The following is a 270,997-nucleotide window of genomic DNA, read 5'->3' on the forward strand; positions in this document are numbered from 1 at the left end:
CTGAAGCGAAGCATGCGATCCGAACCGGCTGTCCCTCTCCTTTGCTCCCATTGACGAGGCTGCCCTGTCCAAAGGCCTCTCTCCGACTCGGTCTGTCAGCCAGCCAACCGGCCGGCCCAGCAAATTATCATAGGATGCCAATGCCAGCAGAGACTAGACGAGAAGGCCAAACAATAACTCTTCTCTGCCCCTTCCCCAGTCCCACTCTGGCTGCTAGAACACCAACAGCAAAAAAAGATATCATGTACAACTAACTATACATGTGCAGCTTGTACGCACAAGGCCCCCGGGAGATTAGCCCGTGAGGTTTTTTACTGGTGTTTTGTTTCGTCAACTATAACCCACTGCCACCTGGAAACAAAACAACAATTTCTGGCTTGGTCGACACGAAAACAAAGAAAAGAAAATGCTACATGAACAAGGGAAAATACAGGGACCACCAAAACCTTGTCTATATAACTACACCTAGAGTTAGTTAGTTAGTTAGTTAGTTACAGTGAACAAACATCTCTCCTTCCCGCTACGGAGATACCTAACAGACACGCGAGCCTGGGCCTGGTGGGCCGTACAATTAGATCAACATGACTAGTTATGCTTCGACAAGCAGAAATCAGGCCTTCAGACCAAGAAAGGGCGCTGGGCCCAACATCTGCGCTGGGCATCGAGATGCGGGATCGTGACACTTGCCTGGGTTAGTAACCCTAGTCCGCGCCTGTAATGTTTGATACACACTACGACGAGATTGGATATAGTACAGCACGAGCCTACACAACAACACCAGATGGATTCGTCTCTATGTACCATGTGTAGAACCCTAAGAAAGCCGTTGTCAGCCCTTGGTCTGGGCTCACTGTAAGGGGCAATGGCTATACAGAACAAACTCGCGCCACTGGGCGACAGAGGGGGAGATCTGCGCCAACACGGACGCTTCGATTGATTTTCAGCGAGGGTTCGAAAGTAGTTCTAGAAGGGTGCAGCTAGGCAGGAGATGAGATAAGTATAAGCAATATACACAAGGACCCTGTTTCTCTGAAAAAAAAAAGAAAAAAACAAGAGGCGGTGAAGCGGGAGATGAAGCGTTTGATATTGGCTTCATCCTCATCTCGTTCTAAACAATCGGCTCCCTGTGAGCAATAGCAATACTCTAAAAATACACCAGAAATGACGAGTTGGCAGTGTGCCACAGACGAGCAGACATGCGGTGAAGGGCTGACGTGACGTGACATGACTTGTAGTTTGAGTAGGCGGCAGAGGTAAGATTGGTGGACAAAGTGAGGAGGGGAGGCTCTGCGCTTTGGATAGTAGCTAGTTAGCAGCATGGTAATGTAATGTTTGCTGCATATGTAGTTCTTAGTGGTAGTAGTTGGACGTCTGTCCCTGGATAATAAAACAAAGGCTGAGCATGAGCAACAGGGGTCTATTGTCATTGAAACAAGTTCAGGTTGACCTCATCACGCATCGTCTTACAAGTGCGTCTTAGTTTGTATATACATGCATATATATGCTCACACATATAGTTGGTTAGTCCTGAGCAACTCATGTTTCCAGTGCCACGGTAACCTGCCCGGAAACAGCCACAGCCCAGCGCTCAGCACTAGCACCGCCGCTGGCGTAGATTTGAGCATATGAAGGGATGCAAGACGAGATTTAGTCCGCCCACGACGCCAGGCGGACTTCATCTAGCCAGGCCAGGCCCTAGGCTTTGGCCTGGACTGATACAAGTGCTAGTGACACTTATTATTATTCACCCCATCACGGGAAAAAAAGCTAGAGCCTCATAACACTGCGGACATTGATCGGGTTGATGAGAAACAATACAGGATGAGCAGGCCTAATACAAGGCTAGTCAGTTAATTGCCCACCCCCTGCGCCAACACGCCGTCTTTCCAGGGCTTCCAGGGCCAAGACAGCACAAAGAAGAACTCTAGACGACAGATCCAACTTTCGCGAACAAGGTGTCTCCGTTGGACAAAGGGCAGAGATGAAAAAAAAAATTTAGGAGAGAAAAGAAGGAGTATGGATAAGAAGCAGAGGAAGAAAAAAAAGCTCGGTCTTTGTTCGTTGACAAGGAGACAAGAAGGAAGGCGGAAGGTGGAAAAATGACGATATTACCGTCGTTATGCAAGCCGCACGGGGTTCTAGGAGCCACGGCAGAAGAGAAGAAAAAAATTGTCGAGCTTGTCTTTGTTCTCGCGTGGGGAAGGCTCATCTCGTTGCAAAAATCTTCCAGTAATGCCGAGGCGGTGGATGGACGGACACTGGCCAAGCGGATCCGGATCCAAAGGCGCTGGGAGCTCGAACAGAGAGAGAGAGAAAGCGAGAAGATTGTTCGTGTGGGTTGGCAGCTTGGAAGGCTATCCAGAACACTGCGAAGGCGCCACCGACGCAGCACGCGAGATCACCGGCTTCAGCATCCAGTGTGGTCGGCGATCAACGGGCATTCCAGGATTGCCAGTACGCCCTCATTTCTCGCATCAAGTTCCCAGCGTGCGATGTGCGATGTGCCCTGGGCCCATGGCCCCATCCCTTGCTCGGCCTCCCACATATCGCCATCTCCACTAACCCCATTCTCTCGCCACGGCCCAGCCCAGAAGTGGGGACGGGACGACCGCTATAATCTAGGTGCAGCACATCTCACCTGGAGAGAAGGCGAGGGGAGGGCCTGTCGCCCAGTACGCCAGGCGAGCGAGGCTTGCCGGCGTTGGCCAAATGAAGTTTCAGTTCAAGCCAGGAAGCATCTGCTGCAGCCGCACGGCAGCAGATTGGAGGACGCCGCCGTCAATGTCAATTGTCGTCTGGAAGCTCTCGCCCCAGAAACGCGATCCGTCGAACAATGGGCGAACAATTGCGCGTCAGGGTTGCCATTGGCCCGTGTGCCCTGGTCACGTGAGGACCCGTCCCTTGTGTTCCTAAAAGGGAAGTATGTTTACTTTGCCTGCCCACCCCACCTTCCTAAAACTGACAAAAGATAATATTTCTGCCTTTGCAGCTATGACGTGGAGCGCGACGTGACGCCAAGTCAATAAAAAATAAATCAGAAAAATAAAGCGCTGGCAAAAAAAACCTTCATGAGCCTGGACTGGCCGAAGAGAATTCACGTACAGGCCGAGGCAAGCTGCAGCTCAAGCATAACACGGCCCAATATTGGCTCTTGAGATGGCTTTGGCGTCGGTCGGGCGAACAACGAGACAGGTGGATGGGCGGGACCAGAGAGAGAGACTATCACACCGCAGGCGTTGTACTGGGATTGAACAATTGCGAGCATTAATTGAGCCCGTATCGCGAGGGATGGGTAAAGACGAGGTGTCTGGAGGGAAGCCATGGACATGAGAACCAGCGAGACGCTCCAAGGTCCTGTCATATGGGAGATCTTGGCCGCGCCACCAAAAGCACGCACTACATGATGTGTGTGGATGACAACAGCTGACCCTCTTGCCTCGGGAAGCTCCTAATGCTACGCTTCTCACCGCCTCGAAGGAGCTCCCCGGGAAATTTCTCGTTTGAGAACGGTGATAGCAAGTGTCACATTACGGCCGAGCAACAAAAAGAGGCTGTGTACCACGCCGGGAACTGGATGAGTGTGTGTGTGTGGAAGCGACGGCATTTGTATACATGTCTACGCTTTTGCGCTGGTCGTCACTTGTGTGTCTGTCTGAATTTACATTTGTCTACACTCAAGTCGTATCGTTGTCAGCGGCCGAAGGCTGATACGGCCTTGAAACTGGGCTATGTAATCCCTTGCACGCAGCCTGTGATTGTGGGTAGCCATTTCCCAGAGGCAGAGCCTGGCAACAAGAGGAAAGCTATACAAGAAGCAGGGGGGCATGCCCACCGAGATGAAAAAAAAAAAGCTCCAATGTCGAAGCGCTGGCTTCCAAGGCTCAACCCAGAACAAACTATACAGCAGGATTCTCACTCACGTAAGCGGGCCAGTCAGTCGCAGTCTCAGACACGCCAAAGCAACGGCATCAGCAGAGCAAAAGAGGGGAAAGAAAAATCTTGCCCAGGGGTGTGGAAGAGAGGGAGAGGGGTCCAGACTGGACGGATGGACTTCTTCAATGTGGTAGAGACGAGGATAAACGGACTGTTATATTTTTTGGGGAAGCTTTCCAGATACGAGGCGCTTTTTTAGCATCGGCCACAGCAGATGGCCGCGGCCGCTGTATGCCGCATCACAGACACAGAAACACAGCAGGTCGTCGAGGGTTATCAGAATGCAGAGCCCGACAGACACCGACGAGGTCGACGAGGGTTTGAAGACATGTGACACCAAGTGCTAAAGAATAAGGGAATCCAAAGGTGGGGTGGAACGCGCTGTTCTAAAATAAGAAGCAACGTGGACCCTAATGGCATGTGTCTAGGGTTCGTGGGGGCGTCGCTCGTGCTGTCCTGCAGGTTTATTTGCTGATGGGATTCCCGCCGTGTTCTATGGCTTGGCTGCTTGGCTGGAGATAGCCGCATGATGCAATGCATATGCAGATTGCTGCAGTCGCAGGCAAGCCGCGGGCTGTTACCCCGCTGGATGTGACGTTTTGGCGGAGGGAAGACGAGACGAGACGTATAACTATGTGTATAACTAACTATATGCATATACAAGCACAGCTGTCAGCGTGAGACCGCCAATACAAGTGCAGGCAGAAAGGCAGGCAGAAGTGCAGGTATATGCAAGCAAGTATTTGAATAATGCAACATGTGCCATGCATCTCGCTTTGCCGTCTGTGTGCCGTCTATTGGCTGTCGTGTCATATCGTGGTGTTTGATACGATATCTCCAAGTCCGAGCGAACACATCCATCCAAGTACCAAGTATGGATGGATGGATGTATACACTCAATCTTGCATTGCGGAAATTCCTCAGCTTTGTTCTCGATTGCCACAGGCCACAGATCTCAGCCTGTGCACGCCATCGAGACGTTGTGAGCTTGTTCTGGGCTTGTCTTTGAGAGAAGAGGATAAAGAACTCGCATCTCACGCCCATCTTGTCTCCTCGACACACCCTCTAAATCCCAATCCTTCTCCCCCAGCCTTTTGTTTTTTTTTCTTGGTGTTCTAACGTTCTTTTGGCTTGGTTGCTAAGAGCCTTGTGATCCTTAGCAATAGCATTATCTCCCGGACCTATAGAACAACAACAGCGCAAAAACAGCATGGAGGCGAGAGACAGAGAGAAGGTGCATTTTGTTGCCGGGGACACGCAAAGTGCAGAGGGACACAATGAACCAGGACACCGGGGCGCCGGGTGCACAAGATGTGCTGAGTTTGTCGTTCTCCCAGGATAGGCCGGATATCAGATTTGCCCAAGAGACCCTCATGATACATATCGAAACCGGGACGACGGAACCATTGCCCTTGGAGCCAGGCACAGTATACACAAATAGAGAAGAAACGACCATCGTGTCTCTTGTCGACAACCACTTACAACCGCTGGCTGCAAGGGATCAAGATCCTTGTTCTCAAGCTCAATGCCTGTTCTTTTTCCAATGGCAGACAAAGAAAGGAAAAGAAAAAAAGAATTTGAATGCATGTATCACGGTGTCTGAGCCGGGGCGGGGGGGCACATGACACAAGCCGGCGCTGCAAGAACAAACAAGCACAAAGCTGGCTTACCGCAACAGCTGAACAGGCCCAGTTGAAGTAGGTAGCATTCTAGCCCTTCTGAGGCAAGGTGGGGAGGGCAGACAGGCAGGAGAAGGGGTGGCTGCGGGAGGGAGAGATCAGAGACGACAGACGGCCAGAGGGAGGGAGAGCCTGACATCACAGACGAGACGAGGGCTAAAGGGCCGAGGGCTAAAGTGGGTGCATTCAGGGCACTGATACAAGTACGTACACTAGGACAAGTTGGACCTCAGAGACACAATGCTACCATGGAGCCTATGAGACCACTCCCCTCCCCTCTTCCCATCTCCCCGGACTTAAGGTGGAATCTGCCTTGGCTGGCCATGGTGTTGCCGGCCAACAACATGAGACTACCGAGACGTGGGCGAGCGTTGGTCTTGGTCCTGGGGGACAGGACAACGAGCAGCGGCTCGGACAAGGATAAAGTAAAGTGTACAGGATGGCTCGGTGGTTATGACGCAACAAAGAGTCAACGGCAGTAGAGAAGAGAGAGCCTTGCCAAAGTCGGGCTAGTCCACGAAAACAACAAAGACAACATGCGGGCACAATGTACTTTTGGACGTGCTCGTGATAGTAGTACTCGGTCTCTACGGCGACTAAGATCGACGCTGGCTGTATGTGGTGGGTGGGTGATGCGACTTCCTACTACTACCCTCTCGTCAGATCTTTACCCTGATCCAGTTTCAACATGGAGGACGGCCATCAGCTATGGATCAGCTTTGTGGATGCAGGCGAGAGTGCGTGCATATGAAGATGAACATATGCAGAGTTAACTAGCAAGCTGGCTATGACCAGCATAACTAACCACAGCTATAGCGATATGTATGTACTGATACCAGCAGGCCTCTCTGTAGGCGAAGGGAAAAGAGACTGGGCTGGGCCAGGGTTGATGGATATCTTCGCGGCTAGTAACGCCCCATCAGCCCCTCCACGAGTGTTTGCGTATGGGCTTCTGCGGATTCTTCTTCGCTGCAGCTTAGCGTCAAGTTGCATTATGCCGAAACGAGGACAGGGGAGCCCCAAGGTACACGCCAAAATCCACCAGCTACGAGCGGCATGAAAAAAGCGCAGTTCCCGGCCCAGTTTGTTTCTACTTTTCTTCAAAGCTTTTTTGTGGTCTGCCGGCAATATGCTCCATGGCTTCGTTGCTATGGGCGTCTGGAAGATTTCTGGCTAGAGAAGCCTCTCAGCGCATGAAAAAAAAATCCCCATCATATGGCACCTTGGGCAAAAAAGCCCAGCATCACATCAAAGCTTCCAATTGGCCGCTCGCTGCCAGCCAATCAAATGGAAGCGTTCTCGGGTAGTCTCTGGCAATCCAAGGTTCAAGGTCTCAAGGCAATCCCTCTAGTTTGCTTTCCCCTTGGCTGAAGCCGACGAAAAAAACGGAGTTGCTTGGCGGATTGATTTCGTTTCTTTTGCCAAAGCAGTCAAGTACAGCGCAACAGTGGACGCTCCGAGGCGGTGTGTTTGGGGTTTGGAACTGAAGCTTTTGCTTGTATTGTGCGCTGATTGTCCACCAGAGGCTCGCATTCTCACGCACGTTTTCTGATTCCCTCGCTGTTGTAGTAGCCTCCTCTTATGTTTCGATTCAATGACACCCTAACGATCAGTATCTCTTTTTTTTTTTTTTTTTCCTGACAGAGACACAAATTCCACAATCGCCGTCGGTTGCGCGGCTACGCAGATCACCACGATGAGGGACGAAGCTGCTGGTCAAGAATGTGCGTGTCGGGTGGCACCAGCTGTGGACAGCTGCATAGCAACGACAAGCAGCTGATGAAGTTCCATGCATTTGCGTGACAGTCGAACCAAGAGACCCCAAGCACCAACCATTCATGCTACCCCAATTTACGTGAGCCGCAAAAAGCTCTGCCTCACTGGAATGCCAATCGGACGGTCCGTTGATCGCGACAAAGCAAACTTTTTTGTTCGGACACGTTCTTTGCCTCTGAAAGTTGACGCTTAATTCAGCCGGCACCAGCACAGTTTGACAAGAACGCAAGCGGTGGCCTATACGTGAGAAGCTACATCTGAGATGGGATTCCAGGAACCCGAGAACACGCCCTCCCCACTAACCACTCACCACTCACGCCCCCTATAAGCCTGCGCTCGTCGCCTGAGACACAACCCGGGCCTGTCATGTAGATTCAAAAGGAAAGAAGGGAAAAAAAAAAGAATAAAAAAGGAAAAATATTTACACCACTTACAAGGCCAACCCCATCCCGTCATTGGTTCTAAATGGACCTGCAACATTACAATGTACCAACGAATAGGCCTGCGGCGCCCCGTTGCTAGGCAACAAACTTCCCCATTGGGGTAAAGGTAAACAGCAGAGCGCAGAGCCGGCCGTGATAGCGGGCCAAGAGCCATAGCCATGGCTCTGTGTCGTCTCACACTTGTGCTCCAACGCGCCTTCATTGTCAGTCAGGCACTTGCTCTACTGCTTGCTTGCTGGCTGGCTGGTGATGAGGCTGTGTTTCATGTGGGCGCCTTCAACATGAGAGCCAACCAGGAAGGGAATCCCGCAAGAATGTAGAACACCAAAGGAAGAGCCACTCCGTCAGTCCCAAGGTTAAGCTGGCCTCGGATACGCCAGAGGAGCAGGAGGAAGGCCTGCACTAAACCAAGCCCGTGGCTTCAATAAAAAATCCAACAACAAGACCGAAGACGAGCAGTTGACGCCGTCTTCTAATGCTCGCCGCACTGAGCCTAGTTTTGCATGGTCAACAATGCACAATTGAAGCCAAGGAATGCATTGATGATTGACGATCGACGGCTTTGTATAAAATATCTTAGGGTTACGCACATCTGGGGGGTCTCATCGCTGCTGGGTTGGGGGAGCCACCCACCACCTGGCAGGGTCTGTGGTTTAGGGTTGTATTTCCCCGGCCGTGGTACCAAATCTCCAAGGCATAATAAACAGCTGTGGCATAAAGTGTCAAGACTAGGCTGACAGCTTACCACTGACGTCTGATTTATGCTTTGTTGCAGCCTGTGGATGGGACGATTTGGAGGTGGATTTTAGTATAGACTCGGCTGCATAGAACTAGCCCATGTTTTGTTTGAACGTTTTGGTGGGTGAAGCCTTGCATTGCATTGCATTACATTGCATAAGACGCGATTGTGCAAGTACATAGAGTACAAGTGAGGGCTACCATATTAGTTGGTGGATCTTGATATTTCGTGCGTCTTTACTTCAATGAAATGGTCTGGTTTTGCTGTCTTGGTGAGTTTGGAGTTGTTTTTTCTTTTTTTTTTCCCCCGGTTATTTTATATTATTTCCCAAGAAACGTCCGCTTGGCTGGGGGGACACAGCACAGGCCATTGCCTGTGGCAACCCGACTAAGAAATGCGCAGAAGACGGGAAATCAGGGAGCACTTTACTTTACAAGGCCAGCCAGAGGAACAAAGCAAAGAAAGAAGACTAACAAACAAGAGAGCCAGGGTCGTCTGGAGAGGAAGAAACAGAGACACAGAGACAGGGACAAGACAGGACAAGACAAACAACCAGGCACAGGCACAGGCACCTCAGGCCATACCAGGGAATGGGGGGCGTCTAAGGATGCTATCGATTAGTGAGGGAAGGGCTTGAACGACGAGCAGACAGTGGCCTGTGGCCTGGTTTTTTTTCTTCTTTTTTTTCTCCGTCTCTCGGTGCAAAGCGAAGTGTGCTTGTAGGGGTCAGTCAGCCAGGGTGTACATGCTTGCTTGCACTCAACCTTGATCTGTGATCTGTGATTCATAGGGAGTAACAGCAACCGCCGGTAAAAAGCGCTCCCGCAAACAAGAAACCACACTATGTCACCCACCAGAGTTTGGGATTCGAAGGGGGGAGGGGGCGTGAGACACCGCAAGGAAAGGCGAGGGGGATCGTGATAGTTGGGATGATGGGGAGAGACTGGAGGATTGAATGACTGCGAAACAGAGATTTATGCGGATGGGCAAGACGCTGTTGGTCTGGCGAGCCATTGGCAGCTCGGGCGCCCAAGAGAGCATACAAAAAGCATACAGTGGCATTAGGCGGCTACTCTAGTAGCGCGCTGAGCTATAGCGAGGGGTTTCTCCTCCAAACAAGAATTTTTTTTATTTCGCGATACATGTGGACTTGTATCTTGTAACTTGTATCGTTACTGCTGCTCATGTGTACTGGGGATTTCAGAAAGTGGGGCTCTGCCTCAAAACGGGAGAATAAAAACATAGCAACGGGAAACTGCGCAAGAGAGCATAGAGCAAGAACACATGTGTGTACATTCCCTGTCGGTGCCTCTACCGTATGGCGTCAGGTACCGAAAAGGAGACCCGCTTTTACATGCTTCCACAGCGAGGTACCAGGGTGCCACTTTTTCTTTTACCTCTTCTTTCTTGCCTGAGTCTGAGTGTAAACCTTAGCTAAATGAACATGAGCGTTTCGGTCAGCACACAGGAAAACAAAAGTGGGGATGCTTCTGAGCAACTGTGAGCCTGTGAGCGAGCGCTTGGTTTACTGGGCCAACCGACAAGGACCAAGCCAAGGGAGCAACAGAAAGAGGATGGATGGATGGATGGAGAGACAGGAACAGACAGGAACAGGGCAAGAAAAGAACGACAGTGTGATACAGTGCAAAAACCACCGTGGGACTAGCGTGCGGCAGAGAGGCGTGTGGGAGTGGGCGTGGCAGTCACACAGTAAAGTATACAGTCAAGGAGTTTATTGTATTTACACAAGTAGGCCCTAACCTACACCAGTAGTTACCAATATGTACCAACACCAACACAGAGTGCCATTGCCTAACATAGACGCTGCACTCTCAAGTAGGCAACTACCACAGTGAATATGCTGCTTCTGCCTCACCACATCTTCACATCGTAGGGCAACTGCCTATTAGAGGCACGCTGAATAAAAGAACCTTTGTGCCCGCCCCTCACGCACAAAGTCAGAGCGAAAAGTTTTTCTCCTCTGCCAACGATCATGCCCATTCTTCCTGTCCATCTGCTATCACCAATTTTCAGCCATCCTCCATCGTCATTCTATCTCGGCCTTGGTCTCCAAGTCCTTCGCCTATTCTTTTTTTCAGCCTTTCTCTCGCCCACTCGACATTTCTGCGCCTCCCTTGCTGACCACCTTTCGGAGCTCGCTGTACCTGGCCTGCGCTACGCTGCGCCGACGGTTCACTTTAACGTGCTTGTCCCAGCATACCATACAAAGTACCATTCTTCCCTGTTTTTGTTAGTTAACCCTTCTTTTTACCTGCTTCTTTTGGCTGCATTTCTACGAGCCGCACCGAGTTTTTGCGTTTTTCTTTATATCGCAACTGTCCCCGTTGCCAGGACGTTCAGGCCTCTGCTCGCTTCGTTCCCGCAGTGCTCTCGACTCTCCTCCACGCAGCAACGCCGACGACAACCACGATAGCTACTACGACAACTGCTGGCTGATAGATAATAAGGCCCCTCGGTACGTTGCTATCCTCCCAGGATGCTAGGATGTTGGCTATAGACAAGTGCCTGTATGTCTGTACTCCTATATGCTCCAGCCAGACCACACACCCCTTCCCCCCACCCCAGTCGAAAAGGAAACGAATCAAGACGCTGGAGTCGCATCCAAGGTCTATGCTTTGATCGAGGGTACGAAAAATAAGGTGCATCGAAAAAATACAGAAAAAAACACCCTCTGGCGTCGAGAAAAGAACAAGAAAAAAGTGACGCAGCTACAAAACTACGTCGTGACCCGCTTGGAGGCTATCCGCTGGTTCTTCTTTTCTCACGTCAGAGCCTGGCTCTTGAGCTTCTTGGGGATTAACTACTACAATCACCTGCTTCTATTCTTCTGTCTGCCTCTTTTTTCACCCAAGCCCCCATCACAGGCTCACCCAAGAACAACAGCACCTTGACCCGTGACTATTCGTTTTCTAGCCCATCAACGAGCCGCATCTCTCTGCCTCTCTGCCTCGTGAACACTGTTCGTGCCGATGTTCTATTTTGGACTCCACTGCAGTGCCTTGTTCTTTGTTCATTGAGATCGCTGTTGTCTAGCTTCGTTTCTGCTTCGTCTGGGTGCTCTTTCTATTGCTGGCCTGCCTTTCAACATCGTCTTCTTTCACACTCTTAGCCTCGAATCTCTAAATTTGGCAGCCTACTTGAAGTCCTTTTGATGCATCCACAGACGAATACTTGTATAAGTTGCTAAAACTAATCTCTTTTCGAGTCTCTGTCGCTCAGATAATTTGCGACATCAGCCATCAACTCACATACGACGTCGTTTTTTACAATTGTCTATTGCATCGTTTGACGCCCATTGTCTTTTCCATGTCATTGCCGTGTCCATTCAAATAGCACCCCGTCCCACCGTACAAGCCTATATTTGACTTTCCACAAACCCGACTACTCACACCAACCATGGACGCCTCATCACCTTTAGCGGCCTTTCAACAGTCGCCTCTCCTCCGCAACGGCCAGTTTCCCTTCGTCCAGCGTGACTTTCGCTTTCCTCGCTTCAGTGCCGCTTCTTCCGCTACTATGAGCTTGCGGGAGCAGCTGCAGAGAGCGAGCAGTGGAAACACCGACTTCCTGAGCCTCAAGGATGTTCGTGGCTCCTCGCCCGCCGCCAGTCTTGCCGCCGACATGTCCCAGAACCTGGGCCTCGACAATGGAAACAGCCCGAGATTCCCTACTCCCCGCCGTACCCTGTTCTCCTCGGCCACGTCAAATTCCCGTGGTGAGTCTCGGCGAGCATGCCTTGTTGCGCACTTAATTACATTGCCAGCTAACCTTCTCTAGCCAACTACATTGCCGCCAACCAGGGCTCTCTCCTCTCGTCCCCGCGCTGCCTGCCTGCCATCAACAACAACAACACCACCTCGAGCCCGTCGCTGCCCACCAACACACCTTGCCGTACCTTGGCCCCGCCTGCCGCCTCGCTAGATGCCATGATGATGGCTTCGCCTTCGTTTGACATTGGCGATGACGACGACGACCTCGATATCGACCTGGACCTAGATTCTGACGAGGACTTTGGCGACGATGAGGACTCCTTGATGTTGGACTCGCCTCTGCAGTGTATGCAGCGTCAGCCTTCGTATACCGGCAGCATCAATGTTGGTCAGGAGTGAGTTTTGTGCCCTGGTTATTTTCTTAGACACAATTGTGTCTGATGTCCTCGCCTGTTCCTGTGCCTGATCCACCCCTCCCTTTTAGCAGCACTTGGTGTTCCTGATTCCTACCGTCAATCCATCCACACCTGTCATTGCCCCACTCTTGCTAATGCTCCCTTTGATCCAGCTGCCGCTCCATTCCCCGCCGTGGCTCTCTGTCTCGTGCCAAAGGATACTCTCTGCACCGCGATTCCCAGCCCTTCCGCTTCGGCGCTTTGTCGTCGGCCTCGTCCTTCGCCGCCTCTAACAGCAGCACCAGCAGCCTCGTTAGTGGCGAGGGTGGTCGTCTGTCGCGCATGAGCTCTTACTCGTCTCTGGCCGTTGATGAGACTTCTTTCGACAGCTCGTTCAATGTGTCTGATGCCGAGGAGGGTGTGCCTTCGTTCATCTCTGCCACCTCTACTCGCCCTCAGACTGCTTCAAGCAATGCCTCTAGCTACGCCCCCGCCGCCTCCATTGTTACTATGCCCATTGCTCCGCCCATGTTCCGCTCCCGTGCGTCTCTTCAGTCTCTCAACGGCGACATCCGCTCTGTTGCCCGCAACTCAGGCTCTCCAATTAGCCATGTCCGTCGTCCTTCGAACCCATTCTCTCGCTCCCGTAAACAATTTCGCCGCACCTTGAGCATGTTTGGAAGTGCCGAGGAACTCATGCGTCCTCGTGTTGAGCCTGGCCCGGCCATCATCCCCCCCACGGCGCCTACCACCGCTGCGATGACCTTCACTGGCCTCCAGCCCTCTTCCACCGTGATACCTGTTCCTCCGGTCTGTGGTACTGAGTTGACTGCCGCTCTTGAGTCTGTCATGGATACTGTGGATGATGCTCCGGCCCCCAGTGAGCCCACGCTGCCTCACTTCCTCCTTGACGACCCTACCGACTCGATTCCCCGCATCACCAAGGAGACTATGATGGACGTACTAGATGGAAAGTTCAGCGCTAACTACGATGGCAAGATGGTCATCGACTGCCGCTTCGAGTACGAGTACGAGGGTGGCCACATTGATGGTGCCGTCAACTACAACAACAAGGAGCTTCTCACTAAGCAGCTTTTCGACACCCCCATTGCTGGTCGTTCTCTTCTCATCTTTCACTGCGAGTATTCTGCCCATCGTGCTCCCATGATGGCTCGTCATGTGCGCGCTCGCGATCGTGATGTCAACCGTGAAAGCTACCCTCGTCTAACGTACCCCGAGGTGTACATTCTCGAAGGTGGATATAGCAAGTTCTTTGAAAACCATCCCAGCCGTTGCTACCCCCAAAACTACGTCGAGATGCTTGACAAGGCTCATGAACGTACCTGCGAGCGTGAGCTTGACCGCCTCAAGTCCCGCAAAGCCCCTGCCTTTTCCCGCGCCAAAACATTTGCTTACGGAGCAAGCGGTAGCGGCGTTATGAGCAGCCGGATGCCGGGTGCCATGTGCCCGGTGTCGCCCCCCCCTCGGTCTATGGCAGGCTCTAACATGTGCCGCTCGCCTGTGGTGTTTGCGACCCCGCGTCGTCTGGCGTCTTTTTAGACGCCGCACAATGGATCTCCTGTTGGAGAGTCCTTTTGTACCTGGCCGATGCATGAATGACATGTGCCAACCACCAAGAAGTGTTTTTCTTGCGATGATGCGATGACAAGTTCTTTTTCCTCTTATTCTTTTCTTCACTTCTTTGTTCTACTATCTTTCACTTCCAACTTACGCTGCCTTTATTTTTTTTTTTTCGTCTTTCATGTCCCTCTCTAACGTCTTGATATCCATACACTCAATCATCCTTTTTTTACTCTCTAATTCTTTGTCTTCTTGACCCCCTTTTTGATCTGAGTCTCGACTTTTATTTTTTGTTCTTTTGCCGGACTTTTTTTTTATTTACAAACTCTTTCCCTCTCCTTTTTTTTTCACACTTTTTTCTGCTGCATTGTAAGCCTGTTTTGGATTTGGCGTTCTGGGCTTCATAAACAGCACACGAAGTTTGCTTCTCTTGCTACAGATTTTCTGTTAGTGTTTTTATTTTTTTCTTGCCCTTACCGAGAGGTCACTCTCTGTCGACTTCTCTTGTTGGAGAACCTCGATCTTGTAGGCTCATCGTCTGTTTTCACAGACGAGGCCCGGGTAGGGACGTCATTGGTATCTAATTAGCTTGTTTGGTTCTTTTCTTGGCGACGTCCAGCTTTGGGACGCCCGTATTGGTTTGGTTCTGGATGTTGATTTCGTGGTCGGTTTTCTTGGTTCAACATTTCCTGGTTTCTTGTTTCCTGTCTGCGCTCATGCTTAGTTTGTCCCAAAAATGTTCCTCGTCTTTTTGGTGGTACGGTTGTTTGGACCATAGATGATTTAATGCATGATGGCGTTGCTGACTATTATTCTTGCACTTACACACATCAAGGCGTGATGCGTCATGTTGCACAAGATCGGGTACCAACTCTAGTTTGTCTATTCTAGCCGGGACTTGCTGATTGTTGAGAAGGTCAGAGTAGTTGGTCTGAAGTCTGATCTGCTCTTTCACCCTGGTGCTCATGGCGGCTCGTGATATTTGCCAGCTTCTCAACGGTCATCGTGACGTTGGACGGTGGCAATTATGCATGGCATCGGACCAAAATTCAGGATATGCGTGTCTTCTACGAGAGTCCAGACCACGGGATAGCGCTTATTATTGCAAGGCAGGCGTACTATTTACGTCTTCTTCGGCTGCTCTTACATTGTTCGGCGCGGCGTGGTGCTGCCAACTGCACATTTGTATATCAAGATGACCTGGTGTCTCGTTCTCTGGCGCATTGCCCTCTTCTGCTTGTTCCCTTGTCACCAGATAGAATACTTGACAAGACAATGAGTAAGAATCTATAGGCTATTTGCATTTGCCATTCTGTTCTCTTTCTCTCCCCGCATCTCTCCTCGTCTCTTTCTTTTCCCCCCTCCCCCCTCTTCTTTTTCTACCTGGACTTCCCTTGCCCATGACCATGACCGAGCTTGTCTGCTAACCTTGCCGGATAGGTACTCGGCACTACTACGTTTCCGAATGCGACGGCTGGCACACAGTCCCGACGCACAAGCATTCCCACAGCCGCCACCACAGCCACGGGCACGGGCACAAGACCCGGCGCTCCGTCTCTTCATCGCGCTCGCGCTCACGCTCTCCCGGCTCCACACGGGACTGCCGCCATCGCCGGCGTCACCACCACCACCACCACCACAGCCACAGCCACAGCCATGCGCACAGCGGCTCGCGGCGCCGCACGCGGGACCATGAGCGAGAGGGCGACCACGGTAAGAATGCCATGGTATATTTGGATTTGCCGGCCGGGCGCGCGCTCGCGCTGTCGCGCAGAACGCTGTTGGTCGAGTTGCCGGTCAGCGTGTGGCCGGGGCTAAGTGTGAGTCAGGCGCAGGCGCAGGCGCGGGCTCAAGCCCAAGCCCAAGCCCAATCTCAGATTCTGGCACACTCGCAGTCTCTAGTTCCGACTCAGATGCACATGCAGCTCCCCGCAGGTCCTCCCGGGGTCATGTATCCCCACAGCACATCCATCGCCATGGCACCCGGCCCCACTCTAACCCACAGCATACAACGCCTCGCATCAGCCGACACTGCCGGAATGGCCCTGCTTCCCAGCTCAACAATGGACGCACCCTATCTGGCCGGGCCAGACATGCCCCTTGCAATAGCACCCGGCTCCGCCGCACCCAGACAGAGCATCTCCACCCCCTTTGCTAGCACCTACGGCCAAGCCTCCACCACGCCCAACTTCCGAGACCCGTTTGCCGTGCCGACGCACACGCCTATGCCAACGGCCGCGCAGCCCTTTGGCATGGCAGCGCACCAGCGGGCCTCTCTGCATCAGCACCAGCAGCACGCAGCCCTACAGCCGCAGCTTGCCGCGCCTCTTCTCGAGCAGGCACCCGAGTACGGTGACGAAGCGGCCTCGCCGCACCAAGTCCCTCGGCACCGCGCATCGGTGCACAGCCGCGCGGCGTCTATGGCTACGCTGTTCGGCCCGTCGGACGCGCACGCCAGCCGGCGGCACAGCTCGACTCCGGCGGCAGCCCTCGTGCCAGACGACGTCGTGATACACGACCCACGCGCCACCGCCGCCGTGTCCCCTGCCGCAGCCACATCCCACCACCGCGCATCATCCGTGCTCTCGGCCCGCCGCATGTCTGTCCAGCCGTCGACGTGGAACGCGGTGGCGCGTCGGTCGTCGCGCCTGGCCTACCTGGACACCAGCGACGATGACGTCATTGACGATGACCCCAACGCGTTTGATGCGACGGTGGGTGGCCTTGGGCTGGGCCTGGGGCTTGATCCCGATGATGCCGCGCGGGGCACGCGAGCGAGGCCACTGTCTGTCGGTTCTGGCATCGCGGTGCGCAGCCAGGGCGTGTATCCCGGCGGTCGGCGGTCGAGTGCGGGGCAGTCCCCGCTGCGCGCGGCGTCGGCGTGTGACTTGCGATACTCGCCACGCTCGATGCCGCATGTACTAGGCGGCGGCAGGGATGGCAGATATGGCAGGCGCGGGAGTAGTGCCGGCGGAGCTCTCTACGACGACCCGCTCCCACGCACCCGCACCCGCGCCCGCGCCCGCGCCCGCGCCCATACCCCCGCAGACCCTCGACGCCGCTGGTCGCGCGGCGCAGAGCGCAGCCCGCCACGCCAGTCGGTGCGGTACGTTGACGCCGCGGCACAGCAGCACTACCGCACGTCGCGCACGCACGAGCCCGGCGAGGCATACCGGCGCTGGTGGCGTGGCGCGGGTGCGGGTGCGGGCGGACGGAGCGCATGGGCGACGAGAGAGGCGAGACACGGACGCGGATGCGAGTGCCGGGAGTGCCGTGGCGGGCGGGACGACGAGCACGAGTATGAGTATTTTGACGGCGGGCTGGAGGATAGCGGGGAGAGCTATTACGGCTCGGATAGCGAGGCGCATGCGGTGGGAGAGGAGAAACGGGCAAGGCGGCATGTGCGGTACTGAGAGGATTTTGAAGTCTAGGATATTTTTTTTTTCTACCGTTCTTTCGCTGTTGTTGGTTTCTTGTGTTGTTATTTGATCTGACCTAAAGCTTTCCCCAAGACAAACAAACAATGGCATGCATGTGTTGACGTTGACGATGATGATTGTTCCAAGTCAAAGACCCGACGCTGGTGAGACAAAGTGGGTAACCCTAGTTCTGCCTGTTGCTGTAACCCCGGATACACTCGTGCCCAGTCCAACTTGATAAAAATACCGCACTTTGGGGCTTCTGAAACTGGAGATGACATGTTCTCAAGGTTACCCTGGGAGTTCCAAGCCTCGACGGGCGTTTTTTTTTTTGCTGTCCTTTGGCTAGAGAATTTTTGTTTCTGTTGTTTGATGGTGTTTTAGCCATGGGAGCAAGCACAAGCAAGGTGCATTCATGGCACTGAGGAGAGATTGCACCAAGGGTTGGTGGTTGATATTCTAGGGTTGGATGTAGTGTAGCTGCATCCTAGACGACGCTTATGCAGGTCACAGGGTGCACAAGCTAAAGAAAGAACACTAGTGTTGGTGTCGTTGGAGCTGTGTGTTTAATTAGTTGGCACGACATGGAAACGATAAGTAGGCGGAATATGGTGATAAGCAGGGTTTTCCAGGGGGTTTTGTCGTCGGCCCCTTTTGCAGGAGGATAGATGGAGGTGGAGGACAGACACCAAGAGGCCTGGGATCTGATGTGTAGAGAGAGAGAGACATGTGTCTGTTTGAAGGAAGACGGGCGTTCGGAGCATATATGACTCTGGTGTAGATTGAAACACGACGAGTGGTACAGGTGAGTGAGATAGTAGTAGTGAGTCCTGGAGCCCTATATGTATATACATACATATGTAAGTAGACGGATATAAGAGTGGGTATAAGTGCAATGTGGTGTGGTGTGGTGTGTCTGTGTTCCAAGTCCAAGGATCTGTCTGGTCGGGCCAATTTCCTTCTGACAAGCGTGTGCAGATGCCAAATTATGCCCTTGACGATCCCCCGATGAAAGCGATTTCGAGAGAGAGAGAAAAGGGAGGCGGTGGGTGGGTGGCATGAAGATAGAAAGCATAGACTCGTCGACATGGAGGGCGAGGAGGTATAGATGCATATGATATAGATGCATCTATCGGGATAATTTCAGTGGGGATAGAAGCATAAAACGGTCAAAATGGGCAGACGCAAACAAGCTGACAATGACTGCAGCTGGTGAGGGCGCGGTGGGGGAAGGAGTTGGGTGAAGATCTCTATAGTTGGTGATTGGGCAGTTGTTAATTAGATTTTGGGGGGATTTGAATGGCAAGAGCTGCAAGAGCTGCAAGAGCTGCAAGAGCTGCAAGAGCTGATGGCAGAGTTTTCCGTGGCTTCCCCTTTGGCCTGTCCTCTCTCTTTCCTTCTTTGCAGGTCGTTCTTGCCTTGTTCTTTCGCTGTTGGTTCCCCACTGTCTCGAACCTCATTGGCTTCCCTTGGGCGAGAACATTCCTAACGTCATCGACACAGAGAGCGAGAGAGAAGAGAAGAGAAGAGAAGAGAGAGAGACTTTGGTGGTTAGTTCTAGTTGCTCGCATTTTGACTTTGAATTCGATTCGACGCTTGCTCTTTTTCTGGTCCACGTGCTTCTTTTTTTATTTTTCTTCTGCTTCTACTTCTGCTGCATTGCGCATCTCGGCCAAGCACGGCCGGCAGAACCACAGGCAAACCCGCGCTGTGGCCCTTTATTTATTCATGCCTTGAAAAAACTGCCCTCAATCGCGCGTTTCGTTTCAATGTTTGTTTAGCCTTGGCTTCGTTTTTTTTTTTTCTTTTTTTCTTCGGCATTTCCATTGCCAGATATCAGAGCCAGCGGCCATTGGACCTCTCGCCCGCCCAACGCCCAACAGCTTTAGGATTCCGGCGTCTGCACATTGTCTGGTGTCTTTTTTTGTCTGTCTGTCTGTCTTTTTTTTTTTTTCTGTACGTCAATTCCCTCCCCCCAAAACTACCCGCCGAAAAATGCTGCCGTCTGTGGCCGAGTTTGTCCCACGCCACACCAAAAGCCAGCCTGGAATTCAGACGAACAATCAACCCCCCAGCAAAACTCTAACATCCGTGAGCCACGGCCAGCTGAGAGCGCCCCCGCCCAGCCACTGTCAGCATAACTATCGCCATGTCCCACCCGTCCCATCGCACGAGCGCCTCGCCGCTGATGGACGGTGATGGTGGCCAGCCGCCAAAACAGCCCGACGCCCACGCCCAGAGACACCCGCCGCCGGTCCAGCTGCCCAAGCCCCGGTCCCATTCCCAGTCGCGCCCGCCGCCATCCCACCCGAACCTGAACCTCCAGTCTCCGCCGCCGCCGCCCGCCCATCGACTGCACCACTCGCAGAGCACGCCTCACATCCTGGCTCCCCCGCTCGGCCAGCTGCCTCTCCGCCAGCACCAGCACCAGCACCAGCACCAGGCGCTCCAGCTCCAGACCCAAACCACCGCCTTTCCGCCTCGCTCGCAGTCGTTCCATGCCTCAAAAAGCCGCACATACTCCAATGTGGCTCCGTCCTCGCCCGCATCACCGACCTCGTCGGCGTCGCCCTCGACACCGCTTGACCCAGCTCGCCGCTACTTTAGCCACCACTACGGCCAGAGCACCGGCAGCACTCCTCGCTTTGTCGATCGCCAAGCCGTGTCTCAGAACGAGAAACACGCGGCAGCTTTGCACCATCAACCGCCAAATCCGCCGCCCCACGGCCACCAGTTCCCCCCGCGCCACAGCTCGCAGGTTGCAGTGCCGCCTGAGTCGTGGTCGCTAAACCAGTCGTACAGACCTGGCGGCGCGTCTGCGCGATCCTCGTCTTTTTCACACAGCAGGTGAGTCCCCCTTGAAGTATTCACTTTGCCTCACCTCACCGCCTTGTCACCTCTCACCGCAATCATGAGATCATCAGGCATGTCTATGTTTTTACTGTGTTTGTGTGTTCTGTTACTCCTCTTCCTCCCTCCCTACTCCCGCGCCAGAGCCACAGCTGCTTGCCGCGCCGGACGGGACTGGACCTGCTCCTCTGCTGCTCTGCCCCGGCTTCTTTCTCTTGCGCCCGTTTGATCACCGGCTTCTGCCTCTGGCCTGCATTCTTCCGTGTTTTGCCTTTCGGATAAGACGTGCCTCTAGGCCGAGAGACGCCCCAGCACAGCCTGCCTCCGACACGGCAAGCCTCAACCCCGAAGATGATCTTCAAGTGTTTGATCTTGGTCTGGAATATACTTGCAAGAGTATATGCCGTTTCTTCACCCACTGTTAAAAAAAGCATACCGTTTTACAGCTGTGCCAAGCGGTCGTATTCCTAGCTTTGCAGTCTTCTTTAGTTATCCCTTCTCTCTGTCAGGTATTCTTGTCCCCCTTACCTAAGCATCAGGCCCATCGAAATTCACGTTTCGTCTTGTCTGCCCCCTGTGACTGGGGCTAGTTGATCCTTGGAGTCGTCGAGAACAAAAAAAAACAGTCCTAGGGGACGCTCAGAGCGGGAAAGAAAAGAAAACAAAGACACCAGAGAAGCAACGAAGAAAGTCAATGGAAGCTACCGTGGAGAGCAAAAAAAAAGGGCACACAACTCTAGCAGAAACAGCCAGTCCGCGCCTCCACAGCTGCCATCAGATCGACCAGCACCAGTGTCTGGCTTGGCTCGATCTCTCTGATCTCAAAGGAACATAGGGGCTCCTTTCTCGGAGACAAAAAGCAGCAACATGATGTGGTGAACAAAATCCACCGGGGCCTGGTCTACTGCAAAAAAACGCCGCCCCTGGTCCAGTTGTGTATTACACAGCTTTGTTCTGCGCCCGCCCGCCTGGCCGGCCCCATCCCGTTTTGCTTTTGGTGTCGTTGATGGCCTTTGTCTTGGCCTCTGTCTCTGGTGGACGTACAAGCTAAAGTAGCAGTGCTACGACAACATGGGACTGTACGACTTTACAAGTAGCTAGTAACTATAGTCAAAGCGGGATTTTTTTCCCCTCTGGTACTGGTACTCCTCCTACTGCTACTGCTACTGCTACATGCTGCTACATCCGATATGCTTGCCGGCTGGCTTGTTTTTGGAGACGGCGAGGGGCTTGTTCCTGTGAGGGTCTTGGTACTGCTTCAGAATTAGCCGGCCGACTTTGAGCCATGTCCCCTCCTCTCCTATCTCTGGTCTCTGGTCTCTGGCCTGCTTCACTTCGCTATGCATCATCCCATTTTCCTCTGTCAGATCGGACTCTTCCTCCCCTTCCACGTCTATTTCTATACGGGACGTGGGGCTCCCCCAAAAGCAGCCCGGATGCTCTGGCCCCAAGTTTGCCGGGTCCTTCACCTTTTCTTCTGCCTCGAGGGGGAGGGACTGTCCTACAGTAGCGTATGATCTCTCGGGCTTCTTATGCATTTCCTTTTTCCCTCAAACTCACTGTTCCTCTCTTAGCATAACTACACACACACAACATACATACCCTTGGCAGTCCCCTGTCTTTTCTCTCTTTTCCTATCCCGAACTACAGGTTGCGCCAGGTGACTGCAAATAAGCCCAAGGACCAGACTTGTGCTTTAATTTCTGGTCTTTTTTTTTCTTTTTTCCTATTTTCCTTATTCTCCCTCGTCCGTGGGCCCAGTCCCCCCTGTTCCCTGTTCCTGTTTCCGTTCTGTTCCTGGACCGAGTTTTAATTCTCTTTGGCTTTCTTTTGCTCTTTAACTCTCCACTTGGCTTGACCTTTTGGCCCCGGACTCTATTGCATGTCTCTCCTTGTTGCTGAACTGGACTGAACTCGCTCATCATTCTGGCTGCTTCCACCTTCACGACGACCCTTCTATCCGTTCCGTGACTTGGCGCTTCTTCTTGCGCTGCCCACTGGCCGCTGTTTCTTTTCTCTCTGCATCTCATTTTCCTCCTGCATTTCTTTTTGACATTTTGCCCCTGTCCCGACCTGGAATATCTCGCATTTGCATTATACCGTTCACGGCGAACTTCAACTAATTCTCCTGCGCGTGCTCCCTATTCACTTCTTCTAGACTGCACCGGCCGATTCCTACTCGATTACACGCCACTGTATTCCCCAAGTCCATCTCGACTTTCGACGAAAAGAACAACTACCGCGACAGTGGCCCGGCCACTGCGCCTCTGCGACGCCCAATACTCTCGTCGGCTCCAGGCTTTCCCGATAGCGCCTCTTCACCAGCCCTCCCACTCCCGCGACTCGCTGCAACCGCCCCCAATAGCGCTACACACCCGCCTGTCTCGGCTACCGAAGCCGTTGAGGCCGAGGCCCAGTCACCACAGTCGCTTTCCAGTCGTTTCCCGGATCCGACTAGCGAGTCTGTATACTATAGCGACTCGTCTTCTGATACCTCGTCCAATAGGGCCCAAGACCCGCCACGGTAAGTTGCGCCTTCAATCTGTAGGGTCGACGACAAGGAAAAAGGCACCATCAGAGACAACGGATCAGAGACGTTCACAAACTTCAGGACAAGGCGCACTGTTTCCCGTGTCCAAGACAAAAGAGCACAAGGAAAAACCAGGGCCATTGTTCTACTATTTCCGGAGGCAACCTGGAAGAAGCCTTGACAATCTAAACCGCCTTGGAATTTGTCGTGCTCCGCCATGTCCTGCCCTATTGTGTGGTCTTTGCGTCAGCATGCCTCCGTGCTTTCATGTCCTTGCATACGGTACCAAATCTCCCTGTACACAATGCATGCTAATCAATCACGCTTTATATCACAGACCGAGCTCCTCTGGCAATTCTTCGAATGAACGCAGTGCTTCTCTTCCCGTCATCCTAAGCCCGCTGATTCCACGCTCGGCTAGCCCAACCGCATCGCCTATGCCCGTCTCTACCATCACAGGGCCCCCGGCTCCTCGTGAACTCGCCATGTCTGGTAGCCCGCGACAGGCATCCATGGATTCAGTCATATCTGCCATGTCCTCCAAGACGAAACCTGGGTCTTCCGAGCCCTCACCCATGGCCGCTTCCGAGATTGACAATCTGGTGAAAACTGCCGGGAGTGCTGAAGCCGTCATTCAATATCTTCTCAGGGACAAGGCCTCTCAAACCCAACAAAACGCCCAGTTATGGCGCCTTGTTGACAAGCAAAGGGCCATGATTCTCGGCCTCAACAAGGACCTTGAGCGTGCTCTCAAAGACAAGGAAAAGTACCGCAAAAAGCTCAAAGAAGTACTCGCCGCGCAAGGCGGCCAAAATGCCGATCCTCTGAAAGACGTGGATGCTGCGAGCGATTCCACTTCAATACGCGCCCAAATTCCCGACTCTCCCAGCTTAGATTCAGACGTCAACCTCAAAGTTTCACCAGCAAGCTTAGCACCCTATCCTATAACGCCGCCGGCAGACTACAGGAATACACCAGATTCTGCAGTTGGCGAGATCTTGGACCCTAGAAAGGCCATGCCCCGCGCTGAAGAATTCGCCCACGGCAAGTTCAATTCCGACAAGGAAGAGTTGACGTCAGAGCTCAAGCGTCGCCAGGAAACCGAGGTCCGCGATTTGCACATCAATATGAACATTCCCCCTTCAAGAAGTTTGCCCTCTCCCACAACTGCAGGTCCTCTTGTCCCCCCTCCTTCTCAACCACCCCCAGCGCCGCCCTCCATGGTAAACGGAACTCGAAGCACGACCCCTCAAGCCGACCAAGAGCTGGCGCAATTCCCCTCCCCTCCCAACAAAAAGACGTCCAGCCGGGGTCTTGATCTGGAGCGTCGCAACACTGTCGAGGATGAAGGCACCGAGACCGACTATGAGGATATGCTCAACTTCGACAAAACTACAACTGACAAACGTGGCCGGCGACGGACTCGGGAGGAGGATGATCGCTCGAGAATCAAGAGCGCTCAAATAAGCCAGGAAATCAATGCCCAGTCGAACAAGACCCCAAGTGAATCCACAACGCCCAAGCCTTTGATCAACACCAATTTCAATAACACTCCAGCACCGCCATCTGTCATCGCACCGTCACCTACAAGCCTTAGTCAGCGTCGCGATCACGTGCCAGCATCCCTTGATGGACTGATAAAATCAACAGCTGTTGCGTCAAGCCAGAATTTAATCGCTAGAACAGAGCTAACTGCTCCCCTGCGAAGCCCCGGTTTACCTGCTAGTCCCTCTCCACGGGGCGCCTTTTCTCAGGCTAACGCTGCTTCGCCCTCCCCCCGTCTTCCGCGCCAGGCGATTCCAATGCCCCCTGGAATGGCCCTGAAGAGTGGACGTACGGAATCGGCCCCGAGTCTTACGCCCCTGTCTGCCCAGAGTGACCTTAGCTCGGAGGCGACAGTGATTATGCCTGCGCGCCGCGGCACGGAAAGCTCGACGGAACGGCGCAAGATATTCAAGGGTTTCCAAACGGAAGAGTACCCGGATCTTTTGTTGCCGCCTAATGCGCTCCCTTCCATCAGTGTGCGTGTCGCATCGTCGCGGATGAAGCCGTCGCGCGCGTCGCTAATTTCTCTGACGCAACTTGAAGAAGACCCAGTGTTTACTTTGGCTGTTGTCTCTCGCGCAGATCATGGCGAGCTATGGCGTGTTGAAAAAGACTCCATGTCGCTCATGAAGCTTGACCAACGCCTCAAGCAGTTTTCTCAGTTTGTTGCGCGAACTCCAGATCGTTCCTTGTTCAGCGGCCACTCTCCGGCCAAGTTGGATGCTAGGCGGGTTGCATTGGACCAGTACTGGGATGATGCCCTCAATGTCAACTTTGACACGGCGACGGCTCTTGATCTGTGCAAATATCTTTCAACCAATACGCTTCCGCCCAACTTTGACGAGAACTGGGATTCTTCAGCGGCGGCTTCGAGCCTTGCAGGCAAGAACCCACCCAGCAATGGGGCTTTTCGTAGTGGCTACTTGACCAAGAAGGGCAAGAATTTTGGCGGTTGGAAAGCGAGGTACTTTGTTCTCAGCGGCCCCACGCTCAAGTACTACGAGACGCCTGGAGGAGCCCACCTCGGCACAATCAAACTATTAAATGCGCAAATTGGAAAGCAGGCCCCCCAGGCCGAATCTCAGACGTCAGGGTCTAACGATGACTTTGATAACCAGTACCGCCACGCCTTTTTAATTATGGAACCCAAGAAAAAGGATGCAACTACCTTCTTCAAGCACGTGCTGTGTGCAGAGAATGACGACGAGCGTGATCAGTGGGTGAAGTCGCTAGTCCAATGGGTTGAATATCGCGAGCCTGAAACGGACAAGGAATCGAAGAATAGCGATAGACCTTCTACCAGCGCTGGTGAGCATACGTCCAAAGGCAAGGGCCATAGCAGTAGCATCAGCAGTGACTCGAAGACGCTCAAGAAAAAACACCAAGCCAAGGGCTCGTCAGCCCAGCACCATCAGACAGGCTCCGAGACACTGATTGGCGTCCGATACGACTCACTCAAACCAGCGAGCTCTGGGCGTGAGGGCTTCCGTAACACGCTGATTGGGCTGCCGCAGAATCCCCGTGACCAAGAACCCACAGCAAAGGAAAACGTGCCGTCTATTTCTGCGCCGCAAAAGACCAACATCATGTCGGACAGGTCGACGTTTGTCAGTCGCATGAGCCATATACCGACATCAAACAACAACATGCTCTCATTGGACGAGAAGAAGCAGCGCAAGCGCAGTTTCTTTGGGTTTGGCGCCAAGACCAGGTCGTCGTCAGAGGGCCAGGAATCGCTCTTTGATAGCAGCACAACCAGTTATGGCGGGCCTGTTAGACCAGTCTTTGGCGCACAGCTCGGTGACGCGGTTCGTTACAACAGGCCGGTGGATTTTAATGTCCCATTGCCATGTGTCGTGTACCGCTGCATTCAGTACCTGGACGACCAGGGTGCGTTGAATGAGGAGGGCATCTTCCGTCTAAGCGGCTCTAACATTGTCATCAAGGCACTCAAGGAGCGGTTCAACAATGAAGGCGATATTAATCTTATTACTGACGAAACCTACTACGACATACACGCTGTGGCATCGCTGCTCAAGCTGTATCTCCGCGAGCTGCCGACGGCTATTCTGACTCGGGATCTTCACCTTGACTTTTTATCGGTCATGGAGATGTCTGTGGTGTCGGAAAAGTGCGCAGCGCTGGGCGAGCTAGTGAAGCGTCTCCCAGAGGCCAATGCCACGTTGCTCAAGTACCTGATTGCCTTCCTGATCAAGATCATCAACAACGCGACTGTGAACAAGATGACGGCGCGTAATGTCGGTATTGTCTTTTCGCCAACCCTCAACATACCGGCGCCCGTGTTTGCCATGTTCCTGCAGCACTACGAGGCCATTTTCGGCATTGACGCAGAACAGTACGAGCTGCCATCGCCCGTGTCGGAGGAGGACAGCTCATCGCTCAATTCCTTCCCGCCCTCCTTTGACCCGATTCCGCCCCGCCCCGCCACTTCTTCCGGCACATCGGCATCCGCCTCGCCCCACCGCCAGCGCCTGATGGACCCGAGCCGCAACTCGCCGACGCCGCCGCTGCTGCACGACCGGCACAACGTGCGCGGCACACCGACGCCGCCGCCCGGCGGCAGCGCGTCGTCGCTGGGCACCAACTTTTCAATGCCGCAGCCGTGGGACATGACGCAGCACCAGCCCAAGACCGCCTCGGGCCACCAGCAGCACTTTTACAGCAACAGCCAGGCCTCCAGCCACGGGCTTGGCCACGGCTACGGCTCAGGCTCGACGAGCAGCAGCAACGATATGATGCTCGGCGTTCCGCATGAGTCCATGTCGTCCAACTCGCGGCGCCGCGAGAGCGCCATCTACGGCTCGTTTGGCGCGCTGCAGCAGGGAAGCCGGCTGCGCGAGGAGACGCGGTTTTAAGGAGGGGGGTAGAGCATGATGGAAGGCCACGGCTCGCCGGCTTATGTCAGGTTCCTGTTCCTCTTTCATCCTCCCCCGTCGTTTATCTCTTTTTCTTTGATTCTCCCAAGGTTACAGCTAGTTTGGCTACAAATGCTCGCTGTGTCCTCTTTTTTCTTCTTTTTTTCATTTTCATTTTCATCTTGAGTGTACACGATTTTATTACCCCTTGTTTTCTTTCTCTGTTTTTTTTTTCACGATCTCGGATGAACTTTTGTGTTCCGGCCATATAATCTTGTTGTTGCTGTCTTTTTTTTTCCTTCTCTTTGGTTTCTCGCTTCACACGCACTGCAGCAGCAGAGTTTGCTCCATGTGCCTGTTTCTGGTTTTTATTTGCTTGTCTTTTTGTTTTTCTTCTATATGCATTCCTGGAAGGGGGTGGGTGGGTGAGGGACGGAAAAGGGGAGAGAGAAGGCTATTTTGGCTTTGTCTTTCCATGACCAGTTTGTATCCTTGGAAGGATTCTTTTTTGTTTTTTTTTTCTTTTTCTGTCTTCTTTTATATTTTCGTTGTCTACCTTTTTTTGCTACATGTTTGTGCTCGACGATACCAATGGAGTCTGTTCTTGAACCATTACTAAAGGAGGGGGGAAGAGGGAGAGACAGCAGGAAATATGATCATGTGCGTGCTTTGTGTTACGGGACCGGATCGGCATTGACGTCAATGCTCGGATACAAGATGTGTTAGCCGAGAAACCTCGGGCCCGAGGACGGCAAGACGGTGTGATTCTTTTTTTTTCCTCTGTAAAGTAGTAGTGGTGCCTGAATGAAAGAATGCATTCCAGGCCCTTTCCTCCCTTGTCTCGTTCTTCGGGTAATCTGGAAGACGAAGAAAAGAAGTAAAATAAAAATAATAAAAAAAAAGGAAACCCCTCGCGGCAGGCCTAGACCCGCGGCTAATGCGCAAATGCCTAAATCATTGCATTTGGCGATGTGCATGAAGTGATCAGATTGGGTCACAGCCGAAGGGAGAGCAGGAGGGAAGGAGGGGGGATGGAAATATATGAAGAAAAGAGAGGGATTACAAGTAGAGAGAGAGGTGACTATAGTTAGTTAATAGTTAACTAGCCAGTTGCATGTTTGTGTTTGTGTTTGGCAGTCAGCTTACCTAAGCACCCGGTACTTGGTGACCTGCGCTTAGGCAGACATCTGGGTCTGGGCGAAGGAAGAAGGAAAAACAAGGCAAGAAGAGAGAGGGAAACGAACACAAGGCTCAAGCTCGGGAGGGCTGCCGATATTTGATTGAGTCGTGGCGCTTGGGCGGCGTAAAACGCGGCTTTTTCCGGGGCGGGGGGGGTGAAGGGACGGGGGTTTATTCTTGTTTCCTGACTCTTGCTTTTTGACGCGACAGCAATTCAGCCACTTGTCGCATCCCCCTGTAGCGCCACATTTGTGCTTTGGCTCTTTCTTTCTTGCCTCCGGCCATCTTGTTGTCGTGGAAGCACAACCACACTTTGTGAAACAGAAATGCAACCCTCTGCGCTTGTATCAAAGCGAGGCGAAGTGATGTGTTAATTTGCCCGCTTTTCTGGCTTGCAGCTGGGGTTTCCTGCGCCAAAATCAGCCAGAAGAAATACGGCGGCGTGCCTAAAAAAAAAATTGGTTCAGGGGCTCCCTGACGCACAGGTGGTGTCCTGCCTGAGCTTTGCTTTCTCTTGTGGTGGTGGGGGCCAAAGAGACAAAAAGAAAGAAAAAAAAAAAGAATTGACAATGCCCAGAGGACACCTTCTCCTCCTTTCTCAGCTCTCAGCCCTCGAGGCTCCCAGCCCTTGCCGTTTTGGGCCACCAATTCCCGCAATGCAGCGCTGTGATTAGCTCCAGCGCGCCGGGCTCCTTCGTTCCATGGAAGAGGTGCGGCGGCGGCATCTGTGTGGGAAGCCCTAAGCAGCCCCACCCATGCTCGGCTATCTTTTTTTCTTCCTTTGTGCGCTTCTTCCAGGCGGCAAGTCGGCGGTCGGCGCTCACGAACACCGACATTCCTGAGCGGTCGCCCACGTTGCCCCCGCCCATTCGGTCGGTACAATAATGTTCCGAAATTTGTGAAGAAGTCCAACAGGCAGCAGAAAAGAATTAAAAAAAAATTAAACAGAGAGAGGCCTGGCTCACCTGACTGGCCGCGAGAGCGCCAGGCTCGCCTGGATGGCTTGGGGCCCATATTGTCAGCACGGCAAGAATTGGACGTTGGTTTACTAATCGAAAAGTCCCGTGGGCTGGCGCGCCTAAGCAGCTCTTGGCCAAGGAATTCCTGGTTGCGCCGGTTGATGTCTGGCGTTAGGGTTGCGCTTTTTATGGGGCTATGCGGTCTTCTTATAACAGGCCAAAACGCTGATGGGAAAACGAGAACGCTGGTCCTGGATTGTGGCATCGGAGAAAGTCTGTGGCCGAAAAGCAGATACAGACACTTGGAGCTTGGCCGCGATCACAGTTGGCGCCCCTATTTTGACGAGTCCGTTTTCATCTCTCTTTTTTTTTATCATTAATCTTTTTATTTCTTTTCTTATTGCCGCCTTGCTTTTTCTCTGACTTATGCCGACCACTCCCCCAATTGGCCTGGCCTGCCGTTTTCCCTTTCTACAATGGACCACACGGAACACCAACCGCCTGTCTCTGCTGCTCCCGCTTCCGCTTCCGCATCCACATCCGTCTCCACATCTGCCTCCGCTCCCGCCGCGGCGCCTTCCGCACCTTCCCCCGACTCCTCCCACTCCCACTCTCACCCCACCTCTGCCGCATCCAGCTCCGGCTTTGGCCATTCCATGCGCCCGGCCGCCTCTACGCCCGAACGCCCGCCGCCGCCCCACACGGCCTTTAGCCTGCGCGGCTCGACCTCAAGAGCGCCGCCCGCCGACGCCTCGCTGCACGACCGCGACCGCGACTACGACTCTGACCTGGCTCCCGCCGCCGACATCCAACATCCGGCCAGCCGCTCGCCTCCTGCTGACGCCTCCGCCACACTAGACGCCGCGGCTACCGCTGCCGCAGCCCCGAAAGCGACAACGGGCTCGTCAACAACTGGCGCCGCAGCCCCGACAGCCAGCGGCGCGGCTGCGGCTGCCGCGGCTGCCGAGAAGAAGCAGCGCGCGTGCGACCCATGTCGCGGGCTCAAGGTCAAGTGCGAATGGATGCGGGACGAGTCGGGCGTCGGGTCGGCCTTTGGGAACCCGTGCCGCCGATGCATGAAGAGCCACCGCCACTGCGTCGTGTCGATCCGCGCGCGTACGAATGAGCGCCACAAGCGTACCGACACGCGCGTCTCCGAGCTCGAGAAGCGCATCGATGAGCTGACGGCCTCGCTGCAGGCCAAGAGCCCCGCGTCCACGAGCTCCAAGACCACCGCCGCTGCCGCCGAGGCTATTGCCGGCTTCAAAGCCCTGATTGACGGCCGCCATACGAGCGCTGCCCAGGCCACTGCCGCTGCCATGTCGCCTGAGGAGCGCAGGCAGCAAGAGGTCTGGAATACAGAGTCGGAGCACGCAACGCCTGGCTCGATTGACCGCCCGTCTAAGCGCCGCCGGCGGCGAGACGACAACGGGGACAGCGACGTCGACAGAGACTATCAGGACCGCGATGGCTCCTTTGACCACGCGGCGGACCGCCCGCCAGAAGAGACGAATGCTTCTCCACAGCCACCCAAGGGCACGACGCCTGGCCGGGCATACACTGAGCTGATTGAGAGCGACGTGATAGACCGCGGCGTCATCACGCTCCAAGAGGCGGAAGAACTCTTCACTCGGTACAACGAGGCCATGGTCTTGCACATGCCGGCAGTCGTCTTCCCCACAGGGACACGCGCCGCCGACATCCGCCACAAACAACCGCTGCTCTTCCTTGCCATCATGTCCGTCGCCTCATCGGACTGCGAGGCCCTGCAGCGCCGCCTGACAGCCGAAGTCATGCATGTCATCTCGGAGCGGGCCATTGTCGACGGCAAAAAGTCGCTGGAGCTGGTGCAGGCGCTGCACGTGGCCGTTATCTGGTACTGGCCGCCAGAGCACTTTGAGGAGCTCAAGTTCTACCAGCTGGTCAACCTGTCGACGTCCATCGCCATCGACATTGGGCTAGGCGTGCAGACGCACCGGCCCGCCGCCTACCGGCAGACGGCGCTCGCCCAGGGCTGGCGCAGCCACGGCCAGCCGCCCATGATCTTCGCCGAGGCTGAGGCGGCCGCCAGCGCGGGCAGCACGTCGTTCAACCAGAACGCGCCGGGCATCGTGTGCGGCGCGCGCGAATCGTTCGAGGTCGCCGGCAGCATCGTCGCACGCCGCACCTGGCTCACCTGCTACTACCTCACGTGCAGCACGGCTATTTCGCTGCGCCGGCCCAAGTTGCTGCGCTGGTCGCCGTTCATGGCCGAGTCGCTGGCCGTGCTGTACTCGGCGCCCGACGCGGCGCCGACTGACCGCTCGCTGTGCAAAATGGTGCGCACGCTGCATCTGTGCGAGGACATTGGCAACCAGTTCATGCCCGAGGACGGCTTCTGCCATCTGGGTCTGGGAGACATTAGAGCGCAGGTCTCGCTGCGTGGCTTCCAGGACGCCATTGAGATTATGAGCCAGGAAATCGTTCGGGACGGGGAGCCATGTGAGTATAAGCATATATATATGTGCACCCTTTCCCCCCTTGGCCCCTGCTGTTCTTTTCTCCACCGGAGGGTTTTTTTTTTGGCTTTTGTTTTGTATTTCTCCGAGACACTGTACTAACCATCCGTATCCGCCACTCTCTCCCCCTGCATAGCTTCCAACAACATGGCTCTCGAGCTGACAACCATGTTCCTGTACGAAGTCGTCCTCCAAAGCGACGACCAAGTCAACGAAGACAGAGAAGCCAACACCTCGGGCACACACACATCCACGCACGCACAGCCGCCTTCGGCCACCAACACGCCACATCCCTTGACCCCAGCGCACATCTCGTGCATCAGCGGGCTGCTAAAAGCCGTCATTACCATCTTTGACATCTTTCTCGCCATGGACATTGAAAATGTGCGGTGTCTGCCGGTCTACATCTTTGTGCGCGTGTCGTACGCCACGGTGATCCTGGTCAAGATCCATCTGCTGTCTTCGGTCCCTGGAAGCGAGGCCTCACGGCTCTTCCCCCGCGAGGCCATCAAGATGGAGTACTATGTCGACCGGCTCTTGGAAAAGTTCAGGGCTGCCGTCAAGGGAAACAGGTCCCGCCCGGCTGCAAAGTTTCTCGTTGTCCTGTGTCTGCTGCGCCGCTGGGCCCTTAGTGAGGACGGCGGCGGCGCGCTGGTGCCGGCGGGAATGACAAACTTTACAATCTTGCCCACACACCCGGATGGGAATCCCCAGGATCAACGGCCGCAGCCGCAGCCGCAGCCGCAGCCGCAACTGCAAAAACAACAGCAATCTCCCCAGTGCGATAAACCAGACTCAGCCTCACGGCTACAACAACAGCAACAGCAACAGCAACAGCAACAGCAACAGCAACAGCAACAGCAACAGCAACAGCAACAGCAACATGCGCCTGAGACCCCCGGCCGCTCGGTAACCCCACCCCCATCTTCCATGTACTCCTCCCGCGGCGCCGTCGAGTACCCGGCTTCAATGGCGCGCACGCCGCTGCATGTCCTTTCGGCTGTCGCCACCGAGAACAACCGCGCAGGCACATCGGCGTCTCCTCATCCGCAGTTTGATGACGCAGCATCCTCATGGGTCTCTTCAGCAGGTCTTTCGCAGCAGCAGCAGCAGCAGCAGCAGCAACAGCAACAACAGCAACAACAGGAGCAACACCGGAGGCAGCAGCAACACTACATGTCATATCCAGCGCCCTCGATGGCTCCTGCATACGCCACTAATACTCCGCCGCCAATATCTGCCAACATGGGGCCCATCTCTGGAAACCTCTCAACGCCTATGCTGGTGCCCAATGGCATGGCCGGTGCCGAGGGCGCGCAAATGTTCCCGCCCGGCAGCTCGGCGACCAGCCAGGCCTGGAACAGCTCTAACATGGACATGAGCATGGCCGGTCCCAACGACTTCCCCATAAACTCCAACATTGACTTTGAGCGGCTCATGATCAACTTTGGCATGGGCCTGCCGCCGCAGTACATGGACGGCTACAAGATGAGCATGGACACGTGGGGCATTAACGAGATGGACGAGTCCGGAAGCGGCTCGGGGTCCGCCGGCGCTTCCATGTATCCCCGGCTGTGAGCGTGGGGGGGAAGGGGGTGACTCGTCCAATCAGGGAAGCTTGGTGTGGGCCTTGGAAGCCTGGGCCAAGGCTTCGTCCGCATTTTCTGTTTCCAGCAAGAGCTTGAAACTTGTGGAAACAGGCTCGGCAAGGTGTCAAGGTGTGAAGTGCGTTTATAGATACCCTTCCAGGAGAGCGAGCAATGATATGAATAGTGTAAGTACAAAACCCTTGGCTAGGGTTAATAGAGACAACCATGGAGCATAATTGGCACCGTGAACTAGCAAAAAGGACATGTTTTGGGCTAGCCACAAGTATCTGTACCTGTACCTGCCCATTTGTCTCAATACACGCAAACAAACAGTCAGCAGCCACTAAGTGAATTGATTTGAATTGATTTGACCGAATGAGCTAAGCTCTCTATTGTGGCTGTTGGCGTCTTTCTTACCCCACATAAACAAACAACACTAGCAACAACTGTTTTGTTGTGTGGAGTCGGCCGCGTGTTGGAGAACAACATGTGGTGGCTTTCACATGGAAACTGCCACTTTTTTTTTTTTCTTTTTTTTTTCGGTGCTTGAGCAGAGACCAAAAAGTCAGGGGGAAAAGATACGGCAGGAAGTGTGGAAATAACGGGGAGGAAAAAGTTGGAAGGAGTGGAAGTAGCGGAGGGGGGGAAAGAAGGAGAAAACAAGGGACGACGTCTACGGGCACTTGCCGGACTTGTCTTGCAGTTCCTTCCTCTTTTGACCAAAGTAGGTAGCTCGTAGCTCAAGAGGATTGGAGGAAAACCGTGGTGTACTGCTGTGTTGCATCCCACCTTCTCCAACTGCAAATGATGTGGGGAAAATAATCTCCATGCGGAAGAGGAGCCGGGGGAGGGGGGGAGGGGGATGGTGGACTCAGAGAAAGAGATATAAAGAAGTAGGCAGTTGCCTTGGCCTGGGAAACTCGATAGAGTTGTCGAAAAAAAATGTGGGAAGAAGAATCGCCAGACTGAAAATGCACGTCATAGACGAACATGCGATCCCGGCCAAAAGAAAGCAGCAAGAGGGTGGCCTTGCAGCCAATGATATCATCAAGGAAAGTGGAGAGGCTGAGTTCGGCGAGGATGCGGGAAAAGTGGGGCCATCAGTAAACACACATGGATATACACACGTATCCAAGCCAGGGGGAACAGAGCAGCAGCCAGCGTGGCCCAGCGAGCGTCATCGGCTGTCCAGGGGATCCAGAAAGAAGAGAGCGAAAAAGAAAATAAGCATTACATCACTCCAAGCCCATGCACGTCGACGCAAGAATGCGGCTTGGCTGAGCAATTCCGGCGGACTGAATGGGACAAGTATCAGACCCGGACTTGTGTGAAGGTGAGACGTCTGGGGAAACTGCACAAGCTTAGATTTGGTAGGTTTGGTAGGTGCGGTGCAGGCTGGGAAGGTGCAGGTGCCCGTTACGGAAACCAACCCACATGCTGCGCAACTTTGGCACAGGGTCGCTTTTTTAGTCCCTGACAAAGACAAGAGGAAGGAGCAAACGGTCCTGATGCCATCTGACGGTCGACTGGCGATAAGCGCACCACAAGACAGACAACAAGGAAGGTGATAACCACTTGGGTCCAGGCGAGGAGGGTACTTGCCGCTCTCTGATTCTGATCCAGCGGGCCTGCCCTGCCGCTCCTTCACCGAGGCGGCTCGAATTAGTCAGGGTGCCCACCGAGACTTGTATTTATTTGTATAACTATCAGCTTTCCCATGCCCCAAGCCCCAAGCCCCAAGCCCCAAGTCCCAGCTCAACTTTCTATTTCCTCCCGTTCCCATCTTTCTTTCTCCTTTACCGCATTTGCAGCTGCCCTTCGCCCTTTTTTTTTTTTCTTCTTCTGTCTCCAGACGTGCTGCCCGCCTGTTTTTTTCTTCCTGTCTGTTCTTGTGTTTTATCTTCCCGCTGTGCTACACCTCACACCTCCAATCCGAGACACTCGAACCAGCCTCGGCCCATTTTCACCGCCGCCAAACCCGCATATCGAGCCACCATTGCTCTGCGGTAGGCTGACGCCAGTGTCCACATCATCTCATCCAGAGAGAGTCAACCAAGAAAAAGGGAAACAGGACACGACGCCTTGGTCTCCTGTCTGCATCAGTCCGTCTCCTCCAGCGCATATAAACCACTCTCTCCCGCCCCCTCCCGCTCTGTCCACCTCGCCGACCATGTCTTCCAACGACTGCGCTACGTCTGCTATTCCCATCAACAACCCTTCTCACCCCAACATGGACCGCCGGGGCTCCGTCGGCAACGCCGTCTTCAGCAATCTCTTCCGCAGCAACTCAATCTCCACCCAGCCCTCGGCCGCCACCGCCGCCAGCGTGCCCGACACGCACCGCCGCCGCCTCTCGTCCGTCAGCGTCGGCCTCCACCAGTCCGGAATCGCCCCGCCCAGCACCACGCCCGCCAATTTCACCCTTGCTCCGGCCCAGCTGCGCCGCAGCAGCACCATCTCGCTGCTTGACGAGAACGCCATTGAGGATGACGACACCCCGTCTCCGCTCTCGGGCAGAAGCCCGCCCCTGTCTTCCATTTCCTCACGTCGTGCAAGCTTTGCCCGCCCACGCACAGTCACCGGTACCGCATCTCCCCCATTTTCTCTGTCCCCTACCTCTACAAATCTACCCCTGGACCACCAGCCACCACCACGCTCCACTGCCGGCCTGGACCCCGAGGATCAAGACGCCCAGCAGCCGGGATATCGAGTCTCGGACGACCCCATGCCGACTGAGAGTTATCTGGCTGGCGCCGTCCGCCGGATCTCTCTCTCTGGCCCCGCTGCTGCCAAATCGGCCCGCGAAGCTGTCACCTCCGTCCGTCCAAGAAAAACCTCCCTCCCGTCGTCTCAGCCCCCTGCCGCACTGTCTTCTAACCTGCATTCCGCTTCTCGCGCCACAGACCAGCAACAGCAGCACCAGCACTTTACTTGGGCAGACCAGCTGCGCTCGCGCGCCGAGGGCCGCTCGTCCACCTTCATGTCGAGCTCTCCCCCCAGAGGCGCTCCCTACAGCCCTGTCGCGCCCACTTCTACTACTGCCTCATCGCATCGCCGGGAAAGCTCCATTAGCAGTGAGATGATGCCGCCTTACCAGACCTCGGCTCTGGCTCCGGCTCCGGCTTCGGCTTCGGTGCCAAGTCTTCCTACGCCCCGGGCCAAGCCACGCCAGAAGCCTGATGCTTTCCAGGAGCGTATCCTCAAGGGCGACTTTTACATGGACTAAGCCCGAGGGATACGCCCAGGCCTAAAACCGTAGCGCCTGGACAGGTAGCTCATACGGCGTCTACCTTTTTACCTTTTCTATCTCATGTTCTCATCACGCAGCCTAGTCTTTTTTTTTTCTTGTTATCGGCTTATTACTCCCAGCCGTTCCGGTTCCTTCAGACCGCCATCTTCTGTTATGCTTGCTCGTCGTCTCATGTCACATGCATTCTGGCTTTGTTTCTTTCATTGAGCCTCCGGCTCTGAGCGTTTCATCTAGCCGTTGGCATATTTCTGTTTCTGTTTCTATTTGTGTTCTTTTTTTTATTTTACTACATACTTTACATGCACATGCCCATGCGTGTTTTCCCTGCTTCAGCGCCGGCTATTCTCGGCCGGTGCAAACTCGCTACATATTAGCTCCTGGTCAGAATGTCACGCACGCTTTGTCCAACTGATACTTTGGAATCGTGAATGCTTTTTTTTGTGCTGTGTGATTGAAGGGGAATAAGAAGGCGTTGTATATGTCGCCTGGGAGGCTAAAAAAACAAAACAGAGTCTATGAGAAGCCACAGGAGGAGCCAGAGAATGACGGATAGCCACGTAACGAAAATGTACAAAACAAGAGGAAGACGAGGACGGTGTCGAGGTGGCGATTCTTAGCCCACCATGAACAACTAGAAGAGAGAACACCAAGGTTAGCAATATATCCAGACTTGTAAATGTATACCAGGCGTGCAAGAGTAGAAACTCCAGATCTGTCCATCGACATAGACACCCTGAATAAAAGAAAAGAACCCAACTCACCCGCTTCATCGCATCCGAATCCAGCGGCGCCTTCTTATGCGTCGCCAGCCGCGACCGCACCACCACGCGCTGCTGCCGCGTCTCCGCCGCATCAAGCCTATGCGCCCTGCCGGGCGTCAGCCCCTCGACGCCCGCCCGCTTGTTCTTCTTGGCCAGCTTCTTTTCGCGCTTAGCCTCCTTTTTGGCCTTCTTCTCCTGCTTGGCGCGCTTCTTTTCGCGCTTGGCGGCTTTGCGCAGGTCGGCGGTGTCAGCATCGGACGTGTCGTTGGAGTCGGTTGAGGGTGGCGTCGGGAGGAGGCCGGCGCCGGCCTGTGCCGCGGCCTTTTTCGCGGCTTTTTTGGCTTTTTTGTCGGCCTTGCGCTGCTTCTTGGCGGCTTTTCGCAGCTTCTTCTCGGCTTTGCGGCGCTTGCGCGCTTGGCGCTCGTCTTCGCTGGCGGTGCTGGCGCTGGAGTCGGAGTCGGAGTCGCTAGTGCTGGAGTCGTTATTGTCGGAGCTGCGCTTGCGCTTTAGCTGGTTTAGCGGCTCGGCGGCGGCAGGCGGCGCAGGCTCATCGTCAACGTCCATCAGCTGCGACTTGTCCTGCTCAATCTTGTCGCCGACCAGCAGGCCGCCGCGCACAAAGGCGATGCCGCCGCCGCGGCGGCCAAGGTACATCAGGCCCTTTTTGCGCTCCATCTCGCGGCGGCCCTCGTCGCCGGCCTTGCCGTTGAGCCGGCCGAAAATGTCCTTGAGCACGTCCATGCCGGTCAGCGCGTCGTCGCCGTCGGGCCCGCCGGGCTTCCAGCCCAGCCCGTTGGAGTCGTCCTTGAGGCTGACGCGGATGTGCGACGTCGACGCGCTGCTGTGCATGCCCGCGTGCCCCGCCGTCGGGTCGCCCAGCACGCCGCCCGGCTGCCAGCCTTGTTGCCGCATGAAGCGCTGGCCAAAGGAGGCTTCGTCGCGCGCCCAGGCTGTGTTGTTCGGGTCGCGGCCGATTTTCGTCCTGTGCGTTGGGGGAGCGGGCGGTTAGCGGGCGCTGGGAACGGGGATCGCGGCCCGCAGGCGACTGAGAGCTGGGACAAGTCAAACGTACCTTCTGGGGCGAATCACAGACATGGCGGGCTAGATATAGAACGAAAGAACGAGATAGTACACGACCTTTAAGAACGAACAGACAAGACTAGTGTTGGTGTGTATCCAATAAGGCTCGCCAGCACAACCCCAAGCCGAGAGCAGTTGACTGCCGGGCAAGAATTGGCGTAAGCGAAAAAAGAAGAGAGAAAAAAAAAAAAAGGACAGCAGACACTGAATCACGTCAACTTATTCACCAAAAAGCCAAAGCCAGAATCAACCGCGCAGTTTGCTCTCGTCGTCGAAACCAAAAAAAAAAAATGAAGCTGAAAATTGAAGAAAATAAGTGGGGCATGGCCTTCCTTATCTTATCGCCCCGTGCCGTCCGTGCTCCCCACTTTAATTCGGCCCCTCCCCCTCCTCTATGTGGAGTCTTCTCTCTGGGAGTACCGAGGGCGTAGTGGTGGTTCACAAGACTCCATGTATAACAGATGAACTGCAAGAGAAGAAAGAAAAAAAAAAGGTCAAGCTGCAAGCAGCTCTTAAATGTCTATTGCATATCCAAATACTCATATGCAGCCCAAATTACACAAAAGAAAGACAACTCATTAGAAAAAAAAGAAAAGAATTAGACCAAGAAGAGGGAGAGAGAGCTTCCGCCACTTGGCTACACGACAACGCCCCCTGTCTATCTGCCGCTTTCCTCGACTGCAGCAGGCCTTACCGCCGCCCGTCATTCAACAGCGCTGCGTCCTCCTCATCGTCCGACCCGATGCCAAACTGCTCCTGCTCAAGGGCACCGCCGCCCGTCTCGTCGTCGTCCTCGTGGTGCATGTGCCGCTCAGCAGCTAAGTGGTCCTGGTGGACCTTATTCTGCATTTCCTGGCGCATGCTGGTGATCTTGATGTAGTTGTAGGCGGCAATGGCGACCATGGTGGTGACGAGGCCGAGGAAGTTGACACGCGTCAGGGTATCGTGGAAGATGAGCGAGGCGGCGCAAATGGTCACGACCTCTTTGAAGATGCCGGCAATCGACAGCGTGACGACCGATGTGCGCTGCAGCAGCGCAAATTCGGCAGACGTCATGCAAAAGGCAATGCAGCCGGGGAACAGCAGGAGCAGCGGGGCCATGATGCCGTGTACGCGTAGCAGGTCGCCGATGCCGTCGAATAGCGCGCCCAGACCCTCGACGGGGACAGCAATGATGATGAGCGTCCCGAACATGATGGGCGCTAGGAAGAAGATGCTGAGGAACGGGTTGCTCGTGGCTGGGTTGCGCAGCAGCAGTATCTGGGTCAGGCCCCAGCGGAATCCGGAGAAGAAGGCAGCCATGATGACGAGACAGAAGCCCAGCAGACTGAACTCAACCTCGCCAGCGACCATCATCACGACGCCGAGAGTCATGATGGCGATGATAGCAACGAGGCGCCACGTAGGCTTCTCTAGGCGGAAGAGAAAGGCAAACAAGAGCACAAAGGCAAGGGACGAGGACTTGCACATGGCTACAGGACAAAAGAGAGCGTGTGTTAGCATTGTCGAGCGGGTCGGTGAGCGAGCAGGGCTCTATGACTTACTGTAGAATGTGAGCGTGATGAACTGCAGCGACATGTTGCCCAGTCCAATATCGAGGCCTGTCGCGGCACCACACGGGCCAATCCGTGACATGTAAAAGAGCCGCGTCATAGTAACGGGGCCCGAGTCCGGGTTATGGCCCTTGGGTCCTCGCAGCGACGGTACCATCCACAACACCAGCGCCGAGAGGCCGAACTGCACGAGCATATGCATCGAAGTTGTAAAGAGCGGGAAGGCAAAGTTGAGGGTTCCCTGGCCAAACATCCATTTGTTGTACTGTGCGGGTCGGACATTGTGTTAGCAAAATACAGGGCAAGACAATCAGCGGACAAGGACCAGCATACCAGCGATATGCTCAGCGAGAACAGGTACCAAAGCAGAATCAGCACACCGTTGACGCCCAGACGGCGCGCCACATTCTTGTCGGCCTCCTTCTTTTCCTCCTTTGTCAGCGCCGGTGGCCTTCCGCCGTGGGCGCCGGCACTGCCTGCGATGCGGTGGTTCACCCGCATGCTGCTCTGGCGCTGCGCACGCTTTCGAGAGCGCTCTCGGTCCGTCAGGCCCGTCTCCTCGTCCGAGTGTAAGTCGTCGGCGGCGGCGTCATAGGCAGCGTCGCTCTCGCTGTCGTCGTCGGACCACGAGCCGGACGCGCCGTGTTTTGTGCGGGTGGAAGTGGCAACGGTGGTCGCAACACCCGCACCAGCGGCAGAAATGGAGCCCGACTTGGACGACATGGAACCTTTTCGGAGTGGCGGTATCGTGCTGGGCTTTGCGACGGTAGTGGAGGCGGTCGAGGGCGTAAAAGGGGACGGCTTGCTGTTGCGGCGCCGACTGTATGCGTTCATCTCAATCGGAACGTCACCGATATTCCTCAACGTCGAGCTGCTCATAATCAGCCAAAGGTCAAATGTGTGACGTAAAAGGGATAAATGAGGCGGCCTGGCGTCTGCAGCGCGCAGCCAGATGTGGAAGAAAGGGAGTTTGGGAGCGGTCGCACGCCTAGGGTTCGGGTTTCAGATCCAAGGTCCAGGGAGGGAGGAGGTCTAGAGTAACGTGGTTCTAGGAGAAAAGAGCCGTGACAATAGGACAGATGGCGAAAACAGCGTAGGCAATTGGCGGCAGCCGGGCGACTTGTTCGAAGCGGCCTGGTCAGTCGTCCTGAAGCGATGACCGGAGCAAAGCCGGCAGCGGCTGTCGGATCGAGCTGTAAAGAAGAACGGGGTCACGAACAAAGGGCCATTGAAGCCAGCAACGAACACGACACGTGAATAGGGCAAGAGAATGAGAGCCGCTAGCGGGCGAAAAAAAATACAAGGGGAGAGAGAAAAAAGATGCAGATTAGAATCGATGACGTCGTCGATGGGCGAGGTGGTGGGCAAAGGCGAAGATACAGAAGAAGAAAAAAAGGGAAATAAAAATAAAATAAAAATATGAAATACAACAGCTTCAGAGCAAGACCAAAGCTACCGCCTGAATAAGTGGGGCTCCCACGATCGCGCCCCCTCCAACAACCCCCGCATCACCTCGGACTGTACCACCCCCACGGCGCCGCTTGCCCGGCTATCCCAGCAGCCGCAGGCCGTTCTTTGTCTTCTGGCCCGGCTTCGTGATGCCGCCGCCAGCCGCCGCCAGGCCTGGCTCGTATCCCGATGCGCCAGCGCCCATGCCGCTGCCGGCCTTATTTCCCGCGCCGTCGTTCTTCCTGTGGCCATTGCCACCGCCATTCTTCTTCTTCCACTTGTTGTTCCGGTTGTCTTTGACGTTGGCCGTCTTGATTTCCGTGTTGGCCTTGCGCACGACGACCGGGTGGCTCTGGATGTACTTGCCGTTCATCTCCTTGGCCGCCTGGAAGAAGTCGTCGCTGTCGCTGAAGCTGACAAAGCCGTAGCCCTTGCTCTTGGTCGATCGCTTGTCGCGGATCACACGCGCTTTCTGCACCGACTTCCACCGCGAAAACGCCTTGAGCAGCGAGTCGTCGGTCGTTTCGCCTGCGAGGTTGCCCACAAACAGGCGCAGGTGCGCCGGGTCCCATTCCAGCAGCGTGTCGTCCTGCCACTTCTTGCCGCCGCCTTCGCGGTACACTGTCTTTTTCTTTTCATTCGGATCTGGAATAGCGGTGGCCGTGTTGGCGGCTCCGTCGGCGCCAGGGGCTACGGGTCCAATCTGCGGTTGTCCTGAGTCGGCGTCCTTCGGGCCGTATGCGCTTTGCCACTGTGCAATTTGCGCCGCCATGCCGGCCGAGTTGTAGTCGGTTGCGGAGGATGCGCCATCGCCGTCGGTGGGAGCGCCGTAGCCGGCCGGCATGACAGGGCCATAGTTGGCATGTGCGGCGGCACCCTGGTTTGCCTGGGAGTAGTATCCATATGACTGGTTCTGAGACTGAGGTCCGTTTCTCAGCCCTGACTGGGCTGTCGCATAGCCGCCCGCATTGCTGTATGATGCGGGCGAGCTGTAGGTCGAGGGGGGAGCGCCGTATGATGTCTGGCCGGGGGCTCGGCCGTAGGAAGCCGGCGGTGCGCCGTATGTTGAGGGAGGCACGCCATAGGTTGTGGGTGCTGCGCCGTATGTGGTCGGGGCCGCCGAGGCTGCGGGCTTGGAAAACGAGGGCTTGAAGCCGGAGGCGCGGCTCTGTGGCGGGCGCGAGGGCAGAGACGGGTGTGGAGCACGACTGTTGGTGCCACTGCCGGTGCCTGGAGGGGGAGGGTATGACATGATGAATGAGATGTTCAGGCCAACGGGCAAGCGTCTATCTTGGTTTGGGAGGGAGGGAGAGAGAGAGACTTGGTGGTGGTGATGGAATAAAAGGCTGCTGCTCTTGTGATTGTCGCAATGGGAAATGGAGAGGCAGACAGAACAGAACAGAACAGAACAGAGATGGGCAGGTTCCGGGAGATTTTCGGCCCGTTCTGATCGAGATCAAAGGACGTACCACTAGTGGAGAGAAGATGCGCTGCGAAGAGGCGTTGGGAGAGGTGCTTCTATGGTGGAAGAGCCAGAAGCGAGAAGCCAGAAGCCAGATGCAGAATGTCGATGCGAGGCAGGTCTGGAATTGCTGTGGGACAGTTGGACACTCCATAAAATCGCAGAATCGTTAAACTGCAAAATATTTACGCCACAGGCGGAGCCGTGGCACGTGTGTGTGTGGCGTAAATAAGGTTTTGCGAAAAAGAGCCCGGTTAGGGTTGTGCTGGTCATCGCCGCCAACCAAGACATCTATGTGAGTAGTCAGTTGTGTAATTGCATAACTAGTTACATTTGCTACATATTAGTTACGCCTCGTCCCCATACACCATGTTGCTGCTCAATGTGCCGTCTACGTCGTCAGCACTCACAACGTACGTCTCACCTCTCGGCTACATGCATATTACGAAAGCCTCAAAAACACTCCAGCCGCCAACCGTCCAGCCCGCTCAGACCCAAACGACACCGAATAGCGCTAGTTATCGCTATCTGATCCCAGCACCCGGTGCATAATAAGCCGCGCCAATAAAAGTCTGAGCCGCAAGTCTCATGGAGATTGCTTCCGTGTACCTTTGGAGACGTGGAATACATCCAGCGTAGCACAGACCGGCGGAGTTGTTGTTTGTGGCAGGGCAGGCAAATGCAAGCAGACTGGAGGCCGGACTCTGCTCTTCTGCTCTGTATGCTCCCGAGCTGTGTGTGGCGCATATTCTATACCAGGCCTACCCCATACAACTGCCTCGCTGCTGACACATGGACCGCCGCCTGGTGCCCGGCGACCGGCCATTACGAAAAGTAATGGCACTTGCACACTCTGCAGACATCCAGATGGAAACCTTTGTCCTGTCCCCTCTTCTCTCCCCTTCCCCCCACCCAAGGGATTCGGCCATGAAGAGGCTGGCTGGGTTTGACCTGACTGTTGCTTCTCCATTTCCAGGTGGGGCGGCCACTGTTATCGGTCGGCTGTATATCGGTGCAAGCTGCAGGCTTTTGCCTCTGCTCCAGGCATGGAAACTTGGAGGGAGGGCCCACTGGCTGTTTAGTGCGCTGGGTTCGGCGCACCTTGGAGCTCTGTTCGCGCGGTCATGGACAGAGTCCATAGCGGCCTTGACGTCTTGGCCTAATGGTTACATCAGCAGGTATACAGCGGTAGGGTATAGTTACAGGTCCTTGTCTCCTTGTCTGTCTCCGGCGCCAGGGGCCAGCATCGAAGAGCCACTGATAGTCCGATCTTCGCTGCTGCTACGCGCATGGCCTAAACAGGACTCATGTTAGTGCTTTTCTGAACGCAAAACAAGACAGCCGCAACATAAAACCTGCACTAGCAGCCAACCCGGGGCTGTCTGTAACGAATTCCCCCGCAAAGGACGTCGAAGCTCCCAGTATCACCTGGTTGGCTGGTCGCAACCCTGGCTTTGGGAACCGCAAAACAAGGATTAGCCGCTACATCAGGTGTAACTTGGGCGATCGTCGGTCTGGCCAACGCCAGTCAGTGCGGTGCGGTGCGACTTGGCCTTGTGCTTGTAGCAAGAGAGCCTGATGTTTGCGGAAGCTGGAAATTCCGAAGCCATTGAGACACCGAGAGAGACAGGCTGCCGGACGAACAATAAAGCCGCATGGCGAGTGCCCGTCTCCTTAGTTCTGGCTGTACATGACATGGCAGTTGTCTGCAAGTCTCTTACTCGCTGTATGCTCGGTCCCAGTCTGCTGCCGCTCCATTGGGGAACCCCGCCACGACAAGCAGATTGTGGACATGCTAGCTAATCATGGAGGTGTCGGAGCCGGCCCCAGCCAAGCCTGGGCTCTCAGCTCAGCTGCTGACAAAAGAGAGCTATCTTGAACTGCCTCGTGCAGTGAATGTGTACACGGTACATTTAGATTTAGGGTCTATCGATGGTTGGACTTGCCGAGCGTGTTGTATCTTTGTGTATCTTCACCTACAAATCCGCGGGCTTCGACCTGCCGCGACTTGCACAGCTCAACTGAACCCTAACACCCACCCAACAGCCCCTCATTTTGTTGCCCCTCCATGACTAGAAGCTACCCTGGGCGGCCCACCTACCGGGGCATCTCAGCAGTCTAGGCCGCTGCAGCCAACTACGCCCAAAATTACCTCTCAAGACTGGCGTTTGCTGGAGGACAGAGCAGCCCTCGGCCAATTTCCGTCTGGCAAAGCAAAGCTGCCTGCTTGTCACCGGCCTGTGCCCGCAGCTAGAAGAAGACGCCTGGCCAGGCTAGCTACAAGTATAGAGGTACAGAGCTACAGATACATACTACGTACTCAGTACACCGTCGTAGACACGCGCAGACTCCGTCAGTCCCACACAAACCGATCCTTCCCTTCCCTTTAATGCCTATTTTATCGGAGCTCCTTCTCCCTTTTCTCTCCCGCTGCCAGCCCTTTCTCTTCCCAATTGCATTGCACCTGCCAATTGCAAGCCCGCTGCTTCCTTACATTTAGCTCATCGCCCCAACCAAATTTCTAAGCAAAGAACGAGGCACTTCCCAGCTTGTTCTGCTCTGCTCTTTCCTTTCTTTTTCCTTCCTTCCTTCTCACTCGTAATCCTTCTTCCCCCTCCGACATAGCAGTTCGCAGTTTAGAGCTTGGGGCTCTTAATCACTACCTACCGCTTTTCTTTTTTCTTTTTTCTTCTTTCCTTCTTCCCTTCTTCACATACTTTTTACTCTATTTACCACCAAGTATCCTTCACAATGTCTGAACCTGTGTAAGTCTGCCTCCTCGCTTTGGCCTTGACTGGCTGGCCGCCTCTCTGAACTCGTTTTTTTTTCTCTGTGCTTTGGCTTGACCCCACCAGCCTCCCCCGCCTCATCACAAATGGCGTGTTGGGGCGGCGCCGGCGACGTGAAATTTGTGGTGGCAAGCTCCATCATCACGTACTGCCGGCCTGCCATGACAAGTTCCAGCCCGCTGTCTCCTGCCTGGTCCTCACTGTGGCCGGCGCCGGAGCGGGCGCGGTCCGGTGTCTCTGGCTCTCCTGGTTAAAAATATAATCCGCTCGTGGGAATCCATGCTGACATCCCTCTCAGTGCTGATATCGGCCTCATCGGTCTGGCCGTCATGTAAGTCCTCTCTCGACCCGGCCCTTTCCCGGTGCCGTGGCCCCTGAACTGCCTCGAATAGCCACTGACCCCGTGCTCTAGGGGCCAGAACCTGATCCTCAACATGGCCGACAACGGCTTCACCGTCTGCGCCTACAACCGTACCGTCTCCAAGGTCGACCGCTTCCTTGAGAACGAGGCCAAGGGCAAGTCCATCGTCGGCGCCCACTCCAACGAGGAGTTCATCTCCAAGCTCAAGTCGCCCCGCCGTGTCATGCTGCTGGTTCAGGCTGGCAAGGCTGTTGACGACTGGATTGAGACTCTCCTGCCTCTCCTGTCCCAGGGCGACATCATTATTGACGGTGGCAACTCCCACTTCCCCGACTCCAACCGCCGCACCAAGTACCTTTCCACCAAGGGCATCCGCTTCGTTGGCTCCGGTGTCTCGGGTGGTGAGGAGGGTGCCCGTTTCGGCCCCTCGATGATGCCTGGTGGTGACGAGGCTGCCTGGCCCCACATCAAGGACATTTTCCAGAGCATTGCTGCCAAGTCTGATGGCGAGCCCTGCTGCGAGTGGGTTGGTGACGAGGGTGCTGGCCACTACGTCAAGATGGTGCACAACGGTATTGAGTACGGTGACATGCAGCTGATTTGCGAGGTACGCCATGAGACATTTGGTCCCCTTTACTTGCCCTTTCTCCACTTGTCGTGCTGGTACTAACATATATTTTTTCTCCCTACTGCAGGCCTATGACATCATGAAGCGCGGCCTGGGCATGACCAGCAAGGAGATTGGCGACACCTTCGCCAAGTGGAACAAGGGTGTTCTCGACTCTTTCCTGATCGAGATCACTCGTGACATCATGTACTACAACGACACCGATGGTACTGCCCTGGTCGAGAAGATCCTCGACAAAGCTGGCCAGAAGGGTACCGGCAAGTGGACCGCTATCAACGCTCTGGACCTGGGTATGCCCGTCACTCTGATTGCCGAGTCTGTTCTGGCCCGTTGCCTGTCTGGCATCAAGGACGAGCGTGTGACTGCCTCTTCCAAGCTGGAGTTTGTCAGCCGCACCACTGCCTTTAACGGCGACAGAGAACAGTTCCTTGAGGACCTTGAGCAGGCTCTATATGCCTCCAAGATCATCTCGTATGCCCAGGGCTTCATGCTGATGCAGGAGGCTGCCCGCGAGTACAACTGGAAGCTGAACAAGCCCTCGATTGCCCTGATGTGGCGTGGTGGTTGCATCATCCGCTCCGTTTTCCTGAAGGACATTACCGCTGCCTACCGCAACAACCCTGACCTGGAGAACCTGCTCTTTGACGACTTCTTCAACAAGGCCATTAACAAGGCCCAGCCCGGCTGGAGAAACGTCGTCGCCAATGCCGCCCTTCTGGGTCTGCCCACCCCCTGCTTCGGCACTGCTCTGTCCTGGTTCGATGGCTACCGCACCCGCAACCTGCCCGCCAACCTTCTGCAGGCCCAGCGTGACTACTTTGGTGCCCACACCTTCCGCATCAAGCCCGAGAATGCGTCGGCCGAGTACCCCGAAGGCAAGGACATCCACGTCAACTGGACCGGCCGCGGAGGCAACGTCTCTGCCTCGACCTACCAGGCGTAAAGTGGTGGATAATACTGTGTTCTGTGTTGTAGAGATAGTTCGACCAAACTGCCAGCGCAGGTTTGGAAAGCAAGTAAGACCTGAGAACTTGGAGAAAAAGCGCCCGGTGTAATCAAAATCGCCACAGGCTGGGATTGGAGATGTTTTTTTTTACGACCATGCAAAGCTTTTAAATATGATTTAATGCAAATAAGGACAGCTGAGCTGGCTTGTCAATAACCGGATGTTGCTGGTGTAAGCGGATGTGAAGTCATAGTTAAAGCATGTGAATTGGGTGAGTGTATCAGACGGCGCCATCTGTTGTAGTTTAGCCGACGATTATCCACACAGTACGTGCTCTGACAGCTGTCAGCAGCTAGGCCGGTCTTCTAGCAGCTGGCAGCAGGGCTCTCACGCCCCAGCACCTTTGAGCCATGCCAATTCATCGTCGCGAAAAAAATGGAACGCGCGCCAGTCTGCGTTTTTGTTTCCCTGTAAAAGCAAACCCACCAAAACACCTTGAAGTAGAACCCAAGCTCTACCTAATCCCACCATCTTTCTTTTTGCGCCTCAAAAAACGCAGCGCCGTGGCCCCTATCGCTCTGTCTCTTCTGTACATAGAAATAGCTGGCAATACTCCATACCCACCAGCACACGCACAATAGAAGAAGCCTCCTCCCCTCCAAAAAAGAAAAAAAAAAACAGCAAGCTGGCCCATATCCCAACTCCTGGGCGCATCTATCGTTACCGCCTGCACAAGGGCAATTCGCGCGACGAGACTAAAGACTTGCGTGTGGACGCTTTTGGTCTGTTTCTGACGTCCAGAGCTTCGTGCTAGAGTTGCTCTGCAGACAATCAAAATGGCGCACGATCCCAGCTCCGGTATCCAGGTGGATTTGGTATGTACCCAGCGCGGGCTCCCGGGCGCTCCTCCTATGGACGGAGACCCAGGCCCGGCGTTTGATGGCGGGCGGGACTAAGCCCCAATGGAATCACAAGCTAACATAGAGGCGCCGCGCCGTGCAGCTTCCGCATCTCCACCTCGTCTCGGCAGCGAAATACCCCATGATGCCGCGGCTCGAGATTCATGATGTCACCAAAATGCTGTTGGACGCTCCCCGCATTGCAAAGACGCAGAGCCCCTTCTTCTGGACATATCTCGACAGACCCGCCGACGGTACGCTGCTGCTGACCTGGCAGCCAATTTCCCGCGTCGGCCCGCAGTTTGCGACCGACGGCCTGATTTGGAGCCCGCCCGAGAACTACTTTAAGCAGGATGTCGGCAATGGCCTGGTACGTAACGTCCGCGATTTTGTTTTCCCCTTTCTCTGGCTTCATGCGAGACTCTGTCGAAACTAACGCCTATGTGATGTGCCCCATTAGACCCTGGAAATCTACTTTTACAAGTCCGGCTGTGTACCCGGCGAGCAGGCCACGCTCCACTCTCGAAAGCGCTTCCGTCTTGTTCCCACGCCCGGCGCAGCCCCGCCGCCCGGTCCCCAGCCCGACCCAAATCTCTTCCTTGTGCACTACGGGCCTGCCGAGCCGACCGACCGGCTGCCGGCCTCGTCGATCCCGTTCGACGAGCGCGTACATGCCCTGATGAACAACCGCCAATACATGCTCCGCCTCGGCCCGATCCCGCGCAAGGACTTTATGCTCGGCGACCGCAACAACTGGCCGCAGATCCACCTCCCACGCGACGGCCGCCCCGTCTTCATCAGCGGCCCGCCCCAACGCGGCGTGCCCCAACAGATGGCTTATCCCACGCACCCACCGACTGCCGCGCCGCCAAGCAAACGAGCGAGGCATTCCGCTGCGGCCGCAGCCACAGCCGCGGCACCTCCTGCAGCAGTCCCTCCGCCCCAGGCTGTGATCCAGCCGCCGCCGCCGCCGCCACCAGAGGCTATCCTAGCCGAGGAGGAAGACAACTTTCGCGGCGACATGTTTGACCAGGTGACTCCTCGCGAGATTGCCATGATACGCTACCAACAAAACCACGAGTGGATGGAGGAGGTTATTGCATCGCCCTACCCGCTCAGCTGCATCATCGCGCCAGAGCTCGGCTTTGGCAAAAAGGGCCCCCTGGCAAGCTTGACCGACGGAATCTTCACAGCCCAGGGCATCGACGCGCTGGAAGGCGACCTGGAAAACCCCTACGTCAAGCCGCTCGACCCCCAAAAGGCCGACGAGTTCCGCAAGCGCATCGACGCCCACCTGGCCGCGTCCAAGGCCGAAATGGCCAAGATGGCCGACGACCACGCCAAGGCCCTGGCCAAGTCCAAGGCCAGCCGCGAGGTGATCCAGCTGGAAAAGGACCTGCGCCACGCTGCCTTTACCAATGGCTCGGACTCGTGGAGCATCAACGGCGGCGTCGACCCGTCTAGCGACGACTGTGACAACGCTGCTGATTCGCCAGTTCAGATGCCGCGTCGCCCTATCGACGACGTCCTGGCAGCCGTGGAAAAGAAGGTCTCGGCGCCGCTCGTCACCGTCGGCAAGATTACGCGTGTCCAGGATGGCGGTTATGTTACACCGCCCAAGCGCCAGCCCACCCCGGATATGCCGGCAGCCAAGCCGGATGCTGGCGACACCGACATCGAGATGGGTGGTAACGCGAGTGGTAACGCTGCGAGCGCAGAGCAGAAGACTAGTGGCGACTGGGTCATGGTGCCCAAGCCCGGCGTCCCTGGGCCGCTAATGCAGCAGATGCATCAGCAACAGAACCCACAGATTCCCCAGCAGCAGCAGCAGGTGCCCCCCGGCGCAGCTCCCGGCGGCACTGTCTCTAAGCCGGTAATTCCTGGCGGCGAGATGCTATCTGGCGCCAGTGGCACTGGCCCTGGCACTGGCGGCGGCTTTGAGAGCGCTGAGTTTAACTCGATGGTGGATGACATGGACATGGCGGGCGAGGCGCTCTCGTCATACGAGAACATGGATATGGAGGATTCAGCGTTTGGCGATGCCTTCCATGGCGTCGATGCAGATGCTGCACAGCCGTAAAGATGGGGCGTTTGTTGTGTATTGAGGAGTGGTTTACGTAGTCCAGTATGGTCGGTGTCTTGTTTTCTTTCATACTTGATTCAATGGAAATTCCTTTTTTTTCTTTCTATATTTCCTATCACTAGTGTTGTGTCGTGTAGGTTGGCGTTAGGGTTGCCATCGTGATGAGAACCCTATGTCATTGTGATTATTGTGCAACAGTCGAGGCAGATGGGACGACCGATGGCATTTCGCATCTGTTAAAATTAAAAGCACGGGACGGGCCAGCGACTGAGTGGGCGAGAAACACGGCAATATTTCCTTCTCCAGTGCTACATGCATGCATCTCGAGGCAAAGCGATACAAAACGCGGCAGTTTACACACACCAGCATGCATGTAATGTCATGTAATGTACTTGTACGATACGAGTTGGGATTTGCAGCACGGCGGCGAGAGCGTCGGTGTATGTAGGGGGGAGGAGAAGAGAAAATTAACAAATCAGGGAAAAAGTGCAGACAGAAGTAGGGAGCGGAGATTATCTATCTGGTGGGTGGTTCTTGGTGTTCTGGGAATGGAATCAATCATGACAAGGGCAATGGCGGTGTGTGTCTGGACAGGCATATACACGTACCAACTGGCTATAACTAGCTAACTATATACATACATACTTGAGTACAGCGGCTTCCCCTTCTAGATACATAACAACAACTATAGCATGACTGGCGATACCGGTGTCCCCGGTCTCTTGCTCTCGCCAGACTTGCTTCTAGAAGACAGCCAGGACGATGATATACGTAAAGCACTGCAGCATGTACATACCTATGTAACACGGAACGCGGAACACGGACGTAGTACTAGGCAGGACTCTGTATATCTGCACATAGTGTACAAGCTCTGATAGCCAAAGCCAAACGCCGGGACGCTGGGGTTTCTTGGCTTGGGAGGCACATCACATCAGACAGCGTTTTTAGATGTGTTGCAATCTTTAAACGCAGAAAACACCCCAGCCATGGTCTTTTTTTTGTCTCTTCCCCCGAGGGGCTTACATGTTGGACCCCTTTCCTCCACTCGCAAGAGGGACAGTGAAGGTTGTGACGTCTTGACTCTTGGCCTGGGACGGAAAAGTAAGGAACACCAGATGGCGACTTAAAGGAGTTGGAGAAGTTTGGAGAAAGCGAGCGATCACCGTTGGAGTTGGAGCTGGTCGTGTCTCAAAGGAAGTTGGCGAAGGAAGTCGAGAAAGTCGCTCTGGCTTGGGTCTGGTACCTTTGTTTGTATCTTCTTGTACCTTTGGACTTGTTTCCCGGCTTGGGATTCAGCTTCAGCTTCGGGGCAGGCTCACCCCGCATCATCGATTGCTTTTGGCGATTACTTTTTTTTTGAGACGCCCACGAATAAGAAGGGTTTTGGCCGCGAAACCCCTCTCTCCCCAGCTTCTTCAAATAATTATTTTCTAGTGTAGTTTTTTGAGGAAGAAAAAAAATCAAAATTCAATTCCTCTCGCCGTGGAAACTGCTTCTCCATCGCCAACTGCCGCCTCCTGCTCCACGCCCAAAACCCCCCCAAACCCAACCTTAATCTGCAGCTCAGCCTCCGCTTCAGCCATCCCCTTTTCTGCTGCATCGGACTTATCCGGCCTGCCAATTTCGACACTGGATTTGCCTTTGGAGCTTGCTGCTTGAAGATACTTGATCGTGTAGGTAAGGAAGCTCCCAGCTCACGAGTCCGTAGGCCGGCATCTTATCGTCTTGGCTCGTGTGGTACGTCCTGTCTGCCCTGGCCTGCCGCCCATGCTGATGCCTGCTGTCTCCATGCTCCTTAAACCCTGGCGGTAGCATTGTCAAGCCCTCAGATCTGGCTTCCGTTGCATGGTGCATGGTGCATGGTGCATACAAGGACAAGTATTACAAGATTATATCAAGTGCCTATTGTGGTTGAGGTGGCCGACTCGACTCAACTGATTCCATTGGCGACCCGGCACTGTAGAGTCAGAACCCGAGACTAACAAAACTCCTGGTGCAATCTCCCCGGCCACCGCATACAGACCAGATCAACCCGCAGCCACTACAAGCAGCCACTTGCTCGTTGGTGAAATCTCGCACATTGAGAAGACACACATGCTTACGCATAACGCCGCCGTTGGCACTTGAACCTAAACACACCATTTTCTTGTGCCTCTCCACCTTTTCGGCTCGGCCCTCCCTCTGGACGAGCACCACCACCCGCTGCTTTCGAGGCCCTGCCGAACATCGATTGGCCGGCCAGCTGCAGAGACTGCATAAACGCTTCTTGGTGCCATTGGAAGAGGTAAGGCCTAGAACCCCTCGTCCCCGTCCCCCCCCGCTTGTTCCCAGCGCCGCTGCAACATGGCCATGGACTTTATGTTGGATCTAGTCTGGACTCGACAAATGACATGCATGCCGTTTGTTGGCTCTGCTTGCCCGGGTTCTTGACAGCTTTGGTGTGAGGCTCTCTTGTGCCCATCCACGGGCACTTCAGTCGGCCTGGCCTGTGTTCAAGTGCATTGCCTAGTCGGCAAGTCTGCACCGAGATCCACAAGCACGTATCAACACATGTACATACATGTAGTTACATGACTACATGACTACTTGCATAAGCCATAGTTGTCGCCTCTGACAACTACCAGCCTTTGGGTCCTTTGGCCCTTTGGCCGCTTGTCCTCGCAACCAACCAGGCTGCCAGGCCAACATGCATGTCGTCTCGTCTCGTCTCAGCCAAGTTGGCTCTGCAAAGCGAGCGCCCAAAATTTACGGCCCTAATTCAAGTCGGCAGTAGACGCTAAATCCATCGTCCTTGGTGCTCATTGGCCGCTGAGATTATGGCTGCTGTCAAGAGCCAAACCCCTCGATCCCTGGCTACCCTCACCTCACAAGGATCTCCTCTCCAACCCAAGCTTGCGCCAGTGCAGCGCAGACTAGCTAGTTGCACACAGGCACAAACGCCATGGGAAAAAGGATCCCGATCCCGCCATCCCATCAAGAAGCCCCAAGCCCCTCATAGCCGTATGGCCATGATTTTGTTTGATTCACTCGGAGCCTATCGTCTGCTTCCCCTCATGTAAATTTGGCCGCCATGGCTCCCTTGCCTTGGCCTTCAGATGCCCTCTCCCGGCTTGTCTACAAGCACACATGCTTCTCATGCCTTTTACATTCCCTGGCTTCATGCGGCCTGCCCCTCCCCTCATGTTTCTGCGTTTCTTGAAATCCTAGTCCCAGCCTGGCTCTTCGGCACCTTGTTTACTTTTTGCCTCCCCAAGTTGTAACTAGTGCATGCTCCTACATGTGTACATATGTACATAGATTCATACAAGATCGAGCCCCGCTCCAGCTCTACACGCCCAGTAGCTCTTCATGATCGTTTCTCCATACTATCGACATTGTTGACCTCTCTGACCTTCCAGCAGCCTCTTCTCCTAGCACGGCTGACAGCTCCCGACGTCTGGCCTGAACACAGCTGCGTCCATACACACTTTGACAAAAATACACGCTAAATTACTTGAACCATTGTGTTGCTCGCTTGCCCGTGCAAACAAAGCATATGCATATAGACTGCCATAATCCCTGATCCAGGTTAGTCAAAGCTCGACCTCTCCCCTCTTTGTTCCTTGAGTTGTCGTTGTCGTGGTCGTGGTCGTGGTCGTGGCTTGGTGGTGGAGTTTACTTTCCTGTGCCCCTCTCTACCTGCATATTTGATACATGACATATCAAAAGCACTTGTCTTGTATACATAACTATACGTGTGTAGTTATCTACTCTGCGTTATACAGCAAAGGTAGACCTTACCAGATGAGGCACAGGCTCAAAGGCACACCCACTCTGCGATCCTAGAACCACGCGTGTCCGGCCTTGCCCGAGACCATCTCCCGAGTGGCCTCGAGAGGGAGGGCCACCTGTGCCAGTATAACTAAGCCCCTGTATAGCTAGCTGGCTGACCACGCCATATTAACTGCATTTCCTGCACAGTAGAACGGCATATGCAGCCCGAGACTTTGTAGACAACTGTCGCCTCCACGTCAATCGCCTTGGCCCTCTCTTTCCCTCACACTTTTTCTCTCTGCGACTCGATATCGATCTCCAGTTCAATATCCCACAAGGCCTCCCGGCCATATCGCTTAGTCCTGCTTCTTCGTGTACAAGTACCGAATCTCGGGCCGCCACCGACTGCTTTCTGAGCCTATGTTGTCTTAGAATTCGTGACCTGGGAATTTCTTGGTTTTTTTTTCTTTTCTTTTTCTCAACCCCCGACATTCAAAGTCCAAGCCTCTCCGGTCGGCTTGCCCTCCTCAAATACCCATTAGCTGGAAACCAACACCCCCCTCTTGACTTTGTCTACGTCTGCTGTCTCTCAGCTCGTCAGCGGAACGAGCCTTTTGTATTATTGTCTTGTCTGTGTCTTCTACTTGCACCGTGTTAGCGGCCTGACTCTCTCCCCTCCCCTCTTTTTCTTTTGCTTCTTTTTTTTTCTTTTCCGCTTCCTTCACACGCTCTCACCCCTCCCCCTCCCCTCCTCTCGTCTCCTCCTCTCGTCTCCTCCCCTGCCACTTTGCCCCTCGTTCGCAACCCTTGATTTATTTGCTTTGCAGCTCAAGCCCCAACCTGACCTGATTAGTTCTGTGTCGCTGCTTTTGCTTCACTTTTCTTTCTTCTTATCCTCCCTTCTTCCCTGCTTCTTCTCTTGCTTTCCTCTCCTCTCCTTCTTCCTGGTCTTCCGCTTGCCTCGTGGTTTGTTTGTATTTGGCTTCGATCATCTTCTACACATCACGAACAGCCAGACAACCTGATTTCCTTGTTTCTCTTCACCACGTCACGTTTTTTCTTTTCTTGCCATCACTCTGCGCCGCGTCCCTCTGCACCGACAGAAAAAAAAATCAAAATACCCACGCTTCGATTGCCATAGTCGCTACCCTGACGCTTGCAAGCTTGTATTCGACTCGGCCTCCATATTTACATTTGCGCTGCCGGCTCGAGTTTCTTCCTGTCCGCTCGACTTTGGACTGGCGCACAATCCCTCCAGCCGCTTGCTTCGCCCTTTCTCGAGTCTACTTGGTTTTCGGCCCATCTTGAATTGAATCTCACGGCTCCAACCTTGTGCAAAAGCTACACTCGCCGCTACCCACGACCGGCTGCCGCCTCAAAGCTCAGAATCTTACTGTAACCCCTCTTTCCAACAACCCTCCCATTTAGTTGCGCCACTATACGCCATACTTGCTGCCCTCATGTCCACCATCGAACCACACTTCGGAGGCTCTGATCTTCTAAAGCGTGCGACGCAAGCTTTGATGATGTCCAAGTAAGTCTCTGCTCGTTTTCTTTCTCTAGCTCGGGCGCTCCCGCCCATCGGCAGCATACGAAATCTCCCATGACTCTTCCCTTTTTCACCCCTTCTCCCCTTCTCCGCCCTTGCTGCTGCCGCTCTTCATTGTTGGATCTTTGTCCCCTCCCTTGTTGAGTCTCCCTTTATCTCCATCCCCTTGTTATTCTGCAAGTTGGCAGCTCCTGTTGCTGCTTCGACCTTTGGTGTGTCTTTCCTGGGCGCTACGCTACACATGGAAGCCCACGAGACGCCGGCTGACCGGTCGTGGTTGCGTGTATTGTGCCCACCCACCCCTCCGCCCTGCTAACATGGACCTACTATCTCCTTACGGATAAGAGCTAGCTAGTGCTGTTCTAGCCGTTAGGTTCATTAGCCCGTCATTATGTTTCAGCCCACACCACTACAGAGCTCCAGCCCGGCTCGGCTCCAGTGCCCTTTGTTCGCGCCATGGCTAGTACCAGACAATCAGACAATGGGCTACGGCTACATGGGTGGTGGACAATGTCTTCTACCAGCCAGGTTTCAGGCGCCCTGGTGGCCATGGCCATTATTGGTGTCTCTCGGAAACCTTCGCCGGCCTCTGTGTTTTGCCTCCTCTTTCTCTCCTTCTCCCTCGTTTATCCCTAGCAATTGCGTCTACTTTTCTCTGTTCCTGGTTGGTTTTCTTCTCTTTTTTTTTTCTTGATGCAACCCTTTGTGGGACAGGCCTTGTTTCCTCGGCGTGCGCTACCATCTTGATTGCAAGTTGGCAGAACCCGAGGACATTTTGAGCTCATGTGCGTTAGCCTTTAATAGGATTGGGCCTATTCAAGCCTTAGCATTTGCTCGACAAGTACCAGGGTCTAGAAAGCATGCACGATAAAAGAGAGAAAAGAAATGGAGACCTTGGAGTTCTTCCAACGTTCCTTGGGAACCAGCCGGGGCTGATTTCTTGCCTAAGCCTCGCTGAGCTCTTTTGGTGCAGCAAGGCCGGGACACCTGGCAGGGCGGTCTGGATCAACCAATCCAGATCGGAGTGCCGTGGGTCAAGACCCATGGGTCCTGCGATGTGGCCATGAGCCATTCACGAAGTCGTGGGGACTTTCTGAGCTGGCAGCAGGTGGAGACTTCGCCCGATATTTGGCGCTGCGCATTTTAGCAGCGTGAGAAGCCATGCAAGCACAGCACGGGAACTCGGGCTTGTCTTGAGAGTGAGAGAAGTGGAGGAGGGAAATCCTACAGCATGAATCAGGACGGCATAAGCAAATATTGCTACTGAGCTATTGGCCTGGCACATGTGGTGTTTATAGCTTTCATGGCTTGGATCACTGTCGATCCCCGAGTGGGTAACACGGCCTTCTTTCAACCTCGAGTCAATCATTGTCACCGCTCAAGATCCCGCCTTGTATGCCTTTGTGTCTCGAGAGCAACTTGGCTGATAGACTTTAATTTGCCGTGTTGCCTTGGGGGGCCTTGAGCACCCTGTTTGTGCTGGCCGATGTTGAGTGGTGTGCTGGTGCGACTTTGTTTGTCGTTGACATATCCCTCTCCTTCGGATTGCAGATCCTTCAATGGGCCAGACATTGTGTATTTCCGCACCCGTACACCCCATGCCCATACCCAAAAGTTTTTATTTTTTCTCGGGTCTAGTTCTCTCCCCGCATATGTTTTTTTCCCCCATCTCTATAACGACCCTTGTCGAAAGACAGACAGTATCTTGTCATTCTGCCCCTCCCTGAGACCAGCCCTCTGAAAAAAAAAGCATGCAAAAAGGGAACAATAAAAACTTTGCACTTATTGCTCCAGGTTACTGCGTCTTTGTAGCGCTTGACTGAAGTTTTTCACATTGCAGCACATACATCGCATTGTGCACCTCTCTGCCTTTTCATCTAGCTCATATTACCAGTACCTGTTTGCTTTGATGGCCGTCATATCACTTGCTGCTTGTACACACTATCTGATTTCCCTAGTTCTTGGGTCGGTTTTCTTACACTTGTGGGCGGTTCTCCTACTCGCTCCCCATTTCAGCACCCTTTTGCATTTGGCACGCCTGCTGTTGCCTTGTAACGGCCTGGGACCCGAGTCTAACATATTTGCCCGCTTTTAGCAACAGAACCACCCCGCCGGCGACGGACGACGACGGCGCTGACCACTCCGGATTTGAGACGCCTCGGTCTGGTGTAGCCACGCCGCATCCCGATCCCCACGACAAGCGCTTCCCGGGAATCATGAGCTGTTATGCCCAGGTGAGTACCTAAATCTGCAACCCATTCTGCGTTTGATTTGGCTTTATTCTTGTTTTTTCCGGTCTTAGGTCTGCTGAAGAGTTGTCTCTCTGTTCTTGCTCACTTCACATTTGTCTTGTTTTTTACTGGAACGGCTAGCTTTACGCATTTGCAGCTGTGTTTCGCTCTGTTTTTCGTCTCTCGTCTTTTGTCGGTCCTAGCGCTGTTAGTGGTCACGTGCAAGACAACCCAAAAAAAAGCCCATCGACTTTTTTTTTTTCTGATTTTCCGGAACGAGAGTTCGTTCCGTCTGGTTGGCCAGTGCGCCCCACCACAGGCCAAGTTTGGCTAAGATGGGAGACAAACTTGCTGCATATTCGCTATTTGCCTCTTAGTGTCGGAGGCCACACCGAAGCCCTGTTTAGGCTAGGCCGAAAGCTGCCTTTGGAGGCACCGAGCAGCAATCTCTAGGGGCTTGACTCACGGGACCAGGCCTGTACAGCCTCCTGTACGGCGTCCTAGGGTGGTTGGTACGTGTTGAAGAGTGTCAGCATGGCTACGACCTGCTAGCTGTGTGTGTGGAATTTATTTCCTCGCACGAAATGGTAGCATGAACTTGGCAACCGGCTGGTTACCTGGGCCTATCCCAAATTCAAAATTTGCATCTGGCTGGATCTTTTTTTTTTATTTGAGGCTCGGAATCCGACTCATCTAAAGAAAAAAACTCTTGTCAAGAAAAAAACATCACAACGATACCCCCAGACTCTGTTAATCAACCCTTCCTGCTGGAATACCTTTTTTTTTTCCCTCTTCCTTAGCCCACTAATTGCCCCTCAACTCGTCTTCTCTTCTCCCCTCCCCCGCTATTGACATTTCAATCTCATCTGGGCGCACACCACGCCAACATATACTTGTACGCCTTCGCAATCGATTTGGTGAACGGGCGCATCCACACAAACAAAGTTCTTGGCTGGGAGTCTTCCAACTTGCGCCACCGCCTTCTTCCTCGCTTTTTCTTTCCGCTTGTTTGTTTTGATGGTTGTCGTCGTCGTCGTCGTCATCGTCATCATCCATCTTTAATATTGACATTACATCTTTGCCTAAACCCGGCTTACGGTCTGCGTTTTTCTTCTCTACCTGAGCCGCCCTTCTGCTCTGCCTTCTCAAAGTTTGAGACACCAACCTTACACCATTGTTTCCGGCCTTTAATTCTGCCTTAATTAGGCGCATTAGTAAATCTAGACTGCCACCCATAGTCTGTGCCGAAAACATTGACCATGTCTATTGACGATGTTTCTGAGGCTGCTCCGGCGCCTCTCCCCTCTCCTGACACGCTGCCTCCCAAATCAGCCATTCAACTACCACCATCGCCGGCCCCAACAGAAAAGTCGTCCTTGAAGCGTTCCCAGAGTCCTGGCTCTTCATGGCCCGACAATAAGACCCGATCGAGTTCGCGCAGAACTGCATCCTCAAGACGTGGATCGCATGCCCCCATAAGCCGCCTAGCCTCCTTTGCGCAGCCTAAATCATCGAGTCAAGTCAAGTCTGCGCCAGTTGAAGCCGTGGTTTCTGCCAAGACTGCCGAGGTCGAACCGTCTTCGAGCTTCAAAAAACAAATTTCCACGGAAAACATGGACAAGATTACTTCAGCAACTTTAGCTACTAAAGTGGTGGCAGAAGACCCCCCAAAGAGACCTACTCTTCAGTCAAAAGATAGCAGTGGTAGTGGTTGGACTTTAGCCGAAAACATTAAGAGACTAACAAATTTCCTCAAGAGCGGTCCCTCCACCCCCCGCGCCCTCTCGGTTTCAACTCCCACAGACAGCAGCAACAGAGGAAGTGACAGCAGCAACACGATAAGCAGGTCTGCTACCCCCAAACCCTCTTCCACCACTGGCGCTCCCGCTGTTGCCAAGGGTAAGCTCAAGGTTCGCATCGTTGAGGCTCGTGGGCTGGGAAGATGCCGCGAACCTCATGTTGTCGCTCTGTTCCAGCGGAGCCAGCTTATTTCAGGCACCGCCCTCGTTTCTGAATCCGGCGCGACCGCTGGACCCCCACTGAACCGCCCCATTCCCATGCAGCGGACCGGCAGCAGCCAGGGCCGCTTCCCCCACGGTGTTCCCATGCGGAGCCGCCAAAGCAGCAACTCGAGCGTCAGCGACTCCAGGACGAGCGACGGAAAATCACTCAGCAATGTCAAGTGGGACGCGCAAGCGATTTTGTAAGTTGCCGCCCTCTCCTGAACCACGTTTTTTTTTCTTTTTCCATGAGCTAACTTCCATTCGCCAAGTGATGTCGTTAACTCCGATACGAAACTCGACATTTCTGTCTACGAGCAAGACGAGCAGGGCAATGACATCTTCTACGGCCATGTCACCTTCGATACGCGCGCCGACAAGCAAGAGTCCATCAAGGGCTGGTTTGCCCTTGAGGGCCACGCAGATACCCCAGCGCCCACGGGCGAGATTTATGTCGAAGTCCACTACGAACGCGCCGAACGGAAACACCTTGGACCTTCAGACTTTGAGATTCTGCGCCTCATTGGCAAGGGCACCTTTGGCCAGGTGTACCAAGTGCGCAAGAGAGATACCCGGCGCATCTACGCCATGAAGGTCCTTTCAAAGAAGGTCATTGTTCAAAAGAAGGAGGTAGCACACACGGTGGGAGAGCGAAACATTCTGGTTCGTACTGCGATGTCAGATTCGCCTTTCATTGTAGGTCTCAAGTTCTCTTTCCAGACACCATCCGACCTTTACTTGGTGACCGACTACATGTCCGGTGGCGAGCTCTTCTGGCACTTGCAAAAGGAAAACAAGTTTGGAGAGGCTCGTGCCAAGTTCTACATTGCCGAGCTCATCCTCGCCATTCAACACCTGCACGAAAATGACATTGTGTACCGTGACCTGAAGCCTGAGAATATTCTTCTCGATGCCAATGGCCACATTGCTCTTTGCGACTTTGGCCTTTCCAAGGCTAACCTGACTAAGAACGATACTACTACGACTTTCTGCGGCACTACCGAGTACCTGGCCCCGGAAGTACTGTTGGACGAGTCGGGCTACACCAAGATGGTAGATTTCTGGTCGTTGGGTGTGTTGGTGTTTGAAATGTGCTGCGGCTGGAGTCCTTTCTATGCGGACGACACACAGCAGATGTACAAGAACATTGCCTTTGGCAAGGTGCGCTTCCCTCGTGATGTGCTGTCTCCTGAGGGCCGCAGCTTTGTCAAGGGTCTACTCAACCGGAACCCTAAGCACCGTCTTGGCGCCATCGGCGATGCCCAGGAGCTCAAGGCGCATCCCTTCTTCAGCGACATCAACTGGGACCAGCTGGCGCGCAAGCTCATCACTCCTCCATTCAAGCCAACCCTCAAGTCTGACACCGACGTATCGTACTTTGACCCCGAATTCACGACCGCTCTGGAAAATAATGGCTCCCTGAACGCGCGCGCAGCAGCCCTTGCGTGCGGCGTCGCCACATCCACGCCGCTCTCGCCGTCGGTGCAGGCCAACTTCCAGGGCTTCACATATGTCGACGAGAGCACGTTCGAGGAGGGCATGGCCCGCCAGGGCCGCAGCAGTCGCTACGATAATGACTCAGACGAGGACGCGCACTCGGACATGGACGATGGCTGGGACAACCTGAGCGACATCAACCTTCACCGTAGCCATCTCAACACCCTCGAGCATGCGTCACACGACGACGACATGCTGGGCGGTCAGCACTTTGACCCGCTGATTTAAGGACGGGCGAGGGCTTCTCTTTCGTCTCTCGGCGGCTTAGTCCTTTGTCAAAAGACTTCAAAAAAAAGCGGTCGGTCTGTTTTCGAGGTCATCACGCCAACTCCCTGACTAGCCTATCAAAGGCAGTCGTTCTAATTCTATGGCCGTGGGCATATTCCTCTCGCAGTATCTTTTATCTTTTCTCTTCCTCTCTCTTCTTTTCGGGGGTCTTAGCGACAATCCCTTCTGTTTTCTTTCCGTCCTTCCTTTTCTCTCTCTTCTCGGGAACACCACCTTTTTTTTCTTCTCTTATATTTATTACGCCGTCAGTTGTTTTCTTTACTTTTCTTCTATGGCTGTCTGTTTCTTTGTCTGCGTTTACGAAGCTTTTCGGAAGTTGAATGATTACCTCGCGTGCGCCAATGGTTTTTTTTCTTAGGAATTTCCTCGTTTCTTTCCTTCTTCTTCCCCATATTAATGGTAAGAAAAGGGGCAACGAGCGAGGAAAGGAAGAAGAAAAGCATTCACAAAATCTTATTTGACCTTTGACACGGAACGGGGTGGAGTTTGTTCACTTTGGTGTTTATGTTTTCTTCCTCTCTTCTTCCATTGAAACAAAACTACCGTCATGGAAGGTCCAGCTGTCTGTTTCCTCTTTCTTTTTGCTGTTTCTTCATGTTCACACAATGTTGCTTTTTTTCTTCTTTAGTGTTGTTGAATACCTTTTATCCGCTTTCCCCCCTCCCCCCCTTCTCTCTCTCTATGGTTCTGGTGTATCGCCGTCAACGTCTCTGGGTATTCTCGGTTTCTCCTCTTTCTTTCCCTTTTCTTTTTTTTTCTTAAAAAAATATGATCTTTTGTGTCTTTACTGTTCTTTTATTTTTTTTTGGAGGGGGGGCGGGGCGCAGGGGAAGATGAAGTTGTTCCTTGGAGGGTGTTGTTTTCGTGATGATGTGTGGCCAGTGTAGAATATGTGTATTTTCTTTTTCCAAGTAGTACAAGAGATGATGCGGGGCTATGTTTGTATAGTATCCTTTAGCACAATCTACTTTCCCCCTCCCGCCATCAAAACACTGGTGTTCTTCTGGTATTTCCATCATGATCTTTTTTTTCTGGCTAGCTGTGACATGTGCTTCGCCGACGTGGAAATGGGTCAAGGGGAAAAATCCATCATCTATTCATTCCTACAGTGAGAATCTGGCGTGTGCATGAAGAAAAGACGTCGAAGAAAAAAAGAGGATCAGGGAGAGAGCAAGCAAGTGAAAAAAAAAGAATGATACAGAATTTAAATAATTTAGTGGGCGGCAGCAGTCTCCTCCTCTTCCTCCTCAACGAGCCAGTCCTGGACAATGGCGGAGCCGTCGGCAGCGACAGCGGCGTCGGAGCCCTCGACCTCGACGGCCAGCGACTCGTACTCCTTCAGGCTGGACGCAAGGTCGGCCTCCTCGGGCGACACGGGGGTCTTGGGCAGAGTGAACTTCTGGACCTGGCCCTCGGAGTCGGCGGCGGAGATGACGGGGGCCTTGTACGAGGCCAGGGACTTGAGGTACAGGTCCTGGACGAAGTCGGCTGTGGGGAGGGGGAAGCGAGTGTTAGAGTAGGGTAGAGAGAGGGGGAGGGGGTGGATCGGGATACGTACCACGGCGGACGGCGGTGGGGGCAATGAAGGTCCGGGCCTGGACGGAGCGGGCCAGGGCAACGGTTCCCCGGCGCTGGAAGAGAGAGAAAAGTCAGTACGGGCCACATGGGATACAAGATGCGGTTAGCACAAGGGAGAAGCAATGGATATATATGTGTGTGGCAGCAGAAGACGAGCGAGCAAGACAAAGCTGTGGCTGGCTGGAGCTATGTAGCTAGAGCTAGCTAGCCACAGGACCAGAGCTTCCCAGCATGTGTGCGGGCGTGGAGAGCCCATAGAGCAATTGTTCTGAGCGCTGGGCCAGGACAGACACCGGCACGAGACGGACCGAACGAGCCGTGGAGACCAAACGCGACTGAGTTCGGGCTGTGAATGGAGCAGTGGGCGGACCAGACGACGTCGAGACTTGGGAGAGCTTCAATGCGAGAGATTTTATCGGATGTCGCGGGTCCAGGACGGGGCGAGTTAAAGAGTGGGAAATGCTGCTGCGGGAGGTTTAGCGGATAGGTGGTGATGCTGGGGATTCCAAACTGGCCACGGATGCGGGGGCAGCGAAGATGATGAGCCACCAGCCACCACGCCAGGCCTGTTGCAGCTCACGGCAGAGTGATTATTGCTCATCGGCATCCATTGAGCTGGATTGGCAGTCTGGAGGGCCCATGGACGCTCAGATGCCACCACAGCAGGATGTACACGCTGGCAAGCAAACCCTTCAAAGCTCCGCAGAGCCGGCCAACTTCGGAGACAGCATCTGTGATGGTAGACCTGCGCGAAGCCATTGGCAGCCGAGGGACGGCGGGAGATTGGCAGCTCGGGGCTCATTCGACAAGCCCCGGGCTATTGTAGGTCTAGCCGTGTTCCAAAAGATCGTGGTCGGTCGGGCTCTGTCGGAATGCCGATTCGTTCGTGTGGTCTCGCTCGTTGCGTTCTGGTCCAGGAGGGGGGCGGTTTGGGGCGGGTAGGTCTCGCAGCGCTGTATTTTGGGGCCTCGGCCAGGCGCTGTACAGGGCTGTTGGGGCGCTAGGGCGCCTTCAGGTTGCGCTGGAGTTATAGCGGGTTGGAGCGGGTACGGTTCACATGCTGAAGCGGAGCACTTTTTTTGACTTGACTGCTGCTGCTGCTGCACACATAGAAAGAGAGAAAGAAAGAAAAAATACAAAGACTTTAGGCTCGAAAAAGAGAATAATAGGGACATACGGCGGCGCGCGACACAACGGGAAGCATCTTGTCGGGAGGTTTTGTTTTTTTTTGGGGGTTGTTGAAGAAGAAGGGAAACAAAAAAAAAGAACAAGACGACGAATATCAAACTCGGTCGAAGGCGGGTAAAAAAGAGAGAGAGGGAAAAAAAGAGTTCGCTGGCAGGGCTCCCTGTCTCTCTCGCTCTGGCTTCACAGGCCGTGGCTCGGAATTGGGAGGGAAGGGCAGCCTCAGGCATTGACACCAATGGGCACTGGGCTTCTGGGCGTAGCCCCACTTTAAAGCATGGTGCGGACAAAGACGGGAAGGGGGAAATCGAAGTCACGTGGGGATTGTTGGTCACGTGGGGGTCAGACGAAGCTATTGTTACTAAGCTCGGAGGAGCAGGCAGTTGGCGTGAAGCATTCTATACATAAACAAGTTCAACAAGAAAACAAACAAGCAAGACGCAGCAGCGCTTCTCACTTCTTGTCATTGCGAGCATCAAGCTCTCGAGCCCGGGCCTTGGCCTCTTCCAGAACCCGCGCGTACTCGGCCTCCTGGTCCGCCGAGAGTGTGATGGAGCGCAGCGGCGGCACATCGGGCCGGTTGAACGGATCCGGCAGGGAGTCTGGATGGAGACATCGGTCAGAACGGCAGAACAGCATGAAGCCACATATACGCACGGAAAAAACAGAACAACAAAAAGACAAGAAAGACTCACATGGATTCCAGGTGTGGTCATTCACGCAGTGCGCGTAGTCGGCGTCCATTGTCATGCCATCAGCCGAGAACTGGTGCTGGCGCCGCATGGCCATGTCCATCCCGGGCGAGTTAAGACCGTATTCCATGGTGGCCGTGGGGCGTCTGGAGCCAGCGTGCAAAGCGGCAGGCGTCGACGTAGAAGTGGAAGCAGAGGTCGAAGAGCTGCTGGCGGTAGCGGAGGTGGTGGCGGATGCGGGTGCCTGGGCTTTGGCTGGCTTCACTGCGGCGTCTGATAAGGGCGGGGGCCGGCTGGCTGCGGAAAGCTTTGCAGACGGGGCGGATGAGGACATGCTGTCTAGGAGGAGCTCTCATTCGCTCATGAGTGGGCTAGTAGCGGAGCAAGGCCTCGAGCCGGGCAGGAGTCGTCGAGTGGGGAGGATAGGAGAGGCAGGGGTGGCTAGGGTCTGGCAAGGGTCTGGCAAGGGTCTGGCTGTCTGTTTTGCAAAACTCTAGCTACAAGTCACTGACGGCCATCTCTACAGTGGGTCTACAGTTCCACAGGCTTTCTTGCCTTTCGCTTCCGTCATCCATCACCACCCAACGTCACTTTCCGCTCGAGCCGCCAGTCCCCGACGCCGTTCTTGCCGTTCCGCTGCATCTCCGGACTTCTTCCACTGCGTGCCCTCTACTCCCGCCTCGCTTTGCCCAATGGTCCACCTTTCTTTGCTGCTTCTTGCAACGCCTCGCAGCACGAGTTGAAAAAACCCCAGCACCCCCCGTCGCCGTCTCTCCTCCTGGAACTCGAACTGCAGGCAATCCCGTCCCGCGACCCGGCAGACTCCCCATTTTTTCTTCTCTTTTGTTTCTCCGTGGCTCTGGGGCTCTCCCCGTGTCGCAGCTTCCTGATACCACTCTCCATGGCTTCTTCGCAAACCGTCCCGAATGCCTGGGACGATGATGACTGGACAAAATCGGCCGATGCGCTGGCCAAGCAGACGCAGGCCTGCTCGCTGGGCCTCGGCGCGGACCCTGTAATAGCCGCCAGGCCCAAGCTGACCCGCGCTCAGCAGGAAGCGCTCCACCGGGAGGAAAACCGCCGCACATGGGAGGCAGCGTAAGACCCAGCGCCATCCACGATTCCTGCACGAGAAAGAGACCCCAGGCTAACCACCTCTCCGCGTCCCGGCGGCCGGCGGCTGTGTCTACCCAGTGACACTGTCCAGCCCTTTTCCTTTCTGGACGCCTCGTCCACCGCCATCGCCCCGCCCGAGACCTTCCGCCAGGTGCGCGTTCTCAGCCGCAAGCCCACCACTGCCACCGCCAGTCCGCGCACGGGCTCGCCTGCTCTAGCGCCAGGCCCCGTGCTCGCCCGGCCGACTGCGTCGGCATCGGCATCGGCGTCGGCGTCGGCTTCAGCATCGGCCTCTGCAGCTGCGTCCGACGACGAAGACGGCAAGCCACCGCCCAGCCTGCAGGAACGCATGGCGAAGCAGGCCCGCGAGCGCGAGGAGAAACAGCGCCGCTACGACGAGGCGCGCGCCAAGATCTTTGGCTCCACGGCTGCCGCGGTGCCTGCGGGAGGCGCGGCCGCTGGCTCTGTGCCTGCGAACGCATTGTTGAATGCAAGCCCTTCCGCCTCTTCGCCGAGAGGCCGTGGCGGACGCGGCAAGGGCGGTCGTGGCCGTGGGGCTAGCAGCAGCCAGCGCCAGGCCCAAAACTACCACCAGGCACTGGGCCTCGACGATAGAGACAGACAGTACAGCAGCGGCAGCAACAACAGCGGCTTCGAGGATTCTGCGGCCTCGCATGCAACTGCTTCCCGTAGTGGAAGACGTGGCGCGCCTCGTGCTACGGGTACCATTGCGCCCGGCATGGGGCCTGCAGGCGTCTCAACTACTAAAGACGGCCTTGTGCATGCTATTCGCGCTCCGCGTAACCCGCCCGAGCCCGGGGGGCGTGGTGGGTTTGCGGCCAGTCGGAGGGGCGGCCGCGATGGTAGAGGCGGCGGCGGTGGTGGTGCCGCTGTGGGTGGCGGCGTGAGCCTGGTTTGATAACTGGGTTCTATGCCCGCGTAGATATGATAGAAGGATAAAAAAACACATGACTTTCATTAAATGATTTTGAGGTATCCTGTAACCCTGCCGTGACGCCAACTCATAATTCGTATCCAGGTAAAGTATCTGCCCGTATTTTTAGGTGTCCACACGTACATCCCCCACCGACCCCGCCAGTCTCCCAAAACCAGAAGACTTACCACCCTCCACCAATCCGCCCGGCAATTTGCGCCGCACGCTCAGTCTGGCTCATGTCCTTTTTGCCCACGTCGCTGACCACCTCCCGATACGTGGTGTAAGCCAACTTCTCCAGCCCCACACCCGACAGCTTCGCCCAATGCCCAAGCGTCTCACGAACGTACTGCGTGTCAACGCCCTGTACAAACTGACCATCGACGGCCGTGTCCACCGGCAGCGGCTCCTCGTCAGCCGAGAAATACGCCTCGTCGACCGCCGCCAGCCACGCCTTGTGGTCGACGGCGCCGTCGACCGTGTTCTGCTGCACCACCAGCGCATCGTCCGCCTTGATCTGGCCGCCGCCGTTGGTACATCCACCAGGGCACGCCATGACCTCCACGTACGCATACTCGGGCTGTGCACTAGCACCCGCGCCACTAGCAGCCGTGCCGCCGCGCCGCCGCGCGCTACCAAACGGCTTGCCGCCCGGCATTAGCGACGCACGCGCAGGCTTCAGGCGGCGCACGAGGTTCTGGATGTTGCGGAAGCCGTAGTATCGCGCGGCGCGCAGCAGCGGCTGGCCTGTCGCGGACTCGAGCGTGTACTCGACGACGTCGGCGTTGCGCCCGCGCGCAGCTACGATGCGCGATCCTGTGTGCTGTGCGCCTAGCGCACTGAGAATGAAGTAAAGGCTGCCTCCCGACGGGCCGGCGGCGGCGGGCGAGCGTAGGGCGGGCTGCGGCCGCTGCAGAAAGGCGGAGAGCACGGGGTCTGGGAAGAGGGGCTGGGGCGCAGGCGTCGACGCTGGGAAATGGAAGAGGTCGAGACCCCGGGTGGATGCGAGCGTTAGAATCTCGCTGGTTGTGATGACGCAGTCGACGTCGCGTACGCCCTTGCCGGGTTGGCCGTCGGCCGTGGACCAGACAGAGTCGGTGAGCTCCTCGCGGGACGCCTCGAGCTTCTTGTCAAAGCACGGCATCACCGTGACGTGGTATATCCTGCTCGGCGAGATATCGAGCGTGCGGCTCAGCGTGGTCTTGACAAGGGTGCCCAGGAGTGCCTGCGGTGACTTGACGCGTGACATGTGCGGGAGAACATATGGGTGGGTCTTTTCCGCATAGCAGACCCAGCCGGGGCACGACGACGCCAGAACCGGCGTCTTCCTTGGCGCAGCTGCAGCCGCATCCCGCTGTAACACGTCGTCGGCCTCTAGCACAAGGCACGCTTCCCGCGCCACATTCGTGTCCAGCACCCAGCCGAACCCATTGCCATGCTTACCGCCCGCCGCCAGGCCTTCGCGCAAGAACCTCTCGACCAAGCGCCCGGCCTGCGCCTCGGACATGCGGGGCCCCATGGCCGCCGCCAGGCTCGCGCGGGCCTGCGGCGCGACACTTGCGACAAACAGCTTGGCCTCGGGGTTTTCGAGCCCCGCGACAGTCCAGCGCGGCGCACCGCGCCCCGCCGCCGGCGCCTCGATGCGCAGTGCCGGCGCCTCGATGCGCAGCGCCGGCGCGCGGTCCAGCACGCTCAGCACTTCAGCGTGGCTCTGCAAAGATACGAGCACGGCCTCGGCAGACGTCACGCACCCGGAGCACGCGAGGCAGTCGGTCAACGAGATCTGCGCGGGCGCCGCGGCGGATACGGAGCCGGGCGTGCCGTCAAGCACCACTTCGTGCTCCAGTGGGTCCGCGGCGGCGGGGAGCGTCTCGACGGGCTTAATGCAGGCGACGCCGGGAGTGATGAAGTCGTTGAGGTCGTCGACGGAGAGTATAGCGCTCATGGTGGGCAGTCGGGATTAGTACCAGCGCGTAGATAGTTATTTAAGGATAGAGAGGGAATATGACAGAAGATAAAAGTGAGAATAGAGCAAGGCGACGTCGGAAGCGCCGCCGCAGTCGATGATGTCAGAGGCTGCCTCTCTGTCGAAAACGTGCTTAGTCAGGCTCAAGAAAATGAAAGAGCAAGAACAGCAGCACAAACAATGGCCAAGAGCCCAAATTAACTCTTTTTTTCTTCGTTTCGTCCTTGCAAATGCTTAGAAATCAGAGCAGCAGAATTGTCAAGATCATTGTCGCTTTCTGAAGCATCCAATTCGTAATCGGCGCCGCTACCAAAATTTCAAATGCGAAACCGGCCAGTGGCCAGCTAACTCGGCGACGGATCCGGCCCCACTATTGCTCTGAGGTTACACGGGAGCGGGTCAAGTGACACTGTACGACATGTACTGATACTTATGGGACATGGGATTTCGAGACGACCTGCATTCGGCTTCTGAGCTCATTTATTAGCATTCTGACAACAGGCTACAAATCGACGCACGATCTTTGCGATCTAATTCTTCGTTCATGCTTGAGAAAGCCCTTGTATAAAATAAACTCGAATACATATTCATCAATCTCCGCTTGTCTCCATGGATGTAAGTCCCACGCGGTCCCGCCATCTTCCAGCGCCACCCGCTAACCCTAGCAACACCAGAGCATTCAATACTACTGCTTCTCTAGCTGTGCTTGGCTTGGACTGCAGGGCGGCACTTTGCTGGTGTTCCCACGCTTCGTCCTGTCGTTGCTCCGCGAGGATTACCAGGCTGATACCGGTGCGCCGAGAGCCCACTTCCTCCCCTCCGGCCGCGAGGGTCTACGTGCTTGCTAACCCGTTCTCTACCGCAGCTTTGGAAGTCTACTTTGCCCGCTCGCTCGGCTTTGCGCTCATCGCGTTGGCTGTGTTCCATGTCGTTCTCTCGGGCGGTGTTCCGCTGACGTCCTCGCTGTCTGAAGGTACCTCCTACTCCTCTCCCTGCCTCCTCTAGCCAGCCCACCAGACGCTTCTAACCCCCATCCCCATCGTAGCAGTCGCCGTCTCGCCCTATGCCAGCGCTATTATGCTCATCTCGGCTCTGCACCATGCTGCCACCGCGTCGTACTGCTACGGCATGTACACGTGGGCGAACCAAAGCGCTTTTGCGTTTGGCCTGCTAGTCAGTGCGTTTCTGTCCGTCGTCGGACTCGGCTGCTTCATGTTTGCCGGCGACACGAGTACCGTTAGTAAGAACCTACATCTGGATAAGGCGACCAGCTCGTTTCCGTTCAAGAATGCCGAGGCATATCATGAAAAGAAGAGCAGAATCCGCAAGAACATGTAGAATGGGCCTTGGTTTCTTTGCAGTGTTCTGTTGTTTTCTTGTTATTTCCTTGGAGAGGACCACTTGGAAGATGCTTCACAGTCACCTTCGACGATATACTTAATATGTAAGCAGCGATAAATATTTAGGTAAAATATGAGCTCTTTAGCACGTCAAACATATTCTACTATATAATTAATAGACACTATAAAGCAGATGCCGGAAGCTCTTTGTCGCCCCACGGAAAATCCAGAACTGGTATTACATGCAGGCCTTGACCAAGAATAAGCCGTCAAAAGTGTTACGCAAAACTTCATGATCCTCCATCGCCCCAAACGCAGTGTGCCCTCATGCCGCTGCTGTCGCTGCCTCTGGTTTGATTTCTTCCTGTGCCGGCATATCCAAGTCCATTTTATCCTCCTCCTCGACCGCTACTGGTTTCTCTGCTTCTGACGCCTCAGGAACCACGGTGTCCTCGCCGGCCTCGCTTCGTCGCTTCGCCACTGTGGATTCCGGCGCTGGCGTGCCTGTGTTTTGCTCTTTCTCCTGATGCCGGGCTTCGCGCAGCTTCTTAGCCGCTCGTGCCTCGGCCTCGGCCTGAGCCTCAGCTGCCAGGACAATCTTGCGCCGCTCATACCACGCCGTTTCGCTCTGGATGACCTGGGTCAGGAGAACCTCCTTATCGAGCCACTCGCGCTTGTACATTTCCTCCATTAACTGGATCTCTTTTTGCAGCTCCTCGCCTTCTTCCTGGGACCATCGCAACTGCAAGCGGCAGCGACGAAACAGCTTTTCAAGTGGCATATCTAGTTCGTCCTTGGAAAATTCCTCTTCAGAGAGTTGTGTGAATTGGTCGCCGTCAAGGTCTTCGAGGAGCAGAGACTCGTCAAGCATAGATTCGTCATTACCCGTTGTTGATGTAGGCGTCTTGAGGATGATCTTAACCTTCCGACTATTGGGCCCTCCGCTAAGATGCGACTTGGGCACTGGATCACTGGGTCGTAGATCTTCAGTCTGATGGACGGTACGCATATGTTTGGCGAGTGCATCTGAACGGGTAAAGGCGCGGTCACACTCTAAATGTTGCTGAGGTTAGTAATTGGTTACACCAACAAATTAAGCCGGGATACTCACCCGGCAAGTAACAGTAAAAAGGCTTTTCCCGTGTGTGACTCCGCATGTGTGCCTTGAGGGCATATCCCGACGCGTGGGCCATGCTTTTGCGCGAGCAGCCAATCCACTCGCATGTATATTTCCGTTGGCGGCCCTCAATGTGCTCGTTGTGGATGTGGTCGACCAGCTTATCCATATTTCCCTGATCACCGGCTTCGCAGCCCTCCCAGGCGCAGCAAGAAACCTGCTCCTGGAAGTCTTCGTCGTCAAAGCGCGCATTGGCTGGTGAGCTGGGAATGTCGCCGTCCGTGTCGCTGGACACGTCGGACATGCCGTCGAGGAACTCGGGCGCATGCTCGTCTTCGGGCGCATGGGCGGCTGGCGATGGCGGTGCAATAGCTGCTGCGTCATCGGCAGCCTCAATCTTCAATCGCTTCGTGCGGTTGGTGCGCAGAGCCGTGTCGGCGTCGGTGGGGTGGGTGTCGGTGACGCGGCTAGCAGCGTCGCTTTCGTCGGCATCGGAGAGCACATCCGAGAGCGACGTGGCGGGTGATGGAGCAGCAGCGGCTGAATCAGCGTCGTCCCGGAGAGTCGGCATTGTGGGAAAGCTGGCGGTTATCGCGGCGCGCGGCTGGAGAAGCGAGTTGGTGGTCAATGGAGGAGGGCTTGAAGCGCGAGTCGCAAAGGTGGCGGCAGGTAAAGAGAGAAGTGCGCAAAGTAAAGCAGGCGCCGGCTAGAGACTAAAAGCACGAAAAAAGAGGGAAAAAAGGTAAGAAAAACAGAGATAAAAGTCCGGGGCGAGGCGCGGTTATTGGTGGCAGAGAAATTTGTAGAGCGAGGCTTTGTTGTGAATCCGAAAGTTGGTGATGTGACGATGTTAGCGATGCTCTTAGCGCTGCCTTGCGGTCTGGCAGCTGACAAAGATCAGCTGACAGCTGCGAGAAGCTGATAGTGAAATATTGAGCTTCATAGATTCCGCCAGCTGCAGCCAACTGTGGCGGCATGCCTCATCGGGCCGCCGTGGCCTATCGTCAACCTCCTTTGGGGTTAGGCCCGTTGCTGCAACAAAATCGAGACCCCCACCACAACAAAAGCCAGAGCCAGTCAACAATCCGGGATCTGGGGACGAAGCGAGGGCTGTTCTCCTGATTTTTGTGTGCGTTTTTGTGGTGCTTCTCGTTGTCTTCTGCGGCGTACAAGTACAACAATCCTATCCTATCCATCCGATCAGCCTGCCCCACGATCATCTCATCTCTGCCCGAGGGGACTCGATATCCTGTGCCTAAACGACCAAGACTTCTTGATCTGATCTCCTATTCTCTCTTCTATCCCGCTCTTGCTCTCTCGCTGCAGCCACTACCATGTCTGCCCCCAAGATCTTCTCCCTTGAAGGCAAGGGCCTCAAGCTCGACTCCGCCGCCGACATCGAGCCGCATATTGCTCCCCTCCGTCAGATGGCCGATGTCGAGGAGGTCCGCCTGCTCGGCAACACTCTTGGAATCGAGGCCTGCAAGGCCCTTGGCGAGGTCCTGGCGACCAAAAAGACCCTGAAGGTGTGTGATGTGACCCAAATTTGGACTGTCGCAGTGGCTACCCCTCCCCCTCTCTGCCCCCTCCCCCCCTTTCCACTCTTCAGTCTCCCGCCGCCCCGCTAACCCTCCCACTTCCATCTTCTAGTCCGCCAACTTTGCCGATATCTTCACCGGTCGTCTGCTCAGCGAGATCCCCGATGCGCTGTCTCACCTGTTGACCTCGGTAGTCAATCTGCCCCACCTCAACACCATCGACCTCTCGGACAACGCCTTTGGTATCAGCACCCACGCTCCTCTGGTGGTCTTCCTCGCCGAGCACGTGCCCCTGCAGCACCTCTACCTTAACAACAACGGCCTGGGCCCTCAGTGTGGCATCCTGGTCGCAAACGCTTTGTCTGAGCTGCATGCCAAGAAGCTCGCTGCCCGCAAGGCCGGCCAGACCGTGCCCGACCTAGAGACCGTCATCTGCGGCCGCAACCGCCTGGAGAACGGCTCCATGGTCGCCTGGGCCAAGGCCTACACCCTGCACAACTGCGTGCGCCACGTCAAGATGGTGCAGAACGGCATCCGCCCCAGCGGCCTCACCCATATTTTCTCCTACGGCCTGAACCGTTGCAAGCAGCTGCGCGTGCTCGATCTGCAGGACAACTCGTTTGCTCTGGTTGGTGTCAATGCCCTCGTCAAGGCTATTCCCGGCTGGGCCTACATGGAGGATCTGACTCTCAATGACGGCTTCCTCAAGGCTGCTGGCTCCGAGCTCGTCGCCAAGACCCTGGCCGAGTCTGCCAACAAGAACCTGCACACTCTGCGCCTACAGTACAATGACATGAACGCCAAGGGTGTGGCTGTGCTGCTTGAGGCCGTCAAGGCGCTGCCTGCCTTGCGCAAGCTCGAACTCAACGGCAACCGCTTCTCCGAAGACAACGCCTGCATCGAAGCCCTCAACGAGCTCTTTGAGGAGCGCAAGGAGGCCTACGACGGCCCCGCCATCGATGAGGATCTGTGGGGCCTTGACGAGCTGGACGAGCTAGACGACGACGAGGACGATGAGGATGACGACGAGGAGGAGGAGAAATACGACCCGCTCGTCACCGAGGAGGAGGCTTCCCGGTTGATTGCCGAGGGCGAACTGGCGCAGGCCGAGGAGCCCGTGGCGCAGGAAGAGGACAAGGAGGTTGATGAGCTGGCAGCGAAGCTCAGCAAGACGGCTCTATAGAGTCTCGGGGTGAGATGGTAGACACTAGAGTGCGGCGGACATTTGTTTCTTTTCTTCTTTTCGTTTTTCTTTTGGGCTTGCGCTTTGGTTCGCCTCGGGGCGGGCAGGACACGAGGGTCGGCGCCATTACGGCGTGGCTCTGGTTTCTTACCCCCATATCTAACATGTGTGCCTTGCGGTTATCTTGGGTTGGTTTACGGGGTTCTACGTTGTTTCGTCTTTCTTGTTCGGGCGCATGTTAACTTTTGAAATAAAAAAGCAATACCACATAACACAATGTACCACATGATAAAGTGACAGTTACGTAAATGTGTATGGAGAAGATATCTGGTCTCTCTCTCCCTGTGTTACGCCACCCCAGAGCTTCTTCTAGTTCCCAGGAGCCTGTGGCTGGTTGCTCTGCCCTTGTGTCTCGAACTCCGCCTCGTCATCGATCAACACACAGTCCACCGGCGGGAAGCGGGAAAACAGCAACACGGCCATAGCCAGCAGCGCAATAGCGGCGTTGCAGAAAAACGTCATGTGCGCGACACCACGGGCGGCCAGCGCCGCAAAGGCGTAGCCAAAGAGGCCCTGCGTTGTCAGGTTTGCCATGTTCTCAACCAGCGTCACGGCGTTGAGCGCATCGGCCCGCTGCGACGCCGTGCACATGTCTGTGATGACGCCCTTGGCAGCCGGCGCCGAGCCTGAGCCCAGCGGGATAAGGAAGGCAGCTGAGAGAGGCGAGGGGGGTTAGCTGATGGTGTTTCGAGAGGGCTATAGATGCGGGGGTGGAGGGATTCAACCACTAACCAAGATAGATGTGCCACTTTTGCGTGGCAAAGGCTGCCAGCGTCGTCATGGCTCCGTCGACAACGAGACTCCAGCGCAGAAACACTAGGTCAAACGACAAGTCGACCGGCTCTCCGTCGGCGAGATCCGACTCGCGGATTGGCCCTGCCTCTACCTGCACGGCGTTTGGCGCAGCCACTTCAACCTCCTCAGGATGTGTGGGCACAATGAGCGTGTCTGTTTCCGATGCACTACTTGCCGCCACGTCTATTGTACCGTAGCCAGATGGGCTCTGGCTGCCATTGCGAGGTGTCGTATCTGTGCTCATTCCAGCAGCATCAGCAGCGGCCCGGCGCGCAGCGGCCAAGCGATCGCGGCGCGGGGCGTAGTGACGGCGGCCCCAGGATATAATACGCGGGAAGACAAAAATCAGGAACAAGCTGCGCACGAAGCTAAACTCGGACATGAGCAGGCCATTATCGCCCTGCGAAAAGTCGAAGACGGCCGTAGCGTACATTTGGATTAGAAGTGGCGCATAGCCTGTAGCCACGACACCGGCAAAGATGCCAGCACACAGCACTCCAACGCCATAGTGATGGACAATTCGGCCGCTTGCGAGCCGTGCAAGTTGTGGCTTGAGGATACGCAGCGGCGCGAATAGTCCATTGTTGGAAGACCCGGTGCGCGCGCCAGACATGTGCGCCGGGTCGATATACGGCAGGAATAGCAGTGTGTAGAGCGATGCGGTCAGGAAAGAGACAAACGCCAGGCGGAATGGCATCAGCACACCAAAGATGTTGCCGATTTGTCCGCCCACTGTCGTATGTTAGCAGCAGCGGATGGAAGAGTCTAAAGACGAAGTGACTTACCAATGAAGCCAACAGACATGCCAAGCATCACGCAGCCCTGTAGCCGGCCAAATGTTGCAGTCCGCCGACTGGCTTCGACAATCTCGCCGATAAAGACATTGACGACAAGTCTAGGTCCACGTTAGTGGATGCTGCCCTCGCACGCTGAGCAAATGAGAGACTTACACGTAGCCAGCTGGGCCGCCAAAAATGGTCACGGCCTGAGTTGTCTGGATAATAATCATGCCCAGTCTGCCACCAGTAATGACACCTGTGATCTGCAGGAGGACACGCAGTGCTGGCACTGCGGTCTGGAACATGAGCGTGGCGCGGGGCCCAATTCGTTTAATCAGCCACCCGCTGAAGAACAGATTCATAATTCCTTTAGGGGCGTAGTCCACAGTGTTAGCAATGGCAGCTTCCGGGGGCAGCGAAAAGTCGGCCAGCAAAACTTACCACAAACAGTAGTGCTCATGCCCAGAATACTATACTGTCGGGCAGTTCCAGCTGCAACCTCGTTGATGCTACAGCGGTCGCCATGACCGACATACGGCGGGTGTGATTCGTAGTAGACGTCGCACTCAATCAAGTGAAAGACATGTAATAAACTAGACGATGGCTGTCAGTCCAGCCGGGCGCAATATCACCAGCGTCGGTAGAGCAACTCACGAGACTTGCGTATAACTAAACGACAGCGTAATCAGGAACCCAGCCATTAGAATCCGAGCTTCGACGTGGGCGAGCCGCTGCCATAGGTCCCAGAAGAAGCCCCTGGAGGGAGTCTTGGGGCTGTCCTCCATGTTGGGCTTGAGGGCGCCGGCCGTCAAGGGACGCCCGGAGGCCGGGCTGGCCAGAAGCGGAGTTATTTCGCTGGCTGGCTGTGATTCAGGCATTGAGCAAGAAGATGACCAAAGAGGGCCGGAGGAGAGGAAGAAGGTCGAAGGGAGGACAGGCTAATTCAGGAGAGAGGCAAGATGGAGGTGCTGGCGAGACGAATAAAAATGGCAATCATTGGAACAAGGGTCGGTCTTCTGTGCTTATTCATCACACGTTGTGCCACTCTGCAAGAACAACAACGGCGCCGTGAAAATACGGAAACAAAAAGAAGCCGTGCTTATGCAAGTGTAGTAGTTATGGATAATATCCGAAATATAGAGGCGGCAGGAACGGAATTACGGGGCGGGCAGGTGCGGCTGCTTTTTTTCCACTCTGCTGCTGGTGGCGCTTCCCAGATGTGGTGTTCTATTCTTATGGCTCTTTCCTACTGCAAGTTGGCTCTGTTCTTGTAGCTCTTGCCGGTCTTGTTGCAGGTGTACACATGCAGCGCGGGAAATTACTCGCCGTAATTTTCTGCCACTTTTTTTTTCCTGCCCCTGTTTGATTGGCTCTTTTTTTTTTTTCGGAAAGTCCAGCTGTGTATAGTTATGTGCAAGCAACAGCCGGCAAATGTGGGGCCGCTTTTTTCGAGCCGGCAGTCTAAGATAGGAACGCCGGCCGCTCCCTACACCCGACTCAGGGTTAATTAGTCATAACCCTTATTCTCAATGCGCATGAACTTGTATTCTTCAACAACGTCGGCACTTCCCTGCGTGTGCCCATCAGATCAGGATTGACTCTCCCAAGTTAGGTGAGCCTTGGTCAGTCCCTCGAAGCTCCTTCCCTGCTGGAGTGAAAAGGTCCGAAGGGAGCCTATTATTGGCATCCTATGTAGACTCCCTTGCATTCCAGACCATATGACAACTTCAACTTGTTGTAGTCATGTAGTTCGCCCGGGAGAAGTGTCTTGTGTTGAAACTGAGTCTAGGAAAACAGCTCTTGGAGACCGTTCAGTTGGAATTGTGCAAAGAGCAAGGCGGAAGGTTAGTTGCTTGTATAGGGCTGCTGCCACGGTGATATCGGGCCACTACTAGAGCCAGCCGGTCGCCCATGGGCAAGATCAGCAGCGAGACTCCATAGCCCATCACGCTGTACTATGCTCGCCTGGCGGCTCCCACAAATGCAGCCACCAATGTATTAGTCGGTCCATTCTATCCCAGGCGCAACGCGGCAGTTCGTCTGGCGGTTACACAGCGCGTCGCCTAGTCCCAGTAGCCCATAGTCCCATTCTCCGTGCCTGAGCCCAGGGCCGGCTTTGCGCCCCCTGCAAAGGGCCTTTCTTTGCTGGGCGTGTCTCTGGCCGGCACTGGGGTGCTGGACACTGGACAACCCTATCTGGTGTCCCTGGTAAGCTGCACATGAAACACTATTGGCATCGTGGGAGGCGACAAATCTCCGGCTTCGAAGAATGAGACCATGACAAGTGGCATTCCAGGCAGGTAGGGTGCACTTGAGAGCCGTGATGGTGGTGAGAGGAGGCGAGAGAGATGAGAGAGAGGGGCAGGACGCCAGCAGAGCGGATAAACAAAAACAATAGAGGATGGCAAGTAGCTGCAGATGATATAAGAGAAGCCGAGTGATCGGACTGGAGAGCAGTTTGGTTCCTGGAAATCATCACTTTCATCTTCATTGCATCTTCCATCTTCACTTCTCTTCTTTTCTATTCTTCTTCTCTTCTCTTCTCTTCTACACTTCTTCACTTCTATACAGTCCTTCTAGTTGTTGCTCTTTGATCTTTACCTTTCTACCTTTTTTGTGATTTTCTTCTCTTCTTGTCTTTTCTCTACGTCTCTGCTCCGTCCTTCTGAGTCGCTCTCACGATTCAAACACCTTCTCTGAAACTCATCCCTTCAATATCATCACAATGTTCCGCAAATACACAACAGCTGCGGCCATCTTGGCCAGCAAGGCCGCCCTCGCTGCCGATGACTCGGTGCAATATATCGGCTGCTACCCTGCCGTGACTTCTATCGAAACTCGGACCATCTACGCCAGCAACTCTGTAGCCGGCTCCGAAACAACTACCACAGGCACCAACACTGCCGCTGTAGGTGTGCCCGTGACTGTGACCGAAACCAAGTACGAGACCAAAGTCGAAACCCAGGTCCAGACCCTCACGGAGACGGTCTTTGTCAGCAGGGACTCCGAGGTTGCGCCTTCCAGTTTATTCACTTCGGCCGTTGCCTCGTCCGGCTTGTTTACCTCCTCGCCAGCCGCAACTACTGCGCTGTTGTCGTCTTCTGTGGCCACCCCTATCATTTCTGTAAGTGCCACCCGAGACATCCTCTCACATTCACGACTAACAGTTGCCTTTAGACCGTCACTTCAGCTGTTCCCTCTGAAGCCACAGGTGCTGAGTTTTTTGCGCTGCCATCTAGTGACTCGCCCGCGGGCTCTTCTGAAGACCCGGACACTACCACCACCATCAAGACCACTTCAACCAAGTTCATCACCATTCCTTACCCGTCTAGCTCGTCTATGATGGGTGGTGGTCTCAACTACAATGCTACCTCAACGTTCCTGGTTGGCACCGCCTCCACCCTTTCCACCCAGACGGCCTTGCGCACCCCCATCGCATCAGCTTCTGGAAATTTGACCGTTTCGTATGGCGTTGAGACCACTGGAACCGGCACTGCGACCGCCATTGCCACTCCTACCAAGACTTCGTCTGCCTCCAACAGCTCGTCGACTTCCATTGTGGGTGTCCTATCTCCTCCTCTCCGGGTAGACATATGTGCTAACTAATCGAAAGATCAACGGCCGCTCCAATGCCATCTACTTTACCAACTGGGGCATCTACGGTGCCAACTATCAGCCTGACCAGCTGCCGGGTGACAAGATTACACGGGTTCTGTACTCGTTCGCCGACATCAGCAGTGACGGGACTGTGTAAGTACCAGCCACATCCAACTGACTTGGGATGTCCTAACCATGAACACAGGATTTCATCCGATCCTTATGCCGATCTTGAGAAGCACTACACTGGTGACTCCTGGAACGAGAGCGGTACCAATGCCTACGGCTGTATCAAGCAGTTGTACTTGCAAAAGAAGAAGTACCGCCATATGAAGCTCCTGCTATCAATTGGTGGATGGACTTACTCCAGCAAATTTGCGCCTGCAGTTGGCACTGCCGCTGGTCGCACAAAGTTCTGCTCATCTGCCCTGGCCCTCGTCAAGGACTGGGGGTTCGACGGTATTGATATCGACTGGGAATACCCCAAGTCGACTAACGAGACCCAGAACTATCTTGATCTAGTCAAGGAATGCCGGGAGCAATTTGACGAGTACGCTGCCGAGTATGCCGACAACTACCACTTCCAGATTACTATTGCATCGCCTGCTGGTCCCTCCAACATCACGCACCTCAATTTGCCCGAGATGGACAAGTACGTCGACGCATGGCACCTCATGGCGTACGACTACGCCGGTGCATGGGACGAGACCTCGGGCCATCAGGCCAATATTTACAAGAGCAAGTCGAACCCTGAAAGCACCAAGTTCTCGACCGACACCGCTATCAACCTGTACCTTAACCACAGCATCTCGGCCGACAAGCTCGTGCTCGGCTTCCCGCTCTATGGCCGCTCGTTTATTGGCACAGATGGCCCCGGTAAGCCATACACTGGCCTCGGCAAGGGTAGTCTTGAAGAGGGCATCTGGCTGTACAAGGATCTTCCCCGCAGCGGCGCAACTGAGCACTACGATGCCGACATCCTGGCGACGTGGAGCTACGACAACGCCACCCGCGAGATGGTTTCGTACGACAATGTCAAGAGCGCGCAGGAGAAGACCAAGTGGATGGTGGACAATGGCCTCGGTGGTGCTGTGTACTGGGAGGCTAGCGGTGACAAGAACGGCACCGATAGTATCGTGGCGTCTGTGGCCGATGCCATGGGAGACATGGACACGTCCGAGAACCTGCTGAGCTACCCCGAGAGTGTGTACGAAAACATCCGGAACAACATGGAGGAGTCCGATTCTGACGAGTAAAGCTATTGAATTTGTTTTTCATTACTTACTTTGACGGCTCTGGGCTTGTCCCGCTCTTCCATCACACAGGTTTCTCCCCTAACTCTAGGATTTCTACCGGGATAAAGCTGCTTTCTTTTTCTCTCGCTCCTCTCCGCATCTCTGACGTTTCATCTTTGTTTTCTCATGTTTCTGCTTTGCTGCGTGTTTTTCTGTCTTTCACTTGGTTTCCAATCTTTCATTTGGCTGTGTTCAGCTTACAACTCTCGCTTGTATCTCTGCATATCATATATATCTCTAGATTTGCAAATATTAACTGGTTATGATTAAAAATTAAGCGTACTTGTGCCTCGTGTCATAACACAACGGCTACGTAAAAAATAAGTGTTCCTAAGACGAGCGTAGCCTGCACGCTCCTCGTTCCAATCGCCGCAAAAACGCCAGCGTCCGCGGCGCTTGTTACGGCCGAGTTTTCGGGAAAAGGCCCCGGCTCTGCCCCCAGTGCTGGGATGCTCGTCGGCACGTTTCCCGCGTCGGGCAGCACAATTGAGCGCGTTGCACCGCCGTATCGCCATCCCGGTCTGCGCGTGGCGTCCCCGCCGTTGTCACGAGTTACCGTCACCGTGCGTATGGCCGTAGCTGTCACCCGGCTGCGGGATGATGGTGCAGTGGGCATAGCGACAGTGCTGTTGGTGAAGCGGTAGGGTGGCGTGGGCGTGATTCGACTGCCGCTGCCGCCAGTGCCAAAGCCGGTCCCGGTTGGTGGCCAACATGGTGTAATCTCCGTGCCTAGTGTAGCAAAATTGACACTCGAGTTGAAAGGCGTGAGTGGGAGTGGCGAGGGCAACGTGGGATAGAAAGACGTCTATGGCTATTGTCAGTCAGTTAAAAATGAACTTGTCTAAAAAAACAACAGCACATTGTGGCTGCGTCGGAGGGACCTACTGATAGAACGGGGGTCTGTGTGCTCGTCACTACTGTCGTAGTAGTAGCTTCTTGTCTCTTGAGCATTGTGTGAAGAGTAGTGCTCGACTCCTGTCTCTTGAACACAGTCGCCTGGCGCTTAGGATAGAGGATGATGCGCGGTCCCGAGTCGCCGTCGCTTCTGTCTCTCAGACCGGCCTCCTGGCTGGCAGTAGACAGAGCAGCTAGAGATAAGATGGAGAGAAAGAAACCGAGCTGCATGGTGGCGAAGTGGGCAAAAAAAACAGAACCAAAGACGGGGGCAAGATTGATGTTCGGATAGAGCTAAAGAGGGAAAAGGGAGCTTGGTATCACAGGTCGGGGAGAGCGCCGGTATATATACGCGGAGCCAAGATGATTCCCATGGTCCAGATCGCAGCTCCCAAACCAACTACCAGGTTCAGGTGTGACTGCGACGTTGATAACAAGCGCGCACAGATTCCAAGCGTCAAAACGCAGACACTTACATGGGGGGCTTTGACGGGGTTTTGCTTGATGTTTCAAGAACTTACCCACCACGAGAAACAGACAGGCCTGCACGCGCTCGGAAAGCTTTCCATCGTCATGAATGCCAGGCTTTATTGCCTCGCTTCTCTGCTGCGACGCAGACCGAGAGACTCGACACAGCAGCAGAAGCTCCCACAGGAAATGCTCGTGCTATATATGTCTGTTTACTGCGAAAGGTCATGCGTTGTTGTTGCTGCTTCTGCGTCGCTGTGGGCGATCACTTGCAGATCAAACTAAGCTTGTCGCGAGATAGGTTGGCCGCCCTTGTCAAAAGACCATGGCCTGGACTCGATGGTGAGCGAATAAGAGTGACAAAACAACAAGCATATACCTTCGACTAATGATTAGGGTTTGCGAGCCTCTGGGTTATTTCTTGTCTCTAGTACGTTTCAGTGTGTTCGCCATAGCCACTCCATTGCACTTTGTTCCATAAGCCCCTGTCCATGTCATTGAAACAAAGCCATGCGGAATCAAGAAAAAAGGAAGCTGAACGAGAAAATGTGAAAGGCCAGGTCAAGCACACTACTAGAATAAGGCCACTGGCGTTACACAGGCTAGATAGACCCTATAGCTCGGTTGGGCACTAGGGTTGATGCCCAGGCTGGACTTCGGCCGCATTTGCCACATGCATACTCCGAAGCATCGCAGCCACGGCGGCCTCTAACTCGGGTGAGTTGAAAAGAGATTACCCATAATCTTTAGTCTTGGCCGCCGTCAAATATCCGACTAAAAAGCCCGGGGACTTGCTGCCAGTGTAGAAACTGAAAACCCAGAAAAGTCGCCTGACAAACCGCCTCCAAATTCATCATGTCGTCGCGTGCTCCTCCTGATTACTGTACGCCAATAGACATCCTTGCGATCTTCCTAGTGCAACGCAGTCAGCCATAAAAGGTTGCGCCCTCAGCTAACTCTCCCACAGACGCCATCCTCGAGATCCCTGAGAATGCTTCCGCGCAGAAGATTCGCGAGGCCTACAAGAAGTGAGCCTACCCCCCACCCACCTTTTCTCCCTACCAAGGTCTTGGTCTCGCTAACATTCCGCCCCCTCCGTCCGCTAGGGCCGCTTTGAGGACCCACCCTGACCGTGTCGCCGCCGACCATCCCGAACGCGCTGCGCGCACGCGCAAATTCCAGCTCGTTAACGACGCTTACTACACACTATCTGATGCGGCGCGCAGGCGCGAATATGACGCTCAGCGGCGCCTATTCCAGCGGCCCAGTGCATCTGCCGGTGCAGATCCATTCGCCGACCCGTTTGCCGAGTTTGACAACGCCGGGCCGCCGCCATCCTCATCATCATCGCCGTCGTCCGGATCATCGTCTATGCCGTTCTCCTGGGCCTGGAATTTCTTCACGAGCGGTGCGTCAGCTAGCGACCAGGCCAAGGCGCGCGCCAAGGCCGAAGAAGCACAGTTTGCTGATGTCTTTGAGGAGATGCTCAATGAAGAGGGTCTTGATGGGCACGGGGAGAAGAAGACTGGCGCAGGTGGTCGGTTTTGGGGCGCCGTTGGTGGTCTAAGTGGCGGCGCACTGGGGTTCATTGTAGCTAATGTCCCTGGGATGGTCATGGGCGCTGCCGCAGGCAACCGCCTCGGTGCTGTGCGCGATGAGAAGGGAAAAAGCGTGTATGAAGTGTTCCAGGAACTGCCGGCTGATGACAAAGCACGCCTTTTGGCAACGCTGGCGGCAAAATTGTTGAGCCAGAGCGTGGGACTGTAGGCCTAGCTTTTAATCATGAATTTCATACATCCTGCCATATGTAGACACAGCTACGTAATCTGGGGCCGAAGTTCTCTCGAAGATGTCATCGTCTCTCATTTTATCCTCACATTTGATAGTATTGGTCGGGATTTGGTACGATTGAGCGCAAAATTGCTGAGGCGAAAATGAGTAAAACGGCTTCTCAGTTGCAATGACTGGCAACAAGGGAAACAGGCTGAGACCAACGTACTCGTGCTACAAGTGTAGTCAAATTCTTGTTTGGGTTGATGATAGTTCCCCGGGGTCATGTTACACAAGCAGTTGGGCACCTGATTAGTAATGTGAGAGCAGCAAGTCGGTGTAACCAAGGTACACATTAGCAGCAACAAGTGAATAAGGGTGGCCGTGTGCGTTGGTGAATTTCTCTACTGCCGTTCTCTTGCAGTCATAGAGGCCGTAGCTCACCAACCAAGAACACATAGCTCTGTAATCGGGCTTGTGCTTCATGGACTTTCCACCAATAAGCGGCAGTAGTTCATACTACAAAGATTGTGCATGGATTTGTATTGTTATATTAAGGTCAAATGATACGGTGAGCAGGCTGTTGGGCTGAGGATGTTTGGGCCCAGGCTGGTTTTGAGCAGGCTGTTCAGGCTCGAGGCGAGCGAGCTCAAGAGATGTAAGTCTTGTTTGCTGTTGATGCTTAGGCTCTCCTTTGTACAAACGTAGCTATGCCTATTTATTAATAGCTGATGGATGGACTTTCGAGGAAGGGCTACACATGGCCCTCTAACCGACACCTTCACCTGCACACATCCTTTCTATCATACTTTCAACCCCCTCCTCTTAATACACTACTCACCACTTACCTAGCCACCATGGATGGACTAAGTGGTGTTGCGAGTGTCATTCAAGTACTCACTTCGGCGGTTGACTTCAGCTCAACTTTGTTCGAATACGTCAAGGATGTCAAAAACGCCCCGGATACTATACGTCGTCTTCATGGCCAAGTGAAAAGTCTTCAGAAAGCTGGAAAGCAGATCAATGATTCATTAGAAAGTCCGAATGCGACTAAGCCCAGGAGAAAAGACAGCCTCAACGAAAGCCTTGAAAAGAGCAGATCGGAGCTCCAGAGTCTCTACAATCAACTAGAGACAAAGTGGCCACAAACGCAGAAGGGAAAGGAGGGATGCTTGAAGCCATTGAAGCGGCTTTTTGAACGCAAATACACGGAACGCAAGATAGAGGAACTTGAAAAGCTCCGTCACGATATCGCTCGCGCTCTTCAGGTGGACGATGTGTAAGTGGCCGCCTCTACATATTTCCCATCCGTATATAACTAACACACCCTGCAGTGAAGTTAACCTCAGCAACAATGAAACTTTGGGCGACTTGCACGACACGACTTTTCTTCAAAGGTTCCCTACAGCACAAGGCGCGCTGCTCGGCTTTCAAGACGAAAAAAACCCGACTTGTCTCAAGAACACACGAGTGGAAGCCCTCGAAGCCATACGAGAATGGACTAATGACTCCTCCGCTAAAAGTATCTTCTGGCTCAACGGCATGGCTGGTACCGGAAAATCAACCATTTGCCGCACTATTTGCCAACAATTTCAAAAGTCAAACTAACTCGGTGCCAGCTTCTGTTTCAAACGAGGAGACTATGACCGGGGAAACCTTTCCAAATTCTTCACAACAATTGCAGTCCAGCTGATCTAGAGGTACCCCGGGATTTTGAAGCATTTCAGGACAGGACTCATCATGGTGTCGGCAACGATGATATTGAGCTCATCTCCAGATTGAGAACACTGCGGCAGTTCGAAAGACTTGTTTTGAAACCGCTGAAGAAGGAATTCTTTGCATCCAAAGCAACAGATCCCGTAGTTCTTGTTATTGATGGTCTTGATGAGTGTGGCAAAGATGAGGATGTCAGGTTCATCATCGATCTCTTCGCCTCTTGCACGAGGGATCCCCAACTTGGGTTCAAGTTGAAATGCCTCATTAGCAGCAGACCCGAACTACCAGTTCGACATGGCTTCCGTGGTGCTGAGGGAACATTTCAGGAGTTAGTTCTCCATGAAATACCGGCAGAGGCTATCGAACATGACATTGCCACTCTCTTGGAACATGAGCTGTGGAAAGTCCGAAAATACTACAACGAACTTTGCCACCCTCTTGACAAACTACCCTCTAGCTGGCCCGGAGCACGCAACATTGAAGTCCTTGTCAAAAGATGCGTTCCAAGTTTCACGTCCGCGGAAACTGTTTGTCGGCTTTTAAATGATCAAAGATACGGTAATCCAGATGAGCGACTCAACTGGATTATAGGTTCCAAAGCTTTCGATCATGGATCAAAGCTAGAGGCGGCCTACATGCCAGTGCTGAGCAATCTAACTACTGCTCTAACAGACGAAGACGAGAGGCATGTTATTGAAATGTTCCGAGATATTGTTGGCCCGATGGTGGCTTTGGGGAGTGCCTTAACCATTGACGTTCTAAGCGAACTCCTGAGTATTCCGAAGCGTCGTGTGAAATCCCTGCTTTCCCAGCTACATTCAGTTTTGCATGTTCCGGTCGTGGATCAACTGCTAGTGAGGCTGTTACACAGGTCTTTCGGCGACTTTCTGATTAATCCTAATAGACAGGACACTAACCCATTTTGGGTTGATCAAAACAAAGCCCATAGCACCTTGGCTGAAAACTCTCTGCGTGTCATGAAAAAACATTTGCACGAGGACATTTGCCGACTCATTCTACCAGGCACAAGGTGCTCTGACATAGACAGTGGAACCATAGAAAAGCATATCCCCTCGGTATTTCGATATGCCTGTCTTCACTGGGTCAGCCATATGCAAGCAGGCCAAATGGTTCTCAATGACGACAGCCATGTTGTGTCCTTCTTGGAGAAGCATCTTCTGCATTGGTTAGAAGCAATGAGTCTACTGGGAAGCGCCCCTGAAAGTCTCGAAATGTTGGGAACCCTACAAACACTTCTACACGTGAGTACTGCTTGAAAGCCAAATGAAATTCGCCAGCTAACAGATTATAGCCAGAGAAGAGTCGTGGTCTACAAGTCTTCCTACTGGACGCTATGCGAGTGGTGCGAACCAATCTGGAAACCATCACGGATACTCCTCTTCAAATTTACTCTTCGGTCCTTGTCTTTATACCAAAGAACAGCCGAGTTCGACGGGTCTTCCAGAAAAAGATTTCGAAGTGGGTATGTGTGAAGAGAAACAAACGTGTTAGACGGGCCCGGTCTGGGCAGATATTGGGAGGCCAAATCAAAGCTGAGCATGTCATGACCTTTTCGTCTGACGGGAAGCTTGAGGCGTCAGCCTCATCCGATTCGACAGTCTGGCTCCGGAGCAATGATGGCGTCTGTTTGAGAGAGCTGAAGGGCCATAATAAAGCAGTCTTGTCGGTGGCATTTTCGCCGGATGGCAGATTTCTGGCCTCAGCCTCAGATGACTCGACAGTCCGCCTCTGGCGAAGCGATGCTGGCACTTATGTACAGGAGTTGAAGGGCCACACTGGTGCCGTCTTTTCAGTAGCGTTTCGCCTGACAGCAGACTCGTGTCCTCGGCCTCGTGGGATTTGACAGCCCGTATTTGGCGAAGCAATGATGGCACGTGTCTGCGAGAGCTGAAGGGACATGCTGAGGCAGTCTGCTCACTGGCCTTTTCGCCTGACGGGAGACTCCTGGTCTCCGCCTCAGATAATTCAACAATTCGGCTCTGGCAATGCAATAACGGTGTCTATTTGCAAGAGTTGAAAAACCATACTCATGCGGTCTGGTCGATCTCTTCTTCGCCTGATGATAGACACGTGGCCTTGACCTCAAAAGATTCGAAGGTCTGACTCTGGCGAAGCGGAGGTGACGCCCTTCTGGATACGGAAGCACTGAAGTTCACATCTCCCGGAACATCTTGTTCTACTGATCGCGGAGGTCAAGCTGATGAAAACAGCTGGTTCATATGCACCATGGCCCTCGACGCTCCTGTGAAGGGCCCCAGCCTACTAACAATTAGCCCAGATGGTTGTTGGATTAAATGGCGGGACATTCCTGCATTACGGATTCCTAATTCACTCCGTGGTTACTATTCATCAGTCTATGAATCTACTGTCGTAATTGGCACTAAAACGGGGAGGGTTACCATCATGCGATTTGGTGATTTGGAGTTTTTGAGCAGTTTTTGAGCAGTTTTCTAAAAGCTATTTCGCCAGCGCAGTAGACAGGGTGGGCGGTTTTATCCTGTGTTCTAAGAACTGTTTCATAGCCTATGTTGTATGGAAGAGAAAAGAAATGAATTGATTGATTGAGACTAAACGAGAAGAAGGTGATCTGGTGAAGAACAAGACAGAGCTGTCTAAAACCCGAGTATCAAATGACTCTTATCACCAGAACTCAAAGTATCCTTGACTTGACTTGACTTTATTTAACGTGACTAAGCTACATGAAAAGCATTACACGGCCCGCCGTGAGGCGGACACAGATCCTAGCAGATCTGCTAGTCATGAGAAAACCCTAGAAATCGGGGCCTTTCAACCCCCGCGAGCGTAGGATATCTAGTGGGTGGAATTCTGCATGTGTGGTACAAGGAAACAAGTAACAAAAGAGAAAAAAAAAAAAAAAAAAGGAAAGTATACAGAAGCGAACGCAGTAAAGCACATGGTAGCAAAAGAAAAGACAGAACAGAAGCAAAACAAAAAACGAAAAACCATTTCTTCGAAAGATGGCGCCGCAAACAAAGGAAATATGTGAGAAGGTGGTGTGGGTTTATTCAGCCTGCGTGGCGCTGGGCGTCAACTTCTTTGCGAGAGCGCGGAAGCCCTTCTCGGAGACGATCAGCTTCTGGATGAATCTTTCTTGGAAAGGTCTAGCGACATGGGCGCAAGTCCATGCGTGGAAGACAAACTTCTCCTCGTTGCAGTCTGGGCAGAGTAGTTCGGCGTCTTCGTGAGCAAAGCGGCGGTGGTACTGGGCGAAGTCCCATGAGCGGATCTCGCACTCAGCACACGACCAACCGTCTGTCGTCCGAAGCTTTTATACTCGTGCTTCCAGAGTTTGGGCGCATCTAACTGGTGTTTCAGATGGTAGGGCTTCTACATATCTTCCATTATGAACGCTGGGTTTTACTTGACCCTCCTTGCGCGCATGATAACCGGGTAACTTAGCCTCTTTGTAGTGATCCCTACATCGATAGTTTGACATCATGTTCCGCGTTGGAATCTGGCCCACAGCAGGGTATCACTCGATGATAACAAGGCTGCGGTCCTGCAGGACTCAAAGAATCATCGTTATCATAACCAGCAGTGCGTGAGTCTGCCACTCTCTTAACACTGCGTGAGCCTGGAACTTTCCTAGAATTGCTTGGCCTGCTGCTCTCTTAGAACTGCATGCGCATATCACTCTCCTAGCACTGGTTGACCCCGTTACGCTCATAGCACTGCTCGGATCCCCTAGGCTTCTAGCAGGCCTTTTCTCTAAGTTGTTTAAATACTACGTGATTCCAATTCAGGTGGAGAGTTGGCGAAAATGCGGGCCGAGGACGATGACTTACATACATATGTACGAACTGTTCAGAATTGGGGTTGATAGATGGTTACAGTATCTTCGGGTTGTCGTACATAGTCAAGGGTTCATCATTACAGGATCTACACAGCTTGCAAGTGCCACTATTGAGCACCGGTGCACTACAGGCTAGGGGCTGGGGACCTATTTTATCACTTGCTTCGCAAGCGTCAATTAGTAGATTGTATTGAATGGTTCTGACAACTCAGGATCAACCTGTGCCAGATGGCCTAGTTCACCGGCGAAGGAGATTCTAGAAACCGGCTCAAAAATGGCAAATGCCCAAATCGCATGATGATGACTTTCCCCATCTCAGTGTCAATTGCCACAGTAGAACCAGAGACTGACGATACATCACCACGGAATGAAATAGGAATCCACAAGATTGGAATCTCCCCTGCTTGAATCCAACAACCATCTGAGCTAACCGTTAAGACGCCGGAGCGCCCGACAGGAGATCCAAAGGACATGGGGTCTGTTGACAAGCCATTTTTATCACCAGGAACTCCAACATTCGTCAAAGTCGATGCTCCAAGAGGATTGAACTTTTGTCTTTCGGTGTCGATATTTTGGAAGGTGTCTAAGAGTGCGCCATCGCCAGTTCGCCAAACCTGAACCGTCGAATCTAATGAGGCCGAAGCCACGAGGATACCGGCGGACGAAAAGACCACCACTTTTGGTGCGTCGGTATGACCCTTCAACTCGCGTATACAAGTGCCATCTTCGCTTCGCCAGAGCCGGACCGTCGCATCGGATGAGGCCGAGGCCACCATCTTGCCGTCGGGCGAAAAGACTACCACATTCACACCGTTGGCGTGTCCTTCCGAGATTTGTTCACGTTGATCCCAACTATCACTTGCGTGTGGTTTCATGGATATCCACCGTGGGATATTATCCTCAAAGGCCCGTCGAACTGGACTGTTCTTTGGCGTAAAAACAAGCACCGAAGAGTAAATTTGAAGAGGAGTATCCGTGATGGTTTCCAGATTGGTTCGCACCACTCGCATAGCGTCCAGTAGGAAGACTTGTAGACCACGACTCTTCTCTGGCTATAATCTGTTAGCTGGCGAATTTCATTTGGCTTTCAAGCAGTACTCACGTGTAGAAGTGTTTGTAGGGTTCCCAACATTTCGAGACTTTCAGGGGCGCTTCCCAGTAGACTCATTGCTTCTAACCAATGCAGAAGATGCTTCTCCAAGAAGGACACAACATGGCTGTCGTCATTGAGAACCATTTGGCCTGCTTGCATATGGCTGACCCAGTGAAGACAGGCATATCGAAATACCGAGGGGATATGCTTTTCTATGGTTCCACTGTCTATGTCAGAGCACCTTGTGCCTGGTAGAATGAGTCGGCAAATGTCCTCGTGCAAATGTTTTTTCATGACACGCAGAGAGTTTTCAGCCAAGGTGCTATGGGCTTTGTTTTGATCAACCCAAAATGGGTTAGTGTCCTGTCTATTAGGATTAATCAGAAAGTCGCCGAAAGACCTGTGTAACAGCCTCACTAGCAGTTGATCCACGACCGGAACATGCAAAACTGAATGTAGCTGGGAAAGCAGGGATTTCACACGACGCTTCGGAATACTCAGGAGTTCGCTTAGAACGTCAATGGTTAAGGCACTCCCCAAAGCCACCATCGGGCCAACAATATCTCGGAACATTTCAATAACATGCCTCTCGTCTTCGTCTGTTAGAGCAGTAGTTAGATTGCTCAGCACTGGCATGTAGGCCGCCTCTAGCTTTGATCCATGATCGAAAGCTTTGGAACCTATAATCCAGTTGAGTCGCTCATCTGGATTACCGTATCTTTGATCATTTAAAAGCCGACAAACAGTTTCCGCGGACGTGAAACTTGGAACGCATCTTTTGACAAGGACTTCAATGTTGCGTGCTCCGGGCCAGCTAGAGGGTAGTTTGTCAAGAGGGTGGCAAAGTTCGTTGTAGTATTTTCGGACTTTCCACAGCTCATGTTCCAAGAGAGTGGCAATGTCATGTTCGATAGCCTCTGCCGGTATTTCATGGAGAACTAACTCCTGAAATGTTCCCTCAGCACCACGGAAGCCATGTCGAACTGGTAGTTCGGGTCTGCTGCTAATGAGGCATTTCAACTTGAACCCAAGTTGGGGATCCCTCGTGCAAGAGGCGAAGAGATCGATGATGAACCTGACATCCTCATCTTTGCCACACTCATCAAGACCATCAATAACAAGAACTACGGGATCTGTTGCTTTGGATGCAAAGAATTCCTTCTTCAGCGGTTTCAAAACAAGTCTTTCGAACTGCCGCAGTGTTCTCAATCTGGAGATGAGCTCAATATCATCGTTGCCGACACCATGATGAGTCCTGTCCTGAAATGCTTCAAAATCCCGGGGTACCTCTAGATCAGCTGGACTGCAATTGTTGTGAAGAATTTGGAAAGGTTTCCCCGGTCATAGTCTCCTCGTTTGAAACAGAAGCTGGCACCGAGTTAGTTTGACTTTTGAAATTGTTGGCAAATAGTGCGGCAAATGGTTGATTTTCCGGTACCAGCCATGCCGTTGAGCCAGAAGATACTTTTAGCGGAGGAGTCATTAGTCCATTCTCGTATGGCTTCGAGGGCTTCCACTCGTGTGTTCTTGAGACAAGTCGGGTTTTTTTCGTCTTGAAAGCCGAGCAGCGCGCCTTGTGCTGTAGGGAACCTTTGAAGAAAAGTCGTGTCGTGCAAGTCGCCCAAAGTTTCATTGTTGCTGAGGTTAACTTCACTGCAGGGTGTGTTAGTTATATACGGATGGGAAATATGTAGAGGCGGCCACTTACACATCGTCCACCTGAAGAGCGCGAGCGATATCGTGACGGAGCTTTTCAAGTTCCTCTATCTTGCGTTCCGTGTATTTGCGTTCAAAAAGCCGCTTCAACGACTTGAACCGCCATTTGTTCTTCAGTTTCTCTGTCCATTTGGTCTCTAGTTGATTGTAGAGACTCTGGAGCAACAGTCTGCTGTTGTCCAGAGATTGCTATAGACTCTCAGGGTCTCTCATCCTGTGCGCATCTGGGCCAATCAGTAGATATTTCACCTGGTTGACTACAGCTTGAAGACTCTTCACTTCTTCCTGTAAACGGCCAATAGTATCGGGGGCGTGCTTGACATCCTTAAGGTACTTCAACAAAGTCTCGCGAATCTTCGCTGTTAAAGTGAGGATTGCGGTTACTCCGTCCATGATGGCTAGCCAAGTGGTTAGTCGTCAATAGAGCGTTTTTGAAAGGTAATAGAAAGAGTATGTGAAGTCAGTAAATCGGGTATAAGGCCATGTGTAGCTCGACCTCGAGAAACCAGCGACGATGTGTTCAGCAACAGACAAGGCGATGCTCATGTGAAGAAGGGCAGACAAGACAAGAATCACATCTCCTGGGCGAAGTTGGGAATTTAGGCTGGGCCTAAACAGCCTGCTCGCCATGTCATTTCACGTTGATGTAACCATGAGACGCCATGTACAGTCCTTGTGGTGTAACCATGCGACGCTATGTAAAGTCCTCATGGAATGAATATGAGTGGTGGAAAGTTTGAAGCATAAACCTAAACGCCGACATTATCACAAGGCGCCAAGGGTCAGTAGACGCTACCAAATCCAGCCTATCGACATCATTCTGTCAAATCATCGCTTTGGGAATCCGCTGCATGGAGGCCAAAGTTACATCGTTAGTTATCGCACGCACAGAGGCTTAAACTAAAGCCCAGCGTACAAAATGGAAGATACAAGCCTACAAAGTAAGAATTTCGACAAAGATTTGATTCGATTTTTCAACCTCTGCCCCATGTTATTGCGCAGCACTGCGGTTGTGGTTTGGCTCCTGTCGTACTTGCGTGGCAAAATAAATACAGAAAATAGGTCGTATGGTTTTCGGTGCAAGATAATGGTTAGGGATTCAGTTGGTTCAGTCGTGGTTGTTCTCCATTTCCTCCTTCTCCAGCCTCGTTCCATCTATCGTGATAGCTATTTATATACTAGTGCAAAGTGAGCCATCACTAGGGTTAGCACCAGAAGGCGTTATTCCGACAACGGACTTTTTTCCTTTCTCTTCATGCCAACCGAAAAGAACACAAAAGCTCGGATACTAGCTGAAGAACAATTCCACAGAGACTCTCTCACAAAAAAAGCCCAGACTTTTCTTTCCCTTCTTGACATGTTGATGCTCTCGCCATTTATCATCAACTACCTCTATACGTCCGCCTATATTCACCCTCTATTTCATTGCATCACTCTCCCGCTGTGCTCTTTGCACTGTCCCTCTTTCCCTAGCCCCGACCTCCCCCTTTGAGCCCATCGTTCTTTGCCTCTTTTCTTGCCCCCTTCTCCTCATCACGGCCGTTGTACTGCATCCCAATTCTACTACAAATATCGCTCCCTTGCTGTTCTGTAGTCGCCCTGATTCCCATTGACTCGTTCATCTTGTCCGCCAATACAAGGCCCCCTCGCTCCCCCTCTGCTCTGTAATACGTGCGTATCCTCGGTGCCCTGAACAATATAACATCATTTTGCATGTTTGTTCTACTTGTAGTGTCCCGTTAAATAGCTTCACTCCCAACTAGACGCCAGAACCCATAATCACAAACGAAGAAACAAAAAGAAAACTCCCACGCCCTAATCAAAGCCCCCCTCACGTCTTTGTAATCTTGCACACCAGGTCCATGCCGTCGACCGAGTCGCCTTCGCCGACCACCAGCCCCGAAACCTTGCCGTTGTGCGGCGACGAAATCACCATCTCCATCTTCATCGCGCTCAGCACCGCAATCGGGTCGCCCTTCTTGACCTCGGAGCCATCGTGCACGCGCAGCTCGACAAGCACGCCGGCCATGGGCGCGCCGACCTGGCTCGAGTCGCTGGCGTCGGCCTTGGGCCGGCTGACGTTCTCGACCGACGCCTTCTTGTCGTCGACAGTCACCTGCCGCACCTCGCCGTTCATCTCGTAAAATACCTCACGCTGGCCCGTGTTCTCGCTGAGCGGGCCGACCGCGAGCAGCTTGAGAATCAGCACCTTGCCCTTCTCGAGCTCCACGTGGAACTCCTCGCCAATCTCGGGCCGCGACAAAAAGTACCGCGTCGGCAGCACCGACAGATCGCCGAACCGCTCGATGAACTTGCGGTAGTCCTCAAACACCTTGGGGTACATAATGTACGACGCCAGGTCCGCCTCCGACACGGGCCCAATCTTCTTGTTCAGCTCCTTCTTGGTCTTGGCAAAGTCCACGGGCTCGAGGAACAGGCCAGGACGAGCATCCAGCTTTCTGCGTCCGCGCAGAGCGTCCGTGCGCAGAGGCTCAGGGAATCCGCCATAAGGTTGGCCCATCATACCCTCAAGGAACTCCAGCACAGAGCCGGGGAAGTCCAACTGCGACGCACGAGCCTTGACGTCCTCGGGCGTCAGCTTGTTGGAAACCATAAACTGCGCCAGGTCGCCAACAACCTTGGACGTCGGCGTGACCTTGACAATGTCGCCCAACAGCTCGTTGGCCTGCTCGTACGCCTTCTTGGTCTCGACCCACTGCGAGCCCAGACCCAGAGTCTGCGCCTGGAACATCATGTTGGTCAGCTGGCCACCCGGAATTTCGTGCTCGTACACCTCGGGGTCGGGTCCGGTAAGATGCGCCTCGAAGGGCGAGTACAGCAGGCGGAGCTGGGCCCAGTACGTGTCCAAAGCGCGGACGTGTGCGGGGTTCAGGCCAGGGTCCAGGTCAGAGCCCTCGAGCGACGCAATAATGGCGTTGATGCTAGGCTGCGACGTCATGCCCGACAGACTGTCAGTGGCAGCGTCGACGGCATCGGCACCAGCCTGCGCGCAAGCAACCATCGAGGCAACACCCGTACCAGCAGAGTCGTGCGTGTGGACATGGATAGGCATGTCAGGGTACTTCTCGCGGATAGATCCAATGAGCAGCTTGGCCGCATGCGGCTTCAGCACACCAGCCATATCCTTGATACCAAGAACGTGAATGTCGAGCTTGACCAGCTCATCAACGAGATCCAGGTAGTACTGCAGGTTGTACTTCTTGCCGGGGGTAAGCATGTCACCCGAGTAGCAAATAGTACCCTCGACAACACCACCGGCCTTGTGAACAGCCTTGATACCAACCTCAAGCTGGGCAATGTCGTTCAGCGCATCAAAGACACGGAAAATATCGACTCCGTTCTTCTTGGCCTGCTCGACAAAGTGGTCAATGGCATTGTCGGGCAGCGACGCGTACGCAACACCGTTGGCACCACGCAGGAGCATCTGGAAGGGAATGTTGGGCACAAGCTTGCGCATCTTGCGGAGACGGTCCCAAGGGTCTTCGTACAAGAAGCGCATGGCAACATCAAAGGTCGCGCCACCCCAGCACTCCAGCGAGTACAGGTTAGAGAGCGCATGGCTAGTCTCCTTGGCAATGTTCAGCAGATCAACCGTACGCACACGCGTGGCCAGCAGCGACTGGTGGGCGTCACGCCATGTGGTGTCCATGAGCAGAGTGCCCTTGTACTCGCGCACAGCCTTGGCAAAGGCCTTGGGGCCCTGCTCAAGGATAATCTGTCTCCAACCCTTCTTGCTGGGCTCGCTGACATCCAGCTTCTGTCCCGAAGCATCCTTGAGCACCGGCAGGACAATGTCGCCCTTGAGCTTGGGCTCACCAACCTGTCCCATGATGCTGCTACCGTTGACGGCAACGTCACCGAGGTAGGCCAGCAGCTTCTGGGCACGGTTCTGTCCACCAACCAAATCAAACAGGGAGGGAGTGTCGTCGATGAAGGTGGTCCAGCAGTTGCCGTCGATGAAAGTGGGATGAGTCAAAAGAGAAGCGAGGAAGGGGATGTTGGTCTTGACACCGCGGATACGGAACTCGACTAGCGCACGAAGCATCTTGCGGCGCGCAATTTCGTAGTTTGAGCCCAGGCAAGTGCACTTGACCAGCATAGAGTCGTAGTAAGGAGTGATGACAGCACCGGCGAAACCGTTGCCACCGTCCAGACGAACACCGTTACCGCCAGCAGAGCGGTAGACCTCGATCTTTCCGGTGTCGGGCTGGAAGTTCTTGCTCGGATCCTCGGTGGTGATGCGGCACTGGATAGCAAAGCCACGCGTGGAAATGCGGTCCTGGGTCAGGCCCAGCTGCTGCAAAGTAGCGCCGGCGGCGATCTGAATCTGGGCAGCAACAATGTCGATGCCAGTAATCTCCTCGGTGATGGTGTGCTCGACCTGGATACGGGGGTTGATCTCAATAAAGTAGTAGCGGTTCTGCTGGTCGACCAGGAACTCGGCGGTACCAGCGTTGCGGTAGTTGACTGACTTGGCAATCTTGACGGCATCGGCCAGGATAGCGTCGCGGGTCTCGACAGGAAGATCTTTGGCAGGCGCAATCTCGACTACCTTTTGATGTCTACGCTGGACGGAGCAGTCACGCTCAAACAGATGGACAATGTGGCCGTGGTTGTCGCCCAGCAGCTGGACCTCGATGTGCTTAGGCTTGTCGAGGAAGCGCTCGACAAAGACAGTGCCGTTGCCAAAGGCAGAGCGGGCTTCCGAGGTAGCACGCTCAAAGGCCTCCTGGAGACTGGCCTCGTCACGAACGACACGCATACCACGGCCACCACCACCAAAGGCGGCCTTGATGATGATGGGGAAGCCGTACTGGTCAGTGAAGCTCTTTACTTCTTCGTACGTGGCGACGGCATCCTCGGTACCAGGGACAACGGGAACCTGGGCGGCAATGGCCAGTTTCCGGGCCGACACTTTGTCACCAAGAGCCTCGATGACTTCGGGGGTGGGGCCGACGAACTAGAGACAGGTTAGCCATGTTTTAAGGAGAGAGAGGGTGCCTAGGATGCAACTTACAGCCAGGCCAGCCTTTTCAACCTTGCGAGCAAACTCGGCATTTTCGGAGAGGAAACCATATCCAGGATGGACCATTTGGGCGCCGTGCTCGACGGCAATCTTGACGATCTCATCTTGGGCCAGGTAGGCGCCAACGGGCGTGTACTGTCCTCTCTTGCCAATGACATAGGCCTCATCGGCCTTTTGTCTGTGCATGCTCAGACGATCCTCATAGCTGGATGCGGGTGGTGGTTAGCAGTCTGTAGAGAATACATTGGGGAGAGCAGCCACAGAGCTGGCACGAATGTTGCGGCATGTACCTGAAGACGGCAATAGTGTGAAGAGAGAGCTCATGGGCCTGGAGAAAGAAGACATGTTAGAACCGAGGACGCAAGGCAAGCTTTCCGGGGAGGCGGACTGGGGTAGACTCACGGTACGGAAAATCTGGAAGTAGCCGACAAGGATGTGTGTGTTAGTTTGGAGTACCAGGCAGGGAAGAGGGGAACAGTTGGTTTCATACACGGATAGCTAGAAACCCGGTTAGTCAACAGTTACACGATGCCGCGGGCCGGAGACGCGGAGGAGACTTGGGGGAGAACTTACGGATTTCACCACGATTGGCCACTGTATCGGACGAGCACGAGGGTTAGCAGACTGGACTGGCGGGTAGAAACAAGGTAGAGACATGCATGGATGACATAATATGGCGTAACATTGGGTGGTATGGGGGGCCCTGTAGGCGCAATCATGATAATGCATGCACGTGGGCCAAGGGAAGAGAAAGGCGGGGTTTGCGGGACGGGGCGAAGGGAAGCTCTCTGAGGAGAGGAAAATAGATGCTAAGAATGCATACCCAGAATCTTTTTGACCTGCATGATGCTGGAGTTGGCGCGAATGTGGTGGATAGTCTTTTGCTGCTCGTCGACATCGCTGTCGTCGAAGACATCGTTGAAGGTCGGGGCCGTCACGGGGGCGGCCATTGTGAGGGGGGTATGTGGCGGAGAATAGAGGAGGGCGGGCCGGAGAAGGGATTCTGGGGGAGACGAGAGTAGTGGTGATGTATCAAGAGAGGAAGACAAGGAGGAGGAGGAGAGGCGTGTCAACAAAGAGATAGAAAGGAAACGTAGTAGTTATACAGGGAGAAAGACACTTTTTGTGTTGAGAACTGGGCCTTCACCAAGAAGAAGAACAAAATGGACAAAGGACGAAGAACGAAGGAGGGGCAGGACAGAGGAGGAGTAGGGTAGGCCGAGATGGGAAGTGCGCGTGTTGGCGTCTAATATAGTAGTCAGCGGAGGCAAAAAAGAAAAAGAAAAGAAAAAAAACAACCAAGCTGGAATCCGGACGAGTAAATGGTAGTTAATTGTTTCTTTTTTTTGCTGCGCCGGCAACAAGGGAGTCCAAGCTCGAGCTTCTCTGCTCATGTGAATCCTCCTCCAATCCATTTGTCCTTGTGGTGGTGGTTGTGGTCGTCTTCGAGCAAGCGAGAGCGAGACAGAGAGAGGACCATCCGGGGACAAGGGACTCTTCCTCTTGCCCCTCCCCCTTCAGCAGAGACAGACTCCCACTGGCCGTGGGCTCTGGTGGGCCGTTTCGAGCGGCTCTGGGCGGCTCTGGCGCTGGCTCTGGTCGGTCGACACACCTCTCTGACGTGTGGTGCTATCAGTTATCAGCGACATATAGCTGTTAGCTAGCTACGTATAGTAGCCAGATTTGATAGCTAATAGCTAATCAACTATTCAGTTACTGGGGACCTACATTGGTAGAAGCGAGCTAATGCCCGAGGATAACAGCCCACTCCCACTCCAGCCGGGGCCAGTCCAGCTTCAGAGGCCCCCATGCTGTGTTTCCATGCCGGCTACAGGCCCTACAGGCTGTACACACTCCCCCCAGGCCCTACAAGACAGCTCTCCGCCCCGCTGGACACTGGCTGGGAGGATGGGAGCGGGGAAGCTCTAGCCAGACCAGAACCGCATTCGGGGCAACGAGCACCAAAGGGCAAAAGGCACAGGGAGCTGATAGGATAGCCGCAATCAGTAATCAGGAATAAATATTGTCTCAACCAGGACCCAGAGAACAAAGTCGGATTTTGCATTGCACTGCGAATATTTCCCTGTACTTTCTGGCACTTCTTTTATCGTCCCTATCTATGACTGTGGCTTTGTTTTGTTCACCTGCTCTCTGATTGGCCAATGCAAAATGGGGTCCCTCGACTTGATCATCTGCCCCGCCATGGCGTTGCAATCCCGAGATGCCGTCGACCAAGGGTTATACATAATAGACCCTAAGATGTGTTCGCAGGATTCAAGACCACCAACGACTCTCCAACTTGGAGCGCTCAGAGGGTCTGTGAACTCCTGGGGATGGTTTTTTTTTTCAGCTAGCGATTGCAGACCTGCCTCGGTCAGCTCCAGCTGAGGGCTAGGCTGGCGAGCACCGCACATATTTGAAGGTCCAGAAGCACAGGCGCAAGACGTATACCAGAGAAGACCACTCTCATGATGTGTTGGACGTTACACCCCAACTAACTACACGACTACTATCCCCTCCTCGACACAAACAATGGCCCTGTGTCTTGGACTGTCTTTCCTCCCCTGGAATCTCTCCATAAGCCTGGAATCTGGCCATTGCCAGTCAACGCCGTCTCACTCGGCTCAAAGCGATGCCATCTCTCTCCTCTCAACGCTCGCTGACCCTCCACGTTGTCTAGTGATTCGCCAACAAGAAACAAGATCCATAAGGGTAGCAGCACAAGCACACGCAGCACTACCACCCAGGGACCGTGAAAACAAGACTGGATTAGTGTGATTGGCGATATCTGATCTGCCCCGAGCCACGGCAAACTGGGGTATGTAGCATGGACAGCTAACTAGAGCGTAGTATTGGCCCCTCGTCCAAGCACGTCTGAAGCAGCGAGGCACGAGGCAGATACTGCGGATTGTTTAAGGGCTCCTGACCCCTCGCCCAAGAGAGAAGAAAGGATCACGACTCCAACTGCAGACCAAATCACATGATGCCGGCCAACGTCCAACATGGCCAGCCCGTCCTCCAGCCTTGCAACACAACACCAACGCCCGCGTAGAAAACAAGGCCAAAGTCCCCTCTTATCAGTCCATGCCATCCCATGAATCTCAAGAAAAAAAAGAAAATCCTTGCAAGTCACATGTGTCCACGAGTGCGACTCTGGTCCACGCCGAGCTTGCTCTCTTTCTTTCTCTCTTACAGCTCCAAGAGACAAGGCAACTATGACGACATTCTGGAGGTTGGGTAAATTGGTCCAGAGCCAGAGCAGGGGACATGACCGAATGAAAAAAAAAAAAAAAAGCTGCAGTCTTGGCTGCTACCCTATACCAGCCCTCCCCTCTCCCTTCCGGCCGCCCTGATATCACGACGCAAATCTAACAAGCCCATTTCATGGACCGAATTAAATTAGTGAACAAAACCCAGGCCAAAGCCAGCTCCTCCGCCGCCGCTCTTCTCTTCCAACACGCTAACGCTCGTCCTTATCCTCCGACTTCGGGGGTCACCTCCCCCCCTCCACAAAAAAAAAGGTCCAGGCCTACCCGAAGCCCGGCACAAGCCCGAGCCTTGGGAGTCCTGCATTTTCATTTTATTTTCCCCTTGCAATCCTCCCGTCATCCACTCGAGTCATGGGCAGATGAGATGGACCGATTACTGGGCAAAAAAAAAAGATTTAATACGCCCATCTTACTGCCGGTGACTGGGCCCATGGGCTGATTCAACCATTACCCTCCGTTTCATTTGACTCAGCGCTGGCTGCTTAGCTTACTTGGTTATAGTTTTGTTGACCATGGCTGGTACCATCACGATGACTCGCTCGCTGTGTTGACCGGGCTGAGAGGGCGTCTGTGCTTCTTGGCTGGTGGTTGTATCGTATCAACACTGCCACTGGGGACGGGTGAAAGAGAACGCGGTGGGATTGCATACATGGTTGGTGTTTTGTTTCTCTCTTTTTTGATATGACTCTCTAATACTAGTAACACACACAGAACCTCAACACAACCACGGCCCCGGATCATCTACACGCACGAGCAGAGCGTCTGAGGCGCGGGTCTGGGGCGCTGCTCTGCCCTACTTCGGCCCACCCGCCGTCATCCAATGCCGGGGCCTCTCTTACTCTTTTTTCTTTAATTCTTCCCTGTATTCTCTGTCGTCGACCGGGCTTACGTCATGCACACCAAGACAGAGACCAGACCAAAGGGTCATCGGAGAACAAAGAAAGACAAACAATGCAGGAATCCGGAACGCACCTAGAACCAACCAACAGGAGAAACGATGTTTTAAAACAAAAAGAAAAAAAAATGTAAAAGAGAAATCATAAATGCTTAACTTCGGTACCAAGGCCTTCCTTTCTCCTCCACCTAGTGGAAAAACACCCATCTACGCCTTGGCTACAGGCACAGCAGCCTCGGTGGCCTTGGACAGCACCGCCTTCTCCTTGCCGCCCCAGTAGTGGTAGTCGATGTAGCGGTAGCCCTGGGTCAGCTGGGCCGCCTCGTTGACCAGGTGGCAGCCGAAGAGCAGGAAGTTGCGCGGCTGGACGGCGAGCGCGTAGCGCATGAAGACGCACGAGTAGACGACCAGGGCGCCGGTCATCTGGCCCGAGATGCTGTTGAAAAAGGCACAAGGTTAGAAAACGAATATTCACATGGCGTGTGTGTCTGTAGGAGAGGGGCTCGGTGGTGTTCCGGCAAAAGATAGTCCGGGCCTTGACACCTGACGTCTCGGGGTTCCGGGCCGATCTTCCCCTTTGATTTGCTCAATGAAGCGTGTAATTTCGGACAAGATAAGGGCGTAGCGGGCTTAATATTTTCTTTCTTTGGTAAACGTACAGAGAGGCATCCTTCTGAGTATCAAGAACGGCGGCAACGGGAATACCAAAGTTGGAAACGGGACCCCAGAAATCTACGCCGAAGCAAAGAGAGAGCAGGTTAGTAAGAAAAGCATGGCGGGGGAGCTTTTTTTGTTTCTTTCTTCTTTGGACCGGACATTGTTCTGGACTCTGAGCTGGAATTGGCCTGCTAGCCGGCCATCGGGCTGGTCATTCATTGACACACAGCCACCGAAGGGTCTCTCCCCTGCCCCAAGGTCCGGCGCCGGAGCCTCTCCCATATATCTCCCCGAGGGCCTACCCCCGCACCCCTCCCCCGGCTTACAACGTTCAGAGGATCATAGCCAAAGCACCAGAGCCAGAGAACAGAGCAGAACCAGAACCCGATGAGCAGGAACCGTAGACTTACGCGTTGAGCAGACGTAGTCCGAGACGGGGTTCGACCGGATCTTGGCGTTGAGGGCCTTGATAAGAGAAGCCATTGCTGCGGTGTTTTCGTGTGGCTGTGGGTGTTTTTTGTTTCGGGGAGTCGTCGGCGTCGGCGTCGGCAGAGAAAGTCGTTTGTCCGGACTCGAGAATTTGCAGGGCGGGCTCAAGGCGTGGGGTTGGTGATTGGGAAGGTTGATTGCTGGCTTGAGAAGTTGAGAATTGGGATTTCACTTCGAATGTGGAGGTGGATTTTTTTTCTGTCTCAGTCTCTTCCTGGGAGGGACCCAAAAAAAAAAAGACGGCAGATAAAACTAAAAAAAAAAGAACCCCAGAAACAACTAGGAACAAGATAAGGTAGATATTAGCGCTGAGAGCAAAAGAACAACCACGAACAACTTTGTTTTAACCATTCAACTATTAAATGTTAATTCTACATCACCCGCTGCCGATTTTATAAACCACCAACACCAATTCTGCCTCGCAAAAGTTGGCGCCTGAAGAACAAGGTCAACTCCGCTGCACACACCAACACCGCCCAAACCCCGTCCTGTTTCTTTTTCTCTTCCTGCAATCCGCGCTTCTTTCTGCTCCTTAAACCCCGCCACACGCCTCGGGATGAATCTCGAGAGAGGGATAAGCAGAGCTGCCCACTCTTACCACACACATAAACTCCTCTCTCTCTTTTGCTACATGTCTCAGCTCCCAGTCTCACACTTGCCGAGCCTCCAGGCGCCCTTTGGTCAAAGCCAGCGGAGTCCCATTTCAACTCCGCCTGGAAACGGCAGTGCCAAGCGAGTTTCCCATCCGGGCGCTTTTCGTTTCCCTCCTTAGCATATGCACGTGACATGTGTTATTGGGGTCAGGGTTAAAAGTAACAAAGACACAGTATTTATGCAAAATAATTCGCACATGGCCATGTACGCTAAATCCTTACCAGAGACACAGTGCAGCACAGTGACTGCACAATACCTCAACACATCGTGATACTCATAATCGTAAATTCAACGCCGAGGCGGCCCCAGCAGCACAACGGACGGACAAGACACCATATTCCTAACGTAGCTCGTCTGACAACTTGGCCCTGGTCTTATGCAAGGTACCGATACGTCGGGGTGTCCATATCCTCGATGCGCTCAATGTAGTCTCGCGACAACAGATCCTCAATGCGCTTCTTGACCAGGGACACATCGGGACTGAAGCGCGACGCCATCTGCTTGATGACCTCTGTGACAAGGGGCGTGTGGCCCAGTTCCTTGCGCTGTCTGCAAAAAAAAAAGTGGTTAGCTGTGGGGGTTATTTCTTACACATGGACGCTTTTAGGCGTCGGCCGAGGCCAGACTTACTTCATAATGCGCACAATAGCCGCGTCAATCAGGTGGCCGCGGCTCTGATCGTTCTTCTGTTCCGTGGATTTGCGCTCGGCGTCGCTCTCGACCTTTGCCGACGCCGTGACGACGGGCGCCTTGATCCGCGTCGTCTTGCTGACAAACATGGTGTTGAAGGCAAACTTGTCGCCGGGCTTGACGCTCTTGCCCGTCGGCTCTTTGAGTAGCATGCGGCACTTGGGCGCGACCGATAGCGACATGAGCGTGCGCACCAGGTCCGAGTGCGGGATGTTTGTGCGCTCGAGAATTTCTTCAAATGTGAGCGCCTGGCTGTGTGGAATGTTGTTGAAGAGATCGAGCACTAGCATCCCGTGCACCGGGACGTGGAGCTCATATCGCCGCTCGCGCCCGAGCGCGCCGGGCTTGCCTGGGATTGCCGGGAACGTGCATGTAATGTCTGCTTCGCCAAGCCCGCCAACCCACGAGAGAGTACGGCCGCTGTGCTCGCCCAGGTAGAATTGGTTGACGCTGTCGATGAGGGGCTGGATATGGGCCGGCCACTCGCAGGCAATCAGCTGGTCTTCCTTGCCTATACGCTTGGTTTGTCCCAAGATATCCAAAGGCCATGCACCATTGGTCAAAATGGTCATGCTTAGTTCAACCCCAGATGCAGTCTTTTCCGCCGCCATGGACTCACGGTATCTGGAGGTGAGGCCGGAAGAAAGCTCCAGATCGCGGAACATACTTTCGAATTTAGACGTGTAGCTGTTGCCAAACTCGTGCTTCATCCGCGATATCATGAGCTTCTCAGTGTCCATGCTCTCCGACTTTTTGAATAACAGGCGGCGCGCCAGGTGTTTCTGGTAGTACCGCTCAAAGAGATCCTTCTGGTCAATGTATCGGATAACCTTGATCATCTGGTCAAGCAGTGTCTCAATCTCAGACTCTTCCTTGCCGCGGATGCCCTTGCGGAAGCTTTCATCAATGTACAACGAGATGAACTCGGCGCAGCGTGCAAAGCCGTTGATGAAGCCCGAAAAGCCTCTGCTCACAGCAGCAGAAATGTGTATCTTGCTGTCACAGCACTGCTTGACAATTTCGGTAAACTGGCCTTCAAGCTCTAGTACCTTGTCAACCCACATCATGGCCGCTGCTGTTTGTTGTGCTGCGGCATTGGGTGTCTGTTGCTTGGCTTCGGTCGGGGCGCTGCTGCCATCGTCGGTAGCCTTGGGCGGGGGCGCAGAGAAGTCTGTATCTTCAAGGACCTTTTCTATTACCTTGCCCATTTGCAGGACCTTGGCTCTGAGAGACTTGTTGAACTGAGAGGTTTCGGGGCTCACGCGACTCTCCAGCTCATACAGCTTGCGGATTTGGTCAAACTGCTTGTTGTCGATCATGGCGTACAGGCCCGAGGATTCCATATCAATAAAGTCTGCCAAGGGGGCCCGAATCATCTCATCGTGTAGTACATCCAGGATTTCAGGTAAAGTGCTTTTGTGGAGGTACGTGTGATATCGATCGGTTTCCTCTTCAATGCGCTTGTTGCAATGCGCGATCCACGCTGGCGTGTCGCCATTTTGCAGCAGTAGCTTGCACTCATTTTTGTAGAAATCCCGGGAATCTTTGATGAGACTGGGCACAAGACTTGCTACGTACAGCTGCTGTGAGTCCTTGCTGTGTTCATTTTCTGCAAGGCCGTTGAGCATAGAAACACAGGACTTGAGCCTGAGTCGATCGATAACCTGGCCGTTGCGCTCCATGGAAATCTGGTCCAGGACGACCTCGAGCACGAGTTGCATGACTGTATCATCGCCAACCCTGGCTTTTAAAATATGGTCCCGAAACAGAGCCATGGCTGTTTCGTAGACGGTCGGCTTGTTATTTTGCTCAATATAGCTGCGGTCGAGATACATGCACACATCGGCTATCAAGACGGCAGCCGTGCCGTATGTTGACCACAAGTCTCGAAGGAGACCTAGAAACGCCCCGCCAGCGGTATAGCGCTCGTTTACGGAACACATGGTGCCAAGCATCTGGGAGCGGTGATTTGAGCCCAGCTGCGCGCGTAGCAGGGGAAACATTTCTGTTTGAAGCCACTGTGCTTCGAGCTCGCAGATTTGGTTGTACAGAAACTCGCCTTGACCCATCACAGCGAGATTGTACGCTGCTCGGTATAACTGCTCAAAGACTAGCTTTGAGGACTGCTGTTTGTGGATATCAAGAATGGCAGACTCGAGGATTTCCCACATGTATTCGGGAGACATGCTATTTCCAACGCGGCGAGGTCCAGCCATGGCCATCTATGGGACAAGGTTAGCTACAGGGCAAGATTTGCAGTGGCATATGCCGGCTGCACAAGAAACACATGGAATATATGTGAGACTCACTCTCGTTGAACCTGGGACGCGGATTTTGGTCTGGCCGCCACTGCGGCGCCCGCCGAGCCGTCCGGACATCATCTTGACAAAGGACGTTCAGAGACGCAGGAGGAAACGTCGTTCCAGAGCAGAGGAAGAGCCCGCGATTGGGACCCAAGACACACAGGCGATATCAAAGGCGAGGCTTCAAGGTAAGCAGGGTTAGAGGGCGCTGTGCCGGGCTCCAGGGCGATAGTAAAGTGAGGCTGCAGGAGCAACAGCCAGCGAGAGTTACGCCGAGAACGGCTTTGAACAGGGCCGGACAAAAAGGCGAGATGAAAAGCACAAGAATCCAGGCCTACGGTACTTGCGATCCAGTGCTGATACAGAAAAAGCCAAGTTTCGTGATGGTGGTGGCAGCAGTTGCGATGTGATCTAATAAGCGGCGGCGTTATAGCGGGGCGGTTGAGAACGGCGCAATTCTGGTGTCACGGAGTTGCACAAAAAGGAACGAGGCTTCGGTGAGATGGAAACACGAAGCGAGGCTGTGTTTTTTTTTTTTTTCAAAATGTGATGATGGCGATGGCCGCAACTGAGAGCTGGAGTTGTGCAAAAAAAAAGTCGAATGAGATTGTCCAGGCAAAAAAGGCAGTTGGAGCTTGTTGCTATTTTGCCAGTGACGCTGCTTCCATCTGTCTGCGTCTAGGCCTAAACGGGCTGGCTGGCTTGTGAGAGCCTGCTGGCGCCTGAGTGCGCAAAGTGACGTTATCGATAAAGCTCAGATGACTAAGCACACTGATAAGGGTTTACAGGGAATCTAGAGGGTTCCATGTCTGTATTTTCAACTTGACTTCTGCCACAAGCTTGTGATTACACACAGAGCATCAACCACTTGATTTTTCCCGCTCGCTTTCTTCCGGGCTTCCATCATGGCGTCTGTAGTGCGCCCCTTGCTGCGTCCCCTGCGCCGCTTTGCGCTCCCGTGCGCTCGGCCGGCAATGCTTCTGGCCCGGCCCGCCTTCGTCCCACTCTCCCGCAGTCCGGCCGCTTCATTGCCGGTGCGATATTCATCCAGCAAGCCGACCCCGAGCGCACACCCATCTCCGGCTTCTCCCGACGATGCCAGTAGTCTCCCGGCGTCTTCTGAGCCCAGCGAGGTGCTCCAGCGCAAGCTGCAAGAGCCGCATTACCAGCTGACCTTCACATGCGTCCCGTGCGACCACCGCTCAACACACATTATTTCCAAGCAGGGCTACCACCACGGATCAGTCCTGATTGCTTGCCCCAACTGCACGAACCGCCACGTGATTAGCGACCATTTGAATGTCTTTGGTGATAGATCGGTGACGGTTGAGCAGCTGATGAAGGAGAAGGGCGAGAAGGTCAGGAAGGGCGTGCTGGATGCAAATGGCGATGTTGAGTTTATTGGCGAAGAAGGGTCTTGAGATACTTGACCGGGTTCTATCAGCGTGTACGATATAGGGGAATATAGAGACGGACAATGCGTAATACTAGATATGCAATTCACGATAACACGACCACTGCGACAACAGGGTTCGTAACAAATCATGACATGTGATTGAAGAAAGACAACAAAGACAAAAAACTCCAGATTTTCTTTTTCGCTCGTAAAAAACGCCCTACAATGCAAAAGGATATATACACCCAAGACAAAACAATAGACAAAGGAGATAATACGCCTGAAAAAACAACAAAAACAAACAAAACTCTCCTCAATTCACTTTTACCACCCCTTGTAGCTCTGGCGCATGGTCTTGTGATCCTGGCCTCTCTGCTGTCTCTTGATCTTCTTGCGCTCAAACTTCTTGCGCTTATCGCGCCCATACTTCTCCGGCATCGAGACAGCCTCGATCTTACGCTTCGCCTGGCGCTGTAGCCGGCGAGCGCGCACCTCGGCGCGCACCTCGAGCAGCGTGCGCGTGTACTCCTCCACGCCGACGCGTTTCTTCAGCAGGTCCATGAGAATTTGCGCGCGCGTGCGCACGCCCTCGTGCTTGTTTTTGAACGTCTCGTCGATGCTAAAGGGTGCCGCAATCGTCGGGTCGGTCAGGTGGTGCAGCGGGAAGAGCACCGTCTTGAGGTACGCGGGCAGCGTGGCCGGGGCGACGCGTCGGCACAGCGTTTCGAGAACTTCCATGGCTGCTGCCTTGGGGTACATGGCGAGCGCACGGGGCGCGGTACCACGGCGGAGAACAAAGGAGAGCTTCTTGAAGAGGAAGAGCAGGTTGAAGGTCTTGGTTTCCAGGCTGTCGTTTTCGTCTTCACGCTCCTCCTCAATGTCGACGACGACAGGCTCGGCCTCGGTGCCCATCTCCTCTTCGTCGTCCTTTTCGGCGACAGTCTCATCTTCTTCCTCCTCCTCCTCTTCCTCATCCACTTCTTCCACAGCTTCGGCACGGGCACCGTCCGCTTGCGCCAGGTGTTGGCCTAGGAAGATGAGCATTTGTCCGGCTTCAATAGCCAGCGGCTCCTCCATTTGCCTAGTTGTCAGAATGCGCAGAGCCAGGCGGGAGAACTGCTCGATATCCTCTTTGTTCAGCTGCAGGCCATGGGAGCCGTTCAGGACGTCCGAGTCGGCGCGGCGGTTGGCGGCAAAGTCCATCAGGTACATGCTGATTAGGCGCGTGGCATTCAGCTTGACAGCATTCTCGGGGTGGACCATCCACCGGCTAGCGCCCTGCCAGAGAGATGTGCATGCGGGGGACAGCAGTGTCTGCGGGACACGCGCCGTGAGGATGCGCGTGGCGTCAATAACCACATTGGCCATGTCTGCATCGGACGCCTCATTGGGATCTTCTGGCAGAGTGCTAGCCAGATGTTTCAAGAGCAGCTTGAGATCCTTTTTGTTCTCCGGGGCCGTAGGACCAGTCTCAAAGTAGAGGCCAAAAGTCTTGAGCGCCAGTGTGAAGACAGCCTTGTTCTCCTCGTTTGACGCCCAGCCACGAAGGAGTCCTAGAAAAGTAGTTGTGTGCTCGGAGCCGGCGCGGCGGAAGATTTGTTTGACCAGCTCGACGGCCGCAAGGCGGCACTTCTCCGAGTCATCGTTGGCAATGACCATGACGAGTGGCAGGAAGCATGTGCCGGCTACCTCCTGCACAAAGTCGTCGGCAGACTTCTGCAAAAGGAGGTGGATGATTTCCATGACTGACACACGACCGCCTTCGCGCTCATACTGCAGGTTGGACACAATAAAAGACAGCTGCTTAGTCCAGCGAGCCTTTTTCTGTGGGTAGTCCCGAAGAAACTGGAAAAAGGCACCACGAGCTAGGTCGCGCGTGTCTTTGTCTTCGTTGGTGATCATTATGGTGCCGACGTAGTCTAGGGTATCGTAGACGGTCGCCGTCTCAATCTTGCGATCCAGAACCGCACGCAGGAAGTTGAAAGTCACGTGGCGGTAGAGCATGTTGGTCAGATCATCCTTGAGCTTCTCGGCAAGGATATCAACAGCAGCAGGGCGAACTTCAATGTCAGGACGGTCGCGCAGCACAATGGACAGGAACTTGAGGGCAGCCTGCGCGGCCTCGGTAGTCGTGGAGTGTGACTGAGAGATAGTCTTGGTGGCCTCCTTGACAGCCACCTTGTAGACGCCAGCGGCATCGGGCGTTGGGAAGGGGACCTTGGAGATGGTCACGAGGAGCTTGAACACGGCAATCTTGACCTCCTCTTGGCCATCAACGATCGAGTCACCCAAAATGGGAACGAAGCCAGCAAGGTTGGTCGCATTGCGCAGGCTGTCAAAGCGCTTTGTCACCGCGCGCAGCAGGTCAATGGCGAAGCGCGTCAGCTTGTATGTGTGCTTGGACGTGGCTGCACGGTCGCTCTTCTTCGCACCCTTGACAATCAGATACCGGCGCAGCTTAGGGTCGATCTTGGGCTGCTTTTCGACTTTTTGGCTGCGGTACACCTCCTTGATAACCTCGTAGCAAAAGATCAGGCTGTCGCGGGTTTCGGCGGCGGCATTTTGAATCAGACCAGCAGAGATACGTGCGAGGAGAGCGTCAATCTTGCGAACAATCTTGAGATCGACCTTTTGCAGCAGCATCTGCTGCATGGGTGCCACCAAATCGGACAGATGGGTGATGGAAGCCGACTTGGAAATGAGCTCCATCGAGTCCTGACTCTTGCTGGACTTGATCTCCTTCATCGTGGTGGTGTAGCCATCAGCATCCTTTTCCTGGCCAATCACACCAAAGATGTCGTCCATAATGATGGTGACCATGGTCCCCAGGCAATAGTCAAGGCTGCCCTGACCAAACTCAGGGATGACAGCCAGCAGCAAGGAGTGCATTGTGTACGAAAGAACGTGAAGTTGGTAGCCACGCTGCAGAGCACCCTTGAGTTCGTTGAGAATGAAGCCAAAGTACTTGGCTCCGAGCACCACAGCAATCTTGACAAGTGTATCGCGTGCCATCTCACGGGACTCCCACGCCTTGGAGCGAAGAATATGGCAAATATCTGTCAGCACCGACGCCAGGCGCGGGCTCATCTCGGACTCGGGAAGAATCACTAGCAGTCTGACGATGATGACACCGACAGGCACACGGTACGACACTTCGCTCTCATCCTTCTCGTGCAAGTGCTTCATCATGGGCGGCAGGAAGTTGTTGATGATGTCGCCGTTGAGCTTCTCCTGCTCTGGAAGAGACAGCTGAAGCTGGCGTGCCGGCTTTGTGCTAGTTGGTGCGACTTGGTCCACTTCCATCGGCGATGAGGCATCGGCAGCCGCGTCAGTGACACTCTGTTCCGTGTCCTTTTCCTCCTGATTTTCAGCACTGCCAGTGCTAGCAGAGCGTTGCCTCCAGGCTTCCATGAGAGAGTTTGCAAATCTGCCCATCAGGCGCACGTTCTGCTTCTGGAAGTCGGGCTTGCTCTCGATATATCCAATGTACCGCAACAGAATCGACCGGTAATGGCGAAACTCGAGCGAAAGTGCCAGGTCTGACAGGACCGTTGTCGCGTTGGAGCCCATGGCGGGGTCTAGACCTTCGCTACGACCAAAGATGAAATGTTCTAGCAATGGGATAAAGAACATGCTGAGGTTGGTGCTGCTAATTTCGCACTCATCATTGGCCGCGCGCAGAATGTCAAAAGCCTCCAGTTGCTTGGCTGTCGACGGGCTTAGGATGTTGAAAAAGAAGATGGGCTCCGACGCATCCTCCTCCATCTTGCGCAGGCCCTTAAGGTCGGCAATCGGCTGCCACTCGGGGATGTGAACCAGCATGTGACCCATGACACGAAGACACTCGCGACGTACAGTTTCGGCAGGCTCGCGAGCACAGTTGTACATGGCAGGAAGCACAATGTCCTTGAGCTCGACTTCGTAGGCTGTCTTGGCGTCGGAGTCGGTAGTGCCAGCAACATCTTCAATGAAGCGGCGCAGGCCGTCGGCCGAGTTGGAAGACAGGATACCGTACTCCTCGTCGAACTTGAGGTAGAAGACCAAGTTGTGCAGAAGGGGCAGCCACTGGTGCGCTGTCAATGGAGTCTCTCTGGCCTTGTAGATTGCGGTGTAAGCCGCCAGACGGCGGTCGTAGTCGGGCTCGTCAGAAAGACCGTCGGCGAATGCGTTTAGCTCCGTACACAGATGGGAAGTCTCGGCAAGAGACTTGTCGCTGTCGGCCAGGACGGCCAACACGCGGCACAGCGAGTCTCTGTTCTCGCGGTCCCGGAAGTAGCTGAATAGGCTAGCCAATGCATCGCGGATCTTGGTTGAGAGCTCCGAGGCGTCAACCAGACGAGGGCCTTCAATGGCAACAAACTTTTCGAGTACCAGCAGAATCTTTCCCTTGGTCCGGGGGTTGACCTTGCGGGGAGGCTGGCCCAACAGTCGGGTGGAAATATCCAGCACAGAGCGGACATTCTGCTTGGCGTCAACGAACGGCGAAATGTCGACGATAGTGTCAACGCAGGCTTCAATCAGATCGTGGGATGTCGTAGCAGCTTCCAACACAGTCGTGATCTGGTGCAGGATGCAGTCCAGGTTGGTTCCGAGCAGTTCTGTCTTGACCAGCTCATTGAACTCGGATTCTATAGCCGGTAGCTGAGCAATATTGACCAAGTTGCGGACGACGCGCAGCGAAAACACCTTCACATCATCCTTGGCCTTTTCAACTGCGAGGATTCCCATCATCTGCGGAAGTAGCTGAGCATCGATGCCGATGAACATGGCAGCCTTGGGTAGCATCGACCAAGTGGCGACCAGCTGCAAAACATTGGAAACGCCCTGTGCAGACTCAATAGGGAGCTTCTCCAGGCGGGGTGTGATGAGCTCGGCGACCATAGACGGCGCATAGGCAGTCCATGCGAATAGAGGAGCATTGCGGAACAGTGAGTTTAGGCACTTCAGACCAGCAGTGCGGGCAGAACGAAGCAGAGAGTTGTTGCTTGCCTGTTCTTCCAGTTCCTCGACATCTTGGTCTTCCTCAGCGATGCCACGGAGACGACGCACACAGAAGAAAAGACAGTAGAGAACGGCGTTGGAGAGGGTCTCTGTGTACGGTAGCACGCTGCTACCTAGCTCAGACACAAGAGACGAGGCCATGTTCAAGAAACCAAACATCTGGCGGACGGGGATGATTTCTTGGTCCACAATCTCAGTCTTGAGCTTGCCGCCGTCGCCCATAATGCGCACGCCACGGAGAGCACCAAGCGAAATTTCAATAAAGTCGCCCAGATCAGTGACGCTGAGGTTGCGCAGCACGGCAAGACGGGTAGCCTGGAGGCCGTGGCGACCACTGGCTATACCCTTCTTGGAAATAGTCCGACCATACAGCAGACGCAGCAACACAGGCATCAGCTCGCCCCGGTGCAGAGGCTGGATCTCCTGTTCGCCTTGCAGCATGAGCGTCAGCTCGTTCTTGAACTTGGAGTCGTCCAAAAGAGTCTCGAGGCGCTCGGCATAAGGCTTCACACCATCCTGCTTCCACGTCAGAATACCCTTGAGCGCCAGGCGCTGGATGTCGACGTCACCGTTCTCGAGCAGACTGAGCAAGGCAGTGTACACCTTTTCGTGCTGGAAGAGTACGCGCGGATTGACAAACTGCTCAATGACCTTGAGCATGGCCTTGCGATCAGACAGCGACCAGCTCTTTTGCACATCGAGATCGGTTTCTTCAGCCATGGTCTTGGCAGCCTCTTCATCGTTGACAGACCATGAGAGGAAGTGCGGGATGAAGTGGCGCGACTTGGTTTCGGCCATCATTGGCAGAGCCCCAAAGGCCTTGAGAGCACGGCCTCGGGCCTGGTCACAATAGTCATCGACAAGACTTTGCTTCTCGTCAAAGGCAGCCAATAGCTTGCCAACCGCATCTTCCACCGTTTCAAAGACCGTTTTCGACAGAACCTTGGTCTTATCGACGTTGGTGCACTCAAAATCCGTCATGTAGCGTTTTCCGTAGTCGGCAGTCTGCGTCGCACAGCCTGTCCACCTCGGCGACGGAACAGTAAGCCAATCGAAAGCGAGAACGGACACATGGTCTTCGCCAATCTTGCTTTCGGCCAGCTTTTGGATAGCCTCGATGGCGTAGTCCCAGACAGGCGCAAGCTTCACCGTCAACATGCCAAACAGGAAAGAGGCAGTAGCCTTTTGCATCCACGGGGTCTCAATGCTGGCAAAGCTGATACCCAGTTTGCGCATTAGCATGCCAATATGACGCGTGTTGGCCAGGTCCAGGGGCGTATGCTCGATGCCAATCATTGTATCTATGCACTCGTGGAGCTCCTGGCCCTGGAACATGGCGCGCAGCAGGAGTAAACTGTGATAGCGCAGCTCGTGAGAGGGCGCAGCCAAGTTTGCTACGAGCGGCATAATGGCAGTTTCAATGTCAATCGGCGACTCTGACGCCCGATTGCCGGCCTCATTGGTAGCTTGCTGGGCGGGCAATTGTTGCTCGTACGACAACATCGACTCAAGAAACCCAACCGACCGGCCGAAACGAGGCAGAGCCGCACGAAGCAGGGGCTGAAGAGAGGCATCCACGCTACCCGCGCCCTTGACCATGCGTAGATATGCACGGAATCCGCGGCTCACGATAAAGTGTACCTCGTCCGAATCCAGAGTTGTCGTTGGTCGCAAAGACAGCTTCAGCTTGCGTAGCATCAACTCGGCAATGCGCGCATTAGTTGAGGGATGCACATTGCAGGTCTCAAGCACGCGGAGCAGAGACGCATACTTGGGCAGGCACTTATCCCGCCAGGTCTGGGGATCTTTATCGTAGGCTCCTCGTTCGGGGAAAGGGTAGATCTCGAGCTTTTCGAATTTGTTGACGATCTGAGCCTGCCAGCCTTGTGGGATATTGAAGCCCTCCTTGTCGGTGGGATGGGGTATGGCATGGAGTTCGAGGAGGCGGGGGAGAAGGAGGCAAAGCAGCTCTTCATTGTCGAGGTCGGCGTAGCAGGTAGCCACGAAGCTGCGAGAGAGTATGCGGTTAGCAATGGCAGACTACAGTGTCGGAAAAGGGGCCTTCAGTCTTACCTTTGGAAGTGGTTGAGGAACAAGCTCTTGAAGCGCACACTGTCGAGCTCGGCAAACAGGGAGCAGAATTGGATGTACCATCTTGTGAAAGGGTCGCGGTTGAGGATGGTGGTAAATGGAATAATGGAGGTGATGAGTGAGTCGATGGGCGCCAGTTGCCACATCAGAGCCACATTGAACACGACGTGGTTCCAGAACGGCGCATGTTGGTCTTCCGAAACAGTCACAGTCGGCGAAACTTTGGAGATGGTTTCTAGAATGCAAATCATGGACTTGACTAGTGGCGCCCAATCGCTGATTCTGGAGCCTTTGCGCACACCGATCAAGGTACCGTAGATCCTGATGATCGGTAGTAGGCGCCACGCGACGGAAGCTGTCTTTTGGTTTTGGATCTGGGCATTCCCATATTCGCATATCGCGACCACAGTCTCAGCCATGGCTGTGGCATTCGAGTGGTGGATGATACTGGTCGTCACGCCACAGGTCACATCTGTCCAGATGGACTCTCCTGTGAGGGCGAACTCGTCATTGGGTATGGAGCGCAGCAGAGAAATAATCACAGCGGCACCGTTGGAGTGGACAGTCTGGCTGTTTCCCTTGCACGCCTCGGCGAACATGGTCATCAAGCCATCCTTGAACAGCAAGAACTGGCGCTCGCCACGCTGGGCATATAGGTCTTTACGCACATGATGAGCCAGCTTCTGGAGCGACGACTCTCGGGTGGACGGCGACGCAGCTTTCTTGACCAGGAAACTCATGGCCTCGGCAGCAAAGCGCGCAATATGCGGCGGCACTTTGCTCTTGCCGAGCAGCGGCGACAGCACATCGTACGTGGGACGCAGATCCGGCACAATCAGCTTGGACAGGTACTTGAACAGGAAGGCCAGGGCGCCAAAGGTCCACTCGACGACATCGACCTCCTGCGGCTGGCTGGCCACGCCGACAATCAGCGCAAGCGACTGGGGATAGTATTTTTCAAAGCGGGCGCCCAGGTCGTGGGCAAAGGATGTGAGAAGATCGAGCAGCGGCTCCAGACTCTCCTTGTCGTTGGCGCCAATGTGCTTGGCCAGAAGCCCAAAGATGCGGTCTTCAAAATGCAGAATTTGCACGAGCGTCTCGCACAGCGGCGACGCCTCGCGGCGGAACGTCACGAAGCTGCGCGAAATGTTCATCTCGCTCCATTTCTGCAGCGCGCTGCCAAAGTACGACGCCTCGGCAGAGTCATCTTCCGTGTCGAGGTCGTAGCGGCGGACTTTCTTGATGGGATCAAGCGAGTGGAGCTTGGAGATCTTGGCGGTGAACGACTCCCAGCGGTGATTCTTTTGGTGTGGTGTCGAGGGCTTTGCCTTCTTCTTGAGGATGCGTCCCGACGGCGGCGGCATGGCGGGCAGGACGAAGGCGATGTGGAAATGGTGAGGGCGATGGTGGTGGTGGTGCTTGGATCGGCGACAATGATCCGGCTCTAGAGTAGAGTCTGTATAAATGGTTTATGCAGTAAAATAGGCGCTCTAAAACAACAATGACATTTGTTTTCGCTGCCCTGTAGCGTGGGCGGATCGGTTCAGAGTTTTCTTGTTTGTTCGTCTCAATAATCTCGTCCTGCTAAACATTTGTCTGAACGGAAACCCCACTGGCGAACAAAATCTTGGAAATTTTTGTCGGCTAATCTGCGGCTCAACTGATAAACCACGCTATCGTTATCGATATGATCCTTCTGGCTGACGGGCTGTTATCTGGCCAATCAACTCCCAGTCGCATTTTTGCTGCTCGTAGCCTATGATACCGAGCTGGCTTCAGTGAGGAAGCATCCCTCTTCTGCTTGTTCAACAAGTCAACAGACCATCAGACTCCCACTCTCGCAGATATGGCGCCCCCCAAAATGTATTTTTGCTCTCCCTCTCCTTCCCTCATTTGTTTACTGCCGCATAACTAACAACAGCCGCAGCATCGTCATTGGAAGCCCCAACGGCAAGCTTAGCGCCATCGTGCCCAAGCTCACAGCCCTCCACGCCAAAAACAGCTTCTCGTGTGCCATCGTGACCGGCGACCTATTCGCGTCTGAGGATGACGATGATACTGTACAGGATCTCCTCGCCGGAAGTATCCGCTTTCCGCTCTCGACATATTTCACCTACGGCACCAGGCGATTACCCCCCGCCATCCGCAAGCAAATCGAGAACAACGAAGATATTTGCGAAAATCTTATATTCCTGGGCTCTCGTGGCGTCATAACAACCGTCGACAAAGTGCGCATTGTGGCGCTCGGTGGAAAACTAGACTCGTCTCTCGATGGCGCCCAGGTCGGTCGCTGGGAGCCAGTGTTTTCTAGAGGGGATGCTGCCGCTCTCCGTGGCGCTGGTACTGCGGACATTCTTCTCACTGGCTCATGGCCCTTTGGTATTCAGAACCTTTCAAAGATAGAAAGTACTGGTAGTCACCAGTCAACAGAATCTTCGAATAGTGGCCCAATGCCCGGCTCAGGCTTCCGCGAGATCTCTGACCTATGTACAGCATTGAAGCCTGCCTATCACTTCACATGCAGCTCAACCGAATCGTTTTACGAACGCGAACCATTTCTACACGCATCCGATGATGCTGTTGCCCCTCCAAAGGTCACGCGCTTCATTTCAATGGCCCCCTACGGCAACTCTGCCAAAGCAAAGGCCTTGTATGCATTCACTCTAAACAAGGAATCGGTCGATATCCCCGAGGGAACAACAGCGAGTCCTTTCCAGGATAGATCCAGAGCAAAAGCAAAAGAGGGATTTTCACGCTTTTCTACCGACCACAGCGACGACCACGGTCGCAAAAAGCGTCGTACGCGAGCTCCATCGCCTCCGCCTGGGCCTGATCGCTGTTTCTTCTGCCTCTCCAACCCCAACTTTGAAACACACATGTGTGCCAGCATTGGCAACGAATCGTATCTCGAGACTGCCAAGGGCCCCATCACAACTGCCGAGACCTTTGCAAAAGACGGCATCGACTTTCCCTGCCATTTTCTCGTTGTTCCGCTACCACACGCGCCCACTGTGGCGGGAATGGGCCCCGTAGATGACCCCGAGGGCGACTCCATGCGCACCTACACTGAAATGACGCGCTTCCGAACGGCGCTTGAGGACATGGTGGTGGCAAAGTCGGGCAACAAGCTTGGTCTCGTCACGTGGGAAATTAGCCGTGCGCGTAACATTCATGTGCACTGGCAATGTCTAGCAGTGCCGAAAGATCTCATTACAAAGGGTCTAGTGGAGGCAGCGTTCCATGTCGAAGCTGAGAACCTCAAGTTCCCTTCGCTCAAAGTCCAAGACCTCTCGCTAGTAGAACAAGCAGACGCAAGCGATTATTTCCGGTGCTGGATCACGAGCAAGAGCAGCACAGAGAGTGAAAAGACATCGTCAACCAAGAGCCTGGTCATGCCACTGGATCCCAACTCGCGCTTTGATTTGCAATTTGGTCGAAAGGTCATGTGCAAACTCCTTGGCCTGGAGGACCGGGCGAGCTGGCAGAGCTGCTCGCAGTCGACGGAACAAGAAACAGCTGATGTTGAAAAGTTCCAAGCCGCATTTAAACCTTTTGACTTTACAGTTGAGAGCGAGGAATAGGCTGTGGTTATGAAAGACTTGAAAGGCTTGGCTTTGCATGGGCCATCATGGGCTGTTAATTACATGTAGTTTGAGCAATTGGTTATTAGAGGCATATTCACTTTTCCGAGTTTCTTAGCATGAAGGTGGAACTTATCTCTGTCTATCAAAGAGAACAACTTTTGGCCAGACTCTCCAGTCCAACTCAGAAAGAACAAAGAGATTATCTTCGCCTTCTGAAGGTCAAGTGGCCGTCTCTTATAAGGGATGGTTGTTGTGTAACCCCAAGTTAACTTGTCCGTTGATCTAGACGAGATATCATCTGGTAGGGCGGGATTGTCTGTCAGTGATATCCAACAACAATGATAGACTTCCTTTGCTTTGGAAAGATAAGTAGCCAGACTCACCTGAGAAAAGAGCTTCCTGTCGTTGTTCATGTTGCTACACAATCGCTCTTCGATTTCCAGTCGTGTGCATTTGCTCACGCCAACAACCCTAGGCCGCTTACACATGTACCCAACTCAACCCCAACCCTAGTGCGCAGTGTCGCCTAGCTGCCAGCTTGGCCTTAAGTCCACCCAGAAGCAGTTGTGAAACAGACTTTATTTTTGGTCAGAGCTCGAGGCTTTCTTCTGACTGCAACCCAAAAGTTGATCCCTTCTCCTTATCGATCCTTTTTTGTCACCCATCGTCCAACGAAGCCTGCAGGAAAAGTGTCCTTATTCTGACATTTTCAGGCTGTTCTGTTGAGTCTACAGATCTTCCAATCCCCCTCCCTCTTCTATTGTGGGCATTCCTTACGAGGCGCATGCGACAATGAGATTCTCCTCTGTCTGTGTCGGCCTTTTGGCGCTGATGTCGCCAGTTACGGCTATTTGGAGCAAAGAAGGTATAATTTTATAAAAGGAAAGCTACCAGGGGAGGCCGCTAACCAAGCCACGCCTTGTTCTACAGATCGGGAAATCTTCCGCGTCCGCGCCGAAATCCAGGCCGCCGAGGGCGCCGATGTCACCTTTTACTCGTACCTGGGTGTCGAGCCTAATGCCAACGTCGAAGAAATCAAAAAGGGCTACCGTAAGACGACGCGCATGCTGCATCCCGACAAGGTGCGTCAGCGCCTCTTTGCCGAGAAGAAGGCCGCGGCCGCCAAGAACAAAAAGGGCGGCAAGCCGGCGCAGCCCACACGCAACGAGATCAACAAGGCCGTCAAGACGGCCGTTGAGAAGCAGGGCCGACTGACCGTCGTCAACGATATTCTGCGTGGCCCCGGCCGTGACCGCTACGACCACTACCTCGCCAATGGCTTCCCGCTGTGGAAGGGCACCGATTACTACTACACGCGCTACCGTCCGGGCCTGGGCACCGTGCTCACCGGCTTCTTCATTATCGTTGGCGGTGGCTTTCACTACTTGGCCCTGTACATGAGCTGGAAGCGCCAGCGTGAGTTTATCGAACGCTATGTCAAGTTTGCCCGCGACACTGCCTGGGGCGATGTTGCTGGTCGCACGGTCGAGCCTGTTGCACCCGCCCAGCCCGAAGAAGTCGAGTCTGATGCTGGCCCGATCCCGAGAAACCGCCGCGAGAGACGCTTCATGGAAAAGCAAGAAAAGACCGATGGCAAGAAGCCTGTTCCTAAGCGCCGGGTTGGTAGGGCCTCCGCCGCCACTGCTGTTGCTGACGCCAATGAAGAGGCAGAAGTTGAGGCTGGCCCCGTTGGCTCTCGCAGACGTGTTGTGGCTGAGAACGGTAGAATCCTGGTCGTCGACTCCCTGGGCGATGTCTACCTCGAGGACCAGGACGATGAAGGCAACGTTAACATGTTTCTGCTTGACGTAAGTTGCGCATGCTGACCCCCCTTTTTTATTTTCTGGCAAGAACCCATCGCTAACACTAACCTGTCTTATACCAGCCCGAAGAGCTTCTGCCTCCCACCTTCAAGGACACGGCTGTCCTCCGCTTCCCGCTATGGATCGTCAACACCATCAAGGCGCGCATTGGTCTCGGCGGCAGCAGCTCGGCTGGAAGCAATGCTGCCAAGTACGAGGCAGGCGGCGCTGACGATGAACTCTCGTCGGACGAACCGCAAAACACCCCCGACTCTGGCTCTGACTTTGAGATGGTTGACAAGTCGGTGGACGATCTCAACAAGGCCAAGTCTTCGGGCATGCAGAACGATGCGGCTGCCAAGAAGCGCAAGGCCACCAAGAAGCGGTGATTTGACTAGGCTAAAGGTTGTTGCTTTCAATGGGAGCAACGACTCTTATGCAAGCGGGAGGGCTTTAAAGATTGGTCTAGAGATGAGTATTAGCTAGCTAGATTTAGCTACATACACACACATATATACATTCTGTGCATTCACTGATTATGGTGTTGAGTGGGAGCGAGGTGAAGATTCTGGTATCACTATGGAGACAAAGACTAAAGACTAATTGCGATAGAACGGTTTCTAATTGCCAGGCTCTTAATTCTTCGCAAGAGTAGCGCCGGCGACACAAGTATAGCACTGTGAAAACAATGCTGACTAGTAACTCGACTAACAAGGAGGCGTGCGGCCTAGATATCTCCAGAGGATATGTATGCACACGAAGTAAGAAACGCCACAAATCAGGAAGTCGAGTCGACCCGGGGGAGAGTGAGAAGGAGAAGGAGAAAGGAAGTCATTATCGTGAAGAAGCATTCGTAGACAAGCGTAAACAAAACTCGTGGTATCATAAAGCAGAAGGTGTCTTACACAGCAGACCCATGGATATTAGCAAAGCTCCGACAGCAGACAGAGAAGCTATGGCCATCACTAGCGACCGATTTTACATGGTGTCCATGGCGTCGGCCATGGAGTAGCACGGCTGGTGCTGCATCATGTCCATGCGCTGAAAGTCGCGCATGCTGTCGTTGAGGCTGTTTTCGTAGACACGGTCAAAGGCAGCCGGTCTGTACGTGCCCGCGGGCTGGGCCGAGGGCGAGGCGGGCGCAAAGGTGGCGTACATGGGGTCGTCGAAGCTGCCAGTGCTGAGTCTGTTCTGCTGCTGCTGCTGCTGGCGCTCCAGCTCTTGGATCTGCTCGAGTTCAAGCTGCTGGGCCAGCTGCTGCTCCAGCTCTTCCTCTTCTTCCTGCTGGCGCAGCATGAGCAGATGTTGCTGGCGCATCTCTTCTTCCTCGTGCATGCGGCGCAGGCTCTCGTCGCGCTCGGCCTCGCGGCGCATCAGTTCCTCGTAGCCGCTAACCATGTACGGCTCGGGGGCGCACGATCCGCCGCAGCCGTCGTCGGCAAACGGATCTTGCGACGCCCGAGTGTCGGTGGAGCTGAGCCAGGCGCCGCCGGGGCTTTGTATGGGGTAGCCTGCGGACAGCTGGGCTGCCTGTGCGTTTTGCTGCTGTTGGCGCAACTGGTCAGCCTGCTGCTGGGCAGCATAGTCACAGTCGATGGGGTCGGTCTCAATGGCCATGTCCTCGTCCATGGGGACGGACTGCGATTCCTGCTCTTGCTGCTGCTGCTGTTCTTCTTCCTGCTCCTGGCCAACAAGCTTAGCGAAGCGAGCCACAGCGCGGTGTTCTTCAGTCTCGACGGTGGTGGGGGTCCAAGCATGCGAGGGGTCCTCACCAGGCAGGGAAGGGGGGAAGATCTTCCACAGGTCCAGCAGGCGGGTTTGCTGGGCCGAGTCGGCAATGCGGAACAACTGCATTTGCGAGGGCGACAGCGAGTTGGGGTCGATTCCGTAGGCGCGCAGACGGGCCTCGTTGGACAGGTGGTGGCGCGGGGGGCGTACGGGATTGGCGGCGGCGCCAGCACCAGAGGTAGAGTGGATGTAGTGCTGCGAGGCAAAGGCGGCCGGGGCAGCCAGCGGCATGGCGGGGTTCTCGATGGAGGCGGCCAGCTGGGCGGCCATGTTGGGGTTCAGGGTCAGAGTGCGGCTGAAGAGGGCGATCAGGTCGTCCTGGCCCATGGAGGGCGGCTGCTGGAATGAAACGGACATCTTGAGGGTGTGTTAGTTTCTAGAGAAGTGAGGGGATGAGTGAGGAGGGAATAGAGAGATAGAGACTTGGACTGACAGCTGGGTCTTTATATAGACGACGGTATAGATGTACTTGTAGTTGTCTGCAAGGTATGTCTGTATTTGGATATGGAGGCTCAGGCTTAGACTTAGGCGCGAGCGCAGGCAAACAGAAGAGTATCAGGAGCAAATGCTATGAATAAACAGAAGACAGTTTGCTCAAACAATAAGAGGAGCGAAAAGGCAGAGCGGGGAGAATAAGGACAGCTAGTTGTTTTGGCAGTTGGCAATGGTTATCTCTAGATAATATCGAGGGTGATGGTGATTTTATTGTGGCTTGCGACTATGCTAGAGGAAGAGCAGCAGACGAGGAGGGAGATGTGTACTTTATATAAGGCAGAAGAGAGAGGGAGAGGGAGAGAGAAAGAGAAAGAGAATATCTTGTACGGTAGTAGTAGACGGTCCACAGCGAGATATCAAGCAGAAGAAACCCAAGATTCAAGGGACCAGGAGAAGCATTATTTATTTATAGAGTGCCAGCTCACGGGGACAGCAGCAGTTGGACGTGCATACATAGATACACTTGACTAGTTGACTATACATGGACGCAGACAATTATACACACAAGACACACATGCAAATAGGTAGGCCAGTCTGTGCTTGCTTGTGCTTCCCACGGACCGGAGGAGCAAGGAGGGGCAGGCGGGCGGGGAGGGGAACTCACACCACCAGCGCCAGGAAGACGAGGGATTTGGAGGTGGCTGCGCCTGTGATGTCAAGCCTGGCACATGGCACATGGCACATGGCGCACTGGGACTGGCGGTGGTTCTCGGCGGGGTGCTTAGAGCGGTCTTCAGACTGGTGCGAATTGTGCTGCTTGGGCTCTGACTGTGTGGTTGATCTGGACAAGAGCCCCCGGTCACCCGCTGCTTGGTGTTTTTGGTTGGGCCGAGACAGGCAAGCCCTAGCTATGGGTCGTTGGTTAGTTGGAAGAATGCACAAGGGCAAGTATACATGGATACATTGATAGTTATAGCTATTGATACATTGGTGTTGGCTGTGTATGTACAGCATCCGGCCCGTAGTTATACCACCCGCACCCGGCTATAGCATAGAATGTCCGTTCACTCTTCACTCGTCACCATTCACCCGTGGCCATGCTATTCTCTCTCTTTGTCTCTGTCTCTCTTTGTCTATTTCTCTCTCTCTCTCCTCCCAAAGCGTCGCCGCTCTGGCCCTTCCATCCATCGGGCACCAATCACGTCTTCTTGTACCTTGTATCTGGCCAACCTGCAGCTGCATGCAATGCAGAAATATGCCATGAGTCGCCCTGCATAAAACAAGCGTCCAGATAGTCCAAACTCCCCAAATACGGCTTGGATTCCCCATTCTGTCTGCGCTGTCACCAGCGGGCCCGCCACCTTCAGCGCTCTCTGCGGAAGAGACAAACAGACGAGACAATAACACAATCACCCGCCAGTCACGCTCGTGTTTCTCGCCGGTTTGGATTGCAGCGGCTTTGATTGCAGCCCAATTGCGGCCTCACCAGCCGGTCTCGGGAAAGGATCACCGTGCATAATTGCACTGCGAGAAGAGGAGGGCGGCTAGAAACCCTGGACTGCTCTCTTAGGGTTGGATGTACCACCTGCCCCTCCAACCTGCATATTCTCTGCACGTCCCTTGCAGGCCTTCGGAAGACTCCATCCAAAAAAAAAAAAAAAAAAGAGCCCCGTGACCAGTGCACCCTACTCAACCCTTGTGCCAGCCACAAGCCACACTCATTCAGCCACACTCCTGCTCCTGCTCACCTTCCACGCAGCCGTCTGGGTGCCTTCCTCGCTGCTCTTGCTGCGCTTAGAAAATAAATGTGGGGCCCCGTCCTTTCTGGGGAGCTGGAGCTGGGCCAAGGCAGAGCATCGAGCTTCATCATCACCAACGAAGCATCACCAAAATCATCGCTTCGGCCAACAACATCTCCGAGCTGCACAGCAAAAAGGGCCGCCACTCTTCGTTTTTTCTTGCACTGCAACCTGCACCTACCAGCGCTTTGTTTTGGCCTCCTGCCCTTTGCTTGCCGTTGTTTTGCCGACCTCGTCGCCCTCGCCAACCGAATTCTTCTTCTGATTCCCCCTCCGCCATCTCAGCCACACAACCTCCAACATGGTGCGTGATACTAGGCCACAAGGCTGGCGGCCACGGCTCGGCTCGCAGCTCCGGCCTGCTCAAAATGCTCCGAGCTGCTATCGCCGCTAATTCCCCCTCCGGCTGTGTCTCCACTATCCCGCACGGCGCCCCAAGCTATAGAGCCCAATGCTAACCTCGCCTCCCCGCTTCCTCCCACTCTAGACGTCAATCGGTACTGGCTACGACCTGGCCAACTCCATCTACTCTCCCGATGGTCGCAACTTCCAGGTGGAATACGCCGTCAAGGCTGTCGAAAGCGCAGGCACCTCCATTGGCATCCGCTGCAAGGACGGCGTTGTTCTGGCTGTCGAAAAGATCATAGGGTCCAAGCTGCTCAAGTCTGGTGCCAACAAGCGCATTTCCACAGTCGACAAGCACCTTGGAGTCGTAAGTACCCGGCCTGTCCCCATCTCATAGCTCGTCTTCCTCGTTCTCACCACGTGTATCTTGCTCCCTTTTAACAGGTATACTCTGGCATGATCCCCGATGGTAGACACTTTGTCAACCGCGCCCGCGACGAAGCCGCCTCCTTCCGCACCAACTACAAGTCCCCCATCACCAGTGATGTGCTTGCCGCGCGCATGGGTGGCTATCTCCAGGCCTACACCTGCCATTCGTATGTCCGTCCCTTTGGTATAACTGCAATTGTCGGCGGCTTTGACCCAGAGCACGAGCTGCCTGTTGACGGCGAGGTTGGCAATGGCCCCTCGTGTGGAGCCGGCGGCAAGATCAAGGGCGAGAAGCACGGCGGCCCTTTTCTGTACATGATTGAGCCCAGCGGTCTGTACTGGGGGTACTACGGTGCCGCCACCGGCAAGGGCCGGCAGGTGGCCAAGGCGGAGCTGGAGAAGCTGGATCTGTCGGCTGGCACCCTATCGCTCGAGGACGGCGTCAAGCAGGCTGCGCGCATCATATACAAGAGCCACGGCGACGACGCGTCCAAGGACTATGAGCTGGAGATGACGTGGATCAGCAACGCCACTGGCCCAACAAAGGGCTGCCATCAGGAAGTGCCGCGCGAGCTGGTGGAGGAGGCCATGAAGCTAGCAAAGGCTGAGGACGACGATGATGACGATGATGACGACGAGGAAGATGATGACAAGACTGACGAGGACAAGATGGAGGAATAAGCGCTTAGTTCAAGGCAGGCTGCCCTTTTATGTGTGTCAAATCAAGCATTACTCATTTCAAATAACTTCTCATGAGGAAAGGCATGAAAACAAGGTATCGCGTATTGGTGGCTATGTATAGCATGGTTGACTACGATGGCGAGACGGAAACCACGGATACAGTACCACTCAATCTAACAATCTTGCGTATAACTATTATATCAATGAAACCAGCGGCTTTTGCTGTCTGTTGTCTGCACGTTTTAACGCCTTACCCAATCCAACTTGGCCCTTTGAAAACCCCCACAATGGTATCTCGGCTGCTTTACTTCCGTCCCTTGCGGCCCTTTCCGCTCTTCTCCTCCTTCTCTACCTTTTTGCCCTCGTTGGCCTGCGCCCTGCTCTGACACCAGTTCAGCCACGTTGAAAAGAATGACGCATGGATCTTGATACGCCCGGAAATCCACCCCGTCTGCGCAACGCCATACTCCATGACCACGTGCTCAATGGCCTCTTTGTCCAGCGCATACAGCGCCGAGGCTACAGCCAGACTGGCCGTCGATGCAGCCTTGGCAAACTGAGCCGAGTTGTTGTGCTGCGCACCAATCGTGTCGTGCAGTCTGTGCAGCTCAACAAGGAGGCCGTCGACCTGCAGCCGCGACGAGGCCTGACCGGCGGCGCCGGCGGCCAGCTCCTTGCGCAGCGTCTTTTGGTGCGTGAGCAGCACATCGACGGCGCGCGACGCCAGCGGCTTGCTGGCCGTGCGGTTGACGAGCGCGACGAGCGGCGCAAGCAGGCCAAAGGCCAGGGGTGCGGCGGCCTGGGCGCGCACAAAGATGTCAAGCAGGTCGAGCACGCGGTGCTTGAAGTTGAGCGTCGCTTCCTTGGCGGCGGCCGTGGCCTTGCGCGACGGCGCCATCTCGTTGCGCCGCGACTTGAAGGCGGCGGCAATCTTGTCGTCGAGTGCGAGCATCTCGCTGTCGCTCATGTCGGACTCGGAGCCGGATGAGGCGTCGGCATCGGCGTCGGCGCGGTGCGTGCCGAGCACGGCGGCGAGCTTTTTGTCGAATGCTTCGTGGTCTTCGCCGTCGTCTTCTATCTCAGACTCGGATTCAAATTCGGATTCTGACTCGGAGCCTGAGTCTGAGCCCGAGTCACTGGCCTTGACTGTGCTGATCTGCGCCACCAGGCCTGAATCGCCGTCTACCGACATATCATCCAGGTCGACAACCTCGGCATCGTCATCTGCCTTGTCCTCGTTATCCGACGCCTCCTCATCCAGCTCCATCTCATCTGGGTTCTCGAACAACGCACGTTGACCCTCCATATCCTCGCTTGTATCGAGGACGGCCACCAGCGCCTGCAGGCCAGCGGCCGTGATGTAGGACGAAAAGGCCTCAAACACCTGTTTGCTGACCTGGCGCGTCAGCGACGACGGCCGCGCAACCATGGATAGTAGGATCTCGACGAACAGGGCAAACACCGGGTCCTCCTCTTCCTCGCCCGAGCTGGCAGCCTTGGTTTTCTTGCTAGCACTGCGCGCCTTGAACTGCTTCTGGTACTGCTTCAGGTCGTTGAGCATGTTGAGGGCGTCCGGGTCGTCGTTGTAGAGCTGGAAGATGGAGATGGCGTACATCAGAGCCATGCCCTTGCGCACCGCCGCGTCGTTCTTGTCTTCGGCAACGGCCTCGGGCTCAGGAGCAGGCGCTTCCGTCTTAATCTTCTTGCTACTCTTTTTCTTCATCTTGTTCTCCTTCTTGTCATCGGCAGTAGCAGCAGGCGCGGGCGGGCTCAGCAGCTTCTTCATCTGCTTGCGCGCCTCGGTCAATTCAGCCGCAATCTGATCCTCCATGTCAAACAGTGCCGGGTCAATCGCCGCAACAGCGTGACACAGATACGTCATGTCCTCTGTGCGGCGGGAAAGCTTGGCAAACGCCGACTCCAGACGGGTCTTGCACAGGTCCTTTGTCTTATCGGTCAGTCCGAGCGCGGTCGCTTCTTCGGCGGGAGCGTAGGCCAGATGTGCTAGCTTCTGGATAGCCAGGCTGGCAGCTGACCCCTCGCCCTCGCCCTCGGCACCATCAGCCTTTTTGTTTTCGGGGGCTTCGCTCGAGTCCATCAATTTGTAGAGGTACTCAACATAGGCGTGGAGATGTGCCACGCTGTCGGCTGAGTCTGGGCCAGTGGTTTCCCGGAGACGCTGCTCCAGATAAGCCACCACAGCAGCAGCTTCAGACGCAGGAGTCTTTTGCAGCGTCTTCTCAACCGTCTTGCTGTTGGTGCGTGCATCAAATGCATACGAACCATTAGGGCCCAGAACCGCCTTAACAAACACCGGGACAGTAGCGGGAATGCAGCCAGCCAGGTCAGACACAGACTTGAGTGCCCGCTGAGCGGCAATGTGCAGGAAGCGATCTTCCTTGGCGGCCTGGTTCATGAGGCAGGCCATCAGGTTGCGGCTGAACAGTACCCGGAGTAGATCGTGCTGTAGGGAAAAGACAGCGAGGAGCTTTTGGAAGATGAGAAAGCCGCGGAGCTTTTGGCCGTTGGTAGCAGTCTTGGAGAATAAACCATCTAAAACACACAGGTTAGCTACTATCATAGACACATGTAGATCTTGTTTGCTGCGTACATACCGTCAACAACACGCACCCAGAACGAGTTGAACTCGCGGACACCATCGTTACCCAAGCCATGGAAATGCTCAGCCAGCAGATCCCAAGCAAAGTGCAGCTGCGAAGTCGCATTGGGAACCTTTGTCTTTCTGGTTTCGTGGACCTCGCCACCATCGTCGTGCGCCGTCTCCTTGAGCACCATCGCCAGATCCGACAGGGCCTTGGCCGAAAGCGGGTTACCCCAAGGCTTAACCTCGAGATCAGCGAAGTTTTTGCGCGCCTGCAGCCAGATTCCCACGCTGTCGGGCGTCTTGGCCAGGCCCTCCTTGGCTAAACGCTCCAGCGTCATCTGTGTCTGGTCGCGGCTCAGTTGCTCGAGCGCCTGCGCAATGATCCAGCAGCACTGCGGCCGCAGCCACACCTTGCGCTCGGCCAAGCGCAAGAGCAGATTCAGTAGCGCTATCCAGCGACCCGGCTCGCCCTCCAGGATCTTGGCCTTGACAAAGCACTCGATGCCAAACAGCTGGCCAAAGAACACATCACGTTCCTGCTGGCCCGGCACGTTTCCAATGGTCTCGTTCAGCTTGATCAGGCGCTCCAGCACGCTCTCAAACGTGATCTCGGGGTACTTGCTGGCCGCATTCGCCGCGCCAAACAACTGGAACAGAATCTCTGTCAGTACTAGGCTCAGCCCGACGCGCGACGCATTGCGGCCGCTAGCCAGACCAGCAAACAGGCGTTTTTCCAGCTGCCGCTGGAGCTCTTCCTCGGTCACGCCCTCGACCGCGTCCTCGCCGTCCTTGCCCTCGGTGCCGAGAAGGCCCTTGAGGATAGCCAGGGCAGCCGCGCTGCGCACGCTGCAGTCTTCGCTGCCCAGGCGGTCGTACAAAAGGGCCTCGCCAATGCGGTTCTTGATGTCGAGGGTTTCTGTCGGCTGCTTGAGGTCAACGGGCGTCGTGGGAAATGGCCGGAGCACAGTCGTTGTTGTCGCGTTGTCGGCAGTGGCTTCTTCAGAATCGGAATCGATGTCGATGTCGACGGCCGGGGGGGCTGCCGGCGGGATGTCAGACGGCCGGGCCTTTTTGGACTGGCTGTCCTTGTTGTTGCTTCTCTTGCGCTTGCTGCCCATTTTATTCGGAATTTAACTGTCTTGATGAAACAAAAATCGGTGATCAAACTCGCGGCCATCGGTTCAGCGGCTTAGTCCCATAGGCGATCGCTATCATAAAATTTAATGTGGGGCGATCTCGATATGTCTTTCTGCCGGGCAATGCTTTGAAAGGCCCTTCACCGACTTTATGGTCTTGACCGCATCAACCCCTGTGACTTTTGTTGATTGAGCTAGTGCTGTAGGGTTAGACATGTAACCCTTGTGGCACTGAAGCTCAAAATCCTGATTGGCCGTTGTCCTGCATAAACAAGCCAGGCAACCTTGTCTGCCTGGAGGTTTAGACCATTTACACATAATAAGGCTGGAACTGTGAAAGAGAGCTCACACACAAGAAGATCCGGCTTCTGTGGCATCAGAACAGAACACATAAACTCCATCACTTCATTTTGCTAATCCGAAAGCACACAAAGTGTTTGCTCTACTACTCATACTGTACGTACGGAAAATACTGCCCATCACCAAACTTTAGGTGGCTTGTTTGATTGGTTCCCCTCCCGCCATCTCCCACTGCTTGCAATTGCTTCATGTTGCCATAACTATAGTCAAGCAATATCGGAACAGCGATGCCAGTAGCCGAGACCATGAGTCTTGATCCGTTCCATGGCCTGGTCGGGCGAACCTCTCTTTTGGCTGCCAGCAATTATTGACGTCATTATCTGTACTCCGGCCAAGGCTTCATTGGCCCACACAACCCGACTTTATGAAACCTGTGGCAGATGCTCACATCTCTGGAATTATACAGCCTGACCCGGAAGCTAATGCGTCTTTTAGGCCACCAAAAGAACATAGTGGGCAGTCAGAATCTTCAGTTATTTGTTGGGCTCGAACACCCAAACATCACTCCCCATACAAAAGTTACTTTTGCCAAACAAGACCACATCTTGCATAACAAAAGGCTCGGCCCTCAACAACGTCACAGAGATTTCCGGAATTTGCAGGTTTTCTGATCAACAAAGAAAAAAAAAGATGAAAGACTCTGAGTTAGCCAGCGCGAGCGAGATCTTGGGACAGCTCCTGAAGAAGAAAGAAGCCGCTGCCAGCAGCGCTGCAGGCAAGGCCTCGGACTCCAAGCCGAGTCTTTGGAAGGGCGCCGAGGTTGCCCGTGGTTATACGGACATTACCTCGATTGTCGACTTCAAGGGCCTCGACCTGCTGAATTCAGATGATGCGCCCCGCAAACTGCTTTCGGAGACAAAGCCTAGCGCCCTTGAGTCTGGCAAGGCTGCGAGTTCTGCGGAGGCCGAGAGCAAAGACTGGGTTCAGAGCTCGGTGGACCAGCAGCTGATGCTATACACTCCGTTTAACTCGATTGTTAAACTACATACTATCCAGGTACGGAGGTTTGAATGTACGGAGCTGATACGCGTATGACAAATGGACTAACACTTCCACCTAGATTACATCAATCCCGCCCAAGGAAGACAACGGAGAAGACGAAGTCACGCGCCCCAGACTCATCCATGTCTACATCAACCAGCCGCATAACCTAGACTTCAACGAGGCCGACGACCTGCCCCCCGCCCAGGCCATTACGCTAAGTGCAAAGGACTGGAACGAAAAGGGAACCGCCAATATCCCCCTCCGCTTTGTCAAATTCCAGAAGGTCACCAGTCTGGTGCTGTACGTTGTCGAAGGCGATGGTGACGCGGAAATCACCCGCATCGACCGTATCCGGTACATTGGCGAGGAGGGCGAATCACGCAAGGTGCGCACACTAGAGAAGATAGAGGATCACTGAGACATTGATTGCATAGAAGGACAGCTAGCTAGCTATAACTAGGAGCGTTACATAGTTAACTAAATGTGTTAAGAAATACATGTCCGTTGTCGTTTTCTTCTTCGCCGGTCTAACTAAATGAATGCCTATGTTTTACTAAACGTCAACCAAGTGATTGCAGCCACACGACCGCCACAGAAGCACGGCAGGCTTTTTTATGGATCCCGTCCCGTTTTTCATTTGAGCCACATCCATACACCGCCTGGTCCACTTATTTTTTTCCTTGCGTCACGTCGTGTATAAATTGACAGCATCGTCCGCCGCCAGACGCCTTCAGTTCTCTTTCTTCTTTTTTTTCTCTTTGTGCGGCTGGCACAGCTCAAGTTTCCCCTTGTTGCTTCTGGTTCATTATTCAACGACCAATCTGCTCCGGTGTAGGTTTTCTTCTTTCTGTTGTTGCTTCTCTCGGGAGGCATAACAGGAGAGATAACCAGCAACGGGGTAACGATCTTTTTTCAAAAGGAAGCGTCAGCTGTTTGTCACAGAACAATCATATTGCAGGCCCGCGAGCTCACTTGAGACTCTCTCCTCGCTGCCCTCTCGGGCTGGTGGGGGGTTGCGTCTCTTTGTCTCCTTATGCTGCCCCTGGCCTTTTTGACGTTCTTTCGGGAACGTGTGCTGGGGCAGTAGATTGAGGCGGGACATTTCTTCAAACACTTGTGTGTTTCTCAAATTAGTAACTTGTAAATCTAAGTAAACGCTACTTGTTCCGCCGCAGGATGAGCAGACGCTTGCGACCTAACAAAGTTTTTTTTTTTTTTTTCTTTAACGTCATTTGTCATGTGCTGAACTTGTTCAAAGAGTGGTTTTGATGCTACGGCCTGGATGTTTTGCATTTTTGCGTAAAAAAAAAACCCTTGCTTTTTTTTTTCTGCCAAAATCGTGCACATGCGCATTTCTAACCCTAAAACAAGAAAAAAACTTCAACACCAAAAAAAAAGGAAACAAGAAACGCAGAAAAGATCACGATCATAGTGCATGATCGATAAAAAGAAATGTGCCATAACCATGAATCGAACATGGGTCACGTCGGATCACAGGCTACTGCAGACCACAACGACGTATTCTAACCACTAAACTATTATGGCTTGCTAGTTGGTGACAACTAGCTAGATACTTGACTATATAAATGAAATGGGTAAGCAAGCCATCCGAGTTGAACCACGCGTAATCCGCCGGGGACAACCCCCCGTGCCGAGAGCCGGTGGCCTTTTAGACTAGACTTCACGTGGTTTGTTGCAAACCAAAATACCAGATAACCAACCCTGGAACCCCGCAGGTTTGCCCCCGGGTTGCACTGGACAGAGAGTCCTCCTGGCTTCAATGCCGGACCCTAAAAAGTCATAGGAGATGCTTGAAGTCTACGCGCACCTGCAATCGCTGAACCCCCGGGAGTAGTTTGGAAGATGACATCATCCGACTGCTTGCGTCCGGAATATGCCGTCGTATTGCTGCGAAATAACAGTAGGTAGACATAAAAGAATAAAATCAAATCAAATCAAAAAAGCCATCCGAGTTTTGATTTGTGTAAACTAACTAGTTAGTTAGACGTCAAACATAATCAAGTCTAAATAGATTCAGGCCGCTCTCGCCCATGTACGAGAGCATGAACGGCTACATTGGGAACAAGAAGGCTTGCTCCTTTGGGCAGTGACCAAGAACTGATGTTCTTTAAGCTGTTGAGCAAAAGTCTTGGTGCCCTGTGATTGTGGTCTGGTAATGCATGGCCTCGGAGATAAACATAACTGCTGATAGTTGGGTGTATCATGATGGTGAAAGTAGAGTTACTTACACAAGCTAGAGTGAGTCAACCGCCAGATAGAGTCGTAGTGACAGTTCTCGGTGATTCTATGTTGATGTTGGGAAAAGGTCGAGAGGGCTAGATGGGGAGAGTTATTTCAAGATATATAGTGGACAAAAACAAGGATAGAAGCCAGCACCCTGGATGAATAAACCGGAAAGGGAGACAGCGGGTGAATGGATGAGAACACAAGTTGCATTCAAGGCCGCATCATTTAGGATGAAGCCACTCCCGTTAGTTTCAGTCGGGTAACCTTTGTGTTGTGTTTAGATGAACCGAACTAGCAAGTGGGATGAAATGAGTGATTTGAATTGAAGACCCCCGATTCAGACGTTGGGATATAGTGGGCAGCTTGACTGACGGGAACCAGGTAATATTCATGATAATTCCGTGTCAAGTTTGTGTATAAAAGGAACGACTGGGTGGGTGCAGGGGCCTTTTATACCACAAGGGGCCCGTACCAGGGATGGCTGTCAGCCTGTAGTGCAACGCGAAAAAAGCTTAATTTGACAACGTCCTTCTGCTGGTAGAACAAAGGACAACTACTGAACTAGAAAACGCCCAGTCTCTGAAATTTCTCCTCGAGCCAGCGACCGACCACCCTGATTGTCATCTGGAAGCCTGTGCCATTTACAAAGGACGCCTTCATATACAAAGTCGTGTCTGGAGTCAATAGATCCACATCAATCAATCAAACTATTTCCAGGCAACCACAGCGTGCTACCCTGAGGGACTCTGGTTCTTCTGCCTATAAACATATGGTCACCCGCCTGTTTTTCTTGTCGCTTGCAATTCTGCTTTTTTTCCTCATCAATACAAATTTTCTGTCCCTTTGGCTACTTTTTACCCTGCTTTGTAGCCCCTTTTCCCGATCGATTCCCTTATTTCGAAGATTACACTCTTCTGCCGTCTAGCCCGCTCTGAAACTGGCTCTGTGTTGATCACCTTGGTCGCGATTTATTGGGCGCTCCAAAAAGACAGTTCGTTGGGCCATTGACGTCCAGGACAATGTTCCCCGTCGCCGGCCGGCGGGCATTCCCGAAGATGAAGGGCGCAAATTCGATGGATTGGTCGACGAAGCATTGGGCCTACAGGGTGCTTTCAACCATGTAGACAATGAGGGCCAGGACGAATATTTGTCTTCTTTTTGTAGCTCCTCTGGCAGTCTGGGGGATGACTATGTCTTCTCCCTGTCTCCCGCGAAAGCTTTCTCTCTTGGCCCAATATGGCCAGACTTGACTTCGTCAAGGGGCGGGGCTAGTTTGGCTTCATCAGCCCCTCTCTGTTCTCCTGGTCCTATGATGATTCGGGCCTATGGCGAATTTGACCGGAGACCAAACCATGGGACTACTAGCCGGTCTTCTCATACCTCGTCGTCGCTAGACACAATGATGTTTTCTGTTCCTCTTTCTCCTTCCTCCACTGGTTCTGTAGCTAGTGATGAATGCTCACCTGCGACTGAGAGCCCAGACATCCCTTCCTCGCCACTCTTGTGGGCTCCTTGGGATGCCTCCCCACCTCCCATTGACCCAGTCTTCCCCGAGGTTTATTCTCCTATTCCCGCGACCACCCTAAAGGGTCTGTCGCCTGCTGCTCTAATGACACCTCTGCTGCTGAGCTCACTGCCGATCACCTCATCAGCCTCTCCAATGTGGGCGAAACTGTATGAGGCCTTTGAAAAGTCTCTCTCCGCACCGCTCTTCCCGGCCTATGGTCTAGAGGAAGTTCCAGGTTCTTCTGTTCCTGTTTCCTCGTTCTTCTATTGCGTCTATCTCTGCCTGCAATCTTCGTTTCTGTCGTCTCTGGGTTTCGTCTAACCTTCTCTGCTCTTTTGGCTGCCCTTTTCTCAGTTGGACGCTTCCTGAGGTCTCGTGAACCTCCGCCGCCGCCAGCCAAGGAGAAGTGGGGGCTTTGGGATGTTTGCTGCCTGGTAGCAGGAGGACTCACTATGGTATGGTACCATTTTTCTCGTCTCACTTTCCTGCTTTTATACCCACTTGTAGAAGGGGGCTGTTATACGGGAAAGTTGTGGTACAGAGAGGCCATTTGTTCTGTTTCTCATTTTGTAGCCCGTGTCATATCTCGTTGCCGCTTTAGAACTCGAGTAGAGGTTGCGGTTGCTATCTCGGTGCTCATTTAGGCCATGCACCAAGGAGTCCTGCTGTCTTGCCTTTTCCTGTTCCTCATAGCCACTGATGCGTTGGCTCACGCCCAGACCATAGCGGTCATCATTGTTAGCCTGCTTTGGACTTAGGCATGGCGAGCCCAGCCCGCCTACTAACCTGGAGCCTCGATGGGGCCGCCTGACAAACTTCCAGGCAGCCAGGGTCCATCCAGTTCCAGACTACTGGAATGGTCTAATGACTGATGGGATGCGTAAAAGGTGACGCATCTTTCGTCCTTCATTTTGACGTTTTTTCATGTCTTGTGGGTGGTATATGACTCACAGTTCCGACTATAGCTTTCTCGATTTCATCCATTGACAACATCAACTATAGCTTTTCATCAGAGTTTTGAGTCGCGGGTTTATTCTCCTAGGAAAATAGGTTATATTGACTTGCCCATCATTGGTGACCCTCTCTTTGGTGGCTAAACCCTGATCATTCTTTGTCATTTAGACATTGACGAACATAACTACAACTATATGGAAGTTGATGTCTGGCTTCAACCCTTTTTCTTACTGTTGTGTACCACGGGAAACCTCCAGTTGTACAACTTCGATCCGTGTTTTTTTTTGGATCCGACAGCCTCACGTTCTGTTTCGTTGCCTTTGTTCAGCGTGGTCTTTTCCCCCGGTTCTCTTATACTTTCAAGTCGCTTTCATAATGTGGAGGTTTCGGACCTCTGTCTTCAGTGGATCCAGTGACTTGATGGCCCTTGACACCAAAATTTTGAGGTTTGGAATTGTTGCGAGGCGCTAGGGTTAATGGAAGGCCATTCCAGTCACATGACTAGGACACACAGGGATTCTACCCCTTTTCCATGTCTGGTCTAGATATAAATACTTCCCCACCTTTGGGGGTGGAACACTCTCTGACATACTTGGTTCTGTCATAGTATATTCTGCCCGAAAGGGTAACCGCCCCACTATGTGGGGCGCTGCCGGAACAACTATACTCCCATGTGGCGCAAGGCTCCACATGGGATAGGGAAATTGGAGATCAGAGCAACGCTATGTAGAACTTAACCCTCAATACATACTATGCGCATATTACCACATGACAGGTTCTACCACCGGTTATTTGCTAGTTTCTCCTGTCATTAGATTCAATCTGTTATATCTTCTTTAAAACCACACTTCAACAGGAATTGCCAGGGGCCCTTGATTCTTAGACCCGTTTCGGCACTTGTAAAGCCGAAGCCGGCCCGGAAGACTTTGGGATATGCAGGTGTATTGAGCATGGCAAGGACGGCATTTGGTTTGGGCGAATGAACATTGGCTACATATAATAGAGGCGGAAGTTTTCAGTGCCCTCGTTCTTAAGCATCACGTTTCCGTAATTCAGGGTGCAGGAGAACTTAACTCTTATTAGAGGGTCGGGCGTACTTACTAACTTCTTGATTCCCACATCAATACTCCGAGAGCGTTAACTCCAATGCATCAGAGCTAGATTGTGGCATTAGTCAACCTTGAGGTGGAGAACAGAAGTCCGCCAATATCGTTGGTGGAAAGCGATAATCTGAGCATGGGCGTGAAAGATGATGCCGAAGTTCAGTGGTGGGCTTGAAAATACAGAGATTAATTCTGCTTTTCGAGTATTTATTCAAGGAGCTATCTATCTATTTGCTATTGGTGGCTGGAGTTTACTAGTAGTGGAAAAGAAACAGCCCACGCAAAACCTGTGAGTTTGTTGGAGTCGTGCGCATGCTTGAACGAAGTGTGTCTCCTCGAGATCTTGAACAGAAGCATGCGACAGTGAGCGGATGTCTTAGTTGCTGAAGTTGACGCGGAGCCATGCGCGGTTGCCGTCACCAGCATCTCTTCCATAGTCAAACGAGCTGACGTAGTAATCCTGGATCTCGTCAAAATCTTTGCAGAAGCTAGAACCGACTATTCCAGGCCTAGTGCTCTGCAGGCTGGTCCATCTCCAGTCCTGCTTGCCTTTCTTAGGCTTCTTGATAGTCTTGGAGCTGATTTGGTCCGTCGTGTCGATATTGATTCTATCCGATCTCCAAAAGGAATTGAGGACGGTGCTGGTCGCGCCACTGCCAATGTTGATGTACTTGATGGATTTCACCCTTTTCGCTTCTGTGTGGGTTTCAGCCTCCCACATAGACAGGAGACACTCGGCATCGGTGTACCGGCCATCGGCGTGAAGGTAGTTGACTGCGATGTATCTATTGCTGCTGGAAATAAAGACCTCGGTGTCTAGGCCTCCGGAGCTAGTACCATGGATCCAACCGTCGGACTGTGTCTCCATATTGAGCTCGATGGTGGATGCGACGGGAACGATCCCGGCAAGCACTTGGCTACAGAATAGAACTGTAGCTATGAGCGACAGAGAAACCATCTTAGCTAGATAGAGGGAGGTTGAAAAAGAGGAGAGGGTTTGGAGTGGCAATCGAGATGTGCAGTAAGAGAGCGAGAGATGAAGAGATAGAAAGAGGAGTAGAAGTGATCTGGATGAAGACTCTGATGGTGAGTGGGAGTGAGTCTTTCGGAAGTTCTATCTTGGTGGGTATCTCGAGAGTTTATATAGAAAACTACATTCACCCAAATCTCCTACATAACACGAGACTCAACACCAATACCAATAGTATCTATCAGAGCAAGCAGCTAAGTTCACCAAAGCCTTTGCAACGGCATTGGCTCCCATCCCTTACCCAGGCGTTGTCGGCATATGGGCGGGCACATGCACGCCATAAGCGCGATCCCATAATTACACAGAGGAACTTTGACAACAAGCACACCACGGAAGACATGGCAAGCTTGATACCGGCGAGCCCACGAGATTTGCGGATCGCAGACTGGCGGGTGCTACACGTAGACAATGGGGGTTGGCTCACGATTCCTTGTTTCGCTTCTGGTCATTCCATCACAACCGGCTAACTACACCGAGGTGCATTTACATCAACTAGGCTATCTGCCAATAGTATTTAACCATAAGCAAAGTCCATATTATTACAATGTGGGCAAACCTGTCTTACGAAGCTCGGGGCACTCCATCTTTCCTAATTTTACAAAACATCAAGACATGTTGTCCCGCCTCCGCTGTTAGTTCAGTTAGCGCTGCGGCACGGCAGTAAAGTTGTTGACGAGTAAGCGAGAGCTTTGTGTGTAACTCGGTGACTTCACACTGAGAGGCTGGTCAGGCCGGCTACCGTTTGTTTTTTCAGGCGCGTGGCGGAATAGATGCGAACATGTCCATCGCAAATCGTATTCCGTAGGTGTCTGGTAGACACTCGAAAAGAAAAACCTTTACTATGAGTTCTACAGGCGTAGATGATAAGACACCAACAACTCTCATCTAACTACCGAGACGTACTCCTACTAGGAGATAGTCGGTACATTTCAACGCCGGCTACAGTTATAGGTTGCCTTGTTTTAAGAACGCCCAAGCCATTCCATGCCCCTACCAACATGTTTCTTTTTGGAACTCCTTTCTACCAATCACTTATACCCGGATGCTTGTTCTCGTTTTCTTGTACCCATTGACTCCATCGGTGACATTTAAAGTCCGAGCACCAACAAAGCCTATGATGCTTCCACCTGTGCAACTACAGTACCAAACATGCATCCAGTACTCCCACGAACAAGAATACCCGATCGACGGGTGTCCACTGCTCTTTGACGGATCGCCACTTCCAGGCTGTAACTGTGGTCAATTCTAGTCCATTTTACAAAATTCCATAAAACGCATCTGCTCCTTGCTTTATCCTCTGGAGCCTTGGCACCGTGTGCTTGTTAACTTTACTGCCTGCCCCCATCTTATCCACATGAAAGCGCCGTGAGGTCGCCGGTGTGAGCCTTGTGTGCTTTTCTATTACCAAATACCGCTTCTTCCAAGACTTCAAGCACCTACGACTTGTTCTTTCTTGTCTGTGTATGTCAAGCCCTCGACTATACCCACATTAAGGCCTGGAGGGACACTATTAAATAATGATCAGAGATGGCAAAATTTGGCGGGAGAATGAGGTGTCTGATAGAGCCAACCGTCCCTTAAGAGGAGGAGAGGTCTCTTGAACAATTCATCTCAAGCCAGCCAGTCACCTTGGATAGCGTGACGAACAAGAGGCAGTAAAAGACCAGTTAGCCGCCATACTGATGTGACTGCAGCCTGATTGCGGTTATTTGTGTAGATGTATTCAAGTCAACTTCGATGCCGTTATAGTTTATGCTGCCTGGTAAGTTAGAGTTGGGGGCCTTTTTCTATGATCGATGCCCGGGCTTGAGCCTCCGTTCGGTATCCTTCCCCTTCAAACCATTCATGCCTTATTAAATCATTAATGTAGTTACACCTCCTTTTACATGATAAGAAGCACATTTACAGTCTCCATCTGTGTCTGTACCTGCGCAGTAATGCTCCCTTGAGGCATATTTAGCCGGCCATCGAAATAAACCCTGAAAATCCACCTCACATCAACTGAGTAGTAAATTCGCAAGTAGCACTGTGTACGTATTATTATCACCAAGGCTTGCCATCTATTAGTCATCCCAAATATAGATTCAGGTTCCTGGGGCTTCAAGATCAAAGATCGAAGCCAGTCCAATCTCCTGAGCAATGGACACGGCTGCAGTGGCCAGACCCCTCATTACTCCTTGAAAGCTGGAAATCTTTCTGGTACTAACTACCCTATTCGGTGAAGCCGACTCCCAGGATGGGATGGGATAATCTGGTGTTGGGCTGGGAAAACCCAGCCCATGACTGGATCGCCTTTTTCTGTGTGTCATGGAAGCAGGTATCGCCCGGTCTAGTTCATCGCCGGTCTTAGAGGATGAAGTTTGCTTGGGATTCTTTGCCTGGCCGATAGTGGTTCTATACTACGAGCGCTTTTTTTTTCTTCATACAATTGATCTCCCTTGTATGAAGCCCGCTCTCCAAACCAGAAAGGTGTGGTGCCTAGGCATGGACATTCAACTTTGGCTACAGGGGAAGGGGTTAATCAAGCCTTGGCTTTTCTTAGTAACACGACTTGGAACATAGGTGCATTATATCAACCATCACGTCGATTTGGTGTGATAACTGTAATGCAAATGGGTAACAATGGCTTGAATAAACAAGCCTAGATGCGGTAAGTCGCCCAGAAGTAGAATACACCCTTGCTTCACAAAAGCGTCACCATAGAGCTCGTGTCATCGACTAGATCCCTTCTTTCGCCTTGTCGAGCTATAGTAACAAATGACACGATACCGACGGATGTCTCGGGGGTGGCAACTTTGCTGTAGCTACATCAGTTAACCTTCTCGACATACAACAACATAAATCCGGACGGCGCACCCATGATCAAGTCGGCAGTGGAACTCGAGCGCGTTTTTTTCAATTAGTTGTGTTAACTATACCACAGTTGTTTCACCTTTGCACAGTTCCGGGTCCGCTGTGTAAGTTCTGTCTTGTTCTTCTCGCTCCTTTCGATCTTCTCTCTCTTCTCGTCCCTATATCGCACTTCTCTCGTTGTGTTAAACCCATTTGCGAGACTGAGAAGACGTTGGACCACCCGTAGGCCCGCCCCAGCCGCGTTAAGCGAACATGGCCCCGCTTGGCGGACAACTGGATATGCACGGACTGTGGTTTTAAGCGCCTTACAAAGTCTCTCCACACCCCTTCAGGACCTACCAGCCGACTACGGCAAGCCGCCTGGCCGCGGCGCCCTGTCTGTATCCTTGGCTTCGGCCTCTTGATTCTCTCTCAGTCATTCTTTTGGTTTGGGGGGAGTCATTTGTTCTTGAAGAGGCTTTTTTACGCGTCTTTCACTTCTTGACTCTCCGTCATGTTTCTGCTTGGTCTCTTCCTGTGTAAATTTATACATTTTGCCCATCTTTGGTCTTGTTTCCGCGGCTATATCTCGGCATAAACGTTCCCATGGTTACAGGCTCCAGTTTCGGAGATAAAGCTTTTTTTTTTCCTTATGCCCTTTTCCTTGGCGTTTTGATGTTTTGTTGGTGCTTGCGAAGCAAGTGACCTACAGTAAGTTGCCACAAGTTTGTCTCCACTAGTGACCAAACCACCATGGGATTGGATGATGATGCATCTTTGTGTGGAATTTTCTCAACTATATGAAACTCAATTCGGATGTTCTTTATACGAAATTCAAGCTCTGCTTCTACTCTGCAAGATGTTTTATACTAAACCAAGGCTCGGGGTATGTTTACAACCTTTTTTCTAATGAGGTGATTCGCCTCAAAATCAGAGGCTGTAAAATCTTTATCTATATTTTCTCGATGCAACGACGGAGTTCAACTCTACCATCTGAATCATCCATGGCATCTTGGAGAATAAAGCCTTCCACATGAATCTACCTCTTCAAAATTCCCCCAGTGTTTCAACAAAAAGGTTATGAGGCCCAGAAGAGGTTCGTGATATTTACAGTGATAATCAGCGAGAATCACGAAACCTGCATGAACTTGGAAACGCCATAACTCATGCAATGGCCCGATTTATTTGATGGAAGCTTGATATTGATGTAGCTTGATCATCTCTCTATCAGTAGCAACTATTTAATTTTCAAAAGCTTTCCATTTGCCCGTGTAATATGAAGAAACGTCAGTTTGGCCGTTTCTCGGGGATCGGAACGGTCCAGGTTTTCCGAAGGGTTTCCCACGCGATTAGGCATTCATTATTAAAAGTTGACGTGATAGATCAACTGTTGAACGGATTGCGCTTCTCTGGATATCCATCTTGGAGCTGGGCCTTCGGCGTCAAAGTTTTGTTGGCGGTTTGAAGTATACGGGTGAAGTCTTGTAGTTTATCTGAGCCTTCTTCGCAATGGACATCGCTGTTAGATAAACGATGTATTGAGAGGGAAATTGTATGTATTCAGCAGTCCAGCTAAGTACCCTTTCTCATGAGAGATCTCAGCCCCATTTATACTTAGACCACAGGTGGGGTCTGCCTAGTCCTGGCCCCACCTGACGCCACAGTCTCCACTCCCTGGTACTTACTGGAACCTTCCAGTACTTCCTGGTGAGCTCTACTTTCAACAATCGCTGATATTTCTTCCTGTGAAAGCGCAACCACCGCTTTTTTTTTACTTCCAGTGTTGAAAGTAGAGCTCACCAAGAAGTGCTGGAAGGTTCCAGTAAGTACCAGGGAGTGGAGACTGTGGCGTCAGGTGGGGCCAGGACTAGGCAGACCCCACCTGTGGTCTAAGTATAAATGGGGCTGAAATCTCCCATGAGAAGGGTACTTAGAAGGACGTGTTAGAGACACAACTTTCTCCTAATACATCTTTTTATTCAACATCCAGAAATATGATTCTGACTTCTTTAGTGATTGGAGCATGTAATGTCACAAAAGCCTTCTGAAGTTATTTCGTTGAAAAGCTGTCGAAGTTCAAGTTGAAGTGATGATTACCACGGTGTTAAGAATTTCGCTAAGTTTTTCAAAGTGGGGACAAACCTTTAGCACCTAACTGCACTATTGGTTTTTGTCGTTTGTAGGTGATGCAAAAAGTTTGAATAAAAGTGGGACCATGGTCAGCACGTGGCCTCGTGGCCAATTACGGGGCCCTGCACTGTTTGAGCCTGTCACTCTCAGCACTGCTTGGCCCCGGTACGCTCTTAGCAGGACTTTTCTCGAAGTTGCCCATGTGGTTTAGGTGAGAGTTGGCGAAAATGCGGACGATGACTTACGAAGTGCTCAGGTTTTAGTGTGTTTTTTATTTTTTATTTATTTATTTTTAGAGTCTAGCGGGGGAGCACGTGACTCCCGCCCATCCCAGTGGGGACATGCAGACTAAGGCTAGCTTGAAACAAAAACTGTCGCTATGACAGCGCGTGGCGCAATGCCAGGGTTAGACTGGTGAGGCCCGCGGAAGGGATGGTGGGCGCTGTACAGCGGCTGTCCCACCGGAGGTGTAGTAGAGGGGACACAGGTCCTGAAGAAATTGTGTCTTGTGGAGGAGGGTGGAGAGGCGGGCCGCTCCCGTAGGGGTACCGAGCACGAAGGCTAGGGTCCCGAGGCCACGGGGGCGTCCGAGGGTTGCGAGCCGTTCCCTTACGGTGGGGCACGCAGCGAAATGGGTAGAGGCCTTGGGACGGCCACAGGCGCAGTAAAGCGCCGCTCCGGTGTGCTCAAACCGTTCGTGGTATGACATGAAGTCACCATGGTCGGTCCGGCATTGGATCAAGAAGCCGAGGTGGCGTCTTGGGAGTCGGAGCTCCTTGGGGGGCCCTCTGGGCCAGGGGATCTCCAATTCGTGGTAGGAGGCAGGTGCCGTCTTCTGCCACCACTTCGAAGCCTCTTCAAAGAAATGGCGTCTAGTGGCTGCTTTGGCCCCTGCAACTGTTGCCACAAGCCTGGCGGGCGTTTCCCGGCAGGCCGCCTTGGCGAGCACATCCGCACGCTCGTTGCCCTCGATGCCGACATGGCCGGGGCACCACAGTACCCGGACCCTCCCAGGTCGGGCGATGGTGCTGACAGTCCGGGCAGACCAGGACACGGCGAGTTCTCGGAACTCAAGGATTTCCCTCTGAGAGGTCAGAGTCGGGGTGGAGTCAAGCAAAGACTCCGAGGCCTTCTGATTGTCCAGTATCACGTGAACATCGGTGGCGAGGCGGGTGCATGGAGATGCTAACGCCGCCTTCAGGCCCAAGAGGGCGCCTGCGACCTCCGCGTCGTAGACCTCGTGGTACCTGCCCAGAGAAGCGGTCTTCTCAGCCAGGACTTGGCCAAGCTGAGTGACGTGCGCGCCGGCGCCTGCAGAGCCGTCTGCCTGCTTGGACCCGTCGGAGTATACGACGATGTCGTATGGTGGGATGGCGGCAACCAGCTTTTCGAAGGCCTCCTTTGACATCTCACTTCTCATGAGGCGTGGAGGCGGGGGTGCGTATGAGTACGGGAGAAGAACTCGTCGCGGGATGGGTGGTGTTAGGGCACTCTTAGCCCGAAGGTCGGAGGACCCGTTTCGCGGGCCCGCGCTTGCCATGCGCCGGGCGCACGGGTGGCGGACATCAGCTGCTGCCAGGCGAATTGCTGAGCGGGCTCTCAGCTCCTCTAAGAGCAGCTTGGCCGGTTTCAGTCCGGCTTCCCTCAGGAGCGCCGGGGCCGGGGTAGTGCGGTACACCGGGAGAATGGACTTGGCGGTGGCCTTGAGGGCTCTCTCGACCAACTCCACCAGGTGTGCCGAGCGGGTGGAGACGGTTCGCCCTGCACGGGTAATGGTGTCTCCTCGCCACCAGACCTCAGCTCCGTAGAGCAAGACGGGTAGTGCGGCTGCCAGAGCCGCGGAGCGTAGAAGGTTGGTGGGGCATCCACGAACAGTGTTCCCAAACCCACGAGTGTGTGCCGCGACTTTCGTCGCCTTGGCCGCCCAGTGTTGCACGTGGGTTTTGAAGCTCAACTTGGTATCTAGGAACATACCTAGCCATCTTGTTGAGTCGTTGGCAGCATGACTTGCCCCATCGATCTCGATCGGAGGGGGCCTTTGCTGGGTGCGGTGGAAGTGCTGGAACTCTGTCTTGTTGTCGGCGAGAGTTAGGCCATTGTCGCGGCACCATTGTCTTGCCTGGCTGACACGCTCGGCAGCCAGGCGGGCTGATTCCTCTAGGGTCTTGGCAGAGCAGAGGAAGGCGATGTCATCCACGTACCCAAAACTAGCTGGGATGACATTGAGAAGAGGCTCCAGGTAGAGCAGGAACAGAATTGGAGAGGCGGGGGACCCTTGAGGGAGACCGTGCGGGATGGGGCGGAACTCGGTGAGGTGGTCGTCGAGGCGGAAGCGAGCAAACCTCCCGGACGCAAACGTCGCTGCCCATCGGACCAGAGGGTCGGGCCAGCCTTGCTCGCGCATGCGGACCGCCAGGCGGCCCGGTTGGACGCTATCGAAGGCACCCTCGACGTCGACAGTGGCTAGAGTGCACACGTTCTTCATGGCCCATGCGTCTTTGACGTCATGAACCAGGCATTCCACCAGGTCGGTGGCCGCGCGCCCAGGCAAGGCACCGAAGTGCTCTGGTGCGGTGACTCTGGACTTTAGGGCCCAAAAAGCGAGGCGTCTGGCGACTAACCTCTCTATGCCCTTCCCGAGGGTGGGCAGTAGGGAGATGGGCCTCCAGTTCTTGGGGTCGGTCAGGTCATCCTTGTTGGGCTTGGGGATGACAATGACCTCGGCTTTGCGGAAGACTAGCGGGTGGTGGCCAAGGGACAGGCAGAGATTGGTCAGACAGACAATCCATCTCCTCCACGGTACGACATTCCAGACGTGCTTGAGGACAGAGACGGATAGCCGGTCATGGCCGGGAGAGGTAGACCCAACCTCGATCATGTTGGCCCGGACCTCCTGCTCGCTGGCCAGCATGGTCAACGGGATGGAGCGTCGAGGCGCCGTTGCGGTGGATTCAAAGGGGACGTCCGGTCCTCCTATGGGGCGGGCTAGCTTGGCCCGAAATAGTACCTCCGCCCTCTCGGCAGGGGTGCTGTGTGCCCGACCTTCCCAGATGAGGGGAGGGGGCGCAAACCGGCTTCCATATTTCCTCCAACCAATCAGCCTGTGTGCTTCGGTCACATGGGAAGTCTTTTCAATCCTGGAGCGGTCGAGGGCCCCCCTGGCCTTCCGAGCGGTGCGTTTCAGCTCTCGCCCAGCCTGAATTACCGCCTGGCAGTCTTCCAGGCGTTGTGCAGCGAGGAAGTTTTTCCTTGCTTCCTTGCACGCGTCGTTCCACCAGTCCTTGCGCGGCACGCCGGCAGGAACAGGTGGGCAGATGTGGTGGAGAGCCGCCACCATGGCTTCGACACCAGCCGCCGTGGCTGCATCGAGGCGGGCGGCATCTACGCCGTCAAGGGAAGGGGGTTCAGCGCGCGCCAAGGCGGCCTCCAGAAGCACTCCGTCGCCGTCCTTCAGTTTGGGGAACGCGAGAGTGGGTCGTCTAGAATGTGGTGACAGTTGGATGTCGCAGCGGATGGACTCATGGTCCGAGGTAGTGTGGGCATCCGGCAGGATCATGGCTGTAGCTCCTGGAATGTTTGTCAGTACGAGGTCAAGGACATGACCCCGGTTGTGGGTGGGTTTCCCATAAGGAAGGGCAAGGCGGAGAGAGTTAGTCTCTAGCCACTCAACAAAGAGCGACGCTCCAGAGGAGCGTGAGACGTTGGGTTCCCAGGCTTCATGGTGGAGGTTGAAGTCACCGGCGAAAAGGGAGTTAGCTTTGACGGGCCTGTTGAGGAGGACGTTGAGGCTCTCGGGCATCAGGCCGCTGGGGGGTCGGTAGACGTTGACTATCTCAATCTCGGGAGAGCAGTGAAGGGTGAGAGAGAGAATGTCGAAAGAAGGGCCCATGTCGTTTTGTACGGGGCGGAGCGCCGAAGCGCGCCGCACGTAGGTCAACACACGGGGGCGGGTCTCAGTCCAATCCTGAGAGGGGGCGAACGTGAGGTAGGCAGGATGACTTTTGGTCAACCGCCTGCCCCCAGCCCGCGAGGTCCATGGTTCCTGGACCAATACTACATCATACTTGCCCTCGTGGGCTGTATGAAGGAGGATGTCGTGCGCGGGTCCGCCGCGTCCTACGTTCGCTTGGAGCGACCGTAAGCGGGGCGGGGGAGCTCGTCGGAAGTGCTGTGACTTACGCATTTCGGCTAGCGTTGGGGTTCTCGGCCATATCGACATCAAAGACGCCAAGGACGGCGAAGGAGTTCTGGGAACTCGCGGGTTGGGTGGGGGCGGGGCCGGGAGCGGTGGCTCCAGTGTTGGCGCTCGTGCTGGCTGGGGAGGATCCGGCAGCTTCCGCCGCCGCCTTGGCAGCAGCATCGGCTTTGCTGGCATCCTTGGCCCGTTTGCGGTTGTCCTGTTTGGTCGCCAGGACAGTCTCTTCGGAGGGGAAAAGCACCTGGCCCTTGAACGCTCTCGGTCTCAAGGGGCAGGTGGAACTGGTGGCGGGGTGGTCGCCCAGGCAGTTCAGGCAACGGGTCGGACCCACGCACACGCCTTGGTGGGCGGACGCGCCGCATTTGGCACAGCGCTCCTGTTGGCGGCAGCTGGAGGTGCGGTGGAAGCCGAAGCAGGCCGCGCACTGGTAGATCCGCGGGTTGCGGACGTATTTGCGTGACGGAGCGCTGCTGGCGATCCTGAAGTTGGTCACCTCCTTGTCAAAGAAGATGACTGCGGTGCGGGAAGGGGCAAACTCCCCCTCGTGCTTAGACCAAGTGACCTTTGTCGGTACGACGCCGGTCTGGTCGCGGGCGATGGCCTTGACCATCTCGAGAGTGGTAGGGGCTGTGCCCACTACGCCGTCGAAGAGGACCCTCGGGACACGCTTGACAACGTACCCGACCTGGTCCACGATGGGGGTCAGAGTCCCGGAAACCTTCGCCCTGATGGCATCGGTGTGCTTGGCAATGCTCGCGGCATCCTTCTCAGTAGCAGCGGCGATGACGAAGCCGTCGCCGGCGCGGTAGACGCCCTTAACGGCATCGGAGAGATCGGGTGCCGTCTCGCGGACGGCACGCGCCACGACGGTGGTGTCGGCGTGTAGGAGCGGAGAGGTAGGGGGAAGGCGGAGAGTGAAGCGGGGGAGCTTCGGGCCGGCCTGCTTGGGGGGAGGTGCGGTGCGGGTTTCAGTGTGGTAGATGTTTACAGTGTGTGAAAAGGGTGTACATCACCTGACCGGACAAGCGATGGACACACCCCGGGGCGTTCAGGAGGAAACAGACAGCCACCGATGAGTCAGCCAACGCCACACCGACCCAGAAATCATCAGCCACAGCCAGGAGGAGGATAAAACGGCCAGCGAGACCGAAGATGGGAGAACGGAGAGAGAGGAGGGGGAGGCAACCATTCAGAGTCTCCTTTGTTAGAGAGAAAGAGATTTATTTATCCACCCCCATCTTTATAACTAATAACTGCTTGGAACTCATCACACCCTACCCGCGTTCCACACAGTGTTTACGGTTTGTTTAGGTACATAGCTAAGGGTTAATTGTTACAGGATGTCAAACCATCACTATCAGGATCACTACAAAGAGGCCAAGTTACCTAGTTAGCATACGCGAGAAGGATCAAGTATAGCCCAGCGTACATAATGAAAGATAGAAGCCACACTAAGTAAGCAAGTCCAAACGAACGTCCGTCTTTGTGGCGCAGTAGTAGTTTATACGCTTTAACACAAGATTCTACACTGCTTACAAGCGCCACCATTTAGCAGCGTTGCACTAGTTATAAGCCGGGCGCTATGGCTCTTTGTGAATGCGCTCAATCAAGTCTTGCCTAGCTAGGGCCAGGCCACTTACGCACTTCACATTATCCTTTCTTGATCATTATGTAAAGAGAGATGTCTGGTTCTTCAAGCGCTGCATAAGAGCCTTGGAAACGCCACATTCACAAATTGACACGTTGTGTTTCTTCACTTGCTTTTCTTAGGGAACCTTGCATCAGATGTCGTGACTTCTGAGCCACAAACTTGTGCAAGGAACTATGGAGTAGCGTTATCCTGAAGATATTTTGCATGTTGGTATGCCGCGTATTACTCGAGCTTCGCAAAGTCCAGTCCTATTATCCGTCTTCCAATCACTCAACTATAGGAAACAAAGACTACTTCTAGACATTACTTCATTCGCTCTAAGATAATGGGCAACCTGCAAAACTCAAATCTTCAGCACTGTTTGTAGCATCTATACCTCTTAGTACTCTCTAGATATTTATGGAGTAGACATCTTGATAACTAGTTATTTGCAGTTCGTCATTAGTCATCTGTAGCTCACTATTGATTGGTCAGGACTTTTCGGCATAGTTACACAGACATCTCCAACTAACTCTTCAGCACTTTTGTGGAGCCCCATTGTCGAAATCCAACATTTCTACGTTACACTCACCAATTCAAGAAATGCTAAGCGAGGATTCGTATCTAGACACGAATTGAATGTTCTTTTCAGCATAACACCGCGGTGTAAGAATCTTCAGTCCTCTTTAAAAAAAAAACATGTCATGTCCACCGAGGAGATGTTGTTTTTGCTGTAGTTTATGTTATATTCCTTCTTTCAATTGGCATTAATGAGCCCCTAAGCTGACCGAGCCCTCCTCCCCCTCATGTAGCTGGCCGTTGTGTCGTCTAGTCATGTTAAATTCAGCCGAGCCAGGGCAGCCATTCCACCCTTCCTCACATCACTGACCTATGTTAACAAAGATATTGAAGGCTCAAAAGTAATAAAAAGAGACAGAGCAAACCCTCCATCTCTGCCTAAACAAAATAAATGACTTGGAATTTGTATCACAGTGTCAAACAACTTTCTATGGATAGAGATTAGTTTGCAAAGCCCTGTGGTGATGAATACATTTCTTACCTTAGCTTGTAAAGGCTACCATGATAGATCTAGTTTCATGTACACTTGAACCCGGCAGTTGATGTGATGGTTTAAAATTATAACTACATATCTCTACACTGTGGTGTGAATCCTCTACAACACAAAAGTGAAGTGAGAACTTTCTTCCAGAGGCTGTAGGTGATATGTTCGAAATATCCAGCTAGTAAAATTGCCCACAATCTGAATCTATATCTAAAGGAGCCAGACCAATCAACGACCTTCTCTTGCCAATACCTTTCCTGGAACCCAGCGAAAACACGCGTACTGAACAGACAGTACCCGACAGTGTTTTCTTAGGTACTGAAGTTAATGCGTAGCCATCTACCTTCATAACCACCCTCTCTTCCATAGTCGAAAGAACTAATGTAAAAGCCAGAGGTCTCGTCAAACTCGGTGCAAATATCGAGACCAACGCCCCCCAGTTCGGTGTTGCGGAGGCTGCTCCATCTCCAATTCGAATCCCCATCCTCAGGTCTGTAAATAACGTCTTGGCCAATGTCCCCTTCGTCGCTGACATCAATGTTGTCATTTCTCCAAAAGGAGTCGAGAACCGTGTTGGTTGTTTCATCAGTGATGCCAATATACTTGATGTATTTCAAATTTCCTGCGTCGATGCCAGTATCAGCCTCCCACATGGACAGGAGACCTTCGGCATCTGTGAAACGGCCATCACCGATGAGGTGGCTGATTAGGATGTAGCCACTGCTCTTGGAAATGTAGACCTCGGCATCAAAGCCTCCCCAGCTAGTAGCGCGAATCCATCCGTCCTCTTGGGTGTGCATTTTAAGGTCGATGTTTTCAGCCACAGGTACGATGCCGCCAAGTACTTGGCTGCAGAATAGAGCGGTAGCGATGAGCCACGGAGAGACCATTCTGGCTGGATAAATGGAGTATTGAAAAGGAGGGATGAGCTGAAGTAGCAATGAAAATGTGTAGTAAAATGGTGAGATATGAAGAGATAGAATGAGTCGAAAGAGCAGTAGATGTGATGTGGATGAAGACTCCGATGATGGGTGAGAGTGAGTGTTTCAGTAGTTCTCTTTCGCTGGGCATCTCAAGAGTTTATATAGAAAGCTACATTCAGACAGACCTCTTACATAACACTCGACACAACGCCAAAGCCATCAGTATCTAGCAAAGCAAGTATCCAAGTTCACCGTGACCTTTGTTACCAGGTCGAGCCCAATTACTCTGACAAACCGTATCAAGACTCAAGACGGCATGTGCGTGTATGAAGCATGGCTTCCAACTAATACGTACACACATATGTGCATACTCAGGGTCATATGAGCACGTACAAATAATTATGCAACAGAGTAACAAGGCCCTCCATCACTCAACCCATGATATTTTCGGATCTCGAAATGGCGTGTACGAACAGTAGTGGCACCATGTGCCAAAATACTTTCGCATTGAAGGAGTACCATAATCGTAGAGCACAAAAGTAAAAGTACTTGAACTATCCCGGGAACACATGTACCATTGAGTTTCGGTACTACATAGTTGACAACTTGTGAACAGTGTGTCAAGCGACGAGACATACCCCTGTCAAATAGATGGCGGACGCGGACGCCGTTGGCGGCTGAAATGCCGACGAACAAGCGAGACCATCAAGTTTAACTTGCTGATCTCACAGTGAAAACACAGCTAGTATCAACATTGTGCTTTAAGTGACCTGAACAGGATAGAAGCCAGTGTAGTCCTCGTGAGTTAAATGTCTGCGAACAAGGCTCATTGGGCAAATTATCGCCAAGGTCTTCTGTCACCAAGGAAGACATTCTGGTGCAGAAGATGGTGATCCAAGTTGTCTCGTTTTGGTGACTCTCAAGTTGCAGACCCATTGACCCCTGTTGTATGTATTTTCTTTCTAGTTACCACGCCGTCCCTTGCCATGAACATTCCTTTCGTACAAATGGTCGTCTATGCACAGTTACTTCATGGATATATAGTTAGCTAACCGTATTTCAATGTAGTCGGCAGTTATTGTTCTTTCAACCCAAGCATGTTCGATCGACTGCTGTCCTTTGCTCTTCCGGATCACCGTTCCCGGTGAGTAATTATTTGAGTGGGTTGCAGAACACCTTATGAAATCTCACGAGAAGCATGCCCCTTTATCCCTCAGAACCTCAATATCACATGTTCATAGGTTGGGCTCCTCTATGATCCCCACACGATTCGCTAATGCGATTGCCCCCGTGAGCTTTGAGTACGTTACCGTTACCCAAGGCCACCTCTTCAAGGGTCCCATAGTTACTAGTTGTGTTTCTCTTTTATGTAAACAGTCCCCAACTGAATATACCGTCTCTTGACGTAGAAGCAACCAATGAGTAAGAACATTGTGTTGCAAGTCGACGTATCTATGGCGTTCTTATCCCACATGACCAGATCCACTTAGGCTAATCCAAGACTAACTCCGCGCTTTATAAATACTCGACGAAGAAGTACAGACTCCGTCTCTACATGGACATGGACAATAATGGCTTTCCCCCAACCATCGTTAGCCGGGCGTCTAACGAATTCCGACTACGCACAACTTTGACGCCGTTTTACCAGCATATCTTCATATATTATGCGCCCTGAGGCTCACCACACATTTGTCATAGTTTGCGGGCTTTTGATCTAAACTGCGTTCAAGGCCCCTGCTACACATGTTTACGAGCTTGAATTCTTGACTGGGTGTGAAGCTTTGTTCAACACTGAAAAAGTGAGTGAGATCTCTGTGGGGACTTCTCAAAGCGTTGTTAGTAATATTCTCATTAGCTAAGCCTTCTTCCCAACAAAGGGACAATTTGATATTGGTCTTGGAGGAGCCAGTCCATGTATGGGTTGGGGTTTTAGTGTCTGAGAGCCAGTTACCACGACTTCGGTGACACCCTACCCGTGACTCCCAAGTACGAGATTTGGTAAGGTCATCTTTAGCGCTCCTCTAGTCAGCAACCTTGTCCCACGCCAAGCATGTCCACATGAAGTTATAGTTAGCTGTGTGTGGTTTCGCATGTATGTAACTAGTTACATACAACCAGTTGGTCAACTATACATAGTTACGTACATATGTACGTATCAGTTCACCGTATACTTGAGCATTGTTACGTATAGGGGTGTTCATTAGCGAGTAAAGTCATTAGACCAACCCTGAAATCCATGAAGGCCTAATCAAGTTCATCATATGGTTACACTCACTCGCCAACAAAGCTAGAATCACAATCACACTCGACAAGACACGCTAATTCTCCTCACCGCTCTCAACTCCAGTTCTTTCATCGACAATAGGGAACTCGGGAAACCAATGTTTCACTTCCCGGAAAGATTCGGCCCGAGTAAACATAAGCATCACGCAACCAAAATGCACCAGCACACAAACAGAAAAAAACAATTCACCAACCAAGAAACACGGAATACAACAATGCTAGAATCCGACACATACAGACCCAGGTAGCCGATAAACCAACAGACACATAGTGAACGACAAATGATACAACAGAGTAAAGAGCTTCAGAGCCGCAGTCGCATGGAACCCGGTCCACACCAAGATTCCTCGGATCAAGCGGGCGGACGAACCAGCCGAAGGAGGTACGAAAGCTCACCTCGAGCCCAGCCGCCACAGCCGCCACAGGACAAAGTGACTGGCTGAAGGGACAATCCAAAGTGTGAAATGAGTTAACCGGGTGTAGAAGTGCATGTATTCCATTGTCCCTTTTTCCTTCTCTATCTCGTAGAATATCCTCCCTTCCTATACTCCTCGTTCATACCAATTGTTGCGTGAGCAACTTCTATCATGTTCTATCTGTGTAGTGTGTTCTATCTTCACAGTAGGTCTTCTAATTTTGATGACGGATTCCCCGAGATTCTAAGGTCATCATTTACTGATGTTCCTTTTTAATAGTTGCATGTCGGTTCGTGGCGTTCCATGGCAGGCACGTAAATAAATCTGTGCCGTTTTCATGACGCTCTCATGACGATCCATGACGTGGCGTGTCATAGTATATCCTGCCCAAAAGGGTAGGAGCTCCACTATGTGGGGCCATGCCGGAATAACCATATCACATGTGGGGCCGATGCCCCACATCGGATATACAAGTAACACGTAGAATAGTAACAACCAGATAGAACTTAACCCTGAATACACACTATGCGCATATTACCTTGTGACATTCGCATGGCGTCCGTAGGTCGATCCAAGACGTTCACACGATTTTGTTTGTGACTTACTTGGTTCTTGAGTTATGTGTTGTGGCGTTGCATCATGGTCTGCTGCCCTTGTAGTTTGACAGGTCACGGCAGCAGGAGATGGCCTGTCATCTCGGCAAAAGACGCGGCACTCCAAAAGCGCGAGAGCTCCTCATGAAGTCTCTCCACATCCAGTATCTACCGGCGACTAGAAATAAACAACGCAACGCTACGAAAAACCACTAACTTGCGGTCTACGGTCTTGATTTAATTGATTTGATTCTTTTGCGTCTACCTACTGTTATTACGCAGTAATACGACGGCATATTCCGGACGCAAGCAGTCGGATGATGTCATCTTCCAAACAGCTCCCGGGCGGTCAGCAATTGCAGGTTCGCAAAGACTTCAAGCATCTCCTGTGACTTTTTAGGGTCCGGCATTGAAGCCAGGAAGACTCTCTGTCCAGTGCAGCCCGGGGGCAAGCCTGCGGGGTTCCAGGGTTGGTTATCTGGTATTTTGGTTTGCAACAAACCACGTGAAGTCTGGTCTAAAAGGCCACCGGCTCTCGGCACGGGGGATTGTCCCCAGCGGATTACGCGCGATTTTGTCCTTTTGCGGGCATGGCCGTTGCTGCAACTTTTGTAACTTTTCCTCCTCTTGTAGCTAGCGCAAGGAAATAGAACTCCGCAAACTCTCCTCCTCTTGGAATCCTCCTCGACATCACCTTGTCCTCCAGATACCATCTCCCCGTTAAACAAAGGAGAACTTCCACAAAAACACACCCCAAAAAGTGGACCCACGGCAACCAAGCCCTGTGTGGAGCTACCATCCCCACTAACATTCGTTCGTCGGGAAAAAGCATCCTCACACTGCTAAGCTACTGTTGCTAAATAACAACAATAATCTCACGCACGTATTATATAACCCTAAGACAAGCGGTATTTGTCAACTAATTAGCGCAATCGATCAGGCTAGTTAATTTGAGAGCACATTTGTCACAACTGACTTTTCCCCGAGAAGTTCCGTGCGACAAGGATACATATGTATGTACACGCAGATTTGGAAGAAATTTCTTCCAGAGGATCCATATGATGCTCCGTGGCTCAATTCGTTTGGCTCCAGACTGGAGGAAATGTGGAATTAGGGCTTTACCCAGCCCCTTTTCCTTCAAGAACACCTGTCCCGCACATAGTTGTTGCGTAATTGTGGGTCTATATTTGTCTTTAAAAAGGCCAGGAACCCGCCCATTAACTGCTTTTGTTTCTTTTCCTTTGGTTCTTTGGCAAGAATTGGACATTCTTGCCCGCCCCTTCGATCTAGTGCGGCCACACCAGGGAACGCCCACTATGATGCCCATGATTTCAGCCACGACGGCAAATCGCCACTGACCAGCGCCCTCTGCGGCCAACAAGCCCCCAGCATCTTGCTGCGGCAGCCACAACGAAGCCCTCTGCGGCCGACGCCAGTTTCGCCTCCACCGCGAGCTGCACACCACATTGCCCCTTGCGGCACCTTAGTTTTGCTTTCCACAGCGAACTGCACACCACGGATAAGGCACGATGTTTCAGATAGGAAACGCCTTAATGATGCAATACTCAGGATCTTGAGCGTGATAACATGATTGGACGAGAACGTCAACAAGGATACCACGGACAACAGAGGTCACCACGGATACCAAGGACTAGAAGTCAACTGTTTGATCAACGACAACGACCTGCTCTGCTCGATACTACGGTTCTACGGGATACACATTTCTTCGTCTGTCTCTTTTTTGGGGGTTATTTCAGGTGTCATCTCTTCGGCTAACAACAGGTTGGCCGGATGATGCTTGCCCACGCGTTTTGCGACACATTTGCCTTCTGGCATACACACAGAGCCATTTCGGTGACCAACATTAGGTTGGTCGAATGGTTTTTTGTCCAAGCACCTGCGACAAGTTTTTTTTCCCTATTTTTTGGAGGCGACAGCAATTTGTCATCTTGCGATATGGTTCCCGTCATATCGGGTGACACTTGTAAGGAATTATGGTTATGGATGGATCTTGAGTCTTTAGATAGAATACCAAGAAATGTACATGATCAACAAAACTTTTGACTTGACCAATGTGAAATGTTGTAAATCAAACTGTAGTGTATTGCGGTAGTTGGCTGTCGTGGAACTTTCTTTACGGCGATATGTATTAAAGATGGCGGTCCGCTTATGAGACGGGCACGCACTGCCCGCAGATTGAGGACTTTGTATCACGTTAATAAGCACGAGTACCGAGTACCATCACGGAAATCCTGAATTCAACCTCCAAGTTATATATATGAAAATACATATTTTAGCTCTGGTATCCAAACCTCACAATGCCATTCAAAAATAAACGATTAATGTGTGGCCACCCACTTTGTTTATATCCAGTTCGTCATGCATCCCTCCATCTCGGCCGATCCTGGCATTCCTCTGCCCTCTGTTCCTGGCTTATTCTGACAATCCGCCTTTGATATCATCACCGCGCGGACGTCCTGAGAAGCTTCTCCGCCCTCAGCATCCGCCTCCGAGTCCGCGCCAGCCTGGCAGACAACACCCGCGACGGGCTCGCGCCTCATCCACATGCCTTCGGACGAGTGCATCTGCAGCGGGTGAAGCACGCCCTTGCTGCGGCGCGAATGGGAGCGCAGGATGGGGTAGCTGATGCGCGACGGCAGCGGCAGCGGCGGGAGTTTTTTGTTCTTTGGGTCTGGCCGCGTAGCGTCTGAATATGATGGTGCTGGCGCCCCGCCCTCCTCGCCCGGCTCGTCGACGTACGGCGTCTGCGGTGCTTGCGGCGCGTCGTGCTGGATAAATGTCGACAGCGTGCTGGTCGACCAGATGCTGGCGATGGACGCGCTGCGGCGCGCGGGGCTGGCGCGGCCATCGATCGAGAGCGGCGAGACGGGCTCCGGCCCGGCCGTGGGGCCCGTGGGGCGCGGGGCGACGGGCGTTGCGAGCGAGTCGCGGTCGTATGGCGAGCCAATGTAGCTTGAGAGATCGAGCGGCGTGCAGCCGTGAAGCGAGGTCGGGGACGGGGGCGGGGCAGCGCTAGTGCCGGCGGGGGTGTTGGTAAACGGGGTGTTTTGTGCGTTGGAGGAGTTGGCTGGAGTGTTGCTGTGCACCTGGAAGGTCTGGATTAGGGGCTGGCCGGCTTTGACGGAATACCGCGAAGAAGTGTCTGATGGGCTGGATGGGCCGCTCTTGGGTCCGGGTAGCATGGCCATGGAGAACGGATGGAGCTGTCGTCGGCTGTGGCTTGAACTGCCGTCGAGTGTCACATCACCGCCACGGGTAGCCTTTTTCCTGCGAAGCATGTAAAAGAGGCCGAAGAACAGGATACATAGCCCGGCCAGAGCACCGACCACGATGCCTGCGATTTTGCCAGCGGAGAGGGAGCCTAAAGACGATGGAGAGGAGGACAGGGTTGAAATCAAAGTTGGTGGGGGCAAGGCCGGGGGTGAAGTGGGCGTAGATGACGCTGTGGTGGTAGTAGTGGTCTTGGTCGTGGTAGTCATTGTCGACGAATGCGAAGGAGACAGAGCAGCCGAGACTCGAGTGGACTTGGCTATTATCTGAAATAGGGAACTGGCCGCTATCATACCCGAGCTATCAACAGCCCGGAAGAAGTACGCCGCGCCCCTGGGCAGTGCCTTTGGCGTCCAAGTGATCCAGCCGCGTTCCAGCCCATCTTCAAAGGTGTTAGCAGCATTCGACAAGCAGCGAGCTCCAGCAAGCGGCTACCTACCCGATATCAAGATCGACTCAGGAGTCGAGTTGGAAGGCGTCAGTGGCGTCTCCAGCGTCAGATTAACCGGTGCGGCGTCGGTGGTCCAAGTGATATTGAACGGCTCGTTGAGCGCCACGGATTTAACAGACGTGGTGAACCACACCTCAGCTGAGCAGGAGCCCAACAGACTGGAAAGCACCAGGAGAAGCAACATGCTGACACGCGCGCAGCAGGACATGGTTGTGGTGGCTCTCACAGGTAACAATATATTATGAACCCTCCGAAGAAAAAGAAGAAGAAAACGCAACAGACCGCACTGCGTAGGAACCAGAAAGAATGAATGACACGGTTGGGACGATGAGAAGCATCTCGACACATGGCTCTAGCAGCACTCTTAAGCTTGCTTTCACTCATATCAACATCCTCTTTCTCCGAAAGAAATGTCTTTCACCCACTCTTTCAACCAACATCGTCTGTGGCTGTCTCTTCAAGATCAAAGAAACAGTGCTCACTCCTGCTCCACAATCCTCCCCTTCCCGACCACAGCCCTCTTTTTCTTGGGTTTCGCTGCCCAACAAGAAAAAAAAAAGCCGACCCTCGGCCGCAAGTCCCTCGCCAGCCTCCTTCCACCATTGTCCCCATCTGCCCACCAACAGCAAGACCCCATCTGCCGGATCTCGTATCTCTCTCGCCCGCCCGCACACATAAACACTCGCTGACTATAGACCGAGTGGAATTGTGATGTGACTGCTTTGGTCAGACACCCAGAACATCTGTGAAACATTCTTGCGCTGGTCTTTGGGATTCTTCTTGTTGGTTGTTTCTATATTTATCCCTTTCTCTCTCCTCCTCCCCCCCCCATCTCGCCCGCTAGTAACTCTTCTTTCTTGCGGTTGTAGCAGGGACCGTACTTCTCAGCCCGGGTGCAGTGTGGCGTGGTACTGTCACTCTAGAAACGGCTGACAAGGAAACCAGAGAACAAAGAGAAGTAAGCCAACGCTCAGAGATCCCTGTCCTTGTGTCTTAGAGTATGCCTATCTGGGTAAATTCTAACAAAGAAGAAAAAGAGAAAATGGTTAGTTCTGGAAATCAAATAGCCTTGTGTCCGCTTCATTCGCTGATACACATTTAGAATTGGAAACTAGAGTGGGTAGTATAGACATCTCTTTGTATAAGTGAGAAAATACCGGATATGTACAAAGATATTTAGTCCTGTGTAAATGGTGGGCGGGCTGCGTAGCCAATAGATGACTAACCCTGCTACATTAACCCTGGTGATACGTTGCACCAATGGGAGTTGCTCAAGTCCAAACCGAGCCCGAGTCCGAGTCTGAGTCCATGTCCTCACATCAAACTACTACGACCCCCAATCTCAGAGCTACCCTGACCATCCTTCATGTCTCCACTCCGCGCGCCAACAAAATCAGTATAAATCTTTTCCAGCCGCATGCGCTCCTTTGCCGAGATACTCGGCCGCGTATTTTCCAGTGCGGCAGCCAGGTGCTTCCAGCTGACCGTCACGACGTCGACGCTGCCGCTGCCTGCGCCCGGCGTAGTAGCTGCAGACTTGCCCTTGGTAAGAAAACCATCTCCTCCTCCTAAAGCTGATGCAGCCCCGCCTTGGGCACGCCGACGTGCGGCCTTGATGCCTTCGAGCTTGGTTAGAATGGCAGCGTTCTCGGCGAGCTCGGCAGAGCGAGTCTTGGGAATATCGTCAGACCCCAGAGCCGCAGTGTCGCTGCCGTATTTGAACTTGACAAAGCTAGGGATGCCGCCGGCGCTTCGAGATTTACCCGCCACGGGGTTGGAGACAGCCGTGCTTAAATGGCCTTCAGCTACATTCAAAACGTCGTGGATGGCTTCTAGCTGGGCATTGGAAACGAGGGCTTGTAGGTCAGCGCCGGAAAAGCCTTCGGTGCGACGGCCTAGTTCGGCAAATCTGTCCCCAGTAAGCAGGTCATCGCCTAGGCGTACCTTACTGCACAGCACGCGGATAATGTCTTGGCGATCTTGAGACGTCGGAAGGCCACAGAGAAGAGACTTATCCAGGCGACCGGGACGCAGCAGGGCAGAGTCGATGAGATCAGGCCGCGAGGTGGCAGCTAGGACATACACGCCTGATAGACCCTCAGCACCATCCATTTGTGTGAGGAGCTGGTTGACAACACGATCTGTTACACCAGTAGAGTCATGTCCTCTCTTGGGAGCAATAGAGTCAAACTCGTCAAAGAAGAGCACACAGGGCTTTGCTGCTTGAGCACGCTCAAACAAGTCTCGTACGCTCTTTTCAGATGCACCAATGTACTTGTTTAGGATCTCAGGGCCCTTGACACTGATAAAGTTGAGGCCACACTCGCCGGCTACGGCGGCAGCTAGCATCGTTTTACCACACCCAGGGTAGCCATACAAAAGAAGACCAGACCGAAGCCGTAGCGGGCATTTTGCAAAGATTGGGGCGTACTTGGTGGGATATTGTAAAGTCTCAAGGAGAACCTGGCGAGTCTCGGTCAAGCCGCCAATTGAAGAGAAGGTAGTAGTTGACTTTTGTAGGGGCACATTCCGTAGGGTAGCAGGGGTGAAGCCCTCCAAGGCCTTGTCAAAATCGGCCCTAGTCAAGTGAAGCGAGCCCTCGTCGTCGCCATAAGACGACGATGCGCTAATAGCCCGGAACATGGCCTCACTGCGTGCACGGGATGCAAGCATAGAAAGATCCACTGGCATGTACCCGTCGGTGAGGCCGGCGATTTCTAAAAGGTCGAGATCTGCATCGACGATGAATCCATTGCCGTCACCCGTGTTTGCTTTTGCGCGGCGGCGCTTGGATGAGCCGGCTTTGGGATTATTCGTTTCCATCCAGTCGTCGTCGACGTCTGTGCTTTCGGCAGCGCTCGAGTCGTCAAGAGAGATGCCAGAGGGGTGCGCTGGTGCACTGCTGCCAAAATCAGCCTGGCCGGACAAGGCAGTTGAATCTTTGAAGACGATGCTACTGAGGATTTGGCGACGTGCTTCTTTGTGGGGAGCCTTCATTTCCACAGTATCCCGCACCATGTGTCCGCCCAAGATAACCTTATTAATAGTATCCTTACCGCCGGCAGTAGCCAGAAGAACAACGCCACTTCCAGGCATACAGTGTTGCTTGACCATGGCACAGACAGTTTCACTCAGGATTCGGCTCCGGCTATTGTCATTGCCGACCTGCAACTCGGTTTCTACAGGACACAATTTGTCGAGATCATCGAGAACAACGAGTGCCTTACCGCCAAGCCGAGCTCCCCAGCTGGCCGATGTGAAAATGCGCGTCAGATTATCCTTGATGGTATTCAGTGACGTTTCATCATTGACCAATGTTTTGCATGGGAAGTAAATTGTGTAATATAGTTCGTCGTCACGCAGTCTCTGTGCAAGTTTTTTCGCCAGTTCAGATTTGCCAGCGCCCATGGGACCAGTGAGGAGTGTTGGCGACATATGGCGTAATTGGGTGTGCAGATTATCAAAGATAGAGTCAACTCCGGCCAAAATACTGTCGGGGACTGGCGCGAGATTCCAGTGCTCAATTTCCTTGCTGACCACGGGAGGAGCAATTGGCGGTTGGATATCAATTTGCAGCTTTTCATCTACGCTCAAGACCCAGGAAACGTGATCTTTGTCAGAAGCACCATCCTCAATTTTGAGGATACCACCCTCCCATCCGGTTGTGTCTCCAAGACCAGGGTAAATCCCTAAAAGCATGCCGTCGGTGACTGGACCATTGAAGACATGACCGGACTGTTTTCCGCCAGAATAAATTTGCCGAATATGACGAACAGATTCTTCCTTCTCCGCCCGTGACTCTCCGCCAAACTTGAGGCCATGATTCTCTTTGGCACGTGTTGCAAACGGAAACACTTTGATGTGTTTTGGTCGGGTGGCCTGTAAAGGTGCAGCCTGCAGCTTGATCACTCCACCGACAAGGTGAGGAGATCCTAGAGCAACACATAATGGCGATGAAAGCGCCACTGATTGAGTAGTAGCAGCATCATCCCACTTTTTTAGCCGCGCCACTATCCTAGTTTCTGGTTTAAGATTGCCTGCTTCCTCTGGCTTCACTTTTTTAGGGCCTGATGAAGGTCGTAGGAGCTCAACCACAACATAGTTAACGCCCTTCATACCGCCAGAAGCAATCATATCTGAATCGACCCATGCAGTGAAGTCTTGGTTATCTGGGGTTGAGAGATCCGGGTCGTCGAAGGATTCAGGATCGCAAAGAGCGCGATCCAGGCCTCTAAGGTATACGGATGGCTTTGGCTCTTCACGGGCCCTTTTTACCGCAGCATTCCGTTTCGATTTGGTGGTGCTAGCGATACTTCTAGAATCTGCGCCCCTAGCAGAAGTCTTTGGGCGGGTCTTTGGTGCGACAATAACCTCGGCGTCGGCGGCTATTTTGGCAAAGGCATGCTCAGCCGAGGGGACGGGCTCGATTGAAGTGACGGTTATGTTGGCGGTCGAGGTTGGTGACAGATGGACAGTCAAGGAGTGTGCAGGAATGGGCTGCCCCGAGGCAGGCTTGAAGTCGGGGTTAGGCACAGCGCGTATTTGCGACAGCAAGTTGAGTTCAAGGAATGTGGCATGAAGCTCGATGATTTCCCAATCTTCGGGGGTCGAAGGCTCGATGTTGATGGTGTGTGCTTGCGGGGGGTCGACATGAACTGTGGCCATGACTCTTTGGCCGTCGTGCAGACCAAGAGTCGTCGCTAGAATCGAGTCGATTTCGACGAGGGGCGCCTCGCTTTCGCGAGACTGGCCACGCAAGCTACTGTAGCCGCTATCACGGCCACTAACCAGTGAGGGCGTCTTGTGTTTGCTGGGCATGCCAGTCCATCCTAGATACACGGACCGAGACTGTTGTGACGAGGAGCCGCTGGCTGGGCGGAAGTTGAGTTCGACGACGACATTCTGGGCGGGCTAGAGAGAAGCTATGATTAGAAAGGGGGCTTCTTTTTGGCTGGGCAGCAAGACTTTGGACAAGCACAAGCTTCTTACAGTGTTGACGCTGACAAGCAGCGACTCGAGAACCGTGGGCAGATTGACAAGGCAACTCTTGAGCGGAACTAGCGACAGCTCGGCAGTTGTTGAGCGCGGGTTGCGAGCACGCGGGCGGATTGATTCAAAGATGCCGCCAGAGAACATTGCGGTGGGTGGTGGTTGTGAATACTAGGGGCAGAGGCTGTGAAAAGAAAAGAAAAGAGCGTGTCAAAGAGCGGGGTCCTTGTAGTGGACAGAGAAAGAAGCCTCGCAATCTCACGATGTCTCCGCTGGATTCAAACGGAGCTCCTGCCACGGCCCAGCTTGTGGGTGATCTTGCATGTGCCGACGCCGAGGTTAGCGCCACAGACAGCCAGAACGCAGCTGAAAGCCGGCGTTAATTGTGGCGCTTTGTGACAGGTGGCGTCTGGCAGCTGCCACCAGCTGGGAGCCGGCACCCATTAGTTAAAGGAGCGAGTCCTATCTTGGCGCGCGTTGCAACGCGTCCCTGCCGGTTGCTAGCAGGCTAGCCTTGGACTGTGTTTAGAGGGTCTGGGAATGTTTTTCCAGGTGGGCGTAACCCCAGCATAACAACGAAAATCGAGAAACAAGTAACGCCAACCATCACCACCTAAAAGTCGAGCACCACCCCGCCAGTTTGACCTGTGCAGAATTTTGCCGCCTCTCTTTTTCCCGGTAGACAGCGCCAATCAGCCAGCCTCGCTTCTGCGCAGTGCAGAAAAGTACAGTGCCACCCAGCACAACACAACAAAACACCACCACGTCCTTGGAGCGCCGCTGCTGGCAACGCACATCTTCACGGCATCATGTTGCGCACTTATCGGGCTCCTGTGGATTACGCGAGCCACCAGGGTCGGTTGTCCTGCATCTTCATGTGATTGCCATGCTTTGAATGAACTACCCGCCGCTGACATCCACCGCACTACAGAACAGTTCAAAAGCTTCTTTCAGAGCTTCAAGACTTCCCCGCCCACGAAGGACAAGGTTGACGAGGTGTCCGTCCAGATCGACGGCATCACCATCACCGAGAATGACCTAGAAGACGACATGGACGACGGCACCGGCCACCCCGACAAGGCGCCTGCATTTGTCCCCCGCTACAAATATGCCGAAACCCTCGAGCAGCTATCCAAGCGAAAGATCCAGACCGTGGAAATCAGCCTCGACGACTTGGAAGAGTGGGAATCTGCTGGCAATGGCGACCCGGCTTCCAGCCTGGTCAGCTCGATTGAGAGAAACACCAAGCACTATGTCGAGATCGCTTCGCGTGCAATTGATGACGCCATGCCCGAAATCGAACTGGACGTGGACGACAAGGACGACGTGTTGGATGTTTTGATGGCCCGACGTCTCGAGCGCAACAGCCAACTCGTCAATGCCGGTGCTGAGAACCCCGACGAGCTCAAAAACATGTTCCCCGCAGAACTCACCCGCCGTTACACGCTCGTCTTCAAGCCGCGGACATCTCAGATGCAAAAGAAGGCGCTGGCTGTGCGCGAAATCCGCGGCGAGCATCTCGGCCACCTGATCACCTTGCGCGCCATTGCCACGCGTGTCTCTGACGTGAAGCCGATTGTTCAGGTCAACGCTTACGCCTGCGAACGCTGCGGTTGCGAAATCTTCCAGCCCATCACCGACAAGAACTTTAGTCCGCTGGTGACGTGCCCATCGGCCGAGTGCAAGAGTACCCAGAGTGTTGGCCAGCTATTTTGGTCTGTGAGAGCCAGCAAGTTCATGGCTTTCCAGGAAGTCAAGGTGCAGGAGCTTTCAGACCAGGTCCCCATTGGTCAGATTCCACGGTCCTTGACGGTGCTGTGCTACGGCAGTCTTGTGCGCCAGGTCAACCCCGGTGACATGGTTGATTTGGCTGGCATCTTTCTCCCTACTCCCTACACCGGTTTCAAGGCTATGCGTGCCGGTCTGTTGACGGACACGTATGTCGAGGCCCACCACGTTTTGCAGCACAAGAAGGCATACTCTGAGATGCTGGTGGATTATTCGCTGACTGCGAGAATCGACCAGTACCGCATGAGCGGCCAGGCTTATGAGCTGTTGGCACGTTCCATTGCACCCGAAATCTATGGCCACCTCGATGTTAAAAAGGCTCTGCTGCTGCTTCTGATTGGCGGTGTGACCAAGGAGATGGGCGACGGAATGAAGATTCGTGGTGATATCAATGTGTGTCTGATGGGTGATCCTGGTGTGGCCAAATCCCAGCTGCTCAAGTACATTTCCAAGGTGGCGCCCCGAGGCGTGTACACCTCGGGCCGTGGTAGCAGTGGCGTCGGTCTGACTGCCGCTGTGATGCGAGATCCTGTGACTGATGAGATGATCCTGGAAGGTGGTGCCCTGGTTCTTGCTGACAACGGCATTTGCTGCATTGATGAGTTTGACAAGATGGACGAGAACGATCGTACTGCTATTCACGAAGTCATGGAACAGCAGACCATTTCCATCTCCAAGGCGGGTATTTCGACCTCGCTTAACGCCCGTACTTCAATTCTGGCTGCTGCCAACCCTCTGTATGGCCGCTACAACCCTCGCCTGTCGCCTGTTGAAAACATCAACCTGCCAGCCGCCCTTCTCTCGCGTTTCGACGTCATGTTTCTGCTTCTAGACACGCCCTCTCGTGAAACTGATGCCGACCTTGCCAAGCACGTCACATTTGTGCACATGCAAAACCGCCACCCCGACTTGGACGCCAACAGTGTTGTATTCACTCCGCACGAAGTTCGGTCTTACATTGCCACAGCTCGACGCTACCGTCCCGTGCTCTCTCAGCCTGCGGCCGACTACATGGTCAAGACATATGTCAAGATGCGTGAGGGCCAGCGGCGCGCTGAGAAGCGAGGCGAGCAGTTTACGCACACGACGCCCCGTACACTGCTGGGCATCGTGCGTTTGGCACAGGCGCTTGCGCGCCTGCGCTTCAGCAACCAGGTGATCAACGACGATGTCGACGAGGCCATCCGCCTGATTGAGGCGTCCAAGGCCAGTCTGGCGACGACCGATCGCCGCGGCGGCCGCTCGCTCAACGCCAGCAGCAAGATCTACAACATTGTCAAGGCGCTGTCCGACTCGGGCGCCTGTAGACCCGACTTTGGCCCCGACGAAGAAGAGGACGAAGAAGAGGCCGGCCGTGAGATGTCGCTGCGCAAGGTCAAGGAGAGAGTCATTGCCAAGGGCTTCACCGAGGACCAGTGGATGCGGGCGCTGGCTGAGTACTCGGAACTGGATGTAAGTGTTTTCTGGCGCAGAAAGAGAGTGCACGGGTTTGATGCTAACGGATTATATAGGTGTGGCAAACCACGGGCAATGGCTCACGGCTGGTGTTTATCCATGCCCGCGATATCGACGAAGACGACACGGACATGGAGTAGCTGTATGATGTGTAACTAGCTACTTGTCGAGCAATGATTTCAGGGAGGGATGCCTGTGGCGGTATTTATGCTGCGCTGGCGGAGGCAGAATATAGTGGTCGTTTATGATGGATGGGTACGGATGGCGTCTCTGGATGTTCCATGTTGCGTTATGTTATTTGTTTTTCTTTTTTTCTTTCCTGCCTTTTGTGGTGCTTCTCCGATGTGTTCTTGGTGGCGATTGAGATGTCAGCAAAGACTCCTAAGGCTATTCTCCATACCTGGCTGGACTTGCTCCAGGATTATTCACGACCACGATTTGGTATTGCGAGATATGTAATTGGGCAAGCCTTTGTTTATTCAAGGCGTCAAGATATAATACAATTCATAGTACACTGGTTACAAGATCTGGCGGTTTCTCCTGCTCCGCGCCACGCTCCCCGGGGCTCTATGCCCTGAGGGGTCCTCCATCAACCACACACTAAATCTTACATGCGCAGGTTCCGCAGCGTCATCTTCTCAATTTCACCCAGCACACCGCTGCCCAGCGTCCACTTCTCGCTGACGGCGCCCTCGGTCACCTTTTCGCGCAGCATGCCACTGGCCGCCCAGTACTCCATGAGCACGCGCGTCTCCGGCTTATCAAGCTTTGCGACCTCGAGCACGTCGACGTCAGCCAGGGCCTTTTCGACGCGGGCGTCGTAGTTGCGCTCCCATGGGTTGGCTTTGGGCAGCGACTCGCCCCGCAGCTTGGCGGCGCCCTGGGCCAGCTTGAGGTCGAGCGAGGGGATGCGCATGCGGCCGCTGGCGTTGAGGGCGGCGAGCACGACGCCGCCGTTGGCGAGCGGCGCGGCGCCCGACAGCGCGTCAATAAAGAGGCGCACGAGCGCCAGGTCGTGTGCGTGCACCAGGTTGTACGCCGGGTCGCGGTACTCGGACATGCGCATAAAGTGCGCCACGCCGTCGGCGGCCAGCAGCACAGGCGGCCGGCCATCGACGGTCGTCAGCTCGGCCCAGAAGGCGCTGAAGGTGGTCCAGGCGAACTCGGACTCCTTGCAGCTGGCGACCATGTCGTACAGCGTCGATTTGCCGGCGACCAGGTGGGACAGGTTGGGCGTGAGATTGCCGTAGTCCTTGGCCATGGTGACTTCACGCAGCACGGCCTCGTTGGCGGCGAGGATGTGCTGCAGCAGATTGAGGCAGTATGCCGGCTGGTAGAACTGCACGGGATCGGCGGTGTCGGGCACCGGTGAGTATTCAGTGTGAGCGTTGGTGAGCTCCATGGCTAGAAGAGTTCGATTGGTTAGCGTGGCGCTCTCTCATCCGCCTCTTTGCTGCTGCGTGACGGTGGCTTACCTTCGGGGATGTGAATGACTACCCATTTATTCGTCAGGCCATACGCCAAGGCCTCCAGTACCAAGATACTTTTTCCCGAAATCTTGTCACCCGTGATGAGCGTGCGCATCTTTTTTTTCTCGTCGACAGTCTGCTGCATCGTCTTCAGCAGCTCTTGGGCCTCCTTGCGTAGTAGCACATGCGGGCTCCGGAACAGACCCCAGGCCTGGGTCGGCTTGAAGGCCTCGAGGCTGCGCAGGCGGTCAATCACATCGCCGGGGATGGCGAGGACTGAGTTGACATTGGCCTCGTCGAGCAGCGTCTCGGGCGCCAGCACCGGCTTGTCCTTGACCTCGAGTGCGTTGTTGTTGCTCAGCACAATGCGCTTGCGAAAGGCCTTTCGCTCGCCCGGCTCCGGCTTCTTGACCGACTGCACCACCTTGTTCTTGCCAAAGTTCTTCTTGATTGGCGCCTTGACCGGCCGGCGACCGCTGGCGGCAGCTGCCTGGGCCGCCGAGCTGGTTGAGAAGCCAGCACTGGCAGCAGGTATCGGGGACGGAGCGGCAGAAGCGCAGGACGTGGGAGAGCCCAGGAGCGTGGCCGGAGCCAGTTGGCGGGGCGGGAACGCAGCCCGCTTCAGCGTGCGCAGGGCAGCATTGGAGGCCATTGAAACTGTGGCGGAACAGGGAGAAACTGCCTGAGACTGGGAAACAGTAGGAGAAAGATAGCGGCTGTGCGGCGGCAGTTGAGAAGCCGGTGAGATCGTCGGTCACTGTCGACTTTTTTGCTTCCCTTTTTCTTTGTTGCTGGAATTGAAGCGTCCGACTTGAGACTCCAAGCTAATGGTGCATCGTCAAATCCTGGCATGGCGGTTCGTTGGCTGGTGGTTTACCCGATATTTAGCCTTGTTGCTGGCAGAACATGTTTCTTATCGATAAGAAGAGCTTATCGGTAAAAAAAAGTTCGTTAAGTATGGCTTTTTTTCTTTTCGAAGGTTGGAAATTGAGAGACCACCACTGCCTTTTCGTTGTTCTTCACGTTTTGATACCCGATTCTTGTGCGCTTTTCCCTGAGCTTTGGTACACACAAATAACCAGTCAGACCCTATTCTTTCTACTCAACTCGATTCTCCTCCCTTCCGCCCCCCGTCTTCACAATGGCCGTCCTCAGCCAAACCCCCAAGTTGCCCGTGGCCGTGACCAAGGCCACCCCGTACACCTTCGACCTGGGCCTCCTATCGGCCTTTGATGCCAACCCGCTGGTGCTCGACAGCGCCGACCTCGAAGCGTCGCTCGCCAGCTCTGCGCGCGACGGCGCCCAGGCGCTCATCAACCAGCTGCTGACGACGTGCCCGGTCACGTCGACGACCGAGGGCGTGGCGCTGACGCTGCCGCCGGCAACGACGGCGCTGCCGCGTGAGAAGCCGCTGCCCAAGCCGCGTGAGCCGACAAAGTGGGAGCGCTTCGCAGCCAAGAAGGGCATCCGGGCCAAGACGCGCGAGCAGCGCCGCAACCTCGCCTTTGACGAGGAGTCGCAGACCTGGATGCCCAAGTGGGGCAAGGGCGGTCTCAATAAGAAGGGCGAGGACGACTGGTGCGTCGAGGTTGATCCCAAGAAGGAGGCGGCGCTCAAGGAGGGCCAGTCTATTCGCCGCGAGGGCTACCGCGACAGAAAGGAACGCATCAAGCGCAACGACCGCAGAGAACGGAAGAATGCCCGCATTTCCGAGGGCAAGAAGAAATAAAGCTGCCGTATCATGGGACTCGGCTCGGCAGGACTTGGGAGTTTGGGCCGAATTATGTCTTGCTTGGATGTTTAGGTACGGCTATCCTGTCTGATCGGGACCTTTGCATATTCTTTCCGAAATCTTGTGGCGACCACATCAGACACCGCTGCCGTTCCAGCCATCCTTTGACCACATAAAAATCGACAAAGAGAAGAGACAAGAGACCAATATCCACAGCCGAGATTACATTTACGCTCCCTGCATCTCCCAGTCACTCTTGTCGCCTAGTTTCCTTCTCTTTCTTATTTCTTCATCTGTCTCGGCTTTCAATTTCGACTTGGACACGGAGTTTTGGCGAAATGGTTCTTTTTTTCTTTTTCCTTCTTTCTATTTTCTCGTTATTGTTGTTTTGTCTCCATGTCAGCTCGGCCGCCGATGGCCAGTTGACGGAGAAGGGATAGGCCGGAGAGAAAGGCTTTTGTCGGGAGATACTCGGGGTCTGTATGTATCTGAGCATGGCCTAAAGCTCACGTACAGGCTTCCTATCACCACTAAAATAGATTCATTCATATGTGCATTTGATTACATATAATAAGTCATCGTTTCTGGCGCTTTTTTCTCGCCATCATATCGTTAGTTACACGTGATACTAGCCAAGTGATTGGCCTACGTCGACTTCGTCGGGAATATCCAACCAGCCATGGTTATTCACATAGCAGCATACGGCAAGGAGGCAAAAAGAACTACATGATTATATGTTCAGTCGTGGTCTTTGAAAATAAGAAAGGTCTCCGGGAAAAATAAGGCCATTTCAAACAAACAAGACCGAGGACATCATCCAATAGAAACTTACACACACACATACACAAATATTCTTAGTTTTCACAAGAAAAAGAGCAACTGAAAATGAAAAGACGCAAGTACAGAAATCAGGAACCATAACTCGGGCTCGATGGGACGCTAAGGGTATATGCACCCTCCAACCAGAAACAAAACGAACAATAGATAAAGAAAAAAAGAAAAAGAAAAACATCAATAGGCCCCAAGCAAGTAGCAACAAAAACAGATATCAAAGCCAATAGCCGACTACAAGAAATGAATACAAAAAAAAAAACACGCGAGAGCAAAAAGGAGAGTCGTGAAAAACTAGCCTCAAAACTCCAAAACACCGCACCCTCCCCCTCACCACTACCAAGCACAAGTGAAAGCTAACAGAGTAAACAAAAAGGAAAAAGAAGAAAAGAAGAAGAAAGAGGGGAAGAAAACAAGACAAGGCCCGAGGGAAGAATAGTTTCTAAAGGATGGCGGCAAAGAAAAAAAAAGGCAAAAGATAACCCTAGGAGAAACATATACATGGCAAATATGCAGGTACAGGCTTACAGGCCTTGTTTGTGTGTGTGTGTGATTTTTTTGTTGCCTCCCAAAAAAGTCCCCGCGGTGAGGAAGGGGAGCTAAACAAAAAAAAACAAAAAGACGATTCAAAAGGCGGGGTCTATATGTATGTGTATAGTTACCACAAAGACTGACACCATCAAGTATTGGTATAAAAAAAGTTGGTGAGAGCCTGACTTTTTTTTCTCCCTCCTCTCGATCATGAGACTCTCTGCTGGAACCGAGACAGTGCCAGGACGAAAAGAAGGGAGGGAGGGAGAGAAAGAAAGAGAGAGAGAAAACGAGGAGAAAAGAAGGGGGAGAGACGGAACAAAGGGAACTCGTCGCAAAAAAAGAGAATAAGTGTCTAAAAGGGACCACGGGGCAGATGACGTCATGTCACGATAACCGCAGCGTTAGAGACCTTTTGTCCTTTTTTTTCTTAGTTCAGATGATCCTCCCTCCCGCCACCGCCCTCCTTAGAATCCAAGTGGAGACAAGGGCTTGATGGGCGATAGCGGGCGAATCTCGCAGGTTGGCGTGCCCAGCACGTTGTGGTCGCGAGTGCCGCTTGGGTCTTGCTCGTTGTCGCTGGTCAGCGTGGTCGAGATGGATCGTATGGAGCCGGGGCTCGCATCAATGGGCGCCAGGACCATGCCCTTTTTGGTCCGTATCTTGATGGGCTCTAGACTCTGTGCTGATTGTTTGCTACTGCCTGACGATGAGACGGCACGTTCCTCAGTGGTATCATTGTCAGAAAGTGCTACTGATGTTGACGCCGTCGATGACGCTACCTTTATATCTGCCGGGGGATGCAACGGAAACGACTTTTCGCCTTTGGGCGACTGCTGGATTATTTGGACTGTGGTGGTAGCCGAGTGGCTGTTATTTGCGGCGGTAGAGGATGAGGTAGTGGTGGAGGCGGGATTGGCGTTGGTGGAGGCCTGTGGTGAAGCCGGGATTACAGCACCGTTCCGTGTGAGGCCGCGTGGAAGAGGAGCGTCGAACAGGCGGTATTCTTGTTCAATGTACTGGGCTTCACTAGCGCATCCCTTCCAGCACTCGCGCCAGTTGCAGACGAGGAATTTGAAGCAAAAAGCATCAATCTTCATGCAGGGTTGGAAGCAAATACACAGGTTGCGGTAGTCCATTTTGTTCTTGTCGGCGTGGGCGAGCAGGAGACTTAGATGGCAGGTGATGGCGAAGAGGAGGTAGTATTTGAAGGGCGAAAGCTTGGAGAGCTCGTCGATGAGCATTTGTGGCACTTCTTGCGCTCCGGCACACTCGCGAGAAATACGGTCCTGGGCAGTCTTTGGTAAAAGTTCGTCGGGAAGCTCGCGTAGCCAGGCCTTGAGCATGGAGCCGACAATGTTGATGTCGTATAGATCGGGTTGCTCGAACAAATCAACGTCATGTTCTGTGTTGGGGAGGAGGGTTAGTGTGTTTCTTGGAGGTGGTTTCTTTTTGTTTTCTATTGTCGACAGACTTGGGCTTACCTTCGTCGAATTTCCGCTGCCACTTTTTGATTTGGGGACCAGAGCCGGGCACTCGGTAGAGACCCTCGACATCGCAGCCCTTGTAGTTCAGGTAGTCGATGGCTCTCCATGGGAAGGCAGGCATCCAGAATTCAGTCTTGTCGCGTGACTCTTCCAAGCGCTTTGATATACGGGTCAAGCGAGTCTGCTCAACTAGCGGCAGGTTAATGACCTTGATTACGTAGTGATCGTCTTCAACAGGCACCTCGCGTTCGGTCGTGCTGTTCTGGCGGGAATTCTTGCCAAACAGTCCCTTGCTGAAGATGTCGGCAGCACGGGTGCCGGAGGACTTGAGGGAGCTAAAGAGACCGCCGTTTTCGCCCCTGAGATGATGTTGCGACTTGTCCTTGTCCTTTTCCTTGTGGCCGTGGTGGCGCGGCTTGTGGTGTCCGTAGTCATGGTGGCTGTCGTCTTTGGCAAAGCCCCGGTCGTGCGAGCGGTTGCGCGATGTGGGGCCGGACGAAGAGGGCATTTTGGAAGGGGTTTCCTTGGAAGCAGAGCCGTAAAAGTTGTTTTTGTTGTGACCCGGGTTGCCACTCGAGACAGAGCGATCGTCTTGCACGGGCGTGGAGGTGGCAGATCTGGAGGGTATGTGTTCTTCGTCTTTGTCCGACTTGTTGCGGCTGCGGCCCATACGACCAAAGGCAGGCTTTGATTTCTGCTTCTTGGTGGAGGCGTGAGGGGCCTGGGCTAGGTTCTGCGAGTGTTGCGACGAGTCGAAATCGGCGGATGAAGCAAGAGAAACCTCTGATCGGGAGGGTTGGAAGTGGTTATTGCGATGATGGTGTGGTGGCGGCATGGGCGTAGTATTTGAGTTTTTACGACTTGAAACGCCAGAGCGAGGGGGCGCGGCGGCAGCGGCAGTAGAAAAGCCAGGGGCGAGGGAAGAGCCGACGACGGGAGAGGTGACGGCAGAGGAGGAGGGGGCGGTCGTGGTATGTGGTTTTGCCGAGTTTTCTGTGGCGGAGGTGGACGATTGTGCGGGAGCAGTAGTTGAGGTTGAGTGGATAGATGGATAGTCGGCCGCTGAAGGACGCAGGCGATGTGATGATTAGCGACTTTTTTCTTGGCTTCACAGAGGCGAGAAAATGGCGAACAGTGAGGTTGGGTGATTTTTTTCCTGCAAAGAGCAAAGAGGATGCAGATGGAGACAAAGACAAGGCCAAGACAGACGCTGCGAGAGAAGAGAAAGGCACAGGTGAAGAGTGAAGAACGAAGAGCAAAGAGCAGGACTGAAGCTGGGTGGGTGCAGGGAAAAGCAGTGAACACCAAGGAACTAGAATAGAAGCAAGGAACGGGGGGGGGGGCAGAAGGGGCGGGCGGAGTCAGTCTGGAGGTTCTGTGGTTCTGTGCTGAAAGAAAAGGCTTTCCACGAGTACAAGTACCAGTGCCAGTACAAATTGCCTAGTGCTGCACGGAGCCCACAGTCCAAACAAGCCAGCCCAAACACGCTGAAAATAGCCCGAGCAGCCTGCGAGCCGAAGGCGCTCTCAATCAGATGGCGCTGCGGCTGGCTGGCTGTAGCGACTCGTAATGGGCAAACAAACCCCAAGGCAGGCCAAATGGCAAAGGAAGGGGGGAAAGGGTTGCCGGGGCCTGGAACAAAGACGATCGACGGGCGACTACATGGAGGGAGGGGGCAGCAGGGGAGAGGGGAAGCAAAGAAGCACTGATGGCGATGTGGTGGGCGATCACGACCGCCACAGTGCAGCGGGTGCTATATTACAGGGTAGTGGGGGTGGAGGGGGACGCCACAGTGGGGTAGCAGCGATAGCGTAGCACTTGCGGCAGGCTGTAGTATAGCACACTGCACGGCGCTATCAGGCTGCACTATTCGCCCGCACGCTTAGCATCCTCAGTTGTGCTGTACCACCGTCCCACCAGCCTCTAACAAAGAGGTCGTCGTCACCGTCGCGATGAGATGCGATGCGATGCTGGCTGTAGGAACGGCCGGAAGTGGACACACAACACGCACTTCTAAGCGACCAGGGACAGCAGCAATCAATCCAGCGCACAGCGAATGAGAAGCAGCTTTGCTTTTTTTTTCTTTTTTGCTTCCTTGTTGCTGTGCCTTGAACAGCCAACTTCCACTGACGAACCAGACAGGGATAGGCGCGGCCAGGTTGTGCTAAGCCTTAGCTTCGTTTGGGCCTTGGTCCTTGGCCCTTGGAGAAATGGGAGGAGACGCCTGGACGAGATGGGATGGGATGTGTGCGATTCTAGAAAAGAGGGACTAAACGTGATGTGAAGGGCTGGCCTGATTGCTGGCCTGGCGTCTGCTGGAGGGTTTGTGCTTCTTCGACAACTATTGCATCACAGTTGTTTGCAGCAAAGAAAAAAAAAAAGAAAAGAAAAAAAGAGGCCCTCTCCCCACCCCCCCTGTCCTGTTTCTGGTCTGTCCTTCTGTCTGTGACAAGTAATGCATCCGGTGGTTTGAGAAGCCACCCGAAACGTCACTTGCTGATAGGGGGACCACCCAGAGGAGCGAAAGGAGACCGCCGGAGATATCACCACAAGCCAGGCACAGGCACGCCTGTATTTACCCAAATGCGCCAGAAATAGCATCTCTGACAGATTTTGTCTCCGAACAAATGCCTGATCAGAGGCGAGACTGGTTTTTAGGGGCTGGGTTGCAGGTCCAGGTTCAAGGGCACTCGCCGGCGTGAACTTGGTGGCGTGTGTGAAACTCGCCCAGCGTGCGAGCGTAATATGTTCAAGTATAATACAGGGCCAAGTCGCACCTGCGTTAGTGTGGGCTTGGAGCGCGCCAGCCAAATACTTAACAGCAGTAGAGCCCGCCCAAGCAGCTGTGTCTGGCGGCCTGTGTTTTCTTTTTGTTTTCTCTGCCGCCATTCTGCTCCGGCTTTTTCGGATGCAGGGAGACCCGAGAAAATACGTCGTATTTGCCTTTCTGCAGAGAAGTGGCTGAGGGGGAAGGGAGGGGGTGCTGCGAGACAAAAGAAAAGAAGATCAAGGGGAAGAGTGTGACAGGCGGTGACAGCGAAGCTCGTGGAACTTGCTCCAGACAAGCTTTGCAAGTGGCAAATGCAAACCCCCGATTCCGAGAGAGAAGAACAGCCGCGTCTACTGGTCTTTTGTGCCTGCGTCACTAACGCACATGGCGCCAAGAGAAAAAAGATTCGTGTAAAAGGGAGCGAGAACTGGGCTGCATCTTGTGTGTATGCTATGTTGTTGTTATGCACGTACCTTGAGAATCATACCGCATTGCAGCACTTATTCCTCTATACATCTCGGCCGCCCGCTCGAGGTCGGCACTCCGGGAATCCTGGCCCTTATCCGAATGTGCTGGGGTGAAGGGTCGCTGGCCGTTGGTGGCGCCTGCAAAATACAACGAGCCCGAGACCGGCTGGGGCGGCGGTAGTGGTGAGGTCTGGCCAGACCTGATGCCGTGGCGGGACAGCAGGCTGCTGCTCGTGATGGGCGAGAAGCCAGCGCCGGCGCCAGCGCCAGCGCTCGTCGAAGAGCCGCCGACAGGACCCCTCGTGGCTTTGCTCACGCTGTTTTTTCTGCTCGACCCAAGAGCCTCGAACATGTCGCCATGTGCCGACGCATACTGTGAGATGGGCGACGTAAAGGGCCCCGTCGTGGTGCTCGCTGAGCGTGGCGTGTTGAGAGATGTGGAACTAAAGGCTGAGACAAGCGGCTGGTAGCTGTCGCCGCCGGGTTTGCGCGGCTGCGTTGCTGTCTGTGTTGACACACGCAAGGGGATTCTTTTGCCGAGAGCAACAGGGGCTGTATTGCTGGCAGCGGCGCCGTGGCTGGCTGGCGGACTGGTGGGCAGGGTCTCGGGTGCACCGATGGGCGGGCGGCTCGTGGCGTTGGCCATGCTGACGGGCGGAGGGCCGCGGAACCGGTCGGTCGAGTTGCGCGGGTTGGTGGTGCGAGGCGAGTTGGCAGTCGACGAGCGAGGCAAAGAGGCGTGGCCGCTGGACTGGGCTGGCTGCGACGGGTGGTTGTTGCCGGTTGCCGGTGCGGGAACAGAAGTCGAGGCTTTGGGAGGGTCGCTCTGGGCGGTCACGCCGTGGGACGACAACGAAGACAGCCTGGGCGAGAAGTGAAAGGGCGAGACAGGCGTCTGGGGCAGAATGAAAATGGACGTCTTTTCGGCAGCGTGTTCGGGTGGTGGATCATGGGCATGGGCGTCTTGGTTGCGAGCATGAGAAGACGACGACAAACTGGACGATGGCAGCTGGTTTTGTTGCTGGTGCTGGAGGCGTGAGACTGGTTCTCGGCGAGCGGAATATTTCTCCCTTGTTTCAGTAAGAGAAAGCGGCTGAGGGGCAGGTTTGCGACCCATGGCAGCTAGCTGTAGGGCCGGCTTGGTGGTTCTGTTATATATAGTTGTGTCGGCTGTCTATAATACAATAATAATATGCCTGTGGGCACAACTCGTTCGGGTCGATTCAAGACTCCAAAACAGAGCTCAGGGAGGGGAGTGCCTGAGCTGAACTGCAGAGAAAAGGCGGCAGATGCCTGTGTGATAGTGGCAGCAATATAGAGGAGGATGGAGGGCTGGCAAATGAGGCACAATGCAGGCTCGGGGCTCAGAGCAAAGTGCGGTCCTGAGTTTGGTTTGGTTTGTGGTATTGGGGGTAGGATCGCAGGTTCCAATGGACGAGGTGCCTTGTTTTCTTGGCTCGCTTGGTCTGTATCTCGGCTTGGCTGGATGACGATAGAGAAGGAGAAAAGAAAATTAAAAAATTAAAAAAAAAAAAAGACACAACGCACACGCCGGAAATATACACGCAAAATAGGAGAGGCACTTGACATAATCCATCTCAATCCATCCCAATTCTAAAATAGCACAGTCGCAGCTGGCCAGAAGACGCTAGCTTGAAAGTAGCCTCAAGCCTCTGGCCCGTTCGGCAGTCCGGCAGTCCCTCCACTCGCTGTCATGCTTGCGGTGCCAGGGCTTCACGTGTCCTCGCAGTATACAGCAGTTCTTGGTTCTTCTGGAGCGGCAGTTTGCATCGCTGCTGGCCCTGGGGGTTCTGAAGCTGGAAAAGGGGGGGGACAGATTCATATGGCGTCGGTCTAGATATCGCCAGTGTCTAGTGCCCACGAGCCGCTAAAAACCGCGAGTCTGGCCTGCGTCCAGCGAAGAATATTCCGGCGGACTCACAGATGCTCTTTTGCCAGGATGGACTGTGTTGATCTGGGGGCTCTTCGCCGCTCGCAGAACCAAAGCCAAAACCAAACCCCATGGTGCCGACGATCCGAGCCTCTTTCGGACATGAGATGAGCCGACCTTGGCTGTAATATCAGACACCAATCTCCTTGCGACTCGCCTTCTACATCCATCAATCAATCACCGCTGGCCCAGCGCCCAAGCACTCCCTCCAGCTGGACGCCAGATTATGCTCAAGCTCATGCCAGATGTCAGCTACTGTCAACCCAAAGCGGACGGACCAGCCTTAGAACAGGCGCGGCACAGCCAGCACGGCCAGGCGCATGAAGAGAAGCAGAGGCAACTATAATGCGTATGGTTCTGTTCTATGCCAGAGAGTGAATGAACGTGTCCACAGGGCTCGCTGGCCACACAAAGCCATCCCGTCGCCATCGTCAACCTGTGGCAACCTTCTGCCAACCCGACGATAGCCTCCCTTTTTTCCACATGAGCGTGAATGAATGAATGCCAGCAGCCAAGGAGAAAAATGCAACAAGCCGAGGCCGAGAACGTTTATGCAGCGGGAGCAGATCGGGTCTAACATACTAAACAAGACTAGCTGGTTTCTCTGGACGTAGCCTACTCACATTTCTGTTTCTTTTTTCTTGGGCTGCTTAAATTGCAACGCCTATTGTTGTTAAGGCATATGGAGGTCAAAGCCCTCCTCCGGGGAATAAGAAAAAAAAAAGGGCACTCCCAGGAACCACCAAAACAAGATAAACTCTGCCTGGTCGCGGCCCTTCGGAGAATTGTTTTCTTTTCGAGCTAGCGTGGGGGTAAGACACTCCTCGATAACCCTGTTCTCGGGCCTTGCACGTGATTTTATGTGGCTTGTCCCTCAGACCTAGGGTTCGTAGGGTTCTCTTCTTCCCCCTCTCCTCTACGGTCTACGGTCCCCTGAGCCCCAGATCCGACGGCCTGGACGACTACCCGAACTCCCGGCATCGGCATCTCTCTGCCCTGTTCTGACCCGCTGATTTCCTTTCTGCCCTGTGCCCTGCTGGGCTGATCAAGCCCGGCTAACTAGCGCCTGTATTGTAACTGGCCATTCAAGTACTAGTTAGTTATGCTCTATCATGTTAACTTCGTGTCCCCCTTTTCTGGGACCCAAACCTGATAACTAGTCATCACCTGTAACGATACAAATAGGGTAGCACACACCAAGTGCCATCTACATACAAAGCTGCATGGTTAGTTAGTTATGGTTGTGCGTCTCCCATGTCAGGGCATGACATTCTTGCTCACATTGGCTGACTAACTTTGATGTACCCCCTGTCCATAGCCCCCTCTCCTTTTCCAAACAAGAACGAGAACGAGAACTACAAGACGGAGACGGGCTGACGAGACGAACCTCGCGAAAGCATAAGCTTTTTTTCTTGTTGCCTGTTTCACTGGTGTGGGAAACACACGACCCTTCTTTTTTACTTTGGTTCCGGCGCTCATATCATGAAACGACGCCGCCTTAGTAATCCCTTCTGCACCAACATTCACATCCACACACATACCAACCATAACCACATAGTTACATCATGTCAGCCTGTGCTTGTGCTTTGTGCCCCTTCGTCTCTCCCTCTCACTGTCCATTTTGCGCAATCTTCCCAAGAAGGGCATGGTCTTGATTCTGATTCTGCTTGCTTCTTGACCGACTGAGGTCTCTGTCATTAATAACACTGACAGCCCTTGTTTCATGCCCATCTGTGCGTGTACCCAAGTCGTCCGGGTGATCAGGCCCAAGGGCTTCCAAGTAGAAGTAAACACCTGTTTCTACCCGCTCACTCACTACCTGTACTCTCATTGAGACGCCTCCTCTTCCTCTTTTCCTTTGCTTCCTGTGCTCGTCGTAAATTGCTTAATCGACAGTTTGACTGGTGGCCTTGTCCTCGCCCCAACTCGACTGCCACCATATTACGTTCTAGGCCCTGCCCCCCTCTCCCCCTCGCCCTTGTCCTCTTGTCCTCGAGCTTTCGCCCATGCCATGCCACAGCGCCACTCTAGTTGCTGCGGATCCAAGATGAGATTAGCATGCTTTTGTTCTAGAAGAAGAATGTGAATAGAGAACGCCAAAAATGCGCCATCTAGCAGCCGACAGGGAACTTGTCCCCACTGCATCGTGTTTCATATCTAGACCCTCGTCATCTTTTCGTCACCCAAGCAAAAGAACATGTAGTGATAACTAACTAACTGACCAACTACAACTACAGATGTATGGTATGTACTTGCTTCCTAATATAGCCTCTCCCTCTCTCCCTAGGAACTTTTACACATCTGCACCCTTACCCGCAAGTATAACCGCGCCCATAGAATAGAGCCTGACCAAGACCATCAACCAACTAAATGCAGCTCTGCATCTCTGTGCCTCTGCATGTTTGCCTGTCTGCATCTCCTCCAATTATTTTTGACGCATAGCCGAGATTCACGGCCCAGTCTACGAGCTCCCCTCGCTTTCACAGAAAGTAATTGATTGTAGCCTCGCTTGGAGACTATTCAACACCAATAGAATCTCAGCCAGTGCTCACCGTCACCGCTCCTGAAGTGGCTCAAGACTTGACTGTTATGTTCGTATCTTTGTTGGAAACCGACCCCTGCCGGCTGCTGTAGTCGTATGCATGTTTGTGCATACAATTCACCCTAATACATGTCCCCCTAACCCTAGTAAAAGACCCCACGTGGCAAAAATGCCGCCTACGGCAACAACAACATTCAACGAGGGGCTGGTTCCACAAGCCCAAGCCATATTTTGAAATGAAAAAGGTATTCTGGAGATGCATTGTGTACCACACCAACACATCAATATTCTTTCTTTTTTGTCTCTATTTCGACCACAATGGCAGCTCAAGAACATCTAACGTTGGCTATTGATGCTCATGTCAAATATATCCAAAGCTTAGATACCAAGAAGGACGAGTATGACTATTGGCTGACTGAGCACCTTCGCCTCAACGGTGTCTACTGGGGCTTGACGGCACTGCATCTGATGAAGCGTCCAGACGCCTTGCCCAGAAAAGAAACAATCGACTTTGTCCTCTCATGCCAACATGAGAACGGCGGCTTTGGTGCTGCTCCAGGCCACGACGCACACATGTTGTCAACAGTCAGCGCTGTTCAAATTCTTGCCATGGTAGACGGCTTTGATGAACTAGAGACTCGCGGGTGCGGCAAAGCCCAGGTTGCTAAATGTAAGTAATATATGCAGTTCATGGGGGTTCCTCGCTTGCTGCATCGCACATGTAGATTTGTCACTTTGGGCCCTAGTAAATATACTAACAATGGAACTGTAGTTATTTCAAATCTTCAAAACCGCGAGACTGGCACCTTTGCGGGTGATGAATGGGGCGAAGAGGACACCAGGTTCTTGTATGGTGCGTTCAATGCTCTTTCGCTTTTGGGCTTTTTGGACATGGTCAATGTCGACAAGGCTGTCGCCCACATCGCCACCTGTGCCAACTTCGACGGGGGATACGGTGTTTCTCCTGGTGCCGAGTCTCACTCGGGACAGGTGTTTACATGTCTGGCTGCTCTGTCTATTGCTGGCCGTTTGGACCTGGTTGATAGCGATAGGCTGGGTCAATGGCTCAGTGAGCGCCAACTCTCAAATGGAGGCTTGAATGGCCGACCCGAGAAGAAGGAAGATGTGTGCTACAGCTGGTGGGTTTTGAGCAGTCTGGCAATGATTGGAAAGACGCACTGGATTGATCGGGACAAACTATCTGCTTTTATCCTCAGGTGCCAGGACACTGAGAAAGGCGGCCTTTCAGACCGGCCAGGCGATATGGTTGATGTTTGGCATACGCTCTTTGGTATAACAGGACTGAGTCTCTTGGGAAGCACTGAGCTGGATATGGTTGACCCAGTCTACTGCCTTCCCAAAAGCACCGTGGATAGAATTTTGAAGTAGAGAAAAATACAACTAATGAATAACGAATTTGGCATCGAGATGCTGGTTTTGAGATTTGTGGTGCCGCTTGATACACATGTATTAGGGTTAAAATCCCGTGCTATGGCTCCGTTCTACAACAAAAAGGTTGGCACCCAAGGTGATAAAATCTCTATGCAGGAATTGATGCCTTGACACCTCACAACCAAACAGCTTACGTCATCGTCGCCTCAGAGGCTTGCCATGCCCGACAAGGTGATTTTTCTCAAGTTTGTTGCCACCTCGTGGCTGGGCCTGATAGACAGTGGAGCCTGCATGCATAATTGTGGGGCGCCAGGCTGCTTTAGGCACAAGTCTTTCATTGTGAGACAACGCTAGAGCCAGAAGGAGTGCCTGTGTCTAACCTTATTTCGATGTCACTTGGACGCCTACTGCATAGGGCTTGATTTCGTGCTCCAAGCCGGCCGAAGTTGCAACTGTGATATAAAACTCTTGCTGGAGTCCGCAAAACGCAGAGTAATAAAGTTACGACGCTTAAAGCCCTAGAGCTGATGAAGAAAAATCTTTCTGTGGCAGGCCATGTGGGTTCTCAATCAGCACAGCTGGCAGAACAATAAGAATCGGATAGAACCACGCACACAGATAAATTATGCTTATGAACGACAAAGAAGAATTGAGTCTTTCTATTTTATGACTGTGCGAAAGAAGTCCAGAAACTACCCTGATGGGAGATGTGACTCAACCCTCTGGCCGAGCTAAGCCTGTTTGGCTATCTTGCAACTAGAGGCGTGGCCATTGTGTGGGAAAAGAGTGACGAACAGTTTGTACCCGCGAGGTATCGGCGAGAACAATGGACTAGTGTGCCCTATACTGTAATTGTTTGTTTGCCACTAAAAAGACGTACAGCAGCAGTATTAAAACCAAATGAATTTGAGGCGGCAGAGAAGAACTGATACATGACAACGGTCGATGGAACTGTCAGATATTTAACAATTAATATTGTTACATGACGCTAAAGAGAACGAGTGGTAAAAACTTGACTCCCGGACGACACTGATGTGACTTTGAAGGTACATCTGAGGTCACTGGGAGCCTCTTGACAGCGGAAGGAGCCCCGCATAGACGAGCACCTGCATTTCCTGGCCTGAGAGATTAAGCTGAGCCTCTTTGTGTCTGCGTGGATGACTTGTAGAGTACATCCTGTGGAGAGATAGACACTGCAAACCAGTAGGTACCGTCGTGGTATCTAACTGCAAGGTACCTGGATAGCCCACCGCACAACACCACAATAAACTGAAGCTAAGCCGTTTTGGACGTCAAATTGGACACAATGCTATTTGCGCTGCCTTTTCCAAGTATAAAATCCCCCTCTACCGCCCGTGTTTTGCAGTTTCTCTCTTCTTTTCTTCTTCACCATGCACATTCTCTTGTGGTGTTTCTCTCTTCTACTCTTTCTTTTTTCTCTCCTTCTTGCTCTTCTTCTGTCTCTTTGTTTCGACCCAATCGGATCCCTTCATTAAGTTTCTGTTGATTCTATTTCGCAGCAATCATTCCTTGTGCCCCAGTTACTTGTACTCACGTCTTCTCTTTCACTGTACATTGGTAAGTCTAGTTCCGTACGCTTTCCGTTTGGCCAGAACAATGTGACATACTAATCAATATGCCTCTAATCGCAAGTAAATATGGCTTCTCTTTCCATCCTCAACAAGCCCTGGTCTTCTTCGGATTCCAAGTCTGCCAGTAACGCTCCCGAAGCCACCATGTCTGTCTCTCGCTCTGGTGATGCATACACCGACGAGCAGACCTTGATGGATGTTTCTTTGCTGAGCGATGAAGCTACGCTTGTTGCCTCGCCTGCCTACCGCCCCGTCAATCAGCCTCCTCCCAAGCGCCTTGAAGACGACTTGGCCTGCATGATTTGTGATGTGTGCCCCATTGACAAAGCTCATCTTGCTACCCATCTAGGCTCTAAAGACCACCACAATGCCTACGCCCAGCTGCGTGCTGCTTCCGAGACCAGCCCCATGTGCAAGCAGAAGCTCGACAACTTCATCTCGTGGTGCAACATTCACAACATTCCCCTGCCAAACTTTGTGCTCGACATGTCGAAGCAGCAAAATGTTCGTGGCCGTCGTGATGGTTACCTAAGCTCTGCTCACTATGTTAATGTGAGTCAATAACAGCGGGTTCTTGAATAAATACGTACTAACAAGTTGCAAAAAAATAGGAACAGGCCCGTCGTTTTACCTCTGCTGACCCCTACCGCGGAATGTACTACGACACCCTTCCTCCCATGTCAGAGGTCTTCATCCCTCACCGCGTCCCACCCACCTACCTGCAGGGTACGGCCTATCTTGCTCAGAGCTACTTCGACAATACCCAGCCTCAGCCGATGATGAGATTTGCCGAGAATGAAGCAGATGCTGAAGGTGAAGATGACGAGGACCGCCTTTCGGAAAGTGGCATCGAATACCGTCCCTATGGTCGCCAGCGCGTTTCTAGTCAGTCCTCGACCAAAAAGTTTAATACTCACGGAAGATATTCAGCTACCATCATCAAGATCAAGCGTGGTTTCAACACCTTTGCGGGTAGGAAAGATCGCGAGCCGCCTCAGCTTAAGGGGTTGTGCCTTCCTGGAATAGGCATTTGGGACTCCGCAACCCCCTCTCAGCGTCGATACCGCAATCAGCGCAAGGGCATTGATGCCATCAAGCGCATCGAGAAAATGGCAAACATGGTTGGAACCATTGAAGAAGTCTGGAATCTCTGCATGGTAAAAGAGCGTGAACGTCACATTTACGACATTCCGTCTGCTCCAAACAGCCCGACTCTTGGAGTAAGTGAGAACTAACATGTTTAAACACGGTAGCAGTAGAAATCTAACTGCGTGCTCCCATATTATAGCCTACTAACCGGGAACCTCGCTGTGAGATTGACCCTTCGCATTTCACTTTCACTTCCATGGGCCGAAGCGACAGCCACACCAGCTTCAGGGGAACCGGCTCTCAACTGAACCTCGACGGTAATACTATCTATGATAACAAGCGTTTCGAGGGCTCTGCCCAAGTTAAATACAGCCAAAAGATGACTGATATCATGTCTAACCAGGCTTCTACGACGACCTTCAACCCTCCCACCACTCTCTTTACGAGTAATCGAAACGAAGATGTTGAACAACAATGTACTTCTCTCTCCTCTGGTTTCTTTGCCTTCCTTACTTTCTCTTCACGCTGCCGACCAGAGCATGATGAACAGGTGAGCAAAATTTCTATGCGAGCTTCATTAGACGGAACACTGGCTAAGGATTTGCAGTATTTCAATTTGATTGGGTGATTTGATTCAGATGGATGACAATGATTTTCTCAGCCCTTTCATTTTGCACTTTTCTTTCTTTTCTATGACTCTATCGTTCCCTTCGTTCCTTTCATTCTGTCTTTTATATTATGAGCATTTTAAACATAAAAAAAACCTACGAGGTATATCTGTGAGTCACCCGCTACACGAATGATTCAGAGATATAGAATGAGTAGCTAACTGGTTGATAGTTACGATTATTTAATGAGCTTAACAAACTTGAGGAGGGGTTGGTTGATATCACTTGGAATTCAAAAGCAGTTTCAGGCTTGCAAACGCCTCTAGAAAAGCACAAAATACGAACCAAGTTGTAAAATCGGGCATATTAACATTGTGGTGATTTATTAGATTTTGATGCAGACGGAGATGCAACTGTGAAGTGCTTGTGTGGCAAAGGTGAAAGAACGTGTGTAACCATCTAGAATCACACTTTACAGTTCTTCAATACTACGCACAAGATAGTTGAGGGCATTATCTTCTGGGTCGTTTTCAGTGTCAGTGCTAATTCCGCCATTAATAACAGCTACCAAGGCCCTCGCAGCTGCAGCCAAATGTCGTTGTCGGATATCAGACTCCAGTTCGCTGCTTTTACTCTGCGCCACTGTGAGAACACGCTGTGGCACATGGGCCAAGCGCGCGACATTCAGGCCATAGGACCGATGAGCAACGCCCTCAGCGACCTCATACAAAAAGGTAATCTCCTCCTCGCCGTCGGCATTCGTGTGGGCGGCAAAGCGCATGTGCACATTCTTGACGGCCGGGGCCAGCGCATCCGCGACGCGCGCCAGGTTCTGGTAGTGCGTGATGAAGAGCGTGAGGCAGCGCGTAGCCGTGGCCACATGGTGCAGGACAGCCTGGGCCAGGGCAGCGCCGTCGTGGGTGCTGGTGCCGCGGCCGAGCTCGTCAAGAATAACCAGGCTGCGCGGGCCGGCGGCGCGCAGGATCGCGGCGGTCTCGCTCATTTCCACCATGAAGGTGCTTTCGCCGGCAAACAGGTTGTCGCGCGCGCCCATGCGCGTGTGGATGCTGTCGAGCAGTGTCAGTGTCGCGCGGGACGCGGGCACGAACGAGCCGACTTGTGCGAGGATGACGAGCAGCGCGACGGCGCGCACAAAGGAGGATTTACCGCCCATGTTGGGCCCGGTGATGAGGTGGGCGAGTGTGCACGGGGGCGACGAAGCGCCAGCGTCCGGCGACGCCCCCAGACACGTCGTAAAGGGAATGTACCCGTCGGCCAGCGTGTGCTGTGCAATCGGGTGGCAGCCGCCGTCAATGCGCACGCTCGGCGAGTCGGTGGGCGGCAGGAGAGTGGCGCGCACGTAGCCCGGCTGCGCGGCGACCTTTGCAAGCGAGAGCAGGCAGTCGAGACTAGCGAGGCTAGCGACGACGTCGCGGCATGGCTGGTACAGCTCTGCGACGGCGGCGAGCAGGTCCTTGTACGCGGCCTCGCAGGCGGCGGCGAGGGCTTCCTTGTGGCGGTCGCGCTCGCTAATCAGGCGGATGACGTCGGGCGGGTGGAAGCGGGCGACCTTTTTGGTGCCGCTGATTTTGATCCACGAGGCGGGCACGCGGTCGACTTCGGCGTTGGACACTTCGACGAGGTATTCGATGCCCGACACGGTGACGAAGGTGATGGGCGTCTTGCGCCGCAGGGTGCGTGTGATGGCGGCTTTTTGGTCGGCTAGGTCGGCCTCGACGCTGACGATGCCGCATTGATGCTCTTGCATGAGGTCGGTGTGCTCTTCTTCGCGCAGAAAGTTGAGCTTGTCGTCGTCGAGCGCGGCTTTGAGGTTGATTTTGTCGAGGAAGCCGGTGACGCTGTCGAGAATTGTGGGAAATGACAGCACGGCCTTGCGCAGAAGGGGAGACGTGTATCCGGTATCCTCGGGCGACGAGACGGAGGCGTACTGCAGGGCGATGCGGCGCAGCGTCTGCAGAAGAATCAGCAGCTCTTTGGGCTTGCATTTGCCGTAGTACATGCGGATCAGGCTTCGTTCGAGGTCCATGCGAATGGATACGAGCAGCGACTCGAGCTGGAGCACGTTTGCCGTGCCGCGGCTCCGGAATAGCTCCTCTACGGCATCGGTTCTTTGGACTAGCGCGGCGTGGTCGAGCAACGGCCGGCCAACCCATTTGCGCAGCAGCCGGCGGCCAAAGCGCGTCAGCGTCTTGTCGAGCGCCCACATCAGACTGCCCTTTTCGCCGTGGTCAGTGGCATTGCGGTAGATTTCCAGGCTTTCCAGCGTCGTGCCGTCGAGGAGCATGTGAGTGCGTTGAGCAAACGACGTAAAGTTCTTGGTCAGGTCAAACACATGCTCGAGGCCGTACTCGGTCAGGTGCGTAACCATTGCCGACAGACACACCTTGATGGACGGTGCTAGGAGCAGCACGGCGTCGAGGAGCGTCTGTGCCGTGTTGTCAGCGGCGTTGGCCTGGGCCTGGGCCTTGTCGGCGTAGAACTGCGTCACGTGCGAGCAGGCGGTCGAGACCAGGGTCTCGCGCTTGCTGCCAGCAGAGACGCGTTCAATGCGCGTCTGGTCGCCAAACACGTTGCTGCTTGTGCCGGACAGGTGCTGCAGCAGCTTCTCGGTGGCTTTGGTCACGTCGCCGACGAGGAGAAACTCGCATGGCGAGATGTGCAGCAGGCGGGTTTCGATTTCGCTGCGCATGAAGCCGTCGTCAAAGACGTCGTAGATGATGTCGCCGGTGCCCGGCTGCACGGCAATCATGCCAACACTGGCCTTTTCGTCGGTGCCGAGCGATCCCTTGACGGGTGTTTCGTACAGGCACAGCAGATAGCCACCGACGGCGCCGGCGCTCAGGCTCGACGCCTTCATCTCGCTCTCGTCAATGTCCTCGACATATGTGCCCTTGGTGTACAGGTTAGTCAGCTTACGCTCAAACGGCGCATTGCGGTTGTCGCCGGCCTTTTTGAGCGCGCTGGTTTCGGTCTGCCGCACTACGCCGACCTTGTGGCCTGCGTCAATCAGCCGCTTGACATGCACGTTGATGCGGTGTACGGGCACGCTGGCCTTGGCAAACTTGTTGCGGTCGATGTGGGCTTCGGAAGGGTCTGAAGAGGAAGAGACGCCATGTCAGTAATACAGAGCGGGCTGCGAACAGGGGGGGAGAAAAGCGGCGCGCACCATCGTCGTAGCGCAGTCGGCCCGGAATGCACATGATGCCAAGCGTCTTGGACGCCGTTCGGGCATCCTCGCCAAAGAACTGGAACTTGTAGCCCACCTCCACAACCAAGAGCGTGTCCATGTGTTTCTTCTTGATATCGATAATCTGCTGCAACATTGGCGTAAGCTTCTTTAATGCCGGCCCCTTTTTGGCGATCCTCTTGGCTGGCCGCTCGTCCTCCTCTTCCATATCATCCTCCTCTTCCGCCTCTTCGCCATCGTTGTTGTCTGCAGATTCCAGACTCCTCCAACCCCGGCTCAATCCAATGCTGCTGTTTGGATTGCCGAGTTTCTTCACGTACTTTTCATGTCTGCTAGCTCTCTCGTCGCGTTCTTCTTGTGTCATTGAGACAAAGTATGTATCTTGACTGGAATCGCAGGCAAAGTGCTCTGGGCACAGACCCAAACTCGGCACCGGTTGTGCGCCGGTCTTATTTTCCGCAGTCACGGGCAGTTCTGCCTCTTCCGGGACACCATCTAGTTGGGCTGCAAGGGAATCGTCGTTCTCATCGTTGCCATCGGCCGTGGTCCGGGCCCCTGCGCTTGTCTTCTTGGCCTTTTTGGCCGGCTTGTCGGGGCTGCTATTTCCGCTCCGGCTGTTTTCCGATAGGTGGCGCTTGCGCATGGGCAGCGACGGGGACGCGGGAGTCTGGGCATCTGTGGCAGCGCCCTGGCGCGAGAAAGACGACGACGGCGCAGTAGAGCTGTTCTTGGGGGAGAAGAAGCTGGTCAGCGATTGCTGCTTGGCCCTTTGGCTGCTAGACTTGGACGGTGTAGGGGTAGGGGCCATTCTGCAAGAGAGTAGGGCAGGCGCAGTCAAAAGAAAACAAATGCGTCGTCTGGTTTCGTCGAGCGGACGAACAAAGTTTGGGCTTTTGCTGTTGGGGCACAAAGCTGGTGATAGCTGGAGCTCCCAAAGGGGGAAGGCACGCGATCGAGACGCGTAGAGTGGTTGATTACATTAACCCTTACTATCTTGTTGTAACACCCAAACCCTAGTACCCCCCCCCCCCCCCCCCCCCACACCTAACGTTATGCCACCTGAAGCCATCGCCGGTCTGAGCTTCACAATCATGCCATAATTGCCTGTTGCAATGTTGCAGCAATACAACCTGTTGGCTGGAAGTTACGGCTCTCGATGGCATCATTGCGTCTCGTGTTTACATCTGTCCACTTTTTCCCGTCAAGCTGAGGCGCTCACCGCTCTATAAGATCCACGGCTTGGTGCTCATTGTCACCGTCCATGAGACTGAGCCTCAATAACTACCGTTTTTGATCTTGACTTTAGAACTCAGTTGTCTTTCTTGCCTTGCTCTCATAATGCCAAAGACTGTTTGTGTGATCGGTAAGCTATACTAACTGTTGCTTGGGCTACACATAAACCCTATCTCATTCCTAACACCCAACTAGGCGCCGGCCCTTCAGGCCTTGTCGCTGCTAAAACACTGCTGTACAATGCGCCCAAGGATAGCTTCCAAGTAACCATCTTCGACTCCAAGTGCCGCATTGGCGGTCTCTGGCCGACATCGCGCTCGGACTTTGAAGGCATCGTGCACCCGCTGATGGCCACCAACATCAGCAAGCACACCCAAGTCTTTAGCGATTTTGCCTGGCACGCCGACACCCCGCAGTTCCCGCGCGCCTGGATGGTCGGCCGCTATCTGCAGCGGTACCTGGCCAAGTACCCCGGTGCCTCTATCAAGCTCGGCCACCGGGTGGTCCGGACCGTCCTCAACGCCGACAAGTCGTGGAGCGTGACTGTGCGCGAGGCCGAAGGCGGCGCCGAGACGGTGCTGCATTTCGACCACCTCATTGTGGCTACGGGATTCTTTGGCTCGCCGCGGATCCCTCCGGGTGTGCCGTCTGCGCCTGCCGTGCCCGTCATCCACAGCACAAAGTACCGCGATTTGAACAGTCTGCTGGGCACTTTGGCTCCGCGCCAGGGCAAGATTGTCGTGGTGGGCGGACAGCTCTCGGGCGTCGAGACGGCTGCGACCATTGCCATGCACGTGTCCAGCATGAAGAATCTGCCTGGGCGTACGCCTGTGCCGACCGACTTGCTGGTGCATCACGTCGTGCAGCGGCCGACTTGGATCTTCCCGCCTTACTTGTCGGCACAGCCCTCGGCATCAACGGCCTCGGCTTCCCCCCCGCTGGCCTCTCCGTTCGTTCCCATGGATATTGCATTTGGCAACAGAAACAACCGGCCTGGCGAGTTGACCAATGTGCAAGGTCACATAACCCCTGAGGCAGCTGCACAAATTGCAGATGTTTATCAATCACACTTGGGAAACCAAGCCTCTATAAGCTCAGCTTTGAAAATCCCCTCGGAGGCCCGGATTGTTCCGCCGCAACTGGCCATCAGTGGATTCTACTCTGGTTTCGTTAGTGCCGGCCAAATCGACGTGTCCACAGGCTACTTCTCCGCTCTAGACGGCACCACAGTGACGCTGTCGACCGGCGAGGCCATCACAGATGTTGCCGCAGTGGTCTTTGCAACGGGCTTTGACCCGGCCGTCAACATTTCCTTGCTTCCCGACGCTATTTTGAAGGCCATGTCATACAATCCTGAAAACCGCAACATGCCCGTTGCTCTGGCCTTTCATGGAGTGCACCACCCCGACTTTGAAACGCTTGGATTTGTCGGCTTCTATCGCTCGCCGTACTGGTCTGTGATGGAGATGCAGGCGCGTGTTTTGGCTGCACTCTGGACACCCGGAGACGCGAAGCCGGCTCGGCTAATAGAGTCTCTTAAATATGATGAATCATTGGCCCAGGCTCAGGCCCTCCAGTCTGATCCACGATGCTCGCAGTTTCCCATGGGCGACGCAATGTACATCACTACGCAGTATGCTTCTGCCCTTGGCCTGACGCTGCATGACCCCATTGGCCCGCCTCTGGCAGTCCCCAACTATTCTGGCAAGCCTATGGACATCATCGTGCCGTCTCGTTACCTCTCGCCTTACGCAGCCGATGATGCCATTGCCGAAAACAAAACTGCCCTTGAACAGGCCTACACCGATGTGCATGACGCACTTTCCGGGACTAAAAACGTCGCCGGCGCCGTGTTCCGCAGCCTACTCGGCACCTGGAAGATGGAGCGCACGCTGGACAGCAATAGCCCGGCCTACCCCAGCGGGCAGTTTAGCGGCACGGCAACTTTCAGTGCGCGTGTGGGCACAGCGCACGGCCTAAAGACTACTGTGCCTGACATAGAAGGCTCTGGCGACCAGCGCGGCGATGGCGCAGCCGACGATGACTTGGCAACTCACAACCGCCTAGACTTCATCACGGAATACGTGTACCATGAAATCGGCACGTTTACGGCCGACAATGGACTGCAGTTTCAGGCTTCGCGGCATTACATCTGGCGCTATGACGAGATTTACGATGCGCTGAGCGTGTGGTTTGCTTCGACAAAGGACAGCCTCGAGGTCGACTATCTCTTCCATAACGTCAAGTTCAAGCCGTTGGTTGACCAGGAAACGGGCGCGACAAGCGCAAAGTGGAGGGCTAATGCCGGGCATCTGTGCATTGACGACTTTTATAGCGCGGAATACGAATTTGACTTTGAGGGTGTCAACCTGAACAGATGGGTTTTGGCATACGGCGTCAAGGGTCCCCAGAAGGATTACCGCTTGACGGCCACTTACACACGTCTTTAGAGGTCGGCTTGGATATAGATAGTACTACTAGTAGTAGAACGCCTAGGGGATTGATATGTTTGGTATCTCTCGCGGCAGATTGGCGTTGCAAATGTTACTAGATGAATAGATCTTGCTCTTTTTGGTTGATTTTGAGTTTAGGATTTTCTTTTTGGGTTCAGGAGGGCGCGTATCCTGTTCACATGCAGTCTATATATGTTGTGATATCAAGCAGCAAGACAAGGCCAGTATGGCCTTACAACTCGTGACTTCCTCGGCGCTTATTGCCACCTATGCTCAGCATCTCACCCGCTCGAGTCCGCACGCCGTCAATCATTGATTTGAAGATACCCTGGCGCTTGGGCGCGCCCATGCCCGTTGGGATGCCCAGGCCGTTGCTGCGGCCGCCGGCATCGTCGGCGCCGGCACTAGAGCTGGCAGTGGCCATGTGGCTGCTCGTGGCCATTGTCGGCAGCACGTGGTCGTTGGCCGAGAGGCTGATGAAGAGGCAAAAGGGTACGAGCCAGACTGTGATGCCGAAGAAGGACGCGACCTGCGGGAAGGTTGGCAGGACGGGCGGGTCGTACATGGAGCCGGTTGCGAGCTGTTTCTTGAGATGAATCTCGTGGAAGTTGGAGAAGTAGCGGAACCAGAGGAAGTGGTTCGTCAGAACGAGGACTAGGCGCACACAGCCACCGAGCACCCATCGTTAGCATTTGCCCATGGCGCATGGATTGCTGTGGGAAGCTACTTACCAATCGAGATGAGGAAGGTCGGGTTCGCCATATTCACCCAGGGGAACCGCTTGAGGTTGCCGTAATACACGGCGTGCGATCCAATTGTCAGGAGAGACAGCCAGACGGGGAAGCCGTCCAGGAGCATCAGCAAGACCTGCAGTCCCATGACGCCAAATATCAAGCGGGAGATGATTCGCTTCGTGACAACCGTGTGTTCTTCGATGAGTTCGGAAATATAGTACAGGCCCGTAGCTGCGCAGACAGTCAGCTTCCGTTGCGAGAAGAGCATGGTCCGTCTTTAAACGGGCTGCTGGCAGCGGCTTGACAACATACCAATAGCGATAGTCAGGAAAACAAAGGCCAAGACCGAGCCGGCATAGCCGACTAACGGGAAAATCCACATGTTGGCCGGCGAGAAAGGCGTCGAGGGTCGGGGTCGGCGATCGAGAAGCGGCTCTGCGATGGTCGTCAGGCTCTGTCGCGGAGGAGAAGCGAGCCAGGCAAAGGAAGCAGTCGAGGCGTGGGGAGACGCGCGAGGAAAAGCCTAGCGCAAGAAATGCGGAACGCGGAAAAATAAAGGGATGGGGTCGCCGGTTCAGGTAGCAGCAGTCGCAAAGGAAGACGGACGCAGAGGGGTTGCGGAGGGCTCCGAGCTGGAAGCTGGCAGGCGAGAGCTCTCACTATCAGCCTCCTGATTTACTGTACAGGTAGCTAACAATCGATACAGCCCACCCAAATTAACACAGCCATAGCTTGATGGGAGTGGGGCCCCAGCCAATGCGAAGTTGTCGTTTGTATTACGCGACGTCTGACGTCTGAGCGCAGCGACGATGTTGTATGTAGCTCTACGTTTTCTGACAAGAATAGTGCCGTCGATCACGCCCACAGAGTCGCCGTGGTCCAGAGATTTGCAACATTTACCATGCCTGTCGCCCTCCGCCTTGCGTGAACATCCAACATCGTGAGCCTGGGATTGCCCGCTGATCATCCGATGGCCCTGGATATTCCTCAACCCTAGAAGCCTGCGCTGTCATACCCTCGGCTCTTATCGATAGCTAACCCTCTACCCAAGCCGGCAGATACACTTGACCCCACCTAAAAAATTCCAGAGAGTTTGCGGCTTATCGATAACGAATGAGACTTGATCCGACTGTATCTCGACGACGACTTACGGTTTCGATCTTGAACACCGCGGCTCATTTGCTGGTAGGGCATTACCTAGTCGGCTTTTCTCTTGAGGTTTTACGAGAGACTCGGTACTATCTTCATACTCGCACAGAAACACGCCCACTTTGTCCACCATGTCTAGGCCCGAAGACTCGCTGTAAGGACCCCACATGTCTCGAAACACCGTCATATCAGGCGTCTACTTGCCCTCGTTCCAGCCGCTACGATGTTCTGGACTTGCTATCCTGCCCTCATTCGTATTACATCTATAGACCTTGAATACTAACTCCTTTTCCAGCGCGGCCGATATCCACTACGATGACGTCGAAGCGCGCAAATACACCACCAACTCGCGTATCCAGAACATTCAAGCCTCCATGACCCGGCGCGCGCTTGAGCTTCTCGATCTCAAAACGCCCTCTCTCATTCTCGACGTCGGCTGCGGCAGCGGTCTGTCCGGCGAGATTCTCTCCGCCGAAGGCCCCGAAGAAGGCGGCCCGCACACCTGGATCGGCATGGACCTGTCGCCCAGCATGTTGGACATTGCGCTGCAGCGCGACGTCGAGGGCGACCTGCTGCTCGCCGACATTGGCCAGGGCGTGCCGTTCCGCGCCGGCTCGTTCGACGCCGCCATCAGCATCTCGGCCATCCAGTGGCTGTGCGCTGCCGAGAGCAGCGACACGTCGCCCGAGGGCCGGCTGACCCGCTTCTTCAACACCCTATATGCGTCTATCCGCCGCGGCGGCCGCGCCGTCTGCCAGTTCTACCCCAAAAACGACGTCCAGCGCTCCATGATTACACAGGCGGCTGTGCGCGCTGGCTTCGGCGCTGGTATTCTCGAGGACGACCCGGGCACCAAGAACGTCAAGCTCTACCTGGTCCTGACAGTCGGTGCGACCGCAACGCAGGATGTCGGCGGCGATATCACGGGCATTGTCAAGGACATGGATGGCGTCCAGGTCCTAGACCCGCGCAAGATTGGCGCCAACAGGAAGCAGGGCGAGGCCAAGAAGGGGAGCAAGGCGTGGATTGTCAAGCGCAAGGAACGCCTGGAGCGCAAGGGCCGTGTCGTGAAGGCTACCACCAAGTACACCGGCCGAACTCGTCGTCCCAAGTTCTGATTTGGCTGGGATATAGAGCGTGATGTCCTGGGTTGGACTTCTGGTGTGGAGTTGCGTTTACATCTCTTGACTACGATGTTTGGGTACTTGGCTTTTCTTTTGCTTTTTTGTGTCTTTTCCAGTTTTTCTTTTCATGGGGTTTGGGCATACCAAAAAAAAGATAAAAGTTGTTGACAAAGAAAAAGGGACCCCCGGAGTGGCTGTTCTCGTGGTCGTCTACTCTTTGATCGAGTCCATTGGCGGCTTCTTTCGATTCTTTTTGTCACTTTGTTATGGGCATGATTTGGGGTTTTTACTTAACGTCTTCTTACGATCTTCATATATTCGATATTTTCAAGCCATTGGTTCGCATGTTGACTACGCCAAAGGTATCGTGGTTTCACTACTATGAAAAAAAAAAAACAAAGAGACCACACTATAGATACAAGACGATTCAAAGAGCAATGCAATCAAATGTCTGACAAGTATCCATTCTCTAGAGAAAAGAAAATTAACGTTAAAAAAGGCTCCGTTAATTCCTCCTCTCTACTGGTCACTATTGTTCCCTCTCCACACAGGATATGGCCAAAAGACAAGGACGCCGTGATGTCATGGAATCGATAAAAGAGAACTAGTTCAAAAAGAGAGCAAAACGCCAGTAAAGAATGAGGTAAAAGGAGGGGAGGAAGGTTCTCGGGGGGAGATCAGAATAAAGGAGCAAAAAAAAAGAATCTCGAGACCATGGGACAAGAAATGAGGCGAGAAGAAAAAGAAGAAAAAAAGCAAGTCAGTAGTAAAATGAATGCAAGGAAGGTGTTAGTACGCAAAGAGAATGGCAAGACAAATCTTCAAGAAAGATAACATGTAACTAGAACATAGCAAAAGCTCAACATCAAAAGAGGCGGACTTGAGATTTAATCCACCAAGGACAACCATCTTTAAAGGAGCGATTGTACAAGTCACAATAGATCCCTAATGCCAAACATAATAAGGCAACACAACAAATCAAGGGACGCACTCTTATTAACACAAGACACAGAACAGATTGAAAGGATCTCAATAGACAGGGAAAGTAAGGCGAGAAAGAGAAATATGACTTGGTAGAGAGACAAAGGAAAATTGAATAGAAGGTAGAGGAGGGGGAGGGAGGGAAAGAAAAGAGGAAAAGCAAATACTGCGACTGCTCATCGAGAAGCCTTAGGAGAATCAAATGTAAAGCGCCCCGATCCGAACAAACAACGATTGACTGAATACATAGATCCTATGATCGTAATAAGAGAACAGAAACAACTCGAGAACGCCGTTACGAGAAAGCCCCCTGGTCGTCGTACAACCATGGTGAACATGACGAAAGCAAAAACCCAGATGCCGTAAAGTGATAACTGCTTTGGAGGAGGGGTTGTCTAAGAACGAAAGAATATTCGGAAACAAAAGGAAAAAAGGGGGATAAGCGCTCCGAGTTGGTGGACATCCATCGTCATGGTTCATTCAGATGCGTAAGAAAAAGCACGCTTGACATTTTGTTTAGTTTACTAAGAGATAAGTTAGCAGGTTTGCTCATTAAGCGCTGTGTATACTTGGGTGGGGGGAACGGTTGCGTACCTGAGGGGGACCAGCAGGGTTGGCACCGTTCATGGGTCCGCCAGCACCGCCGTTAGGGGGCATAGGGCCACCGGCGCCAGCACCGGCACCACCAGGGCCGCCGGGGCCGAAAGGAGGGGCACCATAGGGAGGTCCACCACCCATGTAGTGAGGCGGAGGGGGAGCGGGGCGGTAAGGGGTACCCACACCGGAGTTGTTCTGCGAGCGGCCCCAGCTCAGACGAACGCGAGAGTTACCAATGGGGTAACCCTGCATCTGGTTGATGGCCATTTCCGCAGCGTGGCGGTGGACGAACTGGACAAAGCCACAGCCCTTGCCAGGAGGAATCTTGACGTAGGTAATTTCTCCAAAGCCCTGGAAGAAGGAGCGGAGTTCATCCTCGGTAACGTAGCCACTAAGGCCACCGACGAAGACGGTAGTGTTGTTAGGGTCAGTGAACTGGTTCATCTGATTGCCAGGGTTGTAGTTGCCGTAGGGTCCGTTGTTGAAGGGCATGGGCCATCCCATCTGGGACTGGGGGCCGCCACCCATCATGGGGCCACCCTGGTTAGGCATGTTGTGGTGACCGAAGCCATGGGAGCGGTTCTTGGGAGTAGCAGTCGAGATGCGCATGGGACGGTTACCGCAGTACACACCCTGCATTTCAACCAGAGCGCGCTGCTGGTCGTTCTCATCAGAGAAGCGAACGAATCCATAGCCGCGGCTTTGACCAGACATGGCATCGGTCATGATCTTGGCAGACTTGCAAGAGGGGAAGCGGGCCTGGAACAGAGAGACCAGGACATACTCGTTGACCTCCGGGCCAAGGTCGCCAACGAAGATGGAGAACTCAGGACCGCGGTCATCACGGCGGTCGACCAGGCCACCACCCGAAGCCCAGTTAAGCTTGAAAACACGGGAGGAGTTGGGGACAGGAGAGCCGTTCAGACCAAGGGCCTTGTTGGCAGCCTCGGGACCCTGGAACTCAACAAAGCAGTAGCCAGCGCTATTGACTCGAAATTAGCATATAGGTGTTGTGGGCTTTTGCTCGGTGATGTGTTGTAGTAAACATACCCGGAGGACTTGTCGCGTATGACCTTAACTTGAACGTTTTCGCCAGCAGAGCTCATCCAGACACCCTTGATGAAGTTCTCGTCCATCCAAGCCTCAAGCTCACCCATCCTGAATACGTGTTAGAACATGAGTCTCCGGATTGGAGTACATGTTACTCACCAAAGGGTGCTCTTGGCGGGCTGCTCAGAGGAGCCACCCATGGGGGCAATCTCCGAAGGAGAGCCAGTAGGGGCAGGGTTAGGGAAGCTCATAGTGACAATTCAAAGAAACTAAGATTTGGGTTAGAAAAGGCAGTTGTATAAACCGGATATTGAAGAGAGTGACAAACCTTAAAGAAAAAAAGAAGGAATTTCGATCGAAAAGAACCCAAAAAACACCGATAAGCAGATAAAATCAGGAACCTGGCAATAGGGCGAACATGTTAGAACAAGATACTAGGACGTCAAAGGCAAGAGCGGTTACACAATCAACACTTCTCATGGCGTCTGGGCCATCTTCAGTGTGGGTTGCACAAGGAATGCGGTATTTGAAGCAGGAAATTATTGGGCTGATGCAGGCAATTCAATGTTGGCGACGCTTGCTAGCATAAGACGTTGGGCAACGGGTTGAAGGACAGAAATAGGGTCAGATGGAGAAAAAAAAAGGGTGGAGATGTGTCATAGCGAGAGTGTGACACAGCCGGACGATCCCACTTGGTTTGCGGAACGGCTGATCAGCCCAAATGGCCATGGACAACAGATCGATGACAGCAGCTTGGTTGCTCGTGATTTGGCCTCGACGAGCAGGATGTTTGAGACCAATGCATCTAGCAAAGCTCAAGCAATAATGGGATAGTGGATGGTTTCGGATACGAAGAACAGGTCCAGAGCGCGGGTCAATAGCAAGGATAAGGATGGTGGTTGATGGAGGGGTAGCTCGTTAGGTGTGGGATGGATTGACAAGGTGGGTGGGAAGCGCATTGAGAACGGAGCGGGGAGTGGAAAATTTTGGCTGGCAACAAAAATATCGAGCTGGGTGAGTCGGAGCTTGGCCTGTTGGTGACATTGGGGAAAGTAGAGAGCCGCAAGAGCCCGAGATGTGTCGAGTGGCAAGGCTGATGAGACCTGGAGGGACATCTGTGTTGGGCTGCTTGGTCGTGATGATTTGCTGGGTGGGTGGCGATGAATGTATGATCACGATGGTGGGATGTTGGCAAGGCCTCTGAAGAGACGGGCTGAAGGGTCGAAGCGGCATTGAGATGAAGCGAAGCAGACGAGGGGAAAAAAAGAAGTAAAAAGGTATCACGAGAAACTCACTTTTGAGCGAAGGCAGAAACACACAAGTTCAATCACAGAAAGACACAAAACCACCAAAAGAAGTGTGCGCGAAAGAAAAGAAAAGAAAAAAAAAGTGAAGAAAAGATGCGAAGAAGACAAGGGGAAAATTTTGGCAGATTGGAGGAGGGAAACGAGCCAGAAAAGAGGAAGAGAAGGAAGAGTTTGTTTGGCAGGGAAGGCGGGCGGGCGAGTGAGTGGGAGGGCAGGGCAAGACGGGGGCGCCTGTCCAGCGGGAGAACGTTGGATTTTAGTGGGATTTTAGTGGCGGGAGTGCTGTTGGATAGGCGCTGTACAGGCGTGGCTGTACTGGTACAGAGGTGATTTGGCGCAGGTAGACGGCGTCAGCTGCGCTGCAGCAAGATTTGGAGGGGAGGGTAAGCCGGCACAGAGCGAGACAAGCAGGCAAGCACAAGCACGAGAATACACTTGTACTGGTACAAGTGGCTGCAGGTGCTTTTGTGGGCTACAAATCGGATTCGCCAAAAATGCACGGCCCACGACGATTATTGGCGGAAATCTGATGGTGGGGAAAGCAAGAAGTGAGCGAATGTATGTACAATCAAGGCACACGAGATGGAGATGGGGGCAAGAGGCTTTTGGTGGGTTTGTCCAGCAAGTACTGGTACATTCGATAGTATCAAGTACAAGGACTAGTCTGGTATTGAATAACTAAGCCCGTCCGCAAACAAAGACGCATATCACAGCAGATGGTTATATAGTTAGTTACTCGATGCATGCTTGTTGTAGGGAGCCTGCAACACATCACAGCACAGGTGATGCATCCGACTGCGAAAATAGGGAACCCAGCAGATAAGGCACGCGGCCCAAGGAGGCTTCCCCAAGCACATCTAGCCCACTGAGCCCAGCTGCTGGCCTGAACCCACGCTGGGCAAATCCGCCGAAAATGGAAATCAGCACCAAGCTGCATGGCCTCAGCTAGTAGTACACTAGACTCAAGTTCTGGGTCCTGGGCTGGACTTGGCCGCCCTTCTTGAAGACTCGCACAAGCCGTGACCCTGCCCAACGAGCTCCTTGCAGAGTGGCTTTGATGAAACCTCAAGGGCAGCTCGCTAGGAGCCCTCGACCTCTCGATCTTGCTCTCATCGTCGCTTCGCCGCCCTGGCTTGTCGGCTGGTGTATTTTATCGATTGTGATAGGACAGGGACTGGTATTAGGGCACCGTGACGAACACCCATGCAGCAGACATGACATGCCGTGTTTGCGCTGTCGAACGGCTGCTAATATCTATCTTGATTTGGCTTGCCTATATTCAACGTCGCCAACTATCCATCATTCTTTTGGAAAACTTAAAGCATGCCAGCTACATGTCGCGTTGATGACCTGCCTTGTCGGCTGGCAAAAGAATATTCCATGTACATAATTGGTACCTGAGCATACTTGCTACCGACTTGTATGTAACTAGCTAACTATAACTAGTTACAAGATGTACACAAGTATACGTGATGCGGACTGGCCGCTATCAGGCCCTCCCTCTCCTGCCAACCAACAGACGTCAACAGAATCATGTAGAAGACACCAGTGTTGTGTTTTCCCGATGTTCTTCCGGATGCGTGCCATGGCTGACCTGATGCAAACAGTGACAAATTCCCAGGCCGCCTCCGAGTCCGGGACACTTGCTCGTAGTACAACTAACCAACTATTCACTCAATGGTAGTCATGCCGTACATACACATAGCTACAAGCTTGCAAGTCCAAGCTGAACTGCAAATAAGCAAAATGCAACTCGTAGCAAAATACGAATATGAAGGCGTCATAGGGAGAAGACCCTGTCTGTACAAGTGCAACACAATCCCTCCGCCGGCCTTTTAACCTGCACATCCTGGGATCTCGTCTGGCGTCCTTTGACCAGTGCAAAATCACTGTGCACATTTGTACCCATTTCATTTCTTGCATCTGTCAGACCCTAACCTGTGTTTAGTCAGTCACATGATCCAGCAACTCCGTGCTAGGCATTATCATCTGTTGCGTCACTTGAACCCAAGTCAAGAGTCCAAGGAGGGGCTTCGATATATGCTCAGTTCACAGCTTAAAGCTCCTCTCCAGACACCCTTCTAGCCTTAGGACTTGGCCCATGGTCTACAGTCAATTTGCTCTCAGCTCGATTTCCATCTAGAAACGAGTCTCATTGTCCCTGTTGCGAGGCCCAGTGATGCAGGCTGCTTCTTTCCTAATTTCAAAACTCTTGTTGTCAAATATCCACGTGCCTTGAGGGCTTCTTTGTACTTTTAGGCCTATACAACTAACTATACAATACACCCGTTGCTGCCTTTCATTCTCATCCACATTGGCCCTTTTGAGTAGAAAAATATTGCGCGAGGCTTTCCACAGCAACCGCCTGCCTCTCGAACGTCTCAGCCGGCAACCAATTTTTTTTTCAACGGTCGCCTGCCTAGCCAGTCAACCATCCACGCTTCCTCGACAACTCTTCCTCAAGGCTGGTCCTGTGACCTTTGATCGTCTCCGATTCTTCTTCCTCTAGCATACCATCCCCTTCGATTTCGATTCGCCATGGATAACATAGCCTTGTTTTCCGATATAACGGGCATGACCCAGGCCGTAGCAGAGGGCTACCTGCGCATGGCAGAAGGCAGCCTTGAGTCTGCGGTCCAGCTGTACTACGAAAACCCCGAGCTTCACCATAGCTTCAATGCAGTCAGCAATTTCTCCAGCCGCCCCCAGCCCACGTCGCAAGGCCACCGCGAAGATGAAGATGGGGTCATTCATATCGATGACAGCGATGAGGGGTCAAATCTCGAAATGGACCATGGCTTTGATCACGATAATGATCATGCCCTGGCTTCTCAGATAGCAGCACAGGCGCAGGCCGATGAAGATGCTGCGATGGCCAAGCGGCTACAGGAAGAGCTATATGCCGAGAATCATGGCCAAGCCGGCAACGATGACATCAGAGCTCCCATTGCGAGTCGCACCGAAACTCTAGTTGGTTGGAACGATTACGATCAAGATGCGGGCCAAATGGACTTTTTGGCGGACATGGATCGCAGACGACGCGCACGTCAAGGTAAATTACGCTCTAAACTACCAGGCACTGATACGCTTGAAGAAAGGCATCAATACTAATCAGCACGATATAGCTGCCACATCTAACCCCTTTGCTCAGTCTATCTGGGACGAGACTGCCGCCGAGTCGTCTGCAACGCGTGATCCAGAAACCGGACAGAGTGCTTCTCGGTCGCAAAGACTTGCACAACTGTTCCGACCTCCCTTTGATCTAATGGCTCGTCTGAGCTGGGAAGATGCCCGCGATGAAGGCAAAGATGAAAAGAAGTGGATCCTAGTCAACCTTCAGGATATGAATAATTTTCACTGTCAGGCCTTGAATCGCGATATCTGGAGGGACCAGGCAGTCAAGGATCTGATCCAGGAACACTTTATTTTCCTCCAATACGCCAGAGATGATGTTGCTGCTGAACAATACCTTACCTTTTACTTCCCTGGCCAGCAACATGAAAACCAAGACCTCTACCCACATGTTTCCATTATCGACCCCCGTACGGGCGAACAGGTCAAGGTCTGGAGTGGCACTCCATTCCCTTCTAGTACCGACTTTCACAGCCAGTTGGTCGAGTTTCTAGACCGCTACAGCCTATCGGCCAACAGTAAAAACCCTGTCGCCAAGGTGGCCAGCAAGTCATCGGCTCCTGATTTCGATCGCATGACTGAGGAGGAAATGCTTGAGATGGCGCTCAAGAATAGTCTTGGTGAAACAAAGGGCGATGAATCTACAACGTCTGCACCCCCAGCTGCCGTTGATCCCGACATGTTGACAAGGTTAGCTACGCCTGAGCCAGTGGCTACTGAACTCTCGGCATGGGACAAGATTGCCTTGGATCAGCCACATGTTGAGCCCGAAAACAACCCGGCCATGGTTACACGTATACAGTTTCGCCATGCTTCTGGACGTGTTATCCGCAGATTCGCGTTGTCTGACCGTGTTGAGCGGATCTATCAGTGGCTGAAAGCTGAACCCCTGGAGGGCAATGCTGCTGGTGCTGAGTTTGAGCTTAAGCAAATGCCCCAAGGCAAAGATCTGATTGACCTCCTAGATCAAACCATTGCAGAGGCGGGTTTGAAACAGGGCACCGTCATGGTTGAATATGTTTAGAGCGAAACCTACAGTAGCCCAAAAGTAGCATCAATCTGACATTTTACCTAATCATATGCTGCAATGTTCTTTTCATTCAACCCAGGAATTACTGTAGCATAGGACTTTTTGTTCGTGATCTGACAGCAAAGGGTGACCATGGTGGAAAGAGCCGGACCGTGTGAGCCATTTGGCATGGCGTAACGTAAGGGACTGAAACAAAGCTACGGTAAGCTAATAATACTGCTTGATTGTTCGGTTGCTTGTAAGGAACTACATAGTCGGTTGTAACTAACTAGTTAACTGTGTAGATGGTTAACTATTGTTCTTGGCTAACTACTGTTGTTGAAGCCATGGTTTCACTAAACCCTAAGACATATATCTATGTGTGCATGTACACACATAGAGTGCTACATGCCGCGCCTGCAATGGGCAAAGAAAGAAACACGGCAAAGATGTAAGGAATATTACGGCAAGGGAGAAGAAGAATACCAAAACTCGCGAGAGACGGCTGTGAGAGGTATACTCTGTGATATTCAAGCCCAAATAATGGCATAGACTGGGACGATAGGGGACCGCTAGTGAGACCGTCAGATGGAGTACCGGTGGCGGGAGAAGTGCGCCTGCAGAAGCAGAAATTTGGGTGTGAGTGAAAATGTAGATACAAACAAGGTAGTTAGCTATGTACATAGTGTGAGTGTACCTATGTATGTATGTATGTAACTCGGTGAAGCTTGATCGATCTGACTGGGTGGTGTGGCTACGTCAACTGCGGTGCCAGACGAGAATGAGTTCCCCTGATGCTGTGCATGTAACTCCATGTGTGGTTAGTACTAGATATGTACATGCACGTTTACCACAACCAACTCTAACCCCAAGTACAAGCAGGCGGTTCCGGCTCTGGTGCTGCCGTCTTCACGGCTCCACGCCTCCTCCCTCAGCAGCCTGTAAAAGATGGAAGGAGAGCACCAGCGTGTGCCTGCCTTTCTGGTTGGGCCTGTTTGAGGCACTTGTTTTCCCCAGGAATTCAGTGTCTCTTGTCACGCCTTTCCCAGTCTAGTCTCTTCTTCCATTGTCAAACTTCAATTCCATCGTTGCCGCGCTGTTGTCCTGGGCTCTCGGATGCTGTCGTGCTCTTATATCCTCAATCTCTGCTCGTTCATCGCCAGCGACTGTTTTTGGCCCATCACACTCTATAAGTGCTCTTATTATTCCCCCATTTTTCTCTGGTTCCGTTAGCGCCCATTCATGAACAAACCATCGACTGTGTCCAGAGCAAACTTCCCTGCAATCTTATTCATCTCGAGATCCCCAATAAGGCGCTCCTCGGTCGAAAAGTAAACAAAACAAAGCAAGGCAAGGCAAAGCAACGCAAAACCTTGTTGGGAAGCTTGTCTAACCCGCGAAAAAAACGCCAGCCCAGCATCAAGTGGGAACCGCACGTTGCAGTTTTTTTTGCATTGTGTTCCTCAGCGTCACCGCCTTTGCAAAGTTCGGTATTGGTGTTTATTTTCCTCGCGTTTTGTGGTAGCTATTTTTCTTTTTGACTTATCTGCCGGACAACAATCGTGCATACGTACTCTGTTATTGTTTGTGTCTTGTTGACAGACCCCAGAACCCATCCCATCCCGTCTCGACGCAACAACACACAGCGTCGACTGCTACACTTCTGCAACCAGACGACCATCTCCAGACACCATACGTCTCTCAGCCAACTTTCCTTAACTTGGTACCGCTCGCTCAAAACCAGCACAACCACACCACGATTGTCCAACGCCAAAGGCCCAGCATCTCACCCCCCCCACCACTTGAACTACCAACAGGACCGCTCTACCACTGAACCTGAGCGCTTCTCAGCTCACCAAAAATGGCCGATCGCTCCTATGATGAGCGCAACGAGGCCCTAGACCCGGAGCTGTTGTACTCTAAGGAGTTCTGCATTGGTGAGAGCCATTGACTGCGAGCATGCCATGTAGTGGTAGCAACATTACTAACCCTGGCATGTGAATCTGGATATAGGTGGTGGAAGCTTTGGAAAGGTTTATAAGGGGTGAGTCTTGTTTGCTATTGAATCCCCTCCCCGTACTGCCTGTAAAACAACCGTACTAATACCCAGTCTGCAATAGCGTTGACAAACGATCTGGTCAACCGGTTGCCATCAAGGTTATCGATATTGAAAGCGCCGAAGACGAAGTCGAAGACATTATCCAGGAAATCGCCATTCTTTCCGAGTTACAGTCTCCCTATGTAACCAAATACTATGGCTCTTATGCCAAAGGCGCCGAGCTTTGGATTGTCATGGAGTTCTGCTCCGGCGGCAGCTGTGCTGATCTTATGAAGCCGGGCCTGATTGGAGAAGAATACATCGCCATCATCATGCGCGAACTCCTTCTTGGGCTTGACTATCTGCATTCCGACAAGAAACTGCATCGCGATGTCAAAGGTAGGTTGTTAGGCTTAGCATAATGGAGACCCGTCGACCAAGAAATGTACCCTGGCTAACTGCCGTTTCCCGAATGCAGCTGCCAATGTTCTGCTGAGCTCCAATGGCCAAGTAAAGCTTGCCGACTTTGGTGTGTCTGGTCAGCTTTCTGCCACAATGACAAAAAAGAATACATTCGTGGGCACCCCGTTTTGGATGGCGCCCGAGGTCATCAAGCAATCCGGCTATGACCACAGAGCCGACGTCTGGTCGCTCGGCATCACTGCTCTAGAATTGGCAAATGGCGAGCCGCCTTATGCTGACATCCATCCCATGAAAGTTCTTTTCCTCATCCCCAAGAACCCACCTCCTAGACTTGAAGGAAACTTCACCAAGACCTTCAAAGACTTTATCGAGGTTTGCCTACAACGGGATCCGAAAGAGAGACCAACTGCGCGCGAACTTCTCCGACATCCCTTTATTAAGAAGGCTAAGAAAACTTCGTACCTAACGGAACTGATTGAGAGATACAGTCGCTACGCGGCAACTCACAAAACAGATGATGATGACATGATGGACTCTCATGATGAAAATGCCGCCGCTTCATCCATGCCTGTCGACGAAGACATGTGGGACTTTGGTACTGTTCGGTTAGTAGGTGATCGTGGAAATGTTGTTCATAGACCAAGCCTCTCCGCCCTCGCCAACCCGACTCCCGGTTCTCGATCTTCAAGACCCTTGGAGCCAGCAAACGGCCATGGCAATCGCACCACTAGCCCCGCCAAGAAACGCGATTATGATCTTGGCCCCTCAGATACTGTAAAAGTTGATGGGACAATGAAACAAGCGTCACCCCAAAGGAAACCTCTCCAACCAGTGCTCAACTCTACAGCGTCTTCACCAACCAAGCCATATTACCCCCAGCCTATACCATCGCCTACTAGAGTCACGGTCCAGCCCCCGACCTGGATCGAGACGCCTACACGCAATAGCCGTTATGATTCACCAACTGCGCACCAATCTCCCGACTACGATAGAATTTTGCAAGAAGAACTTCAGCGAGATCTCGGCAGAATGAATTTAGCTGCGGCAATTCAGCCGAACAATCACCAGAAGCAACAACAAAAACAACAACGACAACAACAAGAAGAAGAACAAAAGCCACCTGTCCCTATACATTCCAGTAGAATATCAATCGAATCTCAAAGCCACTCGTCACAAACGCGTTCGCATGCAAATGTGAGCCCGCGACATGCTAATCCCTCGACATCTCAACTACCAAACTCCAATGCCTTGCCCAAGATACCTTCGAAAGCCCCAAAACTTGCACCAATCAGTCTAGCTGAGATACCACCTTTCCGTGGCCCCCCAACCCCTCAACATGCTCCTCAGCAATCCAGACAACCACAGCAACAATATCAACCAAACCCCCATCCAAAGTCTCGCGACATCACACCGGTAGCACCACCCCATAAGACGGGCGTAGTCACCCACGCGTTGCAATCCAAGACCCAACTGTCTCCTGTGGAACCTCTAACGCCATCATCATCCTCATTCCCACCGCCTGCGCCACCACCCACAAATGGTGAGCTTGATGCATTAAATGACGTCATTTTCCCGGCTTTAGAAGAAGCTTTGAAGCGTCGTCAAATAAGACTGCAGCAAGCATTTAGATCAACAGGCCAGGTCACGCCAAGGCAGCAAAGGTCGGAAGCAGCTCATGAAAAGGTACGCAAGCTTGTGTACAAGCTAGCACATGTGTGCAAGGAAATTGATCACTACGACAAGGCTGAACCGGTTGGCATGGGACGTGATGTTGGTACGTTCCTAGAGGGCCTACTTGAGGAGATACTGGTAAGAGTTGAGCCATTAGACGAAGACGAGGCCGCAGCTGTAGCACATCAACAGCAAAAAGTTCACCAATATGCTGGACATAATGGCGTCTAGAAAACTGACAATAAAATAAATTATTTTTATTAATGACGAAGCACAGCTCATGGTATGGTTTATAGAAGACGAATACTGGTATTCTCAAAAGCAACCACCACCCTTTTACTTGTAGTTAGTAACCAGAGCAAACTCAAGAGAGCTTTGTGCGGTTTAGAAATAACCGAGCTGCTGTTAGATAGGGTTGCAACCATATAGGGTTAAGGAGCACCCCACTCATGGAGAGATCATGACCAAGTGTAAGGTGGAAACACACGACGTAACACACGAGAGAATATTTAAAGGCTTTTTATTTAGCAAAGCACCTACGCAAAGGAAAAAGAATGATATTTTGGTGCCTTGGGCCTTGGGCCTCGTGACTTGTGTGTCAAGCATACGCATTGAGTACTTGCCTGCTAGAGTGCGAATAGGTAGCTCCTAGCATTACATCACCATGTAGAAGACAAGAGAAAGAGGTGGATTGATAAGGGAAAGTACCTAGTCTGAGTTATTTGACTGCAGCAGTTACCTCCTTGAGTTCTCCTTTTCCATGTATAATTTTCCCTCCTCGTTTCAAGCTTCTTTTCTCTCAATCTTGACACCACCAGCGATTTTTCTCTCTCTTGTTTGGGCTGTGCTGCATTGTATTCTTCGTTTTCAAGGCTTCTTGAGACCAAACTCTCAATCCTTGTTTGTACAAATAGCCCAATTGAGCTGTCGCCAATTTGTCCTCTAGTCGCAACAAGAACCACCACCACCAACTCCCACGAAACAAGCGCCCCAAGCTTGAATCAGCACGGTAGACGATAAATATAGTCAAGTCAAGCTTGAATCTGCACAGCGGCGACAGGCCGTGGCCCATCCTTTGGTTCATTTAACGCAACGTCTCTTTTTCGTGCGGCTTCGAGTTCCCCTCCTTTTTGGCTGCTGGTCCCACGAGCTTAGCTGGTCCTTCTAGCTAGCCAACACGCCATTTCAACACCATCGGATTTGCGTCACAATATGAGTGATTCTGGCAGCTTTACCTCTACTGAGGCACGCGAGCTGGAGCTGGTCTCCAAAGTTGAATTTGCCATTCTCAAAGTCGCGACCGATGAAGACAAACTGCAGCCCTTGCTGAATAAGTACCTCGCCCCGCTGCTGCTCAAGGCTGCAAGCGATTATGCTTCGGTTCGAGTGCGTGTGATCCAGTTCGCCCATAAGCTGCGAACATTTGTCGAGTCTCCCAAGTAAGTAGCCACCTGTTCCCATTTGTATGGTTGAAACTTGGATTTGTATTGACCACCCAAAAAAGAATCGTATTGCCGGTTGACTCGCTTTTAGACCAGCTTATTAAGGCTGAGAGTGCTGTGTTGAAGCAGTTGGATGTTGTCTTCATCCGCCATAGTCTGCCTCGATTGACTCCACAACAGCGAGAGGCTCTCCTCCCAACTCTGCTTATCTCAATGGCTCGCGAGAAAGATGTCAAGTTTGCTTCTGTGCTGTTCAACTTTCTCCTGAGAATCCTGCCCGACATCAAGCTTCCATCCCGAGACACCCCAGATGACAAGGCGCTTAGGGAGAGGTTTGCCATTCAAGAATCCGATGCTCAAGTTATTTCACGATGGCTTGGTCTCGTTTTGCTGTTGAGAATGCCCCCGAGAGACCAAGTATCGCAAGAGAAAGTCAAAGTCCTCAATTCTATGCAGCTTTCAGACTTGGAATTCTTACAGCCATGGAATCCAGATATGGAGCAGCCCTACCACAACATTTCACAAACAAAGACCAGAGCAATGTCCTTGCTAGGAAGTGGTATCTTCACTGATCAAGAAAAGTTCCTGCCTGCCCTCTATGCTTCTTCCAACATGGACTCCAATGTCTCCAGCATTGGATCTGATGTTATCAAGAAGCTCAACATTAATATGGAAGATGAGCAAATGGTCAAGACTCTCTGGAAAACCCATCTGGAAATGGATGCACCTTATCGCGTTCGCATTTTGAACATCCTCACCAGATCAGACATCTCTACAACAATGACAGAGTGCATAGTGAATGCTGTCGAGCGCGACATGGGGATCCGTGCCGGGCAGGAACAGGAACTTCAGAAAATGAGTAATCTCGAGAAAACAAAGTTGCACAAGGCTCTTTTCGACTACATCAAGTTCGCTGCTGTTGTTGGCCCATCCAAGGGCGAGTTTTTCATTGGACCCAAGATCATTGGCATGCTTAAGAATTATATCTGCGACATGGGATGGCCACGTGCTTCGATGACTCTTGGCCCGGATATAAGCCTACGATCATTTGCATATGAAATCATTGGAATTCTCGGTAAAGCGAGTCGCTTTACATTCCAGGACAAATTTTCTCTCGCAGACTGGTTGTTTCAATCTCTCTCTGAAGAGAGTGCTGTGGAGACTGTGGTTGATGTTGAAGGTGCACTGTCTATGCTAAGTACATGCTTCAAACCAGATGAAGACACTTCTGTTGCTGAGAAGCAATTGTTTGTGGACATGCTTCTCAGATACATGGAGTTGCCGCTCGAGGAACCCATTCAGCGCAGCGTGCGTCATGTGGCTGTAAAATGGGCGAATCGCTGTCTTCCGTTCTGGAGTGTCCAGGCGCGTTGGATTGATATTATTGCTCTGGCAAGTAAAGAAGATGATGGAAACGAAGTTCGAGAGGAGGGAGCCAAAGGCCTCGATCCTTGGATGGCTTTCACGTACTCTGACAAAGAGCCATCTGTTGATGAACTGCCCGACTGGAAGGAAATGACAACCTACTTTTTCGAGCAACGCGGGAGATTATCTACTGATGGGGATACTGATATGTCTGGTATGAAAGCCGATTCTCACGAAAACTTTGGAGGGGCCAAAATCCAAGCATACCCCAGGGCCATCGAAGCTTGCATGCAGATGATGATGCTTCGTGGGATCGGGAGTGGTATTAAGATTGACCTTGGGTGGTCTCAAAATCTGAAATCGCTTCTACAGACTGATATCAAGACTCGCGAGACCATCAAGACCTATCTATCACTCCCCGAAAACAGTGCTCCGATATGTGCCTTACTCTCCCACGCTTTAAGTGGTGCTCTGAGTGATGCTTCTGAAGCTGTTGTGGAGGCTTGCCTCAGCCACACCATCCAAATTGCGTCAATTAGTCCATTTGAAACCATCGCAGCTATCATTCCGAACTTTGAACTTACGAATATGCGGAAACTCTTGCTGTCCCCCCGAAAGGAAATTCGCTTCCTTGCTGCTGAAATGTATGGAATCATGACCGCACACCCATGCATCTCTGCCACCGACATTGATGCGGAAATGACGTACATTTTGTCTCTGTTTGCCTCGAATACCAAAACTACGGCTGCCGGCGCTGCACAGAACCTTGTTGCATTGGAGGGTGGACTATTGGCATATGGTCATCTACTTTCTCGGATGGTCTTTTATGGCCGCGACATCCCAGAGCCTCTTCCTTATTCTCCTACATCCCTGCTTGTGAAGGATTCCGGGCCCAAAGTCACTGATTCGACATTGGACGCTGTTCTTGAGTCGCTGATGAATCTGTGGGCAGCCAAACTTTGTATTCCTGGAGCAACGGGAGAAGGCAGTGTCGCTAGTGTTATTGATATCCTGACCACCCACGCCAAGAAGGGCAACGAGAAGGCGATTACTTGCCTTGGACGTCTTGCTTTAGCTCTGGATTATAATGATGCTGAAGTTGTTGACAACGAGGCACTTGTACCCAAAATCCTCGAAGAGCTTTTCAAGCTACACGAGTTCAAGCGGATTGAAGTACACTTTGCTATTGGTGAGGCCATTGTTGCTCTTGTTTTTGGATGGGAGGCTGACTCCATCAAGCTACTGCTCAATGTTGACTCTCCATCTACTGTGTACATGACGCAAAAACGGCCTCATCTTCTGAGTATGGTTCTGGACAGACTCATCCAAAACACCAAGGCTACCAAACCCTCACTGCTTAAAGCGTCGGGTGTTTGGCTCTTTAGCATTGTGCAATACTGCTCCCATGTGGTCGAGGTTCACCAACGTCTACGTGAGGCCCAAGCCTCCTTTATGAGACTTCTCAGTGCGCGCGATGATATGGTGCAGGAAACCGCCTCACGTGGCTTAACTTTAGTATACGAAAAGGGAGATGAGGCCTTGCGAGACAAACTTACAGAGGATCTTGTGACGGCATTCACGGGCAACAACACCCGCATGAAGGTTGACCAAGAAACGGAACTGTTTGAGGCTGGCGCCCTCCCAACGGGTGACGGCCAATCAGTGACGTCATACAAGGATATTGTGAACTTGGCCTCTGAAGTTGGTGATCAAACATTGATATACAAGTTCATGTCTCTAGCCTCAAATGCTGCCATGTGGTCAACTCGCTCAGCATTTGGTCGTTTTGGTCTTAGCAATATCTTGTCCGATACTGAAGTTGACCCAAAGTTGTATCCCAAGCTTTACCGTTACCGCTTTGACCCTAACCCGAATGTCCAGCGCTCGATGAATGATATCTGGAAAGCTATGGTCAAAGAGCCAGCGGCAACTTTGGACCAGCACTTTGATCTCATCATGAACGACCTGCTGAAGAGCATTGTGGGCAAGGAATGGCGTGTTCGAGAAGCTAGCTGCTCGGCCATTTCGGACCTGATTCAAGGTCGCAACTATTCGCAGTATGAGAAATACTATTCCCATCTTTGGGTTGTCTCACTTAAGGTTATTGACGACGTCAAGGGGAGCGTTCGCAAGGCTGCCCTTCATCTCTGCATGACCCTATCCAAGACGTTGATTCGCACCCTTGAAAACTCTACCGAAAATGAATCAACAAAGGCTATGATGGATCAGGCATTGGATTTCCTTCTCTCCGACAAAGGAACCGACAGTTCTGTTGAGGATGTCAAAGTATTTGCGACTGTCACTCTGTTGGATGTTTGTAAAAAGGGTGGCAGGAACTTGCAACTATACATTCCTCGCCTCGTCCCCCATCTACTGGGACTTCTCAGCACCATTGAACCCGATGTTGTGGGATATGCGTACCAGAGAGTGAGCCACGATACCAAGGAGCGCATTGATAAGAAACGTGCTGCTCTAGCCAACCAATCACCGCTTTCTGAGGCTGTGGATGAGTGTCTTCGTTTTGCAGACGGTCCGACTATTGAGGCTCTTTACCCACATCTTGAGACCACTATCAAGTCTGCTATGGGCATGCCTACCAAGATTGGTTGTGGACGTGTTCTAGGAACTCTCTTTACTCGTCATGCCATGGACATTAAGCCCATGAGCGGCAAGCTTATGATTCTCCTCCTGAAGCACTTGTTTGATGGCAACGATGAAGTTAGCAAGTCGTATGCCCGCGCAGCTGCATATGGAATGCGTGTTGCTAGCTCGTCCTCGAGAATAAAATTTTGCGAGAAACTGATTGGACACTATTTTAACGCCGAAGATGAAAAGAGGCGCCAGAGGGTGTCAGATGCTATACTGGCTCTATCGAAAACCTCGGCGGACGTGTTCACAGCGATGGAATCGGTCATCCTTCCGTTTGTTTTCTTTGCTAGTCACGACGTTGACGAGTACTCCCGGACCGTGTTTTCTTCCATCTGGGGCCAACATGCCGGAAGCAGTAGAACAGTGGCCCGTTATGTTCACGAAGTCGTTGGACTGGTTGAGAGGGCCTTGGAGACGTCCAAATGGGACATGCACCACACTGGCGCCTTCACCATTGGCGATCTCGTCACGTCTCTCGGCACTGTGACTGAAGCAACAGGCCAATTCTCCGATGCTAATATTAAATTAATCTGGCCCGTCCTTGACAAGTCGCTCGCGCTAAAGAGCTTTCCTGGAAAGGAGAAGCTCTTGGAGTCGTTTCCCGAATTTGTCAAAAGGTCCAAGACCCTTTGGCAAAGCGACGATTCGGTTGCTGCCCACCAGAAGAAAATCATTTTGCGCGAGGCCAAACGCAATAACATTGAATACAAAAGCCATGCGTTTACAGCATTGTGGAAGTTTGCCAACGCCCGAACCGATCTTGACCTGCTCGATGAAATTGCAGCCATCGTGACTCCGTCGCTCGACGAGTTTACTTCCACAGACACCGACAAGATGGACATCGACTCCAATGACCGCGAAGCCGACGCCATCCGCGCCAATCTCGGCGCCAACGCCCTCTCGGCTCTCGCCCACGGTTACAGCGCCACCAAGCTCTCTGAAGCCCCCTTCGCCGTCGTCGCCGCCATCACCGCCCACGCCGCGCCGTACCTGACCGCGCCCGACCTGGCGCCCATGCGCCGCCGTGTCTGGTACGACGCTGTGGCCGAGATCATGGACCGAGCGGCTGCCGCCGCCGCGCGCCGCCCGTGCGCCCAGGGCGAGTTTTCCGTCGCTGCCGAGCTGCTTGCGAGCCTCGATCTCGACACGGTCGAGGTGGGAACCGAGGCGCAGCGGATTGCGCGCGTGGCGGCGCTGAGTGCCGTGGTCGCAGCGTGGAAGAAGGAGGTGTTTGGCAAGGTCCAAGATGCGGATAGGACCAAGTTGCTGGGAATCGCGCAGGCGGGACTCGAGAGAGAACGAGGCTTGGCTGTGCGGAAAAAGTGGGAAAAGGTTCTGGCCGAGTTGAAGTAGGCGGATGGGCGGTTGTATGTGTATCCGATTTTCTGTTCATCTATTTCGCATGGCTTTCAGGAGAAACGGACAAGCACAAAATGAACTTGAATGAAGAATCGTGATTGTTGGATAATTGAGAAGAAATCAGCTAAAAACTAGAATGGGATATATCACATGTATATATAATCATGACCACAACCAACACAACACACCTACAACGACGCAAGACAGTGAGCATGCCATCCCAAGAACAAGAAGAAAAAAAAATACATGAGCAAATACGTGAAGAGAGGGGTTGAAGGTTGGAAATACAACCCGAAAAAAACAATTTAACCAAAAAAAAGAATGAGTCAAGGGCACATAATCGAGGGCATTATATCGACGTCCCCTCTAAACGGAGAGTATGTGGAGTAGATCTGAGGGCTGGCGCAGAGAAGATAAAACGGGGGAATAAGCAAGACAAAGGGGGGGGAGGGGGGGCGTTTCAAAGCAAAAGAGAAAACAAGAAAAAAAAAAAAAGAAAGACATGGACAACACAGCACAGGTGCCTTCCCACCGGGTTCACGCATCTCGCCAAATGTGCGTGTCGCCTAGGCTAATATTGCTATCGGAGCGATTCGGGCTCGGACTGGGGTGCTGGCCGGGCCCAGCCGACGAAGCCGCGGGCTGCGCAAACGGGTCGTTGTCCATGTACAGGCCGTGGGTGGGATCGAGCAGGGCGAGGCTGCCTCTGGGGCTCGTGGCGCCGGACGAAGGGGCGGACGAGGCCTCGCCGGTGGGCGGGTCGTTGTCGTAGATCCAGGGGGCCGAGAGGCGGGCGGTGAGGCTGGGGTTGATGAAGCGTGCGCCGCGCTCGCGGTACTCGTCGAGCGTGCTGCCGTGGCGAAAGTAGGCGCGGCGCGCGGCTTCAAAGTCTTCGTCGCTGAGGCTGCCGTTGCCGAGGTCGGCGGGGGCGGCGTCGTCGTTGTCGGCCGTCGGGTCCTCGCGGATGCTGCGCAGGGCGATGAATTTGGTCAGAGGGACGTAGCGGCGGTGGAAGTAGTACCAGTACCAGCTCGTAATAGCGTACAGCGGGATCAGTAGTGGAGTGACCTTCCAGGTTCCCTGGAGACCAATGATGCCTGCCATGATGACTTGGAAGATACACAGGCCGAGGATGATGCGGAAGCAAATGACTCTCCAGGCACCGCCGGTAGCATGCTGTGGCTGGTTCATAGCATACATTAACTGGTACTTGTAAACGTAGTAGCTAGCAAGGAAGTAGACGACTCCAATCATTAATACCATGTAGCCCTTGAGCAGAATAGAGTAGACAAGGCACAGAATAAACACCAAGAGCGCAGTTGGAAGGTAGTAGCCATAACTGAACTGGGGTGCTCGTCGCATTTCAAAAAAGTCGCGGGGGCTCTTAGCCTTGATGCGGCTAGTCATGTAGAGAAAGACAGCACCGGGCTCCAATAGTCTGAAGGGCACAAGTCCAATCGTTTGAAGCATAATGAAGCAGATGTAAAAGTTGCTAAGCTTCAAAGTCGAGGCAGCAAGCAGCTGGCTAGCGAGCGTGATATTCTGCAGGGCTTCTTTGAGACACGGCAGGAACTGCGAGAATGACCCGGCAAACGTAAAAACAAAAAAGACGTTGAAGAAGGTAAAGAAGAAGTTTTTGGAGACAAATGAAAGCTCAATATCATCGCGAGACACCATTCCTTGGCGATAAGAAAGATATTCATAAAGCAGAGGCACTAGGGTATTGAGAATAGTCACAATAAGGACAGGGAATCCGGATTGGACAGCAGTTCCCAGCCAGACATGGCTCTCGATCGCGTTCCCTAACTCAGGGAATACCTTTTTTATGGTACACAAGCTTAACATGGTAGCGACTGCAGCAACAATGAAGAGCCAAAAGATGCTCAAAATGGATATTATGATGGTAACCATCCACGATTTGAGTCTCCTGCGGTTGCGCGAGGCATAGGTGTTTCTCCAAACAACGTCCGAGGGCGAGGGAGCAGTATTGGTGAGGAGAACACCAGGACGGGGGTCCATGAGCGCTTGAATAGCCATTTGGCATGCAGTCGTCGAGTCCATAGTCACAAAAGCAAGATCGGCGGGGGTGTAAGTGGCTTCACGGGCTGCAAGGATGTAGTCGTCGAGTTGACGGAGGCGCTCCTCATGGTGATCAATGGCGTCAACAACTCGGGTACGAAGGCCCAGAGGCCCATACCAGATGCGCAACTTGGGGCGGTGGCGCTCGTAAAGATCTTCGGCAGAGGGGGAAGGAGCCATCAGTGTATCTATATCCTCAGCGGCTGAATAAAGAAGAGGCTGATCAAGCGCGACACCCTCAATGTCAATCAGACTAGGCTGTTGTCGATCAACCAAGTCTGTAGACCGGGCGATTGATCTTGGTTCAGCTTTTTGGGTTGCTTGACTTTTCTGGCGCAGTATGCTCCAAGCTCGTTCCAGTTTACGCAATTCGGAGTTTCTTTCTGCGACAAGTTTATCGACGGGGGCCCAGTTGCGACAAAGGGTGACACTGACAACACTCCCGATGTTGAGCTTCTCCACCAGCTGCTTGATGCGGGCTTCATCCTTGAGCTCCTTAGGAATTCCGGTAATTCTAAAAGTCCGGTCCGTAATGGTAGCCTGAGTTCCGAGATAGTCCTGGCGTATCCGAAGAATGCGGCGGGTGTGTCGGTTGACCATGTAAAGGGTCAAGAAGGTGAAAAAATATGTGAAGGCAAGATAAGATCCAGTGAACATTTGTAGTTTGGCACCGCCAACTCGTGGATGGTCATTGTGGGTAAGATCGTTGCACTGAGTGCCAGTCCCGTTGTTGTTGTCGCTCGGTGTATCGTCCCAAATTCCAGGCATCATGGTCATTTGCGCCGGTGTCTCGTGTTTCATGGTATTTTGGCCTGAAGGAAACATGGCGCTATTTATGGGTAGCAAGACCGTGAGGGCGAAGAAGAACATGATCGAGAATAATCGAGCCGACATTTTGAAGAAGTGCAGAAAAACAAAGGCGTCAAGGCCAGCCGAGGCAAGGACTTGCTCATCGGTTATTCGGTAGAGAGCAGGAATCCAGCCAAAGAAGGTGTTGGGCAGGGTCGGGAGACCGATCAACGAGTCGAGGCGGCGTTTTCGTGCTGAGTAGAGAGAAGCCCATCGTGTTCGGAGAAACTGCAAGAGTAGATTACGCCATCGCGGCATGCTGTTAGTACGAGGGCGTCGATAGTCGCACAACATAGGCAAGCGGCCGAGCGATACTTACACAGAAAGCCATAAATGAAGGCGCGCCCAACGCCACGGAGACCCAAAAGGAAAACTGCAAGTCGCCCTTGCCGGGATTCACGATCGACTCGCCCGAGCAGTTTTCCTGGGCCTCCGAGTCGCCGGCCGAGCGCCGTGCCAGGAGGCGCAAGGCATTGTACGCAGCTTCAGATGCAGCTACGCCAGTGGTTATCGAGAATGGCGGACTGTCAGCCATGCTCTGTGTGTGTGTGTGGTGCTTGGCTTTAGGGTTGGGTTACTGATAATTATAGCAATCAGATGAGAATAGGCGGAAGCGCGAGATTAAACCAGCGAAAAATGGCAGAAATTGAAGGGTCGAGGAATAGCGCAAGAATGACCAAGAAAAAGGCAGTACGCAATGCTGCATAAAATCACAAGGTTGGCGATGCAAAATGGAGGCCGGGCGGGATGAGGCTGGATTGCTTGGATGCCAATTACCGGCAACTTTATGCTGGGCTGAGCTGTCAATTTATCAACAGGGATGGTTGATGCGCAACCCGGTCAGAACATGGAGATAAGTCGGTGAGCGGAGCAGCCGCAGAGCAAGAAACGCGCAGCAAAGGCAGCACGGCGCCGTCGGCAATGGTGGAACGGTCGCTGAGATTCGCGTTTTCAGGAGTTTATAGAGGAAGGAGTTTGCGAGTGAAGAGATTTCAGATTGAAATACGCTCTTGGAGACGCAATGGCAGGAACGGTGACTTCTTGCTGGATTGGGACGATGACGATGAGGGGGAGAGAAGGAAGGAAGGCGTCCCCAAACTATTATATTCGGAAAAGGAAGGAAGGAAGACGGGCAGGGAAATAGCAAGAAAGAAAGCAAACATCCAAAGCAGCTACTTAGTTAGCTAAATAACTGTAAACCCAGTTATCGACACAAGGCAGCCGCCATAAGCTGGCAGACTACAAGCTCGAAGTTACCTCTTTCGCTAAAGTGACGTATCTCAACACCTGTCGGCCAATCAGATACATCACCCAAGTGTCATATAAGTGGGGCCATTCTACGAAGCCAAGACACCAACTACGCGCGATTGCCCTGGTGCTCTCGATCTGTGATGCAGGACGAAAGGTTTTATTGAGCTTGGTTAGTTCTCCTACTCAGTATCAGGAGATACATCCCATAGTTATCTATATATAAGCCTACTCCTTCTCCGCCTTGTCGCCATGTTCCGCCTTCACCACGTGAACCCATCCGAAAGTGTCCTCTATCTTGCCCAGCTGGATGCCCTGCAGGAGACTTAGCAGCTTGAGGCAAATGGGACCGGCATCGGTAATACTCTTATCCAGGAATGTGATCTCTTCTTCGTTTTCTCTAGGCACAGTGACATTCTTGAGGCCCTTGTTGGCCACGGACTTCTCGGAGCTGGCCTGGATGCGTCTGGTAATGGAGCGAATGGGAACTAGGGCTGCCGCCGTGCCAGCCGCCATAACCTCGCTGAACTCGGGGATTTCAGAGTAGTTAATCGGGCGCTTCTCAACAGCCCAGCCCAAGCTGCGGCCAATCTCCTGGATGGAGTCGCTGGTGACACTGTCAATGACAGCGTTAGAGTCGGGGACCACGAGAGTGATTTTGTCGCCGTTGACCTTGGCACCAATGAAGCCCGAAGTGCTAAACTCATCAACCTCACAGTGCGTTGCGCTATCAAGGTGCAGGGTAATGCCGTAGCCCTCGGTGCGGGCCTTGTCGCTGTGGCGCAGCACCGGCGCATAATTTCCACCGACCTTGGCATTGCCAACACCAAAGGGCGCCGCGCGGTCAAAGTCCTCGAGAATCAGGCACTTCACGGGGTGCACGCCGTGGTAGACGCCAGTGGGCATGACAAACACGGCAAAAGTGTACTCGTCGGGCGGCTGCAGAGCCAACTGGGCCGCAGAGCCGTACAGCTGGGGGCGAATGTACATGGCAGCGCCGGTGGCGTGCGGCGGGACGAACTCGGCGTTGAGGGCAACGCTAGCCATGACGGCGTCGACAAACATCTGCTGAGGGACGGGAGGCATGGACACGGCGGCGGCAGACAGCTGCAGGCGGTCGGCGTTCTTTTTGGGACGGAAGACCTGGACAGTGGCATCGCCAGGGCCGCGGAAGGCCTTGAGACCCTCGTAGGCCTGCTGTCCGTAGTTCAGCGCAGGGGCCATGCCGTGGATGCGCATGAAGGGATCCTTGACGAACTTCAGCGGAGACCATGTGCCGGAGCTGACATTGTAGGTTGATTCGATGTGGCCGTTGACTATGGGCGTAGAACAATGCAGGTTAGGTCACGATTCAAAAGGGCAGGAAGTTGAGCCAAACTTACCTTCACGAACCTTGAAGCCGACGTTGGACCAGTCGATTGTATCGACGACGGGAGGAGGGAAAGACGCCATTGTGGAAAGAAAACCAAGCACTGGGAATATGCTGGTCAGAACGGAAAATCCAACACCAATGATTCACACGACACCAGGAGAACGAATTCGGTCTCAATGGGGAGCCAACGCGTTAAAAGCCTTTTGAAGAAACAGAAGCTTTTCTTTTTCGAAGCTCGAAGAGAACAGAACACCCACCAGGATTTTATACCAACCAGAATTTGGCCAATTATGACGACAGAAACGGCAGTGCTCGCTGGAACCTTGCAGAATTACGGAAGCTGAGCTGAGCTTAGTCCTTGGCCTTGATCTTGAGAGAGATAGAGAGAGCTTTGAATCCCGTGGCCGACGTCGGCATAGTGGGGTAGCTTTGATAGATGCATATCGATAGGCCGTTATGCAGCCCAAACAATCAATGCCTGGGATGCATCTATGCAGCACGGCTCTACAACTTGGATGAAGTCAACATATTTCTTTGCCTGTGTGCATCCAATATTTCACACAGCCACACATCTCCACACTCGCTGCACATCGGCGTCGGCTTCTCTGTGAGAATCCCTGTGTTGCACTTTACAAAACTACCGATCCCACCTTGTTCCCGCAGCTTTCCGCTTGGCCACCGTGCCGAATTCCACATCCCCGTCTCCCAAAATCACGTTGTTTATGTGGCGCCAGGGTGCACAATGCGGGGTGGATGTTCTGGCATAGAACAACAATATCCAACGCACAGACAAACCTGCAGCTTCACCATTTCTCAAAAACTTACAAAGTGCTGGTATAACTACCCAAAGGCCTGGTCATCAACCTCAAATATTCACCTTTACCACATCAATTGATAACTTGTCATGGGAGCAAAATCAATTCCAGGCAGTGGCCAAAATCTATCTATAATAAAACGAAGTACAAAATCTGCTGTTTAACATCATGAAGTAAATAACAAGTCATGACACACCATCGCGATATATGGAAACAGGAACAAGAGATTGAGCAAAAAAAACCAGAGAAACACAAAATCAATACAAAAAAATACATAGCCAAGCCCCTTTTTTCGCTCTTTTTTTCGGGAGCCTCATTGTCCCTGGACTTCAGTCTGGAGCTGAGACAGTTTCTGCAATGCAACAAGAACGCCTGTGGGATCCGAGTTAGTGAACCGAAGTTGTAAAAAAAGAAAATCGAATAATAATTGGTTGCTTACCATTGACGCCCTGCGATATCGTGGCAGTAGCCTCAGTGCTACGGCTGCCGAGGCACACCGTTACCACATTCTCTACAACGCCCTCATGTTGAAGACTGTTGGCCCATCGGAATACCTTCTCGTCCTCACGGCCATCACCGACGACCATCATAAAGTCGACAGGGCTGTGACTGGGACCGGTAGGTTCAACAACACGCTTCTTAAGACCACTGAACACACGCTGCGCAGCAGTGCTCTTTGTCCAGTCGATGGGCTCAACAACCATGTGTCCATCCACGGGAATAGCGTGGACTCGTTGTTGCTCACAGGCGTCATTTATATGCGCTGCGCAGTCCTGGGCTAGACGAGCAGCAGATTCATAGTCATCTGCGCTCTTGTAATGGAAAATGAGGCTGCAACGACGCTCCTCAATTTCTGCACCAGGAGTGCGCTCCAGGTAGTAGTTCATGATGGCCTTGACAGGCTCCTTCCACGACATGATCTGGTCGGTATCAGCAATAATCGTCCATGATTCACTTCCACAATCCTTCAAGAAGCAACCATTCTCGGCAATCAGACCCAGATTGGGGACTCTCTTAAAAAGACGATCGAGCTCTTCAGGGCGACGGCCGGACATGATGTACACCGTGTTGCGCTCGTCGGCTAGAAGATCAGTTAGAATGTGAAAAGTCCTTTGAGGACTCACGGGAATGATCTGAGTAACGGGACCCCAGCTAACCAGCGTGCCCTCATAATCCAATAGGAACAGCCGTCTACTAGATTTAAGGTACTTGCCAGACAGAGCACCCATCGATAGACGTGGCACTGAGATTTGGTCACGGCGATGCTGTTCCTCATGTACCCGGTCAAGACGAGACAAGAACTCTGTGAACCAATGCTCACCAGTGTGGTGCATCACTGAATTGTAGAGCTTGTTCCAGCGGTCAGCCTTTTCACTTTCGGGCATCTCCAAAGCCTGAAGGATGGCTTCAGAACATTGCCTGTAGTCCCAAGGGTTAACTGCGAGTTCAACACCGCCAAAGATCGATGACGTTCCAGTAAATTCCGACAAGATCAATGAGCCGTGTCTCTTCTCATCGAAGTATTTGCCGTCCTGACAAAACAGAAACTCATGAGACGTCAAGTTCATACCCTCTCGTTGACTGGTGATCATGAGAGCATCTGCAATGGTCAAAAGAGCCAGGTATTGCGCATAGTCGATATCTTGCTTCAAGTAGACAACAGGCTGGTAGGCCAGGTTGGCCCAAGATGAGTTGACACGAGTGACAATGTCCGAGACAGTAGCATCCAAATCGGCATTCTCACTACCAGATAGCGCAACCTGAATAAGAACAGTGTTGTCCCGCCACTGTGGGTTTTTGTTCAGAAAGAGCTCGTATGAAAGAAGCTTCTGACGAACACCACGCACATTATCCAGCTTATCGCGAGCGACAATCAAGCGCTTGCCACGGTAGCGCTCATTAAGCACCTGAATCCATGCCTTGACATTTTCCTCCTCTCGGTGAGAAGCTAGGCTGATAGGATCAATACCGATTGGCATGTGAATGACATCAACAAAGCGATCTTCAAGCTGAAGACCTTCTGGAGTCGCTTCAGCACTGATGAGACGGCTGCATGTTTGAAGGAAATGGCGACTGTACTCGTGGATCTGGAAGCCAACCATGTTGGCCCCCAGCATACCTTCCAAAAGCTGGTTGCGCACGGCCAAGCAACGGAAAACCTCGGATGAAGGGAAGGCGACGTGCAGGAAGAAGCCAATCTTGGCCTCAGGTAGTTTTGCGCGGACCATGCCAGGCACAAGCAGAAGGTGATAGTCATGTACCCAGACAACGTCGCCTCTTTTCCAGTTCTTAACAATCTTGTCCGCAAATGCTTGGTTGACGTTAACATAGTATTTCCATGAATGGTCTTCGTAAGCCTTGCTTTTAGGACTGTCAGGGATTTGGTAGTGAAAAACGGGCCACAGGATTTGTTTGCAAAAGTGCGAATAATGGCCATCAAAGTCTTTGTCACTGCACCACACAGTGAGCATGTCATGCTCGGTTGCAAGACGATCTTCAATATCCTGCTGCTGTTGCGTACCCTCAAGTACATCTGTGGGCATTCCCAGGGTACCAACCCAGGTAAAATCGTCAACACGGCCCTCACGGCGAGCAGCCTCTGCCGCATTTCTCAAGCCACCATTTCCTTGTTCAGCGTTGGAAATATGCCAGTTTGCGTGAGCAAAGACTCGATCATGGCTCTCACTACGAACCAAGGCTCGAGGCTGGGTTACACCCTGGCGGCCAAGCTGCTTCGCCTTTTCAAGTGTGCGGGCAGCCTCAGTCAGGAGAGCGCGTGGGGGGGAGTCCGCGCGGCTGACAGGTTGGTTCTTGCGACCACCCCATTTAGGAGAGGACTTGTCGTTGAGGGCAGGGAGCGAAGATCCGGCTTTCGGCGTCGAGGGACAAGGCGTAAATCCATCCTCATTGGCAAAGGGATCAAGCAGGGCGTCTTCGATGGGAGATTCGGGAGGAGTGATATCAGGTTGGTTAAATAAGCTAGGGTTGGTAGAAAGCTTCTGAGACATGGCACGACTCTGCTTGCGCTCCTTGCGATCGATGGGGCGGCCGGCATTTGGAGGGGTTCCGGGGAGGTCAAAGTGGACCGTCTTCGGAAGGAAGCTAATGGATCGAGAAGTCAGTTTCTAAAGACTTAGACGATTGGGGAACGATTTAGAGAAGCAGAAGTACGGGTAGATGTAGGAGGCGTATGGCTTATGCATGATGCAATATGTCACCATGTGGAACTGTTTTTTGATGCTGCGTCACACTATCGCTAGCGTGCGCTTGTGTAGACGACCAGCTCAAAAGCGTATAAGATGGATGGGCTCGCAGCCATGAAGAATCGCGTATGAATTATGAAGACGGCAGTAGGGTTTAAATGAGCGAGCACAACTTACAGGGAAGCAATAAAAACTGTCATGTTGAAGTGATGATGGAACCACTGAGATGGGAGAAACAAAGAGGCAGAGAGCGAGGCAGCTAAAGCCAAAGCTAAAGCTCAAGATGTCTTTTTGTAGGACGAGGGGAAAAAAAAACAGGGAAGTAAAAGAAAAAAACAAATCCTAGGATATGCCAAGAGGACTAACCGGGAGACACGGTCAAGTTCCAACAGCAGGGCAAATCTGAAATGGACGTATCAAAAAAGAAAAGAAAAAAAAGCCCGTGGTCAAATCAGGGCAGGTGGGTTGAACCAAGGGTTGACGGCTTGTCTCAATCCAAGAATGCAGGTGTTGTGATGAAGAGAATAGCAACAAGAAAACAAGGTCAAGTGGGACAAGACCAGCAGGAACACGGGAGGCTAGGGTTATCCAAGTAAAAGGGCAAGAAAAACAGACAAAATGAAAACGGTAGAAGGCGCCTGGACGGATATATAGACAGGGGAATCTAGAGGCCAGAAAAGGCAGAGCACGGCAGCAGTGGGCACAAGTCGAAAGTCAGGCAGTGGTCAATAGTTTGGGTGAGGTCTTGTGATGTGTTATTGGGCCCGTCTGCAACGGGTGAGAGGGGAAGCTGGAAACGAGGGGTAGTCAGCAAGGAGAGAAGAGGGAAATGAGGCAGGCCAATTGCAGACCAGCGGCAGCGGCAGCGGCAGCACTGGAGTATTTATCCGGGGAATAGAGAGAGTTACATACTGAGAAGCAAATGCCTGTGAGGTAGCTCTGATGCGAAAAGTCTGATTCGAATCAAGCAGCAGGATTGTGGTCGAGTTGAAGCGTGAGAAAAGGGCTGGATGTTTCGAAAGCTTAAGAGAGAAAAGAAAGGGCAGGGATCATCTTCTTTTCTCGCGCGTCGCTTGGCTTTTTCTTGCGAGTGGTGGCAAAAGCGCTTGGCCTGACTGGAGGAGGGGAGGAGCTGCTCTTGTTCTGCTGGAGAGATGTGTGCGTCGCAGCGGATAGCAACAATTGCGCATGCCGAGACGCAGAGAAGACAAAGGGCCGGAAAGGATAGGGAAAAAAAAACAAGAACAAAAAAGGCCCAGGAATAGCAAGGGGAGAAAATGAGAGAAGAAGAGAGAAGGGCGGAAAAGAGAGGAGAATATCGGAGAGATTTCTAGAATGGCAGGCCAGGTATGAAGCTAGCCAAAGAGGAAGCCGGTCAGAAAAAATTGCTTCTTTCTTTCTTCGGATGACAAAGGGAAAAGAGGCCTGGCAAAGCCAAGAAGGAAGGAGCAGGATCGCCGGCATCATAGCAACAAAAAGCGCGGGCATAAACAGAGGACAGAAGCCGCAGAAAAAAAAAGGAAGCAATAGCCCCAAACCAAGAGCGGCCGTTTCGCTGTGCAGCTGGCAAGCGCCGCATCGAGTTCCTGCCCTCGCTCTCAGCAGTTAGTTGCTCACTTTTATGTAACTAACCAACTCCAAATTGTACATACATATGTACATATGTATGTAAATATGCACACTCTACTTAGTCTCCGCATTGTTGAATCCTGTGCTGGCTGGCCCTGCATGTCATACAATAAGTGTATGCATATTATATAGTTGGCCATTTACATCCCATACCGACTGACTGACTGCATGTGTTTCTGCCATGGCTACAACCAGTCCCCGGCTGCTTATACATTTTGCACCTGCGCATACACATGTCGACGTTGCCAAGCAGAATCACCTCGAAACTTCCACACACCCAGGCGCCCTCACTTCAACTTCAACTTCAACTTCCGCATTGTCACGTGCACCACATGCCGCACGACCGCGAGTGAGACGAAAAGGCCACACGGAAGGTCACCCGCCTCGGCGAGCACTTGGCCTGGTTACTCGTCCTCAGCAAAGCCCCAGTCAAAACCAGGCCAGCAACATTACTGTATGTAGACTGTATGCCGTAGCTAGGTTATGTGTGTACATACATACACGCAGTTACAGCTGCAACCCCGGCTTCGGACATCCCTTTTCGGGAATGGCCCGTTACGCCTGTACTGCACACCTTGATATCACCACGACAAAGCTTTGACTTCACCAGACGCTCAGGCAAAGCTTTTGCTTTTACATACACGCACTCATGGTTATCTACATGCATAACCATGTAAATATATATCGACGTGCATTCTTGTTGGCTTACCGGGACCACTGCGGTGCTCCTTCTAGCCTCCTTTGGCCGTGATGCTGAGTGAAAGCATAACTATGTACATACATACATACAAGCTTGGATTTACAGGTGAAGCGCCTATTGCGTATGCTGTCTTCCTTTGCATCAGTATACGCGTTGCGGACTAATCCTGATGCGCAAATGGCACAAGAGCCGCAAAACGGCGCACTGGGCCACGGGTATGGCCGTTCTAGGACGTGAGAATAGGATGAGACATGGATGAGTGTGAGAATGAAAGGCGAATGAGAGCGAGTATAAAGGCAAAGGTGGGCTCAAGTGTCCGCAGCACCGCCGAGCTTGAAGCCTGGAGACATGCAAAATATGCCGCGAGGCCACATGATTCTAGTCTCCAGATGGCTACATAGTACTCGGCTTGCCGGAAACTAACGAACCACATGAGGTGTAAGTGCATCTACACGTGACCAGCTATAGGAAATACATGTAACAAACAGACCAAACATCTCTACGTCTCGCTCTAATTGTTATCACATTTCATCACCTCATCTTTCACCATCTCCTCTCCTGATGCCAGACTTGCATGAACTCAAAGCTTCGACAATCTCGGTGGGAAGAAATGGAGAAGACAAACATTTATGGCAAACCTAGAAAGGGGAAAGAGAATAGCAGTGTCTAGTGAGAAGCCGGTAAATGTGGGAGCCTAGCAGAAGCGAGGAGACAAAATCTAGTTCGTTGGTCTTTTTTCTCGGTAAACGGTTTTCCACGGCCGTGCAAGGCCACTGTCGTGTAGGAGGCGCCCATCCAAATCAGACGCCGGAGACTTCTTGGAACTATGGAGACAGGCCGTCATGTACAAAGTATTATCACAAGACGCAGGGGAAGTCTACATCTAGCCAGCACTCGCTCACACATGAATCCCTTCGCATACAATGCCAATGAAGAAGGGGAAAGCTCCAAGCCTCATTGGTCTTTACCATGGAGGGTACTGGTGCAATGCTACTTGTGGTCGTAACCTCAACTACGCACAAGTATGCGTGTTCTTGCAGAGAAAAAGAAATGCCTTCTGTGTAATCAGGTTTTGTGTGTACACGGGCGCATGTGAGACTATCAGACGATTAGAGCTGGCGTGTGTACACGATGGTTGTACCGGGTATCACATATGTATGTATGTATGTACATACATCATATCATGGACATCCAAGCCCAGCCGGTCAAGATGTTTCGAGCAAGTGTAGCCCTGGCTTTCTCGACATGTTTACAATTAGAGGCCATGTCCGCAAGTAGCCGCACCTTACATCATATCACCTCGCATCACATCACACCCATGCCCCCCGCTCGGACAACCTGATGCCATGCTTGATTGGGCTTTTCCTTGCCTGTGGGGCTGGACAGTCAGCCAGGCCCAGCATCCAGACTAAGGCAGTCTTCACGGCGGTTTGCTGGCCTGAGCAAGAGCCCGCGGATGCTCTGTTGTTTTCTCTGCAAGCTATGCCATGGTTGCTTCTTCTCTCGGTGACTTACCGGCCACTTCTCTCTCCACACCGCGACCAGAGGAAAAAGAAAAGAAAAAAAAAAGATCCCTTCAGACAATCAGATCAAGGACAATGGGGCCCCAGTCGGCCAATTACCCGGGGCTTCTCGCCATTACTGTAGCTGCAAGTTCGGGTGCGGAGGGAAAGGGAGGGAGAGCAGATACCGTTGGGCATTCCGCAAAGTTGCCTCTGAGCTTGGGTCGGGGTGCCCTATGCATGGCCATGGAACGGACTGGCTGCTACTGTTCCTGCTTTTCTGCTGCATCGCAGGTGCACAAGGGCTGTGTGCAGAAAGTATTCCAGGTCCAAGCGATCAAAGATGTACCAGAGGAGTGGCATGTCCGCAGCCGTCGCTACATGTAACTATGCAGTAAATAGCCAGGGTTACAGAAGAACTGATGGGTGTAGTTACAGCTAGTTGACTTCTATCTAGTTGGTTGCTTGTTAAATCGGGTCTAGAAAAAAAGAAGAAAAAAAGCGCCGATCAATGCTTTCTTCCCTATCAAAAGTCTGTGCGTCCTAGGAAAAATCAACCACAAAGACATCCAACCAGTTATTTACACGCATAACTAGCCATGTAGTGAGTGAGCTAGGCAGAAAGTAGATAGCAGAACTAAAACAATGCCCGCTGTTCAACTGAAACAATGCCCGGCTACCCAGCCAAGCTCTTTGTTCGTCGACTCTGCCAAATGCACGCTTTGATATGATGCAGGTGTAGTTGTAGCTAACTATAGTTGACTAACTACACATTCTAGAAACCTCGGGATATGTCGGGACCTAGTATCAGCAAACAACCCACAAGTAGAGTAGCCCTCCAGCTGGTTATACTCGGTCTGTTACACCCCGAATACACAACACGCTGGTTGCATTTGAGGCCCACGACGTCCCCGTCTCGGCTCGTTGGGGTGGCTGATAAGGGTCTGGGGTTATCCTCTGTTCAAGGTGCATTGGTCATTGAGGAAGAAAATTATCAACAAAACGCACGCCGTGTTTTACATCCAAGCGTCTCGATGCGATCAGCCTCTGTTTATTCCTCGTGTAATGAAGAAACGGACCGGTCCCAAGCGCCCTTCACACAGATACACGCCTTACTTGATCTTATTGTTCTTGTTAGTTAGTCTGTGTTGAAACTCTAGAGCCTTCTGTCTGGCTTCCTTCGCCTTCCCCCGGCACAACTCACCAAGCCGACGTTGGCTCTGCTTCCTCATAATTCCTGCCTCCGCCTCCGCCCAGCAGCGTACATCCAATAAAGCTGAGTAGCTATAGATAAAGACTGACCAGAGCAGACGTGAATTCCCAGGCTGTGGTGTGCATCCCCTCCGTTCTCTCCATGAGCTGGCGAGCGAATTCCCACTTGGCTTTCGCCACGGCGCCAAACAAAGAAGCTCTTCAGCCAAAGCCATGACGAGCCACTTACTCCCAGGCTCTTAGACTTGTGGGGTGGGTTGGTTTTCTCTCGTCCAAATGTAGCACCACCACCCCCCTTCCATTTTCCTCGTAGCACCCTCTTCGCCAATCCAGTCAGCATTTACTTGCACGCCGGCAATCTCTGGCCTCACGTTGGTTGGCGAGACAGCAGATCTTCCTTGCATTGGAGTTTTTATGAGGTGGCTGAGTGCATGACTGAAGTTCCTTGCCTTGTTTTAGAATTCATCACCACCAGCATGAAACCTTGACAGCTTACTTGTCCATGTAACCAGCCTAAGCTCATCTGAAAAGGGCTCTCTTCTCATGTTGACATTGGGCAGATTTCTCTGGTATTTTCAGGAGTTGGTACTATGCAACTGACTATAACAACTTTCTGATTCTTGGCATTTTCTCAAAGGTAAGATGTAAATAAGCAGCAAGCTGGACAATTACAAGTGTATAGCCATACATCGACTGGTGAATGTGGCATCTCATGGCTTTGAGACACTGACCATGACCATCTATCCAGCCCTAACACTATGGGCGACTGTCTACAATGGCGAAGTTGATGACGAAAGGAATCAAACACAAAAGCACGAATAAGTCATCTTCTGCGCACTAAACCTAACAGAAGACAGCATGGAAACTGCTATTATCACTGTTTATGTTTTACTTACATGAATAACAAGCAACTGTGAGACGGAGAGACATGAGAGTGTAGAATATGACTAGAAGGACAAAATCTTGATACATGTTGAGTATTCATCAGTCCTCAACGTCTATGGTTCGGGTGATTCTGGCTAGAATAATAAAATAAATATCTAGCTATAGTTATTCAAAGCAGTCATCCGCGTATGAGATATTTTCAGAAGCGAATGGGATATTCGGGACTGGCCGATTAGTACCCAGGTCAAGAAAAAGCTGCATATGGTAGCTGTGGGTTGACTCCTGTCCTACTTACATGGCAAAATACGGAATATACGTCGTACGGTGCTAGGTGCAAGATAATGGGCAGGGGGTCAGTTGGTTCAGTCTAGGTTGTCTATTCTTCTCCTTCTCCAGCCTCATTCCATATATCGTGATAGCTATATACAGGTACAAAGTGGGGCATCACCAGGGTTAGCACCGGAAAATCTTCACGTGACCATAACCCTGTACATGTACCTTGCAACCATGGAATGATATTCCGACAGTAGCCATAGAATTCGAATCGGAACACCACATCACTCAAAGCCGTTCTCAATCTAACAACCCGACAATCTCTAAGTTATTATCAGGATGATCACCTGTCTCAAGTTCACTTCACATGTTCTAGTGACCCGATTCAGGTCTCATTTCGTTTTCACTTAGTTATGACGTAGTAAAAACCTTATTATTTCGTTTCCGGTCTAGCTATGTCTTTGCCTTTTTATCTAGTTATATTAGCGTGAGGTCTATAGAATTCATCTTGATCCGAACTTGATGGTTTCAAGGCATTCCAATTGTCTCAGCAGAGGTAGTGAGCCCGGGTTGTCTCCCTCGGCGGAGGACGGGGATAGACCCTGTGGCTTCTTTGGCATCTATTATTTTTCATCTGTATTTTGTCATAGACGGTAGATGTTTGATATGTCCCAGCATCTCCTATTAAATATCAGAAGCGCCAGATGAGATCCATACCATTTTTTTCTTTTCAGATTAAAACGTAGTTGACGAGATGTCTAACCACCATCAGCTGTACACAGACATTCTTGAGGACTTCTAGATGTGCTTAACGGCGCCTTCTCTCTTTCTTTGCTCTCTCATAATCGAGCTGGATATGTTTCCGTGTATGAAGTTAACGACGGTGTTTGTCTTACGCAATCTAGTGTAAGTCGACCAGGACATTTCCCCAAGTTCCACGGTAGGTGTTCAATGGCTGATTGTGTCACCTACGGAAGAATTGTCTTTTGCTGCTTGACTCTTGTGTCTTGCTTGATATGTGAAGGCCCTGTGAAAAGATTGGACTGGAGTTGTTTTGAGCCCAGCCCCAGATCTACGCAGAGGACGCCTTCCCCTCGGCACTTGGAAATTCGTTTTGGAACCACCAGTACTTGTATGTTATGAAAACTTGACTTGACTATATTCAACGTCTCATGTTGTTGTTGTTGTTGTCTATTTTTACGCCATGTGCCAGGGCTCACTGGTCGAATGGGCGTCACAGGCGGCTAGTCCACCTGTGAAAAGAGTATAACTATGAAAAGAGCAGGTCCACATCTGAACGAAGAGAACAAACAGCTGGAACACGGAGGCTCGCAGCCTCCAGAGCGACCCTGAAGTCACCCCAGAGTTCAACGTCTCATGTGTTGTGAATAACAAGAAAAAAAAGATTCCCCGCTCCGAATTTTTCTGATATAGTACATTTCTAAAAGCTGGAATTACATCCGAAAGCGTCGGGGACATGGTCTAGTGGTATGACGGATCCTTAGCATGTATTAACAGACATCAACTGGATCAGGTCCGGGGTTCGATTCCCCGTGTCTCCAAGCAGCTAGTGCTCCGCATCCGCGATGAACTTTTTGTTCCGGGTCATCTCCCCGATCATGGCCAGTATCATGTCTCCGTATGGTTGCTCATAGGGTTAGGGTTGGACAGATGGTCATGCCGTGTAATGCTTTTCATGTAGCTTAGTCACGTAAAATAAAGTCAAGTCAAGACAGACGGTCATGGCCAGTGTCTCAAAGCTATGAGATAGTCATTGAGGTGGAAGCCATCTGGGTTCCAGGCCACTCCGATGTCGTGGGCAACGAGCTCGCCGACAGACAAGCCAGGTGGGGTGCAGACATAATCACCACAAGGACAGGCATGTCACTCTCCTGGGCACGCAGTGAATTCCGCGCCCGGGTCACTACCGCATTTTGCGCCTGGTGGGAGGCAGAGGGTCGCAACTCCAGACCTCACCTGCGCCGCCCGGTGCAGGCCCCGAAGAAGGCTTGGACAAGTCTCCTTGACGAGACCGATCGCAACCTCGCCCGCGCGGTGCTGACAGCTTTGTCAGGACACGGCGACTTTGCGGCCTATCACCGCCGTTTCGAGCACGAGGACGCCGTGCTCTCCTGTCCCCTCTGCGGAGCCGACACGAGCCCGGAGCACATCTGGGTTTGCCACCACAACCCACAGCGGGTGTCCAGCAGCTTCTTTCAGAAGTTGATCGGTACCAAGCGCGGAGCCTGCTGGCTGGCCGCCAAAGCAGCCAAAGCCCCCACGGCCCTGTTGGCTCACCGCCGCATGAGGCCGGACACGTGGGCGCAAGACGCGGCCCCTCCCGCGCTCCCTCTGCCACCTGGAGACGGCGTACCCTCGGGGTCTCCCCCTTAGCGCGTTTGCGCTGCCATCACCTCCTTTTTCCTACTTGTTTCTCTCTTTATTTGTACTTCCCTTTGTTGCTTCCTTTGTATTTGTTTTTATGTTTTGCCTGCATCAGCGGCGAGGCCAGGACTCTGGGCCAGGTTTGGGGCCACACAAGCAAAGGACAGCCTCTGGGCTGGGCGGGTGGACACACTTTAGTCATTACACTTTGTGCGGGGGGTTTCTGTATGCATGGTTTGGATTTTGGTTTCTGTTTCTGTATGTAATTTCTGGTACTACTTGTAGTCCCCTGTCGTATGCCGAGAATACCTCGCGAGTAGACAGGTAAATAAAGAATCAATCAATCAATCAAGCTATGAGATAGTCAGGATAATGAAGACTTTCTTCATCGTCATCAGGATGCTGCTGGCTGGTTATTATATTTTTCATTTGGCGTATGTCGAGAATCCCTCGCGAGTAGACGGGTAAAATAAAGACATTCAAATCACAAGTTGATAGAGACTCTCGTCATCATCATCATCATCGCCTTGGGAGAGCATAGGGGGGAGGTTGCTGTATGCAGAACAATTAACTATGGGCTTCTGGTAGTTCCTAGTTTTAGTCCCGTGTTGTAGGCCAGAATTCCCTAGCGACTACGCAAGAATAAAGAATATCGCCATGGGCTGTCGACTTGTAGACAATGCCAGGATATGAAGATAGTGCAGCCCACATGACATCAGGAGATGACATGACGCATGCAGCGATACACAAGCTTTGAGTGCTTCCAAGTCAAGTTTCCTGTATCAACGTGTTTAGCTACACTATTTGCACTTATAGAAGTGCCAAGAGAGCGCGGGAGCTGAAGTCAGTGGCTACAAGTAGGTCTAAACTAGTCTCGAACTATCTCAATGGATGGCTGATTGGTGCATGTGTACATAAGATTTCCACTACAGCTGACTCGTCGTTCTGGAGAAGAGGATGCGGCCCGTGAAGGAGTTGCCACCTCGCCTGTCAGATGCTGTGAGAGATTCCGGGGTACATCCATGGAGCTATTTGACCCTAAAATAGAACATCAATCATCTGCCATCCCTTGATGGCGCAAGAACTACTGGAGGTTGAAGGCGTCATAAGTGAAACAAACAGGTACGGAGCTATGGATTCCCCCTGTGATGCATACAGGTTCTCTTCGCTTGCATGTAAAAGCACACTGCTACTACTGAGGCTTGTATTCATCGCAAGCAACTTACGAGGTTTGTATTGTAGAAACTTACCTGTAAGACTGAGCAGCTCAAGTAAGAAAAAGGCCCTTGACATGGTGATACCGGGACAAGTGCTTTTTCACATACCTATTTGCATGTAGTTACAAAGCTTCAAAGAGGCAGCCTTGGGACAGATATCCCACTATCCCGCTGTAAGCAGAGGAGGTGGACACAGCCATGAAATACCAACAGGTGATCGGACTTCAAAGCTACCGACGGCAAACTAGAGCTCAAAGGCTCTGTCTCATGCCAGCTTGGCCATGTCTTGTAGCGCCATCTGGATCCGAGCTAGTCAAGAGCTAGCTATACAGAACCACTAACTAACTACGCATGCGTTGAGCAGGACAAGAAGACCTTTGGCGACTCATTTTTGGTTGTTAGTGGCAATGGGATATACGTCATACGTCATGCCAGGAAAGGTACACACCTGTAATTGAGTGCGCACTACAGCCGCCATGAAAGTCGAGGTTATTGCTGTATTCTTCAACGTCATAATTGTGAATGTCGAGGCGCCGACAGCGAGGCCCGAAGAAAAACAAGAAAAAAACAAAAAAAAAGGCGCATATTTCCAGTTACGGACGGCTGTCTTACACGGAGCTATGTGGCCCCACTTTTGCCAGATTAGCCCTGGAGCAACCGGAGCTCTGTTGGTTTCCAGATTCGGAAGCTGCCTTGGACAGGCGATTGCTTTGTTCGGTAGCTGCTGATGACGTGAGAAATGGGAGGCCAGGAAGCCTATGGCTGGGCCGCAAAGGCAGGAGCAAAGACGGCCGCATTTTGGGATAAAAGCGAAGAGCCCCGCCGACGATTTTTCTCTGGAGATGATTTTTCTCCTCCATCAACCTCCCCCACTGAAGATTGGCTGCCCACCAAGCTCTCAACCTTAAATGTTTACCGCTTAACTACCTACTACTTATTATAACCATCTATTTTATAATTTCAACACGTCTTTAATCTTTTCAATCTTTACTTGTTCAATTCTTTACTCTAATCTCAAGTTTGCTCCTCGTCCAACTACTGTTACTTCATTGCCACCTCAAGTTGTCCTAAGTTAAAAAAAAAGCCCCCCCCCCCCCCCCCCCCCGAAACTCTCGCCATCTTTCAACGTCCAGCTGAACCTTACCATTTCTTAAAATGACGACCCGAGTCCCGGCCGTCAAGGATGCCCTCAATACGGCCCCGAGAACCGCGGGTGTCGACCCTTCCCTCGCCACTTCGGCCGCGAGTGCTTCCGCCCCACGCTCGCATACCGAGCATACAAGCGCCGCTACTGAAGCCTACCGCGATATCGAGGGAAGCGGCGGCACTTCTGGAAGCAAGTTCAACGAGGAATGGGACACCACTGGCCGCTCCAAGCACAGTCGTGGAGTTTCAACCTCTTCGGCCGATCACATGATTCTCTCTAGCCGCACTGGCCAAGGCTCTCGTCTTGCCAGTGGAACTATGCGAGATCATGACTCTGGAGTCTCTCCTACAATGGCGCATGGCACCCGGGACTCCAGAGGCAGCTCTCACACTTATAACCAAGAGCAGCTGAGCAGTCCCTTTCATTGCCCCATCCCGACCGATACAAACCCAAGCGAGATCCTGGCTGGCCGATTTGAGGGTAAGACCAACTCTTCATACGCGAAACATTCCCCAGAGCCAAACTAACACAATTATTCTACAGAATACCGCCAGATTCTCAAAGATCTGATTTCCTACTTCAAGGAAACAGGAAACCATTATGAGACGCGTGCCAAGGCCCACCAGCGTCTTCAGCAGGCTGCAACTTCGTTCAATATGCCCAAGGAGTTTCTGGAGTCCAGTGGCCTTGCCGACGGCCTTGGCGTTTTGCAGAATCACAACCATCTCTCTGCCAATGAGGCTGAAAAGTCAAAAGCCATTGAGGAAGATGTTGTTGCTGCTCTGACTTCACTGCGCTCAGAGCTATCTTCGAAGATCAAGGAAATCAGGGGTCTGACGAGTGACTTCAAAACCAACATGGACCATGAAATGGACGGCACCAAAAAGGCTGTCCGCTCATTGACTGATGCTCTCAATCAGAATGCATCCGAGAGTGAATCCTCAGCTACCGGAAAGTCGGACCCGTACCTCCTGCGCCATGCCGCCGATCGCCAAGTTGAGAAGCAGTTGAAGGAAGAGAACTACTTGCAGCAGGCTCATAGCAACCTTGAAGCTTCTGGTCGTGAGCTCGAGTCCATCGTTGTGTACGAAATCCAGAAGTCATTCAACGCTATTGCTGGTATGCTCAAGCGTGAAAGCACTTTGTCGTACAATACTTCCGAAGATCTTCGCTCTGGCATCATCAACATGCCCCGCGATGCCGAGTGGAACCACTGGGTTGAGTCTGGACAGGACATGTTCTTGACTCAGACTCCCAAGCGCACTGCTCAGCAAATCATGTACCCTGGAATGGATCATCCATCATGCCGCATGATTCGTTCTGGACCACTGGAGCGCAAGGGCAAGTATCTGAAGAGCTTTGCTGCGGGCTGGTACGTCTTGTCGCCCACTCATCTGCACGAGTTCAAGTCAGCTGAGAGCCAGACTCCTGTGATGTCTCTGTACTTGCCTGATCAGACCCTGGGTTCTCATTCTTCTAGCGGTGGTTCCAACAACAAATTCATTCTCAAGGGTCGTCAAACCGGTACTCTGCACCGGGGACATACCTGGATTTTCCGCGCTGAGAACTATCAGGATATGATGGGATGGTACAATGAAATTAAAGCTCTGCTTGAACCATCTGCTGTAACTGGCGGTGTCGCTCTGGGTGGTTCTGCCCTCGGTTCCGATAGTCAAGGTGCTACCAAAGGTGAACATAAGAGAACCACTAGCTCTGGATATCGTTCTAGCAGTAGCGACAACGGTGTGCTCAATGAGGATGACGAAGTACCTTGGGCTGGAGTTGGTGCGGCCGGTGTTGCTGCTGGCCAACATGCTGGCCGTCCGGTGCAAGGCGGTAGGTTCTCATCCGCCACCGGAAAGCCTATTGATGACCCATCAATTACTCGTGAGCCACATGAGTCTATGGCTACCAGACAAGCAACTGGTGCACCTACCCCTGCTACTACCTCTGCCATGGGTGCTTCTGTTCCTGTTGCTGCTGCCTCTACTGCTGCTTACCCTACTCAGAAGTCGCAGCAGCCAGCTACACATGTTCCTCAGAATCAACCTGTCGCTAGTGCCTCTACCACTACTTCGCAGTACCAAGCTCAGCCCTATCCGAAGCAGTACCACACTCAGCCTTATCAGAAGCAGTACCAACCCTTCAATCCTAACCTGGGATCTCATCCGGCTCCTACTGATTCTTCATCTGGAGCTAACTGGATTCCCGCTGCTGTTGCTGGCGGAGCTGCTGGCGCTGCTGGCGCTGCTGGCGCTGCTGGCGGAGCTTATGCTATGCATAAACGTTCTGATGATAAGAACCACCCAGCAGGTGCCGAGGAACCTATTACCACTAGTACTGGCTACAGTGCTGTTCCCTCCCAAGACCAATTTGGCACCAGTAATCAGTATCCTACTTCTAGCCAACAGCCTTACTCGTCTGGTAGTCAAAACCTATCGCCGGAGCAGCAGCAGAGCCTTGCTTCCCGTGGTTTCAATGTTGGCGCCGTTGCAGCTCCCACCTCTGCCTCCAACGCTGCCTCTGAAACCGCCTTTGATAAGTCACAGGCCTATGAAAATCAATACCAGCCACCTCAGTATTCTAGTCAAAACCAGACTGCGAGCCAGCTGCCTCCTACTTCTCAGCAGCGTGATTTCGAAAATGGGGGTACTGAATATCCTCAACAAGCCACCTTGGGCGCTGCTGCTCTGCCAGTCGTGAAAAACAAAAACATCAGTAGACCCCAATCCAGCTGGTCAACTGAAGAGATACGGTCTTCTACTCCAGCTGATATCACAGCACCTGCTGCCACTAAAAGCTCAGGTTACGATGCTGAGCGCTATAGCCCCCAGGGCGGCTACTCAGCTACCGAAGATGTGTCTCAGAAGCAAGATATGGGCAAAGTTGGCACTGCTCTGGCTGCAACTGGCCTAGCTGGAGCTGGCACTGCCGCTGCGCTTTCTAGCAATGATAAACAGAGTAGGGATACTAAATATGACCCTTCCAAACATGACCGCCAAACTGGTGTGAATGAATCCGAAACTTGGAATCCCTTGAACCTCGGCAGACAGATCGAGTCTCAGAACCAATCTTCTCTTAACCGCGGTGTTACCGGTGCTGCGACCACTAGTGATCCCTTTTCCAAGAACACTACTCGCGATGCAACAAGCTCTACTGCTGACTGGCCTCACACCTATCCTTCTGATGTTGAAAAGAGACAGATCGATCCTGACACTCACAGGTACCCTGGTTCGTATCCCGATGAAGAAACTGTCAAGGACTCTTCCTCACGTTCTGATGTTAGAGATGCAACCATGGGAGCTGCAGGAGTCACTGGTACTGCGGCTGCCGCCACAGGCCTTGCGCCTAAGCACCAGACCCACAAGGACCAGGAGCTTGGAAGATCACAATACGGGCAGACTGTTCCGCAGGGATCCGAAAGACTTGACAAACATGATCTTGATCATCATGGCACTGCTTCTACCCGTGACACCATGGCCCCCCCTGCCTCTGCCTCTGCTCCTTCCAGAACTGAGGCCGCCGTTATTTCTCCTAATGAGTATCGGGCTCATGAATCAGTCAACAAACCTCGTGACAATGACTCCAGTTCCGGTTCTACTGGCATTATTGGCGCTGTTATGGGGGCCGTTGGCCTAGGCGGAGCCGCCGCAGCCATGACTGGTAACAAGAACAGGGACATGGAAAACCAGCCTATCAACGATGAGGACTATTCCAACTCAGCGAACAAGCCTGGTGTTTCCTCTGTTGAGGAGAGCGCATCTCGTCCCGATATCTCTAGAGCTGCTTTGGGCTCTTCCGGTGCACTCCCTAGAGAGCAATTCAAGAGTGATAATTCCAATAAGTCGCGTACCGGAGCCCATAGTGATGATTTACCCAAGGATGCCTCTACCTCTCATGCTGGAGACTCGGACAACGTCGGCTCCTCTTCCATGAAGCCTGGAGGTGCCACTACCATGCCTGCCCTTGCTGATTCTGGTGTAACTCCTGCCGAAGTTGGCAGGCCTAACCTAGACACTTCGGGCGGGAAGCAACTCGATGTCAATCCAAACGAGCCTCATGTCCTGGGCAGCACTGACCGTCCCAAGGCTTGGAGTATGGTTGGTGCAGCTGAGGAGGAGCTTCGTGAGCTCGGCCAACTCCCGTCTGACCATACCATGGAATCAGGTCCTACTCCTGCTCCCACTAACAGCCGCGATAGACGGGGCTCTATGTCTCTCAAGCCTACCCCGCGTACCAATGAGAATCTGCATTATCAGGTAACCTCGGTCCCTGGTCAATTGATTCCTACCCCTGAGACTCATAGACGTCGTCTGTCACAGGTGTCAAACCCCGACCCTTCTTTCCGTCGCGGTTCCCTTGGTGCTCTTGACCAAACTAAGACCCATTCTTCGGCTGCGGGGCAGCAAGATGTCATGCACGCCACCTCGAACGAGGCAACACAGCCCGGAAATTCTCAGGGCATGCTAGGAGGTATTGGAGCCACTGTTGCTGGTGCTGCTACTACTGCAGCCGCTGCTGTTGGTCTAACCAAGCATGATTCTACCTCTTTGAACAATGAACATGATTCAAGCATTGTCGATGACAAGCATACTGTCAGCCCCCAAACTGTTCGTGACAGTTCACTCATGGACTCAGGTGCTTATGGTAGTAAGAGTGTCCCTAGGGATACCAGCAGATACACCTCTACTGATCCTTATGCCAATCAGCATGGCATCCCTGATACTTCCCGTGACACAACTCAGTCTCAAGGTTCAGGTGGTGTGCTTGGCGGTATTGGAGCTACTGTAGCTGGTGCTGCTGCTGCCGCCGCTACAGCTGTTGGCCTGACAAAGTCAGACTCGAGCTCACCTTCAACTTCCGAGCGTGGTTCCCATGGCACCAATGCCTTGGGCACTAGTGGTACCAATACTGTTCCTAAAAACACCATCACCAGTGACTTTTCGACGCAGCCAACAAGCAGTCTTGCCCCTTCCAGCAACCTTCGGGAACCTTCCTCCCGTGATGCCCTGCCAATTGTTGGGGGCTCGAGTATGGGACCTATGACCTCTCGTCCGGAGCCTGTCCGTGATTACTCAAGCTCTTCTATTTCGTCATCTGATTATGACTCTGACAATGAAGCCATTGGTGGTGTAAGCACAAAGAAAACAGCCACCAACACTTCTGGAGGCCGGCTTCAGGACACTGCTGACCCGGAAACATCGCTGGGTTCCAACGTCGGTGACATGCTTGCTGGCGCTGCTGTAGGATCCGGTGTTGGTGCCGGAGCTTCCAAGTTGTCTCGCCGCGAGAAGAAGCAAATGAAGCAGAAACAGAAGAAGGAAGAAATGAGAGATGCCAAAAACTCCCTATCTGCTACGGATGATGCGACAGGTCAGATTCCAGTCACTTCCGCAACCACTGGCTCTAGCATTCCCGCGACCACCACCAGTCCTATTTCGGCTTCACGCAATGTTGCCGGTATGGGCCCTACTCCTACAACCAACATCCCCACTACTGGCTATTCTAAGCATTCTGACACCGATGCTGGCCCATACTTTGTCACTCAGTCAACTCCTTCCCACTTAGATGATAAGTCAATGGCCACTCAGAAGGACTCTTTGTACAACACATCGCGCTCTGTCAAGGAAGACTACTGGAATGAACCTTCCACATCTCGTGGTCATGATGCTGCATTCACTCCTGATATCCCTGCTACCTCTCTTCCCTCCGAATCGCACCATCGCGATACTCCCGGTATCTCTCGGATCCCAGAAGCTTATAATGAGGACGAAAGTTCTCGCACGGAGGCCGGTTCTGGAATGGGACTCGGGGCTACTGTTGCTGCTGCTCTGGGTGCCGGTGCTGCTGCAATTGGTTTGACCAGCAGCCACGATGAATCCAAGGTTGCCAAGGATAAAGAAAATAAGGAGTATTCGTCTTCCATTTCCTCTTCCAGTGACTATGAGGGCACAAAATCCAATAATGACCACTGGGCACCCGCTTCAGCATACAAGAACTCGGTAACAAGTGCGGGAGTCGCATCTGCTTCTGGGAGAAATGCCCCTTCTACTAGTGCGTCCAAGGCTGCCAAGACTACCTACCCTGTCGATGATAACAACACTCGCCTCGGTCATGAAAAACACACCCATCCTGTAGAAAAACATACTCATCCTGTAGCCACTGCTACTGGTGTTGGAGCAGGTGCTGCTGCTACTGCTGCAGCAGCTGCCATGGCAGCACCAGGCCATCACGATGACGAACACTCTGGAGCTTACCATATGGGCTCTTCTTCACTCAAGCATGCCACTGAGCCGGCTTTGAGAACCAACCAACAGAGAGAGACTCCATTGACCGCTGATACCACTTACCGCATGACTGGTGGCGCTGTTCCAACCGAATCTGAACGCTATGATGTGCCTGCTGGTGTAACATCGAAGCATGTGAACCCTGAGCATACGCATGGTCACACTCCCGTGACTCCTGCGGCAACCACCACCCGCAGATACTCTGGCTATCACATGAAGTCAAACGAGCTTGATCACCCCCAGGATGACATCAAGTCACCCACGACTTCGTCTTCTCGTGGCTTCGGAACGAAGACTGGAACTGCAGCTGCAACAGGAGCCGCTGCTGGAGCTGCTGGAGCTGCCGGAGCTGCCGCTGGAACCGCCGCTATTGGCTCCCACGGCCATGGCAAAGCCTCAATGGCTACCGGTACTGACAACTCGGGTCTCTCAGAGGAATGGTCAGGTCCTTGGAATAGAGAGACTGAAGCAAGCCACCACCCCATGACCCTGAAGGAGGAGCTCCAAGAGGCCGTTCATGAGAAAGAATCCAGAGGGTACGGCCAAACCAGAAACACAACTGGAGCAGATGCGAACCCTACGAACCCGGCTATGACTGGAAGGGGCCCCACCTTCTTTGCGAGTGAAACCACTGACTCTACCGCAGCTACGGTCGGATCTAACTCTAGCCATTCCACTCCCACCGGTTCACGATTCACTACTGCAGCGCTTGGCACAGGTGCTGCTGCCGGTGCTGCCACTGGTGCTTCTCTAAATGCCTCCACTTCTGGACCTACTGCTACCACTGGCGTTCGCTCTGCCTCTATTCCCACTGTCACAGGCCCTGGCGTCATTTCCTCTGAGGATAAGTACGGTCAAGGCTATAGCACAATGGCTGGTACTCGGGATACATCTCAGGGTGAAACCCTTGGGTCTTCGGGGATGACGTCGACTCAGGATTATGGAGCCAGTAAAGTGACCCCCGGTGCTGCACCTAGCGCCCCGGGACCTTCGCAGGCTACTGGCGCTGCCATGGCGAGTAGTTCGTCATCAACTGGTTCCCCCACGAATGTTGCTCCCTCGACGGTCAACAGAGCCAGTTCAAACTCTCCGTCCAAGGACAAAGACCTTGCGACTCGCATCAAGGAGGGCTCGTCTCGTCTTTTCAGCCGCAACAAGTCGAAGAAGGTCAAGACCGGATCTGGCAGCACAGGCGGCGCTGCGGTCCCTGGCTCGTACCCTACTGAGTGAGAGAAACTACAACATGGCAAGGCTTGGCAATGCTGTGAGAAGAAGGTGAAGGGAATTGTGGGATCAAAATTGAAATAGGCAACAAAGTTTGGACAAATTGGGAGTGATTTGATTCTGGGTGATTTGATCTGATTTGATTCGTATAGTTTTTAGTTTTCAAGAACGCAATTTGTTTACAGTGAGAAAAACGTCTTGGGCAGACTTCTTTCTACTGCATATTGATCTTAATATATCTTGGTTTTTACATTTTTGTTCGACCATGAAATAGACTTCAAAAGCAGTCTCGATGACTTCAGGGTGTTTTATCGGAAATGTCGCCAACAAAAGCATGATTGGCTAACTACGTATTATTGAAACCCTTGGTTGATTGATCTTGATAACACTCGACCGCCAAGCAAACAAGTAATCTCGATCGTGTATCCCACCCTAAGATGAGCCTGGACCCCCTTGACTTCCCGGCCTGTGGATATTTGCCAAGAGCGAATGGAATGACTGAGCGGTTTGCGTGTTTTCGTGTGTCCTCTGACTTCAAGGAAAAGAAAAAAAAAAAAATACAATTGGCCATTTGTATCATGTTGCGGTGTGTTTCCATCGTGCATGTGTAACATCAAACGGTCAAGACCCAAAGTTGGACCCGGATCTGGACCCAGACTAACCGCCTGCTTTTAGACAAAGAAAGAGTAGCTCTCACGTATGTATGTTGCCCGTGAGATTCAACGAATTGCTTCGGCGGGTAAAAGTCGCAGCGCGTACTTTTCACAAGAGAAAAAAAAACCCACCCTTGGTGTTTTGGTCAGTCTGTTACGCAGATGAGATTTCATGGCGTGGTGTACTAACTATAATAACGGTGTTCTCACTTTTGTAGCGGGCCCGCTCCCTTTTCTCCTGGCCTTTTTTTTTCTTCCGTCTTCTTTCTTTTCTTCTAGCAATGTCTTAGCGCTATTCCAACTTTCTTCTTTTCTTGCTTCTCTCTTTTGCTCCCTCTCCCTCTTCTAGCATAGTTTCTTCGCTGCTCCCGTCCGTCGATTCAACCCCATTGGTCCCCACGTCTCACGCGGTGTTGGGTTCTGTAGAACATGCACATGCACAATGTGCTGGCAGCTAATTGTCTCGCTTTCTGGTTCCACGTCCCGACGGATGTAGTTCTATTGCTGCCAGCCATTGACGCGTGTACTGCTCGACCAGTCACCATGTAATCAGATGCGTAACTCGTCTCCCGCTGCTGTGCATTCTTCTCGGCATTCTAGCCCTTCGACCTCCGACTACGTGAACCAAAGTCACAAGACGGGAACACAGCATGGCCAGGCTGGCGTATAATCCACACGGCACAAATGGAGGTATCGTGCAACAACACCCAGCCAACTCCTATTTCGGGCGACCTGTTTTCTTCGTGGCACATACTTCTCGAACAGTAGTCGTGTCTTAGACAGCGTAGTGGATGCCCCTGGATCTACTCGGGTCTTCCCCAAAGCCTCAACAGACACACCGCTACAGACACGGAAGCCTTATAGTTGCGCTAAAACAAGCATCTGGGCAATCATAAAATATGACATGACCGTGATCCAAATGCGTCTGCTCGGCGAAAAACAGCACCTCGCCCAGGGAAAACCGCACGCACACTGTTCACACAGGACAGACCAAAGGGGGAGGAAGTGGCTTTTACCAAGTGTAAGAGGAAAGTATCACTACAGGACATGAGATTTTCGTTGTCATCGCCTCACCCTCAAAGTCACGTGGTGTGCCTTTTTATACATGCAGATTAAAAGCTACAGCAAAGACATTTCTTTCGGCACAAGCTCTAAGTCATTCAGAAAGCTGATCTCTTGACAGACGGCTGATATTGTTTGCCAGGTGTGTCTTGTTTCTCACTTCTATTCCAGATTATGAGACTAGGCCCAGGCTAGCCATAGTATATAGTCGTACCTGCACCGGCCAGCTCTCATCTCTACCACCTCCAAGAGGACCTCGTCGAGCCTCGAAACAAGGTCCTAAGTCCCAGACTCGTTCTTTTTCAATCCACTTTTTAAATTTGAGCGCCAAGGGCCGAGGAAAACGTAGATGGCGGCTCACATTATGACACTAGGGAAACCCGCCATGGACCTACCCCCCTAGTGCGCCGCGGATGATGGAAAAGAATTTTCCAGCTGGGTCAAACGAGCAATAAAGTCTGTGAATTTGAGCGACTTGGATGTGTCTTGAGATAAATTGTCGTTTTTCTTTTGCTTCCATCGTCTTCTTGGATCTTCAATGCTGGTGTTACACAGCAGAATCATCTCAGACTACGAGTCAATTCTTTGCATGTATATCTGAATTAGTTTTAGGGTTGCGTTGATGTTGGGTTGGGACACACGTGACAAAATAAAGGGCCTGATCTTGAGTCCTTCCTCAGTCTAGCTAAGCTTTCCAAGAGTACATGTATGTTGCTGGGCCGATGTCCCCCCCTACAACAATGTATCACTTGTGTGATGGGTAGTCACTAATCAACATTCTTAGAGAGTCCTTCTTCTTTATCTTGTTAGCTAGAGACACTATCAGCATACACAAGTGAATCCCAGACGGTGACGTAGTTGATAAAGACGGTTAGCGGGGAGTTAAGACATATCTGACGGGGAGAAAACCGGAAAAGCAAAAAAAACCAAGTTTATCTTGCTCTTGGGATCTTGGCTGGGCCAGTCCAAGGCAAGATGAATGCCTTTATCAGACTTTATCCAAGCTCAACAAAACATGGGGAGGCGAATAGCTTTCCCCGGAGAAGGATAAAGAGAAGCAGCCGAACACGGGACGGGATCCCCACGAGGGACAAGGATAGAGGCGGGGCGGGCTTGCTAGACTTAATCAATGGGTGGTGATGATGGGCACGCAGGATGGAGGCCGAATCGAGACACGGCTGGAAAAGAGGAGTTACATCTCTGTTTGGGTATGTTTCTTGTGGCAGCAAAGTATAGATGTGGACTCTCCAAAACCCAGCCATAGCCCATTATAATACGCCCAAGAGGTTTTGCGGGTATTTCTATTCTTTGGCTCGTCTGAAGCACCGTACGTTTGTATCACCCAAAGCGGTGGAAGGGCTTGCAAAGGTTTAGTGACACAAGCAAAATGGATTCGCAAAGCCCCCAGCGTGTTTCGATTGGCATGTTTGCATCTAGGGATACTTTTGCCATGACAGATTGGTCGAGGCGGAAAGGGGCCGGAAGATCAGCCGGAGTCTGTGGTGCAAGATGATAGTAGCAGCAAGTTACAACAAGCAGTCCTGTTGTCGAGCAATGGGAGTTCTGATAGCGAAAACGAGGCACAAACAAAGCTGCAAGATATCTGCATCGACTTGGGCCCGTGCACATGCTTACAGACCTGGTATGCATGTATGCACATTGTATCTATGGGAATATGCACATAACCAGTCACGGTATGCATTGTTCTTCAGGGTCGTACAGGGCCAGGCTGGACAGGACAGACTGAGAAGATATGAACATGGATGCAGACGAAAGCTTTCTTTGGGGAGGCTCAATTAAGTCGCTGATACTACTCAAGATGCTAGCCAATAGGCTCTTGGCAGATGCATATCAAGATAAGCCGGTCGCAGTCGTCCCGATTATCCCTGGCAAAATTGACAGACACGAAGCGCTGGCAAAGATAACCTTGTTTCTTCTCTTGGACTCTCAGAATCGCGTCATCTGGCGTCGTCTCCACCTCTCCCCTAAAATTTCGGAGCTTATCTACACACCCGACTTCACACAAGTCTCCATCACAGCGACCACACTGTCACAAAGGCACAAGACAACACGACGCAGCATAATACAAGAAAGAGTCAAGATCTAGTAGTAACAGCACTGAGTTTTTAGGCCGAGGCGAAATAAGACAAAAAGAACAAGACAGAGAGAGCAGGCCAACAAAAGGCGGAGAGTCCGTGTCTGCACAGGCTAAAACGTCCACCTGGATGCAACATATATCAGGAGCTGCTACAGTGGAACCGAGCCATGGGCCGATGTGAAAGTGAGCGAATGTATGTGTACACACAACCAGCTGCCACCGGCCTCCTTGGCATCTCTCGAGGCGTCTCTACCCGTCCCGTCTTGCAGTATATAAGTGTAGGCCGTCTTGGCTAGAGAGAATAGAGCATGTTGTCTGTTTTCCCCAGTTATATAGACGTCGACTAACACACGCCGCACAGGGCAGGAACGAGCCCGAGTTCTTTCTTTTCCCACAACGAGCAGCTGCCTTGTCCGCTGCATATCCAGACGACGACACAGCCAGATCGACAACAGCGGGAAACCGTGTGCGCCAGCTCTCGGGCCGCCAGCTTTTCTTCCTATCGCCCGCCACACCAGATTGCTGCGTCTTAGTCAAGATACCAGAGCAAAAAGGTAACATAAAACAAAAAGAGAAAGAAAAAAGAAAGGATCCTGGCAACTGCTTATCTGCCAAAACGGCCGAGTAGGAACCTTTCCCAAGGGAGTTACCCGCTTTGGTCCTCGCCGGCCAGGGACTGCAGAGTTGTTACTATCACAACGAGTTGGTTCGCTAGTCTTGGCCTAGGAACTTGCAAGTAGTTGCGACTGGGAGCCACCAGCCCCGGCGGCCTAGAAGAAATCCTTGCTATCTTGGAGGGAACCTGCCCGACATTTTCTTGTGCGTTCCTTCCCATTTGGTGCCTGTCACTACTCTAGATAGTTATAGCGCCTTTTTTTTCCCGATCTGTCGTTGGGCCGAAGAAAAAAAAAAAAGGTGGAAGGAAGCTAGAGAGCGCAACGGAAAAAGAGAAAAATCAAAAACCGATAACCACTGCAAAAAAGGACCCAATCACCGGCCGCCATTATCGCGCCTTCCTGTGGCATCTCATGCCTTTTTCTTCTCGTGGTTTCCCTTTCTCTGCCGCTGCGTGAGAGCCTCCTCGACCTCGTCTTTCCTTTTTTCCTCCCCCGCCCGAGTCGCACATCTCTTCTTCTCCTCGTTCTACCGGCCACGGACCTCGGGCCAATTGGACACACAGCCGCGCTCGTCTTCTTCGTCTCGTTTCTTGCAAACCCCCCGCCTGGCCAATATGCAGCTGGCCTTTTTGCCTTCGCTCAATGAGAAGGTTGCCCGGAGCAAGGTGGGCTACTGGTTCCGCCTGGATGGCTCTGGCCATGTAAGTCGCTGTCTTCCCCGCTGCATTGTCGTTTGTCCCTTGCGTGCCTCTGCTGACCATGTGATGCGGCGTCGTTGTCCATAGCCCCGGGAGCGCAAGGGCTCCTACTTCCTGACGGAAATGCGCGCCGGGCTGGCCACCTTCTTCGCCATGGCCTACATCATCGCCGTCAACTCGTCCATTGTTGCCGACTCGGGCGGCACGTGTGTCTGCGATGTCGATGACTGCGTCACTGCGCCCTCCGACGCCTACATGCTGTGCATCTCCGAAATCAAGCGCGACATGGTCACTGCCACTGCCGCCATCTCGGCGCTCGGCACCTTCTTCATCGGCCTGCTCGCCAATATGCCCGTCGGCATTGCGCCGGGAATGGGTAAGGCGGCCGCTATTATGCCTGTGGATTTGAGCTCGCCAACTAACTCTGCGTCTTGCGCTTGAATATAGGTCTCAATGCCTACTTCGCTTACACCGTCGTTGGCTTCCACGGCTCGGGAAAGGTCCCCTACCAGGTCGCCCTGACTGCCATCTTCATTGAGGGCTGGGTGTTTTTGGGCCTGACCATGCTGGGCATGCGCCAATGGCTTGCCCGCGCCATCCCCCGCTCCATCAAGCTCGCCACGAGTGTCGGTATCGGCTTGTTCCTGACCTTGATTGGCCTCACCTACTCTGAGGGTCTGGGCATTGTTGTGGGTGCCACCTCAACGCCCACCGAGCTGGCGGGCTGTCTGCAGGCGGACATGGTCGATGGCCTCTGCCCCACGTCCAAGAAGATGCGCTCGCCCAAGATGTGGCTGGGTATTTTCTGCGGCGGCGTCCTCTCAACCATGCTGATGCTATACCGTGTCAAAGGTGCCATCATCTTTGGCATCATCCTGGTCTCCATCATCTCATGGCCGCGCAACACCGACGTCACCAACTTCCCTTACACCACCGTCGGAAACGACAACTTTGACTTCTTCAAAAAGGTTGTCGACTTCCACCAGATCAAGCACACTCTGAATGTTCAGGAGTGGGACATTTCCGGCTATGGCAGCCAGTTTGGCCTGGCTCTGGTTACCTTTTTGTACGTCGATATCCTCGACTGCACTGGCACCCTGTACTCAATGGCCCGCTTCGCCAACCTGATCGACCCCATCACCCAGGACTTTGAAGGCTCGTCCATGGCATACACCGTCGACTCTATTACCATTTCCATTGGCGCTCTCCTCGGCACTCCCCCGGTCACCGCCTTTGTCGAGTCCGGCGCCGGTATCAGTGAGGGTGGCAAGACAGGCCTAACCGCCATGTGCACTGGCATCTGCTTCTTCATTGCCATTTTCTTCGCGCCCATCTTCGCCTCGATTCCTACCTGGGCTACCGGCTCTGTCCTTGTCCTCGTCGGCTCCATGATGGCCAAGGAGGTTGTTGCCATCAACTGGGAGTACATTGGCGACGCCGTGCCTGCGTTCCTGTGCCTGGCCATCATGCCCTTTACGTACTCGATTGCCTACGGCCTGATTGCCGGCGTCTGCTCGTACATCATCATCAACACGCTGGTGTGGCTGATTGAGCTGGCTTCTGGCGGCCGCATCGTGCCGCCCAACAAGCACATGAAGGAGCCGTGGACCTGGAGAATCCCCGGCGGCATTCTCCCGCCTTGGTTCAGCCGCCTGATCAAGGGCAAAAAGGACTTTTGGCGCGACGAGCCGCCAGCTGTGACCGAGGGTGCCCTCGCGGGAGGCGCTGCTAAGACCAGCAACTCATCCGAGGCCGAGAAGCAGCAGGCCTTTGAAAAGTAAACAACGGGCGAGCATTGCGTTGTAGGAACACGGCAGTGCTTTCTTTCTTTCTTCTTTTCTCTCTTTCTTTCTTTCTTCTTTTCTCTCTTTCTTTCTTTCTTCTTTTCTCTCTTTCTTTCTTTCTTCTTTTCTCTCTTTCTTCCTTTCTTCTTTTCTCTCTTTCTTCCTTTCTTCCTTTCTTCTTGTTTTTCCAAAATGTCACATGTCTAGACCCGCAAGGCTCAACAACATGCTGTCTCTTGTACCCGGTTCTGACATCTTTCTTTCTTGTCATGTAATCATACCATGTAAATATCGTTGGGAGGGTCCTCGTTGGTTATTTCTATATTTTCTTTTACTTTTTTTTTTTTTTCCTTTTAGCTTATTCTTTAATGATTTCAACGAGCAATGCTGGCTTGGCTGTTTGCCTGATAATATCGCCACCCCTCCCCCCCACCCCTCCCCCTCCATCTATACAGGGAAATAGAAATGAACGGCATTTTAGTTTGCCGAGATGGCCCGAGAGGGAAGTGTAACTTCATAAAGACAGCACTCTTGTTATACCTATCCACTCGCGAGGGATTCTCGGCATAGGGCTGCACTGTCGCTCCCTTGGCTCCGGACTTGACGACGCCAACAACGTGATTCTGATGCTGCTGTCGTTCTGGTCTCTCTTTAACCTGACAAATGAAGTATGGGGTTTCGGTCGCCATCGGCAGGGTCCCTTTGTTTTTTCTTTTTCCCACACCACCGCAGCCGCCAGCATATTAATTACTGGGCTGTTATGCTGACGTAAGATGAACGAATACCCTGATTTGCGTTGGGTGCCCAGCCAAACATTCGATGGATACTTGAACTCTGCACAGGCGTAGACGGAGATCATAATAGATACGGGACTTATTTTGCATGTCATGCAAAAGAAGGTTTCCATGGCGTAACTAGTGCCGAGTCATTTGGAGGATAACAAAACCCAACGGAATATCAATACATACACGAGTCTCTCCCGGAAATATGTATCCACCTCTGGCTAACCAGGATGCATAAACTGTCCCGGCATCCAGGTTGAAGTGGTTGATCGCACACAAATCATTGGGACCGAGACGAAACTGATGTTTAAACGCCTTTCGTCCGGCGCGCTGGGCCAGGAGACTGACTTCATCCGACACGCTATCAAGGTGACTGGCTGGCTTGGGAGGAGTAGTTCAATAGACGTCTCCTCTCAAGCGACGGCTGCATCTATATGACACTCCATTTTCCAGTCAACTCTTGCCCTATCTGATTATTATTTCATAGTGTCCCTCCAAGCCTTAATGTGGATATAGTCGAGGGCTTGACACGCAGAAAAGTCTCGGAAGAAGTCTCGGAAGAAGCGGTATTGGGTAATAGAATCCCACACGAGGCTCTCGTCCATCGATCGGCCATCTCACGGCATGCCCATGTGAGGAAGATGATGGCAATAAATTTTCCCAGGCATCACGATGTGAAGGCTCCAGACAATAAGAAAGAAGGACAGAGGGTTCTTCTCGAATCTCGTAAAATGGACCAGACTTGACGGCCATTACAGCCCGGAAATGGTGGTCCGGAAGACGCAAGGGACGCCTGTTGATCAAGCGTTCTTATGCTCCAAGCATGAAAACCCCATCGGAGGAATAGGAGTACTGTGTGTATATTTTGTAGTAGCACAAGTGCCGGAACTCGTGGCTCTTGAGCAAAGAGGAATACCCAGGGGCGGGAATGGGGGTGGGGGGGGGGGGGGGGGGGGGGGGGGGTGAATAGGTGCCTGGATGGAAACAAGAGGTTAAGTGGTGGTGGGTAGGAAGGATCTCGAGAAGGAAGTATGAGTTATGTTGATAAGGGCATGGCCTGGGAGCCACTAACAAAACAACAAACACCCATGTAGTTAGTTACGTATAACTAGCTATTCGGTCGGAGTTAAACGGCGCCGATCAATTCGTGACAAGAGTTCGTCTCGGCCGTTGGCAGTCTCTCTCTCTCTCTCCCTCTCGCACTCACCCGAGCTCCTCGCAATGTCGTCGCTTATTCGTCCGCAACAGGCGCCGTAGCGCCGATACAATCCAATCCAACTACCGCAGGGACAGGGGCATGTCTCGAAGCCAGGCGCACAGCTCACACGCTGGCTGGCGGCTAGCGTCTGCTTGGCTTCTCCGTGGCCACATGTGTAAATACTTATTTCATCTCTGGATGCCCTTGTACACACAGCCGATACAAACTGGCAAGCCGCCGGGTTTATGTAAAAAAAGGGTAACCACCCATCAGTGTCTTCTGGCATAACGATAAAAAGGCGAGCTAACCATCCCTGCATGTTTGTGGCATCTGCCATCCTGAGATCCGAGAACATCGTGGGTTAGCCGGTAGAAGCCTTGAACATGTATTCCATCAAGCACACTTCTTTGCCTCCGGTCACTTGTGTGCTGGTTGGCAACCGTGCTTCCTATCGGGATGCCTCCTGTCGTATGCACATAACGCCTGGCTAAGAAATAGGAGTTGACCCTGTGGCAAAGGCTCCTGTAAACTTGGCGGCTTGCTTTGCCGGATACCGATGGCTTTGGCATTGTGTCCAGCGTTATATCGGCGATATGTCTAAATGTTGTTTTCTATATAAGCCCCCGAGATGCCTCCCGAGATAGAACTTCCGAAAGAAACTCTCACTCATCCTCACAGTCTTCGCTCAGATCACTTCTACTGCTCATTCTATCTCTTCATCTCTTACTACACATCTCCACTACCACTACAAACTCCCTTCACTCTTCCAATCTCCCTCTATCCAGCCAAGATGGTTGCTCCGTGGCTCTTTGTTACCGCGCTCTTCTGCGGCCAGGCTCTAGCCGGCAACGTTCCTGTCGCTAGCAACATTGGGCTCTCAATGCGCACCCAAAACGACGGATGGATCCGCGCTACCTCAGATGCCCAGCTAGATGCCGAGGTCTATGTTTCCAAGAGCGGGGGCTACATCAAGGTCAACCAGCTCGACGGTGATATCCGGTACAACGACGCCGAGATTCTGCTGTCAATCTGGGAAGCTAAAACCAACAAGGACGCGGGAGATCTCAAGTACATTGAGTACATCAACATCGATGACCAGACGACCGCCAACATCCTCGACTCCATCTGGAGAGAAGCCAGAATCGACCTGGACAATGACAACAGTATCTCCCTCAAGACTGAATACAACCCCAGGAGAAGCCGCCCCAACTGGAGATGGGCCAGTCTCATGAGCTCTCCCCTCGGCACCGTTGGTTCTCAGATCGCCAACAATTTTGACGAGACTCAAGGTTTCTACATCAGCTCGTTTGCTTTTGGCAGAAACGGTGGCTACAACCGCAAGTGGCTGCGCATCAACTTCAAGAAATAAAATATCGGATAACTACTTTTGGTTGTCTAATTTCTTGAGCATATAGTTACTAGTTACACACACTATCTCTCAAGGACCGACATATATTGACCATGTGGGCGATTTCTTGTGAATCTTCGGGCTCTTACATAATTTCTTCTAGTTCAATAATAAAACACTTTCACCTGAACAACTACCTGACCTCTCAAAAATAATACAGCTAATTAAAGTGCATGATTTCAAAGCCACACTCTGCCATGGTCGTCTTTCACCCTCAAATTCCCATTTTCCACCTTGTCCAATCGACCTTGAGGGTTTCCGACTAACACCGTAACCCTAACTCTTCCCCGAACCGACAGGCGCGACCAAGTAGTTGAGTATAACTTGTGAAAAATTAATGACGAGCGTCTTGATGACTCTGTCTACTCGCGAACGATTCTCGGCATACAAGAGGAGGCTATTTCTAGTAACACCGGCAATTTGCAAACTAAAGCAAAAAAAAAAAAAGAACCCCTGCATACAGCAAGGATTAGTTACCACTTGATTTGATTGTCTTTCTACTCGCGAGGTATTCTCGACATACGATAGGGGACTAAAACTAGTACCAAGAAATGCATACAGAAGCAAGGGAGCCAAAAACCCAGAATCATGCATAACTACAGAAAATCCCCACAGCACGAAGTATAATGACGGAGGGTCCCCCGACCGCCCAGCGCAATGGCTCTCCTTCGCTTGTAAGGCCCCAAACAAGACCCCGAGCCTCGGCCTTTACCCTGTAGAAGACCAAACCCAAAAGAAAGATAGAACATGACAAAGGAAAAGTAACAAAAGGAAAAACAGGAGGTAGAGAGACCGGCGGTGGTAGGCTCGACGGAGAGCGAGCGGGAGGGTCAGCGGCCTGTGGGTTCCGGGGACAGACCCAAACATTCTCTGGGACGGTCTCCGATCCGCAGAGCGGGCAGGAGAGCACGGCGTCCACATGTTCGAAGCGGCAATGGTTGGCCGCAAAGTCGCCATGGCCGGACAAAGCAGTCAGCACTGCGCGGGCGAGCTTGCGATTGGTCTCGTCAAGGAGACTTGACCAAGCCTACTTCGGGGCCTGCACTGGGCTCTCCGAAGGTGTTCCTCGGAGGTGATGATGATGAAAGTCTTTATTAACCTGTCTACTCGCGAGGGATTCTCGACATACGACAGGGGGCTATTTCTAGCACCAGGAAAAATACATAACAAATGTTGAAAGTAGAGCTCACTAGCAAGTACTGGAAGGTTCCAGTAAGTACCAGGGAGTGGAGACTGTGGCGTCAGGTGGGGCCAGGACTAGGCAGACCCCACCTGTGGTCTAAGTATAAATGGGGCTGAGATCTCTCATGAGAAGGGTACTTAGCTGGACTGCTGAATACACACAACTTCCTCTTAATACATCTTTTATTTAACAACAGAAGCAAAAACCAAAATCTAAAACCATGCATACAGAAACCCCACAATCTGTTGAGTTAGTGTAAGGGTACAACCAGGGTACATGATGACACGTGACCCTAGGGCACGTGCACATGGAGACCCACAGTTCCCACGACCTGGGATACAAAGGCAGGGAGAGGGAGAACATGGAACCTAGGGAGAACAAGAGAAGAGAAGTAACGATTCACTGACATATTCGCCCTCACCCCAAAAAGGGGGGTTGGCGTGTTCCTCGGAGGTGCCCTTGCGGTTATGCATTTACCCGTCTACTCCCACCAAAAAAAACTTTTTAAAAAGAAAAAAACTTGCAAATTTCTCATCCAAACTCCAGAAAGACGACAGCGTCACCATATTGTATTCTGCTCTAGCAACGCCTCGTTTCGATCGAGGGACCTCCGGGTTATGAGCCCGGCGCGCTTCCACTGCGCCACGTTGCTTTCGATGTTTAAGAGTTTCATTATCTAGCTACACAAGGCTCTTTTTTGGCAGCCGCCTAGATAACCGCAGCGTGGTGGATAGGCTGAACGCCAGGCTCCCAGTTTGGGGCACCTCGCAGGAAGCTATAGACGAAACAAGGGACCTTATGCGCAAGTGGAAAGACGGACACCCAGGCCGAAGCTGGGAAGTTAGGTGGGTTCCGGGCCACAGAAGCATCCTGGGAAACGAGCGAGCGGACCAGCTGGCGAAAGAGGCCACTACAGAGGAAACAGCCCAGCCCAACCCATTGTGGACTTTGGCTGCACTGAAACGATGGCGCAAGCGGGAGTTCCAAGCAGCGACAGATCGATGGTGGAAAAGCACCGGGCGAAATCCGGAAGCACCGGTGGCATGGAAGGCTACGGCCGGAAAGCACAACCGAGTCAGCGTCGGCAGAGTCCTCGCGGCTAGGTCGGGGCACGGAGACTTAGACAAGTACCACGTCCGCTTCGAGCACGACACGCCGTTAGGGTGCGAGAGATGCGGGGCCGAGAAAGACGGCCCACACGTTTGGACATGCAAAGGCCTACAGAAAAGATACAGCAGGTCATGGGTAGAGCGTCTATTGAAGACGGCACGAGGGGCAAAGACGTTGGCCGAGAGAGTCGACAAACTGGCACAGAGGGGCCCCGGGCGGCAACGCCTCATCAACCAAGCATAGGCCGGCAGAAAGACCGAGCCATTTTCTACTTTGGCTGCGAGCTTCCGTGTTCCAGCTGTTTGTTCTCTTCGTTCAGGTGCAGACCTGCTCTTTTCATAGTTATACTCTTTTCACAGGTGGACTAGCCGCCTGTGACGCCCATTCGACCAGTGAACCCTGGCACACGGCGTAAGAAATAAACGACAACAACATTTTTGGCCGCCGCCCCTGCTTTTTTCATAAGACACCGAGCCGGCGTCTATAGACTCCGAGGAAAGACTACCGTCTCATCTTGCAAGTGTTTGACGAGCAGTCCAAACGATACATACGAGGCTAAACGAGCACCGGCTGTTTGTGTTAACTACAAGTTACTGAACAGAGTAATCAGTCCTGCATGCTTTAAGTTTATGTGGACGGGTGTTGGTCACAATTATACGCCGTCGGTAAGATCACTAGCTCGAGCGACAAAGTTCTGAACGAAAAAAAAAAAAGAAAAAACGAGTTTGTATTAGGCTTGGCAAGACTAAATACCTTGATAAGCGCCGTATATTCTCTTACATTCACCGAGACAACATGCCGCTTCCCGGCTTTGCCTAACCCCCCTCCCCTTCGTCTTCTCCAACTATTCATGGCTGACTCCCGCCCACTAGCTTTACTTGCCGCTGCTTTGTTGCGCAGCAAGTGCAATGGAATCTATAGACGGCTTCGCCAGTCGTTGTCTCCGCGGCGGCGGCGCCTTTGGTGGGATTCGCTTGGGCATCGCCTGTGCAAATGGCGGGGTGGTGGTGGTGGTAGCAGCAGACAGTGTCCCTTCAGCAGGGCTGCTGGAGCCATGGGTGTAGGAAGCCGGCGGCGTGACTGCGGGCGGGGGGGTTTCCAGGTCCCGCGCTGATCTTGCCGAGTATTGGTCGCCGGGTGCGTGCTTTGCATGGTTGATGGGCACTCCATAGCGATGGCGGGGGACCTGCGGCAGCGGCTTCTTGGGACGGCCTGACGCGATGGATGCAGCGGAAGAGGTCCGCGATGCGAGGGAAACAGTGTCTGAGGGGGCTGGCGACGGGGTAGCGTTTTGCATGATTATGGCCGGGGCTTCGGTGGGGGTATGACTGTTTGTTCGTGAAGGCGAGGCCGAGTCAGAAAAAACGTCGACGGGCAGTTCTCCGGCAATTAGGCCGTCAATGGTAGGAACTTCGCCGCCCAGGAGAGTTGTGCGACTGGGCGTTGTCACGCCAGGGCGCTCCTGGACGGCAGCAATGTCGCTCACGCTGACCATACTACCAGTCTCCGATTGCGAGAGACTCATTCCTAATAGACGCTGCGCTAGGCATTTGTCTTTTTTGCGTGCGTCGTCACCGCCGGCGGCGGCGTCTGAAACTGGCGGGGACTGTGTTGAGTCGATAGGTTGGGCTGACGATGAGGCAGTGTTTCCATCTGGTGTCGTTTCTCGGGGGCTTGTTTCCACGTCAACGGGCTTTGGCCCGCGAATCCATTCAACATTCCGCACTCGCTCAACAAGGCGCAGGGTAGTGTCGTCTGTCGGTGCGAAGTGAGCATTAATGGACCCAGCCTGTCCGGCAACCAGGCTGAGAACAGCCAAGATGTCGTGGCGCTTGTAATGCGCATGCGGTTGGCTGAGTTGTGTATGTGCAAGTAAAGGATATAGAACGCGCAGATAGGTATGCCGAAGTGAAGCTTTATCCTCTGGAAGATCCATAAGATTTCGGAGGATAATGTCGACTAGTACCTTGAGGTCGTTGGTATAGAAATATTCATAGGTAGCGCGGTGGGTAAATAGAAGATACAGAACCTTGAGAATAAGTAACTGGTATGAAGTTTCTACCTCGCGGTTCAAAAACATGATTATATTTTCGCCAAAATTGCGGTAAGAAAAGCCATCTGAGCTCAAGAGTTTGATGACGCGGTTGGTGAGGGGTGCCTCTGCGGGAGTTTCCTGAGAGTCCGAGGGGACAGCCGCAGATGTTGAAGCAAGCATGTATTGCTCGTTCAAAACCAGCTACACTTAAAGTTAGCATACACACGGATCAGGTCGGCGCCTCCGTCTGACGACAGACTCACCAAGACTTTGATTGTGGGGTTGTCGTGGGCATCATCGGATACACTGTCGATTGCCTGCAGCAAATGTGCCACAAATGCGTCATCGATGCGCACCAAATCCTCTCTTCGCAACCGCTCGATGCGTGACATTTCAAACATCAGTTCTAGTAACAGGCGATGAAGCCTGGCATCACCGCGCCCTCTACCGTGGCGGAAAATCAACTCTGCCAGTCGGGGGAACGACGCATTTTCTATCATGAGGCGGAAGAGGTCGGGATTCAGGCGCCCGTCGAGCAGCATGAACCAAGACACAACGTGCAGGGGCGCGCACTCGTCTTCGGAGAGAAGGTTTGAAATCAACTGCCGGCGAACATAGTCCTTGTTTTCGTCAAAAACAAGACTGCCCATGAGCTTATGGGCGCAGTTTGCGACATCATCTTCGGAGTGGAGGAGGGCGTCGCGCACGGCAGCAACCATGTAAAGCCACGTTCGGAGGGTGTGGTCGATTAGCTCATGGGTTCGGCATCGCTTCGTCAGACAATCATCCAGTGCTGCAGAGGCGACAGACGTTAGCAACAGTGAGCTCTTCCTCGTATTCCAAGCCAGGTCGTCGACTTCTTACCCTGCCAGAACTGGTCCTCCGACTCCAGGCGGTCAAAGGTGGCCATTATGAAGAAACAAGAGCGGAATAGTGGCCTGACACTGGGCGCAATGCTTGGTGTTTTGGCAGCTTGTTCGTATACGCCGGACAGTGAGCCGCAAGTTCAAGACCGAGGACGGTCGCGAGTTGGCCTTGGCTGGTAGTCGGCGCGGACAATACCAAGCCACGAAGTAGAGGCTGGGGAATGTTCACGATAGTCAATGAGCAAAAGAGCGGATATCGCAAGAGCCGGCAAGGGAAGAGTGGTATGGTGGACGTTGAATATCAAAGGGTGACGATACTCAAGGGCGGACAGCCAATAGCAGTCGCAAGGCAGACCGAGTTGCAGAGTTGCAAAGTTGCAGGTGGCTCAAGCAAAACACAGCAGCAAGCACCGACGAAACAAGGCCTGTTTGAGCAGCTATCAGCGTATCATCAGACAAGACAGCCCGTGGTGGGAATGGCGTTGAACAGCCTCAATGCCGCCGCTGCAGAGAAGCAAAGTAGTCCTCCCTTCAGTGGCCAGTCAGCACCCAACGCATTGGCCGTGGTCGAGCGAATGCTGTAGAGGCGGAGGAATATGCAGAATAAAGATGCGGCCACGCTGCGCGGCGAAAGAATCATGAAAATAACAAAGCAAAAAGGCTCTGGCCGTGACAGCGGATCAGCTCAAGTGCTGATTCCATTGCCAAGAAAAGTCGCAGGTTCGGGTTTACTAGTTTGCTGCTAGCTACTTATCTTATTTGCTGCTTATTTGCTATACGTCGACGCTTTTCTGGGGAACAGGCCGTGTCTGTGCTGAGTGCTGCCAGCTGTCGCCAGCTGTGAGCAGACTGCCGGCCCCTGCAGAGCCTTTCACGTGCCCCAAGTGCCCATTAAGAAAGACCATGATAATCCAGCACAGACAAAAGTCACTAATCTAAGGCTTGTGATCAAAGTAAATGGGTAACTACATGGTTATATATACAACAAGTAAAGCTTTATGCACGAAAGAAACGAATCGCCAAATGAGGAGCCTGTCCATCTACGCCATCAACCCACCCAAAACCCCAGCCTTTTAGTTGTCAGGAACACGGACCTTTTCGGCATACTGCATGATGTTGCTGATGACAGAGTCCTGAATCTCGTCGCCCTTGCCCGATGCCACCTTCAAAATAAGCTCGTTCAGCGGCTGGCTTCCCAGGATATCAACGTGGTCGGCGGTAGTAGGTCCACCGCGGAGGTTAAACGATTCGGGCTTGTGCTGCAGCTCGACAACCGTCACCTTGGAGCCGGCGGGGTTATAGCGCGGCATCTTCCAGCCCTTGTTGCACATGTATCCAGTGCTGAGCAGACTGACGGTACCATCGCCCTCGCCCATGATGACGCCGTGGTCGATGTGGTCCTCGGTTACGCCGTTGTCAATGGTGATGTCAGGCTGGTTGGGAAGAAGGGACCCGGACTTCTTGTAGTAGTAGGCACGTTCGGTCTCCTTTCCAACACCATAGAAGCAGTAGATTTTGAGGCTGGGCGCAAGAGGCAGACGCGTCTCCAACGGGTTGACCCATTTGCTAGGGTCGTTCTCATTGGCGGTTACCTCCTCTGCGGTAGAAGCAACACCACGCGAATACGAGCTCTTTCCCATCTTGCTATACCAGTCATCGGTTATTTTGTAAAGGTAGTCCATGGTGTCGTCGATGGTAAAGTTCTTGGCATCGCCGTTGGGGTTTTCCCCGTCCCGGAAGTTCAGAGTGGAGCCGTAAGAGAAGGCCTGTCCAGGAAGATCATCCGGCGCAGATTCAAGGTCGCCCCAGACGGCAGTTCCGCCAATGGGGAACATGGACGAGATGCCAGGCATGGCGCGGAATAGCTCTGCACGCTCATTCTTGCTCAGGAACTTCTCAAGGCCATAACCAGCAAAGGCGTTCAGCTTGGCAGTATCACGCATCTCGCCGGATAGCACAGCAGGAGCACCTTTGACGGCACCCAGCATGCAGCCACTAACGTTGATCCAAGAATCGACATGCTTCTCAACCCAGTCATCGCCGCCCTTGCCACCCTGGTCCGAAGCAACCCAGTGAAAAAAGTAAAACAGGACCTGACTGCCCATGCTATGAGACACAAGAGAGGCCTTCTTGCCTTGGGTTTTGACAGAAGTTTCGATGTGGGCCTTGAGGTGACTGAAGTAGCGGTCGCGGACTTCCAAGTTGGCATAAGACAGGCGCCAGTCGTACGCAGCAGTGTGCGAGTTTGAAGGATCGTAGCCGATGGAGGCCAAGTTCTCGATAATCTTGCTCCAGATCCAGTAGCCGGTAATGAAAAAGTCGGTAGCGTCAAAGCCCTGGGAGGCACGGATCTTGATGTCCGGAGGGTCAAGGCCAGTCTCGGTGTCCAGCATCATGTGCTTTCTCCAGTTATCCTTGTCGAGAACGAGCGCACGCATCATGTTCCAGCTTCCCCAGAGTCTCTTGCGGAAATAAGAGCGTGAGACGTTGGACGTGCCCCAGGATTCAAGACCAGTGGAAATAACACCAGGAATCATGACCATGGGGTGGTGGGCTTGGTATCCTTCAGACGCCATCTTGAGCCCGACAGCAAAGGACTCAGAGCTGTTGCCCACTTGCTTCTCGCCGTTCTATGTGTGTATTGCGTTAGCTGGCTGGTCATAGTAGCATGAATATGGGCTGGTATCAATCTTACAAGCAAATCCTTGATATCGCTGGCAAAGTTTGCCGGCAGCTCGGACTGGAGGGCTTCATAGAGGCTCTCGATGCTCAAGTCACCGAGAGAAGTAGGATCGATCAGTTCGCTGTTTTTGGCAAACACGCCGGCGGTGACGATGCCGACGAGACATCCCAGAAGTAGAGTGAAGGTGTTGTGCCTCCACAATTGAGAAAACATGGTGGGCGTTGTGTGGGAAGATGGCAATCCAGAATGCTTGCCAGCTGATTGAGAATGGGCCGTTGTGGTGTTTTTCTAGTGGGCAAACGGGTGCCCTGTGCGGATGGCTCGGGAAACACAGCCACAGGAGCAGTAGAAAGTGGAGAGTTTATGCAGTGTAGCCAGTTGAAGCTGATAAAGTCAAAAAGGCTACAGCAATGGTGGAAAGCCAGGGAAGCGTCTCGGGATGCACGATGATGGGAAGGCGGGGGGCCTCTAAAAAATGAAAATGAAAAAAAGAACGAAAGGATGGACCGCTGGAATGCGATGTGGTAAATGCAAAAAATGAAGGAGGGAAAAAATGAATGCAAAGCGTCAAAGGTGGAGGACAACCTTCCTTAGCACAACGTCCTACGGTGACGAGGACATCGCCTCTATCTGTAGTCGCGGACATGGAGCGAATTGCCTGCCAAATTTGTGTCACGTGATCGCCAATCGCGGGTGTCATGGGTGACGTTTAGGCCTCCCCCTCCGACTCATCCGAATGACGATCATCTAGATTCCGCCTATAAAGGAGCTATTATTCTCAAACTTGCTGCATTTTTTTCAACTTCCACACTCATTACAACCCCCTGGCACCATATGAAACCTCGATTGAGAAAACAGAACTAAACGCCATCTCCAGGACCCTGGCTGGTGCTGTCCATTGACGCGGTCCAAGTCCTAGAAATTGGTCTGATGTCCCAAATCAACGGCGGATCCTCACTGACGAGAAATACGGTTATCTATATATAGAGTCTTTGCTCCTTGACATCTCGCAAGCATGTTGCATGCGCCATGGGCTTTGGTTCTCTGAATAGCCGGCGGTTTTTTATAGCACTAAACGGCCCCCATCATTCTCGACGACGGAGATAAGGCTCGGACTGCGCTCAAGTCCCATCAGCCGCTGGAACGTCTGTGTTTCTGGGCATAGGCAATTCAAACACACTCCCTCCCTGCATGTAATTAGGTGGCCCATCAAAGGCAGAGAGCAGGGCCAGGAATTCGAACTATCAAGACGCTCATCTCGTGGCTTGGCTTACCAAGCATGTTTTATGTAGTTCGCCAACTAGCGATTAGTTCCAAGCTACCGGCGATGCTTCTTATGCTCCCTTTTGTTTCTGGCTCGTGCGTGCTTCGACAAACTAAAAATCTAAGCATAACTAGAGGCGGGTTCTGGCTGGCTTGACACTAGGGTTAACCATGTGCTATTTGCCATTTCTCATGGTCATTGTCATTGGCTCCACAATCACATGCATGGCCACAACCGGCTAAAGCCCAACTGCTCCATTTCCAGAAGGATCAAGCTTAAGACTACTGGACCCTTTCCTCTCCTTTGGCTGTGAAGTTTCACGGAGTGATACCTCGCCACTTTTTTTTATCTCCATCTCCATCTTATCAGCTGCGCTGTTTACATTGATCTCCACTACACCCCATCACTATTGTTAACCATCTCAACATTTGCTTGTTTTTTCGCTTCCTAAAGCTTGCCGCCGTGGAATAGCTACGGACTGATTTACCGCCGCTGAGCACTGGTGAACCCACAGTCCAGCCTTGTCTATAAGCCTGGCTACATAATCGTTCGTCCTCCGTACTCGGTCAGCTCTATTGCACCGTAGATTCGTCCGAACTCCCCCTTGTGAGGCTACCTCCGGCTGCTGCTGCGACCGGCGGGCGGGTAATCCAGTTCCTCCGCTTGTCTCTGCTCAGTTGGCCCTGTTTTCCGCCGAGGACCCTTTTGGCCCCCCTGCGCGTTGACGACCATCTGTTTCACAAATGGCTGCGGCTGTTGATGCTCAACCGCCCCAGTCTGTCTTCGCGTCAGACCAAAGGCCGTATAGTTCGCTTCCGATAAAGCCCAAGTACATACAGTACAGCCATGATATGGAAAAGAAGTATCTACCGGACATCCGTGCCCTAATATCCAAGGATCTCAGCGAGCCCTACAGCATATACGTCTATCGTTACTTTCTGTGTCAATGGGCGCACTTGTGCTTTTTGGTATGTGGTTGCCATGTCCACTTAACTGCATTGTCTGTGCCGTTTTGATCGTGCTTTTATGTGCCACAAAAATACAAAACCAACATCACATCTCTAACATGCGTAACTTAGGCCCTGAATGAGGACGACGATTCCTTGATAGGTGTCGTCATTTGCAAGCTCGAGGTTCACTCCTCCCGTTCCCCGCCCACCCGACGAGGCTATATTGCAATGTTGGCTGTCGACTCGGCATATAGAGGCCATGGAATCGCAACGTCTCTGGTTAAGCAGGCCATAGCCGCCATGGCCGATCGAGATGCCGACGAGGTTGTGCTGGAAACGGAGGAGAGCAATAAGGCTGCTATTCAACTTTATGAACGCCTCGGCTTTATTCGTTCGAAAAAGCTGCATCGCTATTATTTGAACGGCAACAGTGCCTATCGATTGATTTTGTTGCTCAAGTCGGTAGATTCTGACGGGAGTCTATTTGATATCAGCGACCCACAAAGCGAAGGCTCCCAGTTTGGCATGATCTAGCCTTTTTGTTTTGTTCTTTAGTTCTTATGCTTTATTTCCTGCTTTTCGTGAGTAGACATCTTTCGGTCCGCAGTCAACGGTTATCTTGTTCATACGTCGTTATTGAACACAAGAGCTTCCTGAAAAAAGGAACACTTGCTCGTTTATAGCACTTCCTCATTTTTTGAGTATGAAATCCTTCGAAGAATAGATCGAAGCCTTGATGTCGTACTTGTTCCCGTAGGAGATGCCCAAGTATGTGTATATATCTATCTTTATTAGCAAAGACCCCAACACAATACTTCAGGCGCAGAATAGTTACCTGGCTTATAGTAAATTGGCTTTGGCAGAAGCACTTTTAGTTCTTGTAGTCTGAAAAAAACGCGTTTGACGTCCATCTGATCAGAAAAGTCTTTGGTGTAGATGCAAATGAGTCGCTCTGTCCGCCTATGGTCCGAATCTAGTTCCGGGCAGGGCTGTACCTTTGCTGCCACTCCCAAAGTATTTTCAATAGTGGCCTGAGCCACGACCTTCCAGATGTCGTCGACTGCTTTGGCCTCTACAAACAGCATCCACTATATGAGCATGAGAATTAGCGAGACTGTCGTGTCATGCGTCCCGTATACTTGGCCAGTGTACCTTTCCTGAACGAATCTTGTTGGCATGTGACAGCTCCAAGATATCACAAACAGTCTTTGCTTTTTCGCAGTTGGCTTCCTTGGTTTTGGAAGCCTGTAGCTTTTTTTTCTTCTCCAGGTCTTGCATAAAGTCTAATAGACGTTCAAGTCGCTCCATTGCCCCCTTCTGAGCAAGTTGCAGGTCTGCCCCATCTATCTCAGGGCCCTCATCTTCATTGCCTCGACTCGCCTGACTTTTCCAGCGGGTCTTATGGGTGACAACATGGCTGTGAGGGTTGCAGATATAGATCCATGGAACCAGTGGTGATACCTGGGTAGTGGATGGCGGCAGTCTCTTCACGAAGGCGTCGGAAGTCTCATAGGTTTGCCATGCATATGAAATGCCCTCAAATGGGTTGTTAAGGGTTTCGCTTTCTTGTGTAGCCTGATGTCTCAAGCCTCTTTCTTGTTCCATCTTTATGAGCAGTCCAGGTGCCGCCATGGTGTCTCGCCACCATTCAGCTGGATCAAACTCTTGCACACGCTTCTCAAGGCTCTGGATGTCATCCTCATTGCCTAGAATCTCTGGGTTAGTCGGAGAACAAGAGCGCTGAGACTATTTTGACGCATGGCTATTTCTCACCATAAATCAGATGTGTCGCTATCCATTCCTGTTGTTCCGTTCAGGGCCCGTTCAATAATCTTGATGTTAGTATTTTAAGATGCGAGGCATTTGCGTCATCCCAAGCAGCTAAAATAAAGAGTGAGATTCTCCAAAGAAAGGTAAGAGGAAAATACTAAAAACATAGCTCGTTCCGTGCATGTGCATGCAAACTTGAGTTTGAATCCAGAATGCGATGTAGTCTTTACAACAATGGTCGGCACTAGGGTTAGGGGCGTGTGTAATGGTGTTTTTGGTAGGGTCTAGAATCATGATTATTTCCGCACCTTGAAAATCTAGAGGTTCGTCGAGACATCTACTACATGCTTGTGTTACATAGACATATATCTTGACTCTAGAAGGCCACGTCCCTCTCGCAATATAGCCCCTCCAATGTCCGAACCACAGGAGCCCAGCATCTCTTCAGTGCAATCGTCTGTTTTAGATCTGCCACCATGCTGCATTGAGTTCAGCCCGTTACACCCTCGGCACTTTGTGGTGGGAACATACTTTCTGGATAAAAAAAATGAGACCGGAGAGCAAACCCCAGAAAAGGTCGGCGATGAATTAAAGTCGGAGTCGGAAACGGCGCTTAGCGATAATAACAAGTCTTCCCAACATCGCACAGGAAGCATAGAGGTTTATCATATGATCCCGGAAAAGGAAGAGGCGTAAGTAGACGTTCAAGAGAGCGAAGCCCAGACAAATACTAACTACATATCGACGACAAGGGTGCTGATTCAAACTACCTTGCAGCAATCTGCTATATTGGACTTGCACTTTCACCAAAGTGCCGACGCAACAGGGGCTGCGACCCTTGTGGCTGTCACAAGCACTGGCACCGTGACATTTCATCAACTGGACCCCATATCACGGCCTTTGGAACCCTTGGTCAACCTGGCTACGCAAAGGTTTGACAGTATTTCGGAAGAAGATGGAATACTGCTGCTTCACTGTTCGTGGCACCCTACTGAGCAAGATCTCTTGGCCGTCACTACATCCGATGGGCGGGTGTTGCTTGCCCGGGTTGACCTGAAGAACTGCAAGATCAAGGCGTATCGCGAGATCCCGATTGAAAACCAGTTAGAAAACTGGTTCGTTGCGCTCACTCCTACGGAGAAGACTGCCGAGGATGACAGTGCCTTCACAATATTCTCTGGCGGTGATGACTCGGTCATGCGTTGGGTATCCTGTGTCATAAAGGCCAATGACACTGGCGAAGCTGACGATGAGGAGGATTTGGGCCTACAGCTCCCATACCCTCCTGCCAGCCTGAAGAATCAGCACATGGCTGGAGTTACATCGATTCTCCCACTCTCTACAAAGCTACATGACGGCTCGACTTTGCTTGTGTCAGGTAGCTATGACGACATGATCCGCGTGTTTGCATTCAAGCCTCAGCACGAAACTTATGGCTTGCGCAGCTGTCGACTCCTCAGTGAAGCAACACTGGGCGGAGGTGTCTGGCGGATCAAAGTGATGCATGCGGACTCTGGTGCCATAACATTGTTGGTCTCGTGCATGTACGCGGGCACTCGGATTGTGCGCCTGTTACTGGGAGATGGGAGCGGAGATGGCATGGAGTTTGAGATTCTGGCTCGGTTTGAGGAACACAAGTCGATGAACTACGGCAGTGAGTTTGTGCCAGGCTTTTCCCGCGCTGGCGATAATGGCGGCGCCCAGGAGAGACTGATAGTGTCGACCAGCTTCTATGATCGGCTAATGTGTGTGTGGCGGAGCCCAGTTTAGAGGGTGGCCTATTGTTACATTTCTAGGCCTGAGTAGTTATGTAAATGTCACATTTGCACATGCCAGAAAAGTGACAGCAGAACTTAGAGCGAGAGAGAGAAGAGCGCGCGGTTCTTGGGAGCTAGCGGCAATCTTTGGTTTTGGCTTTGATCGCTGACGGTAGAAGTTTAGAGAACAAAGCGAGGAGGCACAAGTGTGCACAACTATGTACATGGTTTTATAATTAACAAGATGAGGTTGGAATCCGACCCTGCTTAGCACAGACAACCAACCAGAAACAGCTGGGACAAAGAGTACGAAACCAAACCAGTTTTTCTCGTCACAAACCATGTGCCGGGCGGCGCTCTTGTATCAATCCAGAGCCTCGCCGCGCCTGGCAGGCCTCGGACCGTAGAGCTTCTCTGGAGCTGTTGAAGGCCTGAAGCGCAATGGGTGGGTGTCCTGTGAAGAATCCTGGCGGGGCAGCCTACAGCTTGCAGCTTGCAACTGGTTGCTACTCTGGTGCTTTTGCCGCCGCATCATACAGCACATCTCAGGCCACTAAAACACAATTCTGACAGCGAGGAGTCTACTGACTGACAGGGGCCGCCGTGCTTCCATGCAGGCAGGTCAGGTCAGGTCGGGCTAGGCCAGGCCATCACAGCTAGCTGTAGTCGAATAACTAACTAGTTAGTCAACTAATTTTGGCCTTGGGCTGCAACTCGAAAATTAGTCAGTCAGTCACCTTACGGAGGCTGAAGGCAACAAAGAAGGCCTGCCTTGCTTTTTCTGCCATCACGAGCCACGAGCCACGAGCCAAGGCCCACACCACAAGCCATCCTGAATCGTGGTTGCTCTGTCCCAAAATATATCGCCCACCCGCCCCTTCAGGCTAACCCACCACCCAGTTTGCGTTTCGTGTTCTCACCTCATTTATTCTATTCCCGCCCTCCGAAAACCCAATTGCTCCCTTTCCTCCTTCTCGCTACCTACCTACCGCCCCGCCGACTTGTGTGAATTCTATCTGGTGTTTGTGATTTCTTACTTTACTCTCATTTTCCATTCCGTCCTTCTTTCTCGACGCCCCTCCCATCACTGCCACCGCCACCATCACCACCATCGATCGCGCCCAAATTCCCGCCTCGATTTCCGCTCCCGCGTCTGCAGAGCTCCCCTTCATCCTTCATCTGCCACGTCGCCGCGCCCCAAGCTATACACACTCGAAATCGACACCGCCCCAAAAGCGCGAAATTCTCGACTTCTATACGATTGGCGCGTTTACGCCCTCTCCTAGGCAAACACAGGCAAACACGGTCGCCTCTATAAAGCCATTCCGCCGCGATATTTCTAGACCACGCCACGCCGGGCAGCTTCAATGGAGGGTCAGTCCTCAAACGGAGCCTCTCCAGAGGCCGTCATCCCCCAGGTCCACGAAGCTCTGCGGGTTGTCCACGACGCCTACTCGTCCAACAACACACGCCAGGAGGCCCAGGCCTTCTTGGAACAGGTCAAGCAGAGCAACGATGCTCCCTTGATTGGCTACAAGCTGGCCATTGACACCGCCCAGTCCCCCATCGTCCGCCACTATGCCCTGTCATTGCTGGCCTTCACCATCACCCAAAAATGGGAGGACTTGACCGACGAGCAAAGGACTACGGTTCGTGAGTGGGTGCTGCAGCTGTGCCAAGCTGTTTCAAAGGAGGATCCCACCTACCTCCGCAATAAGATCCCGCAGCTGTGGACGGAGATGGCCAAGCGGGATTGGGGCGACCGCTGGATGGATATGGATGCGTCGCTGCTCAAGCTCTGGCAGAACTCGGACCTGCCCGTGCACAAGGAGCTTGTCCTCTTCGTCCTGGAGACCTTGTCCGACGAAATCTTCAACAGCTCCGACTACATGGTCGTGCTGAGAGACAGCATTCTCAGCAAGGCTTGTGTGGAGATTTTCACCTCGGCTTCTGTTCTCGCGGAAGCTTTCCCCAACCGGGCAACAAGCACGTTGTCCATCCGTGCTGGGGAGGAAGGTTGGCTCGCACGAGTCACCGAGTTTCTGGGCCAGTGCCTCGGCGCTGACGTCCAGAACAATGCCGATGCGCGCTCTTGTGCTGTCAAGAGCTTAAATGTCATCGGCTCTTTGATGAGCTGGGCCGTTCCTTTGGCCATAAAGTCTACCAATACCGTCTCTGTTCTCTGCCAGGCGCTGGCAGCATCCCACGTCGAAGTGCAAAAGGCAGCACTGAACTCCCTCTATGTGTTGTACACGCGGGTGACCTTCAACGACGAGGAGGTCTTGAACTTGGTGGCTCCGATGTTTGAGCCAGAGATTGTGAGCTTGTGCCAGCGGCTTTGCGAGTGGTCAAAAGTCGACGCCAACGATATTGACGTCGACAAGTACCAGTTCGCGAAGAAGTTTTCCGAGGTATGTACTACATGAGATGAAATTTCTTTTGGGCAAACCGACTAACAAAGTGGACTTTTTTAGATGCTCTCCCACCTGGCCAACTACCTCGCCTCGAAGCTCTCAATATTCCCCGCGACTGCCGATATCTCTGGGTTCTTGAACCTCTTGCTGCAAGTTGTGCAGAGTGAGAGCTTGGTGGTTTCCATACCCGTTCTTGTTTCTTGGACCAAGCTTCTCACTCACAGAACCATTGGTCCTGATGCTGCTAATAATGATCAGGTGCTGGGTATCCTGCTCCAGGTGTGCAGCTCGAGACAAGTGAGATACGAGCACTTCCCCGAAGACAGCGAAGACCCAAGCTTTCTCTTCCTCATGGAAGACACGGAAAACCTCCCCGAACGTCATGCCTTCCTGGGCAACTATCGTCGCTTCAGTGCCCAAGTGATCGAAGCCATTGTCCGGCTCAAGCTCAGCGAGTCGTTCCAATACCTCCTAACTCACGTTGACGAAGTTATGAAGCATCTTTACGACTCCGAGCCCCAGCATAGTGGTAAGTGCAAGATGACTCTCAGTTTTAGCTCGTCGTATCTAACAATTATCCAGTAACCAACTACTCCAAGTACTCTATGCCTGTCTTAAAAATTGATACCAACTTTGCCGTCATTGAGATTGCACTCAAATCCTATGCCAAGCGCCGCGGCAGTGACAATCAAATCTCAGAATCAACCAGGAATATGCTTGAGGGCTACCTAGAGGAGTGGGGTCGGTCTCTCCTTGCTATCAACTTTGAGGATCCCCAGATACGGAAGCGTGCCCTCCAGCTACTGGTTGCTCTCTCCACTACAGCTTTGGACTCCAATAGCTCGTTCATGTTGAGCGTTTTGGAGCACATCCTGATGTACTGGCCTACTCTTCAGCCCGAGAACAGAGCGTACAATGAAGCCATTAAGGATCTGCAAAATGAGAGCATGGTTGAACTGCAGCGCCTGGCAGCAAAGGTACCCGACCATCTGATCCAGGTGTATGACCAGATTGCGAGTCGGGTCAATGAGCTCTTGAATTCGGGCACCCTAGACGACAAGAGAGTAGTCGCATACCGCAGCTTCTTATTCCTGATCATCCATCGCGCCACTGAGCTGTCTTACGAGCAAAGAATGACTAAGCTTCTTTCTTTTGTTGAGCCTACTTTTGAGCAATGGAAGAGTCCCCAGTTGCTTGAAGCTGTTAGCACTTACCAAGGCTTCTGTCAAATGCTTGGGCTGGATAAGGCTCAACAATACCTCGCCAGCCACAGGGTCAACGAAGTTGCCGAGTGGGGAGACTGCAAGTTGGACGAAGAAGGTCTGCGCATCCAGGCAGAGCTAGAAGAGCGACAGCAGATGCTTCCTCTGAGAGCGACCAAGGCTTTCTTGGCAATCTCGGTTGAAAAGGTTGCTAAGCCTTCTGCAGCCTTTGATTACTCGATTGCTCTCTGGAAGGACCACTTCCAATCCATTCTGTCAACTCTCTTGCAGTTCCTGGGACATGCACATGCTTCTCACAACCCATCAAACTGGCAAGGTTTGCCCGAAAGTATGCGCTCTATGGTTGTCGGCAAGGTTCTTAGCGATCGTTTCTGGCAGTCTGGAATTTCTGAAGGCAGCAAAGATGACTTTTACAACAGAGTTCTAGACAAGAAGGACACCCTGGAGGGCCTTGGCTCTACTATCCGTGGATCTATCCGGTTTGTCAGAGAGACAGCGTATGCCATCATTTACTGCCTCAGTCGAATGGATGGCCTATTCTACTGCCTGCCTGAACTATCGAAGCCTCTAGCCCAGGCCTTGTTTTCTGATTCGCTATTCATTTCTTCTCACCAGCAAATTAGCCTGTTAAATCTCGTCAGATACCTTGTCGACGATTGCCCAGTTGAAAACAGAGAAAGCTTCCTACCCCCGGTACTAGAGGCCTGCTTCAGACAAATGGACACAAAGATCAATTCTGAGTGGGAGGCCCTCGCCAACCAACAGACGATACAAACCGGTGGCGATGAGTTGACGGAGGAAATGAAAGCCGAGAGTATACTTCGGCAGGTGACCTACACAGCAGTTGTCATGATTGCTGACTTCTTGGATCCCAACAAAAAGAGTAAGTCGAGAAGGCTTTTGACATTTCTCGTGACGTATGAATACCTACTAACCTTGAATTTTCATGTCTCTAGATCCCCCACTGAAATCCAATTCTGCTGCCATTGCTGAAAACCAGCCCAAGTATCCCACCTTGCGTCGGTTCTGTTTGTCAAAGCAAAGTTTGGTTGAGCCTCTTCTTGTTTTCTCCACACATGCCATCCGGATGAAGGACTCTCGCTGCTGTGGCTATATTCTCAGAGTGCTACGGACCATTGCATCGGACCTTCGGGCCGAGTCTTCGGGCTCCTCCGAAAGTCGGCCCAACGATCCTATGACGGCTTTCCCGATTCCCGCAGATACAGTTGCAGCCATTCGTGAGTTCATGTCTACCGAGACGCTACAGGCGTGCATCACGTCGTTCCATGAGCCGTATTTTGTCGACACGCAAAAGGATCTCTCGTACCTGATGGCGGCCATCTACGTTTACTTTGTCCCTGCCACGAGCACACCAGTAAATGTCCTGCTATCTCTCCCGGGCATCACTCCTGACAAGCTACGAGCAATGGATGATTTCTTGGTGAACCCCGATAACACACCACGTCTGCAGCGAGCTGCCATGTTCGATCTGCTGAAGCATCTCAAGGGTGTCAGCATCGCGGAGATGGGCAAGCTCGATGCCCCAGCCAAGAAGAAGGAAACGCGCTCCAAGATGGCACAGGGCTTCATGCAGGCTCCTGGCCAGGATGGCAGTCAGAACGTTCCGAGAACTGCGTCACCAGATGCGCTGGACGGCGTTGCACGCCTCTTTGAGTCCTGAGCGTGAGTATTCGGGGTCCTGATCGATGCCTCGCCCAGGTCTCTGTTGGTGATTTTGA

General features: G+C 52.9%; 70 protein-coding genes across 70 annotated transcripts; 37 read left to right on the forward strand and 33 right to left on the reverse strand.

Annotated features, from left to right (window-relative positions):
- Nucleotides 1-12,107: 12,107 nt before the first annotated feature.
- Nucleotides 12,108-14,256, forward strand: BROUX77_006909 (uncharacterized protein; the record flags this gene model as incomplete). The annotated part of the gene is made up of 3 exons (XM_073751946.1): nt 12,108-12,306; nt 12,369-12,696; nt 12,870-14,256. The coding sequence occupies 3 exons, from the start codon at nt 12,108-12,110 to the stop codon at nt 14,254-14,256; spliced, it is 1,914 nt and encodes a 637-aa protein (XP_073603056.1).
- Nucleotides 14,257-15,552: 1,296 nt separating this feature from the next.
- Nucleotides 15,553-17,690, forward strand: BROUX77_006910 (uncharacterized protein; the record flags this gene model as incomplete). Its single annotated transcript, XM_073751947.1, has 2 exons — nt 15,553-15,556; nt 15,718-17,690. The coding sequence occupies 2 exons, from the start codon at nt 15,553-15,555 to the stop codon at nt 17,688-17,690; spliced, it is 1,977 nt and encodes a 658-aa protein (XP_073603057.1).
- Nucleotides 17,691-19,845: 2,155 nt separating this feature from the next.
- On the forward strand, nt 19,846-27,497 carry BROUX77_006911 (uncharacterized protein; the record flags this gene model as incomplete). Its single annotated transcript, XM_073751948.1, has 3 exons — nt 19,846-20,543; nt 22,705-23,070; nt 23,414-27,497. 3 exons carry the CDS (start codon nt 19,846-19,848, stop codon nt 27,495-27,497), a joined length of 5,148 nt encoding a protein of 1,715 aa, XP_073603058.1.
- Nucleotides 27,498-30,111: 2,614 nt separating this feature from the next.
- Nucleotides 30,112-33,711, forward strand: BROUX77_006912 (uncharacterized protein; the record flags this gene model as incomplete). The annotated part of the gene is made up of 2 exons (XM_073751949.1): nt 30,112-32,116; nt 32,270-33,711. The coding sequence occupies 2 exons, from the start codon at nt 30,112-30,114 to the stop codon at nt 33,709-33,711; spliced, it is 3,447 nt and encodes a 1,148-aa protein (XP_073603059.1).
- A 2,181-nt stretch (nt 33,712-35,892) lies between these two features.
- On the forward strand, nt 35,893-36,948 carry BROUX77_006913 (uncharacterized protein; the record flags this gene model as incomplete). The annotated part of the gene is made up of 1 exon (XM_073751950.1): nt 35,893-36,948. One exon carries the CDS (start codon nt 35,893-35,895, stop codon nt 36,946-36,948), a length of 1,056 nt encoding a protein of 351 aa, XP_073603060.1.
- Nucleotides 36,949-37,585: 637 nt separating this feature from the next.
- Nucleotides 37,586-38,828, reverse strand: BROUX77_006914 (uncharacterized protein; the record flags this gene model as incomplete). Its single annotated transcript, XM_073751951.1, has 3 exons — nt 37,586-37,603; nt 37,734-38,715; nt 38,806-38,828. 3 exons carry the CDS (start codon nt 38,826-38,828, stop codon nt 37,586-37,588), a joined length of 1,023 nt encoding a protein of 340 aa, XP_073603061.1.
- Nucleotides 38,829-39,503: 675 nt separating this feature from the next.
- BROUX77_006915 (uncharacterized protein) lies at nt 39,504-41,245 on the reverse strand (the record flags this gene model as incomplete). The annotated part of the gene is made up of 3 exons (XM_073751952.1): nt 39,504-40,285; nt 40,358-40,631; nt 40,700-41,245. The coding sequence occupies 3 exons, from the start codon at nt 41,243-41,245 to the stop codon at nt 39,504-39,506; spliced, it is 1,602 nt and encodes a 533-aa protein (XP_073603062.1).
- A 670-nt stretch (nt 41,246-41,915) lies between these two features.
- BROUX77_006916 (uncharacterized protein) lies at nt 41,916-43,067 on the reverse strand (the record flags this gene model as incomplete). The annotated part of the gene is made up of 1 exon (XM_073751954.1): nt 41,916-43,067. The coding sequence occupies one exon, from the start codon at nt 43,065-43,067 to the stop codon at nt 41,916-41,918; it is 1,152 nt and encodes a 383-aa protein (XP_073603063.1).
- A 2,961-nt stretch (nt 43,068-46,028) lies between these two features.
- Nucleotides 46,029-47,998, forward strand: BROUX77_006917 (uncharacterized protein; the record flags this gene model as incomplete). The annotated part of the gene is made up of 4 exons (XM_073751955.1): nt 46,029-46,042; nt 46,365-46,397; nt 46,479-47,034; nt 47,123-47,998. 4 exons carry the CDS (start codon nt 46,029-46,031, stop codon nt 47,996-47,998), a joined length of 1,479 nt encoding a protein of 492 aa, XP_073603064.1.
- Nucleotides 47,999-48,837: 839 nt separating this feature from the next.
- Nucleotides 48,838-50,980, forward strand: BROUX77_006918 (uncharacterized protein; the record flags this gene model as incomplete). The annotated part of the gene is made up of 3 exons (XM_073751956.1): nt 48,838-48,876; nt 49,004-49,270; nt 49,361-50,980. 3 exons carry the CDS (start codon nt 48,838-48,840, stop codon nt 50,978-50,980), a joined length of 1,926 nt encoding a protein of 641 aa, XP_073603065.1.
- A 5,216-nt stretch (nt 50,981-56,196) lies between these two features.
- Nucleotides 56,197-58,531, forward strand: BROUX77_006919 (uncharacterized protein; the record flags this gene model as incomplete). The annotated part of the gene is made up of 2 exons (XM_073751957.1): nt 56,197-56,270; nt 58,381-58,531. 2 exons carry the CDS (start codon nt 56,197-56,199, stop codon nt 58,529-58,531), a joined length of 225 nt encoding a protein of 74 aa, XP_073603066.1.
- Nucleotides 58,532-59,775: 1,244 nt separating this feature from the next.
- Nucleotides 59,776-62,241, forward strand: BROUX77_006920 (uncharacterized protein; the record flags this gene model as incomplete). Its single annotated transcript, XM_073751958.1, has 2 exons — nt 59,776-60,719; nt 60,789-62,241. 2 exons carry the CDS (start codon nt 59,776-59,778, stop codon nt 62,239-62,241), a joined length of 2,397 nt encoding a protein of 798 aa, XP_073603067.1.
- A 1,273-nt stretch (nt 62,242-63,514) lies between these two features.
- Nucleotides 63,515-65,083, reverse strand: BROUX77_006921 (uncharacterized protein; the record flags this gene model as incomplete). Its single annotated transcript, XM_073751959.1, has 3 exons — nt 63,515-63,789; nt 63,860-63,932; nt 65,057-65,083. The coding sequence occupies 3 exons, from the start codon at nt 65,081-65,083 to the stop codon at nt 63,515-63,517; spliced, it is 375 nt and encodes a 124-aa protein (XP_073603068.1).
- A 434-nt stretch (nt 65,084-65,517) lies between these two features.
- Nucleotides 65,518-66,090, reverse strand: BROUX77_006922 (uncharacterized protein; the record flags this gene model as incomplete). Its single annotated transcript, XM_073751960.1, has 2 exons — nt 65,518-65,666; nt 65,760-66,090. The coding sequence occupies 2 exons, from the start codon at nt 66,088-66,090 to the stop codon at nt 65,518-65,520; spliced, it is 480 nt and encodes a 159-aa protein (XP_073603069.1).
- A 567-nt stretch (nt 66,091-66,657) lies between these two features.
- On the forward strand, nt 66,658-67,791 carry BROUX77_006923 (uncharacterized protein; the record flags this gene model as incomplete). The annotated part of the gene is made up of 2 exons (XM_073751961.1): nt 66,658-66,854; nt 66,951-67,791. The coding sequence occupies 2 exons, from the start codon at nt 66,658-66,660 to the stop codon at nt 67,789-67,791; spliced, it is 1,038 nt and encodes a 345-aa protein (XP_073603070.1).
- A 199-nt stretch (nt 67,792-67,990) lies between these two features.
- On the reverse strand, nt 67,991-69,751 carry BROUX77_006924 (uncharacterized protein; the record flags this gene model as incomplete). The annotated part of the gene is made up of 1 exon (XM_073751962.1): nt 67,991-69,751. The coding sequence occupies one exon, from the start codon at nt 69,749-69,751 to the stop codon at nt 67,991-67,993; it is 1,761 nt and encodes a 586-aa protein (XP_073603071.1).
- A 630-nt stretch (nt 69,752-70,381) lies between these two features.
- BROUX77_006925 (uncharacterized protein) lies at nt 70,382-71,110 on the forward strand (the record flags this gene model as incomplete). The annotated part of the gene is made up of 4 exons (XM_073751963.1): nt 70,382-70,387; nt 70,447-70,564; nt 70,638-70,745; nt 70,818-71,110. 4 exons carry the CDS (start codon nt 70,382-70,384, stop codon nt 71,108-71,110), a joined length of 525 nt encoding a protein of 174 aa, XP_073603072.1.
- A 327-nt stretch (nt 71,111-71,437) lies between these two features.
- On the reverse strand, nt 71,438-72,800 carry BROUX77_006926 (uncharacterized protein; the record flags this gene model as incomplete). Its single annotated transcript, XM_073751965.1, has 2 exons — nt 71,438-72,165; nt 72,224-72,800. 2 exons carry the CDS (start codon nt 72,798-72,800, stop codon nt 71,438-71,440), a joined length of 1,305 nt encoding a protein of 434 aa, XP_073603073.1.
- Nucleotides 72,801-73,563: 763 nt separating this feature from the next.
- On the forward strand, nt 73,564-74,950 carry BROUX77_006927 (uncharacterized protein; the record flags this gene model as incomplete). The annotated part of the gene is made up of 2 exons (XM_073751966.1): nt 73,564-73,755; nt 73,880-74,950. 2 exons carry the CDS (start codon nt 73,564-73,566, stop codon nt 74,948-74,950), a joined length of 1,263 nt encoding a protein of 420 aa, XP_073603074.1.
- Nucleotides 74,951-75,319: 369 nt separating this feature from the next.
- On the reverse strand, nt 75,320-77,462 carry BROUX77_006928 (uncharacterized protein; the record flags this gene model as incomplete). The annotated part of the gene is made up of 6 exons (XM_073751967.1): nt 75,320-75,663; nt 75,743-76,537; nt 76,591-76,700; nt 76,756-76,951; nt 77,026-77,177; nt 77,239-77,462. 6 exons carry the CDS (start codon nt 77,460-77,462, stop codon nt 75,320-75,322), a joined length of 1,821 nt encoding a protein of 606 aa, XP_073603075.1.
- Nucleotides 77,463-79,309: 1,847 nt separating this feature from the next.
- Nucleotides 79,310-81,437, forward strand: BROUX77_006929 (uncharacterized protein; the record flags this gene model as incomplete). Its single annotated transcript, XM_073751968.1, has 4 exons — nt 79,310-79,708; nt 79,762-80,142; nt 80,198-80,334; nt 80,387-81,437. The coding sequence occupies 4 exons, from the start codon at nt 79,310-79,312 to the stop codon at nt 81,435-81,437; spliced, it is 1,968 nt and encodes a 655-aa protein (XP_073603076.1).
- Nucleotides 81,438-81,771: 334 nt separating this feature from the next.
- BROUX77_006930 (uncharacterized protein) lies at nt 81,772-82,601 on the reverse strand (the record flags this gene model as incomplete). Its single annotated transcript, XM_073751969.1, has 2 exons — nt 81,772-82,281; nt 82,362-82,601. 2 exons carry the CDS (start codon nt 82,599-82,601, stop codon nt 81,772-81,774), a joined length of 750 nt encoding a protein of 249 aa, XP_073603077.1.
- A 1,092-nt stretch (nt 82,602-83,693) lies between these two features.
- Nucleotides 83,694-84,605, forward strand: BROUX77_006931 (uncharacterized protein; the record flags this gene model as incomplete). Its single annotated transcript, XM_073751970.1, has 3 exons — nt 83,694-83,721; nt 83,806-83,866; nt 83,945-84,605. The coding sequence occupies 3 exons, from the start codon at nt 83,694-83,696 to the stop codon at nt 84,603-84,605; spliced, it is 750 nt and encodes a 249-aa protein (XP_073603078.1).
- An 860-nt stretch (nt 84,606-85,465) lies between these two features.
- On the forward strand, nt 85,466-86,216 carry BROUX77_006932 (uncharacterized protein; the record flags this gene model as incomplete). Its single annotated transcript, XM_073751971.1, has 2 exons — nt 85,466-85,887; nt 85,943-86,216. The coding sequence occupies 2 exons, from the start codon at nt 85,466-85,468 to the stop codon at nt 86,214-86,216; spliced, it is 696 nt and encodes a 231-aa protein (XP_073603079.1).
- Nucleotides 86,217-90,392: 4,176 nt separating this feature from the next.
- BROUX77_006933 (uncharacterized protein) lies at nt 90,393-93,361 on the reverse strand (the record flags this gene model as incomplete). Its single annotated transcript, XM_073751972.1, has 5 exons — nt 90,393-91,211; nt 91,262-92,550; nt 92,691-92,905; nt 92,961-93,157; nt 93,218-93,361. 5 exons carry the CDS (start codon nt 93,359-93,361, stop codon nt 90,393-90,395), a joined length of 2,664 nt encoding a protein of 887 aa, XP_073603080.1.
- A 1,438-nt stretch (nt 93,362-94,799) lies between these two features.
- BROUX77_006934 (uncharacterized protein) lies at nt 94,800-98,965 on the reverse strand (the record flags this gene model as incomplete). The annotated part of the gene is made up of 7 exons (XM_073751973.1): nt 94,800-97,949; nt 98,007-98,220; nt 98,306-98,343; nt 98,418-98,429; nt 98,506-98,513; nt 98,589-98,609; nt 98,839-98,965. The coding sequence occupies 7 exons, from the start codon at nt 98,963-98,965 to the stop codon at nt 94,800-94,802; spliced, it is 3,570 nt and encodes a 1,189-aa protein (XP_073603081.1).
- Nucleotides 98,966-102,386: 3,421 nt separating this feature from the next.
- Nucleotides 102,387-103,319, reverse strand: BROUX77_006935 (uncharacterized protein; the record flags this gene model as incomplete). The annotated part of the gene is made up of 3 exons (XM_073751974.1): nt 102,387-102,615; nt 102,839-102,911; nt 103,247-103,319. 3 exons carry the CDS (start codon nt 103,317-103,319, stop codon nt 102,387-102,389), a joined length of 375 nt encoding a protein of 124 aa, XP_073603082.1.
- Nucleotides 103,320-104,353: 1,034 nt separating this feature from the next.
- Nucleotides 104,354-107,050, reverse strand: BROUX77_006936 (uncharacterized protein; the record flags this gene model as incomplete). The annotated part of the gene is made up of 3 exons (XM_073751976.1): nt 104,354-104,528; nt 104,610-106,891; nt 106,979-107,050. 3 exons carry the CDS (start codon nt 107,048-107,050, stop codon nt 104,354-104,356), a joined length of 2,529 nt encoding a protein of 842 aa, XP_073603083.1.
- An 827-nt stretch (nt 107,051-107,877) lies between these two features.
- BROUX77_006937 (uncharacterized protein) lies at nt 107,878-108,393 on the forward strand (the record flags this gene model as incomplete). The annotated part of the gene is made up of 1 exon (XM_073751977.1): nt 107,878-108,393. The coding sequence occupies one exon, from the start codon at nt 107,878-107,880 to the stop codon at nt 108,391-108,393; it is 516 nt and encodes a 171-aa protein (XP_073603084.1).
- Nucleotides 108,394-108,692: 299 nt separating this feature from the next.
- On the reverse strand, nt 108,693-116,824 carry BROUX77_006938 (uncharacterized protein; the record flags this gene model as incomplete). The annotated part of the gene is made up of 2 exons (XM_073751978.1): nt 108,693-115,377; nt 115,443-116,824. The coding sequence occupies 2 exons, from the start codon at nt 116,822-116,824 to the stop codon at nt 108,693-108,695; spliced, it is 8,067 nt and encodes a 2,688-aa protein (XP_073603085.1).
- A 482-nt stretch (nt 116,825-117,306) lies between these two features.
- On the forward strand, nt 117,307-119,041 carry BROUX77_006939 (uncharacterized protein; the record flags this gene model as incomplete). Its single annotated transcript, XM_073751979.1, has 2 exons — nt 117,307-117,323; nt 117,388-119,041. The coding sequence occupies 2 exons, from the start codon at nt 117,307-117,309 to the stop codon at nt 119,039-119,041; spliced, it is 1,671 nt and encodes a 556-aa protein (XP_073603086.1).
- Nucleotides 119,042-119,836: 795 nt separating this feature from the next.
- Nucleotides 119,837-121,235, forward strand: BROUX77_006940 (uncharacterized protein; the record flags this gene model as incomplete). The annotated part of the gene is made up of 3 exons (XM_073751980.1): nt 119,837-119,909; nt 119,975-120,852; nt 120,930-121,235. 3 exons carry the CDS (start codon nt 119,837-119,839, stop codon nt 121,233-121,235), a joined length of 1,257 nt encoding a protein of 418 aa, XP_073603087.1.
- A 589-nt stretch (nt 121,236-121,824) lies between these two features.
- Nucleotides 121,825-122,991, reverse strand: BROUX77_006941 (uncharacterized protein; the record flags this gene model as incomplete). Its single annotated transcript, XM_073751981.1, has 1 exon — nt 121,825-122,991. The coding sequence occupies one exon, from the start codon at nt 122,989-122,991 to the stop codon at nt 121,825-121,827; it is 1,167 nt and encodes a 388-aa protein (XP_073603088.1).
- A 2,178-nt stretch (nt 122,992-125,169) lies between these two features.
- On the forward strand, nt 125,170-126,323 carry BROUX77_006942 (uncharacterized protein; the record flags this gene model as incomplete). Its single annotated transcript, XM_073751982.1, has 3 exons — nt 125,170-125,172; nt 125,356-125,580; nt 125,658-126,323. The coding sequence occupies 3 exons, from the start codon at nt 125,170-125,172 to the stop codon at nt 126,321-126,323; spliced, it is 894 nt and encodes a 297-aa protein (XP_073603089.1).
- Nucleotides 126,324-126,627: 304 nt separating this feature from the next.
- BROUX77_006943 (uncharacterized protein) lies at nt 126,628-130,046 on the reverse strand (the record flags this gene model as incomplete). Its single annotated transcript, XM_073751983.1, has 2 exons — nt 126,628-128,876; nt 128,939-130,046. The coding sequence occupies 2 exons, from the start codon at nt 130,044-130,046 to the stop codon at nt 126,628-126,630; spliced, it is 3,357 nt and encodes a 1,118-aa protein (XP_073603090.1).
- Nucleotides 130,047-130,651: 605 nt separating this feature from the next.
- BROUX77_006944 (uncharacterized protein) lies at nt 130,652-131,826 on the forward strand (the record flags this gene model as incomplete). Its single annotated transcript, XM_073751984.1, has 3 exons — nt 130,652-130,673; nt 130,984-131,420; nt 131,485-131,826. The coding sequence occupies 3 exons, from the start codon at nt 130,652-130,654 to the stop codon at nt 131,824-131,826; spliced, it is 801 nt and encodes a 266-aa protein (XP_073603091.1).
- Nucleotides 131,827-135,054: 3,228 nt separating this feature from the next.
- BROUX77_006945 (uncharacterized protein) lies at nt 135,055-135,483 on the forward strand (the record flags this gene model as incomplete). The annotated part of the gene is made up of 1 exon (XM_073751985.1): nt 135,055-135,483. One exon carries the CDS (start codon nt 135,055-135,057, stop codon nt 135,481-135,483), a length of 429 nt encoding a protein of 142 aa, XP_073603092.1.
- A 2,112-nt stretch (nt 135,484-137,595) lies between these two features.
- On the reverse strand, nt 137,596-138,087 carry BROUX77_006946 (uncharacterized protein; the record flags this gene model as incomplete). The annotated part of the gene is made up of 1 exon (XM_073751987.1): nt 137,596-138,087. The coding sequence occupies one exon, from the start codon at nt 138,085-138,087 to the stop codon at nt 137,596-137,598; it is 492 nt and encodes a 163-aa protein (XP_073603093.1).
- A 5,530-nt stretch (nt 138,088-143,617) lies between these two features.
- Nucleotides 143,618-148,957, reverse strand: BROUX77_006947 (uncharacterized protein; the record flags this gene model as incomplete). Its single annotated transcript, XM_073751988.1, has 3 exons — nt 143,618-147,224; nt 147,391-148,352; nt 148,946-148,957. The coding sequence occupies 3 exons, from the start codon at nt 148,955-148,957 to the stop codon at nt 143,618-143,620; spliced, it is 4,581 nt and encodes a 1,526-aa protein (XP_073603094.1).
- Nucleotides 148,958-150,413: 1,456 nt separating this feature from the next.
- On the reverse strand, nt 150,414-150,992 carry BROUX77_006948 (uncharacterized protein; the record flags this gene model as incomplete). Its single annotated transcript, XM_073751989.1, has 1 exon — nt 150,414-150,992. The coding sequence occupies one exon, from the start codon at nt 150,990-150,992 to the stop codon at nt 150,414-150,416; it is 579 nt and encodes a 192-aa protein (XP_073603095.1).
- Nucleotides 150,993-156,680: 5,688 nt separating this feature from the next.
- On the reverse strand, nt 156,681-158,243 carry BROUX77_006949 (uncharacterized protein; the record flags this gene model as incomplete). The annotated part of the gene is made up of 2 exons (XM_073751990.1): nt 156,681-157,990; nt 158,048-158,243. The coding sequence occupies 2 exons, from the start codon at nt 158,241-158,243 to the stop codon at nt 156,681-156,683; spliced, it is 1,506 nt and encodes a 501-aa protein (XP_073603096.1).
- A 1,130-nt stretch (nt 158,244-159,373) lies between these two features.
- On the reverse strand, nt 159,374-163,195 carry BROUX77_006950 (uncharacterized protein; the record flags this gene model as incomplete). The annotated part of the gene is made up of 2 exons (XM_073751991.1): nt 159,374-162,970; nt 163,049-163,195. The coding sequence occupies 2 exons, from the start codon at nt 163,193-163,195 to the stop codon at nt 159,374-159,376; spliced, it is 3,744 nt and encodes a 1,247-aa protein (XP_073603097.1).
- Nucleotides 163,196-163,857: 662 nt separating this feature from the next.
- On the forward strand, nt 163,858-166,431 carry BROUX77_006951 (DNA replication licensing factor MCM7; the record flags this gene model as incomplete). The annotated part of the gene is made up of 3 exons (XM_073751992.1): nt 163,858-163,903; nt 163,980-166,288; nt 166,348-166,431. 3 exons carry the CDS (start codon nt 163,858-163,860, stop codon nt 166,429-166,431), a joined length of 2,439 nt encoding a protein of 812 aa, XP_073603098.1.
- A 467-nt stretch (nt 166,432-166,898) lies between these two features.
- Nucleotides 166,899-168,412, reverse strand: BROUX77_006952 (uncharacterized protein; the record flags this gene model as incomplete). Its single annotated transcript, XM_073751993.1, has 2 exons — nt 166,899-167,695; nt 167,767-168,412. 2 exons carry the CDS (start codon nt 168,410-168,412, stop codon nt 166,899-166,901), a joined length of 1,443 nt encoding a protein of 480 aa, XP_073603099.1.
- A 489-nt stretch (nt 168,413-168,901) lies between these two features.
- On the forward strand, nt 168,902-169,489 carry BROUX77_006953 (uncharacterized protein; the record flags this gene model as incomplete). Its single annotated transcript, XM_073751994.1, has 1 exon — nt 168,902-169,489. The coding sequence occupies one exon, from the start codon at nt 168,902-168,904 to the stop codon at nt 169,487-169,489; it is 588 nt and encodes a 195-aa protein (XP_073603100.1).
- A 1,832-nt stretch (nt 169,490-171,321) lies between these two features.
- On the reverse strand, nt 171,322-173,176 carry BROUX77_006954 (uncharacterized protein; the record flags this gene model as incomplete). The annotated part of the gene is made up of 2 exons (XM_073751995.1): nt 171,322-172,259; nt 172,339-173,176. The coding sequence occupies 2 exons, from the start codon at nt 173,174-173,176 to the stop codon at nt 171,322-171,324; spliced, it is 1,776 nt and encodes a 591-aa protein (XP_073603101.1).
- A 2,385-nt stretch (nt 173,177-175,561) lies between these two features.
- On the reverse strand, nt 175,562-176,695 carry BROUX77_006955 (uncharacterized protein; the record flags this gene model as incomplete). The annotated part of the gene is made up of 1 exon (XM_073751996.1): nt 175,562-176,695. The coding sequence occupies one exon, from the start codon at nt 176,693-176,695 to the stop codon at nt 175,562-175,564; it is 1,134 nt and encodes a 377-aa protein (XP_073603102.1).
- Nucleotides 176,696-180,389: 3,694 nt separating this feature from the next.
- BROUX77_006956 (uncharacterized protein) lies at nt 180,390-181,460 on the forward strand (the record flags this gene model as incomplete). The annotated part of the gene is made up of 2 exons (XM_073751998.1): nt 180,390-180,741; nt 180,844-181,460. 2 exons carry the CDS (start codon nt 180,390-180,392, stop codon nt 181,458-181,460), a joined length of 969 nt encoding a protein of 322 aa, XP_073603103.1.
- Nucleotides 181,461-183,199: 1,739 nt separating this feature from the next.
- On the forward strand, nt 183,200-184,772 carry BROUX77_006957 (uncharacterized protein; the record flags this gene model as incomplete). The annotated part of the gene is made up of 3 exons (XM_073751999.1): nt 183,200-183,607; nt 183,667-184,275; nt 184,344-184,772. The coding sequence occupies 3 exons, from the start codon at nt 183,200-183,202 to the stop codon at nt 184,770-184,772; spliced, it is 1,446 nt and encodes a 481-aa protein (XP_073603104.1).
- A 452-nt stretch (nt 184,773-185,224) lies between these two features.
- Nucleotides 185,225-188,768, reverse strand: BROUX77_006958 (uncharacterized protein; the record flags this gene model as incomplete). Its single annotated transcript, XM_073752000.1, has 2 exons — nt 185,225-187,866; nt 187,940-188,768. 2 exons carry the CDS (start codon nt 188,766-188,768, stop codon nt 185,225-185,227), a joined length of 3,471 nt encoding a protein of 1,156 aa, XP_073603105.1.
- A 530-nt stretch (nt 188,769-189,298) lies between these two features.
- BROUX77_006959 (uncharacterized protein) lies at nt 189,299-191,643 on the forward strand (the record flags this gene model as incomplete). The annotated part of the gene is made up of 2 exons (XM_073752001.1): nt 189,299-189,323; nt 189,389-191,643. The coding sequence occupies 2 exons, from the start codon at nt 189,299-189,301 to the stop codon at nt 191,641-191,643; spliced, it is 2,280 nt and encodes a 759-aa protein (XP_073603106.1).
- Nucleotides 191,644-191,878: 235 nt separating this feature from the next.
- Nucleotides 191,879-192,762, reverse strand: BROUX77_006960 (uncharacterized protein; the record flags this gene model as incomplete). Its single annotated transcript, XM_073752002.1, has 3 exons — nt 191,879-192,300; nt 192,378-192,611; nt 192,693-192,762. 3 exons carry the CDS (start codon nt 192,760-192,762, stop codon nt 191,879-191,881), a joined length of 726 nt encoding a protein of 241 aa, XP_073603107.1.
- Nucleotides 192,763-193,660: 898 nt separating this feature from the next.
- On the forward strand, nt 193,661-194,647 carry BROUX77_006961 (uncharacterized protein; the record flags this gene model as incomplete). The annotated part of the gene is made up of 2 exons (XM_073752003.1): nt 193,661-193,683; nt 193,825-194,647. The coding sequence occupies 2 exons, from the start codon at nt 193,661-193,663 to the stop codon at nt 194,645-194,647; spliced, it is 846 nt and encodes a 281-aa protein (XP_073603108.1).
- A 1,539-nt stretch (nt 194,648-196,186) lies between these two features.
- On the reverse strand, nt 196,187-197,532 carry BROUX77_006962 (uncharacterized protein; the record flags this gene model as incomplete). The annotated part of the gene is made up of 3 exons (XM_073752004.1): nt 196,187-197,213; nt 197,282-197,389; nt 197,441-197,532. The coding sequence occupies 3 exons, from the start codon at nt 197,530-197,532 to the stop codon at nt 196,187-196,189; spliced, it is 1,227 nt and encodes a 408-aa protein (XP_073603109.1).
- A 3,594-nt stretch (nt 197,533-201,126) lies between these two features.
- On the forward strand, nt 201,127-202,744 carry BROUX77_006963 (uncharacterized protein; the record flags this gene model as incomplete). The annotated part of the gene is made up of 2 exons (XM_073752005.1): nt 201,127-201,640; nt 201,714-202,744. The coding sequence occupies 2 exons, from the start codon at nt 201,127-201,129 to the stop codon at nt 202,742-202,744; spliced, it is 1,545 nt and encodes a 514-aa protein (XP_073603110.1).
- Nucleotides 202,745-204,590: 1,846 nt separating this feature from the next.
- Nucleotides 204,591-207,092, forward strand: BROUX77_006964 (uncharacterized protein; the record flags this gene model as incomplete). The annotated part of the gene is made up of 4 exons (XM_073752006.1): nt 204,591-204,666; nt 204,743-204,773; nt 204,850-205,166; nt 205,246-207,092. 4 exons carry the CDS (start codon nt 204,591-204,593, stop codon nt 207,090-207,092), a joined length of 2,271 nt encoding a protein of 756 aa, XP_073603111.1.
- A 981-nt stretch (nt 207,093-208,073) lies between these two features.
- Nucleotides 208,074-213,670, forward strand: BROUX77_006965 (uncharacterized protein; the record flags this gene model as incomplete). Its single annotated transcript, XM_073752007.1, has 2 exons — nt 208,074-208,300; nt 208,366-213,670. The coding sequence occupies 2 exons, from the start codon at nt 208,074-208,076 to the stop codon at nt 213,668-213,670; spliced, it is 5,532 nt and encodes a 1,843-aa protein (XP_073603112.1).
- Nucleotides 213,671-214,213: 543 nt separating this feature from the next.
- Nucleotides 214,214-217,139, reverse strand: BROUX77_006966 (uncharacterized protein; the record flags this gene model as incomplete). Its single annotated transcript, XM_073752009.1, has 2 exons — nt 214,214-216,832; nt 216,924-217,139. The coding sequence occupies 2 exons, from the start codon at nt 217,137-217,139 to the stop codon at nt 214,214-214,216; spliced, it is 2,835 nt and encodes a 944-aa protein (XP_073603113.1).
- Nucleotides 217,140-218,080: 941 nt separating this feature from the next.
- On the reverse strand, nt 218,081-219,304 carry BROUX77_006967 (uncharacterized protein; the record flags this gene model as incomplete). Its single annotated transcript, XM_073752010.1, has 2 exons — nt 218,081-219,168; nt 219,235-219,304. The coding sequence occupies 2 exons, from the start codon at nt 219,302-219,304 to the stop codon at nt 218,081-218,083; spliced, it is 1,158 nt and encodes a 385-aa protein (XP_073603114.1).
- Nucleotides 219,305-220,352: 1,048 nt separating this feature from the next.
- Nucleotides 220,353-223,442, reverse strand: BROUX77_006968 (uncharacterized protein; the record flags this gene model as incomplete). Its single annotated transcript, XM_073752011.1, has 3 exons — nt 220,353-220,411; nt 220,479-223,141; nt 223,420-223,442. The coding sequence occupies 3 exons, from the start codon at nt 223,440-223,442 to the stop codon at nt 220,353-220,355; spliced, it is 2,745 nt and encodes a 914-aa protein (XP_073603115.1).
- Nucleotides 223,443-231,324: 7,882 nt separating this feature from the next.
- On the forward strand, nt 231,325-231,837 carry BROUX77_006969 (uncharacterized protein; the record flags this gene model as incomplete). Its single annotated transcript, XM_073752012.1, has 1 exon — nt 231,325-231,837. One exon carries the CDS (start codon nt 231,325-231,327, stop codon nt 231,835-231,837), a length of 513 nt encoding a protein of 170 aa, XP_073603116.1.
- Nucleotides 231,838-234,200: 2,363 nt separating this feature from the next.
- On the forward strand, nt 234,201-241,709 carry BROUX77_006970 (uncharacterized protein; the record flags this gene model as incomplete). The annotated part of the gene is made up of 2 exons (XM_073752013.1): nt 234,201-234,672; nt 234,736-241,709. 2 exons carry the CDS (start codon nt 234,201-234,203, stop codon nt 241,707-241,709), a joined length of 7,446 nt encoding a protein of 2,481 aa, XP_073603117.1.
- A 5,038-nt stretch (nt 241,710-246,747) lies between these two features.
- On the forward strand, nt 246,748-248,612 carry BROUX77_006971 (uncharacterized protein; the record flags this gene model as incomplete). Its single annotated transcript, XM_073752014.1, has 3 exons — nt 246,748-246,834; nt 246,919-247,207; nt 247,279-248,612. 3 exons carry the CDS (start codon nt 246,748-246,750, stop codon nt 248,610-248,612), a joined length of 1,710 nt encoding a protein of 569 aa, XP_073603118.1.
- A 2,773-nt stretch (nt 248,613-251,385) lies between these two features.
- BROUX77_006972 (uncharacterized protein) lies at nt 251,386-251,964 on the forward strand (the record flags this gene model as incomplete). The annotated part of the gene is made up of 1 exon (XM_073752015.1): nt 251,386-251,964. One exon carries the CDS (start codon nt 251,386-251,388, stop codon nt 251,962-251,964), a length of 579 nt encoding a protein of 192 aa, XP_073603119.1.
- A 3,206-nt stretch (nt 251,965-255,170) lies between these two features.
- Nucleotides 255,171-257,241, reverse strand: BROUX77_006973 (uncharacterized protein; the record flags this gene model as incomplete). Its single annotated transcript, XM_073752016.1, has 3 exons — nt 255,171-256,532; nt 256,595-257,124; nt 257,196-257,241. The coding sequence occupies 3 exons, from the start codon at nt 257,239-257,241 to the stop codon at nt 255,171-255,173; spliced, it is 1,938 nt and encodes a 645-aa protein (XP_073603120.1).
- Nucleotides 257,242-258,270: 1,029 nt separating this feature from the next.
- Nucleotides 258,271-260,093, reverse strand: BROUX77_006974 (uncharacterized protein; the record flags this gene model as incomplete). Its single annotated transcript, XM_073752017.1, has 2 exons — nt 258,271-259,827; nt 259,893-260,093. 2 exons carry the CDS (start codon nt 260,091-260,093, stop codon nt 258,271-258,273), a joined length of 1,758 nt encoding a protein of 585 aa, XP_073603121.1.
- Nucleotides 260,094-261,887: 1,794 nt separating this feature from the next.
- BROUX77_006975 (uncharacterized protein) lies at nt 261,888-262,628 on the forward strand (the record flags this gene model as incomplete). Its single annotated transcript, XM_073752018.1, has 2 exons — nt 261,888-262,112; nt 262,224-262,628. The coding sequence occupies 2 exons, from the start codon at nt 261,888-261,890 to the stop codon at nt 262,626-262,628; spliced, it is 630 nt and encodes a 209-aa protein (XP_073603122.1).
- A 156-nt stretch (nt 262,629-262,784) lies between these two features.
- On the reverse strand, nt 262,785-264,158 carry BROUX77_006976 (uncharacterized protein; the record flags this gene model as incomplete). The annotated part of the gene is made up of 4 exons (XM_073752020.1): nt 262,785-262,876; nt 262,930-263,182; nt 263,247-263,800; nt 264,095-264,158. 4 exons carry the CDS (start codon nt 264,156-264,158, stop codon nt 262,785-262,787), a joined length of 963 nt encoding a protein of 320 aa, XP_073603123.1.
- Nucleotides 264,159-264,278: 120 nt separating this feature from the next.
- BROUX77_006977 (uncharacterized protein) lies at nt 264,279-265,634 on the forward strand (the record flags this gene model as incomplete). Its single annotated transcript, XM_073752021.1, has 2 exons — nt 264,279-264,556; nt 264,617-265,634. The coding sequence occupies 2 exons, from the start codon at nt 264,279-264,281 to the stop codon at nt 265,632-265,634; spliced, it is 1,296 nt and encodes a 431-aa protein (XP_073603124.1).
- A 1,354-nt stretch (nt 265,635-266,988) lies between these two features.
- BROUX77_006978 (uncharacterized protein) lies at nt 266,989-270,939 on the forward strand (the record flags this gene model as incomplete). Its single annotated transcript, XM_073752022.1, has 4 exons — nt 266,989-268,032; nt 268,096-268,564; nt 268,618-270,141; nt 270,215-270,939. 4 exons carry the CDS (start codon nt 266,989-266,991, stop codon nt 270,937-270,939), a joined length of 3,762 nt encoding a protein of 1,253 aa, XP_073603125.1.
- Nucleotides 270,940-270,997: the final 58 nt, after the last annotated feature.

Source organism: Berkeleyomyces rouxiae (genome assembly GCF_048999995.1).
Source record: "Berkeleyomyces rouxiae strain 22BRR77 chromosome Unknown BrBRR77_ptg000009l, whole genome shotgun sequence".
Taxonomy (NCBI): Eukaryota; Fungi; Ascomycota; class Sordariomycetes; order Microascales; family Ceratocystidaceae; genus Berkeleyomyces; species Berkeleyomyces rouxiae.